General features: G+C 45.3%; 3 protein-coding genes and 2 pseudogenes across 3 annotated transcripts; all 5 read left to right on the forward strand.

Annotated features, from left to right (window-relative positions):
- The first annotated feature begins 18158 nt into the window (after window positions 1-18158).
- Pcsk6 (proprotein convertase subtilisin/kexin type 6) lies at window positions 18159-223822 on the forward strand. Its single transcript, XM_045146095.1, has 22 exons — window positions 18159-18416; window positions 62533-62637; window positions 80166-80276; window positions 80755-80898; window positions 81361-81437; window positions 84072-84160; window positions 110652-110824; window positions 117444-117656; window positions 121808-121908; window positions 128192-128295; window positions 130730-130847; window positions 143232-143420; window positions 147262-147398; window positions 190878-191057; window positions 191214-191252; window positions 198160-198262; window positions 199814-200010; window positions 202758-202845; window positions 206110-206213; window positions 216454-216583; window positions 220849-220961; window positions 222399-223822. Exons 1-22 carry the CDS (start codon window positions 18159-18161, stop codon window positions 222494-222496), a joined length of 2871 nt encoding a protein of 956 aa, XP_045002030.1. The 3' UTR covers window positions 222497-223822.
- Window positions 223823-231641: 7819 nt separating this feature from the next.
- On the forward strand, window positions 231642-236878 carry LOC123459473 (annotated as a pseudogene).
- A 19-nt stretch (window positions 236879-236897) lies between these two features.
- Snrpa1 (small nuclear ribonucleoprotein polypeptide A') lies at window positions 236898-249129 on the forward strand. Its single transcript, XM_045146563.1, has 9 exons — window positions 236898-237047; window positions 239906-240053; window positions 242034-242112; window positions 242985-243031; window positions 243607-243709; window positions 244261-244340; window positions 244724-244799; window positions 245760-245853; window positions 248870-249129. Exons 1-9 carry the CDS (start codon window positions 236966-236968, stop codon window positions 248926-248928), a joined length of 768 nt encoding a protein of 255 aa, XP_045002498.1. The 5' UTR covers window positions 236898-236965; the 3' UTR covers window positions 248929-249129.
- A 1084-nt stretch (window positions 249130-250213) lies between these two features.
- LOC101606960 lies at window positions 250214-252447 on the forward strand (annotated as a pseudogene).
- A 15237-nt stretch (window positions 252448-267684) lies between these two features.
- On the forward strand, window positions 267685-276665 carry Selenos (selenoprotein S). Its single transcript, XM_004658144.2, has 6 exons — window positions 267685-267832; window positions 268321-268455; window positions 270435-270541; window positions 272474-272563; window positions 272795-272873; window positions 276029-276665. The coding sequence occupies exons 1-6, from the start codon at window positions 267757-267759 to the stop codon at window positions 276106-276108; spliced, it is 567 nt and encodes a 188-aa protein (XP_004658201.2). The 5' UTR covers window positions 267685-267756; the 3' UTR covers window positions 276109-276665.
- The last annotated feature ends 11693 nt before the right edge of the window (window positions 276666-288358 follow it).

Genomic DNA, 288358 nt, shown 5'->3' on the forward strand with positions numbered 1-288358 from the left:
CCTGGAACATGACATGATACTCATGTTTGTAAGACAGCCTATAAGGTTATCAGCTCTGACAGAACAGAAGCTGAGGATAGCTGAAGGGACTTGTAATATTGTCTGAAAATAATAGAACAAGAAATGAGACTTAAGTGTAAGATTGAGTTACAGGGTAAGCAGCTGAAAAGCTAAAAATAATAATGCAACTGTCAAGATTTTGGGGAGGATACAGTCTAAATCAGCTGAAGCCTTGTGTTTTGTGGCAAGGATTCAATAGACAGTACCCATGTTGAATATAAAGATAAAAGATAGAATTATGATGCTAGTGCCCAGAAAAAAACAAATGCAGAAGTGATGAAAGGTCATGGCCTCTGAGAGTAGTGGGTCGAGGAATGGATTGGGGGGATTTTACTCCTTATGATATGCTCTTTTTTTTTTTTTTTGAGGCAAGCCCAATAGACTGGCCTTTTTCCTTTTTAATGCGAGAGAGCAAATGTGTGTGTGTGTGTGTGTGTGTGTGTGTGTGTGTGTGTGTGTCTCAGAGAGAGAGAGAGAGATAGTGAGAGAGAGAGAGAGAGAGAGAATTGGCACTCCAAAGCCTCAGCCACTGCAATTAAACTCCAGACGTATGTACCCCTCAGGCACATGTGCAACCTCACACATTTGTGGCATGTTTATGTGGGACCCGGAGAGTTGAACGTGAGTCCTTAGGCTTCGCAGGCAAGCTACTTAACCACTAATCTATCTCTCCAGCCCACTATGCTCTTTGTTGATGTGCCTATTCCAAGAAACCATTTGAAATGCTTTATGTGAATAAAATTTAAATACTGAATTGTGACTACACTGGTATTCTGAAAACTTGGTATGAAAACATGCTGATAGTGAAAAGCAGCTTCTTAGTGAAGGCATGAGAGTGTTCAGGTCCTGTCTCTCATTTGTCATGAAGGTCCAGGGTGGCCGCTCTGCCAGAGGGTGGGAGTGTCCCCTTCCTTATTAGTACCTCCAGTCCAAATTTAAGATAAACCTACAATGGGCATAAGGTATCATTTTGATGGGAGACTTGGAATCTTTCCAGCTTCTCTTATACATTATCAGCCATCCAGCTCCCTCTGCATCCTGACAGAGCCTAGTGGTTAGCTGGTTCCTCCAGGTAGGTGCAGATGGCCTCCTGTCCTCCCAGTTCTTCCTCCACAACAGTTGTGGAAGGAAGCTCCTATATTTTTACTATTTCATATGTACATTCCAAGTAAACTTTGCCATAGACCATGCCAAACACCCCAGAGTACGGGCACATGACCCATGGACTTTGGAACAGCAGATCTGTGGGCACAAACACCCTGTAGCTGTGTTAGAAAGGGACATGGACAGCCTGGGCAACCCTAGACTTCCGCAGCTGTGAGTGTTCTGACCACATATTGAGTCTAATATTTCAGAGCAGTGACGAAGCCTGTAGATCAGGCCCCCCAGCATATAGATGGCATCACCCACATTCAGGATGGTTCTTATCTCCCTGAGTTAATCCTCTATGTAAATGCCCTCACAGATACAAGTAGAGGTGTGCCTTCCTCTCTTACGTAATTCTAAATCTAGCCATGGAGACGGTGAAGATCAACCATTATACTCACACATTTCACACTGATGTCCCACCTTGTCAAAGGCCCATCTGTACATCTCACACATATGTCCCACCTTGTCACAGGCCCCACCAGACATCTTCCACCAATGTCCCACCTTGTCACAGGCCCCACCAGACATCTTCCACTTACGTACCACTTTGTCACAGGACCAAAAGTAGTTGGGGCCAACCAATTATGGAGTAAGACCTCCAAAACTATGAACTACAACTAACCTTTCCTATCTATAAATTGACTATCTCAAGCATTTTATTATGGTAACAGAAATCTGACTTGTACAATAGCTAACATGTATATGATAACCATCTTGCTCTAACTATTTTCAGTGTCATTATCTTCAGCAACATCAACAATTTTACTCAGATTGTACTTTTCATTTAAAAATTTTTTTTCATTTCTTATAACAGAGAAAGTGAGTGAAGAAGACTGGGCATACCAGGGCCTCTAGCCACTGCAGACAAACTCCAGGCACATGGGCCACCATGTGCATCTGGCTTATATGGGTCCTAGGGAATCAAACCTGGGTACTTAGGCTTCACAGGCAAGTACCTTAACCACTAAGCAATCTCTCCAATCCGTACTTTTCTTTTAATAATAACTGTCTTATCTTTCCCTTTGAAGCTAGGTTAAACCTAGCAATGGGGTTACCCCTTTGCCAGACACCTATGAGAAATGTTCCAAATGAAATATACTTGTGTGGTGGCCAAAGTACATCATTGTATCCTTTAAAAAATAAGAAGTCACAGCAACTTCATACAAAGCCTATGGGGTAAAAAGCTCCAAGGTTGGCTGCTAATGCTGGGTTTCAAAGGTGATACACACCCATTCACATGACATGCCTAACTGCTTCTCAGGCCCTAGGAATAACACCCTGTCAGAGTGTGGTAACGTACCTGACATCTGTGGGCAGGAGTGTCCTCTTGTTGATGGACCTGGTGCAGGGTGTGCTGGGCTGGAAAAGAGTTCAGATGATGAGCTAGTAGCAAACTTTGTGACATTTCAACAGCTCTTTGCCTTTTAAAATGTTCATGTGGGGACAGTTTTCCCTGTCTTGACCCACCAATTTTGCTGGGTTTGAAAAGGAAAACATGATATAGAATAGGAAGAACTCTGGGCTCAGAGATGGTACTGCTGGCTCTCGGTTAACTTGATAAAGTGTCAGTTCATCAGAACTTCTGATTAGCACTTCATAGGTGGGAATCCATGTCAGTTTCTGAAAACCTAGTGAGGAGTCAATGGTTAGGAAGATCATAGGTTCTAGAAGTAAGCTACTATTGTTTGTTATTTGGCTAAATGGATATGTTGGCTCATCAAATTTCCCTCTAAATATATATGTTTATGCCCATTCTTTTTTTTTTTTTTCAGGGGTAGGGTTTCAAGGTAGGGTCTCGCTCTAGCCCAGGCTGACCTGGAATTCCCTATCTAAGTCTCAGGTGATCTCAAATTCAGAGCAATCCTTCTGCCTCCACCTCCCAAGTGCCGGGATTAAAGGTGTGCACCATCACACATAGCTCCATTCTTTTTTGTATATATGGTGATAACTACTGAGAAGACTCAAGACTCATCAAAGTGCTGAGAAGTGACAGCTAAGTGCTCAGCAACATGGTGGACATGATTATGCATTTCTTAAATAATTAGGAGATAGTCCAATAAACTGTTCCATTATGGAAGAAGTTTAACCTGTGCCTCAGACAGTCCTATGACTCCTTAGCATCTTGGCATTGATTGGATGTTGTCATTATTCTGTAGATCTTCAGAAAGGCAGTTAATGTTGAATACGGGACAGACAGCTTGGTAGGTGCTTAACCTTGTGCTGCCCTCTCATTAAGAGGGCAGGGTGTTGACATTTTCTCCACTTTGCTGGACTCCTTGTAAAGCGCCATGTGTGTGACCCTGTCTCCTGCCTGGTGTGGGAACCCCTTCATGGTCATTTGTCACTTGCCAAGTGTATCTTCCTGTGGACACTGGGAACCAACAAAGGGCTATTTGATTCCCATCTACTCAAGCCACCTAGAACTGAAAATCCATGAGCACCCAGTCTCCTAGTGATGACAGAATGCCAATCCATGTTGGTCTATATGCTGGGATCAGAGGGTCCTTCCACAGGGGACAGTGTCTCTATAATAATTTAAAAAATGTGATAGGGAGTAAGCAATGAGAAAATGGAAAAAAAGACCATTTAAAAGGTCAAGAAAAAAAAAGATGTTAAAGAACATGATGAAGTAGAAGAAATAAGGATTGCTAGGAAGGAGTTGCCGCTGGCTTAAACAGTTGATCATTCTGCCAAGGAGTCTGGGATGGGCGGTGGGAGCTGGCAAGGAGGCTGAGGAGCAGACATCCCGGATGTGCTGCTGGAGTGCTCCCCATGCAGGCCCTCTCAGGTCCTGGCGATGGGAAAACCCACTTCTGTCCTTTCCCATTATGGAGCCCAGGGAGGCAGGATCCTGAAACACTCTCCAAACCTTCCTGAAATACCCGCTGGTAGAACTTCTCTAAGGTGCCACGTTTCTGCTCTCCCCATGAACATCACTTCCTAGGGACCTGAGGATCAAGAATCTGGCAGATCCTCATCCCTTCTTGAGATGTCTTCAAGTCCCTTTCTTTGTTTTTGTTGAATCTTCTTTTGTTTAATCTGCCTGGATGCCTAGTGGGCTGCATCTGAGTTCAGGAAGACATAATAGTTTGAGATGCTTCCATTCCTGGCCCCAATACCTACAAAAGAGTTATGCAGTTTTAACCCAAACTTCAATTTGCTTATCCCTTATTTTTAAATAATGGTAATACATTTCTCTACCCAGATCCTACTCGAACATTGGACATTGGACATCATTCCCCCCCCCCACATCGTTTTTTGGGTTACCAAAATTTAGGGTCTGCCAAATTTAGCAAATAGAAAACTGGGACATTGGGGGCTGGAGAGATGGTTCAGTGGTTAAGGCACAGTGGTTAAGGCACTTGTTTGCAAAGCCTGACAGGCTGGGTTCAATTCTCCAATACCCACATAAAGCCAGATGCAAAAAGTAGTCTATGTGTCTGGAGTTTGTTCACAGCAGCAAGAGTCCAAATGGTGTGCTTATTCTCTCTCCTTCCATCTCTCTCCTCACAAATAGCTAAATAAAATTTTAAAAAAGAAAAATTGGACAAGTTGGGACATCCTGTAGCCCAGATACTCAGTAGATAGAGGCAGGAAGGTGGCAAAACTCTGTCTCAAAACATAAAATAGCCGGGCGTGGTGACGCATGCCTTTAATCCTAGCACTCGGGAGGCAGAGGTAGGAGGATAGCCATGAGTTCAAGGCCACCCTGAGACTACAGAGTTAATTCCAGGTCAGCCTGGACCAGAGTGAGACCCTACCTCGAAAAACCAAAAAAAAAAAAAACCAAAAAAAAAAAACATAAAACAAACCAATCAAAAAACTTATGCAAATATGCTTGAAGTTAAATTAAATGTATATATACACATATCTTTGTTGGTGCTAGTATATGCCACATATCATGTGAGATATACTATAAGATTTATTATCATTGTCTGAAATTCAGTTTCCACCGTGCATCTATTATTTATCTTGCAACCCTACCAAGCTAATCCCTCAGCCATTCTGTGAAAGCATTTAATCCCATGCATACCTACTGGATATATTTAATTGTATTTACTGCAGGGTGACTGTCCATGTAATTTACTCTGGTGTCCTTGACATGTTTGGACATAATCCCAGACAGTAAGATCCAAAAGCAAGCCCTCCTCTGAATGGGCTTCGGAAGCTAGGCTCACTTGAGGGCCTTGTCATGCTGGTGGCACTTGGAAGGTGCTGAGCCCACCAGAGGGGTAGAAGTTGGGCACTTGCTATCTTTGCCAGAGGTAGGGGTCCAGATCAGGAGGGGTGTTGGGTTTGGTGTTATTTTCAGTGAATTTGGGGAATATGGGTTGTCCCTGGAATCTGAGCTTGACTTTTTGGAGCATGGAGAAGGCCTCTGGGACAGGTGTCCCTTGGCCTGCTTGAACAGGTAAGTTCACCATTTGCTCCAAGCACATGGGAGCAGTTCTGCCTTGTCCTCTTACTCAACCTGCCCTTTCTCAGGTGAGGAAAACACCTTCAGGGAGAGGCAGTGGGTACTTTCTTCAAGTTGGGACCTCCCAATCAGAGCTCCCATCTTGAATCTGCTCCTTCTGATTTCTGCCTTGAACTCTACCTGATCAAAGCCCACCAACACCTGTTGACTTTTCATGTCTGTGAGGAAGGACATGTGTCCCAGATTGTGACCAGAGATGTCAGTGACTATGCACCTGTCCAAGTAAAGCAATGCATGGCTGCAGGGCCCAGCAGCTCCCAGGTAATGGACTTGAGATTGGATCTCAGTCCACTCCCAGGTGCCTGCGCCTGTCAAGAGGGGAGCACTGTGAGTGACAAGTGGATTTACTCCTGCCACGAGAGAATGGCTCATAATTCACAGCCCGCAGAGCCAGCTTCCACCTCGCCATTAAGGTCTTCTTTTTGTAGACAGTAATAAATTGTCTTATCACCAGTGCTGACATAACATGGTCCTTTTTAAGTGCACCATAATTTTTATTTCTCAGAGAATATTCATATTTGGTAGTAGAGCTCATGGGTGTCCCAGTGCTACCCTGGAGAGAGGACATTTTTGTTTCTGCTTTAAAGAAGGTATAATTTAACTCCTGAATGTCATGTCAGGAATGGACTTCACCTTTAAACGAGTCCTGGGGGTGGGCTCTGGGAACATTCTGGAGCATTGATAGATAGTAACTTGTCCTTCCCCATGGCCTCATGGGATGCAGAGAGCATCTGAAGAATGAGCTCACACAAGGGCCAGCACCTTGCTACCTTATGGAGAGGCAGCAAGGGACCCATTTGGGAACTTCTATCCCAGCAGGGTGATGTCACCACCACCCAGGGACTCACTTCCCACAGCCCTCAGTAGGGTTGAGTCTTGGGCACATGAAAGACAATCAAGGCAGCTTGCTCCCAGGTCTGCCACTGCCTGGAGGGTTCCCAGCTTGGGCTGGGATTCCCTATGCCTCTCCCCCTCTCTATGTGCTGTATATGGCCATATTGCCATATACATATAGTGGAGCTGTGGAGAGAAGTCAGGGCTATAGTCCTCGATGGGGTATCTACAGGTGGTCACCCAAGGCCATGTTTCTACCAACCTCCTTATAGATTGGCTGGAAAATTTGGTTTCCCCTCCTATAAGGTCTGAGTTTTCATCCAAGAGTGCCTCTGGCTGTTTGACACCAAGCATTAGGACTTCTGCATTTCTGGGTCTTCTCCTCTGCCACTATTTTTTCTTTTAAATTTTTTTTCGAGGTATGGTCTCACTCTAGCCTAGGCTGACGTGGAATCCACTTTTTAGTCTCAGAGTGGCCTCGAACTCACAGTGATCCTTCAACCTCTGCCTCCCAAGTGCTGGGATTTAAGGCGTGCGCCACCACGCTCAGCCATTCTTTTCTTTTTGTACTTGGGAGTGGACCCACTAAGATATGTATCCAGCCTCCTCTGCCTCATTGACTTACTTACTTACTTATTTACTTATTTATTACGTGTGTGTGTGTGTGTGTGTGTGTGTGTGTGTGTGTGGCACATGTGCTTGTCGTGGTGCACATGTGGAGGTCGGAGGACAACTTCCAGGTGTTTGTGCTCCTCCTTCTTTGAGACAGTGTCTCTTATGACTGCAAACACACAGATTCTTGTGGCTCTGCCTCCCACTGGCGCAGTCATGTTGGGATCACAAATGCATTCACCAGCTTGCATCTGGTTTTATGTAGATGCTGGAGCAACTGAACCCCAGCTGGAAGGCTTTTCAAACAAGCACCGTTAGCCACTAAGCCATTTCCTAAGACCCCTCTTCTGCCTCTTACATGTGATTTCATAGCCACCTCAGAAGCCCCTCCTCAGTAGAACCTTAGCAGTTCCCCTAAGAAGCCAAGTTAGATAGAGATGTTCACAAGGCTCTCCTGTCCATGGGGCCCAGGCTTTTCCACCTATCAAACAAGAGCAAGGAGAAACACTGCATGGGGCAAGTTCAGAAACCATGGAAACACATGGCACACATGGGGAGGAGATGACACCCTTGGGTCAAGGGGATCCAGAGGTTGGCCCATGGGTCTCTTCTGGGTGAGATGCAGAGCTCTGGTAAGGCTGGCCAGTGCAGCTATGTGATAAGACATCAGTACACATGCAAAGTCTTCTAGAACCATCTATGTTACACATAGAAATCAGATACTGCTAAGTGTTTGGCTTTTTGATATCTCTTGTGCAATGCCATCAAGTGCCAGTCATAAGTCAGAGAACCTTACTAGTTCATTTGTACGGGACACAAATATTATGCCCATTTTCTGCTTATTTGGGGAAACTGAGGCCCAAAGAGGATAACTGACTTGCCTGAGGACGTGGTGGTGATGAGAAACCAGACAGCTCGAGCATGTCTTCCATATCATAAGATGATCCCACCTCGCATGCCTGCGGCAGGCTGTCCTGCCGTGCTGCCTCTACCATTCCCCACCAGATCCATGGGACAGAACCCGAGTGTCACCTGCTGTCATGTGGTGGGTGGCCCTGTCGGGCACCATGGTAAGTCCTCAGTGAGTTTCCACCTGTGAGTGAAACAGTTCCACACTTCCCTCCCACCCATCACAGGTGAGAACTTTGGCTTTCTCCTCTGCCACGGTAACTATCTGTGACCTGTGACCTGCTCAGAGGGAGCACTCTCACCATATGGCTAGTTTCTGGTGAAAGATCACTTTTACTAGACAGGGGAAGAAAGGGCTCAGAAGCAAAGGGAAGAGGACTGGCCCTGATCCGAATGACAGGGGCACAGTCATACTTTGGTTACCAAATGTCCAGCCTCTGGAAGACGACACAGTAAGGTGACGGGAAGCAGCAGCATTGCAGAGATAGAGAATGGACACTATGACAGGTGACCCTGAGGTCACCTGCGAAAGGTAGACTCTTTGGTGTCCCTTTTGAAGGGACCATACTGAGGCTGCAGACCAAGGAGACATGAAGGTGCGTTTTCTCAGGCTGTTAGTGAGCATGATGTTGGAAAACTATACAGTGGGACTGACTTGGATTGTGCTGGAGTCTTGGAGGAGTTGGTCTATAAATAGTGAAGGACCTATAAAAAGCCTCGAAAGGATTTTTCTAAGCCCTGAATCCACCACATAAGTGCAAGCAAGATGACAGGAAGCACATAGGACTGAGGGAAGTTGCCATGAAACCTGGCAGAGCTCTCCTGCCATTCCACTGTTCCTCTGCTCGTCACATGGCTCACGCTTCCACTGTCACCACAGCTTTTGCCACTGCCTGCCAGCCAAGGATTGCATCTCGGGAGGTTGGCTGCCAGCTTGCAAATTGCTGGGCACCACCAACCACCACATGCAACTCTCTACCAGAAGGTACCAGCAAGGGAAATGAAGCAGAGAGGTTGGGGGCCCCTACCAAGGTCAAGCAGCCAGCAAGGGGGAGGTTGGATTATGTAGCAGTGGAGGCGCACGTGGTAGGCAATCCTTCAGGGACCTACAGTCTGGCCTGCAGAAACCCCCCACAGAACATGAAAACCTTTCTCACCTCTGTGCCTGCTTCTTGGAGAGTTGGAGCCCCTAGCTTTACCCTCACCAGCGGGCCCTTATTTCACCCCATGTCTTGACCTTGTCTTGATGCTGCCCTGCATTCCAGTAGCCCCTGCTCATAGAGATGGAAACTCATGCATTCACAGTGGTCTCCAAACAGAGGTGAAGACTGACTTTCCTGATGGCTTCTAGGTCCCTACAAATGGAGTGTGTGTGTGTGTGTGTGTGTGTGTGTGTGTGTGTGTGTGTGTTTTGCTGGGGATCAAACCCAGGGTTTTGTGCATGCCAGGCCGGTGCTAAACAGATATTCTGTTCTTGACTTTATACAGAAAGTCACTGTGACCTAATATGGATGAAGAGATAACCTGGAGAGAGTGATATTTAGGGTTAAAGTTGGCAGTCATGTTTTTATGCAACATTCAGAGCTCCAATCAGTGTGTCCAAAGCCTGCTGGAGGCCTTTGCTGGCCCTGCTCTGCCATCCATGCCAGCCAGTGTCTCCCTCACTAGGTCTTCTTTCACTGCTAGTCACTGCGTCTCACTTCTGCCTCCCCTCTGGCTTCCCTCTGTCCCTGGGCCTTTGCACATCCTGGTCCCATTGCTCTGTCTAGGCCCCTTTACCCAGCGGTCCAGAGAGAGGCCTCTGTGAGAAAAATGCTAGACCAGAAGCTTTGTCTTGATTGAACACCAGTAGCGCAAGCAAGATTGCTGCGTCTGAGGCTTCTCTCTACCAGGAAGGGTGGGGGCACAGGAAGCACATCCGAATAGCAGTTGCCGACACTCCCACCCCACCCCACCATCAGTCAGGCACCGAGCTGCATGTGAAGGACCTCCACCAGTAATCCTCCTAGTTAGGCTCCCTAACAAGAGATAATATGACCAGGGTGAGCCATTCTGCCTTGGACAGCAGGCTAGGCAAGAGTCGGGGTGAGGAGGGGACTTGTGGCTAGAGAAGGTTTCCCAAGGGGGTGTGCAGAGAATGACAGGCCAGTGAGGAAACGTTGGGACTGAATCTGGGTCCTAGAGTATTACAGGAAGACCAAGAAGGATGGAGCCAGGTTGTCCCCAGTCTGGGCTCCATCCTGCTATTAAGAAGGATAGAGGACCTGAGAATTGAGTCTGGGGACAGGTGAGGAGTGAGGCTGAGGGGGAATGACTAGAAGAGAGACACCTGGGAAGCTATGGGGACAACTAGGTGTGTTTGGAGAGAAGCTGGCTGGAACAGGTGAAGGAGGACTGGTAAGAAAAGAGGAGCCAAGCGGAGATGGCACTGGGTCACAGGATGAAGGACACCGGTGTAAGTGCCATGGGAAGCCAAAGCCCTGTGGGTAAGGAGGCTGGGGCAGGTGGTTCTGGGTTTGAGGAGACAGGTGACAGATGACAGATATTGAGTAAGAAGCCGACATTGTGGGAATCGAAGTGCGGCTTTCTGAAGACGGGCTATGGGTTTGGGAGCCACTGAAGTTAGGCTGGTTGGAGCAGGGGTGTGTCCCTCTTCTCCTTTCAATTCTACTCATGAGCAAGTCCAAATTCTTGCCAAAGCTAACGAATCTGTCACAGCTGACCTCTCTCTTGTCTCCTCTCCCAAGACCCTCCCTTCACATTCAACGTTCCCGCTCTTCTCCCTCACCTCCAGCTTCCCAGCACACCAAGTATTCTACCACAGAGCCTTTGCATACGCTGGTCCCCCTGGTGGGTGCTCTGCCTGGACATCTGCCATCAGGAGCAGAGAGACTGTGCTGTCCTTGGATTGCTCCTCCGTCACCTGAGTCATCAATTTCCCTCACCATAAATATTTAGTGTGATTTCTGTTTTCTTGCTTCGACCTGACTGATGGTCTACTTCTCTGGCTATTTCCTGTTTATTTCTTCAACCTCAGCTTAAAAATCACTTCCTCTGGGAAGCCTTGACCATCCAGTTCAGTGCTCTTCTGGAACTTGACGGGCTTGGCTGTGTGGGTTTGGAGGAAACCATATGGGGCCTTAGCACAATGTAAGACTAGATTTCTGTCTGGGTGAGACAGAAAGCTATGGGGATCTTCCATATTGAGGAGTGATTTAAGGGGACAAGGCATGGTAGGGGAGCCACTTTGGAGGCTATTAAGAGGGGAAATGACCTTGCCCAAGAGCACAGCAGAGGGCATGTAGGACATACTGGCTTTGCTGCCAGTGTAGACATGGGTGGCAGGGGCAGGGTCAAGGATAACCTCAGGCTGTGGTCTGAAAGATGAGAAAGTGAAAAGATTGGAGCTGGCGTTTGCTGACAGGGAAGAGATGTGAGCAGAAGGGTCTCTTTTCAATCCATTTTGCATGACTGTACTGTATAAATCATAAGGAAAAGAGGTTTGTTCTGGTGCATGGTTCTAGAGGTACATTGAATGACAGCCTACTTCCCAAAATGGTAGAAGGAATCATGAGACAAGAGATACAAATACAAAACACTATTCATATATGTACCTGTGCCTCTCCTGGTTTGTCTTTCTTTCTTCCTTTCTCTTTCTTTCTTTCTTTTTCTTTTCAAGATAGGGTCTTGCTCTAGTCCAGACTGACCTGGAATTCACTATGTAGCCTCAGGGTGGCCTCAAACTCATGGTGATCCTCCTGCCTCTGTCTCTCAAGTTCTGGGATTAAAGGCATGCACCACCATGACTGGCTCTCCTCTGATTTTTCTTCTTATAAAGCTACCAGGATTCAATCAGGTTTTACCCTATGGTGATCTAATCCTCATCACTTCATATAGGTCCCACCTCTGAACCCCATAACCCTCTATCCTCTTAATACCTCACAGTGGGGATAAGTTTTCACACATGAACCTTTGGGACACACAGTCAACTACATCCAAACCACAGTGAAGTGGGGTAAGAGTGTTTTGAGGGAGATAGGAAATGAGAAAGTCCAGGTTTGTAATGTGTCTTAGACATTCAAGCGGAGAAGGTATCTGTCCCCTGGAGTCACCTTCATGTGCCAGGTATCTAAAGTCACCAGAATGATAAATCATTACAGGAGTTATGATGCAAGTGGGTCAAAATCCGAGCAGCAGAGAAAGGGCAGGTGGGTTAGGCAGCTTCTTTGGTTGTGCTTTAATCCCAGCACTTTGGGGGCAGAGGTAGGAGAATTAATGTGAGTTTGAGGCCAGCTTGAGACTACAAAGTGAATTCCAGGTCAGCCTGGGCTAAAGTGAGATTCTACCTCAAAAAAAAAAAAATTAAAAAAAAAAGAAGATTAGCTTGGGCTGAAGAGATGGCTGAATAGTTCAGTAACTTGCCTGCAAAGCCTAAGGACCCAGGTTTGATTACACAGTACCCATGTGAGACAGATGCACATGGGAGCACATGTGTCTGGAGTCTGTTTGCAGTGTCTAGAGGTCCCGGTGTGCCCATTCTCTCTCCCTCTTCCTCTGCATTTCTCTCTGCAATGAATAAATTTGAAATAAAATATAAAATACAAAAAAAAAGGAAGAGAAACAGGAGGTACGAGGAAGGAACATGGTTTTAACTGATACAGGCCCAGCGTGTCTGCAAGTGCACGGGACAAGTTAGGAGGAAGAAATGTGATGGAGGGATGTCCTTGACTGGGAGGGAGTTAGGGTCCAGAACAAGACAGAGGCCCTCGGTGTCTGAATCCTGGTGTCACCAAAGTGCTGAGGTAACAAGCAACCTAGGTCTACCTACTTCCAAGTGCTGCTGGTGAAATAGTGAGGCATCCTTGTTGTTGGGGATACCCCTCCTGTTTTACGTGAGTGTTGCCTTCTTTCCTTGCCCTAAGCTCTAAAACACTGTATAACAACATCTCTAAACTTCAGCCTTTATGGTCTGTGGATTTCATTCTCTGAGTTCATAAGACAAGAGCCTGGAGGCCACTGACCCAGTGGAAGTTTTGTATGACCGTGACAGCTCATTGCTTATGCTTCTTTTTGTTGGTCATTCTAGCATTTTGTAACCAAAGGCATAATTGCTATAGAAGGGAGGAAATAAACAATTGTGATTTTCTGTCCCATGTGGCTCTCAGCCTCCTGGAATTTTGTCAAGGCAAAGGGGGAAACCAGGCACCTTGTAAACCTTTTTTTAAGACAGGCAGAGCATCTCAGCAAGTCTCAGCTGTTAATATGCATTGCATGTGGTATGTGCTTGCATATATGTGAATTTACATGTATGTAGGAGCACACGTGTGCATCATGTGCATGTAGAGGTCAGAGGTCAATGTCATCCTCCCTCAATCACTCTCCACCTTCCCTCACTGAACCTGAAGTTCACCAATTCAGCTAGTCTAGCCAGCGAGCAAACCCCAGTGATTCCTTGCCTCCACCTCCCCAGCACCATGACTGCAGGTTGGTATCACCATATCTGGCTTTTTATGCAGGTGGTGGGGATCTGAATTCAGTTCCTCATGCTTAAACAGCAAATGCTTTGCCAACTCTTGGGCCCACTTGCACCTTTTTGACACTAAATTTCTCCTGGGGGTTTATGAAAGGAACACAGATCCAGGGAGAGCCATTTCCACAGGGTTCTGCCCTAAGATTACTGGGGTATAGATATATAAAGGATGAATTAAACCACAGAGGCAAAGAGTGGGCTGGGAGTGTCCCCATACCATCCTGACACTAGGTGTTTGTGTCTCCCCCAGAAGAGAAGAAAGCCTAGTATAAATGAGGGAAACTTCACAGAGCACAAAGCGGATGAAAAGAAGCCGAGCCTGGAGCTTCTGGGGCCAGGAAGGTCCCTGACCCTCCACTGCTACAGAGGACAGCTGTAGGTGAGATTTGGGGTGAAAAGGACAGAGAAGAAAAACAAGCAGGGAGAGAAGTAAACGTGGCTTGGGAAACCTTGCAGAAGACCTGGGCCTGGCAAAGGCTTTTTCTGGGAGAGGGGAAGGAGGGCAGAGTTCCCCTCTCTTGTCTCAGGCCTTGCATGAGACATTGATACCAGCAGGACTAAACGTGTAGGCTGGGGACCTTTGCTGCTTACCTCGCCACAGGAATGTCTGGATTATCACAGCTTCCAGGAATTCTGTTTAATGTATCTCACCTTTGAACACGGTGCTGCCCTGTGACCTCCTGATAGAAATCCAATATTTCAAAGCTCCAACTAACCAATGTAGAAAAAGAGTCTTTTCCTTGCCAAAGAAGTCACAGAAAATTTTCATGGAAAACAAAAGAAACACTCCAACCTTGTATGCTCTGTAATCTGTCCCCTTCCTGTGGGATGTTAATAGAAACCACAACAAAAAAAAAGAAAAAAAATGGTAAACACATTTTAAAACATCAGATGGGTCTCTTGAAGGCATTAATACTATATGCTATCAAATCTAAGACGTTCTCAATTAAAACATGCATCATTATTTAATGTATTATTAAAAAAGAAAATTCCAGGGTGGAACATATCACAGCTGAGCCCTTCACAAAGTTAGGACAATGAAAGGCCACATCCTAAGCATGGAAGGAAATGAGAAATAAACCCACAACAAAAGAGGGAAGGTAAGGACCCATCCAGGCTCTTGGATTGGCCCTAGTGGAAGAAGAGAAGTGGAGAAATGCCTTGTGCTGATCACTGGACCCTAAGCAGCTCAGTCTGAGGTCACTCTATGGAGATGATCCCCAAAGGGACCCAGGAGGTGGTGCTTCCAAATCACAGACAGAACCTTACACAACCCCTCTCTAAGAGGAAGATCGCAGTTCAGCCCCAGCTGGTGATGACAGCAAGACATCTTAAAATGTGAGGAAAAGAGGAAGAGAGCTGGTAATTCAGGGAGGTGAGGCCAAAATGCATTATGTGCGTGTATGAAATTGAGAAAAATTTAAAAATGTGAAGAAATACACGGGACTCAGATGAGGACAGTATACTGCTGCACCTTGAGCCGTGCAGTGGGAAGCTCAGCAGCCCCCTCCACAGTACTCTGCTGGGCACGCCTGGCATACAGCAGGGCAGTGATCACCACCAGTGTCATACACTTCACTGGAGAAGATGCTCCACACCCACCAGCTCCTGTCATCCTCACAGTGCCCTGCACAGGGGCAGCAGTCACTCCGTTGATTGCAGAGGGAACAAGCAAGTAGCTTGAGGTCACACGCAAGTAAGTGGCGAAGTGAGCTGGTTTGGAATGCTTGCTCTACTCCAGCATCCTGAAGGTGGTGCCCATCAGACAGTATTTGAGAGCTGTCTCTGCAGCCTGCTGAACCCCCCAGTACAGTCTCCAAGATGCAATGTTTTGGTTGTTTCTATTGTCTAAATTCAGGGAATTCTGAATCACATTCTGTTTCAAACCGCCCCAAAAGGTTGTCCCTTGGTGGCATGCCAGGGCCCAGCAAGGTAACCCTGTCCTTGCTGTGCAGGAACCACAAGGACACAGGATTCCATGATAATTGCCAATGGCTCCTCCTCTCTTCACCTGCTTTGGAAAGATGTGAATATAAGCATCCCATCTTCATATTAATATTTCCCAACTTCCATCTCTGTATTAATATTTCCCAACTTCCGAGGCATGGCCAGGTTCCAATCACCTTTTCATCTGTCATGCTCCTCCCCAGCCCAGCCCACCTCAAACTAGGGGAGCAACAGCCCCCTGCCTGGGATCTGTGCACGCACCTCTAGGGCCATCTGGAGAATGGAACCTGAGTAATGAAATCCCCTCCTTGCAGGAAGATGAGCCAAGTTGTATTACAGATCCTATCACAATGCAAAGGGCTGGGACTCCTATGATTGAGTTAATCCTGTCACCACGTAAATCAATAGGAAGCTCATAGGAGGAGATTTGATTTAGGGTGTTCATTTTGGAACGCTGGTCTTCCTACAGTGCTGGAGCCATGCTATAGCCCAGGTACTTCCACCACAAATGGATGGTTTAGTCCCAGCCTTGTTAATAAAATAATTTCTGATCCTTCCAAATAAAAATTCAGATGCAGCTTAGTCTCCTCTCAGTTCAGTAGGCTGAATCCCTTAATCTACCAAATTATGGAGGAAAACCTTTATCTCTGCCTGTCGAGATCACTGTTGGGGCGGGGGTGCCCTCTTGGGAGGTAGAAAGTGCTCAGTAGTCACCTAGATAATGTGTGTAGCATGCAGTGTCTTAAAGTGCGCCATGCATTTGAAGTACAACACTGTATCTGGAGTGAGTCTGACATAGGCTGGCCAACAAGGACCAAAAGGGGGACACAGGTTGCCTAGGAGGATTTCTAAACAAAGGCAGGACAAGGCTAACCCGCTTGCCTCCACCCAGTGAGTTCTCTGTGGGGCAGCTGGCTGGCCAGAGGGTTCTGGGTGCTGTTTTATCCCACCAGGTATGGCATGTTCTCCTCTAGGGCTGGCCACTTTGTATGAGGACCTCAGGTCTTTCCAGCAGGCAAGGACCAGTGAGCATTCAGGCTGTGAGAGGCCTGAATTCTGCAGGGCTTGGAGCGACTGCCCAGAGAGCTGTCCCCACTTGGGCAGGGAGAGCACGGGCATATGTGGATCTGATGCAGAAAAGGAAAGGCCAGGGATCCTAGGTTCCACAGCGATTCCTTGGGAGGAGTTCTTGAGTACACAGATTTGGCTTGTCAGGGTTGGGCCTCCCACCACACCTCCTCTCTTTCTCCCACCTCCTTTAGGGTGACTCATGTGGTTATGAAACCTAAGGTCACCTGAGAGGGGATTGGAAAGGACCTCAGGTGGACCTCTCTGTAGATCCAGCCCTGTCCCTGTTCCTCCTGCCCCTGCCACTCCAGTTCCACCTGCCAGGTTATAGACTCAAGCAAGGGAACCACATACCAACAAGAGAGAGCAGGCTGGTCCTAGGACCTAAGCACCCGCTAAGCAGATTTCTCCCACCCCGAGTTCTTCCCTGCGTGTGTGTGTGTGTGTGTGTGTGTGTGTGTGTGTGTGTGTCAGGCAGAGGGGCTGCTGTAGGGCCAGTTGGGACTAATGAATGCAGGGAGGACAAAAGAGATCTTACAGCCATTGTCACCTTTTCTCATTGCTTGCTCATGGTGTGATTCTTCAGTGTACTCCAAATAATTATCTACAGGAGGCCAGGCTGCCTCAGGCGGCAGGGCGAGGATGATTCAACTCACTTTCCCACTGACTGGTCCCAGCTCAGTGGGCGCTTGTAAGAGTGTGTACCAGTCTAGCAAACACTAACCACGTGGCAGGCCCTGGGCTCATCAAAACAAACGTTGTCAACAGCTGATTACAAGGCACGAGCTGACCTCATCCTCAAAACATCCCAGTGGGTAGCCATCCTTGTTCTCCCCATCTTACAGGCTCGGCAAGAAGTAAGTGCCTAAGATCACGCAGATGTACTGGTCACCCCGGGTGTTCACCTGCTCATCCTTTTGGCCCTGTGCAGCTGCTTTACCAAAAGCTTCCCTGCTTTACTAAAGCTGAGACCCCAGTACACTCCAGGTAAATCTGCCACAGGCTTTTTGCTCATTCCAAGTGGCTTGGTCCTGGGGCACCCCAGTGTTTTGCAGTCCACCTTTCCCCAAGGATCCTGCACACTTTGGGAGCTCAAGCTGTCTGGCTTTGAGGAAGGGATGGGGGCGCAGGTGAGTGCAGCCTCCAGGGTACTTGGGCGGGGAAGACGACGACCTGAGTCAACTCCTCTGGGGAAATAGAGAACTGCCCTCGCGGCTCCGAGCAGGACTTGCGCGGTGTCCCGAGATCCCCAAAGTCTGCGGAGAAGTTCTTCCGGTGGGAGGGGGGGATCGGTCGCGGAGGGGACCCCGGCGGGTGTCCAGCCGCAGGAGCGCGGGCCCAGGGGCGCCACCGGGCCGCGCGGGCGGGAACGCGCCGTGGCCGCCGCCTCCTCCTCCTCCTCGTCGCCGTCGTCGTCGCCCTCCTCCTCCTCCTCCCTGGCTCCCTCCCGCCCGCGGCGGCGGCGGCGGCGGCGGCGGCGCTTCCCCGGCGCGGAGCGGCTTTAAAAGGCGGCACCCCACCCCCCGGCGCACTCGCCGCTCGGGCGCCCGCCGCGCGAGCCTCGCCGCTGCCATGCCTCCGCGCGCGCCGCCCCGGGCCGCCGCCGCCGCCGCCACGCGGGGCGCAGGGGGCGCCGGCGGGCCTGGGCTCCGGCCGACCCCGAGCCCCTGGCGCTGGCTGCTGCTGCTCGCGCTGCCGGCCGCCTGCTCCGCGCCCACGCCGCCGCCGCCGCGCCCCGTCTACACCAACCACTGGGCAGTGCAAGTGCTCGGCGGGCCCGCCGCGGCGGACCGCGTGGCCGCGGCGCACGGCTACCTCAACTTGGGCCAGGTGAGTGCGGCCGGTCCCCGCTCCCCCGCTCGCTCGTCCCCCAAACTTTCCCCTGGCCCCGCGGCAGGGGGACGCCTCTGGTCCCCGCACGCCCGCCGCGCCGCCCGGCGCGGGAAGGCGGCCGGCATCGCTCTGCCCGCGCGCCCGCGGGACTCACCGGGAGTGGGACGCGTGCGACAAGTCGGCCCCGAGGACCAGGTGACCCGCCGGAGGCCGCGGGTCCCCACGCCCGGGGTGTCGCTAGGCTCCGGAGCTTGTGCCTAGAGCGGACACCTGCCCGGCTGCACGGGAGTGGGAGCTCCCTAGGGTGTCGCGCTCTGTCCACTCGCGGTGCCCACCGAACCCTGGCGACACTACGCCGGCCACTTTGCCCTAGACCGACGGCGCGGGGCTCTGGGCCGGGTGCGCCAGCCAGGGCAGGGAGTCGCTGGTTGAGCGACATGATCCTGGCGCGGGGACCCGCTCTCGGTCCTTCGCTGTCTGCACGGCGGCGTCCCGGGTGTGCCCGCGCTCACGACTTAAGTCTGGGTCAGTGAGGCTCCCCGGACCGCGCCGGAGCCAGCAGCCGTGCTCCGGCCGCAGGACCGAGACTTTGAATTAAAAACCTCCCTGGGCATCCAGGGAGATAGATTTGCTTTGACTCTGGCTGCGGTTGGAAAGATAGAGCTGTTTGCGTACTGCAGGCGTGACCTTAGGCAAGTCATTTCCTTGACTTGCTTATCCGGAAAGATGGTGGCAGCATACCGCATGCAGTGGTTGGGGCGACCCCAGTGTTGTTCAGAAGCAAGACAGCAGCACTTCCCCCTGTTAAGCAGGGACATGGCATGGAGCACTGGCTGTCAATTAGCAAGAAAAGCCAAGTATTTATTTATTTATTTCGTGTTTTGAGACAGGGTCTCTTGTCCTAGGTTGGCTGCTTGGAACACACTGTGTAGCCAAGGATGGTGACCTTGAACTTCTGATCTTCCTACCTCTACCACCCAGAGTACATACCCCATGCCTGGTCTTTTATGCTGTGTTAGGGATGAAACCCAAGGCCTTGGGCATGGCCAGGAAGGTAGCAAAGCTCAGGACAGCCCACGCAGGGCTATTTGCCCTGCTGCAACCCCGCAGAGGGGCAATGGGATGAGTTGATGCCAATTTATGGCCCATGAAGCGCCTCAGCTAGTTCAAGTGTGTGGTCCCACCGGGAGACCCCTTGGGGCAGTGAACAAATCGACAGAGGACACACTCCAGAGAGTCAAGTGAAGTGTCAAGGAAGTGCCACCTCATACATAACTCAAGCCCCAGTGCCAAGGCAGTGGTAAATTTAGTTCAATCATCATCTGTCACAGAAGCCAGCAAAGTGTGTGGTCCTGATCTAAATGACATTTACACTTGGTTCTGCTGTGAAGTGGGAGACTTCTTGGAAGGATAGTTTGTGCTGTTTGAGGTCACCTTCATGAGGCAGGTCAGAGTTTATCTGAAAGAGCACAATGACATGTTTTGTGTGTCTTCAAACAACATGTGAGTTGAGTGGGGGACTTCATTTCCCTTTATAACTGTCATATCTGCTGATTGGGCTGGTGAAGGCTGTCCTGTTTGCTTAGGGCCCAGATGCTTGCCTCTCTTTGCTGCCCTGCTCAGGTGGCCCTACTATTTGGCTTCAGCTGAAAGCGACTTTTAAGCTGTGTGTCAAATTACAAAGTGCCTGAGATATGGGGTCCCACAATTCCATGAGCAGAGCAGAACTGAAGTTGAGCTTTGAGCTCTTGGGCATTGCGGGACAGAGACAGATGTGCACAGCCACCACCCCCTGGACGTATCTGGAATCAGGAATGACTGTGCTGACTCCTGGTCAAGCAGACCTGTGAACCGACTGTGTTCACTAATGAATGGGGTCCGCTCACATGTCTTTCTTTACCCGTAAGACTCTCCTTGAAAGCACCCTTTGCCCTGGGATGCTCCCGGGTGTCTGACAGTCTCCCCACCTTTGCACAGTGCTGTCAGGATGGACTCCACAAGCCTGGTCACTGAACTTGGTAGGCCTGGTGTTGACAGAGATGCCATAGGGACATTTCTCAACTGAAGGATGACCGGGCTGGAGATAGGAGCTGTCCCTAAGGCTTGGGTATAATTACTCAAGCAAGGCCTATTACTCTGTATTCCCAAACTAGCTTTTCTTTCCCTACCTTTAAGTGCACTGCTAATGTGGAAAAGGCCTGGAGCTTTCCAACCTCTACCCACTCAGTAAGAACTCTTTAAAAACCCTATTGCCTTTTTCAACTGGGAGAATTTGTGACTCATAAATAAGATGTAGATGTTATTAGCTTTGATTTATAGGTGAGTAAACTGGGTGAAGCGAGGGAGGGAAGCTGTTTGCGTCCACACGGTAAGCGTGTGTCACCTGCTGTATTCTCCAGTCTGAGATCTTCTTTGTGTGACTCTTCCTACAAACCCTTAATGGCCAATTACTGTCAGGTTCTGTGCCTGCCTGACTCACGACTTTGGTTTTCCCATCCACTCCTCGTGACTGGATGGAAGTTCTTGCTTGATTGTTTTACTTTCTTTCATATAACTGATAAATGGCTTGGCTTATTTAACATGGATCCAAAGTAACTTATGGCAGTGGTATTTTCCTTTCTCCAGTGAAGGCTGTCTTTCACAGTCTGATACAGACTCATTAGAAATAAGACTATTGACCCCCAGTCAGATAATGCAACAAGTTTTTTTTTAGGGAATGAAGTTTAGCAAGTCAGATATCATTCTGGACAATTGGGCGAACTACATGCTTCCAAAGGAACTTAGAAATTAACTCTTAGAACTAGTGAGAGAGTGGAGTGGGCTGCTAAGCAATGCTAGCTACCTGCTCACCAGTATCTGAGACAATAAAAGAAATGGATTCATGTCATTGTAAAAGCTTTAAGATATGTAAGGATCCTTTTCTAAAGGGAGACTTTTATGGAAAAAGTGATAATTTTTTTAGGTTCTGAGAATTGAACCCAATGCCTTGCACATGTTACATAATTGCTCTGCCACTGAGCCCCACCTCCAACTCCTGAATATTAGTTACTCTTAAATTAATCTACTAGATTAATGTAACCTTGTTTAAGTCCTAGCACGGTTATATGTGGAATCCCTAGATTTTAGAATTCACAGGGGCTAGCCGGGCTCAAGAATCCTCCCGGCAAGTCTGAGGAAGAAGAGTGAGGAGGGACGCTGCAGTGCTCACGACAGTTTGGCATTGGCCCAGTGGTGGCTCTGCCCCTTAGTGGGATGGACTTAAACCCAAGCATGTGTGGGAAACTGTGCATGCCAGCAAAATAGCTACAAACGGGTGGGGAAAGATGGACCATTTACTTAATAAGTGGTTCCGAGAGAACTGACTGTCCACATGGAGAAACAATTAGATTTTGAACCTACACTGTGCACTAAATTCCAGGCAGAACTAAAGACCCTAGTGTGTATAAGAAATTTAGAAGAAAGCAAAACTAAACAAAAACCCTACCTTTATGACATTGGGAAAGGAAAAAAAACCAAACTTCCTAATGAAATACAAAAAGAAATGAATGCAAGAGGAAGAGATTGATACATTAAAATAAAAATTACGTACAAAACTATTTTAACAGTTTAACAGAGAAGGCGATAGACTAGGAAAGATAGATATAACAAATTAACACATAGATTATTTCAAAACACTAATTCAAAAAAGATAAATGCTAGATAGGAAGATGAGGAAATACACAAATACTATGAAAGAGGAAATTCAAATAGCCAATAAAGAAAAGATGCTCAGCCTCCCTGGCAGTTGCCAAAGGCAGCCACGAGATCCCATTTCACACCTATCAGATTGGCAACAGGTGTGGAACAATGTCAGCGCTGAGTGTTGGCAAGAACTCTTATTGTTGCTGGAGGAAATTGGCACGTTCATACTTTAGAGGACATTCTGGTTCCATATGGGCCAACAACTTCATATTGAGGCACACACTGGAGAAACTCACCTATGTGAACAAGAAGGCAGACAGGAATGTCCACTGAGACATTTTTTTTTTAAACAAAGCAAATTTAAAAATCAATGTGGAGCTGGGCATGGTGACTCATGCATTTAATCCTAGCACTCAGGAGGCAGAGGCAGGAGGATCCCGCAAGTTCCAGGCCGGCCTGAGACAGACTACTAGTGAATTCAAGGTCAGCCTGAGCTACAGTGAAACCCTACCTCAAAAAAAAAAAAAAAAATTAATGTGGGGTTAAAAAGGCAAAAAAAAAAAAAAAAAAGCATTTCCAAATATATAGTGTAATCATATTTGTGGAAACAAAGTAATACTGTATTTTTAAAAAAATGTTTAAAAATTATTATTTGTTTATTGAAAGAGAGAGAAAATGGGTGTGCCAGGGCCTCCAGCCACTGCACATGAACTCCAGATGCATGTGCCACTTTGTGCATCTGGCTTATGTGGGTGCTGGTGAATCTAACCTGGATCCTTAGGCTTTACAGGCAAGTACTTTAACTGCTATTCCATCTCTCCAGCCCACATACTATATTATTTATGGGTTGTTGTAGTTGTAATAAAAGTTTAAACACTCAGGCTGCAAGAATCCCCTCCAAATTCTAGTTAGTAGTAGCCTCTGAGAAAGAGAAGAGGGGAACATTGAACTTTATCGGTGGCATTCTAATTCATAACACATACACGTATGCCCTCTGTGTTTCTCATCATTGGCCTTAAACCACACTGAATAGAAATTATTCAGAGAAAAATGCATCTGTACTGAAGATATACAGAGTAAGCAGCACGGAACCACTGTGATTTAAGCAGCACCTGTTGTCTTAAGTCTAAGTCATCTAGAGGTGACTGAAAGTGTGTGAGAGGCTGTATGGGCTCTATACAAGTACTGGGCCATTTCATGTAAGGGGCTCGGCCATCCTTGGATTGTGGTATCAGTAGGGATCCTAGAACTAATCTCTGGTGTACGTTGAAGAACAGCTATATGCTGCTAGGAATATGTCTGTTTATGTACAAAATCACATGTAGACATTTTATACTTTTCTTTGTATCACAATTCATTACACAAAATGCTGCATATAAATGCATGCAACATGCATGTGTACATATATGTCCACATATACCCCTACCGACACATAAAATTTTAAAGGAGAAGACAGGTACAAAATAGACACTTCCAGCGATGTTCCTGGATCACTTAAAGCACACCCGTAGGCGCCCAAGTGCCTTTGGGCTCAGGTAAGAAGTCCTTGCTTCAGGTCTCCCAGGCTGGGCCCATCCACTTGTCATGGAAATGGTGACTTAGAGAACAGAATGCCTGGCTGCCGATCACACAGGGCTATTTAGACAGAGCTGCCCCCAGAGCCAGGGACCCTGGCTCCCAGCCATTGCCCGTCCTCTGTACCATGCTCCTTTCTCTTTCATTCTACCTCTTGGCAGAAAGGCCCTTGTTCCAACCCATGGACATGGTAACCTTTGACATGGATGACTCCCGACAAAGGCAAACTGTTTATGTGAAGGGTGTGCAACACCGTCTTCTCCGCATGTGAACAGTGGCGTTCAGCCCTGCAGCTTCCAGAAGTGATGTTTATCTGAAGGGTGGCTCGGACACTGTGCTTTCCTTTGCATTTTTGCTTCTCCTGAGGTATTGAGCTAATTTGTTAGTTCTGAGGTTTGAGCATAAAAGGGCAGGCTGGCTGCCAGGACCCTAAGAGATCTGAGAGCCTTAAATGATTTTAAACTTTCCTTAAATAGTTTTACTTAAAATAGCTTCTGCACAGGCCATACCTAGCCCAGAGTTTCAGGTGGTCCTGTGGAATTCATTTGTTCACAGGATGATTGCCATGCCTCGTTCTTACCACGGAAACCTTTACAGGTGATAAAATAGTGGGCCAGAACTCGTTCCAGACAATGTCAGAGGCTCTGTAGGGACAAGGGGAAACCCAGAATAGTTACCACCTGTGATCCAGTTCTTGGCTTCTGGCTTTTGGCTGGAAGCTGTCTTGGTGTTATGCTCTGAGCCACCTGGATGTGTACTGGGCAACCCAGACAACATCAGCATTTTAAGGCTTGTATTAATACATACTCTCTCATTTGGCATCTTTTCTCAGATGGCCAAAAATCTAAGTGGACAGGGTTTTAACCCTGCAGGATGACTGAGACTGGGGTGGAAGTCGGTGACTGAAAACAGTCTGGTTTCAGTGTGTCGGTCCAGGAAGGCCTCACATGGCAATATCCAAAGGTAGACACAGAGTGGAGTGTACGCAGCTGGCCCAGCTGACCAGCCCACTGGAAGTGTTTGGGTGTCTCTAGGTGCACACTAAGGAGCACATCAGAAACACTGAGCTATTGACAGGGCCAGGGAGCCTGTGGACACTGAGACCTCTGCCTTGCTTTGCACTTTGGGTGGCCACAGGGCTGCTCAGACACTGTTTTCCAGTGTTCAGAAATCTGCTGTCCTGAGAACATCCCAAGCTCTTTTGGGTCTTTGAGCGTCTGCACAGACTTCACTGTCTAAAATGTAATTCTTGGCTTCCCAGCGCAGCCCAGATACCTTCTTTCTTCTCTTCTTCTCCCTCCTTTTCTTCTTCTTCCCCCTCCTCCTCCCAATAGCCTGCATATAGAGTGCTTCTGAGTGCTTGTCCTCTGGGCCTATCTCCCTCCTGGCTCTTGGGACTGTGTTGTGACCTTGGAACTGATCGGCAGCCCTGGTGTGTGCTCGCCCTCGCTCTGGAAGTCTCATACCTTCATCTCCTTCAGAGCGATGTCACCAGGCCTGTTTACTGGTGATGGGGCATTAGGTCCAGTTAGATTCTGACAAATCCATGACCAGGGCCCAAACCCACACCCTCTGGCTCAGTGCACATTAACCACCCTTGGTAAATGGGCCTGGTCCCTGCTTCTCAGTCAGAGTAAGGCATCCAGCTACTGAAAGCCTTTCAGCTTTCTGCTGAAATGAACGAATGAGTGTCCAGTGAGCCTCTACCCACTGTTTCTCCTTCCTTCTGTCTGGCACTAAAATTCACGTACTCACACACGTTTGCTAGCTTTCATGATGCTGCATGCTACATTGTTCTGTATGGGACAGCAGGCTCCTTCTCACCAACATTCAGTCTTATATCTCTCCATAAAAATACAAACCCAACCTTTCTGGTCTCCTGAGGTGCTATTTTCGGTCACTCTGCACATTAACAGCTAGGCTGAGCCCACTGCTACAGACCTCATCCTCCTTTGCGTCCTTCCTGGGACCACCTTCCAGCCTGGTGCCTCAGCAAGAGAGGCCCGGGAGTCACCATCGCTTCACTTGCTCCCGGGCCTCCTATCTGGTCATCACCCACGGACTAGCTCTCAGGCCCCCTACTTCTCCCTGCCACTGTGTAGTGCAGTGCAACAGGGCCCCCTCTCTCCTTTCTCCTGCCTACATTTCTGTACAGTCTCCTGCCTCAGCGCCACCTCCCACTCAAACCCCAGCTGCAGGCTCTCGAACCCCTTCACTCTTGGTCATCCTTATAGGCCTTCTCACACTGCCCTTCCTGCCTAGAATGTATCCCTACCCTCATTGTCCCTGGTCCTTCTGGCTCAGGTCCACTGTTGAGATTTGTCACCTGGCTTCCTCTGAGTTCCCCAGGCCAGAGGAGGTGCCTTTCTTCCTGGCTCCTAAGCACTGTCATCATTCTGACGTTTATTGCCTGCTGGCTTCTCTGTGTCTGCCAGTAGCTTCTGGTCTTCTCGGTAAGTGTGAAGGGGCTCCCCTGGCTGCTCTCAGAGGTCAAGTCTAACCTCACTACTGAGTCCTCCGATGGTTGGGAAATCATGCTGGGACAGCCTGTGGCACGGGGCCTGTATTCATTCATGCTGTGAGTTCTTTCAGTGGCTGTGAGCCTTCATGGAGGAGCAGTCAGGCCCAACTTTTATATGTGGTTTACAGAACATGTCCACCAAACTGCCTTTTAATCTTAGTCTCTTGATTCACTCAGCTACTGACCATCCTGTGTGTTGCCCATGCTTGAGTTCAGCCTCCTGCAACACCATGCTTTGCTTCTGGGGCTGGTCAGCTCCTCACGAGCCCTGTGATTAGCAATGCCTGGGCTCCTGCCCTACATGCTTCAGACGTCACAGGTCCTGTCATCATCTCATCAAATCATGGCTGTTCCTGGTGTCCTAGTGTCTGTGCTCTTTGAGGATTCTGGAAACGCAGTGGCAGGCACAAGGCCCCTGTCCGGTTCTGCAAGGAACAGGGATGAATAGCCATCAGCTGTTGGGAGCCTCTCACTCTGTGGGATGGGATCAGCAGCCTCGGGTTCCTATGGTAACCAGCCCATCAATGCCCTCAGTGTCGAGATGGTGGCACCGCAGAGAGGAAGAAATAGACTCATTGTCTCCCTTCCGGCCACTTGGGCACAAACAAGCCACACCCCGTAGACCCTCGCTGTGTCCCGCAGCCGGGCCGGACTTGAGGCTCTGCTATGCTGTGCTGTGCGTGGCCTTCCATGGAGCCTCCTAATATTTTTGTTACCGGTCATTCTCAGTAGTCATGGAGTCCTTTTTGAGTAAAGCTGGATTATCAGTGGTCAGTGAGACCACCTAGACCACAAGGTGAACAAATCTGTAGTGTTTTGGAAGGAAATTGGATTTCCAAACTTTTCCTCTTTGCTTTCCAGATGTCCTGGTGACAACTCTCAGAAACAGTCCCAAAGCCTCCTTGTTGACCGCCTGTGTGATATACTCACCAGCCACCACCCAGATGAAGATTAAGAAGGGCAGTGGAAGGAGAAAGAGGGAGTGCCCTTATGTCATTAGGTCCTTCAGGGCCAGCTCTCTGGAGTTCCATGGCTCGCCCTGCACCCCGGAGCTGCTCCTGTGCTTACTCCTCATTTCCTGTACTTGAGGACTGATCCTCGAGAAAAGGCTTGAGGACACATCCTTGCATTTCTTCGTTTCCTGATGTTAGTGCCCATTGACCACAATTCTGACCAGCCTTTCTCTCTCTACCTCTCCCCTTGACTTCCCTGTCTTCCCTTCCCCCTCCTTTCCTTCTCTCTCTCTCTCTCTTTTTCTGTTTCATTTTGTTTTGTTTTGAGGCAGGGTCTCCCTCTAGCCCAGGCTGACCTGGAATTCACTGTGCAGTCTCAGGGTGGCCTTGAACTCACAGCAATTTTCCTACCTCTGCCTCCTGAGTGCTGGGATTAAAGGTGTGCGCCACCACACCTGGCTCCCTCTCTTTCTCTCTGTCTCCTCAATTTCTCCCCCTCGCTCTCCTTTCTCTTCTCCCCCAGACCATAGCCACAGCGCAGGCCAGGCCTACCACTCACTCTCATGTGCAATTCTGATTCCTGCCTCACTGCCCGCCCTGCCTTCTTCCCAGTCTTGGCCCATACTGCCAACCAGAGGGTGCTGTAGAACCAAGAGCATCTCTCTGTCCCTTCCTGTTGTCAAACCTACAAAAGTGTCTCTGTAGCAAAGCGCAGCATCTCTCACCCTCAGTGAGCAAACTGGCCTGGCCTCCTGCCTGTCCTCAGCCCCAGCTCCTCCCTTACCAGGACTTTAGTGATCTTCAAACTTTACTCCTGCTTGCTTTCTTTACCCCTACAATCCGTTGTTGTTTAACCCAGGACCTAATTCCCTGTGTTTTCTACCAGGAGAAACCCCTGTCCTTAAGATTAGCTGAAGTGGTCTCTCCTGACTTGTCTGTATGAACAGGGCTGAATACTACGTCCAGAGCCCCATGAAGGACCTGGCTCTGGTGTGTGGAGGTGTCTTTCTTTCCCCCAGACTGTAGCACCTTGTAGCGATATTTTTATTACGCTCATTTTTTGTCTCCTTGGGATTTAGTGAACAACATACCTGTACACTTTCTTTCTTCCGGGATATGTGGTGTCTTAATTCCACTCACCAAAAGTAAATGATCCTCAGAACATGAATAAAGGAAAAATGCTAATTTTATTAGCTCCTTATGCTGAGCTGTAGGTTCGTGATTGGCAAGTACTCGCGATGGTTGCTCGTAGTCGAACATTGTGTGGCTTCTACCCTGTGACATCTAATGGTACCTTGGCATTGGGCTGTGTGTTCCCCCGACCAGGTTTTGCTCAGTGATATGAGGACTTGGAAATCAAGGTCAAGGCATTACCTTACTCATCCCTGAGGCCGTGTGGCTGCTGCAGGGCAAAACTGGTACACATGGAAGAGCCTCAAACCCTAGGCTGGTGTTCCCTGAAGAAAGAAACATGACTCAGGAGCCCGGGTGTGCCAGGATCAGAGGGAGGGGAGGAGAAGGTAGAAAAGGAGGCTTGGGTCTCTCCAGGCCTCTGTGAGAGTCTTTTGTGAGAGATTTAGTCTGTGAAGCAGCATTCTGGGTCTGAGTGCGCACTGTGTCTCTGTCCCCAGCGTGACTGTGTCTCATTAGAATAACAGCTGGGTCAGCGGGTTCCCCTCCCACCATGACTACCACCAAACACTGCTGTGAATACCAGAGTCCTGGTATTGACCCCATTATCCAGAGGAGCAAACTGAGGCCCAGAGAAGTTGAGTAACTTACTATAACTTAGTAGATGGCTAATATCCATACTAAAAATGACAAAAAAATGACAGAGTGGGTTGTAGGCCATACCTAGCTACTGTCTGCCTGTTAGGCAAGGCTGCGCAGAGCAGGTGGCCATCTGAGCTGGTCAGGGCTTGGCTCCTCCAAAAGGCAAAGGCAGAAGGGCCAAGGCGAGTCTAGGTCTAGGCCAAGGCCAGTTGGGGTTAGAGGGGTGGTGCCCTGGGAAGGTACCTATGTGGTACTTAGCATCCTCCCCTCTTACCAGGCTTTTGGCCTGAAGTGCACATCAGAGGCTTATCTATGCAGGAATGAAGGCAGACCAGCTTTTCTGGGGAGCAAACCCGGGGGCTTTGTACCTGCTAGGCAAGCACTGTGACACTGAACCACACCCCAGCCCTAGTCCAGCATTCAGGACATTGGGTCCAATACTCTCAAGAGCAAGGAACCGTTCTGGATACCCTCCCTGGGTGTTTCCATGGATGTGGGACCCAGCATCAGAGTGGGAACACAGAACCCAAAGAGAGGAGAGATGGAATGGGGACCCCGGCCTGTAAGGAGGAACACAATGGCATTACAAAGCTCTCTTGAGCTTGCTCAGTGATGAAAGGGGGGAGGGAGAGGGAAGGAGAGTGGAGGACAGGGAAAGGAAAGGACAGAAGAAGGGAGAGAAAAGAGAGATGAATGGAGAAAACTTTGGAAACACAGAAGACTTTAGTCCTCATCCATGACCCCTGTTAAAATTTGGATCATGTCTTTTTACTAGTTTTTAAACTGTGTGTATACACATGTGCATTCACACACACATGTACACAGATGTCTGATACAAATCGATTGTATAGTTTTGCAACTTGTGCCTCCCAAGTCAGTAACTAACCTATGGTGAAATATTTAACAGGTAGTTGGTATGCCATTGTGTGGCCACTCATAATTGGCTTAATCTTTCTTTAATATTGAGGTCAAGGGATTATTTATGATTCCTGGGGAAAGAAGAAGGTGCTGCTGGTCTGGAATGTCAAGACCTTGTGGGGAGGTGGTTCCACTGCTACCCTGTCCCCACCCATAGGCTCTGTGCCCCTGGTGTCTCCCCATCTTACATCACTGGCCTTGCAGAGTTTGGAAATATTGTCCATCGAGAATTTTTTTTATTAAACATTACAAGGCTGGGGACATATCTCTGTGTTAGCATGGTTGCTCATCATGCTATTTTTTTTTTCCTGAGTTTCATCCCCGGCGTGAGATGAAAAAAAATGTAAATATGTCATATATAATTACTGTCCCACTATAGAGTTCAAACAGTGCCAGATGTATCATGAGGAAGAAAATCCTAGGTCTCCCTCCTCGCCTCATCCCATTACCAGTTTGTTGTTTCTCTTGAAATATTACTACTGTATGTGGAGCCTGTCTTTATAGGGGTTTTCGTTTTTACATAACTTGGATCCAGCAAAGCATGTTTTTCTGTTCCTAGTTTTTCTTTACCACCTTGACAGTCTTTCCTTGCTGGGATGTAGAGAGCTGCCCCATTCTTTCTAAGTGGTTTTAAATAGTGTTAAGATATTTATGGGGCTGGGGAGATGGCACTTACTTGCAAAGCCTGTTTGTCTGGGTGCAATTCCCCAGTACTCATGTAAATCCAGATGCCCCAAGTGGTACCTACAGCTAGAGTTCCTTTGCAGTGGCAGGAGGTTCTTATACCCATTCTCTCTCTCCCTCTCTCTCTCTTCTTCTTGAAAATAATAAGTAAACCTTTAAAAATATTTTTATGGATATGGCATATTTTGTTATACCATTTTCCCATGGGTGTTTATTTGATTTACCTCCAATTTTTCATAGACTAAACAATGCTACCATTGCCATTTGTGCCTCTCTGGGCACATGCAGGAAAATTTCTGTAGGATACATAATGGCAAAAAGATATAATAATAAATGATAATCACAGTCAGCCATCTGGTCCTTACTGTGTACAGGTAATTTTCCAAGTGCTTTTCTTGTATTGACTAATTTAGTCTTTTAGAAAACCCATGAGGTAGGGGCTATTATCCCCACCTTACAGATGAGGAACCCAAGACACAGAGGGAAGATAACTTGTCCATGATTTTACAATTTCTAAGTGCCAGAGTCAAGATTTGACCCAGGTAGCCTGGCTCTCATGTCCAAGTACATTTGCATGTTGCAATGTGTTAAACATTGGTCCCCACAGGTGTAAGAGAAGGTGGAGGTTGTCAGTGTGGGGTGAAGACATCATTTTCTGTACTTACCAGTTCTTAGACCATTTAGATTTATTTTCTTCCAGATGCCTCCCAACATCAAATATTTCTTTATGTATCTGCTCATCACGTCCATTCTTCTGCACATTTCTTATTATATTCTTTTCCCAGTTCAATTGAATTATCCAACTTAATAATTTGAAGGTACTCTGTATTGCAGATGTTTTTAATATGTTGCAGATATTTCTTTGAACTTTGTTCAGTGGGTTTTTGTTTGCTTGTTTGTTTGTTTTAGCAAAACCCACAGTGCTATTTGTTTGTAAGGCTTTGGGCTTGTGACCTTGTGTTCAGGGGCGAACAGGAGTAGAGGATCCCTGTCTGCAGCAGACAAGAACTCAAGAAAGACAGAAGAGGAACAGCAACCTTAACAGAGACTGATTCCGAATGGTCTGCGTGACTGAGGGGAGCTGGGCAGTTTTCGCCTTGTGGACTGGGGAAGGTTTTGGGACCAGTGTCATTTAAAAGGTCCTCAGGGTTTCTGTGGACAGAGGAACAGGAAGGGAGGTTGTGTTTGGACAGAATTTCAATCTGCATCCCATTTGGAAACAACTCACCTTCCATTATGGGTTCTGAATGAGAAATAGAAGGAGCTGGGTCACTTCAGGTGAAGGGACAGAAGAACAAAATGTTAGCAGAGCCTTCGGGGACCTGGTGCTGTGGAGGATGCAGCCTCCTTCAGGTGCCTGTCATTGGCCAGGAGATGGTGTCTGTAGGGCTCAGCCACTTCAGGCACAGAGCAGAGCAGAGAAATTGGGGGAAAGGGTAGGAGATGGGTATGAGAGTGAGGAAGGAAAAAACCCAACACTTTGAGAGCAAGCGTGAAGACAGACAAGTCTGAGGACGGTGAGACCTTGGCGTACACCTGATGCCATCGGCAGGGTGGGGCCCAGATGCTGCTGTTTTTGTTCAGTGAATGTTTGTGGAAAGCTGATTCCGAGCCTGGCATGCTAGGTGCTGACTTATATAGGTGGGTTGAGGCAGGCAGGCCTGTGTCCCCAGAGATTCCTGCCATATGTTAGTTTTAGCTTTCCATGTGTCCTCTTCAAGGGTCACAGTGGAAGCCTGTGGTATCGTGCCTGTCAGACTCCATGTCCCTGGATCCCTGCCTCTCTGTCCCAGTCAGAGTTTATTTAGGTGTGTTTATTTGAGGAAAGGTGTTAACATAGAAAAATAAGTACATTTTTGGCCTTCGTTGCACTTGGTCTAACACACATCTTGATCTTCTGTTTTTTGTTTTTAAACTTAAACAAAAGTCTCAATTCATATTCCTCTTGGTTAAGCCTAGTTTCTGGAGTACAAAAGAAATTATTTCTGTCTTGTTGCCTGAAGCTCATCAATAGTCTTTGTGTAGTCTCTAATTTGTCACTTGCAAGAATATGATAGTATTAGTCCAAACAAGAAGCTGGAATTATTTCAGTGGCTTAAACAAGTTTATGTACCATGACTTGGCCCTCACAATCCTTCATTTATGAGAATTATTTTGTTTTGGAAGTGCTTTGGATAGAACCCAGGGCCTCATATATGCTAGGTACGTGCTTACTCAACCACCGAACCACACCCCCAGCCCAGAACCCTTATTTCAGCGCAAGACAAAACCCCCCTTGGGGAAGTGCTTTCTCCTATTGGGGCTAGTGTTCTGGTACAAAATTGACTTATTACCACTCTCGAATATACCCCACCCTTGTTTTCTCTAAGGGATGGATTTTTGCCTTTTGATATCTGGTCACACCAGGAACTTCATGAAACAAAATTGATTCTATTTCATGTTAAATCATCTTCAAACCCAAATGCAATCCCAAAGGTAGATGTGAGTACACTGATGTCACTATGTCACTCATTTGGGAAACTAGACCTCACAAACCCACATGATGACCCATGACTTATGGCGTCTTAGTAGCATCCCTGTTCTAAGTATGCTCTACCCTGCTCCAACCTCATAGAAGAAGCTTCCCACTCTCCATTTTTATTCTCCCTCACAGGAAGCCCTGGATGGGTTTTCTGTTTTCTTCTCATGTCAGAAGCTTGGTGGTTGCAGCGAGCTACAGAAAATTCTATCTTAAAGCCAACTCGCTTTCCTGGCTCAACATTGGTTCTGCTTTCCAGCAATTTGTTCCTTTCCTGAAGGTAGTCACTTACTGGCCTTTGCACTTGTTCTGGGCTGGTTCTGCGCTGGCCAGGCTTGTCTCCATGCCAGGCAGTGGCTCAGCTCCCTCCAGCCCCTCCTGAGCAAAGACCTGTGCAGACAGAAGCAGACTCTGCCATTGGGAAACCTTTTCTGCAAGGCCAAGGAACCTGGTATGTGCATTTACTGCCCTTCTCACCACTGTGTCTGCATTATGTGAATCTCACTGTCACGTTGCAAGTCTCAAGACTGGGCTGTGTCCCTGCACGCACCATGGACATGAAACTAATGCTCTAAAGATCAATAAGGACAGAGGACACAACCAGCAGGAAGGCAGTCCTCTGCCAGACTTCCCCAGTCCATTTTAAGTGCCCTGTCTTTCCCCAAACTATTTTGCTGATGTGAAACCCATGCCTTGAATCCAGTGAGATTTCTGCATCAGCCTGTCATAACAATAGAAGATATGTCAGTAAGTGGTGAGGACACGTCAAGTGACATATGCATACCTTCCTGGGGCCGGCAGGAACTGGTGGTGCGATTTCCTTGCCTGAGCTTGGTGATTTGATGAGAGTCAAAGCCAACAAGTGCTTCTGTCAGTCAGAGCAGGTCCTCAGTGCCCTGTGCCATTGCTGGGTTCTCAGCATATGGGGTGCTGCCTCTGACAGCCCCTCCTAGCAGATTAAAGGTAACTTGTTTGTCACCATATGAGTTTTCTTAGTTACATCCATAGGCAAATAGACACAAGAAAATGGGATATGTCAACAATGAGCAATGAAAAGGAACAGGCAACTGGTATGTGTGCCCATGTGGAAAAACCTCAGAGGCATCATGTGAAGAGAAGGAACTGGATGATTCCATTTGAGAAAGCTCTAGAACAGACAAACCCATTACAGACGGTTGGGGGAGAGACTCATCTGTAAGAGTGAGGATTGACTGGGAAAGTTCATGGGAGATGTTTTGGGGTGATACCTTCTGAGTCTTGGGAGAAGTTTGGGGGACATGGGTGGCCATATATCAGAACTTAGCACATGTTTTGTGAATATTTGCTCATTTCTTCACAGGTAAATTTACCACAAAAGAAAACCATCCTATAAGTAAATAGTAAACTTTAAAAAATTTTTTTTTTTTTTTTCTGAGGTAGGGTCTTGCTCTAGCTCAGGCTGATCTGGAATTCACTATGTAGTCTCAGGTGGCCTCTAAATCACAGCAATCCTCCTGCCTCTGCCTCCCGAATGCTGGGATTAAAGGTGTACATCACTGTGCCCTGCAAATATTAAACACTTGATAGTCTGATTGAGAGGGGGAGGGGATATGATGGAGAGTGGAGTTTCAAAGAGGAAAATGGGGGAGGTAATTACCATGGGTCATTGTCTACAATTATGAAAGTTGTCAATAAAAAAAAAATTTAAAAGGAGACATAAAGGGAAGAGAAAGGAAGGGAGGAGGATACTTTATAGGTTGATATTGTATATATGTAATTACAATGATTGTAATGGTGAGGTAATATGATGGAGAATGGAATTTCAAATGGGAAAGTGTGAGGGTGGGGAGGGAGGGAATTACCATGGGATATATTTTGTAATCATGGAAAATGTTAATAAAAGTTTAAAAAAAAATTAAAAAGAATGTGTATGTGGAAGTGTTTGCAGCTTACTTTGTAGTGAGGGAACCAAGCTTAAAATGGACTGGTGGGTGGATGGATAAAGACAGCTACGATAAGGGGATTGAATGAATATGTTCATGGTAGAATAGAGTGGTGGAGTATGGCTGTCTCCTGTTCACAGTTGTCTTTCAACTTTGCTATATGTTTGAAACATTTTATAATAAGATGTTGGGAGAAAAAGGTTGTTAAGGAGTGGTGTGAATGGGGCAAAAGTCCTGTGCTATCCCGATCATGAAGGCATGTCTAGAGGTGGGATCAGAAGCTTCTAGACATGGAATGGAGCTAATGATGTCCTCGAAGCCATCCTCATGGGACCGGGTTTGGAGCACTTGCTCTTGTAGGGTGTGCTGTGGGGCCATGTTGGCACCAGAGGGACTGATGTGGCTTCCCGAGGCCTTCACTTGCTAGTTCTTTATGGGCAGAGTCCCAGGAAAAGTAAATGTGCCCAGTCCTGCAGTTGAAGGAACTTCCTGTGAAGGAGTGATAAGCCTGCCGCCAACACCCTGGCAGCCAACGGCAGCCTGCCTGGCTTGCTGCTAATTATCTTCCCTCACTCTGCAGTGGTTTTCTAGTTTTAGGACTTGAGTTATTAGCTTTCTGAAGACTTTTCGGTCTCTCTTGATTTGTTGAAATGGAACAGGACCAGCAGGCATCATGTGCAGGGTTCTGAGTGAGCGTTCTGTTCCTTTCTTCCCCAGGGGCTGTCCCAGAGCAGATGCAGTAAAGACACCCCTCCGCCCCTGGGGGAGAGCCTCTGCCTGGCAGGTCTGCTGGTAGATTTAGGGCATGCTCAGAAGTGGGGGTGGGGAGAGAGGGAAGAATGAAAGCATTATTCTAAGAAGCTGCTTTTATTTATAGATTCTCCTAATTCTATTAAAATGAATGCCGGAGGGATAGAAAAGTTGGAACACATAACACATAATAGAAATGAAAGGACGTTAAACTAAAATAGGGAACATGGTAAAATGAGAAGAGACCCAGTTCTGAGGGGAAGATGTGACATTTTTCTGAAATAAAGTCATCTTAGAGCACATTGGACCAGAAAAGTGAATTAAAATAAGGACTTGGTTAGGAGAAAACTTGGAAGGAAACATAAAATATTTTATAATGAAAAGGAGAAAGTGTTAAGCTGACTCAAGGGGAAAACAAATATGGAGATTACACTAATTACATTATAGAGACAAATAAAATGTCATTGTTTTAAAGGAAATAAAACTAATTAAATACTTAATGTGCTTTAAGAGTCATTGGCAAAATAAAATGTATTAAATATGATAAAATATGCAAATAACTATAATTTGCTATTGTTTTCCAGCAGCCAATGCAGTGCCTTACCATTTGCATATGAAGTGAGGGAGTTTGGGATCCTTATAAAAAGCACTGATAGCATCAGATACAGAGTAAGTAGCACTTAAGTAGACAAGCTGGAATCAAACTCTTCAGTGGAGGAATTTATGAATGACTTGGGATTCCTTGAAGTAGGGGTTTGGAAACATTCTAAGGTGAAATTCTCATGAATGGAGATACAAATGGTAGCACATCTCTTTCCTGACATTGACTGTGCCTCCCGAGTTATTAGTTCTTTCTTCTGAAAAATGGAAGTTAGTGGCATTTCCAACAACCACAGGGCCAGAGCTAGTCCCAAAGTGACCACTTAGTATATGCTGCTGCTAACAGTCTTAGCAGCAGCAGTAGTACAGTGATGGTTATTTATACCAGAAGAGCAGAATGCACCTATCCTCCCAGTGCTGCCTCAGGAAAGCACTGCTTTTAATTTTTTTTGTTTATTTTTATTTATTTATTTGAGAGTGACAGAGAGAGAGAGAGAGAGAGAGAGAATGGGCGCACCAGGGCCTCCAGCAGTGCAAACGAACTCCAGACGTGTGCCCCCTTGTGCATCTGGCTAACATGGGTCCTGGGGAATCGAGCCTGGAACTGGGGTCCTTAGGCTTCACAGGCAAGCGCTTAACCAGTAAGCCATCTCTCCAGCTCAGAAAGCACTGCTTTTAAAGCAGCAGCTCTGGGTTTGGGAGAAAGGAGTTGGCTGTGCAAGCATAAGAACCTGAGCTCAGATCCCCAGCACCCATGCAAAAAGCCAGGCAGCACACACTGGTAATTCCAGCACTGGGGAGGCAAGGATGGGAGAATCCCTGTGGCTTGCTGGCCAGCTAATGAATCAGTGAGATCCAGCTTCAGTGAGAGATCTCACCTCAAAAATATAAGCAAGATAGCCGTTGAGAAGGACATTTGCTAACAAGCACTGGCCTTCATGTGTGCACACAACACCAGCAGGACTCCAAAGGTGGTGAGAGTAAGGGCTAGGGATGTAGGTCAGTAGCAGAGCACGGGATAGCACGGCCTGCCTAGCATGCGCAAGGCCCTGGATTCCCTTTCCAATACCACATAGCTAGTGAGAGAAGAGTTTGAATATTTTTTTCTTCTACCTTTGTCCTTTTGAGGAAAAGTATAGTTACTGAAAAGCTTGGGATGAGGAAGGTGGAAGCTATACCATACTAAAAAGCACCCAGAGCCACAATCTATGCAGCTGGTGTGTCCTGTGCCTTCAGAGTGATCAGGGGTTCCCAGTGACATGCCTGGGTGTAGCCTCTCCCTTCAGCATCATGTGGGGTGCCCTTCCCTAGCCCTTTACCTGCCCAACAACTTTGTAGGACTTGTACAAATCAACACTAGTGCAATAGAGGACCCTGCTAGTTGGATTTAATGCAGAATTCTTGCATTAAAAAAGTAAGAGAAAATAAAACATTAGGACCTTTGCATTGGTCTATCTTGGCCCCTTTGAGTCAACAGAAAAGCTTATTATGAATGATGGTCAGTGGCCTAAAAACCTAAATGGAGCACATAGCCATGCTCTACATCTCTTGCTCATTTCAAATGCTCACTTTTTTTCATCCCCTAAAGACAACAGTGGGTCTGCAGGTACTAGATTTTTATCTTCTCTGCAAACATGTCTTGCTCTGGGCATCATTCATGATGGATTGCACAGAACACGGACTATGTCTTAATAAAATGAGCAGAAGTTCTAAGAGAACTGTAGAAACGGAAAGGTAAAAGGTTTTTTTCCTCTTGCTCTCCTCATAATAACCAAGTTTCCTCGTAATACATAAAGACAGGTGCGTTTTTCACTTTATAGGACTATTTTGATTGAGTAGCTCTTGCAAACAGAGCCATTAGCCAAACACAAATAGAAGATTTAGGTCTAATCCGAGCAATTTTTCCTACACATTGATCAGCAGTTGGTGAGCCTCTTACATTCTTGGGTGTCAAATCATTCACCTCTAATATATGATTGCAGTCATCACTGCAGAACAGAATCTTGCACCTGCCTGTTGGAGGAACACAGTATAAATTTGACTCTGGGGAAGGGGTAGTGAGGATGGGAAGTTGGTACCTTTAACTGACAATGCACTCTGTGCTGTCAGGGAAAATGATCCCTTCTCACAAAGATACCTGCTGTGATTACTGGTACAGGGCCAGGGCCATTTACTAGTACCCACTGGGGGGTGCTCCCATACATTTTTTCCTGTGTTGATTCCATATTGGATTTTGAAGGAACCATAGAATTTGGGGTGTTTGTGGAGCCCTGGAGTCACAGTCTACCTTTTGACATAAAAGTAGAATGTGAAATAAATCACTTGCTGCAATTTAACCAGTCATCTATAAGGCCCTTTCCTGGAATGGATATTTTTCATTCTGCTGGCAAATAATATAATATGTGCATATGCCCTGTGTCATCCATTTTTTGCCAGATAGTGGCTAGGAATGTGTTCAGATGCAAAAAACAGAGGTAGTGGCTTAAGCACAGTGAAGCTCTCCCCCCCCCACCACACCCTGTACAGCAAGTCTGAGTATAGTGGTATGTCTGATGGTCTCTCGTTTTTCTACTCTGTCGCTCTCAACAGGAAGGTCTTTTCTTGTGAGTAGTCCCCTTGTGGCAATATGGGGCTGATCCCTACACTTTCTGATCTTATGTCCAAGTTCTTGGCAGGTGGCAGTGCTGGGGCCAAAAGAGAGAAAGATAAAGACCTTTTTTTCCTTTGGGGAGTGTCACTGTAATAGCTCCACAATGCTGGAATGAACATCCAACCAAACACAGTTTTATGGCAGGAAGGGATTTGTTTCAAGCTTACAGATCCAGGGGAAGTTTCATCAACGGCAGAAAGAGCTGGCTCCATTCATAAATCCAAGCAGAGAGAGAAATCACTACTAGCCAGCAAGCACCAAAAAACAGCAAGCAGTGACCCACACCAGAACTCAAAACCTCTCTGCATATCTTTGGGCTGGAATTCAGATCCACCCCTCCAGTGACAACTCCACCCTTATACGAGGAGTTTGCCTGCTAGGGGCTGAAATTGCACACTCGGTTTTAGTAAAACCTGAATCTGTGGGTCTGTACATTCAAACTACTGCAGTCATCCTCCCTAGGGACTTGCACCTACATCTCATGTGCTAGAACTGTGTCAAATGGCCATGCTAGCTGCAAGGGAGTTTGGGAAATTGAGGTTCTGCAGCTGCTATGGAAGAGATAGGAAAAGAAGAAAGGATTGGAAATACAGATAGGATGGTACAAGCTATGATGATTAGGAAGAAAGGAAGGGAGAGAGGAAAGAACCCTGCATATTCCAAGAAGAAAACTACCTCTTAAAGTTGGTCAAGTTAAGCTACATTCCCTGGGGGCCAGGCTCTGGGGGAGATGCCTAGGCAGGCAGGCTGGTCTGATGGACTTGCTGTTTGGTAAGGGGAGACACTGCGATAGTCATCACAATCCCAGTAGAATGTAAAGTTGTCTAGGAGAGGTGCCGGTGATTCCTGAGAACTGAGAACCAGGGACCCACTTCCAACAATGGAAAATAATGATATCAGTGAGGAAGAGCATGGTAACCATGGCAAATGATGAACTCTTACTGGGTGAAGAAATGCCGCAAGGGCTTGACCTCGTTTACTCCTTACAGACCCTTCTCAAAGCAAGCACATCTCTCTGCTTCCAGGCAACAAATAAAAAAACTAAGGCACACAGAAGTTAAGTCACTTATCCAAACTATAAATGACAAAGTTAGAACTAACATCACACTTATTTCTCTTTTATCTTTAAAGCGCTTCTTTTTTGAGGCAGCGTCTCACTCTAGTCTAAACTGACCTGGAACTCACTGTGTAGTTCAGGCTGGTCTTGAACTTACAGCAGTTCTTCTAATGCAGGGTTCCTGAGTGCTGGGATTAAGGCATCCCTGCCTTAAAATATGGTATTTGATGTATAGAAACACTTTCCAAAAGCATATGAAAAGTTGTATAACAATTAGTTTTGAAATGTTTCTTATCCAATACCATTAGCCATCACTGTCCAGCCCACTCACTACCTCAGCTCCAACAGAGGCTGGGGTTACAGCATGTGCACCACACCCGGCTTGCCAATGATACTCAATCGTAAATCCAGTTTTCTATTTCCATGGGTCTGTCTCTCTTTTCTGTACATGTGTCAGGTTTGTTCTGGACACAGTGTCTCAAAGACCCTAGTACCTTAGTTTTATAGTAAGGCTTGATAGCTAGTAGATAAATTATTCATTTTTAGAAGTTTCTAGGCTATTCTTACATTTTGACTGTATTTTGGAAATTTCAATAAAATGGATAAATCAACAAAACCCTATAAGGGTTTTGACTGAAATACTATTTAATAATATGTAAATCTGATCCTTTGGATTGAGTGAATCACAATGATACAGACTTCCAGTCAATGAATATGGTATATCTTTTTAAGTATCTTTGAAATATTAGTAAAGTTCTGTAGTATTCTATGTATGAGGTTTATATACTTTTCATGAAATATATAGCTCCTATAAATTTTCTAACAGCTGTTGCTAATTTATGGAAATGCAATTAAAATTTTATAATGGTCTCCTGTGTAGATACATTGCTACAAACCCCCTCATTTTTTCTAATAATCTGTGTATGTTTTTCTCATTTAAGCCATAGATTTGTTATGATTTCCTATGTTCTCTATGGCATCTGGGAATAATTTTAACATATGTGTGCATGCATGCATGGTGTATGAATGTGTGTAGGCATCACTGAATTTGATTTTCTAATAGCCTGGTTGGGAGTTCAGAGTCTATATTCATGGCCAAAATGGACCTATAATTTTCCCTTCTTATACTGTCTTTGTCTGGCTTTAATATTATGCTGGCCTCATAAAATTTTACTCTTTCTCTGTTCTCTGGAGAAGTTTGTGCAAGACTGAGAAGATCCACCCCATGAACTTTCAGTAGAGCCCACCTATAAAACTGTCTGGGCCTCTTTAGTGTGAGAAAGATGAATGTCTAGCTATTGCTTTGATGACTTTAATGGAAGATCTGACTAGTCCTGAAAGCATTTCATTTTAGATAGTCTTCATAAATGATAACTTTTTAGTCATTTGTTCATCTTACCTTAAGTTTTCAATTTTATTAGCTTAATGATATTGAGAGTGTTTTCCTTTCTATCTTTTAAGCCTCAGATTGATCTGTAGTTATATTTCTTTTCATTTGCAATGTTGCTTGCTTGAGATTTGTCTCAATTTTTGCTTTATCAAAAATTTATCTCATGTGCTTGCTTCAGCAGCACATATACTAAAATATATATATATATATCTCCTGCTAGGTTTTTAAAGAACTGCCTTCGGATTTAATTTTTTTCTTTTATAGATGTGTTTTTTTGTGTTGTGGAGTTTTTTCTAACTTTAACTTGCTTCTTTTCTGTTTTCTTAATTTTTTTTTTTACAAAGAATCTTTTGCTCTCATGAATTTCTGTCATTAATTATTTATTTGAGAGACAGAGGGGAAGAGAGAAAGAGAGAATGAGCACACCAGGGCCTCCAGCCACTGCAAATGACTCCAGATGCATGCACTACCTTGTGCATCTGGCTAACATGGGTACTGGGGAATAGAACCTGTGTCCTTAGGCTTCAGAGGCAAGTGCTTTAACCACTAAGCAATCTCTCCGGCCCAAATTTCTATCATTTTTATGACTTTCAGAGATTATGTATCTTCCCTTCCAACATCATTTTCACTTGTGCTCCTGAGTTGTCCCAATATTGCCATTATTCTATTTCTGAGAATTGTCAATCCTTACTATGAATTTTTTTGACCAGGTTATATAAGCATATGTGCTAATTTTCCAATGTGTGGGATTTTTCAATATTTTTCTTGATTACTAATATCTTATTTAATTGCTTTGAGATCAGAGAATATTCTTATAAATCAGCTCCTTGACATTGGGGAGATTTGCTCAAATTCTGGGACCTGGTCAGCCTCTGAGGAAGAATGTTCCCCGCCGTTGTTGGGTGCAGAGGCAAGGCTGGAGGAACACACCTCTTGGCAGAGTGGCTCAAGCTTCTGCCCCAGTGACTTGTGTCCAAACGACCTGGGTTGAGGTATGGCCCTGCACCTGTGGTCTCTGATGTCGGCAGCAGGTTTCTTCACTAATCCTGGTGGTGAGGAGCGTTTGGCCTGAAAGTGGGAAGAGCCTGGGCAGACGGGGCAAATGGATGCTGTCAAAGAAGGCCAGGGCATGGTGTTAGTCCTCTGCAGAAAGAGGAGGAAGATTGAGGCCAGGATCAGAGGCCTTGAAAGGGCCCCTCTCTCAGCTTCAGCATAGAAACTCTTCTGGGGTGAAAAAGGAGAGGCACCCATAGGAAGGGTGCTGAGGGCTCAGAGCTGAGTGGGCTTGGGTTCCGGGTCAGAGATTGATCGCTGAGAAGGAATCCTGTGTGATGAGTCCCAGGGCTGCAAAGGTGGCAGTGATTCGGTGGTAAGGCAGTCTTTAGCTGTGTGGAGACTGGAAGAGTAGGGCTAGCAGAAGGGGAGTGGGCAGGCCATCTGGGGTCTGAGCAGAACATGGCTGACAAAACTGTTCAAATGATCATGTTAGAGCCAGGTGTAGTGGCATACACCTTTAATCCCAGCACTTGGGAGGCAGAGGTAGGAGGATCACTATGAGTCAAGGCCACTATGAGACTACATAGTGAATTCCAGGTCAGCCTAGGCTAGAGCAAGACCCTACCTTCAACAACAACAACAACAACAACAACAACAACAAAGAGATCAGGTCATATTGGAAGACTAGACCATGGAAGAACCATGGCCAGGGATATTCACAGCTGCTGAGATGGAATGGTCAGGAGGGCCATTTACCTGGACATCAAAGTTGTGTGCCAGTGGCAGAAAAGTGACAGAACAGGGAAGTTGTCCCACTGACAGTGACGTAGGGAGGGAAAGCAGTGGTGATGGGTCAGGAAGGTTTCAAAAATGGAGCCCCAGGAAAAACCATGACCACCTTGTTGTCTCGGAAGCCTACTTCCTTGGTGAGGTGACCTTGGTACTGGAACAATTGTACAAGCCAGGAAGTTTCAGAGAGCACAGGGAAGAGCCATGGGGCCTTAAGCCAGGGCACCAGGACTAAGAAAGCAGGACACATACTATTTACTCCTGAGGATTATCAACCAGCTAAGCCAAGAGGGCTCGGGGAGGAGAAGTAGCCTGAAGAGGTCTGATGCATAGAATGAGGCGCCTACATCTGGGACACATTATGGGTGTGAAGTGAGAGAGACTATGCTGTCACACTGAAGGGCAGCCAAACTCAAGAGCTGGATGAAGCAGGAGATATAAGAAGCTGGCCAATCTGGGGGTCCCACTCACCCTACTGTAACTTCCTGGTCACCTAGACTTTCATCTGCAGATGCTTTGGGGCTGGGGCAGTCTGTGAGACAAGCTGTGTTTTCACTTGCTCACGCGGTCGCAGTCTGTGCAGAAGCGGAGGAGCTTCAAGCGCAGCCATGCTCCTCAGACACGCGGCACGCGGAACATACAGCTGTCCGTAGTCAACCTCCAGGCACATAAGCTCTTTCAGGGGAAGATGAGTGGGGCGCGGTGGGTAATCAAACGGAATGGGAGCAGTTTATTTTCCTTCAAGTGAGGTGGATAGGGAGGAATTATGTAGAAGCTGACAGAAAGGGACCAAACACTGCTAAATTTAGCCTGGATTCAGGAAAGAAAGAGGTTACAGAGTGGTGTAGCGAGTAATTATACCTGCTTCTGAGAACCGGAGTGATCATTTCACAAAGTCTGTGTCTCGTTGACACTAGAGAGAAATATAATGGAATGCATCTTTGAAAAAAGCCAATCTGCAAACAGCCTTTGGCACCACCAGATGGGTTGTGGTGACCTGGCCTCCTCTGAGGAGAGGCCCCAAGGGGGATGTACTCTGGGAAAAGCAGGCCAGGGGACAGTCCATGGAGATGGAAGATATTTGTGGAGGTGTGTGGATATGATTCGAGCCAGGACCTTGCTTGGGTCTGCAGAGGGCCCTTGTGGGAAGCCAGGTCACATGGTGGGTCAAGGTCTGTATAAAGCCAGGGTTACACTGCCTAGCTGGCTTGTGTAGGGCATCTGGGCTTGTGCACCAGACCAAAGCCATGCAAAAAACCTTTTAACATGCTGGCTGCCTACTGCAGTGACTCAAACCCACACAAGGGGCAAAATGATGATGCAGCACTGGAACTGGCTTTCACAGCAGTGTTTTCTGCCACCACAGCCTGTGCCCGCCCACCCTGTGATCACTGGGGGAACTTACTGGTCACTCTCTGAAAGAGGACACCTGCAGCCACATCAGGTCCTCACTGCATGATGCCTGGTCATGTGACAGGTAGCCATGGAGCCCTCAGAAAGCAAGCTATGTTGGGTTACTGTGTCATGAGTCACTGAAAGCATAGCTGGAGCCAAGCGCACCTCTGGAAGGGACGTGTCATGAGCATCAGGTGACAAGGGTACTGGAGACACCAGCTGTCAGCTCTAGCGGGCAGTTCACATACATCAGTCATGATTTCAAAGACCCGGATGAGCAGCTCCCGCACGCCAAGTGAATTTGTCTTCACAGACTTGTGAACATAAGAGATGACATACGGCATGAATTTGTTTTACAGAATCAGAAGTCTGGGTCTTAAAAAAAAAATGTTTCAGCCTGGAATCAGACATATATTACAGACTCATAACAGTATGTAAAAGCAAATGGATAAGAAATAAGTTCATTTCAGGGAACTAGAAATTACAGTGGATTGCTAGGCATAGATGATGTCATGTGTCTGCAGGTAACAATCTGGGGTGCCTATACATAGCTTTATATCCCATCACCCTTCTCTGCTCCCACTGCCTCCAGATACCAGCCTGGACAGCAAGGTTCACCTTGACCTTTTGGAGCTCTGTCTAGGTGGGATTATGTTTCCCACAGAGACCAAAGGTAAACAGTACAGTTAGTCATTACTTGGTAACTATAGAAGACTGGTTCCAGGGTCCCCCAAGTACCCAAATCTGTGGATGTTCAATTCTGTTATGTGAAATAATATGGCATTTATGTAGAACTCACACACATTCTTCTATATACTTTAAACCATTTCTAGGTGACCTATCCCTAGCAAAATGTAAACACAATATAAATAGTTACATTGTATTGTTTAGAATAAATACAAGCAGCTGGAGAGATGGCTCAGTGGTTACCAGTGACCTCACTTGCCTAGAATAAAGACAAGGAAAAAGTCTGTGGATGTTAGTACCATTACAAGTGCAATGATCACAGGCCTAGTTTGTAGTTAGTATATGTTAGTAACTGTAATTTTGTTTACTGAAAAGTTAGTTAAATGCACAGAGGCAGAGTTCAACAAGATTCAGAAGGCTGACTATTTACTTAAAAAAAATTGAAATTGGGGGGCTGGAGAGATGGCTTAGCAGTTAAGCACTTGCCTGTGAAGCCTAAGGACCCTGGTTCGAAGCTCCATTCTTCAGGACACACGTTAGCCAGATGCACAAGGGGGCACACACATCTGGAGTTCATTTGCAGTGGCTGGGAGCCCTGGCACACCCATTCTCTCCCTCCCTCTCTCTCTCTCTCTCTCTCTTTCTGTCTCTCTATCTGCCTCTTTCTGTCTCTGTCACTCTCAAATAAATAAATAAAAATGAACAAAAAATATTGAAATTGGGCCTGGTGTGGTGGCTCATGCCTTTAATCCTATCGCTTGGGAGGTAGAGGTAGGAGGATTGCCATGAGTTCGAGGCCACTCTGAGACTACATAGTGAATTGCAGGTCAGCCTGGGCTAGAGTGAGACCCTACCTCACAAAACAAGAAAAACAACAACAACAAAAAAAAAAAGAAATTAAAAGGCAAATAGAATTTATTTTCTAACTTTGCAACCAACTTAATTGCAACCTGTTTTCCTCCCAAAGTACAGGGCCCTGTAGAGTATTTCTGTGTATCATGCCACATACATTGTCCCTCCCAGAGGACTTGGGCAGGAGAGCTTTGGTGTCCCCACTGCATAGAAAAAGAAATGAAGAGGCTGAAGAAATGGCTTAGTGATTAAGGAACTTGCCTACAAAGCCTAAGGACCCACGTTTGACTCTCCAGATCCCACATAAGCCAGATGCACAAGGTGACACAGATGCACAAGATGGCGCACACATCTGGAGTTAGAGTGCAGCAGCTGGAGACCCTAGCATGACAATTCTCTCCCTCCCCCGCTCTCTCTTGCTCTCCTTTCTCTCTCACACAAAAATTAAAAACATAAGTAGATAAAAAGAAATGAAAGCAAGAAGACATTAAGGAACTCCACATTGAGTCTCTTCATTTAAACAGTTAGGTTTCAGGCATGAGCAGTCAGGCTCCATGGCCAAGCTCTCCCTCAGCTGCTGAGTTGGGTCCTACTTGGAGTGTCCTCTGAGGTCCATACAAGGCCATGACTGGGAGATGACTCCCCATTTCACTTGTATCCTCCCTGCTCCCAACTTCAGCCCCATCTTTTCTTGAAAGAGCAGTAGAGATGGTGTTCTCTCCCCTAAGCCCCTAATCATGCTGGACCCTGTTGGCATCTTAGGGTGACTTTTGGCAGATGGCCGAACCTCTGGACAGCCTCTGAACCTGAGGTGAGCAAGGTGGCTTCTTTGTGAGTTTTTCATCTCGCTCTGTGGTATTTGCTCTTACTGTTCTGTCCTCTGCACAGAGGCCCTGATGGATTTCCCATGCCTAGAAATGGTGCTTGCTCAAGCAGCTGCTGAAGTCGTTGTTGGGAGAGGTAATGAGCAGGTGCCGGTGGAGACCTTCTCAGTGGATGGAGAAGATGAGGACTTGGATCCAAGAGGAAGGGGAAAGAATGGCCAGGGCTGCCCAGTAGTGAGGGCACACGTGACCATGAGCAGACATGCAAGGAGAGACTGCAGAGAACTGAATGGGTGGGTCTTCCTCGGGTACCTGGTTTGCAAGATGCTGTTGTGTGCCTTGTCTCAGGGAATCAAGAGTGGAGGAGACACAATAGGATGGCCTGCTTTCTCTTGCTTTACTTTCATAAATTAGTACTTCAGAGGTTTTGCTTTAAATATAGAAGTTCTGCCAAAATCATTTATTAGCAAATATTATATAAACTGCAAATGTTAACATGAAATGAAAGAAGATCCAAACCAAAGCTGCTGCCCCTTGGAAGCAGAGAAACTGAGGCTGGTGAGGGAGCAGAGAAGGCTAGGGCCCTGTCCCCTGCCTCCTCAGCACACCAAGGCATTCCAAATGCCATTTTGCAAGGGTGATCATGAAAACAGTTACACAGATGCATGATCCAGTGGCTTATGCTTTGCAAACAGAGCTCCTCCACTTGACCACTTGCTCAGTAGCTGCTCCTTTCTTTCCTTTTCTCTTCTTTCTTTCTTTTTTTTCCTAGGTAAGGTCTCACGCATCTCACTCTATCCCAGGCTGACCTGGAATTCACGAAGTAGTCTCAGGCTGGCCTCAAACTCATGGCAATAATCTTACCTTCTCCCATGTGCTAGGATTAAAGGCTGCTTTCTTTAAAAAAAACAATATTTTATTTGAGATAAAGAAGGAGAAGGAGGGAGGGAGGGAGAGAAGGCAAGAGAGATAATGGGTGTGTCAAGGCCTCCAGCCACTGCAAACGACCTCAAGACACATGTGCCACTTTGTATATCTGGCTTACATGGATCCTGGGGAATTGAACCTGGGTTCTTTGGCTTTATAGGCAAGCTCCTTAACCACTAAGCAATCTCTCTAGCCCTAGCTTCTTCTTAACCCTATGCACTGGCACAGGGTTAACGAAGCAGGAGGATGGGGCATGCCTCTGTGCATCTTTTGTTGGTGTTAAAATTTCTGCTGTCTTCTGGAACCCTCAGCTGCCTATATCAGTAGGACAAGCTCCCATGGGTCAGGCAATTGGTCACTGGGCTATCTGTGCTGCAGGCTTCAAGGCCATCTCTCAGGAAGGACATCGGGGTAAAGGAAGCTGAGCTCACAGTGTTTACAGTCATCTTATTGTCAGCTCAAGGCTGCAGAGTTACAATGGTTCCAAGGACTCAGGCCATTTCAGAGAGCATTGTCACCTTGTTCCTGTGTCATGTTTCCCTTTGGGAAGCCATATGGCGGGGATGAGAAGAGGGAGTTGGGCAAGGTGGTGCACACCTTTAATCCTAGGACTACAGAGTGAGTTCCAGTCCAGGTCAGCTGGAGCTGGAGTGAGACCCTGCCTTAAAAAAACCAAGGGGGAGGGAGGCGGGGGAGAGAGAGAGAGAGAAAGAGAGAGAGCAACAGAGAGAGAGAGAGAAACAGAGGAAAGGGCAGCAAGGAGCCACAGGTAGTTGGTAAGTCAAAGAGGTGGCGGGGCAGCATTGCTGCGCTCTGGTTTCTGTCCTCTGCTCCTTGGGCTTGGCTGCGCTTTCTTCCTCTCAGGTTCATGGAGCCACAGTCACCAGCATCCTGAGGGACACAGGAGACAAGGCAATTATAGGAAAGGTGGCGGGGCAGAACATAGAAGAGATTATTTTATGGTGAAAAGATATAAATAACACAAAGTGGGCCATCTTAACCATTTTCAGGTGCATAGCTCAGTGGCTTTAAGTACATGCATGTTGTGTAGCCATTCACCATCCACCATCCAGAACTCTTCATCTTCCCAAGCTAAAACTGGACTTGTTAAACCCCAGCTCTCCTCGCAGCTTGTGACAAACACCATTCTATTGTCTGTCTACTCTAGGAACGTCATAGGGGTGGAATCACAGTGTTTGTCTTTTTTGTGTCTGCCTTATTTCATGGAGCACAATGCCCTCAGAGTTCATCCATGTGGTAGGCTGCATCAGAATTTCCTTCCTTTCTACAGCTGAATAAGATTCCATTGTACATTGAGAATGCCACATCTACCCGCTCAGCCGCTGATGGACACTTGGGCCGCTCCCTCCCCGTGGCTGTGCACATGTCTCTTCTAGCGCCTGCTTTCACTTCTGTTGGACATGGGAGCTGCCTATTTTTAAAGTGAAAAGTTTGAAGCTTAATTCTCTGAAATATCTTTTAATTTCCCTTTGGAGAGCTACTCTCAAGTGAGGGAGTTTTGAATATTAAAATTTGGATCATTTCTCTCAGAAGAATAAATGCTCTGTTCTTCCTCCTTTAAAAAACTGATAATCTCCTGCCATGACTGTCCTGTAGGGAGTAGACCCAAATTGCAGCCCAGCTCTGGCCCTTCTTTCTAGAATGTTTGATATGGGTTCAAAAAGAGCTTCCTTAGGTTCTCAGCATAGGTTTGCTCTGGAACAAGTGGAGTAGCCATCCTCTGCAGGTGCGCTGTGCACAGCCGTATGTGTCCAAGGTCACATGCACACTTTATTGCATTAGCAATGAGAGATGCTCTTTGTTAAGAGCAAATTTGGGCCTGTACCAGAGTCTTCCCTGGTGAATTTTCCAGATAGGACTTTCTGAGGGTAAGGCTATCACCTTCTACACTCAGGAAGAAAAAAGTAAACAGGGTCCTCCTCAAGATAGGAAAGTCTGAAGCAATGTACCAACGTCAGCTGCAAGGGTCACAGGCTGCCAGCGGCCTGCAGTCATGTTTGGGGCAGGCTCCATCATGGTAGCAACATTTCAGATCAGTTACATTGTTAAAACCTTGGGACATCTTACAAACAATCTGAATGCTGGCTGCTCTGGAAAAGTTCCCCCAACAGTTCCCATACCCAACAAGATGTCCCTGAATGGGTCCTGAAGGTACTGGGAGAAGCTCTCCCAACTAAAAAGAACAGGACTGTAGGGATGGCTTAGTGGTTAAGGTATTTGCCTGCAAAGTCAAAGGACCCAGGTTCGATTCCCCAGGACCCATGTTAGCCAGATAGGGGGCGCATGCGTCTGGAGTTCATTTGCAATGGCAGCAGGGAACCAATCTTAGTACCAGATCAGCTGCAAGGCAGGCATCTTGTGGAGGAGTCCTGTGTCCTTTCAGAGCCTGAGGAGTCCAGCTTTGGAGATGTAAGAGACAGACCCAGGCCTCAAACAGCTTCTTTATCCCAGAGGTTACTTGCCCTGGAATAAATCCCTCTTTACCTCCTTTCCTTCCTTCCTTTTTTTCCTTTCTGTTTCTTCTACTGTATCCCACAGTCCCTCAAGTTCTGCTTCATTAGAGGAGGGAACAGTTATGTGATTCTAAGAACCCCCTGTAATTTGTAACACAGAGCTAGAGAAAGTCTTCAGAGAACAGCTATTGGAGTTAGAGCAGTTCACTTCTTATCTTTGAGATGATGAGGGCTATAAGAATTATTGAGAAAGGGGGCTTGAAGGTAGAGGTAGGTACCTTGTTTTATTGCAACTAAGTTAAAAAATTTGAAATGATTACAAACGTACAAAAAAGTTGAAATCATAAAACAACTTTGCTGCACTTTTAGTGCGAATTTTGCTGCCTTGGCAGCATCAGCCCCAACACCGCAGGGTGCCTTTCACCAACACAAAAACAGTCTCTACAGAACTGACCCTCTGACCTCACACCACTTTCCTAAATATCCAGGAGCAGCCTTCCAAGGTGCTGTAGTTTGGATGTTAAATGCTCCCCCAAAGGGACGTGTGTATCAGGATGGCGGAACCTTCAAGAAGAAGGGCCCCGGGGAATTCTTTAGGTTAGGGGGCATTCTCTCAAAAGGGGTTGGGGTACCAGTACTTGCCTCTCTTATCTTTTGTGATTTCTGTACAGGAGATGAGTAATTTTGCTCTGTCTCATCACAGGCAACCAGGGCTCCTTGATCAGGATTTGCAACCTCCACAAACTGCCAAGAAAAAAGTAGAGTTTTGTCTTTATAACTTAATTGTCTCAGGTATTTTGCTGACTCACACAGTAGGGGAGGATCCAGTTCAGAGTCAGGCTTTCAGTGTGGTCAGCAGGTCTCCTGAGCAGGGTAGGTGGGGGGACAAGATTAGACTGGCATTTGCCTTGGGTGCAAAATATAAGGTGGTGTCAAAAGATCCAAGTCGTCAACATTTTAATGCAGTATTTACGAAATTCATGCATATTGAGCCAAAAACCAAAAATTTAAAGCCTGGCTCAGTATGACTGGTTTGTCCTTTGACTCGGATTCCCGCGTAGCCTCGTGTGTGAATGATGTTGAGTCTGCACTCTAGGGCAGGGCTGTCCAACCTTTTGGCTTCTCTGGGTCACATCAGACAAAGACAGATTGTCTTGGACCACACATTAAATACAAGCATACATCACTATTTTCTTGACCTGTGACTTTTTGCATATTAGGCTAGTTGTTTTGGGGAACATTCCTTCACTTGAGTTTGTCCACTGAGTTCGTGCACTTGTGATGGAGATGGAGTGTCACAGAAGTGGCACTGTGTTCTCATTGAGCCTGACCATATCTTACCTGGTTATCTGTTGCTAATAACAATAGCACAAATTCAGTAAGTTATGAAGAAAAAGTGGTTTATTTTGGCTCAGGGTTCTGGGAGTCCAAAGTCTAGAGCCTGTATTGGTGATAGTCTTCTTGCAGGCAGAGTCCCAGAATGGTGCATAGTGTCACGTGACAGGAAACAGGAAGAGTGTGTTTGTGTATTCATGTGTCTCCCTCTTCAGTCATAGGGTCTCACTCTTGACCATAGCTAATTGTAATCACCTCTGTAAGACGACACCTCCTCTGAGCACCATCATGGTTGGATTAATTTCCATCCTCTGGATGTCTCACAGTGTGGTGGGGATTATCCTCTAACCAACATGAGTTTTGAAGGGTACCAAGCACATGGGACTCAACGTGACTATTGAAGGGTACCAAGCACACATGACTCATCGTGAATTTTGAAGGGTACCGAGCACATGTGACTTGACATGAGTTTGGAAGGGTACCCAGCACACGTGACTTAGGTTTGTTTGAACTCACCCTTGCTGGCATGCTAATTCAGGTGGTTTGATTTTTTTTTTTTTTTAGCAGACTTTGCACTATAAAATTTCTCCTTTTGCCCTTATGATTGTAACAGTTTTTTTTGTGTGTGTGTGGAATAGTACTTTGAAGCCATGTAAAAATAGCCAGTTACTCCTTTGGAACCCAGAATTGGTTATGAGTTCATTTGTATTTCAGGGACTCATGGTGTCCTGTTTAATTCAATGGGTTATAATCCATTAGAATGATTTTGTTTTGATATCCATCTTGTGCCCAGTTTGTTCAGTGAGTGCCTTTCCATCTGGCCTCTATATACCTTTAAAAGGTCTCTAGAGTTCCTTTTTCAAAATATTGTATTTATTTATTTGCAAGCAGAAAGAAAAAGACAGAGAGACACTGAGAGAGAATGGGTGCACCAGGGCCACTAGCCACTGTAAATGAACTCCAGATGCATGCACCAGTTTGTGCATCTGGCTTTGCATGGGTACTAGGGAATCAAGCCTGGGTCGTTAGGCTTTGTAGGCAAGCATATTAACCACAGAGCCATCCCTCCAGTCCAGTGTAGAGTTATTCAGGCCTTTTAGTGCCTTCTGTTGACACGTGATACTGTAGGTTCTTCAACCATTTCTCCATGGAGACTCGTTCTTTTTAGTAAGGAAATGGTATTTATAAGCACCAAGATCTGAGCTCTTGGTGAGCTCATTACTTTGGGGTTATTGTTCTTAGGCCTAGTGGGGACAGAAGGAGACTATAAGTCTATGTCTATGTGTGTGTTAAATATATTTTTTTTTTGATGCTGTTATAGAATGCCAGGGATGAACAACTTAAAAGAGGAAAGGTTCATCTCACTTTTGGAGGTTTTAGTCCATGGGCCTGTTGCTTTTGGGCCTGTAGCCAGACAGTGCATCCCAGTAGAAACGTTTGATGAAGCAAAGCTATTTACCTTATGGGACCAGGAAGCAAGAGGGAGAAAAGAGGGGCTGGGGTCCTATACCCCTTTAAAGGCTTGCCCCAATGACTTAACTTCCTTCCACTAGGCTGTACCTTTTAAAGGTTCTACCACCTCCCAAAGGCTGGTGACCAAGCCATTAACACATGGGCCTTTCAGGGACACTTACCCAAACCACAGTACACATACTGCATGTGTCGAGGTGGATATCAAATTCCAGTCCCACACCACAGAATTCTTCCTAGTTTCCACCTTGTATATGTTACAGCAATGAAAAGTGTGGCCACCTTTGCTCTTGATGGATTGATAAATTTGATCAACTCTTCTGTGGGTAATCAACATGCCTTGTTCTCTGATGCACCCCCCCACACACACACACCAGGTGGATGCCCTTCTCACCATGCTCAGACTCTGATGCCCAGAGTGGACTGTGCTACCCATGGGTTCCACTGGGCTTCCCTCCCCCCAACCTGGATGTTTCCTCACCTCCTGGGCTCCTGCAGTTCCTCTCCCTGAGCTACCCCAGGGTTCCCCTTTGGTCCTTCCCCACACGTGCTCCACTTTCCCGCATAGGATGGCTTTAGGATAGCCGGTTTCAGGAAAGAGTACATGCTGTAGTTTTTAAGTCAAAACAAAACTACCACAGGACCGCAGGTATTAGGAATGAGGTTCAATGATACATTTCATACAGCCACAACCTTGCCTAGTCAGTGATTTCCTTTGGTGCTCTTCAAAGTAGAGGTGGCAGAACTGTGGACATGACAGGTAGGTACAGGCCAAGGCCAAGTGCGTGGTCAAGCATCCTCACCAGAAGCTAGATCATTTGCTTTGGCAATGAAGAGGAGAGAAAATGAAGTCTACTAAGTAAAAATTAATGGTTTTTCAGGAATTTGTAGGAAGTTGGGTAGCTTAATTGCACAGTTTGGGTGTATACGTGTTGGAGGAAAGTAATTTTAAGGGACTGGGAAATTGTGCAATATCTTAGCTTGGGTCAGGTTTGTAATTATTGCAATAACTGAACATGGCTGTGTGTGTATGTGACTGAAATGGGAAGCAGTTTGTAAAAAGTGCTTAAAAAAAAAACAACAAAATGTCCATTCTGTCTCTATGGACTTCCTTAATTATAAATACCAGGTAGCCCAGTGCTGGCTAAATATAGGTTTGGTGGCCATCTCTATTTATAACGTTTTTAGGAGGAAGTCACCAGAGCAATTCAGAATTAATTTGGTGTGTAGGGTTTTATGGGCTCTAATTAGTTACGTGTTTTTTTTTTTTTTTTTAAGCAGACCAACTGGGATCAATAGCATTATATAACTGAACCCAGGCAACCATGACTTTAGACATGGACTCTTCCAGAAAGCAAAGGCCTTTGGAAGATGTCAGCCCTGAAGAAAGACAAGCAGCTCTGGAAGCCAGTGGCAGCTGTGAGGAGGATGGAGTTTGGGACATCTGTTTCTAGCCAAGGGCAGGCTCTGGGAGTGATAAAGTGAACAGGTTTTTTGTTATTGTTGTTTTTTCCCTGCAACATCAGAAACCTCACTTTAGCCCATTCATTTCTGCGACCTTGAATTGTGACATCTCCTACTGCTTATCAGCTCTTCCCGAAAACAGCAAGATATTTCGCCTTGCTGGCCTGAGGAGGTGGGGTGGTTTTTATGGACAGACAGAAGTATGGACTTAGCCAACTGCCCAATAAGCAGCTTGCTGGCCCCAGGGCTAACAGTCTTGAGCCTATGTCTGCAGTCACATCCTGAGGAGACTGTAGTAGGCAGGTAGATCTTTGGAACGCTCAGATGACATTTGGCAGTGGCATTGCTACACTGGACACAGATCGATTAGATGGGGGCTTTCCTCCCCCATTCCTTGAAGTGATGCATCTTCACCTTTTCTTCAAGGAGGCCGAGCAAGTGCTAGCAAGCAGCATTCACTGCACGTCAGACCCCACACCTGTTCTGTACAAACAGTGAGAGAACTTGAAGCTTGACCTAAAATAAAAACGCAAGTGACAAGTCAGGGTGTTCCTCTCCCCCTTGGCTCTGCCCCTCCCTGTGCAGGCTGCTTACACTCCTCCACACCTGTGGATCAGAGCTGTCCCCTCCACAGGAGGCCGGGTCAGGTGCGCTCGGCAGAGTGATGAACCTCATTCAGCTGAGTGGGGAGAACTGTGCTTTCAACAGCAGAGGCTGGATGTGCCCAGCCTGCAAGTGCAGTGCATCTCTGAACCCAGCACAGCACACTCTAGCCTCAAGACTGCGTTGGGAGGGGAATGGCTGGGAGAGAGCCCAGTGACAAGACGGCTGTGCCCAGGATGGGAGCTAGTACAGATGGGCAACTCTGCCTCCAGACTCAGACCTCAATGAACTGCTTTACATAGATGGAGTGGGAGAGACACCTCCTCTACCTGGTGCCTCTTGGAACTGCAGTTCTGGGATTCTGTTTCACTACATATTGTTGGAACTCTTTCTGCGTACCAGAGGCTCTGAGGATCGACAGGTGCCTTAGTTCTTGTTGAGGAGCTAAGAGGGAAGAATGACAAAAGCCACGACAGTCACATATGTGCAGACTGGGCCTGGGAAGTCTGGGAGGGCTTTCTGGAGGGAGCAACAGCTGAGGAGAAGGGTGACTGTAGTAGTAGGAGTTAGTGGGGTCAGTGTGAGGGTCTGCTGTGGGCATGCTGGACAGAGGTGTGCAGCAGTGAGAGAGCGCAAGGGTCCCTGAAGGGCACAGAGTAGTGGTTAGAGAGGTGACCTGGCTTAATTATGGAGACCTGTGACAAGCTGATGCTATCTTCCAAGACAAGGAGTTGCAGAATCAAAGTGACAGTGCAGGGTCTCAAAAGACAAGAGGCCTGCATGGCCATGCCAGGCCCAGTCAGAACGGCAGACCTACCTGGGACAGGGGGAACAGACTGTTGAGAAGGTCACTTTGGGAGGGTCGGTGGTACCTCCTACCATGACAGGGAGTTCCTTGGAAGGAAGGACAGGTTTGGGAGGGAGTGGAGGCAAGCTCACTCTGATGGGTGCCTCAGCAGTGGCAAAGTCACCTGCTGACTTGAGAATGTGGCCCAACCCCAGCATGTGTCAGCCATCATACTGCAGAGTTTTGAAATCCTCCTGGGGTAGGGAGGCTCCTGGGCCTGGAAGGCAGAAGGGACTGGCCTCCAGGGTGAATGGAGGAGCAGCCTCCGGGGAAGGGCTTGGCCTCTCCTGGGCAGTCACTTGCTTCAGAACCCACCAGCTGCCCACCAACCCAACTTCTGAGGTCGGAACTTCTATCTGGGGTCAGGCCCGGCCCATAGCAGGTTTGCTGGGCCTATATGTCTGGTTTTAAAGTGCACTGAGATGGGTAGCTACGGATTCAGGGGTTTTGAATTAGGTCAGCCAGAGTAGGCCCCAGTGCCTAGTTAGATGCAATGGCTGTGGGAAAACCAAGGACTTGGCTGGCTGAGTTTCAGAGTTCAGGGTTCATGAACCTTACATAAATGCACAATACTCATATACATACACACAGTGATACACATACATAAACACACTGAGTGCCTAGGAATTTACATATGCAAATATGCATCTGAATATATTTATAATATTCACAAATAAACACACACCTGTTTACTTATACTTGAATGCTTACATACAAGCACACATTTGTTACATCTACATATATCTGAATATATTATATAAATGCATATTAAACATTTGTATGTTTGTATACATACACACACCTAACAGTACAGGTCTACACACAACACTTGAACATCTATCTACACAGAGGCACAATGGAATATGAATCATTGAGCTTAATGCATAGCTCTTGTGATTCCCCTTTTGGAGCACAGGAGAGTAAGCAGTTGCTGAGATGTGTGGCTGTGTGCAAAAGAACCCGCTATTGAAGATAGATGCCAGATGCTTGGTAACTACTGGTCTTTAACTGTTGATGGCTAAAGGTCCTGGCTGTTGTTAGCATAATAGGTAGTCTTGAAGAGGTGACTTCATTGTTCTGTGTCTGAGATTCCCTGCCTGTAAGACAGACGAGGTCTGTCCTAACACTTAGCTCCTAGGGCCTTACTGCCTGGGATGGATGGGTGCTCCTCTAGCATCGTCTGCTGAGCTGGGAGCACTCAGTGGAAGCTGGGGACAGGAGAAGGGGCCGGGGCTGCTATTCCCCATAATTCCATATCCTTCTGTACTTTCTTTATAGTACACCATGTCTACTACAGCATTCTGTTAAGGAGAATTAAACTATGTTTGACTCTGTGCACTGTGGGTTCTTTGATCTCATTTCTTCCAATGTTCTGGTTGAAAACATTTAGTTAGCCCTTTAATAACATTTTAATGATGTTACCAGTTTTATCAACTAATGTATATAGTTACATATTGATGTTGACTAGCGAAACGTAAACATTTGATATTCAGCAAATTGTTTGCTTTATTGGATATTGTGCTAAGGGACTGGCTCCAACCAATGCACTGTGAAAATACTATGGGCAAGAAAGAGTAAAAGCATGCATTGAAGTTTTATGTTGTAGTTCAAGAAGCAATGCCTCACAGAGCAACAAGCAGGAAGCTTTGCTAATGAAGAGCAGATGGAGGGCTGGAGAGATGGCTCAGATGTTAAAGTGCTTGCTTGCAAAGGCTGACAGCCTGGGTTCGATTCTCCAGTACCCACGTAAAGCCAGATGCACTAAGTGGCACACGTGTCTGGAGTTCCAACAAGAGGCTCTGGCATGTCCATTCTCTCTTACTCTAGCGCTCTCTCCATCCTTCGCTCTCTTGCAAATAAATAAATAAAAATATTTTTTAAAAAGAGCAGATGGGGCTGGAGAGGTGGCTTAGTGGTTAGGCACTTGCCTGTGAAGCCTAAGGACCCTGGTAGGAGGCTCAATTTCCTAGTACCCACGTAAGTCACATGCACAAGGTGGCAGGTGTATCTGGAGTTGGTTTGCAGTGGCTGGAGTCCCTGATATACCCATTCTCTCTCTCTCTCTCTCTCTCTCTCTCTCTCTCTCTCTCTCTCTCTCTCTCACTTGCTCTCAAGTAAATAAAAATAAACAAGATTTTTTTTAAAAAAAATAGATGGAAGCCTGGGAAGGGCAAAGCAGAGCAGGACAGGCTAGTTTCCTACTCCCAGTGGCTGGCTGGCATGTGTGATGCCCACTGTATGTGTGATGCAGGCTACTCAAATACAGGTTTGAGGCATGGCATGCACACCCTGTGGCCAGTGGCCACAGCAGCAGAACTAGTGTTTGGCATAGACACAGCCCAGCCTGTGGTCCAGAGCTGAGCAGGAGGAGCAACTGCTTTAATGTCAATGTAAACATTGAACAAAACAAAGTGTTTCTGGGCTGTGGGTGTAGCTCAGTGGTATGCACCTAGCATGTGTGAGGTTCTGCATTTAATCCCAAGTGCCTACTCCCTTCCTTAATACCTTGAATCTAGAAAGGCTTCATGCTGCCTCCTCCTGCTTTTCTGTCTTCCATAGTCTCTCCTTATCCAAGGGTTCAATTACCCATGGCCAGCCTCAGTCTAAAGATAGCAAATGAAAATTTCCAGAAACAAGCAGTTTATAAATTTTAAATATAACTTGTATCACTTGTATATTGTAATTTTTCTATTTTGGTAGTGGTCTCTTACTATGCACAACTTAGGAATTAAAATTTCTCATAGGTATGTATGTATTGGGACAAAAATGTGGTGTCTGTGAGGTTTGATACTATATTTGGCTTCAGAGACCAACCAAGGATCTTAGAACAAACGCATCCCTCTTGGATAGGGGACTCCTGTATTCTTAGGAGTCTAGCTTCTGTCCATTTGATGCTAATGGTGTGCCAGAAGCAATCACCTTAAATATTAGTTGTGTGTCTCTATGTCATTGATCAGTCAAATGTTGTCTTTGAACAGAATGGGGAGGGTTACTGGTTCAGGACTTCGGCACCTCAGAGTATGACACTGGGCTTCACTCCCTGGGCTTCAGTCTCCCCATCTGCAATATCCTCATTTTACAGGTAGGCAGATCGAGTCAGAAGGTAGGGCAGTCAGATATCCTCCTGTCAAAACAAGAGAGTAAATCCGTCTCTGAAAGTGACCCTTTCTAAACCTGGGGTCCAGCCAGCCTGGCCTCCTAGCCTCTTTCCTCTTGAAGACATCCTAAGGTCTGAAGGAGCAATTTCCAAGATGAGGAAGCATGTATGGGAGCTAATGGTGGCCTGGCAGGTCAGGTGAGAATCCAGGAAGTCCTTGGACCGTGGAGGAGGAGCAGCAGGAAATGCCTGCATAGGTAAACAAGTGGGTGTGACTATGTGCCAGTGCCACTGAGAAGCAGGAGGCAGGAATGTGTGCAAAGGAGGCAAAAGCAAAGGCTCAAACAAATATTAGTCGACGCTGTTTATAGATGTGATATTCAAAGTGACCAAAAAGAGGAATTAGCCCAAGTGTCCATCGACAGGTTGATGGATATATATCCATACAATGGAGCATTCTTCTGCTTTAAAAAAACGGAAATTCTGACATGTACTACAGTGTGGGTGACCTTGAAGGCATGATGCCAACTAAGCAAAATAAGCCCAGCACAAAAGGACCAGTGCTGTACGACTGATTCCATTACAGTGGTCAAGTCCTAGCTAGCTTTGCAGGACAGGAGGATGGTCTTGGTTAGTATTCCCTCCTCTTCTGTATTGGGACTTAACCTTTTTGCTGAGCTGGATGTAAGTTTCCAAACAGATGTGTTGCTGGCTACTGCTGCCCCTAGAGGGCATTTCTTTGGCTGGCATTGTTGGGCCATCTGTTCCCTTCCTTGCTCAAAGAGATCAGCTCACTAAGTCCAGGCCCATTGCTAAGGATTATCATAGTGGTCCAGAGGCAGGGGTCTGTGTGTTCGGGGATTTATCTCAAAGGAGAGTGGCTGCCTCTGGCTTAACTCAGCTGCCCAAAGGCCAGGACCTTCCTGTCATGGGTCTGCTAACATTTAGTGGCTATGCAATTAATCCATTCACTTGCCAACTGAATATCATTCGGTTGCTTATTTCTCTCTTTCCCTGAAAGGGAGTTGAATGTCCAAAGTTAAAAGACCAAAAATTATGTAGCGCCTCTCAGGGATGGTGACTGCTTATTAAACACTGCTGTATGTTAAGGCTCCACTTCTGTGTTTAACAGCAGGTCTAGTATGCTTTAGGGGGAGTCTTTGGACACAGGTAGAAATTAAGTTGGTTGAAGAGTGAGCAAGTAACTTATCTGGAGGAAGAGGAATAAAAGTGCCTGTGTGCAAAGCAAAATAGAAATAAGATGATTACAAAAAAATAAAGTCTTGAGGTAGACAAGGAACTGAGAACCAGAACGGTAGAAAACGGCGTATTGAGTGCTGCCTGCCTGTTGGGAGCCCTGCTAGCTCTTTCGTATCTCACTGTCTCCCTAGACTCTTGAGTCTTGAAGCGGTCGGTCCTGCAAGGTGGTAGTGAGAAGTTTTATGAGGAAATGAAGGCTCAAAGAGGATAGATCCCTTAACTGAAAGAGGTCAAGTGAGGCGCACACCCAAATACAGCCCAAATGCACAGCATCCCAGACCTTAAGAGGGGGAGAGAGGGTCCTTGGAAGAAGAGCCAGAGACAGAATCTCAGTGTCCCTAAGCTCTGGGCTCTGTGTAGATGACACCTACTTTGATCTCCATGACGGTCATATTGTAGGCAACAGAAACATACTGTTGCAGCTCAAGTGGAACAGGAGATTCTTTATTTTAAAAACAAAAGGATATCTCTTAAACCCAAGAGCAAGAGGCAGCGCACTGCCAGGATGGCCGGTAAGGACAGCTGAGCAGTAGCAGAGAGATTGGTGGGCTCGCTCTTGTACACCTGCTCTATCTACTGGTATAAAGATGTGGAAACGGCTACTCACAACATCCAAGTCCTTCCAGTTTCTGCCTGGGACTGTCACCCTATTGGGCACAGGTGATAGACAGAATGGCTGTGAGCGAGGTTGGGGCAGCCAATAAGGTACTCATTGTTTGTTAAGTGGACTTTAGCCCTAGTTAAATAAATTCTAAGGTAATTAATGAACAAAAAGTTTATGGTAAGGAGTTTTGTTCCCATTTTACTCATCAAGGATTGAGATTTGCAAGGGTTGAATATCTCAGCCCAAAATCATGGAGCTAGTGGTAGGGAGGATTTGAACAAGGCTTATCTGACTAGAAATTCATGTGTAATCATCATATATTGTTTTTTCTAGAGGAGACTCATAATAGTATATATATATACTATCTACACAGATATATATAGTACTCTATAGTATATAACGTAAGTACCAATAGTTTATATATCTATATTATATGCATATAAATTATGTATGTAAGTACATAAACACATACTGTGTTCTTCCTATGTACACATTTCTATGATAAAGTTTAGTGTATAAATCAGGCACAGTGAAAGATGAACAAAATAATAGTGACTAGAATAATTATAACAATAGAGTATAAAACATGCTTATTATGCCTGGAATTTTCCACTTAATATTTTCAGACCAGTGGACTGACTACAGGTAACTCAGAAAGTAACAGTAATCAGAGGCCAAGAAGGGCAGCATGTGTGCATTCTGTGCACGTTCATCTGTGTTTTTAAAGTCTTCTTTCAAGGCTTTTCCAGAGCCAGTGACAGGACAGGAAGCTGGCCGCTAAGAACAGTGTCCTCATGCTCAAGGGCCATCTGACACCATGCAAAAGTCCACATGACAGGGAGGGCGCAAGGGTCAGCTCCTCTTGAGGACCAGGGATTGGGCACGTGTCTTCATTTGATTCCACCCAGTCTTCTAACTGAAATCTGCCCTGTAAAACTGTCCCTGCTAGAAACCCGGGGCACCCCAGGGGTGTGGTGTTCTCATCTGACCCTTTCACAATCCCAGAACAGATGGACCCGTGTGTTTTCATTGGCTCCCCTGTGCACTTGAGATGTCCGTTCTTAGAGATTTCAGTTTACCCATGGGGTGGAGAGGATGGAGCTTGTTTGTAATGAATATTTTGGTGGAGACCTGACTTGACACTAACTTAGCTACTTCAGGGATGCTTGACATGAAATGAACACTAATCCATGTCCAAAAACCTTGGCCCTGATAGTATAAACTTTGGATAGTATTAACATACCTCAACATCTGATGGGTGCTTCATGAGCAGCGTTTCCTAGGTTGTTTGTCTAAACAGCTATCTGAGCCCACCTTCCACTTCACAAACGCTCTCTGTTTGCAGAAACACAGGTGGGGAGCAGGGCAGGGGAGTCTGTTTCCTCTGGGAGCAGAATAAGCCTCAGACAAGGAGAAGAGTTTTGTGGGAAGGACAGTTTTTGAAGCTGTTTATAAGATATAATGCTAATAAACGATGTACTGCTTCTTGGTTTGCAGATTGGAAACCTGGAGGATTACTACCATTTTTACCATAGCAAGACCTTCAAACGATCGACCTTGAGTAGCAGAGGTCCTCACACCTTCCTCCGCATGGATCCTCAGGTACATGGGCCCCGCCCCCTCCTAAGGTCCGCCCTCCTGAGGAGATCTGAATTGTAGTGATCCTGTGGCCATGACCTTTTCATATCTACTTTGAATAAACCATGGTACAGATACAGCAATGTGTCAGACCACCTAAAGACCCTCAACGTTTGTGCCTCTTATCAGACTTGAGAATTGAAATACTTTAGTTGGAAACAGCATTCATGTGAGTGTGAATTGATCAATATTTTAAAAATCGTTAGGAAGCCAGGTGTGGTGGTGCATGCCTTTAATCTCAGCACTTGAGAGGCAGAGATAGAAGGATTACCATGAGTTTGAGGCTATCCTAAGGCTATATACATAGTGAATTCCAAAGCAGCCTGGGCTAGTGTGAGATCCAACATTGAAAAACCAAAATAATAATAATAATAAATAATAATAAGTAAATAAAAAAGTCATTGGACTAGAAATATCTCAGTGGCACAGAGATTGTCTACTGTGCACAAGACCCTAAGCTCCACTACTAGTACTTTAAAGTTAATTACTTTTAATTAAAAAATTAATGCAATAATTAAAGGAGATACAAAAGTTATTTTTACTCATAAAGTGACACTTTGTACTTCAAGCAACTATTTTAATAGCGAAATTAGAGATCAGGCAGACGTGTGTTCTGTGCATATTTTAACACACTTTTTTAAAAAATGTGTGCATAGTATTGTGTGGGGGGTGTGTGGTGTTTGCATGTGTCTGTGCTGATGAGGCACCCTGCACATGTGCTTGGGAGGACAGTGAGTAATATTGGGTGTCCCCTTCCATCACTCACTTGGCCTGTTTTTTTCTGGAGACAAGTCTTAACTGATTCGGAGCTTGCCATTTTTTTTTTTTTTTTGGAAGTTCCAGTGATGCTCTGGTCTCTGCTCCCTCCTATGGGACTGGAGTTATAGATATGCAGACATACAAGGCAAATGCCCATCTATTTACATGGGCACTAGGGTACCTGAACTTGGGTGGTCTCAGGCCCTCTTAGGCTCTCATGCTTGTGAAGTGCACTTAACCATTGAGTCATCTCTCTAGCCCCAATACTATGAAATATTTAATAGTTACTATGAATTTAAAAATTGAATTTAAGTTTTATGTGATATGTTTCAGATTAAAATGAATATAATTTGAAACGTCTCATATAATTCATATTTCAGGGGGCAGTTAACTATACTTTCTGCATCTATTGGAAATTGACCTTTGACAGTTACTGATTAGCAGATTTGGTAAGATTAGAAAAGTAAGACAGGGGCTGGAAAGATGACTTAGTGGTTAAGGTGCTCACCTGCAAAGCCTAAGGACCCATGTTTCACTCTCCAGATCCAACCTAAGCAGACACACAGAGGTGAGGCAAGCACAAGTTCACACATGCCCACTAGGTGGCACAAGTGTCCGGAGTTGGATTTCAGTGTCTGAGGCCCTAGCCTGCCAATACTCTCTCTTCCTTTTTTTCTAAAAATAAATAAATAAATAGATGGGAGTGGTGACACATATATTTAATCCCAGCACTCAGGAGGCAGAGGTAGGAGGATCGCTGTGAGTTCAAGGCCACCCTGAGACTCCATAGTGAATTCCAGGTCAGCCTGGGCTAGAGTGAGACCCTACCTCAAAAAAACCAAAATAAATAAACAAATAATGTAAGATGGGCAGGTGATCCTTTCATGCATGCATTCATTTGAAATACCTGCCATATGCCCCACTCTGCCCTCAGCATGGGCAGTGGAGCTGGCAGCAGGGCTGACCGAAAATGAAGCAAGAAACAGAAAAATATGTGATTTTTCACAGGGTAATGAGGGCTATGAGAGAAAATTAAGTTCATGTGAGAAGTAGTAGCAACTGCAAAGAAATGTGGCTCCTGGAAGGCCATAGTTTTAAACGTGGAAATCATGTTCTTTGGTAAGACAACGTGCCAAAGGCTAGTGTAGAGCTCCCTAGCTGGTACACAGAATTATGTCAGTGATTCAGAAAACATTGATAACCAAGATTCCATGGAGGAACAGGTTCTTGATGTTGCCACAGGCCATCCACTGACAGTCTCAGCTTCATTGCATTGAGAGAACTAGGGTGGGTGTGAGAAGCACTTCATCCCTGGGCACTGAGTTACTCTGCTCTGGGGCATAGGTCTGTGGGGCTGTGATTTGGAGTACACAGGAAGTAGTTCTCACAAACTCATTCATGTAAAGCTGTGAAAAGGCAGAAATGTCTAAAAGTATCTGTGAATTCATCATATAGATTGATGAATGAGAATATGGATGGATAGGTAGACTAATGGGGTGATGGGTAAGTGGATGGATGAATGGGTGGGTAGATGGATAGATACATGGATGGATGGGTAAATAGATGCATAGATGAAAAGAGATGGAAAGCATTTCATTAACTGCATTATTTAATGTTTACTAGCAGATTCCTATGTGCTTGGGCCTTTTAATACACTTCATCATACCTAATTACATGGGGTTGTGATTATATCTGTGTGTGCTCACACCATGGGATATGAAGGAATGTTTTTCAAAGGGACCAGTACATTTTCTTCCCCTAGGAGGCAAAGCCAGATTGTAGTTGCTCAGATCCCCAGAATGTGCAGTTGGGGAACGGTGGGCAGACCTGATAATGCATCAGTATGGGAAAAGAGCAGCAGGCTCTATCTCCCAAGGGCACAGCCTACCCATGGAGGAGGTGTGGGTACTGGGAGGGTGAATGGGGACCATCACCTGTCATCTTGGAGGAAATTCTAAGCTAGGAAGGATGTCACTGCATTGTTCCTCCAGTTTGACTTAAAGGAAACAGTGAACCTGTCTTGTAAAGGCAGCATGTTCCTTTTCATTTGAAGTCTGCGGAGTCATTAAATTGCCACCATACAGAGTTAAAACGCAGGGCAAGCCATTCACCCTACAGCGGCTGTGCTCTGTAGCTCTATGGAGAGACTCAGACTATGGGTTTCTTGGTCCCCTTTCTGTGGGGGCTTCCTTTATTTTATTTTATTGGTTTTTCAAGGTAGTAGCCCAGGCTGACCTAGAATTCACTATGTAGTCTCAGGGTGGGCTCAAACTGACGGGGACCATCCTACCTCCTCCTCCCATGTGCTGGGATTAAAGGTGTGAGCCACCACAACCTGGCTTCATGGGAGCTTTCCTAAGGTCTTCCAAGAACTAAGCTGCTTCTTGATGTTCAAACCAAAGCAGAGGTGAAATAGAAGACTTAAAAACTGTGTTTGGGGGCTGGAGAGATGGCTTAGTGGTTAAGGCGCTTGCCTGCAAAGCCAAAGGACCTTGGTTTGATTCCCCAGGACCCATGAAAGCCAGATGCACAAGGTGGCGCAGTCATCTGGAGTCCATTTGCAGTGGCTGGAGGCCCTGGTGTGCCCATTCGCTCTCCCTCCCTCCCTACCCCTCCCTCTCTCTCTTTCCTTCTCTCAAATAAATAAATAAAAATAAAATATTGAAAAAATTTTTAAGTAGAAACTTGGTATGGGCTCATTGTTGACACCACTATTTCCCTCCTCCCTTTCCCCATTCCACTGAGGGCCCTCCTCAGTGGGATTGCTAGTATTCACCACGAAGTTGTGAGAGCAGAAGTCAGTCATTGTGTGGGGGGAGAAGGAGGCAATGCCTCTGAATATTCCCTCCCACTTTGTGACTCTTATAATCTTTCTGCCCCCTCATGCACAAAGTCCTCTGAACTGTGGTGGGTATGTTTAAGTCTATTTTAGTGCTGAGCTCTTAGCAGCTCCTGGATTTCTGCTTTGGTACATTTTGAGTCTCCTCAGTGTCTGTCTCCATCACCCTGGCGCAGGTTGTCAGGCTTGCAGTAGAAGTAGCGCTCCTGCTCATCTCACCAGTTCCTCTGGGGTTCCACCTGGGCCTTAGCTGATGTGCAAGAGATGATTCTTCTCCTGCCACAAAGTCAACTATCTTGTCTTGTTGATGGAATTGGGTTGTCCTCAGTTCTCACTGTCTTCTGAAAAAGAAGATTCTCCAATAGAGAGCGAGATCATCATAGGTTAAAGGTGATAGGACAGAGAGAATTTGATGGGTGTAACCTGCCTTGTGGGCAAAGACGAGTGGGAGCTTCTCATTGGAGTCCATATCTGGTCTCCATAGGATTCTGACTCACTGCCCAATTCCAGCTGTGGGTGCCTTTGCACTGAGCAGATCTCTTAGCCAGTCAGAGAACCATTGGCTACCCACCTAGGTTGGGTGCCCCTATTGCCCACGTGTATAGGTCCTGTCAGGCTGGTTGCTTTTGAATTGCACTGTCCCCTGTTTGCTCACAATGTTGTTGGCCATTTCCTCCAGCAGCTCCTGTAGTGCTTTCCAGCACTGCACAAGCACTATACATCTGAGAACTGGCCTCCTTCCAGAATCAGACCTCTCAATATTCTGTGTTGGCGCCGTGTGGTTTCTTCAGTAACAGGTTCTTACCTTTTACTTCAGGAGGGTAGTCGAGTGCTTTGGTAAAAGCCTATCTTATTTTGGGTGTAGGTCCCAGCCTCTTTTTTTTTTTCTTTGTATTTTGTTTTGTTTTGAGATAGGGTCTCACTAAGTTGCCCAGGCAGACCTTGGACTTACTAGAGCCTAAAGAAGGCCTTGAATTTTGATCCTCCTAACTTGGCCTCCAGAATAGCTGGAATTACAGACCCAGCAGTACCTTTGTTGTTATTGTTGTTTGTTTTTTAAAGTACTCAATCTGTTCGTTCTTTACTTTTGTCCAAAACGTTTAATTGTATTAGTGGGGCATGCAGAGCTGCCCAGCAAGTCTCACTGCTGAGGCTGCAGCAAGGCCAGGATAGGACTCCTGTGCGTGGTCCATGCAGACTGGTGGCAGAGACACATTTCGCAGGCTCCTGTGCCAGGGTGCATGAGACCTGGCTTTGCCTGTAGTGCCTGAGTGGCTCGGTTAATTTGTTTTGGGTGTCTGAAGAACTGTACAATTTGGGTCTGGGGGCAAATAGTCCAATAATCAGTTGAATCCCTTTGTTTAGTTTACATTTTTAAAAATGTATGTATTTATTTGAGAGAGAAAGAAGTAGAGAGAGAGAGAATGGGCACGCCAGGGCCTCCAGCTACTGCAAACGAACTCCAGACACATGCTCCCCCTTATGCATCTGGCTTATGTAGGTCCTGGAGAATCGAACCGGGGGTCCTTAGGCTTTGCAAGCATGTGCCTTAACTGCTAAGCCATCTCTCCAGCCCTGTTTAGTTTACTTTTTGAGATAGGGCTCACTGTGTTGCCCAGTCTGACTTGGAACTCAGTGGGTAACCCAGGCTGGCATAGAACTTGTTTCAGTCCTCCTACCTCAGCCTCCAAATTGCTGGGAATATCAATGTGAACCACAATGTCTGGCAGGTGTGTCCTCGACAGAAGCTGGGTGTGGTGGCTCACACCTTTAATCCCAGCACTTGGGAAGGAGAGGTAGGAAGATTGCCATGAGTTCGAGGCCACCCTGAAAGTACATAGTGAATTCCAGGACAGCCTGGGCTACAGAGAAAGAGACCTTGAAAAGTCAAAAAAAAAAAAAAAATCCCTGTTGCCCAGTTTCTTCACAAGTGTCTGACAGGGCTGTCACCAAAACATCCTGCTGATGGAGAAAAGGAAGGAGAAAAAAAAAAGGGTAAAGAGCTTGACCATCCTGGCCCTGCTGGGAACCTCCTCTGATTGGCTGATTGTTTCCCATGGTTCTAATTAAAGCTTTGGCCCCAAGGAAAGCATATAGACATCTGATCCAATTATGAATTCAGAACTGCACCCGAAATACCTCTGTTTACATTAGTCTACTTTTGAGGCAAACAAAATCAATTTGCTGTCAGTCTGATGAATATTTACTTTGCCTAGTCATTTCCAATTAAAGATTTGATAGAATTAGTTGTTTTATATTATTATTTAGTGCTATCTTTTATCTGAACCATCTTTCTACATTACATGTAGGACATTGTGTAATTAATATTATTAACAAAAGGAAAAGATGATTTAATATTATTTAGAGACATGGGAATGCTAACTTGCCAGTGTGCTGAAATGACCAAACTGGAAATGAATGTTATAGGGCTTAGGATATAGTCCAATCGAATACAGATGGTATTTTTATTTTAATTACCTCCAGTCTCAACTGTATCAAAGTGCCTTGATAAAGGATGGAATTTACAGTCTACCCTACCATCACATAGAAACTGGTGGAGTGGACATTAGTTTAAAGAGAACACAGAGGGAGAGCAGGAGCAATGGAAGGGTGTTTCTCTTTAGTCACACACAGAAACACACACTTGCTAAGCGTCTTCCCACCCTGACTCTATCCTGGCATGTACTGTCATTTTCCCTGCATTCTTAATTACCTTTGATTGTTTTTTTATTCACATTCTTTGAGAGGAACCATTTTGCCTCAGTTTCATTGTTGACGAGCCCCATCTCAGGGAGAACAGTCCCGATGTCCCCAGTGTGCAGTACCGGTCACCGGGTTTTCCAAGGGCTGTCATTTAAGCAAACTGAAAGCATTTGTTTTTGACTTGTTCTCTTGCCAAAAGTCTGGAGAAGGGTGGATGTTACAGAAGCACCAGCCAATAGCTGAAAGGGCTCACAAATTTTTTAAAAATTACTCGTTCTGATTCCGTTCCAAGCTGGCTTATGGTTAGACGCCGTTGCCTGTGTCTTCCAAACCTTACATTTTAGCACGATGACTCAGGTTCAGCCCTTTCCTTTCCTCTGGTTCCTAGCCAGCTGGATGACAGCAATGGAAGGATAGAGATGTTATTAGGGAGGGGCTCCATGGCTGCTTCCGGGGCGGAAGGGGCCTTTGAGCGCATGCTTTAGTGCTCTGTAGTTGCAAAGTGATTTCAGGGACCGCAGTAGGCATTCTGTTTTGTAGGATGGGACTTTGCCCCAGAGTTTAATCAGAGCTCAGGTTTCTTTCCAGCAGTGATGCAACATTTAAGCAGATCTTTCCATTAACCACAGATGGGATTTTATCTGTGTGCTAGAGCCATTGGAAATACAAACAAACAAAAAGTTCCTGGCAAATAACAGCACACAGACAGCAAGTGACCCAGTGGGTCTCAGGGGGTCAGTGAACTGTATAATGGGTTCAGAGCAGGGACGGTAGCCGCCTTCCAAGATGGCTCTGTCCATGTGGTGTGGGCAGGAAGAGATCGCAGGCTGTCCTGACTGGGCAGTCTCATAGAACCTTACCCTCCTCTTGGGCAGATGGCAGACACAAGATGTCTCTTCATATTTCCAGCACAGCACACCTGGTTACAGGGGCCTGGCTGCTACGAATTGGCAAAAGGTTTGCATTGAAAATGTATCTTTAAAGACCGAGTTTTGTATTTTCAGCCGCACAGTTGATACTTCCACTTAGATGCCCCAAACTCAGCTCACAGCCTCCGACCGCCACCCCTGTCCCAGAGATAAGTATTTAGTCCTCCGCTTTCCATGGTATGACTGACAGCTAATTACACAGCCTGCCCCTCCACCACTTATTCCATGGGTTGGGCTGTTGCACCTCTTGTACAGCTGGCTCTGTCCAGACCCTCGCATGCCCTGCCCTGGGCCGTGTGCCTGTGTTCTCTCACCTGGACCACAGCACTGCCCTCTCTGCTGGCTTCCTGTAAGCGTCCTTGCCACCCTGGCCCTGACCAATCTCCGTGTTCCCGCACTCGCCGTCCTCAGGCATGGCCTGCTCCTCTGCCGATTGTGCTTATATTCTAGTTTGAGCCTGGAGTGGAAGTGCAACCGTGGCTGGTGGGAATGCCGCTGTCTGTTCAGTTTGCTCCGGCTGGTCGCTGACGGAGACAGTGTAGGCAAGGGAACCACATGGATCTGGGAGGCCTGCATGAGGCTGAGGGCAATGTCTAATATTCCAGGACTGAAGAAGAGGCAACGATGGGAAGGCCAGTGGACTCGGTCCATAAGTGCTCTCCATAAGAGGTACTTAGACTTGGAAACACACAAGCTTCTTTCCTGCCAATACAAGATGAAGTGTTTGAGAACCAAGGCCACATCTCCTGTGCTTTTATTCCTGTACAGGTCCAGCAGTTACCCAGTAAACAGAAGATAATAAAATTTATTGTAGTTTCTCTTACTCTTCACCGATAAGGTTCATTTTAGCTCTGCAAGTTATATCTATCCTCATTTGCTTATCAACTATTATGTAAATGCTTTAGATACAAGTTATGGCGAACTAGTTAAATTTTAACAAAACCCTAAAAGGAGTCTGGATTAAAGCTTATCCCATGTTATTGGAGCTAAAGGGATAAAATTCTCCACAGTGGCTGGATGTTGAGCAAGTGGACCAGTGCCTGACCTCATAGGTACAGGGCTCTGCCATGACAAAGGGCCACAGATGCAGTGGCTTAAACAATAGATGTTTACTGTCTCAAATTATGGTGTCTAGGAGGTGGAGGTAAGTCTTTAGCAAAGTCGGTCTCATCGGAGACTTTTGCAGATGTCTACATTCTTGCTGTGTCCTCACACGGTCTCTTTGTGCACATCTGTGTCTTAATCTCCTCCTCTTATGAGGACACCACTAATAATGGATGAGGGCCTAACCTAATGACCTCATTTTAACTCAGTTATCTCTTTAAAGACTATCTCCAGGGATTGGGGTGTGGCTCAATGACAGTACATTTGCCTACCATGTGTAAGGCTCTGGGTTTGATCCTCACAATCTCATTCCGAGCTACTGGGGTTTAGGGCGTCAACATAAACATTGGGGGACACACAACTCAGATACAACAACAGACCAGATTGCACTGTGGCTTCCTTCTTCTGTTCTCAGTGATAGACAATGGGGGAGAGAGAGATACCTTCTGATTCCTCTCGACAAAGTGAGAACTAAGTTATGAATGAATGAACAACTTTAATTAAATAAAGTTTCGTATCCACTGTCACATTGCCCAAATCAGTAGCAGAATGAGTGGTGGTTGAGCCACGGTCTCCTGAAGAAAATTAAGAAAATTCCAGGACTGGTCTAACTGTTGCAGTTAAGGAGTGGATACGAAGCGGCTCCCTTGGTGACATGCAGGAGGAGCATGGTGGAATTCTAGTGAGAGTTAGAGTATCTTTTCTGTTCTGGGTTCCACTAACTTTTCCTCCCTGTCATCTACTGCCCTGGCTCACCTGGTTCTAGCTGTGCAGTTGCCATAGCAGCCTGGCATCTCCTTCCCATGCTAGCCTCAGGATAATGCCACAGGTGCGCCTGGGCATCTTTCTGAGACCAGCTCTTAACAGAGCCACTTCTCTCCCTTGCTTGTGCTGGCAAGCTTCTGGGCCCTTTGGGGAGATGACAACAGTGACACCCATGCCTCACACACAGAAAGGAGAGCCCCCCCACCCCCATGAGCCTAGTTTAGCCCCATATTTGTTTGTTTGTTTTTTTGGGGGGGGGGTTCAAGGTAGGGTCTCTGACCTGGAATTCACCATGTAGTCTCAGGGTAGCCTCGAACTTACTATAGTCCTATCTTTGCCAGGGTGCTAGGAGTAAAGCTGTGTGCCACCACACCTAGAAATTGCTGTTTTGTTTTAATCAATGGGTTTTATTGCCTAGAACTGAAATACTGAGTGGTTCTCAGATTTAACCTTTCAAAGCTACAGTCAACAATAGTTCATCAGAGACAAAAGGAGAAGGTCAAAGGTGAAGGTGTCAAGAGATAAGAGATAGACCCTTGGGAAGAGATTGGGCAGGGGCACTTATTTCTGTCTTCTCAATAGATTATACATTGGTAACTATTGTATTTACCTTCTTGTTGTTGGGATAAAACAGCTGACCAGACACAGCTTATGAGAGGAAAGGGCTTGTTCTGGCTTATGGTCTCACGGGGAAGCTTCATGATGGCAGGGGACAGGATGGCATGAACAGAGGCTGGACGTCACCTCTGCCACAGCAGGTAGAACACCACACACAGCAGGAGAGTGAGCCAACTAACACTCGCAAAGTAGGGGCTAATCAACCTCCAGGTCCACCCTCAGCAACACACCTCCTCCAGCAAGGCTCCACCTCCCAAATTGCCACCAACTGGGGAACAAGCACTAAGAACAGCTAAGCTTATGGGACATTCCTAATTCAAACCATCACAGTAACAACACTGAGGTGACCCGGTGGGGACACATATATGAAATTAACACCATAAGGAATACCAAAGCCCAATCTACAAAAGAAAGTCATCAATCCCCCAAAAAAGGGAGTCTTCAGGTCACCTCAAAAGTGGGGGTAGCAACAGGAGAGCAAGGAGCAAGATGGAGACACAGCCAAAGGTGATTCATAACTTAATGAAATTTTATTTTTAATAAAATAATGTCATAAATGGGCCCATTCCCCTAAATTTTTATATTTTAAAGAAAGCCATAAACAGATGCTTCCAGCTATCTTATTGTGTACATCATACTTATACTGTATAGATCATATTAAAAAAGAAAAAAGATTCCTTAAATATGTCTTTCTTTGTATCTCCTAGTGACTGTAGAGGGGCCTCTGGGCTGTAGAGTTAGCTCTGTGTTCTTAGTCACAGTGGGATCCCAGGACTCTTTGAAAAGTTGGTGGAAGTTGGGGAAAATGAAATCAGGTTCCCATGCCTCACAATTCCTGGGGGTTTCCAAGACTTCAGCATGTCCTTCCATTCCTTGAAGGACATGGGCGCCAGGTCAGGAAGTCACCAGCCTAGCCCCCCTCAAGTCTATCAACAAGAGAAGCACATTGACACTGTGATGGTTCACAGCCATCAGTGAACATTGCTTTCCAGTCAGAAACTCATCTTGTAGCCTTCATGTGTAAACATTGTGTAAATATTTTATTTATTTATTTGAGAAATTGAGAGAGAGAGAGAGAATGGGTACACCAGCACCTCTAGCCACTGCAAACAAACTCCAGACACATGTGCCACCTTGTGCATCTAGCTTTATATGGGTACTGGGGAATCAAACCTGGGTCCTTAGACTCTGCAGGCAAGCACCTTAATCACTAAGCCATCTAAGTGTTCACGTTTAGCCCCTTAGCAGGTTGAATGTTGGCTCGGAAAGTGTTCAGAGCAGTCAGCATTGATAGAAATGGAGATGGATGTGAGCACAGAGATTGGTGAGAGCAAAGCCTGTCAGTGCTGGGCTGGCCAAGCCCTCGCTGGTGCATTTATGGCTTGGAGGCTGAGGCCTAGGCTGGATGCCTCAGTGTCCACACACACAGAGTGAGAGGCTTGTTTTTTGTGATGCTCACAGCGTGACTTAATTGTTTCCTCCTGCTGGGGTGGTAGGATTTGGTAGCTTTTGGACACTGGGGACATGGCCCCTGACTCCTCCCTCCCCAGGATTTGTGCTGGTGTGCAGTCAGGGCTTACAGGGCAGGGGTTCCGCTTGTCCTTTCACATTTATGGAATAAAGTATCCTTCACTTTGATGAAGCCAACAGAGAAAGGAAAGAGAGCTAGCTGGCAGGAGCTGTTGCCCTTGCTCTGGGTACAGCTGTGTGTGGCGCACAGAATCTATTCAAGAATCAATAGACCCAGCAGCGGGTGCTTGAAGGGAGTTTTGCAGCTCGACTAAAATGTATTCCTTTCCCTGTGGGCTGTGCAGGGGGGGGCGGCGGGGGCAGAAGTCTCTGTAAATGTCCTTTGTCCCCTTGTCATCCAGACCACAGACCCTAGACCTCCTTGTAAGAACTTCTGGCCCCTAGAAGAGGCATGCTGGCGCTTCTTGAGCTGCAGCAGGTCCCATGGAGCTTTGAGTGGAGGGCAAGCAGTCTCATGCTCTCTTTGGTGACATTGTTTCATGAAGGAAGTTTCAAAATACTTCTTTGTTGCTTGTCACACCCAGGACCAGTGTGTTAGGTAGATTTCTGGTCTGGAAGAGTACCTGTGACCCACAGAAAGGACAGCACATAGCCACAGCTGTCACTAGGACCATATGGACCACTCCATACTATTGATTATCCTTGACATCCGCAGGCCATCTGCAACCCCCCAACAAGGGTCTCTGCTTGTATATGTAGGCTCCTATGAGTGTCTTTAAATTTATCTCGTCTTATGTCAGAAGGACATTCTAGAACTGCTGGATTTTAACTTGGTTTCTAAGAAAAATATTGTTAGGAGGGCATGTGCTCCAAAAGAAAGTGGAGGATGTGGTTCAGTGGGTGAGTACTTCCCTAGCATGTGTGAGATCCTCGGTTCCATCCTCAAAACCACTTATTATTTTTTTTTAAAGGTGTTTCTCTTCTTTTCTACGCCTAGAATTCTTTCCTAAAGAGTTTTCTAGGATAATCATGCTGCATGTTTAACTGGAAGCAAACAGAAAATGAATGAAAATAAATGGATCTGAGTAAAGCCCAGCTTCAAAATGATTTCAGAGAAATCAAGCCACTTCAAACAGGTTTGCAAATAGATAATGATTTGTGTTTGGGCTTGAAGTGGCATTTGGCCAGCCTTGCTCTTGTCCTCAACAAACGTCATCCAGTAGTCATTATCCAAGCCAGACATGTTAGTTGTATGTCTGTAATCTCAGCCCTAAGAAGGCAGAGGCAAGAGGATCATGAGTTTGAAGCCAGCCTGGGCTACATAATGAGTTCCAAGCTAGCAGAGGTTTCATAATGAGAATCTTCCTCCAAAAAAAAAAAAAAAAAAAATCACATTTTCAATTCAGAAGCATTTTTTAATTGTCTGTGTATGGCTCATTTATAAACTGAAGAGTATTCATATTTAAAATCGCAAGTGTATTTGCTTTCAGGGAGCATTTAGTAAAAAGCTCCTACCAAAGGCCATGCGTTGCCTAGCACACTGAATCACCAGGGTGAACAGGAAATAGATCCTGCCAAGGTGGCCATGGCAGCAGAGGGTAGTCAGACACCCTTTTCAGTCATCTTCCCATCACTGTTTACCTGAGATAAATCAATTTAAAGAGAGGAAAGTGGGGCAGGGGAGGCAGCGGGGAAGAAGAGAACAGGGGAGAAGAGGGCAAAATGAAACAAAGTCTAATGGCACATATATGAAAAGGCCATATGGGTGCTAACTTTAAAAATCCATTTACGAGCTGGAGAGCTTAGCACTTAAGGTGCTTGCCTGTGACGCCTAAGGACCCATGTTCTACTCGCCAGATCCCATGTTAGCCAGATGCACAAGGTGAGGCGAGCACAAGGTCGCACGTGCCCCCTGGGTGACGCACATGCCTAGAGTTCGATTTCAGTAGCTGAGGCCCTGTCATGCCAATTCTCTCTCTCTCTCCTTGTAAAACAAAACAAAACAAAAAAGTAATTCATTTAAGAAAGGTTTATTTGGGCTTATGGTTTCCAGGGTTTCAGTCCACAGCTGTCTGGCCCTGCACTTTGGGCCTGTGGCAGTTGGCCACGTCACAGTGTGAGCAGGCTGCGGAGTATGCGGGTGCACCTTGTAGCAGCTGGGAAGCAAGGACACAGGGAGGCCAGAGTCCTAAGATCTCCTCAAGGGCATACTCCCAGTGTTCTGACCTCCATCAGCTACCCCTGTGCCCCAGTCCTGGGGACTGGATCCACAGCCTTGCACATCCTAGGCAAGCATTCTACCACTGTGCCACCTTTCTAGCCAAAAGCCACCTTTGAAAAGTTCTACCGTCTCCCAGTGGCACCAGGCTGGCCACCACGCCTTTACTACATAGAGCTGTGGGAGACACATGCAAACCCCAGCAGCCCCAGATCCATCTACTCAGAATGAGGCCAGGCTTGTTCCTTCACGGGCTTACTCGGGGTCAAGGTGTATTTTCCACGTGACTTACCTGTGACTTTGAAAGCTGGATCGATGCACTCCTCTCACTTGCCTTACACTTCTCACCAGGAGAAAGTCACACAGACACTGTGAGGCATCCGGGGCACAGACCATGATTGAAGCATAAGTGGCAAGTGACAGTGAACCTTGTGCTAGAGAAACATCAAGATTTCCTGCCTGCCCTGGCTGTTTTAGGAGAAAGGGCATACTTTAAATCCCACGGGAGACTCTCACGTTGCTTTTCTTAGCACAGATAATCACATGCACAGAGCAAAACAGCCCACAAGTCGAGCCTCCTGCCTACCCTTGACTCGCTGCTTGCTTGCAGGTTCTACGGAAGAGCCAGTTCCATGAGTGACACGTGCTCTGAGAAGCTCAGTGATGTGGTCTCTTACTCTAACTTGTACATAATGAGAGTCCTCAAACACGCTGGTGAGAGGGTGCCCCTTCAGCATGGAAAGGGCTTGATTCCAATAGAAGACAGAAGCTTTGATCACAACTACATTGTGGGAGCTCCAACGTGAGGGGCACTTGAAAAAAGCTGCACATCCAAGCTGGGAGGATGAGTGACTGAGCATTTGGTCAGGAAACATGTTCATACATCGCATGACCTGGCTGTAGACACCTGGAAGACTCAAATACACCCTCTGTTGAGTGAGCAGTCGAACCAATGACCGAGTGCCTCTCATCTTGTCTTATACAGGACAGTGATCTGAAAGGCTGCTTTTTCTCTTTCTTTCTTTCTTCCTTTTTTAAAAATATTTTTTGACTTTATGTGGCTACTAGGGGATCAAACCCAGGTCATTATACCTTGCAGACCCCTAACCACTCTCCAGTCTCTCTAGCCCAGGGCTGCTTGTTCTTCATGGTGGGCAGGAAGCAATATCTCAGAGGTCTCTGGAGAGTAAGTGAGCTGTGAGACAGTGCCCAGAGCCCAGAGGAGAGGACCAGATGACTGCTGACCAAACCAGTCACTGTGACCATGCTTCTGTCTGGATTTCCTGCCCACAGGGTTGGGCCCCAGAAGCCCCCATAACTGGCCCATAATCTATCCTCTCTGGTTCCATTGCCCTGACACTATCTTAGTCACATGGGCTTCTAATGAGCAGACTTGTCACCCTGAGTTGGAAAGGGATGAGACCGTGCTATGGGGGAACCCAACTACTATGGTCATACTCAGACCTGTGTATCAGCATGGAGCCCAGCAACATCCAGGGCCTGGGATGCCCAGCTCATCCTATGAGTCAACTCTGTACTTTCCCACTTCACCCACTCAGGCTTGGCACAGCACAGACCCTCCCCTGAAGCCGGGTGTGGTAGCGCACGCCTTTAATCCCAGCCCTCGGAGGCTGAGGTAAGAGGATCAACATGAATTTGAGGACACCCTAAGACTACATAGTTATTCCAGGTCAGCCTGGGCTAGAGCAAGACCCTACCTCAAAAAACAAAACCTAGGGGGGCGGACCTTGGTGGCACAGCAGCTGGGAGGTGCTGGGTGGCAAGTCCAGGGTTCAGCCTGGCATGAGCAATGGAGCCTTGGTAGGGAGTTCAGAGCCAGAAGAATCTACATTCTACTGTGTTTTATAACACGGTATTTCACAGATTACGAAATACTGTCTTATGTATGTTGTACCAGGTAAGCGTTCTAGTTCAGGCAGTGATAGACAGAGAAGCTGCAATATGGGTATTTGGAACAAAACATTTCATTTCATAGTTTTGTTTTCTATAGGAGTCTCTATCAGTGGCTATTATAAATTACCTAGGCCCTAGTGCTGAGGCTTTTAACGTCTCTAATCCAAAATTGATTTTGAGCTCTTTTCACATTTTCATTTTGGTTGTCATTGTTTGGAGATAGGATCTCACTAAGTAGTCCTTGCTGGCTTTGAACTTGTATTGATCCTTCTGCCTCTGTCCATATACTGGGATTACAGGCACACACCACCAGGTCTAGCTTCTTTGCAGTTTCAAAAAATGTTTTATAGACAAATATTGGTAGTGGAACAGGCCATGGTACTTCTTCCTAAGCATTCTGACCTATACATGGAGGAGGCCTTTGAGATCCATGCTTACCCCTACCTGTGAGGTTACCTATGGAGATGTGCTCTCCTCCCCCTTTACAGTGGGCAAATTGAGGCTCAGAGAGAGAGAGAGAGAGAAAGAGAGAGAGGAAAAAAAAGAAAATCTTGCCCTTGACCCTGAGCACCTCACTCCCCACCCCCACTGCCTGTTCCTTCCTGTAAACTCCATTCTGGCTTCCAGGACCAGCATGGAGTTCCCAGCCTTGGACCAGTGGCCCTTTGAAGTCGCCTTGAGCCCCCTCCCCCCAAGGTCCAGACTAACTCTCCAGACAATCCATCCTGCTCAGAGTAACACTACTCCACGCTTTGCTTGGTGAGAGCCTCAGAGTGGGGCCAGCCTACTTGAGAGCAAGGGCTGGGTGCCCGTCCTATTGTCTTCATTCTGGCAGCCTTGGGCCCCAACATCGGACTGAACTCTAAGAACACACTTCAGTGTCTTAAATTCTTGAACAGCTTCCTCCTTGAAAAGAACATGCACACGTCACGATCGCAGTGCTGCACACCGGGCACTGGTTGGGCTTTCTGTATTCTGGCTCATACTGACCTTGAGGCTAACACGCCAGGATGACGTCATTCTCGGAGGAACAGACTGAGTGTAGGGCTGGGTTTTTGATTCCTGGCAGCCCGGTTCCTGGATCCCTGCTCTTCCGTATCATCTTTACCACCTCTCGAGCTTCTTCCTCGGCTGTGAAGGCAAACCATACTGCCTGAAAGAAACTTACAAGATCCTAAGAGTAACTTACAGTGTGTAAATAATTGACAATAATATCACCATTAAGAAATTGCTTTTAGTATTTTACTGCTACCCTTTCTAGATCTTTCTCTGTGCACATTTTGGTGTCATGTTTCTAGTGGCTGCCAAAAGTTCCAATGTCATCATTTATGTATTCGTGTCTTCACTCCAAGCAATTTCTGATAACAGTTTGACCAAATAGTTTCTTTCCTTTCTTCATTCATTCCTTTCCCATTCATGTAATTCCTTAATTTTTAGAAATAGAATCACTTGTCAATTTTTTTGGCAACTTCACAACGTCTATTGTTTCTAGAAGAAAAACTTCAAAATCTGTGTGGTGTTATCCCCCATACACACATATAACAAATAATCTGTCAGTTTTCACATGTGATCATTGAAATAAAAATGTCCTTTTGGTGCATACTATTCAAATCATCCACTAGGAGCCAGGAAAAGAAAGCCTATAGCACCTTCAGAGAGGCTACATAAAGCCAGGACATAACCTTTTTATAATCTGCGCATGTGTCTGTGTTTGTGTGTGTGTGTGTTTATATATGTGTGCATCTGGGCGTGTACATGGTAGGGCACATGTGTGGAGGTCAGAGGACTATTGACTGCTGGTCCTCTCCTACCTCCTTTGAGGCAGGCAGGATCTCTGTGATTATTTTGTTTTGTTTTAATTTTTATTTATGTATTTGCTTGTAGGTGGGTGTGCCATGGTTCTCTTGCTTTATGTGGGTGACTAGTAAATTGAACCTGGACTGGTAGGGTTTGAAAATAAGAGTCTTTAACAAATGCTGGGCCATCTCCTCAGTTCCTCTCTTGCTTTTTGCCACTGGGCAGTCCAGTTTAGCTAGCCCCCGAGCTCCGCGGGATCCTCCCGGCTCTATATTGGTGCTAGAGTTGCGAAGCAGGTGCCCTTAATCACTGAGCCATTTCCCCAGAGCCAGCAGAGTAATTTCAAAATAACAGTGACTCCATTTCTTCCTGGTAGGTGAAATGGCTTCAACAACAAGAAGTAAAACGCAGGGTGAAGAGACAGGTGCGAAGCGACCCTCAGGCCCTTTATTTCAACGATCCCATTTGGTCCAACATGTGGTACATGGTGAGTGGAGTGGAGGCCTCTCTCAGCCCTGGAACATTTGCATGCTATGTCTCTGAGATGGGTTATTTTTTCCCCAAAGAACACTCAGGACAACTCCAGACAGATACACTTCATCTTGAGTATAGACCCTCTTCTTCAAAGGATGAATGTTTGTGATTCTTTTTTCTGAGATTGTCTGGCAGTTCAGGGAGGGCTGTGTTTGGAGGGGAATGATTTGATGTGGGCTACAGCATGAACTGAGTGGAGGGCCTGTCCCTAGAAGGAGCCCCTGGCAGGAGATGTGGCCTAGGAAGATGACAGATTCATTGCCAGCTGTGGGGAAAGCCAGGGGGGCCTCCACACTCTTCCAGAACAGGGATTCGGCTGTCTAAGTGGTGGCCACTGTGTCCCCGTGCTTGCTTGCCTCTGTGATGGGCCCTGTGCTCGCTTGGTGTGAGGTGTGTCAGTGTCCCTGCCGTCACGGCTTATGTGCTTACAGCATTGTGCCGACAAGAACAGTCGCTGTCGGTCAGACATGAACGTCCAGGCAGCATGGAAGCGGGGCTACACTGGAAAAAACGTGGTGGTCACCATTCTCGACGACGGCATAGAGAGGAATCACCCAGATCTGGCCCCAAACTATGTAAGTCAGAAGTGACATGCAAAGATATCAAACCACATTAGTCATCAAAAACATACAAACTGCCTTTCCTGTCCCCATAGGCATTATACTAGGGAATAATGGAAAACATGTTGGGGAAGGCTGAGGATGCAGACACTCGGCTTCCTAGCAGCATAGTGGTTAATTGGGCTTGAGGGATAGGGCATTACTGTCTAATAGGTACAGACTTTCAGTTTGGCAAGATGACAAAAGCCCCAGAGATGGATGCTGGTGACGATTGCACAAAAATATAAGTGAACTGACTTGTACACTTAAATATGGTTAAGATGATAGTTATTTGTTATGTACATTTATCCTGATAAAAAGTAGTCACAGGGAAACTCTGTATGAAATTTTATTTATTTTCAAGATTGTCATAAAGATAGTTTAAGCAGGGCTGTCAACGCTACCACCTATCCTCACTCACCAAGATTTAATTCCTAGGATTCCTACGCAAGCTATGATGTCAATGGGAATGATTATGACCCGTCTCCACGATACGATGCCAGTAATGAAAATAAGTACGTCACCATGTCTCTTCCTCCCTTACTTTTCTTCCTCATCTTGAAGAATTGCTACTGAGGTTCCACACAAGGGGCCCTGGAGAGGTGATGGGCCCTGGATGCTTCTCCAGTGCTACTGGGGGCTTGTCTAGGGCTGGTCACCCAGGCAGACCCCTTCGGGCACAGGCTGCTTCTATGACATTAGCTTCTACCTATCAGGTGCTACCTCTGTCAGTCTTGTGAGAATATTTTCAAAGAATCGCCTTTGTCTTGTGGTCTCTATGACCAGCTATATTAAGACATTATAGTAGTTAGTCTGTGTACACAGCTTACACGCCCGAGCTTTTGTGGCTGTCCTTGATCTTATGAGCAAGGCAGAAGGGCCTGAGATGTTGGACAGATAATCAGTTCACATCCCAATTCTACTACCCACTGGTTGTGTGACATTTGTGCACATTGAAGGACCTCGCTGAGACTCCTTATCTTTGTCATAGATGCTTTTCCATGGAGGTGACGTCACCAGCTCAAGGATTGTTGGGAGGGATAAGTGAGGTGACAAATTAAGAACATCCACCATGGGAGTTGTGTAAACTATATAATTCATCATCTCTATGATGACCGTGACAAAGTCATGTGTCCTGTGCATAGTAAATGGCAGACCTTAGGGCTGCTCCTAGAGTTGTTTTGGGTTCCTGCTTGACTTTTTTCTAATGCCCCAGGCTCTTTAGAGGAAAGTTCCAAAAATCTTTCTTCCTCTCATACTATTGACAAGATACTTGTTTGTTAATATAATCCCAACATGGTGTGTGAGTCAGCCTCTGGTCACTGTAACCAAATACGGGAGATGACCAACTTAGAAAGAGAAAAGATGGAGCCAGATGCAGTGGTACCTACCTGTGGTCCTAGCTCCCCAGGATGGACACAGGATGATCACTTGAGCCCAGCAGCTAGAAGGCAACCTGGAGCACACAGCAAGACTCCATCTCTGAAATACGGGGGAAGGAAGGGAGGGAGGAGAACATAAGATTTATTTGGCTCACAGCACTGGAGGTTTCAGCCCACTGTCAATTACCTCTTGCTTTGAGCCTGTGGTAAAGAATCCCCTCACGGTGGTAGCACACAGTGGAATAGAATAAGCTTACCTCATTAGCCTGGAAGCCAGAAGAGAAAGGGGAAATGGCACCCAGGGTCCCACAGCACCCTTCCAGGGCATGCTGTCAGCTACGTAAAGGCTTTCCAATAAGGCTCCCCATTAAAGGGCCACCTACTAAGAGTGCTACCCTTGGGACCAAGCCTTTTACACATGACCTTTTGGAAGACGTTCAACGTCCAAACTCTAGTGAGGTGTCTTGGTATGCAGTTGGTTCCGTTCCACTCAGTGCTGTGCAGGGTAGCTCACAGGCTGTGCCACACACCCGACTGCTGAGCTCCAGGCTTCAGAGCTACTTTCCCTGCCTCACATCCCAAGGTGCCCTTCTGCCCAGCAGTGAGGCTGCCTGGGGCAAAGGGCCTGCTTCCTGGTCACACATCAGGGGGCAGGGAGGCATGATCCATGTCCCATCCAGTGACCCTTGAAGGGTGGCACTGAATCCCAGCGTGAGCCATCCAGCTATGTGACCTGAGAGTGTCCCCAGCCCTGGGGCTGTGTGCATCTGAGCATGACGGATGACTCCCTTCCAAAGGGCTAGAATGTAGACCCAGGGCCATTTATAAAGGCTACTCTAAATGTGAATCAATGATTCTAATCCCCCGTAGACTCTTAGTAAAGATGTACTGTTACGAGTCGCCCTGTTTTGGCCTCTAGAAGAACTGAGCCAACTGGCACATTGGAGGATGGGGTCATTATGAAGGAAAGCAATCTGTTTTCTGGTAATTTCTTCACCGTTTCTTCCTTGGCTCCTGTTAAATGATCATAGGATTGATAGAGGCCTGTCCAGGCTGGGCATGGACATGCTGTAGGGACACAGGACAAAACATAAGTGCTGTTTTTTTGTTTGTTTGTTTTTTAATTTTTGTTGTTACTTTTATTTATTTATTTGAGAATGACAGAAAGAGAGAGAAAGAGGCAGATATAGAGAGAATGGGCATGCCAGGGCCTCCAGCCATTGCAAACGAACTCCAGACACATGCGCCCCCTTGTGCATCTGGCTAACGTGGGTCTTGGGATATCGAGCCTCGAACCAAGGTCCTTAGGCTTCACAAGCAAGCGCTTAACTGCTAAGCCATCTCTCCAGCCCGCCATTTGTTTTTCCTTCCATCCCACCAACAGGCAGGCATTGATTGATGTCACCACATCTTCATGTGCCGAACCCTGTGTTGTTTGTTAGTTACAGGAAGCATAGAGCCGAGGCAGACCTGTGAACAGAGCAGCAGAGCAGTGACAAGGTCTGGGAAGCACAAAGCCATAAGGCACTGGGAGCAGCTGGGGACCAGGGGAAGCATCCCAGGACAACCTGGGAGCAAGGGCTTGCCATATGCATGCGGCTGGGAGGGCTGGATAAAGCCGAGCTAGATGTCTCACTGGCAGAGGGGCTGCACTGGCACCCTGGGTGTAGGAACAGCTGACCTTAGCTGCAGGGGAACTGAGCAATGCACAAGTTCATTAACCATTGCTGGGTCAGGGCCTCACTTTTTTCTTTTTCTTTGCTGCAGACATGGCACTCGTTGTGCCGGAGAAGTTGCCGCTTCAGCCAACAACTCTTACTGCATCGTGGGCATAGCATATAATGCAAAGATAGGAGGTAAGGTCGGAGGACACGGCTGGGAGTGGAGGGGCCAGCACCCAGAAGTCTCATGTCCCTTGTCCCTGGCCATGGGAGAGCCCTGAGCTGGAAGCAGCAATGCCAGCTGCAGTGTGCCCAGGCAGCCAGCCCAGTACTGGGGATCTCAAGATGAGAATTCTCACTGTTTGCCTAAGGACTCATCAAAGGCCCCATGTCATGGGACCCTCTTGCTTTCCCATGGCTCTGCCTTCCGGACAGCTGACCCACCTCCCCTCCGCCCCTGATCACAATCACGTGGGTCCTTCAGACGGGCTACCTGGGTGCTGTCCTGGCCCCAGTCTTCTCAGCTCCCTGTCATGTCTCAGACATGCTTGTCTTGCCCTGAGGCCATGGCTGCCACTCTAGCTTGCTCAAGTCAGTGTTCCTCAGGCACTGGGGACTTGCAGACTTTCCCACCTCCTCTCTCCTCATCACTGCTGGCTCAATTTCACAACTTCCCATCTGCAGTGCTTGGTAAAGTACCCCCACCAGTCATCCCCTACCTTCATCTTGTTCCTGGGGAAGCTGGTTGTCCCGTACCCTACCTTGACTGCACTGACTTTCTCACTGGTAAGTCAAGCCGCCCTTGTTAGCATGAGGCTTTGGAGCAAAGGGGCCAGTGTCCTCCTGTGTCCCACTGGAGCCTGGCAGTATGACAACTAAGTCATCAGTATTCTAAGTGCTCACCATGTACCCATCACTGAGTAGGTAGGGCAGAAGAGAGGGCGCCAGGCAGCCTGGGGGACTGCTTAGGGAGCAGGGGGTCTACCTGTCTCTTTGTTGAAAGAACTCTTGTTCACTCACATGGCTGCAGCCGTGTCTTCTTGGAGGGTTGCAGCCCCTCAGCTCACCTACGAGGAGTACAAGGTGAGGAAGTTGCACCAGAGTTTTCTTGGATCACTTATTGCTTGAGGAATTTCTTGAGGGTTTTTTTTTTTTTAATTATTTCATGGACTGGAGAGATGGCTTATTGGTTAAAGCATTTGCCTGTGAAACCTAAGAACCCAGATTTGATTCCCCAGTTCCCACGTAAGCCAAATGCACAAGGTGGTGCATGTGTCTGGTGTTTGTTTGCAGTGGCCACTCTTTTTCTCTCTCATAAATAAATAAAATAAGATGTTGTTATTGAAAAATTATTTTGTTTGTGGTTTGTGCCACATTAATGTGTGCGTATGAATGCACCCTGTGCACATGCATGTGGAGGTCACAGGAAAATGTTAGGTGTCTTCCTCTATCTCTCTTCTGCAATATTTTCTTGAGACATAGTCGCTAGAAGAACCTGGAGTTGTCATTTTTGGTCAGTGGTCCTGTCAGCACTTGGGTTACAAGAAGTGTGATCATGCCTAGCTTTTCACATGGGTCGTAGGATCAGATTAACCACTGAGCCATTTCCCAGGCCCCACTGAGCTCTGATAAGTGACTTCTAAGCTTTTACTAAATTAATACTCTGCCTACTTTTTTCTTAAATCCTTGAAGTGGTTGAGATTGGGTTTCACGTACAAGTTCATTCCCACCACTCCACTGCCTGCCTGTGTATCTTTATCCGAGTCTAGGCATGGTAGTGCAGTGGTTTTCTCCCAAGTTTGTTATGCCAACAAAGTCAAATATCATAGCAAATGTTGCCTGAGGTCCAAGTCTGAGTTTCGCTTTTCTTCCTGCTCAGTTTCTCATGGAATCAAAATGACTTGGCTTGATTTGAGCAGGTGAGCAGGAGGACCCCGGCATTAGGGCGGTTAGAGCCTTTCTCCTCAAAGGCCCTCACTTGACTGAAAACAACTGAGATCGGTTAGAGATGCAGACTCCTTGCCCCATCACAGACCCGCCAGTCAGAATCTTCAGATTCCTAGAGGACTTATCTGGAAAAGGCAGTTAGGGAGCACTGGATGAAAGGAGTTGGGGTCTGCAGGTAGGTGACATTGTGAGGAGAAATTAGTGAAAGTAATGTCCAGAAAGAGCTGCCCAGAGAAGGTGCACAACAAATGCAGGTGATGTCATCAGATCGCTCTGCACTGATTGCAAAACTGTGGGCCCACAGAAGCTGGAGGGAGTATATCTCCCCCCATATGGCTGGGGACGGAAAGATTTTTAAATGATTGCACTGAACATCTTTAAGCACATATACCACATATATAATGCTGGGCTAGCCATGGAGGTGGGGGACAGAGTGAGAAGATGCCAGACGCAGTTGGGAGTCTCCAGGAGCTCAGCATACCTTTAGTACAGTACTGGGCATGTGCTGAAGTAGGAAGCAGACAGAGGCCAGGAGTTGCAGGTGCAGAGGAAGGAGAAAAGCAAGAGGCATGGCTTGAACTTGATCTGGGGGGCGGATTGGCGACAGATAGAGGAAGAACTAAGGGAAGAATGGAGTCTGTAAATTGGAGCTGGGGGCAGACCATGTTACATAGGGACAGAAGACAAGAGGTGTACTGAGAGTGCAGGAATGTAGGTATGGCAAGAGATAGTTCTTCTTTTTTTTTTTTGGTTGTTCAAGGTAGGGTTTCACTATAGTCCAGTCTGACCTGGAATTCACTGTATTCTCAGGGTGTCCTCGAACTCCTACGATCCTCCTACCTCTGCCTCGCAAGTGCTGGCATTAAAGGCATGTGCCACCATGCCTGGCTTAAGAGATAGTTCTTGATTCAAGGGATCTGTTAGCCAGTTTATTCCAAGCGGATATGCATACCTTCAATCTCCACATAAACAGCCACACCTGCTTCCCACCTACCTTCCTGAAGCTGACCCCTGAACAAGGCAATTTTGACCTCTCCTGACATAGCATGGCCACCCTCTCTGAGTATCCTATACATACCAGGCAATTTCTCTGTAGTGCTTCTGAGCTAACCATAGGGTTTCATGTCTTTTCTATTTTTCAGTCATTGCTCAAGAGAATCTAGCATGAATCCTAACTTTCCCCAGTGTATCCACAATTAATTGCATACTATTGCTTGTATAATATAAGAATCTAAAATAGATTATTTCAATTCACACTCTCACACTAGTGGTTTTACATATTTTACTTCTGTATTTTAAGTCCATAGTGTATTATATTATTCTTAAAAAAAAAAATTAAAAATAGTGCTAGAGAGGTAGATCAGCAGTTAAAGGCCCTTGCTTGCAAAGACTGACAGCCCAGGCTCAGTTCCCCAATGCCCGTAATAAAGGCAGATACACAAAGTGGTGCATACACCTGGAGTTTGTTTCAGTGGCAAGAGGCCCTGGCATACCCATTCTCTCTCTCTCTGTCAGCCTCATACATATATGTGTGTGTGTGTGTGTGTGTGTGTGTGTGTGTGTGTGTGTGTGTGTGTGTAATGAATAAATAAAAGTATTATTATTTTTTATTAGAGAGAGAGAGAGAGAATTTGAGTGCCAGGGCCTCCAGCCACTACAATCAAACTCCAGACACATGCACCATTTTGTGCACATATGAAACCTTGTGCTCATGTGCAACTTGGCAACTTGTGTCACCTTGTGTGTGTGTGGCTTACATGGGACCTGGAGAGTTCAGTATGAGTCCTTAGGCTTCACAGGCAAGCGTCTTAACTATTAAAACATCTCTCTAGCCCCCCCAAAATATTTGTTAATTTAAAATAAATTAAAAATAAAATGAAGACCAAATCTCACTATGTAGCCTTGGCTTGCCTTTAGTCTTTATGTGTCCATGCTGGCCTTAAACTCAACAGCATTCGGGTGTGTGTCACTTCACTGAGCTATCACTAATCTTTCAAATACTCAAGTTGACTTTAAAATACTTATGGGAAGGAAAATACTTCCCTGTCTCTGTCACATTTCTTGCTGTTCCCTGCTTTCACTAGCTTTGTATTATTGTTTTACTTTAGCCTAAAGAATTTCTTTTTGAGACAGGGTTGGATGCTGTAGCCCAGGCTGTCATGTAACTCTGTATGGAGCCCAGGAGCCCAAACTTGTGACCATCCTCCTTCTTCAGCCTCCTATGTGCACCATACTTAGGAGAATTTCTTTCAGTATTTTTTGAAGTTTAGGTATGTTGATGAAAATTTCTCTAATCTGAACAAAACTCTAGCTTAACATGCCTTTCTTTCCATATTTTAAAGATGCCATTCCATTGTCTCCTGTCATCTGTTGTTTCTGATGGTGAGTCAGAAGTCATCCTTCTTTCTCTTCCCTGTTTGTTATGTTATTTCTTCCCTTAGTGGCTTAATGATGTTTTCCCTACAACTCTAGTGCCAGTTTGTGTAATTTTATTCCTATTATTCCAGCTTGGGGTTTGCTGTGATGCTTTTTAGGTTCTTTCTTTTTTTTCCTTCTTTCTTTGTCAGATTTAGAAAGAATGTCAATGTTTCTTCAAATATATTTAAATTCCAGTTTTATTCTTCTCCTTTGGGGGCGTCAATTCTAGCTGTTTGAGTACTTCACAGCCACTGAGGCTCTGTTCACATCCAAAAGTCATTATTTTTCCTGTGTGCTATTTAGATGATTCATGTTAGTATTATGATGTCTGTGGGTGGGTGCACTTATTCTTTCTTTTATTGTGTCTGGTCTGTTCTTAATTCCATGAAATTAAAGAAATTTCGGTATATCTTTTCTGACCTTTGGTTTATAGTTTGGTCTTCTTTACCATCTCCAAATCTTTCCTGAGGTTTTCTTCATTCTTGATATTGCATCTTGGATTCTTTGCCACATTAGTAAGAATCACTGTAAAGTCTTTTGTATTAATTCCAATATGTAGGTCATTTGTGAGTATGTTCTAATTACTGATTTTACTCTTTACAATGGGTCACTTACTAATTTTTTTTTCTGTGTGGTAGATATTGTTATTCTACATAGAGACTCTGGATTCTGTTGACCTTTTCTGAATACTATGGAGTTTTGTGCTAGCTGTCATTGAAATTGAAATTTTGGCAGATTAATTTTTCATGTTTTAAAGGCCCTAGTCTTAGGGGAAATTCCTAAGACTAGGCACATGTTATTTCTATACCTTTACTCTTTTGGTACTTTGATAGACATCTGAAATCTTTAGTGAGTAGTGGCTAGAATACTTGCTCATCTCATTGAGGCTTTTAGCTGTTGTTTTCCTCCTAGGTTTTTCTTGTCTTTTCCTTTAGAGCATTCACAGAATGCATGTAGTTCAGGTATCAGTCAATGATCGAGGTTTACATGTCTTCCCCTATAGCTATTTCCTTTCTGAGATTTCTCCTTTCAATTTCTAATTGCTTCCACAGTCTCAAAATCCATGCTCTGATTGACTCCTAGCCTCTCTACCTCAAAGAAATAGGGAGTTCCTGCATAGGAAAAAAATTAAGCTTAGGCATACCCTGACATAATTCCTTTCTTTGAAGAATTAAATACTTCCCTTTCTCTGCCCTCTTATAGTAACTTTCTAATAACCTTAAGTATATATATATCTAGAGTTCATAATTATTAGCTTTTGAAGAGTTAGTCTGTTATGAGCTACCCTATCCTTGTTGAAACTAAAACTTGCAATTTTTTTTTTTTTTTTACCAAGTAGATTAGTTATCCATTGCTATATGGCAAGTCATTCCAAAATATAACTCCTTAAAAGAGCAAATGTTTGTCTAGCACAGAGAGTGCTTAGCTAAGTGGTTCAGGCTCAGTGTCACTTCTCAAGGTGGAGTCGAGCTGTTAGCTGTGACTATAATCTGAATGCTTCACTGGGGGATCCACTCCTAAGACAGGTTTGCTTACCATGTGGCTCTTTCCATAGGGTAGTCTGAGTGTCTCCATAGTATGGGAATTAGCTTCCCTCACTGCCGATGATCAAGAGGGAAAACAGAAAGGAAGCAGCCATGTCCCTAATGACTAGTCAAAACCATAGTCACACCCCATCTATCCAGCCATACTTTGTTCATTAGAAATGTATCCCTGGGATAGATCGCCCAAGGGTGAGAAACTTGTTTCCATCTTTTGAATAGAAAAGTGTCAAGGAATCTGTAGGCATAGTTTAAAATCACCACAGATGGGCTTCTAGAAATTTAACTACCCATTTGTACAAATGGAGTGAATTTTACTAAATTTCTTTGTAAAATTGTGTGTTTGCTGTAAGTTTTATCATACACAAACAATTAAATAAAAAAAAGGGACGGAACTATCCAAATTATCTCTTATGAAACAAACTCTGCAAGCTTCCAGCCCTCCCTAGTTGGGTTGTCATTAGGTGCACCACCTACTTTCTGGAGAGGTGATAGACTTTCAGAAACCCATGTAGATACATACATATTATCATATATGTATTTTCTTTAGAGCATTTTAATTTTTTATTAAGCTCCTGAGTTACGCATGGATGATTTGTGTTTTTTTTTTCTATGTGTAATATTTCAGAACAAACCTGTTTAAATGTTTATTGTTTATTTTCCTGTATGGCTCTGGGTCTTAGGACTTAGCTTAAGAAAAGCCCACACTAATTAATGGACTCTTGTACTTCCTCAGAAAACTCAGTTCTAGAACAGTAGTTTGTAAAAAAATAAAAAATAAAAATAAAAAGCCCTTATGAGTCGATCTTTTAGTTTTACCTTCTTATTCCATATGGAATTTATGTGATGGAAAAATCTGCTTTTATTCCCTCAAAAATTAATATTCAGATAATTCACACTGTCCTTATCCCATCTTGGGTTCCCTGTGTGAGCTGGATCCTCCCTTATGTTTCATTAGTCTGTTTCTTTCTGACAATGCATCATTTTACCTATTATAATTTAGGGGAGTTTTTTTTCCCTAATTTGTGTTTTGCTAATTGATAGGACAAGTTTTCTCTTGTGATTCTTTTTCCAAACTTTCCTGGCTATTCTTGCACATTTTCTCTTTCAGATGAACTTGAGAATCTTCTTGTCAAGTTCCATGAAAAATCCTGTTGGGATTTTTATTGGGATTGCATGGAAATTATAGATTAATTGGGGGAGCATTGACATCCTTACAATATTGAGTCTTCCCACCCAGGAACATGGTATGTTTCTATTTATTTAGGTCTTCTTTTTCATCATTTTAAAAAGCTTTGTCACTTTTTCCATATTGATTTTGCACACTTCAGCTTTCTACCTAGGTTGGCATTTAAAAATATATATTTATAATTGGTCATAGTTGAAATATATATAGGAAGCCACTTATTTTTATATCGTGATTTTTGTTTCCTGCCACTTTGTTGAATGCTATTGGTGCTATTGTTTTTCTTTTCTTTGTTTCAATTTTTATTTATTTGTTTGCAAACACAGAGAGAGAGAATGAGAATGGGAGCACCAGGGCCTTAGTGCCAATGCAAATGAACTCCAGATACATGTGCCACTTTGTGCATCTGGCTTTACGTGGGTACTGAGGGATGGAATCCAGGCTGTCAAGCTTTGCAAACAAGTGCCCTTAACAAATGAGCCATCTCTCTAGCCTGGCACTATTGTTTTCATTTGATTCTTTGGCTTTTCTAAATAGAAATAGTAGCTATCTATAAGTATAATGGTGGTATTAAGACTTCAATACTAATAAGTCATTTCTTTTTCACACCTTATTTCCACATATAGAGACTTTTGATAATTACCCAGTAGTGGTCACTAATAGGTTCTATTGTCTTATTTAATCCAAACAAGAGAATGATTTTTATAATATTTGTAGATATCATCATATAGTTCCTATAGTTGGCCTTTATCAAATTAAGAAAATTTTATTATAGTCTTAGATTTCCAGAAGGTATGATCAGGAATGGATATTGAATTTTATTAAATGCTCTTTTAAGACATCTATTGAAATAATCATTTTTCTCTCTCACCATTTAATCTGTTCAATAAAACAAATTATATTAATAGAGTTCATAACATTGAAATGTCTTTTGTTCTTGAAATAAATTCAGTTTGATCATAAGTATAGTTCTTTTAATACACTGCTACATTCAGTTATTCATGTTTTATGTATGGTTTTGTATCTGCTTATAATATAGATTGGATTACCATTTCTATTTAGGTGTCAGAATTATGCTGGTTTTGTGGAATGAGTTAGGAAACTTTCTTATCCCTGCTCAGAAGCAGTTCATTTATCATGGACACAGCCTACTTTGCGGAATGTTGGTAGATCTGATCAATCAATCTGACTAGTTGTGGTAACTCTGAAAGGCACTAGGTCTTTTCAAACTTCATATTTCTCCTTCAGGAATTTAGGTAATTAGATTTTCCTGGGAAATCATTCTCTCAAGTATGTTATAACCTTGATATTATTCTCATAATTTGAAGGTATATCTTTTGTTTATATAGTTATAGTTGTCCCTAATCTTTTTTATGATCTCTCTCCTTTTCTTGGATCAATGAAAAAATGCTCTTTCCAATAGTGTTTTTTTTTTTCTCAGAGAACTAGGTTTTTTTGTTTCTTTCTTTCTTTTTTTTTTTTTAAATTTTGTTTGTTTTTATTTATTTGAGAGCGACAGACAGAGAGAGAAAGAGGGAGATACATAGAGAAAAACAAACCCCAGATGCATGCTCCACCTTGTGCATCTGGCTTACGTGGGTCCTGGGGAATCGAGCCTCAAACTGGGGTCCTCAGGCTTCACAGGCAAGCGCCTAACCACTAAGCCATCTCTCCAGCCCTCATTTCTTTCTGTTTCATGAATTTCTAATTTTCTTGTTTGTTAATTCCTTCTGCTTATTGTGATTATTGTTTTTTTTTTTCCTGGCTCCTTGATTTCAACACCTTTTCATTCTGTATTTTTAGACTTTTATGTGTCCTAATAGATAAATGAATAAATATTGCATACATGTTCCCTTTGACTTCTGACACTGGCTTAATTATATTGTGATTTTATTACTGTTTATTCCTGAATTTCAACCTTGATTTTTCTCTTTAATCCAGAAGGTAATTAGAAAAGATTTATAAAATTTTCCAATTGGATAAATGGTTTTTTTGGTGCTCTTTTGTTGCAATTTTTAAATCTTGTTTGTTTAGAGTCACAAAAATCTATATTGAATTAGACTAGGGGTTGCTACTGGTCCACTGGCTGCCTTGGTCTGTAGGTAGATTTTGTTTGTGCCCCACAGTGTTTGGTTTTGTTTTTTTTCAAGGTAGGGTTGCACTCTAGTCCTGGCTGCACCAAGCTCAGGGAGTGCTACCCTCACTAGAACTGAACACTTCATCCATTCTGCCTGGTGCCATAGGCATCTGCCTCTGTCGCTTGTGTGTTTGATAAAGCTAATTAAAAATTTCTCTAGTATTTCTTTAAAAAGAAATATTTTACTAATTTGAGAGAGAAGGAGGCAGAGAGAGAGAGATGGCTTAGCAGTTAAGGTTCTTGCCTGCACAGCCTAAGGGCCTAGGTTCAGTGCCCCAGTACCCACATAAAGCCAGATACATAAGGTGGTGCATGTGTCTGAAGTTCGTTTGTAGTGGCTAAAGGCCCTGGTTCACCCATTCTCTCTCTCTCTCTCTGTCTGTCTTCTTCTCTCTCAAACACACAAGTGACAGAGGCAGAGGTAGGGACTCACTCTAGCTCAGGCTGAGCTGGAATTCACTATGTAGTCTCAGGGTGGTCTCAAACTCACAGTGATCCTCCTACCTCTGCCTCCTGAGTGTTGGGATAAAAGGCGTGTGCTACCCTGCCTGGCTTATTTGACTTTTGTTTCTTTGTCTTCTTTGCTTTACCTCCTTCTACACAGATAGCTTTTGTTTTTATTTTTTGGCAGTTTTAGGAATTAAACCCAGGGCCTCACACATGCTAAGCAAACACTATTTTGATTTGATAGACACACAGAGTTTGAACACAACAGAGACTCTTACCACTATAAACAATCTCCAGACACATGCATCACTTTGTGCATCTGGCTTTTATATGGGTACTCAGGAATCAAACCTGGGCTGGTAGGCTTTGCAAGCAAGTATCCTTAACTGCTGAGCCATCTTCCCATCTCAAACACTCTTGTCACTGGGCTACGTCCTCATCATGTCTCCTTTTAGTGACTTTTAGTTTTTAAATTCTAGTTCTGTTTTTTTTTTCTTTTTTTTTTTAACTACACTGAAACATGTATGTTTGAGTTTAATTTCTTAACAGTGTTTAACATTAAATAGCACTCACTCCCTTCTGAACAAAACAATTACCTTACCTCAGCTCCTCTTCCCTTTTCCATTTTCTCTTGTTCCCCACCTCACCCAAGATTTTAACTCCATGTTATTTTTACACTTGATCTTAGCCAAAGGCCAAGAAGCGATAACTCCATATCATTGTTGTTGTTGTTATTATTATTATTATTATTATTACTATTACTATTACTGTTATTATTGGTTTTTTGAGGTAGAGTCTCACTCTAGCTCAGGCTGACCTGGAATTTACTATGTAATTTCAGGGTGGCCTAGAACTCATGGTGATCCTCCTACCGCTGCCTCCCAAGTGCTGGGATTAAAGGTGTGTGCCACCATGCCCAGCTCATATTATTTCTTTTTTTTTTAAATTTTATTTATTTATTTGAGAGCGATAGACACAAAGAGAAAGACAGATAGAGGGAGAGAGAGAGAATGGGCGCGCCAGGGCTTCCAGCCTCTGCAAACGAACTCCAGACGCGTGCGCCCCCTTGTGCATCTGACTAACGTGGGACCTGGGGAACCAAGCCTCGAACCGGGGTCCTTAGGCTTCACAGGCAAGCGCTTAACCGCTAAGCCATCTCTCCAGCCCCCCAGCTCATATTATTTCTAATAGTTTTACTTATACATCAAATATAATGTGAGGGGCTGAGGAGATGGCTCAGTGGTTAAAGGCACTTGCTTGAAAAGCCTCCCTGCCTGGAGTTCAATTCTCTAGCCACCCACATAAAGCTAGACAGGCATTTGTTTGCAATGGCAAAAGATTCTAGCATACATACACATACATACATATGTACATACATAAAGTTATATGAGCTTAACTATAAAGACTGACCAGTTTCTTTGATCACAATTATTTCTTAACTCTTTCTTTTATGTAAATGTTTTTATTGTACTATTTCCTTTGCCATTCTAATTTTTTCACCATTCTTTGAAAGATATTTTTGATACTTACTATGTATATGGATAGTTATACAGATAGTAAACTTCTGAATCCTTAAAGTCTAAAAATGCCTTTATTTTCTTCCATGAAATAGACTGGATACAGATTTTTAAATTAAACAATGTCACTAAGCATCTTAAAATATTGTACCATAGTTTTTGCCAGCCAGTGTTGCCTAGTCACTCATTTGAATTTTACTCTAAATGATATTAGTGTTGTTGTTTCTTAGCTTTCTTTTATGTGAAGGTTTTTATTTTACTATTTTCTTTCATGAATAGTTATTTTCAACCTGCCTTGACTCTTATATTCACATTGACTTTCTTGTGAACACCATATATTTGAGCATAGATTTTTAAATCCATGTTGCCAATTTATGTGTTTTTTTATTAAAATGTTTTTTTTTAATTTTTTATTTATTTATTTGAGAGCAACAGACACAGAGAGAAAGACAGGTAGAGGGAGAGAGAGAGAATGGGTGTGCCAGGGCTTCCAGCCTCTGCAAACGAACTCCAGACGCGTGCGCCCCCTTGTGCATCTGGCTAACGTGGGACCTGGGGAACCGAGCCTCGAACCGGGGTCCTTAGGCTTCACAGGCAAGCGCTTAACCGCTAAGCCATCTCTCCAGCCCAATTTATGTGTTTTAATTACCTTATTTAGACCACTTATATTTAATGTTATTGTTGATATGTTAGGGCTTAGGTTTGCTTTTTTGTTTCTGTAATTTAAGTCCTATCTTCTTTTTTCTGCTTTCCTGAAGGTTAATTAAATACTGTTTACAAGCCAAAATGATTTACCTATGGGGTTTGAAAATGCATTTTTCTTGTATTTTATTTTTATTATTTATTTATTTGAGAGAGAGAAAGAAGCAGAAGGAGAGAGAGGGAGATGGAGAGAGAGAATGGGTGCACCAGGGTCTCTAGCCCCTGCAAACAAATTCCAGGCGCATGCACCACCTTGTGCATTTGGCTTACATGGATCCTGGGGAATTGAACCTGGGTCCTTTGCAGGCAAGCACCTTAACCACTAAGCCATCTCTTCAGCCCTTGAGTGACTTTTTGTGGCACTAAATTATATGTACATAACTTATCATAAACTATGACTGTAGTTATTTTACAGCTAAAGTGAGATCTAGAGCACTTACCTTCCTGTAATCTCACTGCATCCCCCCTTGTAGTATTTAAAATAGTCTTAAATGTACATATTAGAACCAAATCAGCAGCACTATGATATTTTAAATCAATCTCTCTTTCTGTGTGTGTGTGTGTGTGTGTGTGTGTGTGCGCGCACGTGTGTGTGCGTGCTCTGGCATGCCACAGCACATGTGCGAAGGTCAGAGGACAACCTTGGTGTCATTCCTCACTTTTCACCCCCCAGGTTTCTGTTGTGTCCACCAGGCTAGCTGGCCCTTGGGCTTCCAGAGATACTCCTGTCTCTGCCTCCCATAACTTTTGCCTCAGCCATTAAATATTATGTAGAAACTCAGGAAAAGAAGGAATGCCCAGTAAATCTATAGGTTTGTGTCTCTTGCCAAATTTTGGTAACATTAGGTATTAACTCCTTTCAGTACTTTTTTAGCCCTCTTTTGTATTCGTTTCCTTACAGAACTCCAACAGCATGAATTTTAGAAGTTTGTTACAGTTCTGCAAGTCCCTGAGGTTCTCTGTTCATTTTTCTTGTTTCCTTTCTTTCTGTTGTTCAAGCTGGGAAATATCTGTGATTCAGTTTACCCTTCACTTTTTTCTGATTTTATCCCCGGCATTCACTGTGCTTGGTGACTGTGTTTTCAGTTCTAATAGTTCTACTTGGCTTTTCCTTACATCTCCTCTTTCTCTGGTGATACTTTGCAATTCCTTCTTGAGGTTTTCTGTTTTTATTGCATTTGTGTCAAGCATATTTGCAATTGCTTAGTGAAACATTTCATTGTGTCTGACTGTACTGTCTGCTACTGTTGGCATCTGTTGATGCCTTTTTTTTTTCCATGTACCTGAGACCTTTCTAGTTGGATGATGTGTAGATGTGTAACTGCCATTTGAAACATGTGTGCTGTGCAATTTTCATTTGTGAGTTGGACTTTTAAAAAAATATATTATTTATTTATTTATTTGAGAGAGACAAAGAGGCAGAAAAAGAGGGAGAGAGTGGGAGCGCCAGGCCTCCAGCCACTGTGAACGAACACCAGATGCATGTGTCCCCTATGCATCGGGCTTACATGGGTCCTGGGGAGTCAAACCGGGATCCTTTGGCTTTGCAGGCAAACACCTTAACTGCTAAGCCAGCTCTCCAGCCCCAACTTGGACATTTTTAATTGCTTTATAAAACTGTGGGTCTTGGGTAAGCCTTCCATTTTTACTTTCTCCGACATGGCTCCAGCAGGGAAAGCGAGCCCAGCTTCACTACTTCCCAGTATGAGTGAGCACCTCGACTCCCTGTGTCCTGTAATCACCCCTGAGCACGGGCTCCTCCTTATCCATCCTTGACACCGACAGGAGCGTTCAGTGACGTCACTGTGGAAGTTAACTCATTATTGTCGGTGACAGCTCACACCAGGGAGGAGCAGGAGGAAGACGCATGCTGCCAGGTGGAGGTGAGGACTAGCCTGGTCAGGACCTATCTACTGAGCGAAGTGGAGCTCTTTGAGACAAGGGTGATAAAAGCCTTGCTTGCCAATTCCTGACATCACTAGCTAGGCATGGGAGACTGCTTACGTGTTCGCAGGGGTGGAGGTCCAGGCTCACCATCTAGCCTTTGCCACTACTGGTCAGGTGTTGCTGTAGTTTTTCCTGTGGCATCTGGCTGGGGTAGGGAAGTTGTATAAAGTTTTTTGCTTGCGGGCTGTCCAGTTTTTGGTGTTTAAGCAGGTAAGCTCATACAGTTGCTCTTGTCTGTCTCCAGTGGTGTTGCTGACTTCTATCTGTCAGCTCTGGGACGTATGAAACAAAAAGAAGAGGGCAAAGCTGGGCGTGGTGGCGCACGCCTTTAATCCCCGCACTCGGGAGGCGGAGGTGGGAGGATCGCTGTGAGTTTGAGACTACACTGAGACTACAGAGTGAATTCCAGGTCAGCCTGGGCTAGAGTGAGACCCTGCCTCGAAAAAAAAAAAGAAAAAGAAAAAGAAAAGAAAAGAAAAAGTAAAACAGAAGAGGGCAAGCTGGGTGCAGCGAGTGAGGCAAGAGCATTGAGAGCTCAGGGCCAACCTGGGATGTAGCAAGACTCTGCCATAAAATATAACAAAACAGGATGAGAGACAAGATCTCACACCGTGTCATCCCTCAGCACCCAAGCTCCTGAGCCAGTCTGTCTGCCACTCCACATTTCAGAGGTTTCTTTTGTTTGTATGGTGTCTGTGGTGGTTTGAATGTGAAATGTCCCTCGTAGCCTTGTGTGTTTGTGATTAAGACCCAGACTCAATCCCTAGCTGGTGGCAACTGGGGAGGTAGAGCCGGCTGGAAGAGGTGTGTTATGGGGGCCCCATTTAGGAACAAGCCCAGCTCCAAGCCCAGTACTTAGATGACTTCCACCCAGATTTGTGCCAGCTTCCTGCTCGGACTGTGCTTTCCTCATCATGATAAAACTTCCTCTCAAGACTCTACGATGCAGTAAACCCTTTTCTCTTAAAAGCTACTTTTGGTTAGTGTTTTTTCCCAATGAGAGAAGGTAACTGCAACAATACTCAGGGTTTAGCTTTTCTTAGCCTGAAGGCTGAATTGTATCTATTTTGTCTTCCAAGAAACAGACATCCTCTGATTGGTTTTTTTAATATTTATTCTATTTATTTGAGAGAGAGAGGCAGATAGAAAGAGAGGGAGAGAGAGAAGGAGAGAGAGAACAGGTGCACCAGGGCGACTAGCCACTGCAAATAAACTCCAGACACATGCACAACCTTGCACGTCTGGCTTTATGTGGGTACCAGGAAATCAAACCCAGATCATTTGGTTTTTCTGGCAAGCACCTTACCCACTAAGCCATTTCTGCAGTGCTTTCTAGTTGATTTTTAACAGATTTTAACAGTGCATCTTCTTCCATCATTTTGAGCGTATTATTTTTGGAGGATATTTTTTCCAGTTTGTTCACTTATCCTTTCGGTTCATCGGATTCATGGTTTTTGTTGGTTGGTTTTGAGACAGGGTCTTGTTATATTGCCCAGGCTGCCTCCAAACTCACATCTTCTTTCAGCCTCTGGAATATTGGGATTGCAGGCATCTACCACCACACCTGGCTGTACTGTTTTCTGGTGTTGGCTTTTTTAAAGATAGTTGTCTCTTGGTAATCTACTCGTGTTTGGCTCATAACCCTCTTTTAGCTGTGATGGTTATCCATTCTGATGGCAGAGGACCTCCTATGAAGGGGGACAACAGAGGACCTGTTGCTGACCACCCTTCTTCTGGAAGGCTGCTGGGGGGGGTGGGTTCTCTACTCCTGGGACACTGTCCTGGCTCTCTGTCATCATCCTCTCTCACTGTGTTCATCTCTGAATAAGTTCTGTGCTGCTCACTGATCAACCTAGAGGGCAGGCAGCTCTCCTGTCCCACCCAGGTCCTGCCTGTCAGGGTCCCTGGTGTCCTTGCACTGTTTTGAACAGTTTCTCAAGTTTTGAACAACTATGGAATTGCCTCCGTCCAAAGAGAAAACTTCTCCACCAACGTGCTGCCTCCTGCCACATCCTGACCCCATCTGTGTGCTCTCTCCACAGTTCCTCTGAGCATCTAGCATGCCTGGTACGGATTTGTTGTTTCTTGTCTTTTGTTTTTTATCTCTGGGGACAGGGGCTCCTGAGGAGCGATAGTCCGTGTGCTCGGCCCACCTTCTTGATCCAGTCTCCGACAGTAGCGGCGGTCACTGACTGCCATTACTTATGGGCACTACATCAAGCAGTTAAATTCATGTCTGCATGTGGTCCTCAGAATGATTCTGTGAGCTGATGTTCTCATGGTCACCAGAAACTTAACAATCACAGAGGTGAATTGTCACCTCAAGGGTCATACTGTGCTGGGAGACAGAGCAAAGAAATGGGCACGGACTTGTGACAGAAGGCTGCAGTTTCCCTGTACCCCTGGTGCCAGGACATGGTAGAGAGTTCACGAGGCTAGCTGCCACTGAGCCCAGTGGCTGGAACAGAAGCAGAAAGGAAGCTTCTGTGATGTGCACATATATTGCTTTTTGCATTCTTTTTTTTTAAATGTTTTTTTTAATATTTTTTGTTCATTTTTTATTTATTTATTTGAGAGCAATAGACACAGAGAGAAAGGCAGATAGAGGGAGAGAGAGAGAATGGGCGTGCCAGGGCTTCCAGCCACTGCAAACGAACTCCAGATGCGTGCGCCCCCTTGTGCATCTGGCTAACGTGGGACTTGGGGAACCGAGCCTCGAACCGGGGTCCTCAGGCTTCACAGGCAAGCGCTTAACCGCTAAGCCATCTCTCCAGCTCACTTTTTGCATTCTTGATATAACTTGACCTTGCTCTTTCCACCTGGTGTGAGAAATGAAAGCAGGAATAGCATAGAAAGCAAGCAGGGGAGAGTAATTGTCCCCTTTCTTCGCCTCTCAGATCTTGCTCATTATTCCTTTTTCCATTTAATTTTTCAAATAATTTGCCCTACATTGAGGTCTCCTGTCTTCCTACGATGCTCCTTCTCTCTTGCTGCACCTGTTTGTGGTGGGCAAGGGTGGTGGGTGGGAGACTGAGGCGTGCCTACACTCGCCCACCATCAACCCAGAGTAGCAGCATCTTGCCTACCGGCTGAGCTCCTTGGGAAATGACCCAACTCTGCAGGGGCCTACAGAGCGCAAAGGTCACACCCAGACCCCAGTGGGTCGGCGGGTGTGAGTCTGTCCAACAAGTCAGGCCGTCCTGGCTACGTGTCCCTCCCAGCATCCTCTGACACTAGCTTTCTGGGGAGCCTGAGGTGTGGGCTGGACTCAAGTCAAACTTGCTGTCTGGAAAGCCCAGAATTTGCAGGGTAGCCTTTGGCCGGTATGTACTTCCCCCATGCTATTGCTTAACAGGATTGAGATGTCCTCCTGGAGCAGGAGGGCTGTCCTGAGGCACACGGTGTTTGGTGTACATCGTGTCCTGCTTCTGAGATGCACCAGAAGCTGAAGCGACCAGATCTCACAGGCTGCTCAGGAACAGCCACTGCTGGGGCATATATCAAGGGCACCCAGCATCAAGGGCATCCAGCGCAGAGGCCACCAGGACCCCAGGGCTTGCCCAGTGCTTTGAAGCAGGAAGGCTCCACTGCTTGCGCCTTATGGGTGGTGTGAATCTTTTAGGCTGTTTGCTGGACTTCTGGGAAGGAAAAGTAAACAGCAACAGCCAAATTGCTGTTGATGTTTTTGCTCCATATTTTGATTTAGGAACTGAATCATGTTTTTCCTTTCATAAACATGAAAATGTTAAGTACATAACAGCTAAATTAATGTGTGCCCATAAATTGGTTAATTATGTTAATTCCAAGTCACAGAATTCAGTCTCATTAGCGTTTCCATTAAGCAGTTTAGGCTTGTGAGCATTTTAAGAGAACCGTTTAAGCTCCAGATTAATCTTCAAAGGCTCCAAGAGTATTTTCAACTGCAGAAGGATTTAAACTGCACTGGGAGGCTTGGGGGATTTGGTGAATGTAGGAGCCAATGCTGTCAGGGACCCCAATCCTCCCCCCTCACACACATATTCCTATCAAAAGCGCCAGAGAATTCCTAGGCCTAGCAGGAACCTCCTGGGAAGGAGGTTGACAACCAGCAGCCACAGTCCCCTCACCCAGTGACTTCTTGGTGGCCATACCCTCCCAGGCTGCCCGGTTGCAACCACACCCCTCCAGAGTATAGGTGAGGCTGGATTGCAAATGCCATGTCCCCAGACCCTGAGGAGGAAGCTTGATCCTGGGTGTGCATGAGCAAGACAGCTGAGAGCAGACCGGGGAGAGAGCACACCTAAATCTAAGTGACGAGCTCTCTGGTGGTCTTTGTTTATTATTTATTTGTTTGTTGTTATTTGCTCTGTCCCCTGGTCTCCTTCAGAAGCCTGCTCAAGGCATGAGTTCATTTTCTCTGTTTTGACCACACATTCTCCTGGGGCTCCTTGCTGTCCTTGCCTGTGGTGTAGATAGACGAGTACTCTGGTTGGCTGTTGTTCTGTCCTTGTGTCCCAAGTTGCCAGCTTCACTGAATTGTTGCAGCTCATAGTCTGATGACCCCCAGCAGGAGAGCGTGACAGAGTCAGTGCCGATGTCAGCTCTCTAGAAAATAGCGGAGGTTCTCCTCGTCATTTGCTATTCTTGAGAAATCAACAAGGCCTGATTATAAAGAGAGAAATATGGTTTTCATATTATTTAGGTTTGGCAAGGCCATCTGACAAATGCACTTGATTGAAAAGGTAGCTTGTGACTTGCAATTCCCAAGAGGACAGACCACATCACACCACCCAAGGCCTCATAGAGAACCTCTGAGGTCGGTTGGAGGCAAAGGAAGCAAGTTTTTATTGTGGTTTCCATGGAAAAGGCAAGGCAATGATTTATCTATACCCAAGGCTCTTGGGTATAGATAATGTCCCCAGATGTCTGATAGCTGTCTTCTACTCCCTAGAGTGGTTAGGGCAGGAATAGTGGTCAGAGTTAAGGGCCCAGTTGAGGATGCGGCTAGAGGTGTACATTCTGGATCATTTAGTTTTCATGTGAAAGACACACTCCTTGTAGGCATTGTTCACTATTCCTAGGAACTGGCCATCACTGTAATGGATAGTCTCTTCAGAATTAGCAAGACCTAACTGTCAAGGCATCCAGAGTATAGAAAACTGAAGGACACAGTTACACAAGACCCCGCTTGAATCTGACTTCATCACCTTGGCTTGGTGGTAGCACACGTCTGTGGTCTGCGGGCGATTCCATGACCACAGCTTATCTTGCTCTGGAAAGAGATGGGATGGGCTGTTGGGCAATCAGGAACAGCATGGGAAGCCAAGAAAGACCTGGCTCAGTATCCATCCCCCATGGGTCTCCACGTCCATCTTGTGATGGGGTAAATGTCCATTTGATCGTCAGCTCAGCAAACCACAGCTGCCACGAGTCCTACAATGTGCTTGTTGAGTGAGGCATGTTTAGAGAGTCCAGAGCTCTGTTAAGATAAAGAGATAAGAAGATCAAGAGAGTTGTCAGGAACCTTTCTAATAGCTGTTGAAACTTTACTTGTCCCAACATGGCTGCTCACTGACTAGAATGTACTATATTTTTGCTAGGGGAAAAACAAAACAAAACAAAAAACAAATCTCTGTGGCTTTAGTAAAATACTCAGGATTAATGAGTAAAATTTGTTGAGGAGGCCTATTTGTCACACTCAGGAAGCTACAATCTAATTTTACTTCCTGCTGCTCATCGCTCCTGCATTGCCATTCATTTGCTGAAGGCACAATACATTACTGCTCAATAAACAAAAGTGGGCCCTGCATGGCGGCTCCCTCCTTCCTCCAGACTTTAGCCTCACAGGCAAGACGCCTGACTTCCTTCTAGGAATGAGAGGCGTGTATGGGAGGTGTGTACATACGTGAGATCCCTCAGAAAGTTTGGGGGTAAATGCTACATCTTGTGCTACTTTATAGGGCTGATGGCAATGTTGGTTTGATGACATTCACCTGGCTTCATATTAGCCCGGAGTCAAGTAGATTAGAAACCGAGGAAGGGGAGGAGGGACAGGACACTGCAAGAAAACCAGTGTTTTCTTCCTTTCTACCAAGAGACTTACAAAATTCATTCATTTCAGCCAAGCCCACCCACTGCATTTAAAATACTATTGGGTTTAAGTAATTTGATAGGAATGTATGTACTGTTGAAAAAAAGGCAAATATGTCCTGTTCTTTCCTGGATGAAGCTCCTCAGGGCACTGGAATTGTCTCCTGGGGGACTGAGCCTCCATAGCAGTCTGCCTCCCCAAACAGAAAGTCACCAGGCCCAAGATGGCAACTGCCTTCTTTCTGTCACTCCTTATACCCCGCACCCCCAGTCTCACCGTCAGCATGGTTGGGTCAAGCATGTTTATCTTGCATTTATGCACTCTGAACTCAGCAGGTAGAAAAGTAATCCATTAGCAAGCAAACAACAGGGAGTTAATTTGCCATCAAAATGATTTGTCCAAATTATTTTTGTACCCAGCAATTTATAGTAAATGGGTCTTTCTTTTTTCATTAGAGAAATGATTGCTGTTTTTCTTCTTTTTGGCATTTCCAGAGAAACATTCACATTTAAAGCTAATGTTGGAACAGCAGGTTTCTACTGAAAATATTTACCTTTTCTCTGTTGGCAACTTGTCCGTGTTGGGGAAAATAGATGCTGCATTAAATACATGATGCCAGCTTTCTCACACATCCATCAGTCTTCTTCCAAGACGAAAGCATTGTGAGAGGTGTTGGGAAATCGTTCTGGTTGTGTGTTTTTATATTTTTTTGGATGTCTTCTGGCATCCTGCTCTTGCTCATAACTAGGCATTTCACCACCTGTAACTTGTATGAGAAGTCCTAGAATAACAGGTTCAATTTCAACACTTGGACAGGAAATTGGTTTTGGCTGCCTGTGTGGCCAGTGAGGTCTCTTGCCCTGGAGAGTCTGCTGTTAAGTTTAAAGGCATAAAGAATACTGATGGCATCTATACAAGTAGCACTGGATGATGTGGTTTATCAGTCTATTTCCACTGCTGTCACCAAAAACCTGAGGCTGAATAACTTGTAAAGAAAAGTTCTCTTGCTCTCTCAGTTTTGGAGGCCAATAGCATGATGCTGGCCCTGGTAGCAGCCCTCCTGGCTACAACCCATTGTGGCAGATAGTATCACAACAGGAGCATGAGAGAGAGGAATGATGATGCAGGAAGCCAGAGAGCAATTCTGAGGAAGTCTTTTTCTTTTACAACAATCCTCTCTAGAGAACTTCTATAGACAGATCCACATTGCTGGGACAAATATCCAACCATTCATGGGAGGAATGGTTTTATTTTAAGCTTACAGATCCAGGGGAATTTCCATCAATGGCAGAAGAAACTTCTTATTTCCATACATCCAAGTAGAAAACACCACCAGCCTGCAAAAACCAAAAAGAGCAGCAGCAATCCCCGCCCCGAGCTCAAACCTCTCTGCATACCTTTGGGCTGACTTCACATCCCTCCCCAGTGGCATGCTCCCTGTAGCAGAAGTTGGCCTGGTAGTGGTGGAACCTTCAGAGTTAATTTTAATAAAACACCTGAGTCTACGGGGGCATACATTCAAACTGCCATATTCCACCCATGGCCCCATCAATTTACAATCATCTCATATTTAAAAATGCATTCAGGGCTAGGTGTGGTGGCACATGCCTTTAATCCCAGCATTTTGGAGGCAGAGGTAGTATTTCTGTGATTTCAAGGCCAGCCTTAGGTCAGCCTGGGCTAGAGTGAGATCCTACCTCAAAAAAAAAAAAAAGAAAAGAAAAGAAAAGAAAAGAAATTGCAGTTAGTCCAATTTCAATGGTCCCATAAGCTTTACCAGCTTTCAAGATTGTTCCAAAGTCCTAAGTCTTATCTGAGATTGAATACTCTCTTAACTAGGAGTCCTATAAAATCAAAACAAGTTACATACTTCCAACACATAATGACACAGGGTAAATATTTCTATTGCTAAAAGGCATAACAAGGAGAGACTGGACCAATGTAAAGTCAATAAACATTAGGCAAACATCAAACACCTGAAATTTTAACCAGTGGTGATAGTCTCTGGATTTCCCATTTCCATCCTTCCAGTGGGGGTGAGTAGTCAGAGAAAGCCTCCATTGTGAACCTACAGTGCTCCCTGGTAGCTTTTGCACAGTCCTGATATATCCAAAACATCTTCGGGTCTCTACTCCAAACCACAGTCTATCTTACCATGGCCTCCCTGGCCTCTCCACAGAGGGACATCGCCCTGCTTCACACAGTGCTGCATCTCAGCAGTGGCTCCTGGAAACGTGTATATTTCATAACCTGCTTCCATGCATTTTTCATGCTTCCAAAATCAGTACCAAGTGTGTAGCAACAGCTGTTTTGTTAATCCAGGAGGGAAATAAATCATGACCTTAAGGAGCACAGTTTCTTCCTTTCAATCATCTACTTTCAACTTAAAATTGTACATCTTTCAGTTCTATATCTTTTGCCAAGCACACAAGTCTATACTTTTAAATTTAACCTTGATCAAACTCTCTCTGGCATGGGCAGAAGAATGCAGCCAGCCTTTATACAAGTAGCCCAGTTCCAACAAAGTTCTCTATCATCTTTTTTTCCCTGTTGAAAGTTCATAAGTAAAGCCTCCAAACACAATTCTCTCTGCATTTAGCAATTTCAGACCCTCACCAAAATAGGCCATAAAACTGGGCTTACCACACTGAGGCTTCTTCAGTACCAAGTCCTTCCACATTTCTCTAGCATACAAGTTCCAAAAGACCAAAATACACATGGTCAGATTCATCCACATTAACACCCCACTCTGGTACCAAATTATGTTATAGATATCTCCACCTTCAAGGGATGAATATCCAACCATATACAGTTTATGGGATGAATGAGTTTCTTTTAAGCTTATATATCTAGGGGAAGTTCAGTCAATAACAGAAGAAACTGCTTACTTCCATTTGTCTGAGCAGAGAAAGAAACCTCCACCAGCCTGCAAACACCAAAAACCAACAGCAGGAACATCCCCAGAGCTCAAACCTCTCTTATACCTTTGGGCTGGAATTCATATCTACCCCAAGTGATATACCCTCTGTAGCAGTAGTCTACCTGCTAGGGGCTGAAGCTACAAACTCAATTTTAACAAAATACCTGAGTCTATGGGGCCATACATTCAAACTACCACAAGAACTATATAAGGTCTCATGAGACCTACCTTAATTCCTTCTGAGGACACTGTACACAATAACCTGAATATCTCCCAGTAGGTCTCACCTCTTAAAGATCACACTAGCTCCCAATGTCACCACATTTGAGCCAAGCTTCTAACATATGAATTTCTCAGGGATACTCTCAAGCTATATTTAAGTCACAACCAAGGGCCTTAGCTTATATCTTTGGTAGTCTTCTTAATGGCTGTACCAGGTAAATATTGTAGAAATTAGGGATTCAGAGTGGTTGAATCCATGACCCAAGGTCATGCAGATCTGAGCTTCTACCACATAATTCTATGACTTTCTCTTTCCTTGCTGGCAGTGGTGCTTGAATCTTACTGGGGGTATGGTTTTACCATATTCCACAGCCAACTTCCTGCACTGGTGTGGACCCTGTCATAGGGCTTCAAGATTGAGTGAGATGACTCAGCCAAGCAGCCTGAAACAGCCATGGACCTAAGTATTGATCACACAGTTGGCAACTAGGGATAGATAGCATTTCATGGCCATCCTGATGCTTCTTCTCTACCCAGACCCCAAAGAGGAGAAAGAATAGTGAGCCAGTGCCACTACCCATGTGTGTGACTGTGACTGTGACTGGCCATGATATTTCCCTGGGCCACCCATTAGCCAGGGAGAAGAGGTAATAAAAAGTGGCAGGGAAATAGCCTGAAAAGATGGTGCCAATGTGATGTGTAGCCCAGCTGCTTGTTTTAAAGGTTGTAAAGAGACAGCTTTTCCCATGACTCCAGCCCCATCCTGCATCACTGACCATGCCCACCTGGATGCCTCCTGAAGGCTCTGGGCAGTGTTTTTTGTACTTCTAACATTTCCATACCCCTACCTTGCTTGCTACTGTTTTGCTGTTAAGCCTCTGATGCTAATTTTGAATACAGTTCTCATGCCTTCAGAGCAGGTGTTTCCAGTTAAGTATAGGATGTCCTTTGTAAGGATCAGATGAAGCTGCTGTACCCTAGAGCAGCCCTCTCTCCTCCTGCTACACCACTAACTATCCTTGGTGGGTCCCAAGGACCTCTGTAGTGACTTCTGCATTGGCTCTCTTGCTTTTGAGTTAGGAACTTGAGAGCAGATGGGAAAATCCTCAGGGAAAGCAGGACCTTCAAAACTGGTCAGGTGAAAAATTTACTGCAGCTAAGTATTCAAATTCCCCACAGGTAAGAAATTCTCACCCTGACAAATCATAAAGTATATTTAGTCATTTGTAATCCATGTGCTACTGAGCAAGAGAATATAGGATAAGAAAATTGAAATGTCTGTTAGGGAGCTCTGTTCATCAGTTTCTCATCAGAAGTGACAGCAGTGTGTCTTCATGATTCCAGTAGGGTGGGATGATGGGGTTTCATTCAGAGGAAACGTTTGTTCTTAGTATGTGTGGAGCTTCTCTCCTTCCTGTGGCTTCTCCTGAGTGAGTCAGGTATTATCTCTTCACCTCAGGAAAGTCACTGCAGTCGTCCCTGGGTATCCATCTACAGGGACAGTTCCAGAACTCATGTAGATGTCAAACATTTGAGTACTCAAATACTGTAATAAAATGGTATAGTATTTGCATGGAACCTATGTAGCCCCTGTTCTTTAATTCATCTCTAGGTGATGCATAATATCTGATACAGTGTAAATATGCTATGTAGTTGTTGCATTGTTTAGAAAATAGTGACAAAAGAAAAAGTCAGCTCATGGTCAGTACAGATATGCCTCCCCCCACCCCCCCACCACCAGTTTTCAGCTGTGGCTTTGGTTGAATCTGTGGCTGTAGAACTCATGGATACAGAAAGCTAGAAGAAAAAAATGTGTGTGTGTGTGTGTGTGTATTATCACTTATATTAAGTTTACTTTTAAGCCGGGCGTAGTGGCACACATCTTTAATCCCAGCACTCGGGAGGCAGCAGTAGGAGGATCACTGTGAGTTTGAAGCCAGCCTGAGACTACATAGTGAATTCCAGGTCAGCCTGGACTAGAGTGAGACCCTGTCTTGAGGACCCACTGTGTATTGGTATAGATTCTTGGGTGTAGGACTAGTATGAGGGGTGGGAGCAGGGATCATAGGTGAGCTCAAAGGAAGTGCTGCCTGGGCCTGGGATATGTGGGGAAGGGGTGTCATAACCATCAACAACTGTGCCTTTAAAAGGTCTCCAATCACACAGGGAAATGCTCCACATAAATTTCAATCTAAAAAGAAAAGATTGCTAGAGATGGCTTAGTAGGTAAGAGGGCTTGGTGCCCAAGCACAAGGACCTGGATTCAAGCCCCAGTGCCCATGTGAAAGTCACCTGTGGTCATATATTCCTGTAACTCCAGTGATGAGGAGGGCGGAGACAAGAGAATCAATGGGGGGCTCACTGGTCAGCCAGTCTGACTGACAAACTATGAGCTCCAGGTTCAGTGAAAGACCCTGTCTCCAGGAAATAATGTGAAAGAGCAATAGAGGACACCCAATCTTCTGCTCTGGCCTGTGCATACATCTGCACACACATGTGCATTAACACACACATACACAACCACACCACACCCACATCTCACATATTCAAAAGAAAGCAAGAAAAGTTTTGGAAAGGAAATTTGTTTTAGGCAAAGAAAAATGTTAGAAGAAAATAACCCAAATATATTGTTGGTTATTTCTCTATTTACCAAATTTTCATCAAAGAATGTATACTACTCTTACAATCAGACTTATTTATTATGTCTTAAGTAGCCCTGAGATATAGAATTCATTTCAATGAAAGAAATTGCCATTGTACACATAGAGCTGGGTGCAGTATACAAGGAGCTCTGGGGACCTCTGGGGGTTTTCTGAGGCTCAAAGAAATCTTATCTTTGTGCTAGAAACTATATGCTGTTGGCTGTGATTATCCACTGTGTCCCACTTACACCTAGGTGTCTCACCTTCTGGGCAAGGTACTACTGGGAAGGGCATAGCAACTGGGTACAGAGTAATGGAGGCAACTTGGGCACAGGCAAGGAAAGGCCCTGACTGGGGCCACCACCATTGGGAGAAGCTGGCAGCAGCCATTCTCCCTCTCCTTTCTGGGTACTCCTGAGAAAGCTGGACCTCACCTATAAGGACCCTGATAGAAATATGGCACTGAATCCAGTGGAGCTGAGATGAGTAGCAAAGTCTTCTCCACAGGCTAGGGCGTGGACTCCGGTCTTCAGAATAAAACTCATGGTGTGACTTATCGTGTTGTGTTCTACGTCAGGGGCAGGCTCATAAAGGAAAGAGAAATAAACATTAAGCTGTGCACAGCTAGCTGGTTGAAAGAGACTCACATTCTAGTGTAGAAAAGAACATTTGTAGATCCCAGCATGACATAGTGGTCAGTAGGGAAACTGCATCCTTTTGGGGAAGTGGTTGGTTTCTCTTGTTGCTGCCACACACGAGTGCTTTACAGTGTAGCCTGCAGTGTAATTCTCATTCTTTCACACCAGTCAGCACAGAGAGAAGGAGAACACATCCAAATTGGCATGGCAAGAGAACTGTGAGGAGCTCATGGTGTGCTGGTCTGCGCCATCTGACACTCGCAGGTCTTGGTTGCCTCCTAGTCCCAGGGTGGCCCTCACCACATGCTCAGAATCCTGGGTGCTGACAGAAAGCCTCCCCCTATGCTTTCAGGCATCCGAATGCTGGACGGCGATGTGACAGATGTGGTTGAGGCCAAGTCCCTGGGCATCCGACCCAACTATATTGACATTTACAGCGCCAGCTGGGGGCCGGACGATGACGGGAAGACAGTGGATGGGCCAGGCCGACTGGCTAAACAGGCTTTCGAGTACGGCATTAAAAAGGTGTGAGTAACCTAGGGTTGCGGGGGAGGCTGTGGGGCAGGGGTGACAGTGCACCTTTTTAATAAATATCAGAGTGACACCAGCCACAGCCTAAAACAGGACTGGCAAGGAGGCTGTGCAGTGCCAGAGTGAGGCAGAAGTCACTTAGAGCTGGAAAGTGGCTGTTCACCAGCTCAGACGGAAGGACTCTGACCTGTTCCAGGGAAAACGCTCCTAGCATCTTCCTGCACTGCCCACTTTGCTGTGGAGTGTGAGGAGGGACAGGTGAAGGTGGTATCCAAGGCAGATCTCCTGGTCTATTCCGTGAACGATGGAGGTGGAAACGTGTCAGTGTCAGTTCCTCTACCCGCATAAATATCTAGAGTGGAGATTTCTGCCCCTCACAGGGTATGTGCTGATACAGTACTCCCCACAGCAGGAAGCCATGATCTAGACACCCCCATCCTCACCACTATATAGCCCAACACAGTTACAATTTCTGGGTAGAACCTCACCAGGGATAAAGTACGAGGGCCATCCAGGAGGCTGTTCCTCCTAAGCTAGGTAGGCTGGTAGGCTCCTCTCACCAGCCTCTCTGTGACCATCCATTGTAGATGGGTGGGAGGAGGTTGAAGGAGATGAACCAACTTTTACAAGTCAGGTGACAGGGCAAGTTTCTGGGTGAGGGTAGTTTCTTAGAGCAAGATCCAGCTATGGTCAGTGTCTTATAGGTCTCAGGTGGCTCGACAAGCCCATCCTCAGCATGGGTGTGGCCAATGAGTGCTACCCAACAGAGTCCAAGCATCTCTGGCTTCGGTGGGGCGCAGGAGAAGCAAGTGCAGGAGAGGCAAGTCCATTTTATTATTTATATGTTTCAAAACATTCTCAGGGGTGGAGGAGATAGCTCAGTTGGTAAAGTACATGCCTTGCAAGCATAAGGAACAGAGTTCAATCCCCATTGCCCACATTAAAAATAAGCATAGTGGCTCTGATTTGTACCCCCAGTGCTAGGGAGGTGGAGATAGGTGGATCCTTAGGACTTGCTGGTCTGTTGGTCAAGCCTATACTGGGCCAGCTTCATGCCTCCATGGAGGTGTGGTGAGGTGGCATCTATGTGCACCTGCATGCACACATGTATGGCACACATATGAGCACACACAGAGACACATTTTTAAAAATTTTTTATTGTAACCTATGCACAGCAATTCAGATGTGGTTAATAGTTGGTTGGGCACGGTCATGCATGCCTATAACCCCAGTCCTGTAGGGAGTGGAGAATTGCTGAGGTCTACTAGACAGACAGTAAGTAGACCTCAGCAAAAATAGCAGTTCTAGACACAAAAGGAAAACAGCAATAGAGAAGGACACCCATGTTTTCTGATCTCCACATGCTTGCACACAGGGCACACACGCTCTCATATACCACATGTACAACCACAATATATATGCTACACACACAAAGATGTGGTTAATAGTTAGTACACACATCAAATAATATTACACTGGATTATATCTCTGTCTGCCTCTACCCTCCATCATACCCCAGAAAGTAGTAATCTTTTTTTAAACACTATTCACAATTTCCTTTTTCTGATTGTGATGTGGTGGTGGGGGTTGTTTGTTTGTTTGTTTGGTGTGGGTTTTTTGTTTGTTTGTTTTTATGAGAGGGAGAGAAAAAAAGAGAGAGTTAATTGGCACACCAGGGCCTCCAGCCACTGTAATCAAACTCCAGATGTGTGTGCTACCTTGTGTGCATGCACGATCTTGCCCATGTGTTATCTTGTGTGTACGGTTTATATGGGATCTGGGGAATCAAACATGGGTCCTTAGACTTCACAGGCAAGCACCTTCACCACTAAGCCATCTCTCCAGCCCAATTTGGTGTTTTGGGTTTGTTTGTTTGTTGGTTGGTTGGTTGGTTTTTTTGATGCATTGAGTTTGATCACCATGTATTAATCTTTTCTGTGACAATGAGTTTTGTCTTAGAGGACATCCACTCTTGCCACCTCCTACCATACAGAAACCCTAGAGTGTCTCCATTTCCTTATACTTCCCAGGTTGGAGGCACTGCATTGTGTCTCCACCTCTTTCCAGACACCTGGTCTGAGCCCCCTCCCATGGATAGATGGGGTGCTGCTCCACAGTCCATGGGAAGGCATCCTCCTTCAGTGCCCTTTCCTGGCCACTCAGGGCTGCCATGCTGGAGAAACCAGTGATCAGAAACAGGGTGTTTAGTCTGTGTCCTTTGGATAAAGAAAAGTAAAAGGGAGGCAGTGTAGAAATATACAACATACCCATAGCATACAACTTTGTGCTTTGACTTGGGACACGGAGCATCTTCTATCTTCCTGACTCCAGAAAGACACAAAGGCAGCTTCTGTTTGGCTGTGGAGCACCTGAGCTAGCTGCATGCTGGACCACGTGCTGGGCCAGGGGGCTGCTGGCAGATCCAGGCATGACCAAGTCAGCTGCAACCCACAAGGGACTGCTGAATAAATAAATCATTTCTTTCCATGACTCAATTCCTCCTCCCACCCCTTAGATCACTTAGATCTCTTGATTCGATGACAAGTGAAACATCCTAAAAATTAAGCTGACTCTCAGCTTCAGAGAGGGTGGCTTATGTTGTGGGGTGCATTTTCTGCCCCAAATGCACATTGCTTTGAATGGTGTTAATGCAGAACATCTGGCATTTGAATGAGATGCTTTCTACAGGTGTGGGTTCTTGGCACAAGGACCCAGCAGAGGAGATGATTGTTTGCAAGGGGTTGTTTGGGTCACCCGTGTAGGTTTGTGTATACAGAGCTCACCCAAGACTTTGACAAGTTGGGGCTTTAGGGAAGGGATCTTTGCATTCTGAATCCAGCTTCACCAAGTTGTCAGATGAACAGAGACTTGCAGAGGGAACCATGTGGTTTCCCCCTCATTCTTGTCATGGTTTCTTAAAATATAGAGGTCATTTCATTTTTTTTTAGTCATTCTGAAGTAAAACATGTTCTATGGGGAGTCTTAAATCGCAGCTGTCTAAAGCTGTCACAGAAAATCCTCCTAGAAATTTGATGATCTCAAACTCAACCACACTTCCCCATCTGTTTTCCCTCCATGTCACTCTATTTGTCACCTACAGTCTTTTTCTGTAAAATGTGACTTCATCTCTTATAGTTGATGTGGTCTGGTGGCAGGAGACTTAAGAAGCCATAATTTGGCACAGGATTCTGTCTAATGTTGGTCCTTATAAAGCTTCACTCTTCACATAACTTGTCATTCAGAAGGAGGGATGGAACACCATCTGTAAACACTGGCTTTGTCCCGGTGGCTTGAGGTCACTAGCCCTGAGGACTGGTGCTTCTGGACTCATAAATAGTTTCCATGCTCCCCCACCCCAACCTGAGAGCACACCAAAGTGTGACTTGAACAAGTTGAAGTTGTGGCTTTCCTGAATGGACATGCAAGCTCATGGCTAGGGTTGGCACTTGTCCTCTGGCTTCTCTCCTATGGAGACGAAAGACATGGAGTGAGAATGAAATCCTCGGGGACAGCCAAGATCTGTCTTCACACCTCGGATACCCGCCTGTCTCTTCTGCTTTCCTCTCATGTTCTATCTAGAAAACCACTTTAAGAAGAGAAAAAGAAGTTGAGCATGGTGGCACACATCCTTAATCCTGGCACTTGGGAGGCAGAGGTAGGAGGACCGCCGTGAGTAGCTCGAGTCCACTCTGAGACTACATAGTGAATTTCAGGTCAGCCGGGGCTAGAATGAGACCCTACCTCAAAAAAGAAAAAGAAAAAAGAAGAAGAAGAGAAAAAGGCTGGCTCTTGATACTGTGGAAAGTGATTGGTATAGCAGCAAATATCCTATGTCAGATGGAAAGATGATGACATACTGGCATTGCCCGGGAGCTCCTTCAGCATGCAGAATTTCAGCCCTACCTGCTATAGCCTGGATCTGAAATGTCTCCAAAAGGCTCATCTGTGAAAGGCTTGGTCTCCAGTTTAAGGTGGTGGGAGGTGGTAGAAATTTTAAGAGATGTGGCCCAGCAGAAGGTCTTTGGGTCATTGGGTAAATGCCTCTCTCTCTCCTCTTCTCTATTCCCTCCTTCATTCTATGCCATGTGATAAATGGGCTCTCAGCCATGGGCTCTTAATGTGATATATGCCAAACATATGCCAAACCAGTGGGCCCACCGGCACTGGTGGGATAGTGGTTAGCATGGCTGCCTTCCAGCTGGGCCTGTCAGTCATGGATTGAAGCCCCCAAAGCTGTGAGCCAAACTAAACATTTTTTTTCCTTTGTTGATTTATCTTAGATATCTGTTACAGTGTTGGAAAGTTAACTAGAATGCCACCCTAGACCTTCTGGGTCCAAGGCACTTTGTAACAAGAATCCCAGGTGATTCGGGTACTTGCAGGTTTGAGTTTGAAGAGCATTACTATAAACCATCTTCTGCTTCTGGAGCAATAAGATTGCTAAACCACGTCACAAAATGGCAACATTTTATACACAGTTTTGAATTGAGTGAGAAGTTGAGAGTGACAGTTTCTTATAGGTAATTTTCATATGAAATAGATAGGCATTGATTGGTTAAATGTCTTTTTATTTGGCATTTAGTTACTGCAAACTGGCTTCTGATTCATCTTTTCATTAAGAGTCTTGCTTTACTTAATGATGGGAATATGAGCATTATGTGAATATCATAAAATCCTTACCCAAGCCTAGATGGTGTAATAGCCTTCTACATACCCAGCTTCTCTACACCCAGGTGGTATAGAACCTGCTACCCTTGGTCCTTTATGTAATCCACCACTGAATGGCACATCCTCATGTTAAGGATGGCCATAATCCTATAGACATACCAACTTCCAACTTGCTTTTATTTCAAAGCTTATCCTTTTCTGCTAAATATAAGAAAATTTGTTGAGCTGAAGAGATGACTCAGAGGTTAAAACACTTATCTACAAACCTAATAACCTGGGCTCAATTCCCTAATAGCCACCTAAAGCCAGATGCACAAAATGGCACATGCATCTGGAGTTCATTTGCAATGACTAGAGGTCCTGGAATGCCCATTCTCTCTGTCTCTCTCTCGCTCTCTCTTTCTCTTTCTCCCTCTCTCTCTCTCTCTCTCCTTGCAAATAAATAGATTAAAAAATAATAAGAAGAAAATTTGTGGCAAGCTCAACTCACTCAGACAAGCCCAACACCTTGGAGATGTAGAAAGCAGTGAATAAGGCAGCGTGAAGCAGCAGAGCGAGGTGAGCACCAGGAACCTCCTTGGGAGCCCTGCTGGGAGCCTCAGCTTGGCATTGGATTCCTTCTCTGCAAAGTGACATAGGCCTTACAGAGCAGACGGGTCCATTCTGCCAAGAGGGACTTGAACTCTGAGAATGGAGATAGTGCACCAGGCTGCAGGAGTCAGTTGAACATTATCATCAACTCGATTTGTTACTGAGATAAGTATCTTTTTGTAAGGGAGAGTGCTCAGATGTCAAGAGCCTGGTGGGCCCAGTTTCATACAGTGTGCCATTAATGAGTCCAGCTGTTGGGACTGAACCAGCCAGCCTGGTCTTCCATGAGCTGATTGTTAAGTAGTGGTTGTGGCTGGGGTGACACTCGGCCCAGCATTTAGTCAGAAATCTTGATCCTATGGGTGTGGGATTGAAAGAAACTGCAAGAGCCTGCCCTGGCCTGCACTGTCTTTTACATGCTTGCTTGCTTTCAGGCTCTTAACAATGAATGAGTGAATTCACCAGCCTGGCCTGGTGTTGACATCTGGTCTGATTGCTGTGACACCCACTTGTCCATGGCAGGAACCCCAGGGAACTCTAATAGGACCTTTGCAGACAGCCACAAATATTCTGGCCTGTAACCTTGTTTATCTATTCAGTCTTTACCCAGAAGTCATGGTCTTGCCCCTCTGCAAAACTAGCTTGCTCTCCAAGAAGATTATTTCTATAACTATGTTTCCAGGAACATTCTTGCTGTCCACCCCCCTCCAAACCCAGCCCTTTTGACCCACAAAACTGAAGTTCTAAAATGCCATCATAACCTTCGCATTACTTGTGGCACTGCTGTGTCTCTTTAATCCCCAGCTACTGTGATGGAAATTAGAGGCATGGCTCTGAAATGGAGCAGCTTGTACTCAGAGTCTGAATTTTCCTATGAAGAGTCGGGGAGGGAGGACAGCCTTGGTCCTTCCTCCCCCACAGGATCCTGAGAGTCTGCCTTTTAAAATTTTGTTTTGTTTTGTTTTTATTTATTTGAAAGTGACAAACAGAGAAAGAGGCAGAGAGAGAGAGAGAGAGAGAGAGAGAGAGAGAGAATGGGCACGCCAGGGCCTCCAGCCACTGCAAACAAACTCCAGACGTGTGCGCCCCTTTGTGCATCAGGCTAATGTGGGTCCTGGGGAATCGAGCCTCGAACTGGGGTCCTTAGGCTTCACAGGCAAGCACTTAACCGCTAAGCCATCTCTCCAGCCAAAGTCTGCCATTTTAAAGCTATTAACAGCTCCACTATAAGCAAAACAGAAACCTCTGGGCAGTACTCAGATGGTCTCAGTACCAGAAGGTGAGGCTTCAGACTGATGAGGCCCCTGTGGGGTTCAACCATGGTGACTGATGACTTGTTCTTGCTTCTGTCTAGGGCCGGCAGGGCCTGGGCTCCATTTTCGTCTGGGCCTCTGGGAATGGTGGGCGAGAAGGGGACCACTGTTCCTGTGATGGCTATACCAACAGCATCTACACCATCTCTGTGAGCAGCACCACTGAGAATGGCCACAAGCCCTGGTACTTGGAGGAATGCGCCTCAACCCTGGCTACCACCTACAGCAGCGGGGCCTTCTATGAGAGGAAGATCGTAAGTTCTCCCTGTAAGCTGCGGGACTTCCTTGTCCCAGACGATGAGTTAGGTCGGATTCAGATTGTGCTGGATCTCCATGAACCAGCTGAGCCTGAGGCCAACCCCAGCACCTTGGCAGCCTGCCTCGGACCCTGCTTTACTCATCTTTGCCCAGAAACACCAATTAAAACCACCTCTGGCTTTAGAGATCTAAAAATATGATTTAAGAATGGGGTTCATTCTCATCATGTCTCCTTTTAGCTCTGTGAAATTTTGTGGTCACATCACAGAGTCCATTTGACCAGACCTATTCTGATGTGGAAAATAGAGAAAATCTTGATTTTACACCGAAGCATTCGGGAAACCCAAGCATTCTTGTAGGCTCCTCTTCTACCAAAGGCTGTATCCTGCGCAGTTTTAAGTGGAGACGTGGCTTTTGTCTGTCTACTCACTCCAGGGAACATACGTGTGATTTTCTTTTCCTCTTGCGCTTTTCTTTGTGGGGCTGGGGAGCAAACCAACACTGGGTAAGAGCTCTGCCACTGAACCCCATTCCCAGCCCCTGACATATCTTTCAAATGGTAGCTCTGTAAGCACCTGGGTGGAACTTACAGGTCCTCCCCCATATACTTTCCTATAGAAAGCAAGGAAGGAAGGAAGGAAGCGAGGGAGTGACAGAGAAAGGAAGGGAAGAAGAGAAAAAGGGGAAGAAGGGAAGGTTTCCAGTCCAAATAAACACAGAATTCAAATGCATAGTCATTAATTTGTAGACATTTTTTAAATAGACAATGGAGCTGGCCAGGCAGTTTTAATTTTAAAGCTTACTAGTATCTTTTTGTTTCTTCTGCTTTGCCACATCTTTATAAATTATTTGCAAATTCATTTTGACACTTTTCTGAGAGAGCACACAGGCTTCCTAGTCTGTGCTGGCTACACACCTGTGAATGGTCAGCCAGCATCGTTCCACCATATTCCTAGTTGTGGCCCAGGTTGGCTCACAAAGGTGTTAATTTAAGACATTTCTCTCCCTTCCTAGTGGAACACTCAGCCCTGCGATGGGCAGTGGAGACTTTGAATGATGAATGATGTCCAGTTCATTTGCGCCTCTGCCTCACTTGAGCACAGACTTGCTTGAAACTTATTAAACAGATGCATGGGCTGAACCCCAATGAAGGGCTACTGGCCATGTGGTGCAAGCTAAACTCGCATTACTAGACATGGACTGGGTTGCAAGATGAGAGAATAGTGGTACTTAGCTGTGCAAGCAGGGCTGGTGGCTTTGCCTGCTTACTTAGTCATGCCAGCACACGCTTACATGTGCCCGCAACTTAGCTACAAAACGCTTTTAAGTCCCTTTTGTTAAAAAAAAAAAAAAAAAAAGGTGTTTTTTTTTTTTTTTTTCCTCCCCTGACCAATAATGCATGATTAAGAAGGAGTTGGGGTGGGGCGAAGGGCTAGAGAGATGACTTAGCAGTTAAGGCATTTGCCTCCAAAGCCAAAGGATACAAATTCGATTCTCCAGGACCCACGTAAGCCAGATGCACAGCGGGCTTACGCGTCTAGAGTTCAGTGGCTGGAGGCCCTGACGCACCCATTCTCTCTCTCTCTCCCTCCTTCCCTCCTTCCCTCCCTCTCCCTCTCCCCCAACCTGGCCTCTTTCTCTCAAATAAATATTTTTTTTTAAAAAGGAGTTGGAAAAGATAAGGAAAAACATAGTATATAGTTGCTGCCCTAGAACTCGACTCTTGACAGTATGGATGGCATTTTTTGTCTGCTTACTAGAGCCTGGTTTTTTATTTGAGGCCCCTTAGGGGTCTTGCAAGGGGCTGAGCAAGCTCTCTAGACAGTCAGTGCATCACAGGCTTCAGGCAAGTCTCTGATGTAGTCAGAGCTTGGTCCCCTTGGGTGCTCCATCCTCCCGGTCTAGCGATGCACAGCAGTGTCCTGGATGAGTGATGCCCTGTGTAACTCTTGATCAACGAAAGAAAGCCTAGAGTGAGTATGCATGAGCAGAAGCCAATGATCTGTTTATTCTCTAAACGTAAGCCAAATTCCAAACATGGCACTAAGACTCAGGAGGGGACTGCCCACCTTGGTTCAGCCACCCTTCCCAGGGGAGGTCCCTCTGCTCTCTTCCAGAGCCCTCTTCTGTGACGCTGGAGAGCCGACCCGGCTTTGGGCCTCACAATCTCAGTTGCTCAACTTCCTGCCCCACCCACTGCCCCCACCATTTACCAAGCACAAGTATGTGTAAGTGCCCAACTGTGACCTGTACAGAAGCCACAGTAGGGCATATCACTGTGTCGCTTGCATATGAAGAGGCTGGGAACAAAGAAGTTGAATCCTTGGCCTTTTCCCTTGTCCAGCTGCCCTCCCCACCTTCAAGTACCTTAACTCTGATGAATGGGCAGAGACAAAGCTTGTTTCTGATAAAAAGTCTCTGTCTTATCTTCCTATGCTCAAATGGCAAAGGCTAGATCCTCCTTGGGAATTACTAGACCAGCTGAAACATAGCCAGCAAAACATGGAAGGATCTAGATTGTTGTCACTGGAGAGATTTATCTTTGAGGGTTACACAGAGTGGCTGCTGCAGCCTTGCAGTGGGTGGGGTGGGTGGGTGAGTTGCCTGTTGTTGTCATGACAAGTTCTCACAAGTGTAGCAGCTTCAAACAACACACACTCACGGGTCCCCCTTAGCTGGCTGTCTGCTCTGAGCTGCACAGGGTGAAGTCAAGGTGTCTACAGGGCCTCTTCCTTTTGGTAACTGTAGGAGAGGAGAATTTGTTTCCTTGCTCAGTTGGGTTTGGGGCAAAATTCCTTACTGTTAGGAAGTGGAGGTCTCATTTTCGTATGAGCTACTGGCTGAAGGACATTCTCCTTTTCAGAGGCCCACCTCATACCTGGCTTATGTATGCCCAGTGCCACCTTCAAAGCCAGCCACGGTGGCTGAAGGTCTTTTCATGCCCCAACTCTCTGACAGGCTTCCTCTTCCTCTTTAAGAGCCTTCTGATTAAACCAGGACCACCTGGATAATCCAGGATAATCTCTCTGATTAAAAATTAACATCAGGGCTAGAGAAATGGCTTAATGGTTGAGGCACTTGACCGGGAGGCCTAAGGACCTAGGTTCAATTCCGTAGTACCCAAGTAAGCCCCAGATGCACTGGTGGCACAAGTGTCTGGAATTCCTCTGTAGTGGCTAGAGGCCTTGGTGCACCTATTCACATACACACACACTCTCTCTCATAAATAAATGTACAAATAGCAACTTCAAAAACAAAAATCTCATAAAGAGTGGGGTAAAAAGTTAGCAATTTCAATTCCATCTTCAAAGTGCATGAGTTAGCACTAGAGGCAAAAATCACAGGATTGTGAGCCTGCCCAGCCCAGCTGAACTCATGCGTATCCCATGGGCTCCACTCCCTGTTTCCTCCCAGGGGAGGTTCAAGTCAGGCTGAGCAGAGTAAGATTGAGTCAGTGCCCCACTCTCCTGGAGGCTGCACTTCCAGTGGAGCCCCAGCTGGCAGAGCCAGCTTTACCTTCGAAAAGAGCACAGCAGCCTCACCCCCGCAGCACCCCTCACTAGGACAAGCCCACTCCTGGTTGACCTGCTCTGCAGAGAGAACTTTCTCTGGGAGTGACGCCCAGGTGGAGCCCCATACTGCAAACTTGAAGCTTAAGGTAGAAACACCCTCTGGGCTTCTCATGAGCTGCTCTCCAGCTGCCCTGAAGTTCTGGCTCACCAGGCTATGCTCTGAAGGTGAGATCAGGCCTTTGGAGCCTTAGTGGCAGGAGCACAGTGCCAGGAGACTCAAGGATGGGGCCTGCAGAGTCCTCCTTCATGTCCTCTCGCCTTACCTGTTCCTCTGCACACACTTCCGTGGAATTCAGGCACAGACTCTCCAGCTCACTGGCCAGCCGCTTGTCTTTCCCCTGACTCATCTGCATGCTCTCCCGAGATCAGCTTGTTCCTACAGCGGGGCTGCACTGTGCACCACTGTATGAAGCTGTTCAACGGAGAGTGCCAGACTCTGCATGTGTCTCCCTCCTCTTTTGTCCTTGGCACCCAAGGTCACTCTCTCTGGTGGCAGCACGTTGAGGAGTCTTGGTTTCCTCAGAGTGAACCAGCCTCTCTGCTGTCCCTGCCTCACACACCTCCCTCTCACCCAGGTCACCACCGATCTGCGCCAGCGCTGCACTGACGGCCACACCGGGACCTCAGTCTCAGCCCCCATGGTGGCGGGCATCATTGCCTTGGCTCTAGAAGCAAAGTAAGTTTCTTCACTTCTTTATGTTAAAAAATACAACAAAATAAAAAAGATTGCAAACAGGCGCAACACACTTAACATGAAATCTACCATCTTAAGCACGTTTAAGCGCACAGGTCAGACAGGCCAGCCTGCGAAGTGTGTTCCCACTACCATCCTACTGCAGAACCCTGTCATCTTCCCCAGCAGATACCCTGTCCCCATGAAACACTAAGTCCCTATGCCGGCTTGCTCGTAATGACATAAACAGTGGATTATACACCAGGAACGTATGTTCTCAAAGTTCATAGATGGAGGTGGCAGCTAGTCTGGCACCTTCTTGGCTTATGTAGAGCCACCTTTGCAATATGCCACCATGTGGGCACTCCCTGTAGGTATCTGTGTCCAGACTGCGTTTCTTCATAGAGCCACTATGGTCTGTGCATATGATCCCACTTACCTGTATGTCCTTAGAATTCTTAATTCCCAATATCATCTCATTCTGAGGAACTGAGGTTTAAGACTTCTGCATATTCCACAATCTGGCTAACTCTCCCACAGCCCCTGGCGATAATTTCTGCGAATTTGACTACTTTGGGTGCTTCAGGTAAGTGGGTTCATACAGGGCACATTGAGAGCCCGAATCCAACAAGCTCCAACATCTGAAACTCTTTGAATGCTGACCTCATACTCAGAAAGTTTCAAATTTTGAAGGAGTTTGGACTTTGAATTTTCAAATTAGGGATGTTCGGCCCATGAAGTCTATACAAATTCTCCAAAATTCAAAATCCAAAACACTTCTAGTTCCAAGCATTTTGGTTAGGGTCATTGATCCCCAGCTGATGTTGTCCCTTTGTGCTTTATTTCACTTGGCATCGTGGCTTCAAGGTTCATCTGTGTTGTAGCCTGTGCACTACCTTGCTTTGTGTAGGCCATCCTAATGGGTGCAGAGTGCTTTCTTTCATAAAGCCTGCTGTCTCTTCCTCTTTGCAGGACCCCAGGGGCTGGTTGGGCCCGGGCCCTTCACTTGCCTCCTGCTGTTACCATGCTCTAGGCTGGCATAGCTTCTGTTTAGTTATTCTGTTAGTTCATTAATTGACAATCAATGATGATGCTTTATTATAAGCCCTACAAAAGCCCTAGAGTTATTAATGTGTAAATGAGTAAAAAAAAAAAGGAGGGGAGTTAGCTACATTTGTTAGTTACTTTTCTCGTTGCTATGGCAAAGTAACTGGTAGAAACAACTGAAGGGAGGAGGGGTATTTTGGCCACAGCGTAAGGGATACAGATGCAGTGGGTCGTGGGGGAGCAGGTAAGGAGGCTGGAGCTAGTGGTCTATGGTGAAAGAAGCTAATATGGTGGAGGAGCTAATTGTATCTTTGCAGGTCAGGAAACAGAGTTCAAACCAGAAGGAAGCTTTGGTGTTAACTCTTAAGACCTGCCTCCAGTGACCTACTTTCTCCTTCCTGGCCCCACCCCTAAATGAATGTTCCAAGGCCCTTCACAGTCAGCATGGCAAGCTGGGGACCAAGTGTTCAAACACATGAGCTTATAGCGAACTTTCCATATCCAAGCCATACACTGCACATGCAAGAGTCAAAAAACAAGTTTTAGTTTAGATATCAAAACTGTCAAAGAACAACCCAGACATTTGCAGTAGTCATTTGCTGAAGATGAGTTTTTAAATGATTCAGAAAGAATGCAATGTGTAAATCCTTGTAATTATGCACACTTGCATGTTGGTTTCCACAGAGCTAAAAAGCGTAGCATTCAAATGCTACCAACTTAACAAAGAAAGAGCTAAATATTTTCAATCTCCAGGCAAAAATTTTAGCTTCTGTATCCTGAGGCACTTTTTAAAAATTCTAAATAATTAGTTACTTGTGTGGAAAGTTGCACTCACATACTTAGCAATTCATCACTCTCTATTTTCCTCCATTCCTTATTGGAAACAGGCAAGGAGTTTTGTTAGTTTTGTTAGAGCAAAACAGAAAACAATCCCTGCTTCAGGACAATTGTCCCATTAACCTTGCCTGTGGACCCATGTAAACATCAGACCAGTCATCTTTCTCATTTTTGAAATCTCCTCAGAAATTGACAGGTACAGACCTCATTTAAAATAGCACTTACACAGAGCTTTCTACACTGTTAGAACTGGTCCAGAAAAGAGCAAAGGGTTTCCAGGAATCCAGACCCCAGTGTAAAAAGCTTGGCTATCCAGCAGGCCTAGGCAACAGGGCTCCAGCATCACCTCCTCTGTGTTCGCTGTCACTCAGCAGGAACCAGGGCAGGGAGACACTCCCACGGGGATGAGACGTGGGCACTGTGCAATAGGCGTGAAGAAGGTACTGTAAGAATTGTCCCTTAGGAGTTGCTCAGCAGTTAAGGTGACTGCCTGTAAAGCCTAACAACCTGGTTTTGATTCCCCTGGACGTACATATAGCCAAATGCACAAAATGGCACATGCATCTGAAATTTGTTTGCAGTGGCTGGAGGCCTTGGCATGCCCATTCTCGCTCTCTGTCTCTCTATCTCTTAGCCTCTGTGTGTGTCTCTGTGTCTTCTCTCTATCTATCTCTGCAAATAAATAAAAATGTTTATAAAACAATAAACAATAAAGAATTGTCTCTTAGTCTGGGGCAGGCTTAGAACTTACCATCCATCTCTTTTTTATTAAAAAAAAAAAAATTTAGTTCCATGATAGAGTGCTTGCCTTAGTATGGGTGAGGCCCTGAGTTCAACCCCTAGCCAAAGGAAGGAAGGAAGGAAGGGAGGGAGGGGAGAAGGAAAGGAGAGAAGGAAAGAGGGAGGGAGGGGTGGAGGGAGGGAGAGAGGGAAGGAAAGGAATAGAAAAGGGAAGGAAAGGAGAGGAAAGAAGACAATGAGGTATTTTAAGCACCATTTCCTAGACATATTTGCCATAAAGTTATACTTGTGATTTTACTACTAGAGTCAAAAACAAAGAGCTTGGTTTCTAACTTCCTCTTTTTGGCAGTGGCCTGGAGTGAACTGTAAAAATAGTTCTCTATTCACTTGACCCAGAAAACCCCACTGAATTACATTAATTGTGGGGTTCTAATCTTTATGTTCACTGTAAGAACCCCTGAGGAACTGCTCAGGCCACCAAGGGTATCCAAAGATCTCATTTTACAAAAGCAATATGTGCTCTTGTAGTGTTAATAATAGTTGTGTTGGTAGGTATGACCAGGCCAAACAATGGAGCTGGTCACAAAGTTAGTGGCCCAAAAAGAGTGCTGAGTTTTTGTTACATGTGCCTAACAGAGAGCAGTACTGAACTTAGAGCCTTAGATGAGAGTACCCACAATGCCCTGCTGCACTCACAAAGCTCAAGGTCACATCAGCCTATCCCTGAACCTTCCTGCCACATGGAGGTGATTCTCACTTGAAAGGGAGCAAACTGTCCCTAAGCCAGAAGATGAGGGCACACAGAAGGAAAGGATATTTCAGAAGCACTAGAGAACCAAAACCTTATGGCATGGGAATAAATTCAGCATAAAATACATGCAAATAAAAGGATTAAAGTGAAAAAAATGGTTTCTAGCTGTCCCTGTTTCTGGACTCTCTGTCCCCTCAGTTCTGAAGTCTGTGCTTCCTGTTGCCTTATGCTGTGCGCCCAGGATGACTGGTCTCGACATCCTTGTATAGGCCCCACGAACATGTGGAAGTAGTGTGCCAGGTCATGCAACCATATCTTCTGTGTCTGAACTCCAAAGCCTGAGCCAGAGCCACCAGGGCACATGGGCTGGGGCCAATCTGCTCAGGCCCTCAGAACTTTTCTCCAGTCCTGAGGTCACCTTTGAAGGGCAGAGACCTGCAAACTGAACAAATGTATATGGTGCAATACCAAAGGGGCAGTGACGAGCCAGTGACCAGCAGACACATCACCAAGAACTATATAAGAAACCAAAAGATGCCGGAGCTATAACCTGGAAAGTGTGAACCTAAGGGAGGAGTGTGCTCAAGATTCATGCATCAGCTGAGCCCATCATAGGAAGACCAACAGCAGTAGGCTAATAATGGTGAGAAGATGTACAGACCAGCCACTGCCTAAAAAAACTTAAACACAGAATCACCATGTGACCAGCAGCCCCACTTCTGGGTATATAGTGTGGAAAGTAGAGAGCAGGGACCCATGCAGATATTTAGACACCCATATTTATGGCAACCACCCACATATCTATGAGTAGATGACTCCATAAGCAAAATGTGGTCTGTGTATGCACAATGGAGTATCAGCATCAGAAATATCGGGGGTGGAGAAATGGCTCAGCAGTTAAAGGTACTTGTTTGCAAAGCCTTATGGCCAGGGTTCAATTCCTCAGTACCCACGTAAAGCCAGATGTTCAAAATGACATATGCTTCTAGAGTTCATTTGCAGTGGCAGGAAGTCCTGGCATGCACATACCCACACACACTTCCCCCCCCCCCCTCTCTTTCTCTCTCTCTCTTTCCCTCTCTCTCTCTCTCTCTCTCTCTCTCTCTCTCTCAAATAAATAAAATAAGGAATCGATCCCAGCACTCAAAAGGCTGAGGTAGGAGGATAGCTGTGAGTTCAAGGCCAGCCTAGAACTACAGAGTGAATTCCAGATCACCCTGGGCTAGCTAGAGTGAGACCCTACCTCGAAAAAAAATAATAACGAATGGGCTGGAGAGATGGCTTAGAGGTTGAGCACTTGCCTTTGAAGCCTAAGGACCTCAGTTTGAGGCTCGATTCCCCAGGTCACATGTAAGCCAGATGCACAAAGGGGCACATGCATCTGGAGTCCAGTTTCAGTGGATGGAGGCCCTGGTGTGCCCATTCTCTCTCTATCTGCCTCTTTCTCTCTCTGTCACTCTCTGATAAATAAATAAAACTAAACAAAAACGCTTAAAAAATAATGATGGTGATGACGATAAAAGAGAACTCAGACACATTTTGTAAGAGAAATGAACCTTGAAGACATCACCCTAAGTAGAATAAGAAAACTACCATATTATTGCCCAGATACAGGTTCCTAAACAATTGTGGTGATTTGAATGTGATCATATAAATGTATGGCCCCATAGACTCAGGCGTTTTGTTAAAATCTAAGTTTGTAACTTGGGTCTAGCCACCTGGCTAGAGGAGGTGTCACTGGGGGCAAATCCTGGGGCCCAGTCTTAAGGTGTGCTTGGGGCTGGATCTGAATTCCAGCCCAAAGGTGTGGAAAGCACAGTTTGGGCTCTGGCGGTTTGTGCGTGCTTGTGGCGCTGGCCGTTGGTGGTGTTTCTCTGCTTGGATCTGTGGAAGGGAGCCAGCTGCTTCTGCTATTCATGGTGTTCCTCTGGACTCCAAGCCTGAAATAAATCCCTTCCTCCCATAAACTGTGTCTGGTTGGATTTCCCTCCCGGCAGTGAGGAGCTGCCTACAACACAAGTCAGACTCTTAAGTAGTAGTTGCCAGGGCCTGAAGAAGTGGGAATGAGGGTTGATGTTTAATGGGTGTAGAGGTCCAGTTTGAGGTGATGGAAAAAATTCTGTAGATGGATGGTGATAACAGGGTGCAAGAATGGGGATGTACTTCCATGGCACTGAGGTGTAGGCTTAAAAATGGTGAAAATCGAAAACCAAAAAACAAAAAAAAACCCAGGCATGGTGGTGCACGCCTTTAATCCCAGCACTTGGGAGGCAGAGGTAAGAAGACCGCCGTGAGTTCGAGGGCACCCTGAGACTACATAGTGAGTTCCAGGTCAGCCTGGACTAGAGTGAGACCCTACCTTGGAAAACCAAAAAAAAAAAAAAAAAAAAAAAAAGATGAAAATGGAAATAGTGAATTTCACGTTATAGGTGTTTTAAAACACACATACACAGTGGGCACTGGAAAGATGGTTGTGCTGTGGTGGATCCCGAGCAGGTGGCCTTCCTGCGCACACAAACCTTTTGGGGAGCAGCTGTCCCTCCAAGCAGCATAGGATGGAGTTAAGCATACATTTGTGCTTTGTGACGAATTGCTCCAAATACTTGATAAATTTTTACCGTGACACTGAAAGTTTTCTTCTCTCCATTTCGGAAATGTCCTATCTTGGAATAGAACTCATGTGAGGCTTGGTAGACAGACTAGATCCCTCATGCTTGTGCATTTTAGGTCCCTTGAAGTAATCTTTTAGTTCAGCATTCAGTCATTGAAAACTGTTCTTTGCAAAGAGGATGTGAAGTGAACCCTTGCAGAAGAATGCAGTTTGAGGCTCAGGCTGGCTCCCAGGACCTCCCCTGAGGCCTGCATCATAAGCTTGTGGGGAATTCAGCCATCTGTGTTTTGTTGTTGCAGCAACCAGTTAACGTGGAGAGACGTACAGCACTTGCTAGTGAAGACATCCCGGCCGGCCCATCTGAAGGCGAATGACTGGAAGGTCAACGGTGCTGGGCATAAAGGTGCGGAGGCTCCTGGTGGGCTAGGCAAGGCCCTCTGGTGACCTTTGGAGTGTGTAGGGTCTTATAAGTCCCTTTAAAGGAAGCCCCAAGTAGCTTTCAGTGTTGTTATTGATTATCTGCCACGGGGATTAAACATGCATATGCAGGGCTGGGGAGGCGGCTCAGTGGATAAAGCACTCGGTGCGCAAGTACCCAAGTTCATGTCCCCAGGACCCACCTAAATGCCTGTGGGCATAGTAGCCTGTCTCTTGTAATCCCAGCACTCAGGAGGCAGATGGAGAATACCCAGGCAAGCTGGTTAGCTAGTGTAGCTGAATCAGTATGCCTGGGTTCCAGTGAGAGGCCTTGCCTCAGAAAATAAAATAATCAAGGAAGACACTCAGTGTCAACTTCTGCCCTCTGCACACTTTGCACCTGCATACATGTGTGCCCACACATACACACACAAAAAAGCATATGCAATGATTTAAGGAAAGGATCCTAGAGCCCACCCTGGCACAAAGAGACAACCCTAAGGTCTGAGTCCAGGCTTCCTGAATGCCATGACTTATGCTATATGCAGAGACCACCTGATCCAGAGTTTTCTGAATAGTTCTCTGCTAATTGACTCCTTTTGTGTCCACATCGAGAAATTTTACAAGGTAACTTTATAGATGAGTATGGTGGCACATGCTTATAATTCTAGAATTTGAGAGGCTTAGACAGGAGGATCATGAGTTTGAGGCCTACCTGGACTATATACTGGACTATATAGTGTGTTCAAGGCCAGCTGTACTACATAGCAAATCCTTGTCTTAAACAAGCAAACAAACAAAATTTATTATCTAGTCAATGATGGGTTTGAATATGAAGTTGAGTTTTTTTATACACATTAAAACAATCTGGCTAGTTGTGGTGGGTCATATCTATAATATCAGTTTTTGTGAGGCTGAGGCAGGAGAATTGTAAGTTTGAGGTCTGCATGATAGTCTGTCAAAGGAAAAAGAAAAGAAAAGAAAGAAGCCAGGCATGGTGGCACACGCCTTTAACCCCAGGACTCAGGAGGCAGAAATAGGAGGATCACCGTGAGTTCGAAGCCAGACTGAGAGTACATAGTTAACTCCAGGTCAGCCTGCACTAGGGGCGGTTCTGGGGATGTAGCTCAGTGGGCCTGTGTTTTGCTAGCATGGGAAAGGCCCTGGGTTTGATCCACTACAGCCCACACATACATACATATTGTTGGTGTCATCATCTAAAGGCAGCGTGCATTCTTAGTCTTGAGTAGTTCTGTTACTTTGAAAGTCACCCTCAGTTTCCCCATGTGCACAATCAGGCCATTGAAATAATTATATAACTTTCTAACCATAAATTTGCTACTGGGCAGCCCCTCTGTAATGCAACTCATGACACACAGGGCCTCCACCCCCAGGCCCACATAATAAAGACCCTGGTACCTGGAAATCAATCCATGGTCAGGGTTGGATTAGCCCAGATATTTGGAGGCTCTAGGAGCAGAAAACAATAGGAGATAACTTGTATAAGATTTCAGTTGGGCATGGTGTATTAGGGAGAACTGTCTTAACTCCCAGCCTGGCAATGCTGTCTGCAAATACAGATTGAGCGCTGTTCTTGTGCGTGCTGTGGGCATTTCCTTTGAATAAGGAGGCCATTGACCAGGGCTCGTACGTGTTTGTTTGCAGGATGGTGGTGGTGGTGGTACACTATAATAAGAGCTGCCCTACATTGCATTTCTGGCCTAATTAAATAGAAAAATAGATCATATCAGTTCTCGACCTTGCCTCTGAAATTGAACTTTGAAACTCTTCTCCCTTGGCCAAGTCAAACACTGCATCGGGCCAGCTCCACAAAGCACTCCTGACTATGTGCTACTCCGTGCCGCTCGCCCTGAGCACCCTGGGAACTCAGCAGTGAAGAAAAGGAGTTTTTTAAACAGGCCCAACTGGCCTTGCTTTTATTGTCTAACATAGTCATGTGACTGGTTTCTCGTTTTTTTGTGGGTGTGCTGGGAATCAAACCCAGGACAACACACAGGCGAAGCAAGGGCCTGCCACCCAGCAGTACCCCGGGCTCTTGAGTCCCCTTATACTATGTTTCTTTCCTACTCTAAGATTCAGGGGCACACATGCTGACAGGTCCTTCTAATGTAAAGAATTGCTTCCCCTCCCCCAGTAAAATGAAACAAAATTTTGGGTCCTGTTCCTCCTACTCCTTTCCAGAATGGGATGTATGCCCTCGGCCCCCCTTCCTACGCGATGGAGAGGGTAATGCAGCTGGGTCCTTGAGCAGCTCTCACAGGGACCCACAACATCCTGGGGCTTGGGGCCCTCCAAGTGGCAGGTGCTTTGTGCTCCCGGGACCCACAGAGCAGGAGTGTGGCCTCACTTGCTGTGCAGGTGAGGCAGGAGAGCTGGCTCTGACGGCCCTGTCTTTTCAGTTAGCCATCTGTATGGATTCGGCTTGGTGGATGCAGAAGCTCTGGTCCTGGAGGCGAGGACGTGGACAGCAGTGCCATCGCAGCACATGTGCGTGGCTGCTGCAGACAAGAGGCCCAGGTAAGGCTCAGCTCTGCAGCCACTGACTTCTAATACATGAGGCCAGACTCTGCCGTCAGGCAGGGCAGCAGAGGGGATTCGAACATGCACTCCCCTGCACACAGACAGGGACATGCATGTGCACGGACAGTGTCTGCCTCTTCTCTTGTGAAGTATGCAGCTAGGAGAAGGTGGGCTTCTGGACCTGCAACCGTCGGGAGACCTCGTCCCCTTTTGTAGCAGACTATACCACAATAGGGAGCCTGTTCCTCAGCCAGTATTGGAAATTCTCACCCCTGAAGGTTAGCATAGCCAACCAGCCCAGGCTTGCCTTGCACCTGAGAAGCAGCTGTGAGGATCCTTTCTGTCCTGCCCACTAGAGGTTGGTGCCAGAGCCCCTGTCGACAGCCCACAGTGTGACTGAGAACGGCACGTCTGCCCCTTCTCTGTTACACGCTAGGAGGTGGGGCAGGTCATACAAAGTGCATAGATCAGCTCTATATTGCTTTTTATCAGGCCTCATAAACCTTCTTGAGGTGTAAGCGCTGAAGTGTTTTAACAAGCCTCGGGCGGTAGGCTACAGGACCCTGACTTCATTTCTCTTCCCTGTGTTGCTGTTTGGAGGAAGTTTTTCTAAACCAGTTACATGTGTTTGTTGAGATTTTTTTTTATTTAACAAAGAAATAAGTTAGCTGTAATACAAATCAGATGAGAACCCAACTCCATCCAAAAATCGGATTAGCCTCAGTCGGCCGGTGCAACTGCTTTCTAAGAAAGTGAGCACGGTGCTTTGCTGCCTCTGGGAAACATGTGCTTGAATGAGGCCTGATGGAGAGATGAGATGGGGTACACTGCAAGGCGGGGGTGTGGCTCGGCGTGGAACAGCTACCTAGCATGTGCAAGGCTCTGGCTTCCACCCCCAGCCCTGGAAACAGAGAAATGGAGGGGGCAGAATACTTTGTTTTCTCAACAAATATAGATCATTCTCTTTGAGATTCTCTTCCTTGGATCTGCCCGCCTCTTATCCTAGCCTCTTTTTGCCACAGAATGTTCAGAGAAGCATTTCCCGTGCATGATGTGCAATCTGGGAGTTCAGAAAGTGTTCGCTGGATGACTAGCTACTGCTGGGTCATTCAGAAGGCGCCATTTCCAGCCTATGTCTAATTGTACTGAGCCACAACTGAGCCATCATTTAAAGATCTGACAGCTCTGCTGGCCAGGCCAGTCTCATTGTTGGCTTCTTCAAGCCTCATTTCCTCTGGGGAGACTTAGACTGCCAAATTTGAGAGAAAGTAAGAGATGCTCTGAGAGAAGAGGCCTTTTGTCTGCTCTGGCTTTGTCTGCTGGGAAATGCCTGTAACACAGACAGTGAGAGGCCAGGTAAGGCGTTCTGGGCTCCTGTTCTGGCTGGTGACCCACAGGGCTGCCCACTTCTCTCACCCACTCCCGCCCCATCAGGGTGGCTCCTGAATGAAGCATTCTTCTCCTGCCAGAAATCTGTTTAAGATGGTAGAGTGGTGCCTAGGTGGCGAATGGTTGTTTTTATTTTTATTTTATTTTGTTTTTTAAGTGAAAGCACACAGAGTCTAGACAGCATAGGTTGAGGGGACCCACCACAACATACAGTATGACATTGTTCTGTCCTTAGAGAAAAGCAAGGGCTCTACAAATTCCAAGAGAAGGCAAGAATCAGACTTCTGTTTCTAAAGGACAATCATCCTTACCTTTTGCAAGTTTTAGACCCAGCCAACCTCCTGTCTCAGACCCCCTGCCTTTCTCCACCATTAGATTATTCCTAAGGGCACAAGGGCCTCCAGAGAGAGTGAGTGCGTGTTTGTGTGGTGTCACCATAGGGGAGACAGGTGCCTCCTCTGCCAGAGGGCCTCATCTCCAGATGGATGGCAGCAGTCTGCTGCTGTGAGGCCTGACTAGGGGCAGGTGGTCTTTTGTATCAGAGCTGCTTATTCCCTCACCAGGATTTCATCTAGCTTTACCCCAGGAGGGATCACCCGGCTTAAAATGAATAACAAGTGGAAATGGAGAAGTGGATCAGCACTAAAGGGCACTTGCTTGCTTGATTCCCCAGCATCCATGTCAAGCCAGCCACAAGTGGCATGTGCATTTGTAATCTCAGCATACCTGTGGCTATGGGAAGTGGAGCCAGGAGAATCAGGAAGCTCAGGGGTCAGTTAGACTGGAGAATGTAGCCACAACTCAATGAGAGATGTCGTGAGGAAGGAAGGAGAAGACAGACACCCGAAGGTTGTCCTCAGACCTCCACACACACTACGGCACGTGTGTGCTCTCTTCTCTCTCTCTCTCTCTCTCTGTCACACACACACACACACACACACACACACACACACACACACACACACAGAAAAGAAAAAAAACATGTGTCTCACATGCCTCATAGTCTGCTTTTCCCTCCCCGAGCTGCTCTCTCCACATATGCTGCTCAGGCCAGCTGACTTCTCTCTTGGCCTCCTTCTGGGTCTTCCTTTCACGGTGGAATTCTAGACCTTTATGTAACAAAACTAGCTCCAACTACTTCCGGTGGCTAAAAGCAGAGTAAGACAGAGACAATACCCATGCATGTGTATACCCCCCATGTGTACCTGCGTGTAGCTCATGAGGTATATTCACCCACACTGTTAAGTCCAAGGAAAATTCCACCCTGGTGTGACCAAAGGTCAAAGGACTGTGTTCACTGGACATGAAAGGTGGAGCTCTAGAAGGCATCATGGCCGCTCCTGCCATGTTCACAGTGATGTCGTGTGGGTCCTGAGCGAGAGAGCCTCGGGGGTTGCAGTGCCCATTATTCTGCTTAGGTTACAAGGGCCGTGGTCCCTCTCCCTGTCCCCAGACTTGATCAGGGAACACTCACTAGAGAGATACACTGGTGGTTTAGGGGCCAGATCCTCACTGGCAATTGCAGGAGGAGTTAAGGGCCCCCTTACTGCAGAGCCCTCCCACTTACCCAGCCTTGCTCAAAAATGGGCACTACAGCCATTGTGCCCTAAATGACCGCATGGCACAGGCACGCGGTTGTCTCTGACACCCCTCCGTTAAGCTGCTCTCTCTGGAACTGCCCCAGCAGGTACCCCACAACCCTCAGTGATGCTCAAGCTAGAAGTAGCCAGGAAGCCAACAGTGCAGGAAGGATGCAGGAGACAGACCCACCTCCCCAGGGGGAACTGAAAGTGGTTGTAGTTTTAGGCCATACCTAGCGTGGAAAAGGACCAGCCAAAAGGGAACCTCATGTGAGACACTGTCACTTCTAATGGGCACATCTAGGAACACTGGGGCCTGTCTTCATTTGGACCCACCTGACCCATAATTGGAAGTTAATCAGGGCATGAAGGTTGGGGAGCCTATCAGGAAAGGGGGGATAAGCATGGGTGAAGACCAAAGGACCAGAGCCTCTGCCCTAAGGCACTGTTAAGTCCTTGCTGACAGTTTCTTGTCCTCCACGCCCCAGGCAAACTGAGGCTGTGGCATCTGTGGCATCCTCCTGTGCAGGAGCCCAAGGGCAAGGCTGTGGTGAATGGCTTTAGCAAATGCTAATGGAGGAATGACTTGAACGTAAGGGCAGGTGCATTTTGCCAGTGAAGGAGAGTGCCTTGTTAAGAGTCCTCCCAATTAAAATTAAATTTTAATTTAATTATTATTATTATTATTATTATATTTTTAATTAAATTAAAATTAAAATGCAAGCGGTGCCAGGCTCTGTGCTGTGACAGGCACACGCAGGCAGATCAAAGGTCTCCTGACCTACTCTTGGGTACAAGTAGTTTTAATCTGTTTAGAGCCTTTCTTCCATCAAAGGATGGGAAATGGGAACATAACTAGTAACTTATGCCTGTGCAAAATTATGTTTGAATCTGTATGTATTAAGTAGAAAAGGGGAAAGTAAATACTTACCTAGCTTTTGTTCAAGTGAAAAAGAAAATCAAGTTTAGTGAAATTCCTTTGAATAGGCTCGGATTTTAAAATCTTATTTGACTGGATTTTCTAACCAGTACTTCCCTACTTTAAAAAAAAAAAATCCAGGCTACTGTGAAGCAGTTGATGACACCCATGGTTCCCAATGACAACACAAAAGAACCATTTAAGCCAACACAGAGCATAGGACTCACCTATGGGTCTTATGTTTTTGCTATTTTAGGAGTGTTTCCATTCGGAATTTAGTTTACTTTTGTCTTTTATTTGAGGATTCTCTCTCTCTCTCTCTCTCTCTCTCATTCTTCTTCCCTTTCCCCATGAATATTAAGGATTATCAAATGTCTAGGAATTGGCTGTAGATAATTACATCCTACCACCTTTTCTGATATTTCATTATTTCTGAAATTTCACTAAACCAGTCTGCATGTGATGCTCCCTGAAGACTAAAAACACACGGCTATGAATGATAGACAATGGAGAGTGATTAGACTGTTGGGCTGCAGAGATGGCCTAGCAGTTCCAGCATTTGCCTGCAAAGCCAGAGGATCCCAGTTCCACTCTCCAGGACCCATTTAAGCCAGATACACAAGGGGGCACAAGCATCTGGAGTTCGTTTGCGGTGCCTGGAGGTCCTAGCATGCCCATTCTCTTTCTCTCTCTCTCTCTCTCTCTCTCTCTCTCTCTCTCTCTCTCTCTCTCTCTCTTTCTCTGTGCTTCGTTCTCCCCTTCAAATAAATAAATAAATAATACATTTTTTTTTAAGTTTAGGGACTGTTTTTTTCTCTCATCTGTAAATGAAGAAATAGCCACAAGGGAGTTCAGAACTTGGCCTGGGACTGGGCTGCTGCACTGCTGAGCTTCTGGGCCAAACTGTTTCCCCTTGAGGTGGGAACTCAGACAGTACTGAACTAAGTCAAGTAAGCTGTACACCTCCTGTCCCCTCCCTGCATCCCCACTGCCAATAGCTTCACAGCCTCCAAGGGCAGGAAAGTACCTTGGCCCTGATGGCCAGGAGGTTTCACCAGGCTTGGCCAGTACAGAACCCAGCTGGCCCCCACCTGTGCCCCAACACACATCAGGACCTGATATCTGTTTAGGAAGCTCAAAATTCCTCTCTCCTTTGTGCCTTCTCCATACGCTGCTGATTCCCACCTCCCTCCCCGCAAAGCCCTCCAGGGCATGTGACCTCAGTACCCCTGAGGTCCTTGCTTTAGGTTCATCCTTTCAGGTTGGGTGTCCTCAGAGAATTGTGGGGTGCTGCACAGCCATATTGTTTGTTCTGCTTCTGGATACCCCCTAGAGGCTCCAGTGAACTTTTAACAAGCTGCTTATGTTTATCAGTCTTTGCTCTTCATTTTTGTTTTTTTGAAAGAGAGAGGTAGATAGAGAAAATGGGTACATCAGGGCCTCCAGCTGCTGAAAACGAACTCTAGACACATGTGTTGCCTTGTGTATCTGGCTGTACGTGGGTCCTGGGAGTCAAACCTGGATCCTTAGGCTTTGCAAGCAAGAACCTTAACCACTAAGCCATCTCTCCAGCCTCTGGCTTAGTTTTTAACTAAACCCATTTTCTGAACATTGTAAAGGCTACATACTTCCAAAGTCAGTGTTCATGTTGGAATAATGGTGGTTTCTTATTAGTCATAGTTACATTCTACAGAATCACTGTCAACACTGAATTAGAGAATTGTGAACTATTGCTCCTAGAGAGTGTAAGGACAAAGAAAGTGGTCCTTTCAAAGCCAGAAAAATGTCATGGCTGACACCCCTCTACCAAAAGACAGGTTGACAAGAGAAAAGCCTAATCACCCTATTTGAGCATATTTTATATGACAGCGGCTCCTACAGATGATGACCCAAAGACCCAGATGGAACAGTGCATTTTTGTGCTGAGGTTAGATGAAGCATGGGTGGGTATGTTGACATGAGGCAAAGGGATTAGCAGACACGGGGGCTCGATTCTTTTTGGCCTCTCAGTAGAGCTCTCCTTCCTCCCAGGAACAGGGCAGGATCCTGCTGGAATGGGACCAGCTATCAGACAAGGTAGAGAGAGAAATTCTTCATGACCAGCTCCAACACATAAAGTCAGAGAAGGTTAGAACAATTCTTTTATTTTAGGCTTTGTGACTGGCTTTGGGGACAGAGGACTCCAAAGTCTGTGACCTGCCTTGAGTGGGTAACAGCAGGAAGAGACAAGGAGGCAGAAAAATGGCAGAGAGAGACTTGGCTTCTGAAGCTTTCACTTTGGGGTATTGCTTTCTGAGGCCCAACAGGGGAATGTGGGATTAGATTTTGCCCAGCCCCTGGTCACAGCCTTCTCGTCAATACAGAAACTCATCGTATGTGTTTCTGTTTAAAGGTACCTTATGTTCTAGCTATTGCTGATTCATTAACACTGAACTCGCAGCCTCCGGCACCTGTCACTCATACGGGAGCTGAATGTAGCACATGTGTTTTTCTGAAAGGCACATCGCAGCCACCTTGGGCTCAGGAACGCTAGACAACACTTCAGTGCTGTGAGACCCTTGTAAATGGCAAAAGCACAGAACTGAAAAGCATGGCCCTGTGGGCTGCAACAGAAGCGTGTTACAGTCTGAGCGCTGAAACACGGAGGCCCGCCGTGTTTTTCCACCTCAGCATGGACATGCATGTTGGGCGACACAGACACTTTGCTGCTCTGTGCATCTCCACAGAGGACCACAGAAGTGCCACAAGTACTGAATCTGGGTATACATATACATTTTAGTGAATACATAAACATGCAAATACAGACTCTGAATAATGAGACCTGACTACAGATTTTATTGTTGTTTTACTCCCCATTAGACTGCATCTCAATTAGTATTGGAAGACATGTTTAAAGCCAGAGAATGAAGCTCCCTCATTTCATACAGACGAAAGGCACATTATAAATTTAAACATTGTATGTGAAAATACCTTATAGCCTGATTAATCGTGGGCAGCATCGTCTAAACCAGTGCAGAGTAGCTTCATGTTTGTTGTTAAGTTTTATTTATGGCCTACATGCCATACTGTAGCTTGATCACTAAACACAATTTCATCTTGGGCTGAAGAGCTGGCTCAGTCAGTAAGGGGCTTACCGCACAAGTGTGAGGATCTGAATTCAGACCCCAGCACCACAGAACTGCTGGGTAGGGGTATTGAGGGGATGCTCAGGGCAAGCCGGCGGTCTAGACTAGCCAAGCCAGCAAGCTCTGTGTTCAAGTGAGAGGCCCTGTCTGAATAAATAAGATGAAGATCAGGAGGAAGACACACAGTATCAACATATGGCTCGCTCTCTCTCTCTCTCTCTGTTTCTCTCTCTCTCACACACACACACACACACACACGATTTCATCTAGCTGAGCATGGTAGCAAAGGCCTGTAATTCCAGTACCCAAAAGGTCAGGAGTTCACGGTCATCTCAGCTACATAATGAATTCAAGGCCAGTCTGGGCTACATGAGACCCTGTCTCAAAAAATAAAAAATTTAAAAGCCGGGCATGGCGGTGCACAACTTTAATCCCAGCACCTGGGAGGCAGAAGTAGGAAGATCAGTATGAGTTTGAGGTCAGCCCGAGACTAATTCCAGGTCAGCCTGGGCAAGAGTGAGACCCCACTCTGAACTCCCCCCCGCAAAAAAAACCCACACACACACAAAAAAAAAACCAAAAAGTAATGCCATATAGCCAGGCATGGTGGCGCACTCCTTTAATCTCAGCACTCGGGAGGCAGAGGTAGGAGGATCACCGTGAGTTCAAGGCCACCCTGAGACTACAGAGTGAATTCCAGGTCAGCCTGGACTAGAGTAAGACCCTACCTCAAAAAAACAAAAAAAAAACTAATGCCATCTAAAGAAAATTGTTAATGTGAGCTAATATGAGTAAGAAAATCAGATTAACAAAATGCCCTCTATCTTAGACCATCTATTCTAATACATAGATCTAAGAAGTAGTTCAGCAACTCACTCTCCTGTGTCTGAATTTCGTATGAGTACTCCTGGTACCTCTGTCTACCCACTACTCACCACTCTTTATACTGGTCAGTGAAAACAGTTCCTAGACAAGCTTCTACACAGTGAGCCTCACCTCAGCCACCCCTTCTGTCTCATCCAAACACGCCAGCTGTATCTGGAGGGAAGGACATGGCTACCTCCTGATTCTCATGGGTCTCTGACCATGGCTTAGAATTATCTGATGAGGAAAAGGCCTGGATTGGCTCTTGCTCCCAGCCCTGCAGCATGGAAGGGCAGCGTCAGCCTAGTAATACAAAGGTCCAGTCTACTCATGAAGAAATCCCAACTATATCAGTCGGGGTTCTCTGGAGGAACCAATAGAATGAATTGTATTAACAAGGGGGTTTATTGGATTAGCTTACAGAAGTCCAACAATAGCTGCCTTCAGGTTTGAGATTCAAGGGGCCCAGTAGCTGCTCAGTCCACATAAACTGGATTCTTCAACAGTCCAAATCCCGCATTGAAAGCCTGGAGGATTCCTGGAGAGCCACTGATCCTCAGTCCACATTTAAAGGCTGGTGAAACTCAGTTCCAATGTCCACAAGAGATAGTCAAGCAGGGAAGATGCCATGTATGAGTGAATAGCTGGAGGCAGCCAGGTAGAAGGTACATACTAGTGAGGAGGTAAGTGAGTAGGACAGGCAGCCAAGTGAAAAGGGGCTGTGTCCTTTCAGAGCTTCCTTGCCAGGATGGGGAAGGCTGCACACTCTGGAGGAAGGACTTGCTCCTTCAATTAATGCTTCCTGGAAACAGCCTCATAGGCCCACCCAAGAGGAATGTCTGTGGATTCCTAATTACACCTGCTTGACAACCAGGTCTTAACCATCACATTAACTTGTAATAGCTTCTTGGCTAGGACAGAAAGGAAAGTGGAGAATCGGGGGACCCTACTAGTGGAGGTCTTCAACCTGGGGCCTGCCTTCCTCTGCTCTTTCCTGCCGTTTCATCACTTAAAAACATTGATCTGGGGGGCTGGAGAGACTGCTTACTGGTTAAGGCACTTGCCTGCAAAGTGGAAGGACTCCCGTTTAATTCCCAGTACCCACGTAAAACCAGATGCACAAGATGGAACAGTCTGGAGTTCACTTACAGTGGCTAGATGCCCTGGAGTGCCCATGCTCTCACTCTATCTATCTGCCTTTCTGTCTCTATCTCTCATTAAATAAATAACATTTTTAAAAATGCATGTATTAGATATTCATATGATTCCTTAAAAACATTAATCTTGGACTTTGTTACTCTGATGCTATAAGGGTTTCAGAAAATCAGGAACTTTTCTACACCTTTCTGCATTGGTGAAAAGTAAGAGACCACCACATTGGTGGCCTGGGTAGAGTAGATAGTAGCATGTCAGTATGATGACTATTGTTAGGTAGTCCTCTGTAGGTCCATAGAACTAAACATGAGTAGAGAATATCTGGAGCATGGGTAATTAATTCTGAAGGCTACTTTGATAGGAAATGACATTTCCATGTCCTCAGGGATCTTGTCCAAATCCAGGGACCCTAGCTTTAAAAAAAAAAAAAGCAGAGGCTGGAGAGATGGCTTAGCAGTTAAGGCACTTGCCTGCAAAGCCAAAAGACCCAAGTTCAATTCCCCAGGACCCAAGTAAGCCATATGTACAAGGGGGGGGGGGGAACACATGTCTGGAGTTCATTAGCAGCAGCTAGAGCCCTGGTATTCCCATTCCCTCTCTCTCTCTCTCTCTCTCTCTCTCTCTCTCTCTCTCTCTCTCTGTCTCTCTCTCCCCCTGCCTATTTCTCCCCTCCCCCCATACCTCAAATAAATAAATAAAACTTAAAAAAAAAAAAACAGGCCCATGGGAATGTCTAGCTCCTTGAGTTCTTCTAGGGCTCTCAGAAGATGTTTATGTGCAAGACAGTATCACAGAATTTAATGATAGAAAACCATTTTGAGTATCCAGGGAACTTTTAGATCTTTCTAAATCAATTTCATGTTGAAAGTGCAGTTAAGCTGAGTTTGCATGACAAAGATAATCCCTCTGCATTGCTTAACCTAAGAAATAAATTACTTTACAGTTGACTTGCATTTTCTGTATTATCTTTAAAATGACTGCAGAGTAGGGAATGATTTCCATTTTTAAAAATTTCTAACTGCTTTCCTTTCTGTCTTGGAGTTAAGTGAATCTTAAAAGCGATGACTTTTGCTACTCAGCTTCATGACTTCTTGGAGCTTCTATCTGAAACAGAGCACAAAAGCAGCTCAGCTGTTGTGACATATTTTGGAGCTTGCTTCCTCTTGCATTCTGCAAGGACATCTAGAAGGCCCTCCTGTGGGGTGATAGGTTGTTTATTGCAGCAGCAGTGGAGGCAGCAACCAAGTGCAAAGGAAGGCAGTACTGCTGTCCTCGCAGAGGGCAGCTGTCCTGACTCCCAGCTCTGCCTAGAACTCGCAGAAATTGAGTCCTGGTGGCCTGGAAGTGAGCGATTTCACAGTTAAGAGATTTCACATAAAAACGAATAGTTACAGTGAGCCTTGTTTCCCAGGTGGGCTCATCCCCTGGGGAGGGTGATATCTTGGCTATGAAAACCCAAGCAGCAGAGGCCATTCACTGCCCAAGGAGCTGAGCTGCTCATCCAGCCACCACCTTGGCACAGCAGGCAGAGCGGCCCTGCTCACCCAGCTGCTGGGGTTCCTTAGCTGGAGTTGGGCTGACCACATCAAAGACAAGTGATGCTCATACTCTCACTGAGGTTTTCTCAGTGTGGATACTGGTACTGTGAGCCTGGGGCAGGACAGCGGGGAGCTAGGCGTCTGGGCAAGTGAAGGATGGGGTCTGGTCGTCTCTTTCTGTACCCTTCTTTTGTTTGCTTTTAACAGCTGCATCTTCTCAGTGGAGTTAAGGTTTCTGTGGAGGGATCTAGGTCTGTTTTTAAGAGTGGTGCAGGTCTTTAGCATCTAGCAGCAGTCTGGGGTCCAGACAGTTGGAAGCTTGGTTGGTGCTTTGTTTCTTTGCCACCTTGATTTTACTATTCTGACCTGGAAAAGTGCTAGAGGTTTGAGAGTGAGGTCATTTCTGGCTCTCGGGGTGCTACGTTTTGAAGTCTCAGGAAAGCATTAGTGACTATTTCCCTACCAGCACACTTAAGGAGGCCCCTGCCTCTGACACACCCAGTTTGCATCTTGGACGTGTGGGTGGGTGAACTGCACCCCTTTACCTGTAGTTATGTTTGGTGTTGCAGCGCCTGGAACTCTCCAGAGCTTTCCACTGGTGTGCGCCCTCTGCCACAGTGATGGGGCCCTCACCAGTAAACACAGACAGTAAAACATGGAGAAAGCAGTGAAAGAAGCCAGCACCTGTAAATCAGTTTATGGTGCATGAAAAACGTGTTTTCAAATATTTACAGAGTCTCTGAGGAATTACATCATGGTTTCTAACTGTTTTGATTGTTTTTTATGACTCGGGGCCAGGAGAGCCCAGCTATGCAATTCCCAAGAGATTCGAGCACAGGTTCGGAGCGTCCCTGAGGGAAGTCTTGCACAATGGGAAAAGTGCTCCTGTAATAAACCCAGCATGGGCCAAGTAGTGGGGAATTGCTAATGTGCTGGTGGTGGCAATCTGGTCTCCCTGAAGAATGCCGTGTTCCTTCATTTTTGCAAATTGTTAGGGATGGAACCAGACTCTGTAGAGACACGAGCTGTCACAACAATCTTTGAGCAAGATTGTGTCTATATTATGCACCAAAATCTGGTGGAAATGACTCATGAGTGATTAGAGCCATGTTTGTCCTCACATTTCGTCCCTTGTGATGAAAGTGTCCTTAGGCTGTAGAGTACTGTCATTCCTTGCCTTCACTGGCAGGGGTCAGCCAGTCTTGATGAAGGACCTTGGTCCTTGAGTGTAGGTCCAGGCAAGCACCTGTGCAAGGTGACTTGGATAGAGATTGAGGCAAATGAATGGGGCCTCAGATCCCAGTGACCCAAGTGCAATCCTTAATGTCTTCCTGGATGAAATAGGATTAATCCTTTTAAGCTTTCCCATCAGCCCATCAGCCCCAAGTGCTACTTGGTCAGCCAGGAAATAACTTCTTGTCATTGTTCAGCATTGTGACTTCTATTTTCTTTGAAACAAAGTTATATGATATTAAAGCCTTACAGACAGACCCCAGGCCATTGAGGAAGTGTACTGGCCATGTGCTCCTCAAAGAAAAATTATCTCCTGGGTACCATCAAGTAGATGCCTAGATATTTGGGCCAAGTCTGCAAGAGGACCTAAAACTAGTTTTAAAACCATAGAGTTTTCTGAGCAGGTTACCAAAGTCAGAATGGGGCATCATAGAGTAAGGCCTCAGAGGTTCCCTGGGGACCCTCAGCACCCAGAGGCCACACCAGGGCAGGAGGGAGGGTTGGAAATTTGAGTCCATGACCTCTGTGTGTGAGACTTAGACTCAGGTACCCAGTCTGAGCCTGTCCTTCCTCCCCAGGAGCATCCCTATAGTGCAGGTGCTGCGCACCACAGCCCTGACCAGCGCCTGTGCTGACCGTTCAGATCAGCGTGTGGTCTACTTGGAACATGTGGTGGTCCGTGTCTCCATCTCCCACCCACGCCGTGGAGACCTTCAGATCCACCTGATTTCTCCCTCTGGAACCAAATCACAACTTTTGGCAAAGAGGTAAGGCTGCGATTTGCTCCTCATGAAGGCCCCATCCACTTTGGTTCCCTGCAAGGCTCTCTGCACACAAAAGATCTCACAGGTGTACAGGCAGCCTCCTTCCTCCCTAGCTCTCTGGAAAGCTGCTTGCTGAGACCTGTATAAAGCAAAGCTGGCAAACCTTAATGGTCAGGAAGGAAAAAAGTGACAAAGAAAGTGGAAAAAAGTGTGTTGTATAGGAGACAGATAGAGCCTAGCATGCACCCTCATTGGGGGACAGAGTAGAACCCAGGCTGTGCCCTCACTAAGGGACAGTATAGAAGGCTATACCCTCAGTGCTCTTGCAGGAACACTAATGATCATGCCCACCCTATTGAGCTGGCATTGAACAAGCATGGGTATCCCAAGGAGCATCATTTGTCTCCTGGAGCATCCCCTACCCCAGGCAGCCCTGAGACCCTGCATGGCTAGACTCAGCTGGGTATAGGGAAGACTCCTGGGCTGCTCTCTGCAGCCTTCTCCCCTAACGATTCAAGCTCAGACATGCACTTGGACCAGAGCCCTTTGCATGGTTTGTGGAAGGCTGTAGTCATTTCTTCCACAAATTTTGATCCCAAGGGCAAGGGCTTGGATGTACTTACGTAGCTTACAGGTGAATAGAGTGCAGTGGTTTGTAGGAACTTGAGGATACTGGGGCAGAACTGGGGCACCTTATGTCTCTTTCTAGCTAAGAGAAAAAGAAAGGCTTCACAGATAAACCAGAATCTCCCATTTCTCTTGAAAACCAGAACTGGCACCTGCCTCCCCTCCCCCCGCAGTCCGTGAGAAAACACGCGTGACCAGTGCTGTGCCTGCTGCAGCACTTAGCTGGAGCACCGGGAGCCTGGTACATTGAGAAGCAGGGGTGGAGGGAAAGTTCTCAGACCAGACCTGGCAGGAACCATCCTGTACCATCCCTCCTGCCCATTGCCCTTGCAAAAGGCAGTTTGCCCTGTTTTGCATACTTGACAGCAATGAAAGGCTGCCAGAGCCACTGTCCCAAGGAAATAGAGACTGTGCTCTGCCTTCCTCCCCACTGCCCGGCTTCAATCCACAGACAGGGCGGCGGTGGCAGGCAGTGGGCCTGTTATGGGCATTGTCCTCGGTTGGTGTCAACCTTTCAATCCTGAGAGCCCCCTCTGGTGCATGGGTTCCAAGAGTCCCTCCCAGCTTCCACCGTCCTAGAGGAGCAGTGTGGAGACATCGCTCTTCCTGAGAGCTGACCCCCGCCACTGGCGGCCTCTGCATGGGGAAGGCCAGCAGGGGCCCAAGAAGTTTGGAGGTGCCAACCAGCAAGCTGAAGCTTGATGCTGGTTTGCCCCAGAGGATTTTTAATTTTTTTATCTAAAAATCCACATTTATAGCATTTGTTTAGAAGCTCTCTGGCACCAGGCCCCCTTTCCCAGCACTTGGCCTGAAGCTAAGCAGAGGGCTGGTCTGCTTCAGTGTGCCCTGTGCTCCCCATTCCTCGCTGGAACCCTGCTTCTATCTACTCCTGCTGCATTTCTACCTCCAGGCATGTAGTTGGTCATCTGTGACTCGGGCAGAGCTTTCCTGCTCAGGTAGTGGTGCCAGCAGCTGTTAGGAGAGGCTGAACCACTGGCAGCTGGGAGTAGGCAGCAAGCAGAAGAGGCATCATGATTAGATGTGTGCCCAGAGCCTGGAGAGACAAGCTCATGCCACATGCTGCCCACCCAGGAGCCTGGCCCTTGGGCTGTCTTTATTCCTCATCTCCGGAAATGCCATTTCACTCATCTGTAAGCATTAAGAATATCACAAGAATCAAATGTGATAATATAGATAAAAAGTGTTTGGCAGCCCTTCATGTCCTACTAAAGTCAGTCCAGCTACGAGCTATCTGACCTGCAAGAACCTTCCAACACCCCAGTGTGCCCCCTTCCAGCTCCGTTTTCATCCACTTCTGACCTGACCTGCATTGCTCTGTATCTCAGCCCAGTGTTGGAGGCCCCTGGGACCAAGAGCAAGTCTTCTGGGTTTATTTGGCATTCCTCATTTACTAGGGAGTGCCTGCAAGTACTTTAAGGTATTACCCTGAGGCCATCTGGCAGTCACCTGAGTCCTGGGAATTCTTCCCCCTAGGCAGATTTCATGGGTCATATCAAAATTTTGGTTTAGTATCTATTACTCCATTTGGTGGGCTGTTCAGGTTGCCAGATTTTTTTCACTAAGGTTAGTTGATGTTACAAAGGACCTCAGCACTTATGAGACAGTTTGTCCTTGTCCTATCCCCGGAGTGCCAGTTCCACTTGGCTTTGTGTGGAACATTAGCCTTGACTTTGGCAGGTTCTGCACAAGCCACTACCCCACCCCACCGCCAGTCTTCTCCCTGCGGAGAACATTCCCTTGATCAGCATCATCACAGGCCAGCATTTGAGCCCCAAACCAAGCGTGGAAACAGCCGCCACACAGAGCTTACACATGTGGACTTCTAATGAACAGTCAGAGAGTCCAGTCTACATGAAAAATTCTCATTCCAAAATAGAGAAGCCGAAACTTAAGAGGGTTGGAGATACAGCTCAGTGGTAGAGTGCTTGTTGGGCATGCACGAGGTCGTGAGTTCAATCTCTAGTGCTGCAAGACAAGGAAGACAGAAGTAGTCTAGGTAGGGTGGCAGCTAGAATTGTTTCTGTGTGGCAAAAAAAAAAAAAAACTGAGGGGGACTGGGATGAGGAAGTAGAAGAGAGGGTGTCAACTAGGTGCTCTGCTCCTGCTTGATCTGGGAATGAAACTGCTGGAAGCTGCAAGCCAAGAGCTGGTGGAAACAGGAGGGGAAGGAAAAGAGAGGCTCAGGCCAACATCTGAGGCAGGCTCCCCGGAAGTGGTTACAGACAGTACCCTACTCCTCACAGGCCTTGTCCAGGAGTGCTCACACCCCATCTGCCATCTCCACAGTCCTCACAGGCCTTGTCCAGGAGTATTCACACTCCGTCTGCCATCTCCCCAGTCCTCACAGGCCTTGTCCAGGAGTATTCACACTCCGTCTTCCATCTCCCCAGTCCTCACAGGCCTTGTCCAGGAGTGCTCACACCTCCGTCTGCCATCTCCCCCAGTCCAAATGTTCAAGCTGCCTCAGCTCTGGCCTTTTGGAAAATACATAGTTGTCTCCTTTCCCTTGTGTGTAAGGAACTGTGCTCAGTGCTGGCTTGAAGACAGAGTTGGCATGTCCACATCTTCCATGAACACACATTGCAGAAGGCCTCCTTTGGGCAACTGCAGGTCATATTCTGTGTCCTCTGTCTGTTTTTGTGCATCCAGGCATTGGAGCATGAGTTCTGTGGGATGGGCCCAGGTGGAAAGCAAATAGACATTCTGCAGCAAAGTGGCGATACTGAAAGTGTTGGTCAGTAGCCTCATAAACACCTGCAACTGGTGGAGAAAGGAGTCCAAATGCCCCACCCAGTCCCAGTTTAGTTGCTTTTTGTAGACTGGACCTACAGCAAACCAGTGTGCTTGTGATCCCTCTTCTGTGGATTAAGAGGGTGAAGGAGACCACACAGACCCATCACCATCTTGTATTGGGTTTGGGACACCTGCCTGCCCCTTGGATATCAGAGAAGTACTGATAGATGTTAGAGCTAAATCCAGGCTGTAAGAGTTTGAAACTCTTACATTTGGCATTTGGCTGGTTCCTTGCCCTCCACTCTTTTTCCTGTGCCCTGGGCTGTGCTTCAGCTGGACAGAGAAGGCTCCTGAGGGAGGATCCGTCCCTCCAGGCAGACCACAGCCCTCAGTGTGCTGCTGCCTCTGTCCAGCCATCCTGGGGCAAGTGCCTAGCTTTCTAATACTGCATCTCCAATTGCAGGTTACTGGATTTTTCCAACGAGGGCTTTACAAACTGGGAGTTCATGACGGTCCACTGTTGGGGAGAAAAGGCAGAAGGAGAATGGACCTTAGAGATTCAAGATATGCCATCTCAAGTCCGCAACCCAGAAAAGCAAGGTCAGTGGCTATGAGCATTTCATGGCATGACTTTTCTATTTCAGTCCTTTAACACTGGGGCTTGCTTTAACTATGATGCTGCTGCTGCTGATTCCTGGTTTTGTGAAGATAAAATTCACCATTGTGAACTAGTGTAACTTTTTTGGGGGTGGGGGTGGGGTTTCAAGGTAGAGTTTCACTCTAGCCCAAGCTGACCTGGAATTCACTATGTAGTCTCAGGGTGGCCTAGAACTCATGGCAGTCCTCCTTCCTCTGCCTCCTGAGTGCTGGGATTAAAGGTGTGCGCCATCACGCCCAGCCACAGTTGTGTGACTTTTAATACAGTCACAATATTACAGCTGTTACCACAATCTAATTCCAGGACATGTCCATCCCCAGCAAGGGAAAGCCATCGCCCATTATATAGTCACTCCCTTGCCTTCCTGCTCCTCCCCCTGGCAATCCCTAATCCACTTCCTGCCCCTATGAATTTGTCTATTCTGGACATTTTATATAAGAGGAAGTATACAGTTTGTACCCTTTTGCGTCTGGCTTGTTTCACTTAGCATTATTTTCGAGGCCAATCTGTGGTGTGCACATTAGACTTTATTACATTCACGGCCCTAGTGTGTATTACATAAACATGCCACTCATTTTTTCACACATAATGGACAATTGGGATATTATCAGCTTCTCAGCTTTGTGAATAGTGCGTCCATGAACATTCGTGTACAGGTTTTTGAATGGATATATGTTTGTGTTTCTCTTAGGGGTGGAATTGCTGGGTCATCTGGAACTCTGTGTTTCACTCTTTGAGGAACAGCCAAACTGTTTAACACCTTGGCTATACCACCACTGATTGAGAGGGCCTGCACATCCTTCCCAGCACCTGTTTGCTTCTTTCTTAACCATTCTCTTGGGTATGAGTGGTAGCCATGGTCTTGATTTGCATTTCCCTGATGACTAGAGCAGTTAAGCATCTTCTCATGTTCGTGTTGCTCATTTGTGAATTCTTTGGGGGAATGTTTATCCAAGTCCTTTCCCATTTTTAAAATTGGGTTACTTGGACCAGGTATGGTGCCGCATGCCTTTAATCCCAGCACTTGGGAGGTAAGGAGACCGCTACATAGTGAATTCCAAGTCATCCTGGGCTAGAGCAAGACCCTACCATGAAAAACCAAAAGAAAAAAAGGTGGGGGGGGTTACTTGGGACAAGAGAGGTGCCTCAGCAGTTAAAACTACTTGATCACCAAGCTAGCCATCCAAGTTCGATTCCCCAGTACCCACATAAAGCCAGATGCACAAAGTGGTGCGTGTATCTGAAGTGCCTTTGCAGCAGACAATGCCCTCTACCCACCCACCCCCGCCTCTCTCTCTTTCTCTCCTCTTTCTAATTAATTAATTAATTAATTATAAACTTGAGTTACTTGCCTTTTGTTGCTGTTATAAAGGTTTTTGTGACATGTAATTTATAAATCTTTTTTCATTTGATACATTGTGTTCACCTGAGTGATGGCATCCTTTGATGCACAAAACTTTTTAACTTTTTTATTTATTTAAATGCAAAGAGAGAGAGAGGGAGAGGAAGAGAGAGAGAATGGGTTCGCCAGGTTCTCTTGCCACTGCAAACAAACTCTAGACGCATTTGCCACTTCGTGCCTCTGGCTTTATATGGAGACTAGGGAATTGAACCTAGCTGTCAGGCTTTGCAAACAAGTGCCTTAACTGCAAACAAGTGCTAAGCCATCTCTCCAGCCGAATGCACAAAACGGTTTAATTTCAGTGAGGTCCAGTTACTCCTCTTCTTGTTTGTTCTTTGGTGCCATTTTGAAGAAACCATTGCCTAATCCAATGTTATAAATACTTGTTCCTGTGTTTCCTTCTAAGAGTTTTACAATTTTAGTTCTTAGATCCATGTTAATTTTTGTGTATGTTTTGAGATAAGGTGACAAATTCATTTGTTTTCATGAGGCAATGCAGTTCTCCAAGCACCATTTATTGAAAAAAGAGTCTTCTTTCCCCGCTGGCTATTCCTGGCACTCTGTCAAAATCCATTGCTGATGGGCACAGGGATTTGTTTTTGGACTGCCAATGCTGTAGCATGACTGTCCTAATTATGGTAGCATTATAGTAAGTCTTGAAGTCCTCCAACTTGGTTTTTCTTTTTCAAAATTGTCTTGGTAATTCTGAGTCTCTTGCAAATTTATATTTATTAAGATAAGCTTGTACATTTCTTATTTTAAAACTGTATTGGGATTTTGATAACAAATCTGTAGATCAGTTTGGGGCATGCTGCTATGGATACATTAATCTTCTAATCCACAAATATGGGATGCTTTCACATTTGTTTAGACTTTACTATTTATTTATTTATTGTTTTAGGGGGGCAGAGATTGGTACACCAGGGCCTCAGCCACTGCAATCGAACTTCAGATGATTGTGCCACCTAGTGGGCATGTGCAACCTTGCGCTTGTCTCACCTTTGTGCGTCTGGCTAATCTGGAGAGTCGAACATGGGTCCTTAGGCTTCGCAGGCAAGTGTCTTAACCACTAAGCCATCTCTCCAGCCCTGGACTTTAACTTTAAAAAACACTTTTTATTTATTGATTTTCAAGGAGAGAAACAGGGAGAATGGGCGTACCAGGGCCTATAGCCACTGTAAACAAATTCCAGATACATGGACCACCTTGTGCATCTAACTTTACGTGGGTACTGGGGAACTGAACCCAGATCATTAGGCTTTCCAGGCAAACGCCTTAAGCACTGAGCCATCTCTCCAGCCCCTCTTTAACTTTTTTCAGCAATGTTTTTTGTAGTTTTTGGTATGTAAGTTTTTTTTTTTAAATTTATTTATCTGAGAGCGACAGACACAGAGAGAAAGACAGATAGAGGGAGAGAGAGAGAGAATGGGTATGCCAGGGCCTCCAGCCTCTGCAAATGAACTCCAGATGCATGCGCCCCCTTGTGCATCTGGCTAACGTGGGACCTGGGGAACCGAGCTTCGAACCAGGGTCCTTAGACTTCACAGGCAAGCGCTGAACCGCTAAGCCATCTCTCCAGCCCGGTATGTAAGTTTTTTTTACTGCCTTAGTTAAATTTGTTCCTAAGTATTTTCTTAGTACCATTTTAAGTGGAATGGTTTTTCTTAATTTTGTTTCAGATGGCTTACTTCTGGAAATCCTCATATCCATTCTTCTAACTCCTTCTAATTAATAATTTATTTAACTGATCTTTACTGGGTGACTATTATAGGCCAGGCACTATAGGTGATGAGGATATTAGGAAAATGCTAGAAGTAATCATCACCTCTTACCCTGAAGTCTTTCACAGAGTTCAGCTAGCTTTCCTCATAGCTCTCTATGGGTTCACAGTGCAGCGCATGGACTATTCAAGAGTCAGTTTCTTAAAAAAAAAATAATAATTTATTTATTTTCAAGCAAAGAAAAAAAGAGAGAGTGAGAGAGAGAATGGGGCTGCCATTCTGCCAGGGCCTCTAGCCACTGCAAATAAACTCCAGACACATGCATCACTTTGTGCATCTGGCTTTAGTTGGGTACTGGGAAATCAAACCTAGAACCTTTGGCTGCATAGGCAAACACCTTAACCATCTCTCCAACCCCCTGGGGAAGAGTTTCCCCAAGGTTTGCTTCCATTCTTCTCATGTTCCTTGTCCTTTTCTGTGTAGATGCACTCTGTGCCTCATTCCTTGAGTCTATATAACCCTTCTACCACAGTTCATTTCCAAATCTTACAGAGCTTCCAATTGATTGTGGTATTTTAAGGGGGGAAGGTGTATCAGATTAGTTTATGGGACTGGAGAGATGGTTTAGCAGGTAAGGTGCTTGCCTGCAAAGCCAAAGGACCCAGGTTTGACTCCCCAGGACCCATGTAAGCCAGATACACAAGAGTGTGCACCCATCTGGAATTCATTTGCAGTGGCCGGAGGCCCTGGTGTGCCCATTCTCTCTACCTACCTATTTCTGTATCTCTCTCTCTCAAATAAATAAATAAAAATAAAATATTTTTTAAAAATTAGTTTATAGAAAAGTGATTATGTCATCCATCCTTAGCATTCTCTCAAAATAGCCTTTTTATTAAAAAATTTTTATTTATTTATTTATTCGAGACAGAGATAAAGAATGGGCAGGCCAGGGCCTCTAGCCACTGCAGACAAACTCCAAATGCATGTGCCCCATGTGCATCTGGCTTACATGGGTCCTGTGGTGTCAAACCTGAGTCCTTATGCTTCATAAACAAGCACCTTAACCACTAAGCCATCTCTCCAGCTCAAAATTGCTACGTGTGTGTGTGTGTGTGTGTGTGTGTGTGTGTGTGTGTGTATGAGAGAGAGAGAGAGAGAGAAAAAGCGAGAGCGAGCATGCCTGTGTTAGTTCTCACCTTCTGCCTTGTTTGAGGCCGAGTCTTCTGTCCCATTGTTCACAGCTGCGTTCATCAGGCTAGCTAGCCTGTGAGCTTCCAGGTGAGACTATGACCACCTCCTTTCTCCACGTGGGCCCTCCGGGATTACAGACCCTGGTGCTATAGTGTCTGGCTTTTCACATGGGTGTTAGGGATCCAAACTCAGGGACTCAGGCTTGCTTGTCAAGCGCTTTATCTACTGAGCCATCTCCATAGCTCCTCAAAAACATTCTGGTTTTAAAATAACTATATGAGAAAATGCTACTTTAACCAATTCTAAAAATACAAAAGCATGAAATTTTCATGACTTAAAATTTACCTATTTTTAAAGCAGAAGCTCTTAAATTGTTTCTTTGTAAAGCCTCAAAGTCTATGAGCCTGGTAATAAAAGTTGAGGTCCCTTTTCCCTGCCAACTGCCTCCTCCAGCAGCCACCACTCTGTGGACACCACACAGCATTGCCATCCCTATGCCAGCCTGCCTGTGTGCTCCTGGGAGACTAGCATTGTGGGCAGGAGTATGTGGAGGCTGGTGGTCCTTGCTCTGTGCCAGGAGCCTTGCCCGTGGCTGAGGTAGCTGTGAAGGGCCAGGCTGAGCCTGGATTGCACTATTGCAGGCTGTCTTTCTCACATATCCACCTCTCCTTCCCCTTCATGAGACCAGTAAGCTCGAGAGCAGCCACAGCTCCACATCACACTCTGCCCTGATCCCCTTGGCGCTGACTGCTGCTCACTCACAGCTGCTCCAGCACACTCGACTTGTGAAGCGTCCCCTGCAGTCGCAGGGTTGCACAGGCCAATGTTCCCGGCTCTGCCAGTGTCAGAGTCTGCACTTCTCTAACAAGCCAGCCACCCCCGTGTGGTGCTCACGCGGGCCAGTGGTTATGGCTGTGGACTTGGCAGCCAAGGCCCCCTAACACCTTTGATCTTGGGCAAAATGTTCACTCTCCCGGGTCTTGGTCCCCTCATTTAGAGAATAGGACAATGGTATATCCAAGGGTCAAGTTGTAAGATAAAGTCTGTTAGTATAAGCAGGCTGCCGAGAGCAGAGCCAGGCACTTTGGCGACGCTGGGTAGCGCATCCCTTTGTGAAGTGCCCGCCCTGTGCAGCAGCAGCGAGGTCTCACTCCACAGTTCCCGTCTACCTCACAGGCAACACCAGTATATCTGTCTTGCTGCTCCCTCTTTCCCACATCCCCATATGCTCTTGGGTCTCCTACTTTGTCTCCATTCTACCCAGAGACCTAATTCAGCCTTGCTCAACACTTTGTACCTAGAGGCGGTGCCCAGGCCCTCCTCACCCTGCCCCTACTGCACCCAGACCCGCTCTGCAGCAACTTCCCACAGTGCCCACCGGGTCCAATGGGCTGTGTGCTCCAGGCATCTCAGACAGAACACCTAAATGGCTGCCCTCTCTCCCCCTTAACATCAGCAGCCTCCCTGTCCACTCATTTGCTCAGCTGAAATCCAAGAGTCAGCCTTCCGTTCTCTTCTCCCCTCCCTCACCTGCCTCCAGAAGACATCAGTCTGCCCATTGCCTACCTGGCCCTGCACCCTCCCCTCCCCTGGCCTCCCTGCCATTCCTCACACAGCAGCCCGTGAGCCCGTGATACACAATCCACAGGATCACAGCCCCCTGCTCACTAAGACTTGGTCTCCACAGCTCCTAGAGCAAAATTCATCTCAGTCAGACCTGCAAACCCAAGAGCCCCATTCACCATTCTGTCTTCTCCCTGATGTCCTTTCTGTCCCCTAAATATGTCTGGTGCCACCCACCACAGAGCCTTTGCACAAGCTGATGCTTTCTCCAGAGAGGCCCACTCTCCCCATTTCTTGCTGTGTCTGCAGCTCGGACATGGTCTCCTGCAGAGGTCCCATCTGACTATCTGCAGTGGATGTCCCATTCACTCTCCCATTCAATGCTCCCACTATAGAAACCAGTTGGGGACAAAGATGAGGAAGAATTCTCAAATGTACTAAGATTCTTATTTTATACTAGGTAATAGATTTTATTAGATTCTTAGCACCACTACAGACCTAGTTAATCAAAAATACAGATAACAGGGCTGGAGAGATGGCTTAGTGGTCAAGCACTTGCCTGTGAAGCTTAAGGACCCTGGTTCAAGGCTTGATTCCCCAGGACCCACGTTAGCCAGATGCACAAGGGGGCGCATGTGTCTGGAGTTCATTTGCAGTGGCTGGAGGCCCTGGCGTGCCCATTCAAACTCTCTCTCTCTCTCTCTCTCTCTCTTTTTCTCTATCTGTAGCTCTCAAATAAATAAATAAAATAAACAAAAAAAATTAAAAATACAGATAACCAAACTTTCAAAACAAGATTCAGACATTCCAAATTATTAGAAGAGAACATAAGCAAAGAAAAATTGATCAACATGGGGGAAAAGTCCATAGGCAAATTTGAATACGTAGAGAAACATCTTAAATAAAATATTAGTATGGAGGACTGGAGAGGTGGTTCAGAGATCAAGGCACTTGCCTCCAAAGCCTGGTGACTGGGTTCCTTAGTACCCACAAAATGCCACATGCATCTAGAGTTCATTTGCAGTGCTAAATGCTTTGGTGTGCCCATTCTCTCTCTCTCTCTCTGCCTCTCTGTTTCTTTCTGCTTGCGAGTAAATAAACATCAACATGGAATTCATCAGTTTCTTCAAAGAATAATACCCCCTCCAAGAATGCAGCCTTCAATCATCAAACGCTCACAGCACATGGACGAGGCTCCAGGCCTAGGGATTGAGAAGTCAGAGCGAACACCGAGCTCACGTTCCAGTGGAGGCAGACGGCTGTTGAACAAGATCACCAAGTAGGAATCTGTTGTCTACTAGATGGACACAAGCTCCAAGGAGAAAAACAGAGCCAGACAGGAAAAAACAAAAACAAAAACAAAAAACCCTTTAGCCATTATGAATGGTGTTCTCGTGAACATTCATGGACAGGTTTTTTTGTAGGCCTATGTTTTTTGTTTCTCTTTGTTATATACCTAGGAGTGGAATGGCAGGGTTAGATGTAACTGTTTAACAAGTGAAGGAACAACCAAGCCATTCACTATGTTGCCTGTACCATTTCACCTGCCACTAGCAGCATATGAGTTGTTCAGGGCAAGTCAGAGTAGCCACAGAAGGCCTCATGAAAGAAATATTTGAGTAAAGCTCAAAGAAAATGAGGGAGCTGCACAAACAACCCTGGAAAGGGCGTTGCAGGCAAATATTTTAGCAGTGCAGAGGCCCTAGGACAGGAGTTTGCCAGAGGCAATGCCACACAGCACAGAGGCTTCAAGGCAGCAGAATATGACAAGGTTGCTCACCATAGGAACACAGGACTAGATTGCACTGGACCATCACACATAGGCCATTGCTGGACTTAGTAAGAAGCCACTGCAGAATTTTTGGCCTGAGCTTCTGTGTCGGTAGGCTCACTGTCAGCTCAGTTAGAATACACAAAAGTGGGGACTGCTGAGGGATAAAGACCAGGAGGCCATTTAGGAGGTGATTGCAATAAGAAGTGGAGGTGACTCAGACCCGCTATAGCAATCAGATTCTCAAAAGTAAGAGATGTGCTGATCAGATGTAGGATTTGGGAGGAGAGTGGCCGCGTGATTCCAGTGTTTGTCTGGCACAGTTGAAGAATGGCATAATTTCCTAGATCCTGAGCATCGTGGGAGGAACAAGTGCCTCAGGGGTCTAGAGTGCTTTGGGGGAAGGTTAGTTGAAGACGTCTGTGACAAGTCCATGTACAACTGGAAGACAGGGACAGGGTGGGCTGTGGGTTGCTCATTACTTAAAAAGTGTATCAGCGCTCCAGGGCTTGTGAGTGAGGGAAGAGCTCTTTACACAGCATTAACACACATTGGGAGCCTATGCTGTGCATGTGTGCTGAGCAGCAGTGGTACACAGATTGGAATGATATGCCCTGAACGTTTGTGCCCTGCCTGCAGGACCCTCACCCACTCTGCCCTCCTCTATAATGCTGCCATGTTTGCTGCCTGCTCCTTATCCCCTCGCCCCTGCTGTGTTTGCTGCTGGTTCGTGACAGCTGCACCACAGACGCTGCACGTCAGTTGGCACTGTTGGAAGTGTCTGTAATCATCATGTGGTCAGATGCTCTGCAGGCTATGGAGGACATGGGATCAGTGGATGCAGGACACATCCATTCATGTCCCCAAACTGAGCCTTGAGACAAGCTGGTCTCCGTCCTTAAGCTTGTTCAGAATCTTGGTCTTTGTTTTCAGGTTGAGATGGGAATAGAATAAATATCTCATGGTGCTTCTGGCTCTAACCTTCTGTGACTTTTTGGAACTTGGGAGATGGGAACACATTCCCCAGTGTCGTCACAAAGAGCCTGAGCCTTTCCACAGTGGCTTCTAAGGTAGGGTTTTCTGCAGACAGCAGCCACTCCTAAATGTGGCCTTTGCCAGAAATAGCAAGTACAGGCGAGTGTCCGGCCAGGTTGTGGCACAGAAAGCCTTTCCTTCTTTGTGGGATAGTCCCTACTCTGAGCTACACTCTCAGTACATCCAGATACCCACAGAGTCCTTCCCCAACAAAAGTAGAGTCTGCTGGGGATCCCTCAGCCTCTGTCCACACTGGGAACACAAATCATGCCACAGTAGCAACCAAGCCCTTCTGGGGCTCCATTGGCTCAGTCTTGCTCACCCAATCAAGGGACGGCCTCTCAGCACATCTGGAGCCTCCCAGATATGTGACGATAAGTCGAGTAATGAGTAGAGGCCAAACCTAGACAGATGGGCTCCAACAAAAGCGAGGTGGCCCTTTCTTTATGGTGGGCTGCTATGGGGAACAAATGCTTGCTTTAACCACCAAATAAACACCCCCAGGGATCCCTGCCCCTACTGATTCAGGAGGATCTGTGTGTGCTAACAGGCCTTTCTTCCAGCCCCTCACCCCCCCCCACACACACACCCTTCCCTCCAGACCTCCCTCTGCCATGAATGACTGGGTCGGTGCCCACACTTGCCACATGCCACACAGATGTTGGGGGATCCTGACACACAGAGGTCACCACTGGCCTCAGGACAGGATGCTACAAACAGGCAGGAAGGGTGCTCAGAGAGGTCAGTGCAGTGGACCTGTCTCCTAAGAACCTGTTTTTGAGATGAAGTGCTTCCTTCCTGCCCTGCTCATTGCAATCTTTCCCTAGTCTCTGCAATTTAAATGCTTAAAAGAGAGAGAAAAAAGAAAAAGGGGGGAAAGAGCTCAGTTTAATACTATTCTATGTGAAAAGTGCATGAAAATCTCAAGTAGGAGCTGGGGTTTATTAAGTAATTAAGTGATCAGAATCATATGCTTGCTCCAATACTCACCTCCTGTCAGATTGAACTGGGCTTATATAATTAGTTTTAAAACTGTATTCTAAAACTGAGAAAAGATTAGTCATCCCATTTCCTCTTCAGTTCCTAGAAAAAGGAGGAGTGTTCCCTGTCCCAGGATCTCTGTCCTACAGGAAACAATGTAGAAATGGAAGTGTATGCAGCTCCCATGCTTTTTCATTCATTCTTGCACACAACAAACCATTACTGTGCCAGACCTGGGAATCCTAGGACTATACAGTCTGGGTAAGGTTTATTTAGGTAGAGTCCTTGCATATGCAGATGGAGACAGCTTCCTCAGAGACAAGAGACTGATGGTTTCAAGTGTTCTTGAATAGAATGCTCAAAATTATAAGTGCAAGGGCTAGAGAGATGGCTTAGCAGTTAAGTGCTTGCCTATGAAGCCTAAATACCCTGGTTCAAAGCTCGATTCCCCAGGATCCACGTAAGCCAGATGCACAAGGGGGCACATGCATCTGGAGTTTGTTTGCAGTGGCTGGAGGCCCTGGCATGCCCATTCTCTCTCTCTCTATCTGCCTCTTTCTCTGTCTGTCACTTTCAAATAAATAAATAAAAATAAACAAAAAAAATTTTTTAAAGAAAAGTGTGGGCTGGAGAGATGGCTTAGCAGTTAAGCGCTTGCCTGTGAAGCCTAAGGACCCCGGTTTGAGGCTCAATTCCCCAGGACCCATGTTAGTCAGAATCACAAGGGAGCGCATGCGTCTGGAGTTCATTTGCAGTGGCTGGAGGCCCTAGTGCGCCCATTCTCTCTCTATCTGTCTCTTTCTCTCCCTCTCTCTGTCACTCTCAAATAAATAAATAAAAATGAACAAAAAATTTTTTTAAAAAAGAAAAGTGTTAGCCTTTACTACAATAGCTACATTAAAAAAAAAAAAATTTAAGTCCGAGCATTGAGTGTAGGAAGTTTCAGTTCTATGTGAAATATACTTCTCATCTTCCAACAGCAAACATCTGACAGACCTGGGATAGGGCCTTCCTCTAATTCTCCAGCTCTCCAGCCTTGATACTTGGCCTCTTCTGTAAGCTGGGGCAATGACACACACATACTTAGGGATGGAGAGATTTCACAGCAATTAAAGGTACTTGATTGCAAAGCCTAATGGTCTGGTTTTGATTCCCCAGTACCCATGTAAAGCCAGATGCACAAAGTGGTATGTGCATCTGAAGTTTATTTGCATTCTCATGCAGGAGGCTCTTGCATGCCCATACTTTCTGTCTCTGTGTCTACCTCTTTCTTTCTTCCTCTCTCTCTCTCTCTCTCTCTCTCTCTGTGTGTGTGTGTGTGTGTGTGTGTGTGTGTGTGTGTGTGTGTGGGTGTGTGTGTGTCTCTCAAATAAAATTTTTTTTTAATCTTGGGCCTGGAGAGATGACACAGTGATTAAAGGTACTTGCTTGCAAAGCCTGAATGCCTGGGTTCAATTCCTCAGTATCCCCGTAAAGTCAGATGCATAAAGTGGCTCATGCATCTGGAGGCTCTAGTGTTCTCTTTCCCTCTCCTCTCTCTCTTTTGGGTTTTTTTTTCAAGGTAAGGTTTTATTCTGGCCCAGGCACTCACTCTATAGTCCCAGACTGGACTCAAACTCACAGGGATCCTACCTCTGCCTCCCAACTTCTGGGATTAAAGGCCTATACCACCACACCAGTATCATTCTCTCTCTCTCTTATTGGAAATAAAAAAATAAATAAATACCACTGGGCATGGTGAGGCACATCTTTATTCCCAGCACTTGGCAGGCAGTGGTAGGAGGACCGCTGTGAGTTTGAGGCCACCCTGTGACTGCATAGTGAATTCCAGGTCAGCCTGGGCTAGAGTGACACTCTATCCTGGAAAAACAAAATATGTATACATATATATAACATACATATTATACGTGTATATTTAAATTAGTTGCTAAAGGAAAAATGTCTCAGTTCTCTGTGTGAGAAAAAAGTACTATGCTATGAACAGCTAGTTTCTCTTCTTTATATTTGGACATTTTATCAGCAATACATCAGTCTGAAATCAATTTAGGAATAATGCAAGGTACCAAACTTGTAAGAGGGAGGAATACATATAGGAATGAGTGGCTGGGTGTGTATACGAGTGTATGTGAGTGTGCACATCAGTATGTGATTGCTTATATGAGTGTGTATGTATCTATGTGTATGTACATTGGTATATTGTGAGGGTAGGTGGGCATATGTGTATATACATACATGTTATAGTCAGCTCCACATTGCTCGGATGAATTTCCAAACAGACACAGTTTATGAGAGAAATGAGATTTATCTCAGGCTCACAGATCCAGGGGAAGTTCCATAATGGGAGAAGAAGCTGGCCCTCTGTCATAGACCCAAGAAGGGAGAAACCACCAGTAGCCAGCACACACCAAATGCCAAGCACACATGGGCAGCCAACAGCAGGGATGCAGACAGAGCTTACACTACTCTGCATACCTTTTGCCCTGGAATTCAGATCCAGCCCCAGTAGCACCTTAGGGCCAGATCCCAGGATCTGCCCACAATGGCACCTCTTCCAGCCAGGTGGCTGGAAATCCAAGTTACAAGCTTTAATAAGACATGTGAGTCTATTGGGGATGCAAACTACCATCGTATGTGCATGTGGGCATTTGATTCTGTGCATGCGTGTGGCTACATCTCTATCCACGTGCAGGTGCAGGTATGCCTGTATCTGTGACCTGTATGTTCAGGTACAGACGTGTGTGGTATGTATATGTGGGTGCACATGTATCCGTGTGAGTAGGTGTGCCTGTGGAGCTCTGTTGTCAACTTGATCAGATTAGGAGTGAGAAACATGCCTCTTGGGTCTGTGAGAGCCTTTCCAGAAAGATTAACTGAGCAAAGAAGTTTTTCCGCCAGAGTGAGTGGGTGGCCCTTCCACTGACAAACTGGACATGAGAAGCTCCAGGAGAGCATGGACCCTTTTGCCTGGTGCCTGTGCAACTTGCTGGTGCATGCGTTTTGCCTGACTGCCCTTGCTACTCACGCGTGCATTATGTACCCTGTTTTGGCTATCCAATGTGGACTGAAGGCCAGTGGCTCTCCAGAAATCCTCCGGGCCTTCAGTGTCAAGTTGAGTCTGCTGAGGCATCCAGCCTTATAGACTGAGCAGCTATGAGGCTCCCAAGCTCTCAAGCCTGCATCCAGCTGGTGGACTAAGCAGCTACTAGGTTCTCTGGCTCTCATGCCTGACAGCTATTGTTGGGCTGCCTAGCCCTTACCCCTAAAATAATCCAATAAATCCCATCGGCTGGACTGTACAGTGTGTTCTTTTCCTCTAGAGAGCCCTGACCAATACAGTAGGTACATTTGTATCTGGATTGTGATGTCTGGAGCTGCTCCTCATCGAGTTCACATGCTGCCTCTCACCAGCAGTGGTCTGAACAGCTCTTCCCCACACTCTGCATAGATGTGGGAAATTAGATGAATTGGGGCCTGTAAAGGGATTAGCACCATTAAGATTAACAGGACTCCCTCTGCAGCCTTAATATCTTTTTGAATTTACTTTTGCTTGTTTTATTTATTTAGTTCATGCGTATGTGAGTGCAGGCACAGCCATTCAAAGAACCACGAGTGGAGGTCTGAGGGCAACTTTTGGGTCAGTCTGCTCCTTCCTCCTCAGTTTGAGGCAGGGTCTCTTGTTGGCTACCACTCCTTTGAAGAGCTTCTGGGAAATTACAGAATATAGAAGCCACCACAGCTTCCAGCTTGTATGTGGAGTCTGGGGAGCTGAACTCAGTCAGGGACTTAGTTGTGCAGCAAGCACTGAGCCATCGCCTGTCTTATAGTGAGTGCTTTGTCCTCGCTTACGGACATGGAGTTCATGCTGTACCTTCGAGCGTGACTGAGCTCACACCTGGCTAAGGAGGGACGGCTGAGGGCCATCTCCGTGAGGCCCAGCATGATGCACAAGTGACTCTTTGTTGATTGATTCTCTTTAGCCAGCAGTTTTCTGACCTTGAGATATTTTTGGTGGGATGGTTTATTTAATGTGTTGTCCTTGGAAGACAAACCTCAAGCGGAAGATGAATAGCTAGCACTTGCCATGTCCTCGGAGCCTGTGCTGTGTGCTACTGTTGGGAGACAGCTGGACTTCTGAGAACTTTCTCTGATGAGCCGGCGTGGGCACAGTGCTTCATTACACCAGTAGAACATTTGAATCACAATAAGCACTTGAGATAGGTGCTAACTGATTACTAACGGGTGCTCCTATATTCTAGGCAGGAGGATTAAATATTATTGGGACATCGTCTCTTTACAGGATAGCTGTTGTGGTTTGAATGTGAAATGTCCCCTCTCCCAGACTCATATATTTGAGAACGTGGTCCCAGCTGGTGGCACTGTTTAGGAAAGTTGTGGAAACTTTAGGAGAGGGAGCCTCACTGTAGGAAGTGAGTCACTGAGAGTGGGCCTTGAGATGTTACAACTTGGCCCCACTTCCTGTCTGCTCTGTGCTTCTTGGCTGTTCACAGTGTGAGTAGTTACTTCATGGCTCCTGCCTCCATTCCTTCCCCACCATGATGGATCGTCTCCCTTTGTAAACTTTAAGCCAAAATAAAATTTTCCTTCCTTAAGTTGCTTCTTGCCAGATATGTGGTCACAGCAAGAGAAAAGTAACCAGTACCAGCTTTGCTGCTTGTGTAATCTTGGTCAGCAAGCATTGTCTTTTGGAGTTGGGAGTAGTCCATGCCCTCCTGGGTTAGTCTCTATTCATAAATCTGCTAGTATCGGATGAATTTGCTTTTATATATGACTTGGCACTTCTGTCTTTCAGCTTGTCAATATATTTGCTTTTTATTCTGCAATCTTAGTATTTTTGCTATAATATGACATAGGAGTGTAGCCGTTAATCCTTCTTGTTGTTGGAACAAAACACCTGACCAGAGGCAGCTGATGGGAGGAAAAGGTTCACTTTGGCTTACAGTTTCAAGGGTAAGTGTCATGATGGCAGGGAAAGCATGGCAGAGCAGACAGCTGGGCATCACATCTCATCACAGCAGCAACAGGGGGTCAGTAGAGTGAGCTAACTGTGAGCTCACAGTACAACGGACTCAAGCTCTGCCCCCGTGACGCTCCCTTCTCCAGTAAGGCTGCACCTCCCACATGCTCCACAACTTTCCTAAATTGCCGCCCGCTGAGGACCAAGTGTTAAAAGCACATAAGCCTAATGTCCTTGTGGTTTAAATGAAATGATGTACATCATTTCATTTAAACCACAAGGACATCCTTCTCTTGTCTGCTTGGTATTCTAAACAATTCCCTTATCTGAATGGCCATCTCTTTTCTTAGATCTGTGAAGATTTCTGCTATGATATTATTGAACATATTATCTACACATTTAGCTTGCATTTTTTTTCCTTCTTCTATGCCTCAGATTTGTAGATTGGATCTTTTAATGGTGTCCCATAGATCCTTTATGTTATGTTTGTGGTTTCTTATTATTTTATCTGTGTTATGATCTGTTCTAATTAATCAACCTTGTTTTAAAGACCTGATATCCTGTCTTCCATTTGATTTGTTCTCTTAGTGAGGCTTTCTATTTAAAAAAATATATTTCTATTTATTTATTTTTGAGAGGGAGAAATAAGCAGGGACAGAGAGAGAGAGAGAGAATAGGCATGCCAGGGCTTCCAGCCACTACATATGAACTCCAGATGCATGTGTCCCTTGTGCATCTGGCTTATGTGGGTCCTGGGGAATTGAACCTGGGTCCTTTGGCTTTGCAGGCAAGCACCTGAACCTCTAAGCCATCTCTCTGGCCCAAGGCTTTCTATTTGTTAATTTATTTATTGGAGAGAAAGGGAGAATGGGTGCTCCAGGGCCTCCAGCCACTGCAAACCAACTCCAGGCCCCGGGCTAATCATCCTACTTCATCCTCTCAAGTGCTAGGATTAAAGCATGTGACACTACAACCAGCTCTACTTTCTTTTTGGTTTTCAAGGTCGGGTCTCACTCTAGTTCAGGCTGACCTGGAATTCACTCTGTAGTCTCAGGGTGGCCTTGAACTCACAGCTGTCCTCCTACCACTGCCTCCCAAGTGCTGGGATTAAAGGCGTGCACCACCACACTAGGCTTTTTTTCTTTTCTTTTGTTTTTTAAACAGTATTTTATTTGAGAGAAAGAGGTAGAGAGAGAGAGAGAACAAATGGGTATGCCAGGGCCGTCAGCCACTGCAAATGAACTCCAGATACATGTAGCACGATGTGCATCTGGCTTACATGGGTCTTGGGGAATCAAACCTGTTTTCTTTGGCTTTACAGGCAAGTGCCTTAACTGCTAAACCATCTCTCCAGCCCTTTTTTAACTTTTTTTTATTGACAGCATCTATAATTATATACAATATGCCATGATAATTCCTTCCCCTCCCCCTCTTGCCCCCTCACAAATCACCCTTCATCATATTCACTCCCCCTCTCCGTTAGTCTCTGTTTAATTTTGATGTCATCATCTTTTCTTCCTGTTATGAAGATCTTGTGTAGGTAGTGCCAGGCACTACAAGATCATGGATATCCAGTCCATTTTGTGTCTTGAAGATTGCATTGTTGGCAGTTCTACCCTTCCTTAGGCTCTTACATTCTTTTTGCCACCTCTTCCACAATGGACCCTGAGTTGTGGAAGGTGTGATAGAGATGTCTCAGTGCTGAACACTCCACTGTCACTTCTTGTGACACTATGTAAGCACTATGATGTCTTTTGAGTCTTCCCAGTGCTCACCACCATCTGAAAAGAGAAGCTTCCCTAACCAAAAGTGAGAGTAGTATTAATATATGAGTATGAACATTAAGAAAAGTGAGCTGGCTGGGCGTGGTGACTCACACCTTTAATCCCAGCACTCAGGAGACAGAGGTAGGAGGATCGCTAAGAATTTGAGGCCACTCTGAGACAACATAGTGAATTCTAGGCCAGCCTGAGCTAGAATGAGATCCTACCTTGGAAAAACCACAAAAAAAAGAAAGAAAGAAAAGTGTGCTGGAGAGATGGTTTAGCACTTGCCTGCAAAGCCTAGGGACCCAGGTTTGATTCCCTAGTGCCCACGTAAGCCAGATACACAAGGTGGTTCAGGCCTCTGGAGTTCATTTGCAGTGGCTAGAGGCCCTGGTGCACCCATTCTCTCTCTCTCTTTCTCTCACTCTCTCTCTCTCATCTTCCACTCTTTCTGTCAAATAACAAATATATAAAATATATTTTATTTATTTTGTAATTTTTTTATTTAGTTAAGAGAGAGAGAGAAAGAGGCAGATAGAGAGAGAGAAGCCACTACACACAAACTCCAGACACATGTGTCAACTTGTGCATCTGGCTTACATGGGTCCTGGGGAATCAAACCTGGGTCCTTTGGCAAGAACTTTAACTACTAAGCCATCTCTCCAGCCCTAAAATATATTTTTTAAAAGAAGTGCTTACCAGGCAATTTGGCGCCAGCTCTACTTTATTATTTCATTCAGCTGTTTATTTGCATTTTCTTTTAATTTATTCACCTATTTATTATGTATTTATTGGTATCTGTCCACTTTGATTTCATTAAATATTCTGTTATTTTTAATTTGTTGGAATTTCATCTAATTTGTTCTCATTAGAATCCGTTACTATTGAAATGATATTTTTAGAAGCATAAGTCTGCCTTGGTTTTTCATATTTGTTTCTGCATCAGAACTGTGCATCTGGAGATGTTCAAATGGGACTGAGTTATATTAGGGTTGTAGATCTGTCATACTCATACAAATCATTCAATATCAACAGCACAATGAAATCAAGGTGATGAGAGGAACTTGAGCTAATGATTTGAAAGCTTACCTGGGAGAGTAAGCATAGAGAATAACCAGAGAAACTGAAAAAAAAACAAATATAAATATTGAGCATATATTTAGCTATAATAATGCAAATGTCATCATACCGTTAATTGGAATAAGGAAGATAGACTGAGCAAACCTTGCAGGAAGTCCACAATTAAAGCCACATAGATACTAAGTACTGTTGTCGCTCACTGACAGGGATACTAAGTACTGTTGTCCCTTGCCGTCTGAGGAGGACTGGTTCCAGGGCCCTGTGGATATTGAAGTCCTTGAATTTCATATCCTTTGTATAAAATTGTGTAGGATTTGCATAGAACCTCTACATGCTCTCAAGTATGCTTTAAATCATCTTTAGGTGGCTTATAATATCTAGTATAGTGTATATGTTCTATAAATTATTTTTATGTTGTATGGTTTGGGGAAAAGTGGTTTGCAACATACTTGATTAACAGTTGGTCAAAACCATGGATTCAGAACCCACAGGTACTGAGGGCTGACTTCAGAGTACCTTAAATTGATGAAGAAAAAAAAATGAAGTGTTGAGCAAAAGCTATTGGCAACTGTCTAGCCATCTGGAAACAAAATCATTGTTATGATAGAGGAATACATATAAAATTAGAAAACCATGCTTGGCAAGAAAATACTGTAATATTAAAATTAGAAAAATATTTATAAAATATTTTAGACAAACTTGAGCAATTGACAGATGGCGTCTTTTACTTCTCTTTATGCCAGGAATTGAGAAACTTTGTTTAAAAAGGCAGATAGTAAATATGGTAGGCCTTCTGGTTTCTGTGACAACCACTTAATGTTGCTATAACAGTGTGAAAGAATGAATGGTGTGCTGTGTTCTTGGCAAAAAAAATTTTTTAAATGTAGTGTGTCTGTGGCCATCATTTGCTGGCCTTAGTGCTATCCTGTTTATAAGTTGCAGGTGAATTTAATACTGTCCTGGTAATTAAAACTCAGTTTGTTTGAGTGTTACATGAGGCATCCCATGCAACTAATATTGTTCTGTATGCTGTTTAACTGTCAGTGCTTTTTGAGACACTGTGAATGTGTATATACTAATGGATAGAGAACTATGTCACATAAGTTTATTTTAAACTTTTTATTGACAGTTTCCATAATTATAAACAATACACCATGGTCATAATCCCTTCCCACAAATCTCCCTTTTCCCCCTTCCAAATCCCTCCTTCATTGAACCCATTCTTTCCAACTACTCTCTTTTCTATTTTGATATTATCATCATTTAGTTCTATTTGGCAACCAGAGCCTTAGCAATAGCCTGTAATGTTTTGGGGGTACCAGGAGCCTCTCTGGTAACAATTCTCTGGAAGGTATTTAGCTATAATAATGCAAATGTCATCATACTGTTAATTGAAATAAGGAAGACAGACTGAGAGAACCTTGCAGGAAGTCCATAATTAAAGCCACGTAGATACTAAGTACTACTGACATTGAAATTTTTCTAATAATCTATGGCTTCTGGGTACAACATTAACCACTCCTACAAGATAGGAATTCCAAACTCACTCTTTGTTAAAAAACTTTTATTATTAGGTAGAAAAGAGGTAGGTTTTGCAAAGCATGGTGATGCATGCCTTTAATCCCAGCACTTGGGAAGCAGAGGTAGGAGGATCACCATATGTTTGAGGCCAGCCTGAGACTACATAGTGAATTCCAGGTCAGCCTGAAATAGAAATACCTCAATCCTCTCCCCCAAAAAAAGGTTTCCATATGGTTTATTCATAAATCCTAAGTTTTGATTAACCCTCCTCCCAGCTCCTCTTCTCCATCTCTCTCCCCAGTATTCTGCCATCTACTTACATATCTACGCTACCCTCCCCTTAAGCGCTCTTCTCTCCTCCCTCCTTCAGCCCCTTTCTAGCTTCCTGGTCTCTGCTACTGACTTATTCCAGCTCACCTTATTCCAACTCACATGCAAATCTAAACATTTGAAGCTAGAACCCACATATGAGAGAGAATATGCAGATTTATGAGTCTGGGTTACCTCATAATCTTTTCCAGATCCATCTATTTCCCTGCAAATTTCATGCTTGCATTTTTCTTTACCACTGGATAAAATTTCATGTGTAAATACACCACATCTGCATTCATTATCCATTCATCAGTTAAAGGGCATCTAGGCTGGTTCCATGTCTTAGCAATTGTGAGTAGAGCAACAGGAAACATGGATGAGCAAGTTTTTCTGTAGTGATGAGTAGAGTCCTTAGGATATATGTCTAGGAGTAGTGTAGCTGGGTTATATGTAAATCTATTTTTAGCTGTCGCAGGAATCTCCACACCAATTTCCACAATAGCCGTACCAGTTTATTACAAACTTTAAGTGACAGAAAAGACATCTAGCACACAATTTACAAATAAATACACACTATACCTATTGTAAATTCCAGGCAGCCATTTCATTCTCAGAGAATGTTTTCACTGATTTTTGTCCAGCTCACAAGCCCACAGCCAATTGTAACCTACAGTTACAATGCATGGTCAGCTATCTTTTCAACATCTATGTGTAGTTTTGTCTGAGAAACTATAAAGACATATTAAGAACATTATTCATCAGTGAAGTGAGTGATTTCCTATGCTGAATTAGGTAATAATTTTCAAATATAGGAAGCATGTTTCTTCTGGATTTTATGCTGGGTGCAGAGTCATGGCTACAGACAACACACACAGCACACATTCAAGTGTGATTGTCTCCATCGCTCTCTTGGGTCTGGAAAACCAGCATTAACTGTTTATTTGTAGCATTTCCCATTTCCACAAGGAAACAAATGGGTGATTTCAAGTGTTAAAAGGCACATAGAAAGGAAGCCAGATATAGTGACTCATGCCTCCAGTTCCAGCTCTAACCAAGGTGAGGCCAGCCTGTGCCCTATAGAGCAAGATCCTATCTTCTCAAACAAAAAGACACGCAGAGGCAACTTAAAATTTCAAAGAGATTACCTGAGCAAATAGTAACTCACAAACTTAGTAGCACCAAACCCCAGCAGCTTGACGCTGTGGCTGAAGAGGTTGAAGGAAAAGTTGAAGTGATAGCCTTATTTGGACTACCCTGGCAGGAACTTCAAGGTACAGCAAAGCAACAGTGAATGGAATGCCTTGTTTGCATATAGGAACCTATAGGTGCAACTGCTTCAAATGAATGGCCTCCCATCTTATTTGAATGCAGGTTACCTGTATGTGACATCACTCAATTGGGAGAGATACACACTAGTGTCTCTACTGTATAGACACAGCCCAGATGTAAGTACCCCCAGTGCCAAGATTTTATATATATAGTATAAGCATTAGGAAGTAATAACTTTTGAATATTCACAACTTTGTGGGTTTGCTTTTTTTTTTTTTAACCAAATCAGGACCTTGCACATGCTAGGCAAGCACTCTGAGCCACACCTCTAACCCTCCTTATTCTTGGTATAGTTTTATTTAACTGTCAGTGTATGTTAATGTTAGATAAAGGTTGCATTTGACAACCAGTTCACAAAGTTCTTAGAATATCAATGATCAGCCCTATTAAGTATGTGTGAGCCAGCCCCAGCACACCACTGCATCTTAAGACTCAAGTACAGGATTTTCTTCTTTGGATAAATGTCATTCAACACATGACAAGCTCAGACCTTACCCAGCACTCTGCTCCTGTCCCTCATGTCCTCTGGATAAGACACCTTGGAGTAGTCATAACTTCTGCATTAGCATATTGGGAGCCTTAGAGGTGAACATTTCTAGTACAACTTGAACTAGATAGTCACAGAATCCCAGGTTCTTTTCTCCCCTTTTGCCACACACCCACTACACGTGTAGGATTTACCACAGACTTCAGAAGCTAGTCCATTTGCCTCCTGGGAAATTCCAGCCCACTAGTAACTGGTAAAGACCTGCCCTCTTGCCAATGAGGAGGATCCGTCTGGCTTGATTTTGGATAATCCTAGAATCCTGGCCACTGTGGTGAAATCAAGCTGGATTGCTGTCCAGTTAACTGGTCCAAAAACAAGCTGTCAATGCAGCAGGTACACATCTGTTCTCTTTTTATTTTTCTCAAGCAACATTTTTATCAAGCAAAGCAATACAAAAATGCCCTAATCAACAGCTTTGCTCTGGAACTGCTGTGAGCAGATAATAAGCCCCAATGCCACCAGCTTCCCAGCGCCTTTTGTGGGCACATTCCCCAGGGTCAGAGCCATTAGAGCAGTTCCCACACATCTTGGTTTTCTCTGGACCTCAGCCCCGTACACCTGACTCCACCAGCCTTTTTCCAAGAAATGCCATCTTCATTTCTCTCCTTTCCACAAATGTAAAAGTGGAGGCTAGGGCAGGATCAAAGAGGTCCAGTCAGAATTGTAGGGCTTTGGTCAAAACTTGCAAAGTGAGCTGTAGAGGCACAGACATGCTGGGAAGGCAGCCTTAACCACAGTCCAGCCTGAGAGGGACCACATGGGTGGTGGGAGAACAGCCTGGCTGCCACATGCACCAGGCTCACACACAGCTTTTGGGCCTTGCCCTAGTGGTGAGCGAGCCCAGAGCAGAACTGCCAGTAGGTGTGGTTTAAGTGCCAACTAGCCACTTGTTGGCTTGGTTATGGACCCTCAGTCCCAGCTTCTGTACCTGTGTGTTGGACATGTACTACCATGGGACCCACAGAAATTCACATGCAGGGAGGCCTTGTAGGAGTACCTCCTCTGAGAGGAATTAGATTTCAAATTTATAAATATGTCTTTTCGTAGTGCTTATAATGTCACAAGACCCATAAGTATTTTTGAGTTTGTTAAATATTATTTTTATGTATGTAGACATACATGCATGCATATAGTACTGGCCTCATTCTAGTCCAGCTTGATCTGGAACTGATGCTGTAGAGTTCAGACTGGCTTTGAAGTCGTGGTGATCCTCCTACCTCAGTCTCTGAAGTGCTGGATTACAGGCATGGACACCACACCTAGCCCAGAAGTAGTTCTTGATATTAAACTGTCCTGGACTCAGTTACCCATGCCAGTTGTCTACTAGATGCTGCAGTTCTTGCCTCGCAAAGTGTTATGCAAGAATGAAGACTGCCAGGCGGGGAGGGAATTATCATGGTTTTTTAACTGTAAGTATAGATGTTGTCGATAAAAAAAAATTTTTTTTTAAAGAATGAAGAAAGCCTAGGAGAATAGGGCCTTGCAAACATGACTCATGATAGTTCATGATTTATACCTCAAAATGCAAAGATCAGTGACATTTTACTCCATGAATGTATCAATCCAGTCCTGATGCGCCTTCACCGAATTGGCTCGGCCCTGCTGTCCTCAAGCCTCGCCTCACCCCACCTGGCTCTCACCTTCTCCCCTGACTCCCCTAGTCTTCCTCAGGCAGAGGCTGGGCCTTGGGATGCCGACCATTATTCCTGCCTGGAGAGAAGCTGCAGATGCTCCCCCGGGGTCAGATCAAAGCCAGCATGACCCTAGGACACTGTGGCTCTTCACTCTACTTCCAGCTGAGGCTTGTCACACAGCGCCCCCTACATGCAGTTCCCTGGAGGGGGCAGTGACAAAGCCCAGAGGGTTGTGCAGTGAGAGGAAGCAGAGGGAACCCATGTTAAGCTCCTGTGACCAGCTTGGACAACTTACCCTGGCCAACTCGCCTCCTCTGCTTTGTGGCTGGCTTGTTCCGCTCGGACCACACCACCTACGCTCACATCTCCCCTCCCACCCTCTCCCACCTCATTTCCGAGACAACTACAGCTGCTTCACTTTGTATGGGAGCTTTTGGTCTCCTTGCCAATACCAATTGCACCAACAAATTTAGGGTATCCCAGATCCTCGTCTTACGAATTTAAAGAATCAATTCCATTGACCATAGGGTAAGACTTAGGAGAGATTTTATTAAATTAAGAGAAGGAAAGAGAGGGCTGGAGAGTTGGCTCACTGTTTAAGGCACTTACCTTCAAAGCCTAACCTCTTGCATTCATTACCCCAGTACCCGCTTAAAGGCAGATGCACAAAGTGGTGCATGCATCTGGAGTTTGTTCATAATGGCTGGAGGCCCCAAAGTGTCCATCTCATTCCCTCTCCCTCTCCCTCTCTCTCTCTCTCTCTCTCTTTCTCTGTCCTTACAAATAAATAAAATATTTTTTTAAGAAAAGGGAAGAAAAAAATTTAAAAAAAGAAAAGGGAAGAGAGGGCTGGAGAGATGACTTAGCAGTTAAGGTGCTTGCCTGCAAAGCCAAAGGACCCAAGTTCAATTCCCCAGGACCCATGTAAGCCAGATGCACAAGGTGGCGCATGCATCTGGAGTTTGTTTGCAGTGGCTGAAGGCCCTGGCACACCCATCCTCTCTCTATCTCAAAAGATAAAAATAAAACATTTTACAAAAGAAAAGAGGAGAAAATACAGAGATCTCCTGCCATGTAGAAGGCAGGAGGGAATAGGAAGCCCACAGAGAGTAGGAGTTGGGATCCTCCAATCTTAGCCCATAAGGGAGGCTTACCAGAGCAGAGATCTGGAAGTTCAGGAGAGGTGAAAAGCCAACAAGAGTCTTGCCCACCTGGTAAGAACCTATTTCTGACCTTGTGGTGAGCTTTACCTTCAGGCTCAGGTGAGTCTGAGAGAGAGCTGATTGGTCTGGGCTCAGGGACTGGCTCGGGAATAAGGAGTAAGAGAGCTGATTGGATTGACTGAATCAGACATTGAACTCTGGTTCTGCTGGTGCAGGCAGGCTCCATGTTTCCTCTTTGGACTCTTCCTTCTGACTGATTACCCAATCCCATCTCAACTTAAGACCCTTTTATTCTAGAGAACCTGAGCTAACTTAACCCATCTTGAGATGACAGACTGAATAAGATCTTCCATAATCTTTATGATCTAATGTACAGCAGTAGTTATCAAAGTCATGTGTGGAACTGCTCCAGTGAAATCCCACCATGGCCTTGGGAAGTTCAAGACAGAGTCTGGTCTCATCCCTGTCCCCCTCACAGCTCAGCACTGAGAACTGGTTCCTAAGTCATTGTTGAATGATTGGATGGTCGCATGCATGAGCCTTGTTTAAATCAAAAGCTCATGTAATCTTAATCAATTCTGTATTCAGCTGTGCACACTCAGTAAAATGTTTAATAATCGGTTAAAAGGAATAATTACTTCCCTATGTGACTGTTCTTTCTTCTTACATGGTTCCGTAGTTTCTTTTGGTGGTTCATTCATATTTGCCTCTTTTTCCCTAAGAACATAATTGTTCTTCTTTTATGGCTAGTTTTATTGACCTCTGTTTTACTGGCATCTGTTTCAAGATAATCTTCATTTCTAAGATGAGAGATGGAATTTTTCAATCTGTATTTCAATGGCTCCATCTATCTTGCCTTCAATGCTGGAAGGGAAAAATAGATTTAAGCCAACATGCCTTCATGCCAGCTTTAAGCTCTTTCACTAAACTCCTTTCTGCAATGTGAGATGATAAAGTATTATTCCCACTTCCTTGGAAACAAAGCTGAATAACTTTGTACTCTTTATAAACAGTTGCCAGACACATGGTTGTCCAAAATTCAATTTTTAGCACCATTTGCATTGATATTACAGGCAACCAGGAGCCCCGGTGGCACAATCGGTTAGCACACGGTACTTATATATTACAGGCAACCAGTTCACCTCCTTTTATCATTACTGCAATAAAAACTCATGATAAAAGCAAGTTAAGGAAGGAGGAGCCTATTGTGGCTCGCAGGTTGAAGAGACAGTCCATGAGGGCAGGAGCATGAAGCAGAGCTGGTCACACTGGACCCACGGTCAGGAAGCAGAGGGCGATGAATGTCAATGCTCATCTCGCTCTCTCCTTCTAATTCAGCCTGAGGCCCCACCCATGGAATGGTGGCACTCACAGTGAGGGTGGGTCCTCCCACCTCAGTTAAGTTAATCTAGAAACTCCTTCACAGACATGTCCAGAGATTTGTCTCAAAGATGATGCTAGAGCCAATCAAGTTGACAATTGAGAATAACCCTCACACTTCCCTTCTGCTCTTTCTGGGACTATTCCAAAATTTTCCCTCAGACTCTCCGAGTTGGAGGACAAAAGCAGTATCTTATTCCCACTTGCTAAGGTGAGGCCTCAACCCCACCACCACTGGGAACCTTCCTTCATAAAGCCTGGCGTTAGCTTCTCCCTCTCTCTGGAGCAAAAGAGGAAGAGATCTCCCTCTTCATATTTAATTTCTTCAAAGTACATACTCAGTGGTAATAAAAATGCCAATGAAGGGCTGGAGAGATGGTTTAGCGGTTAAGCGCTTGCCTGTGAAGCCTAAGGACCCCGGTTCGAGGCTCGGTTCCCCAGGTCCCACATTAGCCAGATGCACAAGGGGGCGCACGCGTCTGGAGTTCGTTTACAGTGGCTGGAGGCCCTGGCGCATCCATTCTCTCTCTCTTTCTCTCTCTGTCGCTCTCAAATAAATAAGAATAAAAAAAAATGCCAATGAAAAAATAGATCCACAGAGAGAACAGGCCTCCAGAGCCCCATCCTTAGGGTTATCCTGTCAGCATTGAAGAGTAAAGGTGCACCCCAGTCTTCCCTCCACCTGCCCAGGAATCTGAGGCTTTTAGTGTTTGAGCAGAAGGAAACTTATTTTGAGAAACATGGCATGTTCAAATATATATCTCTATTTGCATTCAGCCTTTTTCCCTCTAACGCCTTGTAGGGTTCTAGCCATACTGCATACTAATTTCTGTGATTTGCACATCAACCAATTTTAATGTTATTATATATTTTTTGAAAAAGTAATCTTAACTTTTCCCTCCAGAGTTTTAACAATTAATTCTTTTTTAAAATCCTTAGTTTATTATTCTTTTTTATTAAATTTATTTTTTTAATTTGAAACTTTGTGTGGACACATCAAGTGTTGGTGCCATCATTCCCCTCCTCTCTGTGCCCACTCCACTGAGGGCATCCCTAGCTTATTATTCTTATTTCCTTCGTAGCCTGTTTATGTTGTTTATTTTAAGATAATCTGGCCATTTTTTTATAAACTACTAACAAATTACTCCCAAGCAAAGACAGCATTAAAACATTAAAGGAAATGTATTTCCTGTCCAATAATATAGAAAACCAGGTGTCCTGAGACTGCAGTGTTGTAGAAAATACTTCAACATTGGCTGAAGGGTCATGGGTGAGCCTCAGATTCAAAACAAAAAGGAAGGGGAGCTGGGAATACATTAAGAAGAATGTCATAAGAAACTTGGTTATTAAAAACAAGTGAATATTTATGTGATACGGAATAAATTCTAGAGGAAAATAGAACTTAGCAAAATTGAAACAAGTCAAAATAAAAGTTAAAATCAGGCTAGAACAGAGGTTCAACAGTTAAAGGCACTTGCTTGCAAAGCCTTATGGCTTGGGGATCAATTCCCAGTAACCACATAAAGCCAACGCACAAAGTAGCTCACGAATCTGGAGTTTGTCATGGCAGGAGGCCCTGGCATGCCCATATTTATGCTCTCTTCTCTGTCTTTCTTAAATAAATAACAACAGGTGGGCATGGTGGTACATACCTTTATCTCAGCATTTGGAAGGCAGAGGTAGTAGGATTGCCATAAGTTCAGGGCCAGCCTAGGACTACAGTGAGTTCCATGCCAGCCAGGGCTACAGTGAGGCCCACCCTACATCAAAAAAATTTTAATTAATTAAATAAAAAATAACAAAATAGAGGAAAGACTACCTTGAAAAAGGAGGTCCTCAGGGAATGGGAGATAGGGTGGGGGAGGGGCAATAAAAAAAGATTAAGGGGTCTAGGAAGATGGCTCTGCAGTAAAGGCACTTGCTTGCCAAATCTGCCAACCTGGGCTGTTACCTAGTACCCCTCCCCATAAAGCCAGATGCACAAAGTGGCTCTTGGATCTGGAGTTCATTTGCAATAGCAAAGGCTCTGGCCCACCTATTATCTCTCTGTGCTCACAAATAAATAAATAAGTACATACGTGCATATTGCTGAGCATGGTGGCACATACCTTTAATCCCAGCAGAGGTAGGAAGTCTCTGTGATTTTTTTTTTTTTTTTTTTGAGGTAGGGTCTCACTTTAGCCCAGGCTGACCTGGAATTCACTATGTAGTTTCAGGATGGCCTCAAACTCACATCAATCCTCCTACCTTTACCTCCCAAGTGCTGGGATTAAAGGCATGTGCCACCATGCCTTGCCTGAGGTTGCTGTGAGTTTGAGGCCATCTTGGGACTACAGAGTGAGTTCCAGGTCAGCCTGGGTTAGGGTGAAATCCTACCTCAAAAATAAACAAATAAATACATATTTTTCAAAGATGATGAGATGGGAACATTATTAAATTACTGTATGTTTATACATTAAAGTTCTCAATAAGATAAAATAGGGCTGGAGAGACAGCTTAGCATTAAAGTGCTTGCCTGCAAAGCCTAATAACCTAGGTTCAACTCTCCAGAACCCACATAAGCCAGATGCACATGGTGGTACATGCATCCGAAGTTTGTTTGCAGTGGCTGAAGGCCCTGGCATACCCATTCTCTCTAAATAAATAAATAAGTAAATAATTAAATTAAATATTTTAAAAAATAAAAATAAATCATTCTATTAACAAAATTGATTCTGTGACCTAAAAGAAAACTCAAGGCCAAATAGTCACCAACAAATCCTACTGAGCATTTCAATGAAAGATTGTGCCAGTGTTCCATTAACTCTTCTAGACGGCAGAAGAGGGAAATACTCCCAGCTAGGTTGACGAAGTTGATGTCCTTGATACCAAATCCTAACAACCAATAATGAACATGCAGACTTTCTAGCCAATTTACTCAAGAATGCAAATACAAAAAATCCAAGTCACTATCAAGCAAAATCCAACAGTGTTTTAAAGTTGACATTCTGAGTTTCTCTAGTCATACCTTCTAAAATGGAAGAAAAATTTATCTTATCTCCTCTCTTGGCCTTTTAGCCATTGTTGGAGTAGTTGCTCTAGGGATTACAAGTGTACCTGTATTACCACTTACACACAACTAATATTGAATGGCTTCGTGCTTCACAGTGCATGAACCTCCCTGCTCCCTAATTCCCTTCCTTCATTTGTGCTGTAGGGGCGCCGTGTGTTTTACTTCTATGTACATTACAAACTGCATCTTACAATGTTGTAAGGGTTTCCTTTTGTTTACTTGCTGGTTTTTGCTTTAAGCAATTGTTTTGTCTCCAAGAAATTAAGAGAAGGGAAAAATCCCTTGTTGCAGTCAGGTTCATATTGCTAGCAGAAATAACCCAACCACTAGTAGTTTGTGGGGTGGGGGGGAAGGTTTCTTTTGGCTTACAGACTTGAGGGGAAGCTCCATGATGGCAGGGGAAAACGATGGCATGAACAGAGGATGGACATCACTTCCTGGCCAACATCAGACGGACAACAGCAGGAGAATATGCCAAACACTGCCAAAAGGAAGCTGGCTATAACACCCATAAGCCTACCCCCAACAATACACTGCCTCTAAGAGGCATTAATTCCCAAATCTCCATTAGCTGGAAACCTAACATTCAGAACCCTAGTTTATGGGGGACACCTGAATCAGACCACCACATTCTGCCCCTGGCCCCTATAAACTGATAACCATACGTGATATAAAATACAATACATTCAGTCAAACTTTAAAAGTCCCCATAGCTTTTATCAATCCCAGTGATGTTCAAAATCCTCATAGGCCAAGGTCTTTTAACTGAACCATAGTACCAAAAAAGAAACCTATAATGGCACAGAATAAACATTCACACTGCAAAAGCTGGTATTGGACATAGCAAAGAAATATTCAATCAGTACAAGATCTAAACAGGGCAAACATCAAACTCTATAGCTCCAAGTCCAACAACTCTTGCTAGGAATAAGTCTCCAAGTCCGATAATTCTAATCACCAACAAGTCTCCAGAGTTCCAACTCCGCCCCTCAAGCTAGGCTACTCACAGTCCTGGAAAACTTCATCTGGGACTGGCAGCTTTCCTTAGTAGATGTTTTGTGGTCCCAGAATCTCCACTGTGTCTCCACTGCAACCCACATTCCATTCTCATGGCTCCATCGGGTCTCCATGCAGGCATCCAGCAAACTTGCTTCACACTGCCCATGGCCATTTCCAAACACAAGACCTTGCAAATTCAATGACCCTGTCTTTCCTGTATTTCTTATACTTCATAATACCAGGTGGGGTGCCAATTTGTTAATCCAGGGAATAATAAAGCAGACTTTGAAAAACTGGACACTCTTTCAGCATTCAGACCCCTTCAAAAGACTGCATTCTTTCCCTTGTCCCAATGCAGGTAGCTGGCCCAATCTCAATGGCTGTAATCTCTCATACAGTTGCAGCTGAAATGGTCATCAGTTTCAGCCCAAAGATTTCTTGTTCTCTGTGCCATATCGCTCTGGTCACACCAGTCGATTTCTACACAATGCAACCATGCACAAATTCTCAGGACATGAGCATAATAGCAAGTCTTTCACACAAACTGCTTCTAGCCCAGTCCAGGCAAAGCTCTTTCTCACCCTCACAGTCCATAGTTCTTACTGCATTCAGGTCTTTCAACTCTAACCAGAATAGTCTATCAAGCTGTACTTACAGCACTGCAAAACATTTCTTGGGCCAAGATTTCAGATCCTTCCACATTCCTCTTGAAAATCAGCTCTAAAAGGCCAAAGCCACACAGTTAGGTTTCTAGCAGCAACACTGACCCCATTCTCAGTACCAGCTTTACTGTTGCAGTCAGATTCACATTGCTGGCAAAAGTCACCTGACCAAGAGCAGCTTGTGGGATAAAAGGTTTATTTTGGCTTACAGACTCGAGGGGAAGCTCCATGATGGTAGGGGAAAATGATGGCATGAGCAGAGGGTGGACATCACTTTCTGGCTAACATCAGATGGACAATAACAGCAGGAGAGTGTGCCAAACACTGGCAAGGGGAAACTGGCTATAACACCCATAAACCCACCCCCAACAATATATACTGCCTCCAGGAGGCATTAATTCCCAAACATCCATCAGCTGAAAACCTAGTATTCAGAACGTAAGTTTATGGGGGACACCGGAATCAAACCACCACACCCCTACACTCCAGTGTTCACCTACAGATTTGCCATTTCTGTGTTGCTGTTTCTACTTCCTGTAGATCTAGATTCTCCTTTGATGTCATTGTCCCTCAGCCTGAAGAATTTCCTTTACCTTTTTGTAGACAGGTCTCCCTATGTAGCCTATAACTGGCCTCAAACTCATGATCCTCCTACCTCAGCCTCATGAGTGCTGGAATCACAGGCATGTCACCATATTCAGCTCCTTTCCTTCTCTTGTCATGCTGATTTCTGAATGTGCTTGGCTTTCATGTGTTTGAAGATGTCTTTTTTATCATTTATTTATTTGCAAGCAAAGAGAGAATGGGCATGCCAGGGCATCTAGCCACTGCAAATGAACTCCAGATGCATGCACCACTTTATGCATCTGGCTTTACGTGGGTACTGGGGAATCAAACCCAGGTCCTTAGGCTTTGCAAGCAAATCCCTAATCTGCAGAACCATCTGTCCAGTCCCTAATAATGTTTTTATTTGAACTCATTTTTGTATGTTATTTTCATTGGCTATAAATAAAATCTAGCTTGGTAGAATTTGGTTTTTATTTCAACACTTTAAAGACAGTGCATTTTCAAACAAAAAGAAAGACACTGCATTTTCATCTGACCTCTGATGTTTTCAGTAGAACATGTCTGCATTTACCATGTCAATGTTCTTTACATCTGTGCGCACTGGACACTTTAACATTTCCTTTCTCATATTATACAAGCTAGCAAGTCTGCTGTGTGCAAAATGAATAAACACACAAAAAGTACATTTCCATATTCCAGGAACACAGCAGAAATTGTAGTCAGCCTTTTACTGCCTCACTACTAAATATAAAAGGATGCCTAAGAGTCACTAGGAATTACCCAACATTAAAGCAGAAACAAACTCTAACAGAGAATAAACTTGACGAAGCAGACAACAAAAGAAAACTAGAAAATTACAGTTGGTCTCCTCTGAAAAGAGAAAATATTTCATCTATGAAACAGAACCAGGCTGCTGAATTTCTCAAAAGAACATTGGAAGAGTCCAGTGAATGCTTTAATAGGGTGGCAAATGCTGGAGAAAGCCACTCAGAGTGTTAAAGGAAGCTGTGCTGTATGGGGGGTAGTGGGACCCCAGGAGGTAGCGAGAAATGAAAAAAGAACTGCTTGTCATAAATCTTGGAGTATTATTTGACTTTTCACACTATTAATTTATCACTTTGGGAAAACTAAAAAAAAAAAACAAAAAACTTTTAAGATGGTACTCCAGCAGGGTGTGATGGCACATGCCTATAATCGCAGCCCTTGGGAGGTAGAGGCAGTTTTGCAAGGCTATATGATGAGTTTATACAATGAGTTTGAGGCCAGCGTAGCCTACATGAGACCCTGTTTCAAGCCACTTCCAAGAAAGAAAGGGATCTTAGAGCTAGGAGTATAGTCACTAGAGTTTCATTCTAGTACCACAAAATTAAGTAACTATTTGACTCATTAATTAATTTATAAAGGATAGTATTCCAGTGTTCCCTGTCAAATCTGATTATACCAAGGACAGTGGTATATGTATGTTGCTGTGACAGTTCCTTACGGATTGCAGAGAGCATCCCCCCATGGCCAGTTTGTTTTCCTTGGTTTCAGTTACCCATGGTCAACCATGCTCTGAAAACATTAAATGAAACACTCTAGAAATAAACAATTCATAAGTTTTTAAAGGCATGTTGCTTTGAGCAGGATCATGAAATCTCGCCTGTCCAGTGCCACCCAGCTCAAGAAATGAGCTATCCCTTTGCCCAGTATTTCCACACTGGAAACACTACTCTCACATCAATAACTCAGTAGCTGGTTTAGGTTATCAGAATAACTGTCTCAATATTACAGTGCATGTGTTCAAATACATTTTATTTACTTAATAATGGCCCAAAGCACAAAGGTAGAAATGCCAGCTATTCAGATACACCAATGAGAAGCAATTAAGTGCTTCCTTGAGGGGTAAAGGTAAAAGCTCATGACTTAATAAAAGTAAACAATCACATGCTGAGATTGCTGGCTTGTACAGTAAGAATGAATTTCCTATCCATGAATTGAAGAAAGGAAAGGAAGCCCTTACTAGTTTACAGCCACAAAGCGAGGTAAGTGCTTAGTTCAAATGAAGAAAGTGTCAAAAGTGTGAATGCACGTACAGGAGAAGCACCATAGCTAAGGAACAGTACTATGTGTGGCTTCAGGAGTCTACTGGGGACTGGGGACATACTTCTCATAGATGCTTCACCCAGACAGAAACTATATATATATATATAGTTTCTGACCCAGGTTCAATTTCCCAGGACACATGTAAGCCAGATGCACAAAGCGTTGCATGCATCTGGAGTTCCTTTGCAGCAGCTGGAGGCCCTAGAGCTCCCATTCTGCCTCTTTTGGGTTGGAGGGATGGCTTGGAGGTTAAGGAATTTGTCTGTCTCTCTGCCTCTTTCTTCCTCTCTCTCTCTCTCTCTCTCTCTCTCATAAATAAATAAAAATTAAAAACTATTAAAAATATTTTTATTTATTTATTTGTAAGCAGAAAGAGAGAAAGATAAAAGGGGCACACCATGGCCTCTTGCCACTGCAGAGAAACTCCAGATACATGTGCCACTGTGTGCACCTGGATTTACATGGGTACTGGGAATTGAACCTGGGCCTTTAGGCTTGGCAAGCAAGCACCTAAACCACTGAACCATCTCTCCAGCCCCAGAATTAACATTCTTAAGTCCTTTCCTGGCACTGGAAACATCGTCTTTAAGGGCTTTTAGTCTACAAGAGCCCAAGAAAGGTTCTTGCATGTCCTCTGTCTTAAGTTTGTCTCTGGGGGTGGGGGTGCATGCATGCTCACATGTATGTCCTCTTCCTTATTCTCTCTGTCTCTGGGGGTGCGTGCATCTGGAGTTTGTTTGCAGTGGCTAAAGGTCCTGGTGTACCCATTCTTTCTCTCTCTCTCACATAAACAAGATATTTCCAGGCATAGTGGTACACACCTTTAATCCCAGCACTTGGGAAGCAGAAGTAGGAGGATATCCATGAGTTTGAGGCCACCCTGAGACTATATGGTGAGTGAATTCCAGGTTATCCTAGGCTAGAGTGAAACCCTACTTCAATAAATAAATAAATAAATAAAATATTAAAAATGAAATCAAAAAATGTATTGCTGCTGGGCATAGTAGCACACACCTTTAATCCCAGCATTCAGTGGCAGAAGTAGATGAGTTCAAGGCCAGCCTGAGACTACATAATGAATTTCAGGTCAGCCTGGGCTAGAGCAAGACCCTACCTTGAAAAAAACAAAATAAGGGCTGGAGAGATGGCTTCGCAGTTAAGCACTTGCCTGTGATGCCTAAGGACCCGGTTCAAAGCTCGATTCCCCAGGACCCATGTTAGCCAGATACACAAGGGGGTGCACATGTTTGGAGCTCATTTGCAGTGGCTGGAGGCCCTGGCGCGCCCATTCTCTCTCTCCCTCTCTCTCTCTCTCTCTCCCTCTCTCTCTCCCCCTTCCTCCCTCACTCTCCCTCTTTCCCTCTCTGTCGCTCTCAAATAAATAAATAAAAGTAAACAAAACTTTAAAAAAAGAAAAAACAAAAGATAAATAAAGTATTGTTTAATGAGTTCACATTTACCAAGACTTTCATCCCTTAACATAGGGAAAGCATACAAAAATAAGCGGTCTATGAACTTCATAAAATTTTTCTTTGAATACAGAAAACATAAGCCAGCAGTAAAGTAGTCATTGTAATGTTGTTGTTTGGGGCAGAATCTATAGCTTAAGTTGTGTAGCTGATAATGGTCTTGAACTCCTGATCATCCTGTATGTTATGACAAATAGATAAGGGAGCCGTCTTCACTCTTTCACCAGGCCTTTGTGTTTAAACACTGTGACTTGAACGTAGCCCTTGAATGACTGGTCCCCTGGATCCCAGAAAGAAACATCACTCACTGGAGCATTAGACTGGAACTTAATTACTTGATTTTCTACCTCTTTTTTTCCTTTACTCTGTCTCAACTAAAGCTTTTTTTTTTTTTTTTTTCCTGCATGTTTTAAGTCTGGGAATGTGGAGAAAAAAGAATACTAATAAATTCATAATTGTTAGTAACTTCTTGATAAATAAATAAATAAAAGGCTAGGAATTCAAAGTATTAGCTCATAGTCCTTAATCCCAAAAAAAAAAAAACCTTTTCCCACCCCCACTCACTTTGTCTTCAATTGTAAATTTCTCTCTCAAAGGTTTTTAATGCTTAATTCAGAATGCTGGGCAGAGAAAGGTTTATATTAGCTGGCACTTTCTTACTGGCAAACACAGTCTTTCCTTAAGTCTACTTCTTTCTTTAAATAATAGGAATAATCCTGTTTGCTCATTAGGAATTGAATTCATCAAGGGAAAATACTCAGGGAAAAAGGTGAACAATGATAGAGCTGGTTTTTGGCAGTCTCTGGCTGCATTAGCAGCTGATTATCTTCTGCCCAGTTGCCTGGGCTCCACTGTTGACATCTGTTGGCAGCCTGCTGCCTGTGCTGGCCGTGTTTAAGCAGGTGGATCTGCAGGTCTTTCTAATATAATCTCAGGAATCTGATGTCGAAACAGCCACAGAATTTGGACTGGAGCATCTTTTGAGACTCCCTTCTGGAAACTAGGCATTCCTGGTACTAGTTGGAGTGTTATCACAGTAACTTCAACAGGCTTGCCAAGGATCTTGGGAAGTCATACATCCTGGGTAAATGCTTTGTTTAAAGCAGACCAACATGCTACAATCCCACTGCCTGTAGGCAGCAGTTCTGTTCAGTGTGGACTTAGGCCCCGAGGTGCCCCGGACGTGGTCTGGATGTGTTGTCTCCTCTAACCCATCAGAGCATGGCTTCTGGGGAGTGGTCAGGTGTGGTGGGAGCTGGCTCTGGGCGCCACATCCCACTGTAGGGAGGTGCATGGGCTTGGCTTTAGGAGAGGGACCCCTCAAAGACTAAGGGCTCGGAGCAACTCTTCCCAGGTGTCTCTGCCTTGATGTGCCTTGCTGAGTCATGCTGGCTAACTCAAAGAGAGTGGGGCTGGAGATGGGGAAAAGGACCATGTGATGGATTTGATGACTATGGAACTGACTTTCCCAGGTGGCTCTGCTCACTGCCCTGGATAATTCTGGAATCCAACATTATGTTACCACAAACAGGCTAGTGCAACAGTTGCCACCATGTGTAAAAAGCCTTGCAACACCTTACTCTCTGACCCAGTGTTTCCACTGTAGGATCTTTCCACAGAAAGTAGTCTAGACTGGAGCTAGTGATATTTCTGGCAAGTGCATATGTTTTCTTAAAAGAAGGGAAATGGAATAAATATTCTATTATAATTCATGGTAAGAGACTGATTGAAGAAATTGTTATAGCCAGGCATGGTGGTACATGCCTTTAATCCAGCACTCAGGAAGCTGAGGTAGGAGGGTTTCTGTGAGCTTGAGGCCAGCCTGGGACTACAGAGTGAGTTCCAGGTCAGCCTGGGCTAGAGTAAGACCCTACGTCATAAAAAAAAAAATTGATTATATTCATATGGTGAAATATTTTTCTTAAAAAAAAAAAACTGGCTGGGGAGATGGCTCATTGATTAAAGATGCTTACTGCAGGGCCAGGCGTGGTGGCGCATGCCTCTAATCCCAGCACTTGGGAGGCAGAGGTAGGAGGGTTGCCATGAGTTCAAGGCCACCCTGAGATGACAGAGTTAATTCCAGGTCAGCCTGGACCAGAGTGAGACCCTACCTCGAAAAACCAAAAAAAAAAAAAAGATGCTTACTGCAGAGCCTGCAAAGCTGGGTTCAACTCCCCAGAACCTAAGTAAAACTAGATGCATAACGTGGCACATGCAAATGGAGTTTGTTTGCAGCTGCAAGACACAAACACGCCCATACGCTCCTCACTCACTCTCGCGCGCGCTCTCTCGCTCTCTTTCTCATGCACACATATGGCACTCAGGAGGCAAAGATATGGGAGCATCACTGAGTTCAAGGCCAGACTGAGACTACATAGTGAATTTCAGGTCAGCCTGGGCTATAATGAGACCTTACCTCAAAAAATAAATAAATAAATAAATAAATAAATAAATAAATAAAGCTTTGGTGTAAGAAAGGCACATTCACCGGGTGTGGTGGCACATGCCTTTAATCCCAGCACTGGGGAGGCAGAGGTAGGAGGATTGCCATGAGTTCAAGACCACCCTGAGACTACATAGTGAATTCCAGGTCAGCCTGAGCTGGAGTGAGACTCTACCTCGGGAAAAAAAAAAAAAGAAAGAAAGAAAGAAATGCACATTCCATGAAAACAATAAACAAGTTAATAACTCTTGAATGTAATAAGCACAATTCAAAGTGGGGGATGACATATTACATAAAAAATACATGCATGGAAAATAGCTTGAAAAAATGTCAAAAGAGTTATAGATGATTTTTATTTTCCTCTTTATATATTTCAATATTTAATAATTTGTCTTCTATAAGTAACAGAAAATAACTTTAAAAGAGTCATATTTCAACCTCCTGCCACATATTTTATGCCATGCATGTTTTTCCCATATTGTGGAATGAGTTGTCTGTATGTCTTATGAAGACAGGAAAAACAAAGTAGTCTAGACTGTAGCAAGTTCCCTTGGTAGGGCAAGTGCAAAGAGCAGTGAAGTACAAGAGAAAGGAGAGAACTGTATTGAGAATTGACACGAAACCTTAGGACAAGTTGTGAACATTATACCTGTTAGGAAAGGGAATCAGCCTGTGGGGGCATGTGTAGTTTCGTTGTCCCGCCGCCCTCTCCCTGCCAGCTGTGTTTCTTTGCTCCTATTTCGCAGTCCTGTGGGTCCTTAGGTTGCTGCTTGGGCCCTCGGAGGAGCTCATAAATATCTTACTGATAGAAGAAACAAAAGTAAAAACATGTGAGCAAAATGCCTTTTGTTGTTTGGGCTCATTGCAAGCGTGGCTTCAGTGTGCTTATATCCATCTGGACACTCATGATTCTGAGCTTAGAAACCACTTCCAATTCTATCAAATCAGAATGATGTTTATAATGCTCTTAATCATATGAAAAGATGCTCAACTTTTCACATATAAATGCAAAATTAATCTCTTTAAACTACATTGGGCCTAGAGAGATGGCTTAGCAGTTAAGGCACTTGCCTGCAAAGCCAAAGGATCTAGGTTCAATTCCCCTGGACCCACGTGAGCCAGATGCACAATGTGGTGCATGTGTCCAGAGTTTGTTTGCAGTGGCTAGAGGCCCTGGTGTGCCCATTCTGTCTCTCTCTCTCTCTCTCAAATAAATAATAAAAATCTATCAGATTGCCAATCCCAGGCTGTTAGGAGGCACACTCCTTTTTTTTTGGGGGGGGGGTATTTTATTATTATTATTTATAAACTTTGTATGGACACATCATATGTCAGTACCATCATTTCCTTCCTCCCTGCCCCCACTTCACTGAGGACCCTCCTTAGTGGGATGGTTGGTATTCACCATGGAGTTGTAGGTTATGAGTTGTGAGGGAAGCAGTCTGTCATTGTGGGGAGGGCTATGTCTCTGGATATTCCTTCCCACCCTGTGGCTCGTACATTCTTTCTGCAGCCCCACTTCCACAAATTTCCCTGAGCCTTGGTGGGTGTGCTTTAAGTTTACTTTAGTGTTGAGCTCTCGGCAACTTCCATGTTGAGTACCCTCAGCGCCTGTCTCATCACCCCGGCACAGGTTGTCCCGCTTGCCATGGAAGCAGCATTGTTGCTCATCTCGCTCGTTCCTCCATGGTTTCTCCTGGGCCCTGGCTGCCAGAAGCACACTCTTTTATTTTTTAATTTTTTTGTTTATTTTATTTATTTGAGAGCAACAGACACAGAAAGAAAGAGGCAGAGAGAGAGAGAGAGAGAGAGAGAGAGAGAATGGGCATGTCAGGGCCTCCAGCCACTGCAAACGAACTCCAGATGCGTGCGCCCCCTTGTGCATCTGGCTAACGTGGGTCCTGGGGAGTCGAGCCTCGAACCAGTGTCCTTAGGCTTCACAGGCAAGTGCTTAACCACTATGCCATCTCTCCAGCCCAGCACACTCCTTTTGATGCTCAATCCTGCTTCTAGTTATCTAGCCCAGGAGTCCTTTTATAGAGATAATGAAATGAGCTAGGCATGGTAAAGCACGCCTATAATCCCAGCACACAGGAGCCCAAGGCAGCCAGGGTTCTGGAATTCAAGGCCAGCCTGGGGCACATTGTGAGACTTTGTCTCAACACAAACAAACAAAGCAAGATACAAAATGATATGTATGGGCTGGAGAGAGAGCTCAGTGGTTAAAGGTGCTTGCTTGCAAAATGATGTGTTCATCACAGTCCATTTAGCAAGCACTTTGGTGTCAGCTCCCCTGTATCAGTCACTGTTCTAAGTGCTTTACTAGCATTTAACCATTTAATCTCCCAGACAGCTGTGTGACACAGAATTGTTACCAGCCCTACTCGAAGTAGAAACTGAAACACAGAGATTAAGCAACTTGCCCAAAGGCCCCTCAGCTAGGAGGGAGCAGAATCAGGATTAAGACAGTGTTAAGTGTGGGATGGGGGAGGGAGGGAATTACCATGGGATATTTTTTATAACCATGGAAAATGCTAATAAAAATTTAAAAAATTAAAAAAAGACAGTGTTGCTTCAGGGGGCCTTGCTATGACCCCCTCTGTGCACCCCTCCTGTGTGACCAAGGTGACAACACAGGTTACAAGATTCCAGCACTGTGTGTAATTACAAGTTTGGAAACAACCTAAATGCCTATCAGTAGAGGACCATTCCAATTATTAACACTTCCTCTGCAATGCAGAGAAGAAAGTGACCTCAAAGTATATTGCTAATGCAAAAAGCAGAATACAGCAGGGGCTACAAGGTATAATAATAAAAGGGAGGGCAGAATATATTTGCTTGAATAAGACTAAAACAATTTTAGAAGGACATAGAGAAAGAAATGGGGAACTACCATTGTCCATTGGGAGGAACACTTCCAATGTATTGCCTTTTTAAAAATATTTTATTTGGGCTGGAGAGATGGCTTAGTGGTTAAGTGCTTGCCTGTGAAGCCTAAGGACCCTGGTTCAAGGATCAATTCCCCAGGACCCATTTTAGCCAAATGCACAAGGGGGCGCATGCATCTGGAGTTCATTTGCCGTGGCTGGAGGCCCTGGCATGCCCATTCTCTCTATCTGCCTGCCCCTCTCTCTCTCTCTTTCTCTCTCTCTCTCTCAAATAAATAAATAAAAATAAACAAAAAAATCATTTTAAAAAATATTTTATTTATTTGAGAGAGGGTATAAGAGAGACAAAGAGGCAGATAGAGAGAGAATGGGCATGCCAGGACCTCGAGCCACTGCAAACAAACTCCAAATGAATGAGCCATCTTGTTGTGCATTTGGCTTTATGTTGGTACTAGGAAATTGAACTTGGGTCCTTAGGCTTTGCAGGCAAGTGCTTTAACCAATGAGCTATCTCACCAGCCCTGTATTGCCTTTTATAACTTTTATAACTATGAACCATTTATATTACTTATGTAGAAACATAAAGGACTCACATATTCTTGCCTTTTAATGTCCTTTCTTTGACCATGCAACTATTTTATTCATAGATTTTTTTTAAATTTATTTGAAAGACAGAAGGGGAGGGAGGGAGATAGAGGGGAAGAGGCATATAGACAGAGAATGGGCTTGCCAGGCCTCCAGCCACTGCAAAGAAACTCCAGCCACATGCACCACCTTGTGTAGCTGGTTTATATGGATACTGGGGAATTGAACCTGCATCCTTGGGCTTCACAGGCAAGCACCTTAACTGCTAAGCCATCTCTCCAGCCCTTTATTTTTAAATTTACTTATACCTTTTTACAATGTATATGAACAGAAAATCTGATAGATGCTTGTAGTTTGAGAAAGTTAGTCCAAGGGGATATAGTAAAAAAGAGTCTCACCCATTCAGAGATGCAGCCTCTCCCCTTCTGTGCCCTCCCTCAAGGAGGTTCCTGGGAGCTCTTCTCTCTCTCTCTCTCTACTCAGGTACACCATTGATCCAGAATACAGAGCAGCTTCTTTTGTTTGGCCCACCAAGACTGTATCCAAAAATAAGAATCTAATTTCAGTGAGTAGGTCATTGGTGTGTATTTTTGGCAACATCCTATAGGGTTGGGATAAATTTCAGCTGAAATTATAACTTACAGAGTTCAATCTCTATCCTTTAGTCATTGCCTTCCCACTTTAATCATAGTCCATCATTCGGTAGTTAAAGAGCCTAGATTCCTTGTGGTTTTGAAATCTAGCTTTAATCTTCCCCTGAGAAGTTGAGGACAGATGAATATCCATCACCAGGACTGTGTTTTCAGCACCTGGAGCTTGGTGAAGCACTTCTCACTGTGCCCCAGTCAGTGTGCCATCTGGGTTAGGAAATGTGTTAGGGAGATGAGCCACTTTGTGTCTAAAGGAAACAGGCCCTTTGGGAGACCATGCAGTAGGAGAAGGTCTGCTTCTTCAAGTAGAAGAACCTTCCCTGCATCCTTGAATGCTGCACAGGTCAGGAGAGGCTTGGCAACACAGAGTGAAAACAGCCTCTTTTCTATGATGATCACAAATTACCTGAGACTGGGTAATTTGAAATGACTAGAGGTTTGCTTGGTTTATGGTTCTGGAAGCTATGAAGTCCAGGAGCATGTCACTAGCATTTAGTAAGGCTTTCTGGCTGCATCTTAACGTGAAGAAGGACATCCGATGGTTGTCAGAGCAAGTGTGCTGGCTCTGTTCTTCCTTCCTGTCCTTACATAGCTACTAATACCATCATGGGGCCACACTTTCGTGAGACTCTTAATCCTAATCACTTAAAGGTCCCATTTCCAGGTATCACTAGTGAATTTGGAGAGTACCTTTGCAACAGTTGAGCTTTGCTGGGGGTGGGGACACATTTCAAGGACAGCAGGCAGCTTGTGGGTAATAAGGTTTGGGACCAGTTAAAACAAAACAGTGCTGCTACTCACGTGCCACACTGTGTAACTGAACTGGAGTCTAGCACCATTTCAAATAGCACCGCCCTGCGGTGTGGTGTGGTGTGGTGTGGTGTGGTCTGGTGTGGTGTGGTGTGGTGTGGTGTGGTCTGGTGTGGTCTGGTGTGGTGTGGTGTGGTGTGGTCTGGTGTGGTGTGGTCTGGTGTGGTGAGCTGCAAGGCCACGCCTGCCTGTCTCCCTCCCCCAGTCCCATTTCTCCTTTGGGACCTGGCAGGTCACTGGGGTGCTTAGTACATTGAACATGGCCCTTCTGCTGGGATTTACAGAGCCTAAAGGTTGCCCAGAATTGGAGCAAAAGATAAATTTGTCCTGGCAGAGCTACGCACATTACAAAAGCAGTCTCGGGACAGATCTCTAGAGGCAGGTGCTTGCCATTTGGAGCAAAGATACGGGAGTTCATAGGGTGTGTGAAGTAAGTGACGCTGAAACCCCGCACATACCAGTGGGCGAGTTCATTGCTGCCCCTGCCTACGGCATCATAAGTGCAGAGAAACACGCCAGGAAGGAAGTAAAAGCCAGAAGTGTTCATGGCTGACACAGACTTTTAGCTAGCTGGCAAAGACACTGTCCCCATCTGGTCACAGGCAGGCTTTGGTGAGGTGCTTTTTTGGGTTGGGAGGTCCAGTTACAGATAAACCCTGAGGGGAGGGACAGCACAGAGTCCATTCAGCATGAACAATGAGTCCTTGGCAGGTCACGCTGTACTTTGGCCCCTTATCTGTGTGTGGATGACAGTGATGTTACTCTGAATGCTAGAGATGCCATCACAAGGAAAGGAGGTATATAAAGGTGGTCTGTGAGCAAGCCGACCAACAGATGCATATTAGCTGCTTTATAGTGTGTTTTATGACATCAGAAGTTCGCCTCAAGGTCTGGGCATTAAGTCAGTGCTAGAGTGCTTGCCTAGCATGTGCAGGGTCCTGGGTTCCATGCCCAGCATATAACACGCACACGCGCATGCTCACAGGACTTGCAGGTCTGGCTTCCCACCTCCCTTTACACTTGAGGAGACCTGCCACATGGGCCATCATTTCCACATGGAAGAAAGGAGTAGAGCAAGGTCCCTGAGCCCCGTGGCAGCCTGAGAGCCCTCACACTGGAGGCTACGTCTTCTCACAGATCCGCATGTTGCCATGCAGTCTTCTGCTGGCAAGCATGTTTCTCCTGCCTCAGCCTCTATAGGTATGTGGGTTTGTACCAACATGGATACTCCCAGGACCCCTCACTCCCTCTCTTCCTGAGGGACAGATGAGCCTGAGACCAAATCCTCCTGGGCCTCTTAGTGAAACATAGCTTCCCCTGGGAGGTCACCGGGTAAGGCTTTTGGCCAGGCCTGGTACCCAGTTTGCCCACTGGATATTTCAAAGGGGCAAGTAGCTCTGGCCAAGTGGTGAGAACATCTTTGAAGAAGGCTGTAGTGAGACCAGGCAGGGACCCACAGACACTTCTAAAACCACAATGTCCAACTCAGCCAAGCCCCCTCCCCAGCAAGGTCATGAAGTATTTGTCCTAGTGATGCAAAACTAACATGGAGTGCAAGATAATTAGGTCCCTAATTGGTGCTGCAGCTCAATGGCACAGGCATAGAGGATCCTGACTTACAGGAAGGAGCTGTGCGGCCAGAGCCACAGGTGGTAGGCTCACCTGGTCAGCAGGTGAACAGGAAGTGAAAGTCGTGGGCAAAGCCTGCTGAGGAAGGAAGAGCAGGACAATACCTAATGCTTTTATTTTTTGAGTGTCCAGTGGGGGCCTTTGTACAAGCTGAGGAGCCTGGAGTGTATTTAGAGCTTCCCAGGGTGACTGTGATGTTGGTGCCTTCCAGGAAAGCTGAAAGAATGGAGCCTCATTTTATATGGCACAGCGGAGCACCCATACCGCACCTTCAGCTCCCATCAGTCCCGCTCGAGGACGCTGGAGATCTCAACCCCAGAACTAGAGCCATCCAAGACGGCTGGCTCACCATCTCAAGCCGAAACGCCTGAGGATGAGGAAGATTACACAGGTAAGGAACCAGACGCCAAAGGAATGGCTAGCCTCCTGAGTTTGCTTTCCACTGTGGCTCTCAAAGGTGGGCCCTTCCTGACGAAAGGCGGGGGTTATGGTTGTAACCGGTCATACCTGGAAGTTTTAATAATGATGGTAATTTGCACTCACACAGCTCCTTCCACCCAAGGCTCTCCTAATATTTTACAGACCAGTAAGTATGCTTCAAATCAGTAAGTATTCTCTAACCTTTCCAGGCTGGGACAATGATCACCTGTATGCCCAACCAGAAATGGGACTTGCCCCTGGTTACTAAGCCACTTCCAGGGTCATCCCTTTCCTTAAAGGCTCTCATCACATGACTCAGCCTCCTGACTCCCTCAAATCCACCCACTTTTAGTGGCCAGTATGTGGGAGGTACACAATTACTAAGAAGGGCTCAGGAAACTTGGGTTACCCCCACAAAACTGAGAAAGGAGTAGTGGTTGAGATGTGACAACCCAGAAAAACTGGGTTAAGGCCTAACAAGGGTGTCTAGAGATTATGTCAGTGCAGGCACACACTGATGCTATGCAAAAATTGAAAAATAAATGCATTTTCATTTACTTATCTGCAAGCAGAGAGAAAGAGAGAGAGAGAGAGATTAAGAATGGGCGTGCCAGGCCCTCTTGCTGTAAACAAACTCCAGATGCATATGTCACTTGATGCATCCGGCTTTGTGTGGGTACTGGTAAATTGAACCTCGGCCAGCAGGCTTTGCAAGCAAGTACCTTTAACCACTGAGCTATCTCCCCAACTCTGCTAAAACATTTTTAAATCTCACAACACATAAAGACACCTCCGTGATTCCTTTTGCTGTGGCATCCCATTGACAGTCTGCCTCTGCCTCAAGACCGCTGGCTCATTTGCAAGGCAGCCGAGAACCTCAGTAGGTACAGGTGGCTTTGGACACCTCCAGCCACCAAGCTAGGGACAGATTTCATTAGCACAAAAGTCAAAGGGGGTTTCTCTCCCGCTGAGCCACCCTTCAGCAGTTTGCGCGGCACTGGATGTTTCTGGTTGGGCATATTTTTCCTAACTAAATGTTCTGGCTGCTTGACAAATGATGGGTGTTATCTCTGTATATGGATAACTAAATGGGGAACTCCACCAATACAGATCAAGCATAAATTATGGGTGATTCTATTTTAAATTTCTTTTACAACTCCTTTTAAAACAGAGCATTGAATTATGTATGGACCAATCTGCTCTGTTTTCCCCTGTGATTTATACACTGGCAAGATTCAGTAATTATTAATAAAGAACTGATTTTTTTCCCCTCAAAATCTGCTATTGACTTCACTCATGCATACTGGCACCTCACCATCACACTGTTCTGCTCTCGGAATCACTTGGTCCCCTGACCCAGCACAGCCTGGATGGAGGAAGGGGTTTCCATGGAAATCCAATGCGTTCCTGGCTCTCAGGAAAGTTCCCTGCAATCTTGAGGTTTATTGGAAGGGTGATGCCCTTATTGGATAAAATCCTTGTCCAGAGACCAGGACAGAGTGACAGAGGGTTTAAAAATCAGAGGAAGCCAGGTGTGGTGACACACGCCTTTAATCCCAGCACTCGGAGGCAGAGGTAGGAGGATTGCCATGAGTTTGAGGCCACCCTGAAACTACATAGTGAATTCTGGGTCAGCCTGGGCCAGAGTGAGACCCTACCTCAAAAAAAAAAAAAAAAAAAATCAGAGGGTACCAAAGAATGAGAGGCCAAGGAAGAAAAGTCAGGAACAGAGAATTCAAGGCAAGGGCAAGGAGGATGTGGGCCATGGCTTTCAGAAGGTAGACAACAGGCTGTGGGCAAACCATGCTGACACTCACTCTAGGAAGTAGGACAGAGAGGCACCACCCAGACCCTGAGCACAAGAAAGCCATTGCCACATCAGTAAGGACAAGGAGTCTGAACAGTGGTCCCAGGAGCCAGCAGCAGGGGATAGGGAGCAGACAGGATAGATGGAGAAGCAGTGCTCCCTGGGAAAAGAAGCAGAGGAGGCGAGCAAGGGGCAAAGGTGGAAGATCAGGGAGCAGTTGTGCACATCAAGAGCCCCAATTAGTGGCAGGCAAGATGGTCCTCCATAGGAAAATAGGACACCTGAAAGGGGTGCCAGGCATTGCATTAGTCTGCTTTCTTTTGCTAAAACAAAATCTGCAATGCTGAGTACTTATAAAGATAAAAACAAGCCAGCCAGGTGTGGTGGCGCACACCTTTAATTCCAGCACTTGGGAGGCAGATGTAAGAGATTGCCATGAGCTCAAGGCCACCCTGAGAATGCAGAGTGAATTCCAGGTCAGCCTGAGCTAGAGTGAGACCCTACCTCGAAAAAAAAAAAAAAGATAAAAACAAAAGTTGGTAAGCCAGGTGTGGTAGTACATGCTTTTAATCCCAGCTCTCAGAGGCTGAGGATTGCTGTGTGTTCGAGGCCAACCTGAATCTACATAATGAATTCCAGTTCAGCCTGGGCTAGAGCAAAATCCTACCTGGAAAAACCAAAACAACATTAATTAATTTAACACATCAGGCTTGTTGGAGTACACCTCTAATCCCAGCACTCAGGAGACTGAGATAGGAGGATTGCTGTGAGTTCAAGGCCACCCTGCGACTACATAGTAAATTCCAGGTCAGCCTGAGTTAGAATGAGACCCTACCACAAAAAACCAATCTATATAAACATATAAACTTATCCAGGCATGGTGACTCATGCCTTTAACCCCAGCACTCAGGAGGTAGGAGTTCTGGGGTTAAAGGTAGGATAATCATGAATTTGGAGCCAGCCTGAGACTACTCAGTGGATTCCAGGCCATCTGGGGCTAGAGTGAGACCCTACCTCGAAAAAACATATATATATATATACACACACACATACATTTAACCCACATAAGGGTCTGGAAGTGCAAGATGAAGAGAGCCACGTCTACCCAGGAGGTTCCCTTTCCTGCATCACGGGGGCAAAGCAGCAAAGACAATGAAGATGCATAAGAGTGGAGCGGCTGAGGGATGAAGTGGCCTCACTTTATAACAATCTGCTCCTGCTAGAACTCAGTCCCATGAGTTAGTATCAATCCCTTCTAAGGGCAGCACCATTAGGGACCTAATTATCTTGCACTACATGTTAGTTTTTCATTACTGGGATAAATACCAAGAGAAAGAGTTAAAAGGAGACAAGATTTATTTTGACTTTTGGTTTCAGAGGTTTTGGCCCATAGTTGCTTGGCCCCATCACTCTAGGAAGTGGGACAGAACATCCAACATCATGGTGGAGAGAGTTTAGTAGAGCAGAGCTGCTTCCCTCATGGCAGCCAGGAAGCAGAGAGGAAAGACAGGAAGAGGACAGTGTCCCCAGTAACACACTCCCTGCAACTATGCCCCAACTCCATAGTTCCACCTCCCAATAATCTATTTACATTTTTAATCCACCAATGGATTAAGCCACTGACTAGGCCCAGTCTTCATTGGTCTAGTCATCCCTGGAAACCCCCTTGCAGACACACCTGGAGGTGTTTTATCTCCTATCTCTCTATCCAGTCATTTGATAAACAAGGTTAACCGTCACACCCCTAGAGGTTTCATCACATCAACACTGCCCCACTGAGGACCAGGTTTTCAGTTCATGAACCTATGAAGGACACATTCCACCCATCCTAATCTAGACCAGACTCCTGGGAGAGCCCTTGCAAAGGGAGCACTGCGAAGTAGACCATATGGCCTTCTTAGGCATCCTTACTCCCTGAGAATAGAGGCAGAGAAGTCAGCCAGTTATTCTCCAGGTGAGGGCAGCTGGTAGGCCAAGGTAGCAGTGGATTTTAGAGTTCCTGGGGTAAAAATAAAGGGGTGTGACATCAGCGAGGGGAGCCAGAGAACAAGAGAACTGGAGACCAAAGGGCCTTGCAGAAGGAAGGGTGGCAGCCGCAGGGGGCAGGGTGAGGCACAGAGAAAACATTAGTGGCTATGGTGCAGCCTGAGGTGAGGGCCAGCCTACTGTGACAGAGCTCTCTGGTGGTGGCAGTGCAGGTGGACGCTCCCCAGAGCCTCACCAGGATGCCTGATTAAAGAGCAGACCCTGGGCTGGCTTTATCTGTAGCAGGCAAAGCGAGGATTCCAGGTAGGCGGCACTTCTGAAGCTGTGGTCAGGATGCTGCAAAGTTTCTTACAAGCCAAGAGGCCAGCACAGATCTGTTGTGGGAGTGGACAGGAGCCCAGGCTTCGGGAAAGAAGCAGTCACTGAGCAAAGGAAGATGAATGGGCCTCGTGATACAAGACTGTAATCCCAGAACCTTGGACTCCAGAATGAGTTCAAAGCCAGCCTGGTCAGCTTACAGAAATCCTGTCATAAAACAAAATAAGTGTTGGCAATCTACCTCAGTGATAGAGCACTTGCCTAGCTTTTGCTAGGTCCTAGGTTCAACCCCTTAGTACTGGAAAGAAAAGAGAGAGGGAGCAGTGCTTTTCCTAATCCCGAATCTCCACAAAGAAGTGAAGGTGAGATTTTCAAAGTAACTGTGCCAGTTAACCCCATGGGGTTGGGATCAGCTGTTAGCCAGCCCTTCCTGCGCACTCATCAAGCTCCCCTTTTACTGGGAGCTTCTGCTTTGAGTGCTAGCCAGCGACCCAGGAAGCCTGTGGGTCTTGGAGTAAATTTCAGCTAATTGAGGAAGGAGGAAAAACAGACCTAATTACAGATTGTTCATCCAGAGAATGAGTTACAGCTGTACCAGAACATTCCTAGGTAGAAAGGAATGATTGGGATTAGATGACCAGCCAGGTGGATTTAATTCAGAATGTTTCATGGGTGAGATGAATCTGGATATTTGATTTTTAAACATTCAGAGAGCTACATACATGTTGGTTGTTGGTTTGCAGAGTTTTATGGTGCAGTCCTCCACTCTTGGATGAGCATTGCTTTATGATGACCTGTCCAGGTGGGGGCTGGCTGCTGCCTACGCCCCTGATGCTATGTCAGAATTCTGCCTTTACTCTCAGGTGGACCTCTTAGCTTGCAAGGGGCTCCTCTCAGGATTGTTGAGGAAACTTTCTACTGCAGAGAGGTCCAAAGGGGACAGGTGAGTGGAGGTGACAGCCAGATCCCTTAGACCAGTGTTAGAAGTACCAGTCAAGGCTCCTCTCCAAGTCTGTCCCTATTCTGGGACATGCTAGAACATTCTCTATGGAGATCATGAGGACTTCCTGTACTTTTTCTACTCCCTTCCACTCTCATACTTCAGCCCTCCCAACACCCCCGGAAAATACTTTGTGTACGCCTGCTCTGTGCCAAATGTGGTCTAGGTGCTGGGGGCACACAGCACCAAGGGCCATTCCCGGCACTGGAAAAGTGAGGAAATGAGGCTCATCTCCTTCTCCACCACCCTCAATTCCATTAAAATAGAGACATCTGTTATTAAGCAAGACAGACCCACTGCCTTAGAGAGAAAGCTCTTGTAGGAGAAGACAAGAGGGAAGTCATTGAGGTCACAGCAGAGGAGCCATGCCTGGAAGGAAGGTGGAAACCCCATGACTAAGCTCGTGTACTTTGGGGTTGGTGGGTAACCAAAGACAATAGCATGGTGGAGCAAGAAGGTCTGAGGCTTCCCCACGAGTGACCTGGGATGAGGTGGACAAGAAGCAGTCAGATGACAAGAAACTCCAGAGTGGTAAAACTATCAGGCAGGAGTTGGGGAGAGGGTGGCTCAAGTGCTAAACTTTAGAAGTGGCAGACATATCTAGAGCATAGAATGGGCTAGCAGCCACTTGGAGAAGTCCATCTAGAATGCCCTGGGGAAGATATTAGCTTAGAAGGGGCTCATAGTAGGAACAGGGCAACTGGGGACCCACAGCAAGAATGGGGAAATACCAACAACAGTGAACCTTAGCAGGAGAAGCAAAATAGCTTGAGTCTTACATTGGGAAGGCCTGGAGACTCTTGAAGGGTGAATGAAGAGGCCTTTGTGTTCCTCAGCAAAGACCCATTGTGGGCTGGGAGAATGAGGGCTTTTGTCTTTGCTCATGTCCCCCATGAAATGCGGGTGGCCAACAAGTTAACTCCTCTTTGCTTCTGAACCCACTCCCACCCCCTCTGACAACAGCAGCCTTGCAGAAGACTTTTTCCTTCCAAAACTCCCAGAGCCTTCCTGATGCCCACTCAGCCCTTCCCCGTGTCTCCTCCAAGCACCAGGGAGGCTTCCCTCGTCATTTCCCTATAAGAAGGGGAGGGCCAATGGGACAGCCAGGAATCCCCCATTCCCCCCCCCCCACACACACACACAGGCTGACTTCACTGCTGTGTCACTTCTGCAGACCAGGATAAGAGGATACCTACAGACATGCCCTTTCCAACCTGATGGGGTGAACAGTTAAGACACTCATCCCTGTAGGACCCTGGAATCTGCTGAGCTCCCCCCTAGTTTCCATGGCTTTTCCAACAACACGGGCCCACAGTTAGACTTTAGGGGCCTGAGGAGATTTTTGGGAAGACAATAGTGGCTTACTAAAAACAGGCGGCATGAGGGAAGCCAGAACTGAAGGCTGCAGAAAGGAGCCCAGGCCACAGCCACAGGTGTCTCACCCATTGCCATGCTTTTGTTTTGTCCCACTCTGTCCCTGCAGCCCATCAGGTGCTCATTCCACAAGGCATGGAAGGAATGTCCCTCTTCCCCTTCCTAAGTAATGTTGTATTACCACCAACTGTGTTGTTTTGTCCTTCACAATGCAAATCATCGGCAAGGTGGCTGGCCCCAGTATGAAGGCTGTGATACCTCATCCTCTAGCCTGTCAGTCCCCACCTCTGCTCTGACTTTGGTCCCCCACCACCACCACCACTGTCTGTGTCACTTGATTTCCTAATGGTCCTGCTACAGGGTCAGGCCCTCTGACACGGGACCTAGATTCAGCTCCCAGCTGCGGCCATATCCCTTGGATGCCTCTCCCGCCTGGTAGTCTGGGCCGCTCAGCCCCTGTAGAGCACGCTCTTGAGGGAAGCTCCTCTGACCCGGCGGGGCTGTGATAGCCTGACACAGGGATCCGTGGGACTGGATCTGATGGAGAAAGCATCTCTCTGGATGAAAGGAAATGCTTGTGTCTTTAAGGTGTGTGCCATCCCGAGTGTGGTGACAAAGGCTGTGATGGCCCCAATGCAGACCAATGCTTGAACTGCGTCCACTTCAGCCTGGGAAGCGTCAAGACCAGCAGGTAAATGAATGGGTGGGCGTTGCTTGTGCATGTCCCGGAGCCTCACATCGCAGCACTACGTCTGCTCAGGTTGAGCCGTGTAACACCCAACAAGGAAACTGCGTTGAAGTTAACCGCTTTTCCTTTACAAAAGGCTCAGCAGCTTCGTTCTAATCACACACGTTATACGCGTCCATTGTGGATAAATCAGAAAGGCGCACTGTGGTGGCTGTGCTTAGAAACCTTTCTCCACCCTTTTGCAAGACAATTGGATCACATTGAGAATGCATAGCCCACAGCAGACTACAGTGTAATTCAAGAAACCAACACTGGGCTGGAGAGATGGCTCAGCGGTTAAAATACTTGTCTGCAAAGCCTAAGGACCCCAGCTCAGTTCCCCAGTACCCACATAAAACCAGATGCACAAAGTGGTGCATGTGTCTAGAGTTTGTTTGCAGTGGGTGGAGGCCCTGGCACACCCATTCTCTCTCTCTCTCTCTCCCTCCCTCTCTTTCTCTCTCTCATCTATCTATCTAAAATCTGCCTCTGCCTCTTTCTCATAAATCCATACACACAAGAACCCCACACTGTTGGCCTCAGAGTACTAGCAAGGTGGCATGTCCATTGGACAGGCTGAAGCCTCTAGGTGGGCTTCTTCTGGTAGCCCCCTAGGGAGCCTGTAGCCCTGAGTGTTACATGAAGAAGGGCTCTGGCAGATCTTACCTGTACCCTGGCCTATCGCCAATTACCAGAGCTCAGGCTGGCCCTTCTGTGGGGAGCACGCATGCTTCCGGACCTTGCTCCACCACCTCACCCTCTTCTGCCAGACTCACAGCTGCTCGGCTCTTTGTTCATTCATTTCACAAACCTACTTGAGCATCTGCCACATGCTGTACATGCCTGGCCTGGAGGCCAAGGTGACAGGGCAGGACACTGCTGGGCCTGGGTGACAGATGTGCCTCAACACTGCTGGTGCATAGTCACAAGGGCCAGCCAGTGTACCCGGCCAGGTACCAATGAAGGTGGGGCATATCCAGGATTCCCAAGCACAGGCACACCTTGCAGCTGGGCAGGGGCGGTCATCCCGAAGCCTTCCTCATGGTCCATGAGACTTGTTCCCTGCAGACACCAATGTAGGGTTTTGCTACAGCCAAAAGTCCCAAAGACCAATAGCAAAGTCATGGTGCCTGCAGGAAGCCAGACATATTCTTAGCACTTCTCATATTGAGAGGAAAGAACTCTGGTTTTATGTACCCATGCAGCCCAACCTGACCTTGAACTCAGAATCCTCCTTCCTCAACCACCTTAGTGCTTAGGCCTTGGACTCCTGTTCTTATCCAAGCTCTCAAACCCCTCCTGTGTACCTAGGACCCTCTCCCGTTGTACCCAGCAAAGCAAAGGACACTCACTCAGTGTCCCCCTGGGGTCCTGGGATCCACACTGTACTGACTCAGGAGGGGCAGCGAACCTCTGGGCAAACACTTTGTACCTAGCTATCTGGCCTCAGCTCATGGAAGAACCATGCCAGGTGAACACAGGGTGAGCTAAAACCCTCTGTGCCTGCTCCCACAGGAAATGTGTGAGTGAGTGTCCCTTGGGCTACTTTGGGGACACAGCAGCAAGACGCTGTCGCCGGTGCCACAAGGGGTGTGAGACCTGCACAGGCAGGAGCCCAACGCAGTGCCTGTCTTGTCGCCGTGGGTTTTATCACCACCAAGAGACGAACACCTGTGTGACCCTCTGTCCCGCGGGACTTTATGCTGATGAAAGTAAGTGGTCTGTCGGCGGGCACAGAATGGATGAATCAGCTCCCCGTCTGAGCCGTCTTCTCTCCGCTTCCTTTACACTTTGTTGTTCTGATCCTGGAAACTTCACTGGGCCAGAGGGAAGGTGACAACAAGTCCACAACTGGCAACACTCTGGGCAGAAAGGCGACCACAGCTCAGCCTCATTTCAGACACCAGAAGCGGATGCTGCCACCTGTCCTGTCACTTATCCAGAAAAGACAGTGCTTTGGGCTTTTCTGTGCCAGGACAGGTGTCCTGGGTGAGGTTCAGGGACTCAGCCCATGCTTGGATAATTGGGTTGAGTTTGGGTTGTTGAGCTGAACTTGGGATTCAAATGAAGAGGACCCTGCTGTCAGGTGGGAATTGGGCTCTATAAGCTCTGTACAGTGGTGACCACACCCCTACGAGGGACCACTATTCCCTTTATCTTAAAGCTGAAAAGGAGTAAAATCCCTCAACAAGTATTGACAGGGGTGGGACTGAAACTCAGAGCAGGGAGGTCGGATGTCCTGCTGTCCTGCTTGTCCCAGAAAGGTGTGTGGGATGGGCAGCCCATCTGGCCTTGTAGGAGACAGAAGAGGGGGCGTGGTGAAAAGGCCAAGGGACAACTCTCAGATGAGCTACTCTTTTGACACTGGAAACTTTGCAGGTAGCAAGCCTCCCCCCAGCACTCAGGCTTCCTGCTGCAAAGCCTTGATCCAGCCCGTCACGCCGTGGCTCTTCCTCCTGGGGAGAAGGAGCCAGGAAATCTTCAAAGACATATCAAGCTATCAAGGGCCCAGAATCCCTCTTACAGGGGTATCAGCAAGTCATACAAACACATTTCACAGCCTTTGCAAACACCTGCCTGGGCTGCCAGCCAGAATTGTTTTCACGGTACAGACTCTAGCACCCTTTCCCAAGGCCAAGTCAGCCCTCCACCACCATCCGTGGTGCGCGTGTGACACCTCCTGGGGATGCCAGAGAGGCTGCACAGAGGTGTTGCTACTGTGCTTATCTTGCAGGCCTAACATGTAATAGTAGGAGGAGGTAGCGTTTGATGAGGTGTGGTGGAGAGTGAGCTAGAAAATGCATGCAAAGGAAGGTGGGACGTGGAGAAACCCAGGAGCTCTGCAGGAGGTAGATGATTAGTTACAGTTTCCTGACTCATTGCATTGGCATGAAGTCCTCAGTGAAGACCCCTGTAAAAGCACTGAAGGAGGGCTCCCCAACTGGGTATATAAATATTCACACACCCCCAAAAAATATTTGACTCAACTGTCCTCAGCCAGTCAGGAATTGGCTTTGATCCCTGTTACCCTAAGCAAAAGCGGAGCAGTCTCCTCTGGAAAGGGGTTGAGAGGGATTCAGGTAGCTCTTTTAGGCAGTCATGGTGACTGGCCCTGAAAATTTTAAAAAAAAACAAAAATGTCTTGGGCCTATCCTTGCAGAGAGATCAAAGTATCTATCATCTGACTTCTTTTTTTAAAAAAAATTACTTATTTATTTATTTGAGAGTGACAGACACAGAGAGAAAGACAGATAGAGGGAGAGAAAAGAATGGGCGTGCCAGGGCTTCCAGCCTCTGCAAACGAACTCCAGACGCATGTGCCCCCTTGTGCATCTGGCTAACGTGGGACCTGGGGAACTGAGCCTCGAACTGGGGTCCTTAGGCTTCACAGGCAAGCGCTTAACCGCTAAGCCATCTCTCCAGCCCTCATCTGACTTCTTATCTCTTCCCCAGATCTGTTTTTCCACAAACAACCTGGGCCCCTCCTGGGAGGGAGGTCATTCCTAGGATTTAAACATGGTGGTTGGTCAAGTTTAGCTCCTGGAACTTGGTGTAATGGCTAGCCTCTTCCTGAGACAGCCCCTAGCCCTAACCAAACAGCTATCCCTCTGACTCACCTGAGCCAGAGGTAGGGCCCTCCACCACAAGGTTATAAATCTGTAAGGGGAAGGCACTCTCTGAACTGCCTGATCACTTTGGGAGCCTCTAGCTGCTGATGCGTTTCCCCTCCACCCAGTCTGCCTGCTGAGCCAAGGGGAGAGCCCCGTAGCCCTTACTCTCCACATGGGCTCTTTACCCCCTCCAGCTCCCCACATGACAGCAGCTCTTTGAACTTTTTTTTCTGTTCTTTTCATGTTTTATCCATGCCCTCCACGTGGGCTGTCAAGCCATGTGGGTGTCTTTCCTTGGTTCTGTACTTCCCTAAATATAATAATTTAATAATTATCCTTTCCATCTTATTTTATTCAATTCTTTGATTAAAAGTAGACACAGGCCAAGCGTGGTGGTGCATGTCTTTAAACCCAGCACTTGGGAGGCAGAGGTAGGTAGATCACTGTGAGTTCAAGGCCACCCTGAGACTACATAGTGAATTCCAGGTCAGCCTGGACTACAGTGAAACCCTACCTTGAAAAACCAAAACAAACAAAAAAGTAGACCCAGACCTAGGGCTTAGGGTTCAAGGACTTTCCTAAACCCCTAGCATCCCATTATAAGATTGCCTCAAAAGTAACAAGGTTATTGAGGACTTTGACTCACTCCATAAAAGGAGTATGTGTTACCTGTGCACATCTGACACCTGGATATTTGGTCTCATGTGTCCTGGTTGTTTCCTGATCCATTCTAGGGACAGCACTGTAGAAGTTGTCATGCCAAGCTCACCAAACAGGCTGGACCTCATTTCTGGATCAGATTCCCTCACATGCCCTTCTGTCTTCCTCACCTTGCTGTCTTTCTCCAGGTCAGAGACACTGCCTTAAATGCCACCCGAGCTGCAAAAAGTGTGTGGATGAACCTGAGAAGTGCACTGTCTGTAAGGAAGGATTCAGGTGAGCCCGCACCCCGAAACCTGAAGAATGCCAATGTCCACACTGTTTTGTGTCTCCAAGACTTGCCAAAAATGTACAGATGCTGCCATCTCCAAGAGTTTGCACCTGTCCCTGGAAGCTAAAATGGCAAAGGCCCCCAAGCCCAGAGACTCTGGGGCTGTCAGACGCATGTGTCTACTTAAAGGGTAATTGAAGAGAAAATTAGGGCTAGGAATGTAGTACAGTGGTGGAGTGCTTCCCCTAGCATGGGTGAGACCCTGAGTTCAGTCTCCAGTATTGGAGCCAAGCAAGTCACCCATGAAGAGGAGAAGCTGGAGGGAAAGTTTAGAGAACTGGCGCTTGTGGTAGGGCTTGTTGCCGAAGGTGCTACTTCCTGGAAAGCTCACATCACCTTCCTTTGTGACAGTAACTCCATCCACTCCAGTTTTCCCCTCTTGGTCCAGGCAGGGATGGACTACAGTTACTGGATCCCCTCCCTTCTCTCTGTCACCCTGTCTTCTCTTTTATTCCCACCCTCAGCTTCTGGCATCTTCATCCCAGTGGGAAAACTTAGCTACCTGGGTATGCCTGGTGGATTCCTGGTTCTCTCTGCCCCACGAGACTCAGCCCTGTGGAGCTCAACATGTTTTTCTTTAAAAGCACACTTTGTTAGGTTAAGGATTTTTCTTGAAATATTTTGAAGTATATGTTTGGATCATTTAATGCAACCAGACTACATTTAGTGCAGTCAAATGCACCTTACTAGTTGCTATCTAAAATCTTAGAAAGTGGACTATTGAAATTATGCAGCAGACACTCCCATGGCCAAGGCAACTAACCCTGTGGTCCTCATGGGAAAGGAGGGAGGAAGTAAGTCAGGGAGGGAGTCAGCAAGAGCAGCAGCTTGCCTGCAAGGTGTCAGAGCTGCTGGCAGGGTTAGAAGGGAGAGGACGAGCTTGTCCAGGAGGGAAACCCTCCGGTGGGAACAGAGCTGCAAGAGAAATGACATTCCACCGGTGACCATGGTGATGTAGGGCCTCACTGGCTGCCTGCCTCCTGCTATGGACCCTTATCCCCAAGTTGCAGATTTTAAGGACAAGAGGTTATATGGATGCAACTCCCTGGAATCCATTTCCCAGAGAAGTGCCAGGGTGTCCAAGGACTCCTATGCCTGTGCCCTGTAGACAAAGGTAAAGTCAGATACTGGAAAAGTTCAGGAAAATGTTGTGGGGAGAAAGTGCCTCTCGGGCATCCGTCACTGGGCAGATTCAGTGGGTTCCAGCAGCAATAAGCTTTCAGAGAGGCCCACAAGTGAACCAGGGAAACATCGCCGGCCATAATCCACAGAAAGCTTCCTTTTATTGCCCAATATCCTCTTAAGCTTTGACTTCAAATCATCACTGCCCCATTAAAGCAGTGAGAAAAGCAGCTGAGCGCTGCTTCCTGAGCATCCATCTCTTTAGGGGATAAATGCAAGAGGGGTTTTCAGGGGAATGTCAGTTATTAAAGACATGACTTCCCTGCCCTGTGCAGTAGCCCTGGTACCATGATGAGGAAGAGTCGCAAGCAGGCATCTTCCATCAGAGCAGAGGAGCTTGCAGACCTACAGCCCCTCCCCCGCCCCACTGAACGGAGGAGCACACTTCCTCTCTGGTCACCAAAACATGGGCGCGTGGACACCCACTAATATCCTATAGCCTAACTCAATTCTCATACCTGCAAATAACCTCAAAACCCAAAGGTAGAGGATCCTAGTTCCTGGAACTGGCTCCACTTTGAAGGCTAGTATCAGGTCCCAGGTTGTGAGCCATCTTTCCTCCCAATTGGCCGTATGTCAGAATTAACTTGCTACACCTGCTCCAGATGTTCCAAAGGAAACAAATGAAGTGGTATGTAGGACAAGCTACAGAAGGGTCAGAGCCTAGGACTTTCTATTCCTGTGGAGTTGGAGCACTCCACCCTCCCAGCACAGGGGGTGTGTGTGTGTTTGAGACAGGGTCTCACTATGTAGCACAGGCTGACCTTGACCTCTCAGGAGTCCCCTTGCCTCAGCCTCTGAAGTAGTGGATGTGTTCTTGGTCACTAACTTGGAAACCCCTGGAGTTTCCATGGAGACTCCATCATGGAGGCCTGAGTTTTTGCATCATTAGCTATTGATGGCCACGGCCCCTTTCACTCCTTTGAAGTTGTGGGTGGGACAAAAAAATTCCTGTCTTCTGATCATATGGTCTGTTCACCTGGCAACCAGCCCCCACCATGAATGAGCCCCAGCCACCAGTCATCTCATTAGCATGCAAAATGACACTTACCACTTTATTGATTCTAAAGGGTTTAGGAGCTTTGTGCTGGGACGAAAACCAAACATATATTTCCAATTATAAGTCATAATATCACAGCAGTATTCTCTACATCTGACAGATGCAGCCTGGAGCACTTACTCGATGTTTATTGGCAAACCTATCTAAAATGTGTGCATCAGACACACTATAATCTCAGGAACTAAAGAAATCATAGCAGGTGACATTTATTTACACTGCTGTGTGCCAGACACTAAACAGTTACATGTAATTGTTCAGCGAGTCTTCCGAGCAATGTTACGCTGTCGGAACCAATTACCGGGAGGAAACGGAGGTACAGAGGGGTTGGCCGGCTTGCCTGGGGATGCACGGCTGGGTAGTGGTGGAGCCAGTTTCTGCATGGGTGATAGGGCTCAGTTTGCGCCCATGATGGCTGGCTGGGCCGCCTGGCTGGGCAAGGGGTACACAGGCACTGGTGGAGTGAAAGGGAAGACAGAAGCCACATCCAGCCAACTTCTAGGTCCCAGGAGGGGATCTTATTTCAAGTTTATTGTGAAGTGGAAGGCTTTAAGCAAGGGAGAAGCACGAGCAGATCAGTGACCCACATTCCCTTCACACACTGCGAACACTGATCCTTCAAGGGAAATGTGGACCGGCGACCTGGAGCCAGCTTGCTGCTAGTGGACCCACCTCCGTGCTCCCGTCTCTTGGGCTCAGATACAGTTTAAGAAAGCAGTAGAGAGAAGCCAGCGTGGGGCTCGATAGAGCCCAAGGCCTTGGCCTCCTGCACCAGGACCAAGGCCCAGAGCCCTCCAGCTGGCTTAGTGACAGCTTTGCAAGCTTTCATGAGCTGGGAAACCTTAGTGACACAAAGCCCTGTGCTCCGATGACTTTCATTTCCTCTTGTGAAAGCCATTTGAGGGCAAGTAATAATTTAATTAGAGTATTGGATCAGATGTGGAAACCAGCTTCTTTTTCTTTTCAACAGCCTTGCTCGGGGCAGCTGTATCCCAGACTGTGAGCCAGGCACCTACTTCGACTCTGAGCTGATCAAGTGTGGGGAGTGTCACCACACCTGCCGGACCTGCGTAGGTGAGCAGGGGCTCTCCCTCCAGCGCCTTTGTTTCACTGGGAAGTTGCATAAAACTAGAAGCACTAAGGGGCAGCAAGAGGCCCTGGAGTGTCCATGCTTTCTCTCTCCCACCCTCTCTCACTGTCTCTCTCTCTTCTTCTTTTTCATTTCAAATAGTCTGGGGGTATAGCTGAGTAGTGGACCATTTGCTTGCCATGAGTTCTATCCCAGGAAAAACAAACTATTGGGCTGGAGAGATGGCTTAGTGGTTAAGGTGCTTGCCAGGGAAACCTAAGAACTCATGTTTGAATTTCCAGATCCTGTATAAGCCAGACGCACAGTGACACAAGCTCACAATGTGCAAGCACATGCGCACAGGGGGTGCACGCATCTGGAGTTCACTTGCAGTGGCTGGAGGCCCTGATGCACTCATTCTCTCTCTCTCTCTTCCTCTCTCTCTCTCTCTCTCTCTCTCTCTCTCTCTCTCTCTCAAAAATAAATAAACAACTACAAACACACAAAATTGAAGCCAGGCATGATGACACACGCCTTTAATCCCAGCACTTGGGAGGCAGAGGTAGGAGGATTGCCATGAGTTCAAGGCCACCCTGATACTACATAGTGAATTCCAGGTCAGCCTGGGCTAGAGCGAGACCCTACCTCGAAAAACCAAAAAAAAATAATAAATATCCTCTCTAGATCTGAGGAAGGGGGAATGAAAAGTTGCAATTTAATAAGTACAAAATTTCAGTTTGGGAAAATGAAAACATTGGCCAAGCATGGCCACGCACACCTTTAATCCTACCACTCAGGAGGCAGAGGTAGGAGGATCACCATGAGTTTGAGGCCAACCTGAGACCACATTCCAGGTCAGCCTGGACTAGAGTGAGACCCTACCTCTAAAAACAAAAAGAAAACAATAGAAAAGAAAAGGAAAACATTGTAAAGAAGAAGGGTGGTGATGGTTGTACAATGAGCTAAATATACTAATACCACTGAATCATATACATTAAGATGGTCAATATGGTAAATATCATATTGTATTTATTATACCACAGTTTTGAAATTGAAAACAATCACATCCAAAAGTGCAAGCTCCACTTAAAGCATGCAGGTTGGATTTTCTAGCATTGTAAATCTTGCTAGGCCATGAATTCTTTCAGCAGGAGATAAAGGATGCTTAACTGCTCATAAGCTGATCTGCTTTAGAACACAGCTCTTACTGCAGAATTGAGCTCAAATGCCACACCATAAAAATTCAGAGCTTCTGAACAGAGTAGGGACAAATCTTAAGCCAGAAGAAGAATGGAGACGCGATAAAACAACTTTAGTTTTCTGGGCCCATCTTCACTTATTTTGTGTATTTTATTCAAAGAGGAAAAGATTGCTATAAACAATTTTACATGTATTATAATTCCCCACAAAGATTATAGCACAGATGTCTCCAGGCACAGTTTTTATGCAGAAGATAGCCGAGATTTTATTCATTTTATTGAGTTTCATTTAGCAAGTGCATCATGAGTTTGTACACTCAGAAATGTATGTCTCGGATGATGTTTTCTCTTCTCTTTCTTCTTCCCGCCTCTGGCACTTTGATGCATTTTAGGAAAGTCACATTAGATTGAGTGTTTGCTGCACTAACAATTTAAGAATTGGGCCTGTGCTGAATCACAGTTGACACAACACCATTTGTCAGCAACGCCATGAGACAGGCACAGCCTCCCCAGCATGCTCTCATATGAGCATGTGCGTCAACGGTGCAACCCAAAAGTAGACATGCCCGAGATCCCAGCATCCACAGGTGATGGCTGGGGCTGACCCTGAGCCACTTGTGGGAGGCATCCTCCCCTCCATCCCCTCCTGGAACACCCCTGAAGGAGTCAGTCTCGGCCTTTGCAAAAGTCCCCAGAGGCAGCCTATTTTATTACTATTGACAACTTTCATAATTATAGACAATAAACCATAATAATTCCCTCCCCCTCATTTTCTCCTTCACAACTCCACACTGCATTATATCCCCTCCCCCTCTCAATCAGTCTCTTTTATTTTGCTGTCCTTATCTTTTCCTCCTGTTATGATGGTCTTGTGTAGGTAGTGCCAGACACTGTGAGGTCATGGGTATCCAGGCCATTCTGTGTCAGGAAGAGTGTATTCTAAGGAGTCTTACCCTTCCTTTGGCTCTTACATTCTTCCCAACACCTCTTTTGCAATAGATGCTAAGCCTTGGAAGGTGTGATAGAGATGCTTCAGTGCTGAGCACTCCCCAGAGGCAGCCTTTAGCTTTTCCTAGTACCTTGTCCTGCTTTCTCTTCATCTGTTGTTTTTATTCCTTGTTTCTTAAATCATTGCTTAGCCTTGGCCATATAAGAAGCCTCTCTGATGTATATTTAAATGGCAGAGCCACATGAATCAGTAACATGTAGGCCTGCATTTGTATAACTCTTGATTTCAATAATCCTATTCATTTACTTTTCTGTGAGACCCCAGACTACCTGGTGACAGGTGACTTTATTAAGTTACTTGTAGGCCTTCTCATCACAGTCCTTTGTTTCTCCATTACTTCAGGCATTCAGTCCAACAGTAATCAGGTCTAATCCTCTTGCAGAATAGGACTTCTCCATCCCTCCACAGGTCTGCCAGCCTGTGCACATGGGTACCTGCATGATTGGTTGAGGAACAGTGCCTCGGCATGTGCCCAGAACATGGGCATTAGCAAGTGACCAGTGCACATGGATACCTGTATGCTAGGTTGAAGGCAGTACCTTGGCATGCAGGAACATTGGCTGTGATCTATGGCACCCTGTGCCTGAGAAAGCACGGCAGGGAGTAGCAGGTGGAAAACACCATAGCAGATGCAGAGATTTCAAAGTAATCTCTTCTACTGTAGCACCCATTCTTGTTGGCCTTTGGAACAAGGTTTTGTGCTTGTACTTTATACCATGCCCCATGAATGATGAAGTGTAGTGGGTTAGTATGGCATAACCTATTTTTCTATTACCGTTATTACCACTGTGGATTTCTAAAGCACTAGAGGCCCACAAAGACTTCTTGAATCCTCCAGAGACTTTGAGTCATAAATTTCATAATTCTTAGAAGTTGTGGAAATTGTTTGCTTAGAAAATGTGTTTGTCAGCATTCTGTTTTTATAGAATATACATAACATACAATTTACCACCTTAATCATTTTTTTTGATTTAATTGGTACATTTGTACTGATTTATAAGGTACAGCAGTATAAGTTGATGTATATATTCAGTGTGTAATGATCAAATCAAAGTAACTAGCATTTCCATCTCCTCAAATATTATCATTTCTATGTGTTGGGAACCCTCAGACTCTTTTCTAGTTATTTGGAAATATTTGATGAATTGTTGTAGACTATAGTTGCCCCATTAATGATACAGGACTGTATTCATTTCATTTCTCATTACGGTGACAGAATAGCTGACAAAAGCGATTTAAGGCAGGTGTTGCAGTCAGGTTCGCATGGCTGGTAGAAATCACCCAACCAAGGGCAGCTTGTGGGAAAAAAGAGGTTTATTTTGGTTTACAGGCTCGAGGAAAAAGCTTCATCATGGCAGGGAAAACTATGGCGTGAGCAGAGTGTGGACATCACCCCCTGGCCAACATCAGGTAGACAATAGCAACAGGAGAGTGTGCCAAACACTGGCAAGGGGACAGTGGCTATAATGTCCATAAGACCACCCCCAATAATATACTGACTCCAGGAGGCATTAATTCCCAAATCTCCATCAGCTAGGAATCTAGAATTCAGAACACCTAAGTTTATGGGGGATATCTGAATCAAACCACCACAATCTGCCCCTGGCCCCCATAAACTGATAACCATCCATGATGTAAAATGCAATGATTGAGACCAACTTTAAAAGTCCCCATATTTGGAGAATGGAGTTTCAAAGGAGAAAGTGGGGGGAGGGAGAGTATTACCATGGGATTTTTTTTTTTATATTCATGGAAGTTGTTAATAAAAAAAAAAAAAAAATTGGCCAGGTGTGGTGGTGCACACCTTTAATCCCAGCACTCGGGAGGCAGAGGTAGGAGGATCACTGTGAGTTCGAGGCCCACCCTGAGACTACACAGTGAATTCCAGATCAGCCTGGGCTAGAGTGAGACCCTACCTTGAAAAACCAAAAAAAAAAAAAAAAAAAAATTGGAAAAAAGTTCCCATATTTTTTATCAATCCCAATGATGTTCATACATCCCCATAATCCATGGTCTTTTAACTGAGCCATAATACCAAAAACTACCCCCCCCAAAAAACCATAATGGCACCGAATAAACATTCACACTGCAAAAGATGGTATTGGACATAGCAAAGAAATAGTCAACCAACTGGAGCGATGGATCAGTGGTTAATGCATTTGCTTGCAAAGCCTAAGGAGCCAAGTTTTAATCCCTAGTACCCATGTAAAGCTAGACGCACAAGGAGGCATGAACATTTGGAGTTTGTTTGCAGTAACTGGAGGCCCTGGCACACCCATTCTCTCTCTCTCTCTCTCTCTCTCTCTCTCTCTCTCTCTCTCTCTCTTTCTCTCTCTTTCTCTCCCTCCCTCCCTCCCTCCCTCCCTCCCTCCCTCCCTCTTTCTCTCACTCTCAAATAAATAAATAAAATATTCCTAAAGGGTCAAAAAAAAAAAAAAGAAATAGTCAACCAATACAAGATTTAAAACAACCAGGGCAAACATCAAACTCTTTGGCCCTTGGCCAACATCAGATGGACAATAGCAACAGGAGAGTGTGCCAAACATTGGCATGGGGAAACTCTAAGTCCAGCAACTCTAGCCAGTGACAAATCCCCAAGTCTGATAATTCTAACAAGCAACAAGTCTCTAGCATTCCAATTCCACCCCACCAGTTAGGCTACTCACAGTCCTAGAAACTTCATCGGGGCCGGCAGCTTTCCTTAGCAGCCATCTCATGGTCCAGCATTTGCACTGGGTCTCCACTGCAATCCACAGTTCATCCTCATGGCTCCATGGGGTCTCCATACAGGCATCCAGCAAACCTGCTTCACACTGCCCATGGCCATTTCCAAAACACAAGACCATGTTGCAAACTCAATGACCCTCTCTTTCCTGCATTTCTTATAGTCCACAATACCAGGTAGGGTGCCAATTTGTTAACCCAGGGGGGAATAAAGCCGACTTTGAACAACAGGATACTTCTTTAGTGCTCAGGCCTCTTCAAAAGAGTCTACATTCTTCCTGTTGCCCCAGTGCAGGTCAGCTAGCCCAGTCTCAAAGGTTGTAATCAATGCAGCTGAATGGGCAGCAGTTCACCCAAAAGTTTTTCTTTCTGCGCCATGTCCCTCTGCTCACACCTGTTCATGTCTATACAAAGCAACTCAGCACAACTTCTCAGGACTTGTGTATAACAGCAAGCTTTTCATATAAACTGCTAGCCCAGTCCAAGTAAAGCTCTTTCTCACCCTCAGAAGACAAACCTCACAGTCTGTAGTTCTTCAGGTTTTTCAACTCTGACCAGAATAGTCCATCAAGCTGTACTTACAGCAGTGCAAGGTATCTCTTAGGCCAAGGTTTCAAATCCTTCCACATTCTTCTTGAAAATCAGCTCCAAAAGACCAAAGCCACACAGTCAGGTTTCTAGCAGTAACCCCACTCCTGGTACCACTTTACTGTTGCAGTCAGGTTTGCATTTCTGGTAGAAATCACCTGACCAAGAGCAGCTTGTGGGGAAAAAGAGGCTTATTTTGGCTTACAGGCTCGAGGGGGAAGCTCCATAATGGCAGGGAAAACAATAGCGTGAGCAGAGGGTGGACATCACCCCTTGGCCAACATCAGATGGACAATAGCAACAGGAGAGTGTGCCAAACACTGGCATGGGGAAACTGGCTATAAGACCTATAAGCCCACCCCCAACAATACACTCCCTCCGGGAGGCATTAATTCCCAAATCTCCATCAGCTGGGAATCTAGCATTCAGAACACCTAAGTTTATGGAGGACATCTGAATCAAACCACCACAGCAGAGTTACTTTGACTGACAGTGGAAGGATGCTGGGGTGGGGGAAAAAATGGCTGACCAAAAGCAGCTTATGGGAGAAAGATTTATTTTGTTTTACAGTTTCAAGTGGTCCATCAAGCTCTACTTATAGAATTCCAAGTCTTTTCTAATACAAACTTCAAAATCCTTCCATCTTTACCTGCAAATCAGTTCCAAAAGACCAAAAGCCATGCGGTCAGGTTTCTATCAGCAATGATCCCACTCTTGTGGTACCTGTTTTCTGTCACAGTTACCTTTGTATTTCTGGGACAAAACACCCCACCAAAAGCAGCTGATGAAGAGAAAGGGTTTATCTAGCTTCCAATTTCAAGGGAAAGTTTTATCATGGTAGGGAAAGATTGGCAGAGCAGAGGTTGAACATTCTTTCTTGCCTTAGCAGCTAGCAGAAAGCAACAAGAGAGTTAGCTGAGCACTGGCAAGGGGAAGCTGGGCTATAACACTCCAAAGCCCCCAGCAACACACCTCCTCCAGCAAGGTTTCATCTCCCAAACTGACACCAGCTGGGGCCAAGCATTCAAAACACCAGAGAACATCTGATTCAAACTACCACATATAGTCAACTTTTTGTTCTGACTTCTTTTTCTTTTTAATGGTACTGAGGATTGAACATAGCACCTCGCACATGTTAGGCAAGTGATATCCTTAGCCCATAATCAAAAAAAAATTTTTTTAATTTTTTTTTAAATTTTATTTATTTATTTGAGAGAGACAGACACAGAGAGAAAGACAGATAGAGGGAGAGAGAGAATGGGTGCGCCAGGGCTTCCAGCCTCTGCAAACGAACTCCAGATGCGTGCGCCCCCTTGTGCATCTGGCTAACGTGGGACCTGGGGAACCGAGCCTCGAACCGGGGTCCTTAGGCTTCACAGGCAAGCGCTTAACCACTAAGCCATCTCTCCAGCCCACAATCAAAAATTTTTTTAAGGAGACAAAAGTTTAAATATGTTGCCCAGGCTGACCTTGAACTTGAAATCATCCTGTCTCAGCCTCTTGAATGCTGAGATTACAGGTTCACACTACCATGACCAACTCATAGTCAACTTTTAGGTTTAATAACTTGAACATTAGCTAGAAGGTATAGCTTGGTGATAGAAAGACATGTGAACACCAGCATTACCACCAACAAAATATAATAATAGCAGCAGTAGTAGTAATAAATAAGCATTAGACTAGGCATACCATTCTTTCCCAACACAGAGGTTCTTCAGGCATTAAGTGTTGGTGGAAGGACAGTGGAAGTGGCAAGGTTGAGCAGATGAGGAACAAGGAGCAAGATAATGTAAGGCACTAAACAGTCCCTGAGGTCTGACACCAAATGCATCAACCTATCACCTGGAAATTAACAACTGGGAGGGACAGTTGGTCAAAGCATGAGACCAAGTTCCCATCAAATACAACATAAACCTATGGGGTGGGGTGATGTTCAACCAGACAGCCATATTGCAGGAAAAGAGGGACTCTGGTGGACCCCTTTTGTCCATTACAGAGGCCTAGTCACTCCTGAGAAGCTTCTGCTTCTTGTGGCCTAGTGGGCTCCATCCTTCCCGGGTGTTACGGGAGGAGCTTGGCTTTGGTGAGCTTGCAATCTTCTCCTAGGCCACACTGTGTTTCTGAGATAGCGCTAGGTCCCAAGCCCTGAGCTTTGGGCCTGAGATCCCCAGGACTCCAGAACCTGTGCAAGGATCTTCCCTTGACACAAAACAGGCCTCAGCTTAGTCCAGTTATTCCAGGAAGAAATGATACCACATTATCATAGTCAAAGCCACCATCAGATTAAAGTAGGACAATTTGGGGCTCAATATCATAGAGTAAATTTAATTAATCATCTGTTTTCTGTTACTTTAACAAAATACCTATTGCTGGGTACTGAGCCAGGAAAGAGGTTTAGGGCCAGGTCATGCCTTTAATCCCAGCACTCAGGAGGTGGAGGTTGGAGGATCACCGTGAGTTCAAGGCCACCTTAAAACTACATAGTGAATTTCAGGTCACCCTGGGCTAGAGTAAGACCCTACCTCAGGAAAAAATAAAGAAAAAGAAAGAAAGAAAGAAAGAGGGAGGGAGGGAGAGAAGGAGGAAGGAAGGAAGGAAAGAGGTTTAGGGCTGAAGAGATAGTTTAGTGGTTAAGGCACTTGCATGCATATCCTAAGGACCCAAGTTCCCTAGTTCCCATGTAATATAGATGCAGAAGGTAGTACATGCATCTGGAGTTTGTTTGTAGTGGCTGGAGGTCCTGACATGCCTGTTTTCTTTCTTTCTCTTCCTCTCTCTGAAATAAGTAAATAAACAAATACAGGAATATCTTTTTTTTTTTTTTTTTTTTTTTGGTTTTTTGAGGTAGGGTTTCACTCTGGTCCAGGCTGACCTGGAATTAACTCTGTCATCTCAGGGTGGCCTTGAACTCATGGCAATCCTCCTACCTCTGCCTCCCGAGTGCTGGGATTAAAGGCATGCGCCACCACGCCCGGCTAGGAATATCTTTAAAAGAGGTTTATTTAGCTTAAAGTTCAAGAGGTCTAAGAGTATGGTGCTGGCATTGGCTTGAGTAAGGAGTTCGTGGCAGATGACATCACCATGGTGTGAGCGCATGTGAGAGGGAGAGACCTCATAAGAAACCAGGGAAAGAAGAGGCAGTAACAACTTCCCACAAGACCCTACCTCTTAAAGGTCTGCTACTCCCCATACTATGTACCAGGCTTCCAACACATGGGTCTTGGGACACACCTTGTCTCATCCATGTGACATCTAAGATGATCTCCCATGCTCAATCCTCTGTCAGCCAGGAGCCACCTCACTGATGTCCCTTTCAAGTGGTACTTGGGGACATTTGTCAGAGTGGGAACTCAGTCTGGTTGCTAAAGCCCAGAATCTGACCAAAGCTGAGAATGCTCTGACAGTGGGCCGGGTTTCTTCCCCTAACTCTTTTTTTAAAAAAAACTAGTTTTAATATATTTTATTATTTATTTGAGAGAGGGAGGCAGATAGAGAGAATGGGTGCCAGGGCCCCCAGCCACTACAAACAAACTCCAGATGCATATGCCACTCTGTGCATGTGGCTTTAAGTGGGTACTGGGGAATCAATGCCTAGTCCTTAGGCTTTACAGGCAAGCCATCTGAGCCTTCTCTCCAGCCCTCCTCCCATAAGTCTTGATCCTTCATTCGGAGCTTTTAACTCTAGAGGCCACCCTCCCCACCCCGTAGCCCATTAGCCATTTTTTTTTCTAGTATTGAAAATGCTACAACAAACATCTGTCAACACCATTCCCAAAAGTCTCTTCTTTCCCATAACATCATCTTCCATCATGTTCTGGTTCTGCAATGATGCAGACCATAAATACAAGCCACACATTCAACTGTTAAGTGATCTAGTTGCCACATCTTAAAAGCAAGAACTGGGTTGGGGAGACAGCGCAGCATTAGTTAAGAGCACTTGCTGCCTAAATATGAGGGTCTCCTTAGCTGAAGATTGCTGAGTTCAGATCCTCAGAACCCACATAAAATGCTGGGCATGGCCACACATGTCTGTAACCCTAGTCCCTGGTGGGCAGCAGGGGACCTGCAGAATCGCGGGGGCTCCCTGGCCCACAGTAGCTTAGGGCTGAGAGAGAGAGACTGTGTCTCAAAGAAATATGAACTATAGGAGGAAGGCATCTGATGCTCTCCTCTGTATGCATGCACATGGGGCACACACTTCTGCACACAAACTCACATATACCATGCCACACATACAAAAAAAAAAAAAAAGACCCATATGGAAATAATTTGGATAACAGATTCTGTTTAACCCAGTGAATCTAACAGGTCGTCACTTCAGTGTGTAAAATTCATATTCAGTGTGTCTGCTTCATGCCTCTGCACAACTCAGTTTAGCCACTGCACTGGCCAATGACTTACTGCACAGGCTCTAGCTCAGCCCTGATGGAGGAAGTGTGTAGAATCAGAGCCAGCCACCATGATGAAGGCAGTGGGGGAGGGTACTTCCCGCTGAGGTCAGCTCAGGCTTCTGAGGTCCCCTTCTGTGAAGTGAGGGCAGTGATGCTACCTCCCAGAGTCAGCAGAGCACAGCCAGCCCTCAGTGAGCTCCTGGAAGTGCCAACCGTGTGGGTGGCCTCAAGGCACCTGAAGAGTCCTATAGTTCTCCTGGGACACAAAAACAGCCTGGCCTGTGGTCATCACCAGGCAATCCCTGACATCTCCTTCTTTTCCTGTACCTCCTAGGGCCCAGCAGAGAAGAGTGTATTCACTGTGCAAAAAACTTCCACTTCCAAGACTGGAAATGTGTGCCAGCCTGTGGTGAAGGCTTCTACCCAGAGGAGATGCCCGGCTTGCCTCACAGAGTGTGTCGAAGGTATGGTCTTTCAGGCTCCTGTGCTGATGGTGGTCTGCTAGTCTCAGAGAAAAAGGAGTTAGGGGCCAGATGTTGTGACACCTTCCTTGGAGCCCAGGGGAAGGGCATGCTGTATTCCCCTTGCTGCTGTGGGTGTGGTGGGTAGACAGGAACCTATTTAATAAGGAAGAGACTATGTTAGTGATTGCCAAGGTCACAAGCCAGTTGGCAGCCTTCATAATTCTGTTTATAACTCTGTTTACCTAATACGTAATTCTTTGTTAAGCACTTACCATATGCTAGGCACTGGGCAGCAGTGAGACGAGGCAGGAAACAGAATAACAAAGCACCTTCCTTTGGCCTTCCCAGACAGGAGCAGATTACACAAGCCATCCCCACCCATGCCACAGCTCAGGGTACCATCACACTGTAGGTAAACAAAGAAACCACATCGGAGGATTAACCATTATTTTTCCCCAAATTACATATTTTAGAGAAAATAAAGATCCTGCTCATCACTTCAGTCCAAAGCCACTTGTGGTATAAACAGGGCATGTCTATTTTAACTCCCTTGTTCTCCTTTTCCATTCCTCTCATGAATACACACACACAGCCACCTTTCTTTGGTAGTGTTCCTTTATAGCGTGGAACTTGGGCAGTTCAAGGAGAAGCCATGCGCTTGGGTCTCCTCTTGTCTGGCTGCATATTGTCCCAGGTCAGGATAGCATGAACCCTGGCTGAGAACAGGACAGGCAGTCTGTGTGCTCAGGGTGAGAGGAACAGTGACACATTGGAAGGGATGATGGTGACTTGATGGAGGGGTGGGACTTGAGGGAAATAGGGCACCTTCTTTCTAGAGCAGACTCAAAACAAGGTAATCCTGGGGTCTCATGTCAGAGCAGGGCTGGGAGACCAAACCCAGCTCCTACTTCTAGTGGGGAGCTCCACAGTGTGGTCTGCCTCCTGGAGGACTTTGAGAAGAGCTACAGTGAGCTGGGGCTGGGAGATGGCTTAGGTCACTAAAGTGCTTATCTCTCAAGCATGAGTACTCAAGTTCAGTTCTTAGTACCCACATATAATTCTGAGCATGGTATTGCATGCCTATTATCCCAGAGCTGGGAAAATGGAAATAGGAGGATCCTGGGGCTTACTAGCCAGCCAGTCTAGCCTAATTGGTAAGCTCCAGACCAATGAGAGACCCTGTCTTAAAGGAGGAGATGGGCAGCATTTCAGAAGGTAATACCCTGGGATGTCCTCTGACTTCTACATGCACATACACACATGTGCATGCACATACCTGTACATAAAAACATGCAAAATAAAAAAAAAATAGTTAGGCGTGGTGGGAAACACCTTTAATCCCAGCACTTGGGAGGCTGACATAGGAGGATCACCGTGAGTTTGAGGTCACCCTGAGACTACAGAGTGCATTGCAGGTAAGCCTGAGCTAGAGTGAGACCCTACCTTGAAAAACCAAAAAATAAAATGAACAATGAGAGATGGCTCAGCTGTTAAGGCACTTACCTGCAATGCCTAATGACCTGGGTTTGATTTCCTAATACCTATATAAAGCCAGATGCACAGAGAGGTGCATGCATCTAGAGTTCATTTGCAGTGGCTAGAGGCCCTGATACACCCATTCCCCCCCCCCTTGAAAATAATTAATTTTTAAAAGACAGAAAAAACAAACAATAAGCCAATAAGACCACCAAGTTCTGGCTCTTATAGAACCCGCAAGAGAGGGCCCAGTGAGGGTCTTATATCTGTGCAGGAGTCAGCATCCTGCTGAGTTGGTTCAAAACAGCGAATTTACCACGTTCCCTAGCCATGCCGAGTCTTGCTTAGACCCTAGACACAGCTGTCTGAAGTATCCTTTCAATTTCACCAGCCAGCTGGTTTGCCAATAATTAAACCAAGGACGACAGCACAGGGAGAGCTTGGAACTTAACGATGATGATCGTTTTCATTTGTCAAGTGCCCTGGGTTCCCAGGGATGCAGACTGTGCCCACATTGTGTGGCATCCAGAGGCCATGTTGCTCCAGCCTCCCACACGCAAGCAGCAGGCCCACTCACAAGCCCTTACTAGGGCAGGGGCAGAGCCAGGAGCCCCTGGACACTGGCTTCCTCAGAACAACTCAGGTTCTTGCCCGAGGGTGTAGACACAGTACTCACCCCCAGCCCTCCCATCCTGCCTGGGTGCTCAGTGTACAGGCCAAGGTCCCTGGGGGCAGCTCCTCTGCTTCTTGTGATCCCACACTGAAGTGTGATGAGGACTCTTGAAGCGAGCAGCCCGCGTCCCGCTCGTGCCTGATGGGGGTGGCTCCCACCATGGTGCAAACCGGTCTGTGGTGAACATGGCTCCCTTCCAGGGCAAAGTTGCCATGGTGTTCGTGGGGTATACAGAATAACCAGAGTCTTAAAAGCCCTTGCTTTAAAAAGCACTGCCAGAGCTGTACCCCTGCAAGTAGGAAACAGGAGCCAGGAGGCATTTGGCAGAGGGGTGGCACGGGAGGACGCCGCCCCACTCTCAAGGAAGCGTCATGTTCAGATCTTCTCTCAAGACTCCATTTGAGAGTCCAGGCCAAACCCCGCCATGCCCTGGGCCTTATGAACCTTGCAGCCAGACCCCAGCTGAAAGGCAGCCCGGGCTTCCGGCTACACAATCGGGAGCTGCTCTGGGGTGACTGGTTCTCAGTTTGGGACGCAGCAGTATAAAGCTGAGACGCTCGCCATCTCACTGGGTTTGGTGACATTCAATGTGAAGAAGAAGGCTTTCACTGAAGCCTGCTTCATGCCATACTTGTTCATAGTTGAAGCAACCCTCAGCCACCTCCCGGGAGCCCCTGGTCCCCTGAGCCTCCCAGAAATGAGCTTCCCTGAAATGGCTGAGCAGGTGTGAGTGTCAATGAGACACAAGGAAGAACCCCAGTGGAATATCATTTCCTGTGCTGTGGCATCAGGTGCCTATGGTATCAGGTGGGGGTGGGTATTGGGAATATGGGGGGGCATGTGACTGGAACCAGACCCCAGGGGCTTTTCAAGTGTACTGGAAACAGAGCCCCCCCTCCAACACACTCCACATCACTCTACCTGTTCAACTGTCCCTTGGCCGGATAGGAGCCTGGGAGTGGCAGCTATTGGAGGAGGGGAGTGGGAGAGGCTCCTGTGGGATGTTTACACGCTGGCCTCAGAAGCCAGGGGTCACGGTCCCTAGCTAGATTCAGCGTCCTCCATCACACTAGTAATGAAAATCTAGGTTGAAAGCAGGCTGCATGGTTAGACCCCATCAGAAGGGGCTTCTTGTTGACATCTGGTTGCTGAAGGCCTCACGCAGAGTGAATGTCTGTCCTAAGCATGGAACCCACAGTGCAGGCCAGGCAAGGCATGGCTGAGCTAGGCTCCTAGCCTCATGCCCTGCACCCCGCTCTGAATCCCTATGGGCTGAGTTTCTCCCCTTAGCTGCTTGTGGCCAGGGTGGTGAGATGAAAGACCTAGCCACCTGGAGCCAGAAAATGACAACAGATACATACAAAGCCCAGAGTGGGAATCACACACATTCAAGGCCGCAGACAAGTTGTTTCTGTCAAGGGCCAGATAGCAAGTAGCTGGTCATAGGGACCTGCCTGTCATAGCTACTCACTTCTGCCACTACAGCACAAAGCAACCAAGAGCATGTGTTCCCAGAATATTGCTGGGCAAGGCCTTCAGGTATGGGCACAGACAAGCCCCTGAGATCATGTCACTCTGCATTAGCAGGAGCCCTAGGACCAGGCTGGGCCAGGACTGCAAGGAGAAGCAGGAACTGGAAGGGCTTTCCCCTACCTCCCCAGGTTAAACAGGTGTGGCAGCCAAGGACCCTCTGCCTGGTGGGTAGCAGCAGCCTTCAAGTCAATTCCAGAATCAGGCGTTTCACCTCCCTGGGTGGAGGGTGGCCCTGACCCCATCCTACAGTTATCACATCCGGGAAACTGGAGGCTGGAAGCTCTGGGGGCCACATGCAGGGGCAGAGGGGACACCAGTGTCCATGAAGGTGTCTACATGAGCCATCAGGAATCTCAAAGACCCAAGCCTGCCTTCCACTCCTAGATATGCTCCTGCCAACTGCCTGTGATGATCTTAGTCTCCCAACAGAGAGATCAGAGGGCAGGATAGCCAACACCGGACGCATGTTTCAGGGCACAGGGGTCGTAGTTGCTGCAGGGAAGCCAGCAGGGCTCCAGGAAGGAAGCCTTGCTCCGTGGAGCCTCTCCTCCACACCTCAGCAGGAACTGGTGTCTTCCCGCAGGTGTGATGAGAACTGCTTGAGCTGCGAAGGCACCAGCAGGAATTGCAGCAGGTGTAAGGCAGGCTTCACACAGCTGGGGACCTCCTGCATCACCAACCACACATGCAGCAACGGTGAGCATTGGCACGGTGACCCTTGGGGCTGCCCATTGAAGAAGCAAAAGGACAATGCAAGTGTGGTATTCCCAGAACAGGCATGCTTGCTTCCCCATGTGTTTGACCGTCTTGGTCTCACTGGGCCCCATAGCCTTTCACACATCCACCAGAGATATCCCAGCCACTTGCCTTATCACTGCTTGTCACTTCATTGGATGACTTCTAAAAACAAGTTCGTTTTTATACTGTTCCCACTCTCCTGCCATAGGTCCCAAGCAGTTTGAGTGTGGTAGCTTCCCCATAGGAGAAGCCCAGCCTTGGAGGTCAAAGCCTTGGCATGGGGGCTCTCATTCTGAGTCCAGCCCCATGTAGGGCAGCAGGAATCCCAGCTGCCCTGACAGCTCCTGCACCCATGCTGTGGGAGGTCCCTGGTTCTCCAGGGTTGGAAGAAACTCAATGAAAATAGAAACTCAGAAGAGAACCAAAGAGAGTACTCTATCTGGGGAATCCAGGCAAGAGGGAGGGAGGGAGGGTCAGGACAGGCCTCTGTCTTGGTAGCCTGGTGCAAGAGCAAGTTGCCAGGGCAGGGAGGGAGATCTTGTGCTTGGCAAGCTTCACAGGGCCCACTCTGGACACCATGTCCTGATGTGTAGGAAAGGGGAGTTACCTGCCTCACAATGTCCAAAGGCTGACAGGTGGCCCCTGGGCACAAAGCTGGTACTTCCCTGTCCTCAGAATGCCCAGCAGACCATGAGCTGGCCTCCTTGGCCTGTTTACATTTTTGACTTGCAGAATCATGTCCTTTCAAAGTTCGGGAAGCTTTCTGTTTAGGAACTGCCTGCTCAGATAACGTACTCGGTCCGAGAAAGTGAGGTTGCCATAGGAGAGTCCCCAAGCCTCAATAAGGACATTGCACACTAGTGACAATGCAGAGGCCCAGGGACCAGCCTCCGTTGCTCTTCTCTCACTCACAGTTCTGTCATTACCCCATCACCAAGTCCTGTCTGTTTGCTTTGATGTCCTTCTTCCTCCCTTCCCCCCTCCTCCTCAGCTAGAATATTCCCCCAGACCACGTCCCCCCAGCCCTACATCCTGCTCCCCACTCCCGCCCATTCTTCTTCTAAGCACCCAGCAGCACAGTGCTGCAGAAAGATGGGCTCACATGTGCACCATGGCCCCACTGACCTGCCCTGGGGCAGACCTCCCATCTCACCCCCCATGATCCTGCAGGAATCCCCCCACCTTGCACCTTACACTCAACAAAGGCCCCTGGACACCAGGGGTCCCACCCCAGACCCCCCTGGGCTTGGGTTTTGAAACACATCACAGGAGGGAGACTGTGTGTCCTCTCTGCTGGTCCATCATTAGTGTCCAGCAAATGTAGGACAATTGAAGCAATCTGAACAGGCCACAAAGTCTGATTTTTTCCCCCTCCTTTTCCTTTCCTGTCACCAGCTGATGAGACCTTCTGCGAGATGGTGAAGTCTAACCGGCTCTGCGAGCGGAAACTCTTCATCCAGTTCTGCTGCCGCACATGCCTCCTGGCTGGGTAGGGGCACCAGCTGTCTGCAGAGGGCAGGGCCCGTCCTGTCCACCCATTTGTCCATCCACCTTCCTCCAGACTGACAGCCAAAAAGCCTGTTCCAAGGTGGGTGCCCTGCATCTGACAGCTCTGTCCTTCCTGGAGCCGGGTCCTGCTGCAGCATCTCTGGGTACCCAAACCAAGTGGGTGGTGACCCTTAAGGACATGCATCTAAAATGGCAACGTCTCCTCAAGCTCTGCTTGCCGGCTACAGTCTTCTGGCAAACTCAAAATGGGAACAAAAGAAATTTCGAGACTCCACAGCTGCCGCTTCAGAAGGGTTTCTAGGGCCCTAGCTTACTGCGACTTCAAGACCAAAGCAGATAGGAAAGATGCTCAGATATGGTCCTCCTCCATGTGTTTGTTAGGCTCTGTAGTCAATCTCACTGAGCTGGCTGGCAGGGCCTGGGCTATCCTCACCCATGACAAGGAACCTTACCACCTAGTGGCCACCTGCCACCAAGCAGCCTGGAGGACGGTTTGGTCAGACTGTAAATAAAATAGGTTTTGGGGCACAAGATGTGTGACCACTGCGGATGGAATCTATCTCTACATAGTCAGGTCCTTCTGCTTCTGCGGCAGCTGCCTGGAAGGTCCAATACCAACCTGGAGCAGGTTCGTCCTCGGCGGCCTTCTCTGAGCGAGCCAAGCTGTCCTCATGACTGTTCTGCCTGTCTCTCTAAGGCCTCCTGGGCCCGAGCGACACCGCTACCTGATACAGAGTCTGCAGAGGAGGGGCCCAAGCAGGAGTTTGGGGCCAACCGAAAGACAGCCAGTGGGCCAAGCAATTCCTCCTAAGGACGTGCAAAGCCAGCCCTGATCATCAGTCACCCGGCCCTCTGCATTCTAGGAATTGCTTTAAAAGTGCATTCGGCCTCTGCTGTCCGGGGGACTTGTTCTCGGGGTACGCATCTGTGTCTGTGTATAGTATGAGCCTACGGGACACAGCTGGGTTTATTTCTGCCAAACCTGTGTAGGCATTTTATAAGCTACATGTTCTAATTTTTACCAATGTTAATTATTTTGACAAATATTTCATATATTTTCATTGAAATGCACAGATCTGCTTGATCAATTCCCTTTAATATGGGAATAACATTTGCCTTAAATTTTTTCAACCTCGTCTCTCTCCATATTGTCCTGCTCCCTTCTCTGACTATAATGCGTTTGCCTTGTCTCCTGTGAGTAGCAAGGACCCAGCTGTTGTCTGTTGAATCCACAACTTCGAGAAAGAAATCAGTGAATCAAATCTGATGTTAACCCTAAGTTAATAAAAGAGTTAACATTCCATTGCAAAGGAGCCTGTACTTCTTAACAAGGCACAAAACCTTGGACCACGATGCTAACAATGGCTGAAGTGGACATGGTTGTGTGGTTTCTGGATCTATTTTGTTATTCTTACATGGAAGGTCTTTGAGCCTTAGTGAATACTGACACAGTGGAAGAAAGGGGAAAATCCCTCAGTGCCAACCCCAGGGCATCCTTTGGCAAAGAGACCCTCTGGATCATCAAAGCCTGACTGGGTGGAGATGCTAGAGCTTGCCCAGATACAGAACCTCTGCTCCTGAGCCTCCTTGCCTACAGGGGCTCAGTGCCATGTAACTAGATAGCAGCTTGTCTGCTGCACAGCTTCTGAGTCCCCTGAACCTATGGGTTATGTTTCCTTGGTATTTTTACTGTGGCCTTTCTGTCAAAAGCTTGGGCTTAGCTCGGCGTGATGGCACACATCTTTAATCCCAGCACTCAGAAGGGAGGATTGCTGTGAGGTCAAGGCCACTTTAAGACTACATAGTGAGTGAATTCCAGGTCAGCCTGGGCTAGCATGAGAATCTTGGCTTGTTGGAATCCTTTAGCTACAGATAAAGGAATGAGAACTGACAGGAAAAAACAAAAGCAGGTGGGTGAGGGCCATTGCCTTAGGAATCCAGGATGGATTTAGAATTTCAGGGAAGAATGCTCCAGGGCTTTAAGAACTTCCCGATCAGCATTCAGTGTCCCCAGAATCCTGTTTGCACTGTGGCAATGTTCTCTCTCTCCATATCCTGCTTCCCCAGTTGATAAGAAAAATGAAATGGTTGTCACCATCACCCAAGTGAAATGGGAACAAATCCAGCCCCTGGAACAAACTTTCTGGGTGTGTTTCTGTCTCTGCTTCCCCTGGAAGGTGTCCCTGATGAGCCTGCCTTGCATTGGCTTCCCAATACACAATGATGTCCTCAGGACTGCATATGCATATGCATATGCAGCAGAGCATATGGGGACTCTGTGCCTGAAGAGGGAGCAGTGAAGTCAGGAGAGAGGCTGGCCACACCACATTCACCCACCAGGGGCAAATGAATGACACCAGGGTTGTCAGGATGAGACTGTGTAGGAGGGAGTATGTGTGGAAGACTGTAGCTAGGGCTGGGGAACTACCCATAAGATGTCACCTCCCCCCTGAGATTGCCACTGAATTAAAACAAGCAAGCTGTAAGGCACTGTCACCCTCTAGAACCTAGACTTGGAAGAATACCAGCTATGCTCATCAATAGTACAGTTGCAGATGTATGGAGTAGAGACAGAAATGAACTTCCTTGCTGGGCTTGGTGGCACATGTTATAATCCTTAGAACTCAGAAGGTGGGGGCAGCCTGGACTATATGGAAGAACCCTGTGTCAAAAAAGGGGGGGGGGGCTGGAGAGATGGCTTAGCGAATGGTTAAGGTGCTTGCCTGCAAAACCTAAGGACCCAGGTTCAATTCTCCAAGTGGCCACATAAGCCAGATACACATGGTGGCATGTATCTGGAGTTCGTTTGCAGGGGCTAAAGGCCCTGGCATGCCCATTCTTTCTCTTTCTTTCTCTCTCTCTGTCTCTCTCTCTGCCTCTCTCTCTCTCTCTCTCTCTCTCTCTCTCTCTCTCTCTCTCTCTCCTTTCTCTTTAACAAATAAAATAAAATATTTTTGAAACAGAGGGGGGGGATATGACTCAGTGGTGGAGTGTTTGCCTAACAGGCATGAGGCCCTGAATTTAATACCTAGTGGAGAGAGAAGGAGGGAGGGAACTTTATAGCTTTACATGTTGCAAGGAACACCACTTACAGGAAGCCAATCACACAGCCTGTCCACGTCATGGTCGGGGTGGAGGCCAGTCCAGAGATGCAAGAGAGGGGTGGCAAGAGAGTAGAGAAGCTACTGACAAAGTCCTAATGACTAAACGCCACCTGTTTAAAAAGGATTGGCTGAGGCTGGGAGTGCTGCTAAGTGGTGGAGCACTTGCCTAGCATTGGGCCCTGGGTTCCTTCCATCCCTAGACCAGCCAATGCCACCACAACCTAAAAGGGCTGACCACACACAGCACTGCTCACAAATAACTTAGCCTCAGGATAAGGATGACTTAAGCACTTACACAAGGTGTATTGATGGACTTTGTTTGAAGTGACAGGATCATGGATCAAGGCCTCTTAAATGTCATTTCAGACATTAGCTCACAGAGGTGAAGTGACTTGTTTGTGATACACTGGTCCCATTATTCCTATCTCTGAACCCAAGAAGGAGATTGGCCGTCTGCAGAAGGGGTGTCATTCACTCTGCAAATGGCCAAACAGCATCATGGAAGTGACATTTTTGGCATCCCACAGTACACATCTTCATTCTTCTGAGGCCACTGCTGACCTTCTAACCTGTAGGTTTTTGGGGGGGGTTGTTTGTTTGTTTGTTTGTTTTTGTTTTTTGAGGCAAGCCCAAAAGACTGGCCTATTTTTAAATGTGAGAGTGAGAGAAAGAGAAATAATTGATATACCAGGGCCTCCAGCCACCATAATCAAACTCCAAACGTATGCACCACCTAGTGCACATATGTGACCTTGTGCACTTGCATCACCTTGCATCTGGCTTATGTAGGAACTGGAGAGTTAAACATGTGTCCTTAGTGGGCTGGAGGAATGGCTTAGTGGCTAAGGTGTTTGCCTGCAAGGCCAAAGGACCCAGGTTCAGTTCCCCAGGACCCATGTTAGCCAGATGCACAAGGGGGCACACGCATCCAGAGTTCATTTGCAGTGGCTAGAGACCCTGGCATGTCCATTCTCTCTCTCCCTCTCTCTCCCCCACCTTTCACTGTAAAATAAATAAATAAAAATTTTTAATGTGTCCTTAGGCTTTGCAGGCAAACGCTTTAACTGCTAAGCCATCGCTCCAGCCCTATGCTGTAGGTTTTTAAAGGGCTAAGGAAATCTACAGTCTATAGAAGACACAGCTATAATAGAAAGGTGAATGGACAGAGATTTTTTAAAAAATGGAAGACAGGGCTGGAGCGATGGCTTAGCAGTTATGGCACTTGTCTGCAAAGCCAAAGGACCCAGGTTTTATTCCTCAGTATCCACATAAGCGAGATGCACAAGGTGGCACATGAGTCTGGAGTTCATTTGCAGTGGCTGGAAGCCCAGACATACACATTCTCCCTCTCTCCCTCTCTCAATATTTTTTTTAAAAAAATGAAAGGTTAGGCTGGAGAGATTCCCTTCCTGCAAAGCCAAAACACCGAGGTTTGATTCCCCAGTGCCCACATAAAGCCAGATGCACAAGGTGGTATATGTGTCTGGAGTTATTTGCAGTGGCTAGAGGACCTGGCGTGCCCAAATTCTCATTCATTTTCTCCCCCTCCCTCTCTCTTATAAATAAAACATTTTTTAAAATAGAAAAGATGAAAAGAGAAGGAGGTGAAGTATAAAACAAAGCCATTTTTGCATGTATATGTGTGGTTTGTGTACATGCTGTGTGAATTTGTGTGTGTGTGTGTGTGTGTGTGTGTGTGTGTGTGTGTGTGTAGAAGCCAGAGGCCAATGTTGAGTATCTTCCTTGGTAGCTCTCCGCTTTTTTTTTTTTTTTTTTTGAGACAAGGTCTCCCATAGAACCTAGAACTCATCAATTTGGCTAGTCAGTGAGCCCTAGGGATCTCGGTCTCCACCTTCCCAGTGCTGTGCTTTTTTTGAGAAAGAATCTCATTCATTATAGCCCAGGCCACATTGGAACTATGTAGTTCCAGGCTGTCTTCAAACTCACAGTAATTCTCCTACCTCTGCCTGTGATTATCCCTGTGATGGAATTAAACGTGTGCACCACCACGCTAGGCCCCAAACCCTTTTTTAGCCCAGCAAAAAGGCCAAGTAAGCCTGCCATAGTGGTGCACACCTTTAATCCCAGCACTAGGGAGGCAGAGGTAGGAGGATTGCTGTGAGTTTAAGGCCAGCCTGAGACAACATAGTGAATTCCAGGTCAGGCTGGGCTAAAGTGAAACCCTACCTCAAAAAAAAAAAAAAAAAAAAAAAAAAAAAAAAGGAAAAGGAAAAGGAAAAAGGGAAAAGGGAAAAGGGAAAAACAAACCAAAAAAAGCCCAAATAAAACCAGCACCCTTGTCCACAAGCTCCACCTGGTGGTTCTCTTTGAAAATAAAAGAAGTTTAGATTGTAATTTTATTTTGAAGACCAAGGCAAAATCATAGAAATGTTGTGACTGTGACACAAATATTTTTCTGAATATTTTCTTATTTATTTGAGAGACAGAGAGAGGATAGGCATGTCAGGGCCTCTTGCCACTGCACATACTTGACACATGCATTGAGACTCATGTCACTTTGTGCATCTAACTTTACATGGGTACTCGGGAATTGAACCCATAACAACAGGCTTTGCAAACAAGTGCCTTTAACTTCTGGGCCATATTTTCCAGCGCTTTTTCAGAGCAATTTCAGAGAAAATTTCTGCCATAATAACCTATGATTCCCTCAAACACTTCCCTGGGTATTTCTTTTAAAGTACGTTCATTCTACACAAGGATCAAAATCAGGAAATTTACATTGACATTTCTGCCACTAACCCTTTGACTGCACTGTTTTTCTTCCGATTGTCCCCAAAATACAAGAGCATCCACTTTAGAAACACATTTTTGTCTTCGTGTCTCTAAAGTTACTCAGTCTGGAACAGTCTTCAGTTCTCTTGAATTTCATGACCTTTCAACTATTTCAACCTCAGGTAGTTCTGTGTTTTGTTTTGCTCTGTTGTTTTGTTAATTTTGTTATGTTTGAGATGGAGGTCTTGCTACATAGCCCAGACTAGCCTCAATTCTCAGTCCTCCTGCCCTGCCTCCCAAGTAGTTGGGGTTGTAGCTTTCAGGTCACTTACTTCTATACTGTTCTTTTTATTTGTTTCCCTGCATTTCCATTCACATCTGTCTTTAACAGAGATCTCCCAGACGTCCTGATTCTTTTCTTCTCTCTGCATTCTAGCAGGTGGCACATGATTTTGATTTGTTTCACACCTGGTAATATTAACTTTGATCACATGATTAGGGTTTATCATTTCTTGGATAGGAAGTGATGTCTTCTAGAGGACACTATCACCACTGTCTGAATATTGTGCTAAAAGATCCCTGTGCAACAAGCAAAATAAATAAGTAGCAGGGCTGAAGAGATGGGTTAGCATTTAAGGCACTTGCCTGTGAAGCCTAAGGACTCAGGTTGGATTCACCAGTACCCACATAAGCTAGATGCACAAGGTGATGCATGCATCTGGAGTTCGTTTGCAGTAGTTAGAGGCTCTGGTGTGCCCTTGCTCACTATCTCTCTCTCATGAATAAGTAAATATTTTTTTAAAAAAGTATACAGCTGGGGAAATGGCTCCACTGGTAACAGTTCAACTCCTAGAACCCAGGTTAAAAAAAAAAAATCCAGGCCTGGCCACATACCCCTGTAACTCCAGTCTAGGAGAGAGAGAAGACAGGAGAGTCACTGAGACTCATTAGTCAGACAGTGTAATAATTTTTTTAAATGCTCCCTATTATTTCTTTCTTTCTCTCTCTCTCATTAAAAAAACAAGTTAAGGAGCTAAAGGGCTGGAGAAATGGCTTAGCTATTGAAGCACTTGCCTGCAAAGCCAAAGGACCTAGGTTCAATTCCCCAGGACCCATGTAAGCCAGATGTACAATGTGGCGCATGCATCTGGAGCTCATTTGCATAAGCTGGAGGCCCTGGTGTGCCCATTCTCTCCCTCTCCCTCCCTCTCTCTTTCTACCTCTTCTATCTATCATAAATAAATAAAAATTAAAAAGGGAAGGGCTAGAGAAATGACTTAGCAGTTAAGTTGTTTGCCTGTGAAACCTGAAGACTCCTGTTTGACTCCCCAGGTCCCGAGTAAGCCTGATGCACAGTGACCCAAGTGCAGAAGGTTACACATGTGCACAAGGGGCACATGCATGCAGAGTTCGATTGCAATGGCTGAGGCTCTGGCATGCCGATTCTCTCTCTCTCTCTCTCATTGAAAAATAATAATAATAAATGCTCCAAATTCCATAGGAGACCCTGTGTCAAGGATATAAGGCAGAAGAACAAAGGGAACACTATATCCTCCTCCGTCTTCTACATGTGTGCACACAAGGTGTATGCATCTGCATATGTATCAGTTTATTAGGGGTCCAGGAATGTCCTTGAACCCCCAACCCTAGGTTCATTTCTAAATTTAATCAAAGAATTGAATTTTAAAAAAGACTTGGGCTAATTATTAAATTTTCATATTTATTGAGGAAGTACAGAGCCAAGGAAAGGCACCCGTGTGGCTAGAGATCCCACGTGGAGGGCCTGGAAAAAAACATGGGAAGAGAAAAGAAAGTGCAAGGAACTCCTGCCATGTGGGGAGCTGGAGGGGATAAAGAACCCATGTGGAGAGTAAGGGCTAGGGAGCCCTCATCTTGGCTCAAACAGGGTCCAGGCCCAGCCTAGGGAAAAAGTCACCCACAGCTGGAAGTACCCAAGTGGTCAGAGAACCTTTTCATAGGGCATTTTAAATTGGAAAGCGGGGCAATTGTGATGATTTTTTTTAATTGGCCTGTTACCAAGGAAATGGGAGGTGGGGTGCAAAGCTGACAATGAGAGAAGGGGCTGTTCTCTAAGGCCTCCAAGCCTGCTAATACCCGTCCAACTCCCTAACCGTTATAACGTGTATAAAACCCAAAAGAATACTTGAACTAATAAGGGAAGTTTACAAGGTTTCTGGATACAATGCCAATATATAAAAATCAATTATTTCAGGGCTGGAGAGATGGCTTAGCGATTAAGCACTTGCCTGTGAAGCCTAAGGACCCCAGTTCGAGGCTCAATTCCCCAGGACCCACGTTAGCCAGATGTACAAGGGGGCGCACGCATCTGGAGTTGGTTAGCAGTGGCTAGAAGCCCTGGTGCGCCCATCCTCTCTCCCTCTCTCTCTCTCTGTGCGTGTGTCTCTTTCTCTCTCTGTCACACTTAAATAAATAAATAAATATGAACAAATTTTTTTAAAAAAATCAACCATTTCAATGTACCAGAAAGTAATGATTAAAGCAAGGAATTTTATACTTTAAAAAATGTTAAATCTGGCTTTATGTGGGTACTGGAGACTTGAACCCAAGCCATCAGGCTTTACAAGCAAGCACATTTAGCCACTTGAGCCATCTCTCCAGCCCCAATTTTTGTCTTTTTATATATATATCTTTTTTAAGAACTTTTTGTTTATTTTTATTTATTGATTTGAGAGCAACACAGAGAGATGGAGACAGAGGCGCAGAGAGAGAGAGAGTGCATCAGGGCCTCCAGCCACTGCAAACAAACTCCAGATGCATGCACCACCTTGGGCATCTGGGTTATGTGGGTCCTGGGGAATCAAGTCTCAAACCGGGGTCCTTAGGCTTCAGAAACAAGTGCACAGCCGCCAAGCCTTCTCCCCAGCCCCTAATATATCTTTTTTAAAGTATTTTTATTTATTTATTAGAAACACAGAGAGGAAAAAATGGGAGAGCCAGGGCCTCTTGCCTGTGCAAACGAACTCCAGATGCATATGCCACCATGTACATCTGGCTTACATGGGACCAGAAGAAGTGAACCTGGGTCCTTAAGGCTTCACAGGCAAGTGCATTAATTGCTAAGCCATCTCTCCAGCCCCAGCCCGAACTTTATACTTTTTGTAATTACATTATAAACTATCAGATGTCTAGACTAAATCTTGTAAAAGATATATAAAGCCGCTACACAAAAACTATAAAACAGGCCGCCACTGAGCAGCAGGAGGGAGGAAACTTTGGTGTGAGGGCAAGCCAGCCGACAAAACCTGACTGAATGGGCCACTGTTCTGCAGTTGGAGGGGCTGCCTGCCTCAGACCTTCAACAGGCCAAGCGTACAGTCACTGGAATCAATCTTGCTGCTGCGGCTCAGGTGGAGAAGCTCAGGCTGGGAAACCGAAACAGAGGAAGCAAGCTGTAGGGCAGGTATGCCCCCTGTGCAACCGCCCCCGGCAGGATGGGAACAGACCAGTGCGCATGCGGAGCAATGCCTTTCTAAGAGGGAGGGCTCCCCTTGGCCGAGGGCGATGTCCCGGACATCTAGCATGAGAACAGCAAGCGCTTTGAAGAGTATAATCGGTGTGGGCAGAAGCTGAGACTGGCCACCACGCTCCTGAAAGGTGGCTTCTGAGGCTCTGGCTTCATCACTTGCAGTGGCAAAGAGAACCTCGACAGTGATGCTGACTCGGGTGTGGATGGGGATGACGCTCTGGAGTATGGGAAGCCACAACACACGGAGGCTGATGTCATCCCTTGCTCAGGTGAAGAGCCTGGTGAAACCAAAGAGAGAGAGGCACTCCGTGGTACAGTCCTAAGTGGTGGATGTCCAAGCACCCACGTCACAGCAGAGTTCTCTAAAGGGGCCACTGATGACATGCCATCGCCAGCAGCGGTGAAAGCCGCAAGCAGAACACCATGCAGAAGACCTGTAAGAACAGTGTGGCATTGAGGAAATTACTGGAGATCCAGCTGTAACCACGTTTGAGGCCTTGAAGGTTCCAATCAGGGAGCTAGAAAGGCAGCTATTGCGGGAGCGCCATCTGCATGGACTCATACTTGATGCCCCTAACATCGATCCTGTGCTGGCACATGCCCTGCGAGGCGTGCTGGCCACGGGCCCTGGGAGCCAAGACGCTCTGCCCACAGTGCCCACATGATCACAGCACACCTGGAGACCTGCAGGGGATCTACTTGCCTCAAATAACCTCACTTGCCACCAACCTCCGTGACAGTGACCCTCTCCCTTTGTACATACTTGCACACAAGCTCCCCATGCATACACAGGGAGAGAGAGAGAGAGAGCGTGAGAGCGAGACTGTGGAGCCAGAGTGGGGCAAGCATGCCTGTTGGCGCCCATTGAACTTGGAGACCATGCTTCTTCTGGCCTCTGTTTCCAGTCTGGGGCCAGGAGGTAGGGGTGGGGAATAGCAGAGCAAGGTTCTTGAGATCCAGCCTTCAGATGGACAGACATGCAAACACCAGACTGAAGCACATGTAATATAGATTGTGTATGTTTACAATATTGTGTTGTTAAAATGGGACGTCTTTGCTCTCCACCCCTCCCTTTTGGTTGTATGATTTTTGTTGTTGTTGTTTTATTTTTCGAGATAGGGTTTCACTGTAGTCCAAGCTGAAATGGAATTCACTACATAGTCTCAGGGTGGCCTTGAACTCATGGTAATCCTCCTGCCTCTGCATCCTGAATGCTGTACCACAATGCCCAGAGATCTCTATTTTTTTAAATGGCCCTTGAAAGCAATGCCCACTTCAGGGCTGGCTGGGGTCTTGGCCCACCCATATATTAGAGTGCCTGCCTTTCCCTCTCCTGTGATGTCCCTTCCCTCTCCCATGCGCTCTGTGTTCAGTGGTCTATATTTCTTCTCCCAGACATGGGGCACATGCCCCAAGGAATTTGATTGTCTTCTTAGTCTTAGGTCCTGGGGCTCTTTATAAGGAGCTGGGGGTACAGAGGTAAATGGGATGGAGCTGAAGCAGAGACTGAGGTCTGGGTGGCTGAAGGTGCTACTGGCTGTCCAGCCTTCTGTTGAGAACCATTCCTGGAAGTAGAGATGCTGTTCCCAGGGGAAAGTGCTGTGTTCTCTTGTGAGCACCATGGTGTAATGCTGTGTCTGTATACTCTATACAAAGGTACCATGCTTTCCCTTTGAAAACTACATTTGACATGGATTAAACTAATGTAAACCAAAAGAAGGAGGAGGAGGACTGTAAAAGACCTCTAAAACTAAAAAGAAAACCTAAATAGGTGTAAGGTTATACCATGTTCATGGACTGGCATACTTGATACCAGAAGAATGCCAGTTCTCTCCTCATTTAGCAACAGATGCAACATACTACAAATTAAAGCATGGATCCAAATGTGAAGGGCAAGAAAAGATATGGCTTGAAAAATCTTATTTTTGGCTCTGCAGTTAAAGGCACTTGCTTGCCAGCCCAGGTTTGATTCCTCAGTACCCACGTAAAGGCAGATGCATAAAGTGGCACATACATCTGGAGTACAGCAAGAGACTTTGGTGTTCCCATTCATTATCATTCTCTTTCTCTTTCTCTCCTTCTCTCCCTCCCTAAAATACATAAATAAATAAAATACATAAATGTAGTTTTAAAAGAAAAATTGAGGGCCTAGTGTGTTGGTGCATGTATTAAATCCCAGCACTCTGGAGGCCAAGGTAGGAGGATCACCATGAGTACGAGGTTACCCTGAAACTACAGAGTGAATTCCAGGTCAGCTTGGGCTAGAGCGAGACCCTACCTTCAAAAAACAAAAATAAATGGGGGGGTAGAGGGGTGGAGAGATGGCTTAACGGCTAAGACACTTGCCTGCAAAGCCAAAGGACCCAAGTTTGATTCTCCAGGACCCAGGTAAATCAGATGCACAAGATGGCGCGTGCATCTGGAGTTCGTTTGCAGCAGCTGAAGGCCCTGGGGCACCCATATTCTCTCTCTTTCTCTCTCCCTCTTTCTCCCAAATAAATAAATAAAAACATTTTTAAAAAGAAAGAAAGAGGGCTGGAGAGATGGCTTAGCGGTTAAGCGCTTGCCTGTGAAGCCTAAGGACCCCGGTTCGAGGCTCGGTTCCCCAGGTCCCACGTTAGCCAGATGCACAAGGGGGCACACGCGTCTGGAGTTCGTTTGCAGAGGCTGGAAGCCCTGGCGCGCCCATTCTCTCTCTCTCCCTCTATCTGTCTTTCTCTCTGTGTCTGTCGCTCTCAAATAAATAATAAAAAAAAAATTATTAAAAAAAAAAAAAAGAAAGAAAGAAAGAGAAGAAAAATTGGACTTGGGCGTGGTGGCGCATACCTTTAATCCAAGCACTTGGGAGGCAGAGGTAGGGTGGATTGCTGTGAGTTCAGCCTGGGCTAGAGTAAGTCCCTACCTTAAAAAAAAAAAAGAAAAAGAAAAAGGCAGTATGATATTGGGAAAGGACAGCCAATTCAATGGAACAGATAGTAAACAGAAGCAGACTTCCACAGGTCTGGACACTTTGATCTTTTGATTTTGATAAGAGTGACTAGGGACAGATGGACTTTTGATAATGGTGTTGAATCAACTTAATTTTCTACATAGGGCAAAACATATCTTGAATCCTACCTTGGAGTACACACAAAAACTGATTGCAGATAGATTACATATCTAAATGTGAAAGGTGAAACCACAAAGCTTTTAGGGGAAAAAAAAGCTACAAGGAGGGGGGAAAGTTACTGCACACCCCCCACACACACTCACAAGGACTTATATCCAAAAATAAACACCTCCTACAAAGTGATGAAACTATTTTTTAATATTTTATTTATTTGTTTATGAGAGAGGAAGAGACAGATAGAGAAAAAGAGAGAATGGGCACACGAGGGCCTCTAGCCACTATATACAAACTCCAAACACATGTGCCCTCTTGTGCATCTGGCTTATGTGGGTCCTGGGGAATCTAACCCTGGTCTTTAGGCTTCTGAGGCCAATGCTGTAACCACTAAGCCATTTCCCCAGTCCCCAAACTATTTTTTAAAAAGTCCAGGGCTGGAGAGATGACTTAGCAGTTAAGATAATTGTCTGCAAAGCCAAAGGACCTAGGTTCAATTCCCAGGACCCACATAAGCCAGATGCACAAGGGGGCACATGCATCTGGAGTTCATTTAAGGTGGCTGAAGGACATAGTGCTCTCATCCTCTCTTTCTCTCTGTCTGCCTCTCTCTCGTTCTCTCTCTCTCTCTCTCTCAATCTCATAAATAAATAAAATAAAATAAATACTAAAATAAATAAATAAGCCCAATAGAAACAACAGGCAAACCTCTTCACTGAAGTTTAAAGGGGCTATGCATGTGAACAAGAAATACATAAAAGTTGTTGTCAGCCACAATCCACAACTATAATGGTTAATTCTCATTGTGGATTTGGTTAGATTAAGAACTTCCTAGCCCATTAGTGAGGCACACCTTTGGTTATGTCTTTCTTTTTTTATAAAGCAGGATCTCACTCTTCCCCAGGCTAGCTTTTTTTTTAATTTTTTATTTATTTATTTGAGAGCGACAGACACAGAGAGAAAGACAGATAGAGGGGGAGAGAGAGAATGGGCATGCCAGGGCCTCCAGCCTCTGCAAACGAACTTCAGACGCATGCGCCCCCTTGTGCATCTGGCTAACGTGGGACCTGGGGAACTGAGCCTCGAACCGGGGTCCTTAGGCTTCATAGGCAAGCGCTTAACCGCTAAGCCATCTCTCCAGCCCCCAGGCTAGCTTTTGAACGCATAATAATCCTTCTATCTTAGCCTTCAGAGTGCTGGGATTAAAGATGTGTGCCAACTGCCTTGTTTTAATTTTTGAGATGAAGTATCACTATGTTATTCAGGCTGGTTTCAACCCCGGTACTTTTTTAAAGCAAGATGCAATGTGACACATGCATCTGGCGTTCGTGTTTGTAGCGGCAAGAGGCCCTGACGCACCCCCACACACACACACACACAAATTTTCTCTCTCTCTCTCTCTCTCTCTCAGATATAGATAGATAGATAGATAAACACATACATACATACATCTTTAAAAAATAAAAAGAGGGCCGGAGAGATGGCACAATGGCTAAAGGCACTTGATGGCCAGGGTTCGATTCCCCAGGACCCATGTAAAGCCAGCTGCACATGGTGGCGCATCTGTCCAAGTTGGCTTGCAGTGGCAGGAGACCCTGGCATGCCCATACACCCTGTCTCCTCTCTCGCAAATAAATTATATATGTGTGTGTGTGTGTGTGTATGTATGTATGTATGTATGTATGTATGTATATGTATATGTATATAATGTTACAGCCTTCCCATCCTCAAGGGGCACTGACATATGAGAAAGTTCCACTGGGGTATTTTCACTTTTTGCTTAACTTTTGTATACAAATGTATAGATCCTCTTACTCTCTCCATCCTAGAATTTAGAAGCAAAGCGGCTCTCCTCCGCCCCAGCTTCGATTGCTTCGGTCTGGTGGCTGATCAGCGCGTATGCGCCGGCTCTGATTAGTGCTGCCTGCCGGCTGGGCGCGGAGCATGCTGGGAGTCTCTGTGGCGGGAGGCTGCCGGCGGGCAACGACGTTAAGGGCTTTGCAGGATGGTGAAGCTGACGGCGGAGCTCATCGAGCAGGCGGCACAGTACACCAACGCCGTGCGGGACCGGGAGCTGGACCTCCGGGGTGAGTCCGGAGCCGCTGACTGGCCTTCCCCGGGCTTCAGCGCTCGGCCCCAAGGCCCGCCGCGTGCGCGGACGCCTCGCTGGGCCCGCGGGCCTGGTCCGGGCCTCCCGCGCCTGTTTCCTGCAGCTCATACTCGGGAAGGTCGCCGAGAGCTCACAGGAGCCTTCCGTGCTCTGCTCCCAATCGCAGACACGGTCGCCCTGTTACTTCCCGGAGTACAATCTGTTAGGCCCTACCCCGCGTGCTGGGCAGCCTGGAAAACACGCACGGCTGTAACGGTGCAGAACGGCCTGTAGTAAGCTGATAGGATGCCGTGAGCGTCGATAGGATGTAAATGAAACGAGCTTTGATTGCCGAAAATCCCCTTTTTATAAAGGCGTTTTCAAGATTGTACTGTTTGACCAACGCTCCCTTAGTCATTCAGGCCTGCTCGTAATAAACACAGCTTTTAAAAGGCTAAAAGTTAGCCGGGCGTGGTGGCGCACGCCTTTAATCCCAGCACTCTGAAGGCAGAGGTAGGAGGATAGCCGTGAGTTCGAGGCCACCCTGAGATTACATAGTGGATTCCAGGTCAGCCTGAGGTAAAGTGAGGCCCTACCTCGAAAAACAAACAAAGCTAAAAATCGAAAGTGCATCTAGTAACTTAGCGCTTCAGGAGACAGCTTTAAAAAGGGTTACAGAGCTGTTTCTCAGGGATAAGATTGTGCGTTTGTGACCTGAGATAACCGCAATCCCAGAGCAGTTCTGCTGTGGGCCAGGAATCCGTGCTGGCCTTTGGGGAATACCAGCGGGTTCCTTTTATTAAAATTAAGTTTTGTCAGAGAACGATTCAATTAAAGAGCATTTTACTCTCACCACTTTCACTGTCTTGGCACACCTTGGATCCCTGCTGTATCTCTCTGAAATTCCTGCCTTCTTGAGAATACCTACTTTCTGGGTTATTTTGATGCAGTCCTTGATACCTCTTTGTTATGTTCATAATTACTTTTCTTCCTTTAGCCCCCAGCACAGTGATTATGCCAAGTTTAACACATGGGTATATGAGTGAATTGGAGATGAAGGGTAAGCTCATAAGTTCTGTGAATCTGGCCTGTACTAATGCAACAAGTGAGGACTGTGGCCCCCAGTGCCTAAACTAGGCTTGGCCATTAACTATAAGCAATTCAAAGTCAGCTTCTGGGGGTTTGTGTGTGGAGTTGGTGTGGAACGTAGCTGGAAAACAGCTGCAGAGCAAAGCACTCCGGGAGCCCCAGGTGCCAGTGGAGTCTGGGCACCCTAGCTAGGAGAAGGGGAGAGAACGCTCTTGCTCTTCGGAAGGCTTACGTTATTGCTCTTTTAGTTTGACATGGTGTTGGGGTCTTTTTGGTTTTTTTTTTTTTTTTTTTGTTTTTTTTTTTTTTTGAAAGGTCAGAAAGTGTGAATCCCCCATCCTACCCAATGGCAATATGAAACCCTTCGTGCTTCTCTCTGGCCCCTCCTTGTGTCCACCTTTTCCCTCTTCCCTGTTCATTCCCTACGATCTTCACCCAGTTTGTGTGTTTGAGCTGTGCATTCAGCGGCTGCAACATTCCGGTGTTTGAGTCTTGCACCTTGGACAAGCTAACCAGGTTTACCAACCCTCCCTGTACCTCCCACCTCCCACCTACAGCCTCATTCTGCATGAGAATTTGGTGTTTGGAATGTTTCATGACTTGAGGTGGGGGTCCTCGCCTTATCATCCTCACTGTGGAAAAATGAGGGAGGGGAGGAGAATCTTCATCAGAAACTGGTTTTGTGTAGTAAACAATTTATTTTGTGTTTTTTTATTTTTATTTTATTTTTTGTCTGTGCAAGATCTGCAGCTGCTGAAATCAGCTTTGCCTTTAATTAAACCATGTTCTCTCCAACCAAAAAAAAAAAAAAAGTCAGCTTCTGTTATGGTACTTAATAGCTCTAAGGTCGTAGAACAGGGAGCAATATCTTGTTAATGTTCTCACACATTAAACTGTGTTACTCTTAGTATTTCCTTGAGTTTCTTCAAGTATACTGCTAGACTACGACTGCTAGCTTTGTGGCACTGAGGACTTGTCATTTATTTTCAGTACCTTGTACATGCTACAGGGGAGGGGTTAATACTTCCTGAAAAATGAAAGACTTGAGTCAAATTAACATGAAACATTCTTAGTATTTAAGGACCTTTTAGTTATATTATTACTTTTTCGTTTTTCGAGGTCGTATCTCACTCTAGCCCAGCTGACTTGGAATTCACTATGTAGTCTCAGGGTGGCCTCTAACTCACAGTGGTTCTCCGATCTCTGCCTCCCAAGTACTGGAATTAAAGGCATCTGCCACCATGCCCAGCTAATAGTTCTTTTTTAAATGTAATTTTTTAAAAAAATGCCTTAATGGGGGCTGGCTTAGTGGTTAAGGTGTTTGCCTGCAAAGCCAAAGGACCCAGTTCGATTTTCCAGGACCCACGTTAGCCAGATGCACAAGGGAGCTCACACGTCTGGAGTTCATTTGCAGTGGCTGGAAGCCCTGGCGTGCCCATTCTCATTCTCTCTCTCTCTCTCTCATTCTTTCTGCCTCTTTCTCTGTCCAAAAAAAAAGTTTCAGATTTTTTTTCTTTTTTTTAATTTATTTTATTTTCACAATTTTTATTAACATTTTCCATAATTATAAAAAATATCCCATGGTAATACCTCCCCCCCTGCACTTTCCCCTTTTCAGATTATTTTTAAAAAGCCTTAGTGACATTTCTGTACATGTATATAATGTACTTTGATCATAATTGCCTCCCGTTACCTCCTTTTATTCCTCCTCCCCTTAATTATAGTAATATCTTTTATATGTGTGTGTTTTTTCCTTCCATTTTATAGGGTACAAAATTCCTGTCATTGAAAATCTAGGTGCTACCTTGGACCAGTTTGATGCTATTGATTTTTCTGACAATGAAATCAGGAAGCTGGATGGTTTTCCTTTGTTGAGAAGACTGAAAACATTGTTAGTGAACAACAACAGAATATGGTAAGTGTCTGCTAGTGGAGAGTCATTTTTCCCCCTAAACGTTAGTGTGGCTTACAGACATTATAGTACATTCTGCCAGCTGAATTCCATGCCTCTCTCGTGGGGGGGGGGGGCTGGTTTTTCAAGATAGGGTCTCTCCTTCCTCTTCCCTCCCTTTCTCTCTCTCTCTCTCTCTCTCTCTCACTCTCACTCTCACTCTAGCCCAGGCTGACCTGAAAATCACTATGTAGTCTCAGGCTAGCCTCTAACTTACAGTGATCCTCTTCTCTCTGCTCCTCACCCTCCAGGGTCTCACTGTACCCCAGGCTGACCTAGAATTTACTATGTAGTCTCAAGATGGCCTTGAACTCATAGCAGTCCTCCTACCTCTGCCTCCTGAGTGCTGGGACTAAAGGTGTGGCCCACCACACCTGGCATTTTTTTTAGAATTTTTGAGCCAGAGTCTCAATATAGCTCAGGCTGACTTAACTCACTGTCTATCACAAGCAGGCCTTAAACTTCAAAGTCATGGTCGTCCTCATATCTCAGCAGCCTCTTAAGTGCTTGGACTGGAGTACAGCACCGTGTCCTTCCCTCCCTTCCCCCCCCCTCTTTTTTTTTTTTTTTTTTTTCTTTTGAGGTAGGGTCTTAGAGCCCAGGCTAACCTGGAACTGACTCTCTTGTCTCAGCCTGGCCTCAAACTCAAAGCAATTCTCCTACCTCTGCTTCCCAAGCGCTGGGATTGAAGGTGTGTGCCACATCTGGTACCATGCCTCTTAAAATGAGAGACAGATAGCAATTTTTACATAGGGTGCAGAGATTAACTTGAGCGTTGATCTAGTATTATTTGCCTCTATTTAGAAATCTTATATATTCTATTTAGAAATCTTATATATTGATAATGAGTTTGTGATTTGAATTGAAAACATGGTACTTGAGCTGGGCATGCTGCTGCACGCCTTTAATCCCAGCACTCAGGAGGCAGAGGTAGGAGGATCGCAGTGAGTTTAAGGCCACTCTGTGACTACATAATGAATTCCAGGTCAGCTTGGGCTACAGCAAGATCCTATCTTGAAAAACAAAAAGAAAGAAAGAAGGGAAGGAAGGAAGGAAAGAGAAAGAAAACATGGTTCTTTACAGCTTCTAGAGTAATTAACCAGATCATATTAAAAAGCTGATCATTGCTGAGTATGGTGGTACACACCTTTAATCCCAGAGCTCAGGAGGCAAGACCCTACCTCAAAACAACAACAAAAAACTGATGATAGCTGGATGTAGGAGGTAGGTTTCTAGAATATAATTTGGTGAAGTAAAGATATTTGTTACTATTAATTAGCTTTGTGTAACTGTCATTGGAGGACAGTTATTGAAGGTTTGTAGATAATATCTATAAAAAGTACTAAATGACAAGTTGGGTGATGTTAGAAGTAAACCAAGTAGTTGTTCTACCCAGAAGTGTTACCTTGGGTTCCACTAGCCAAACAATAGAAAGGGGTCTAGGTAATATCCAGGAGGCTTGGGTTCTGGAGTCACCCTATTTCTGTCCTGTGACCTCAAACAAGGCAACCTCTTTGGGCCTGTCTCTTTTTAACTGCTAGTGTGAGTTCTCCAAGGCTTAGGGAGCGGGGGGGGGGGGGGGGGGGGGGGGGAATGGAAGAGCTGGAGGATGGAGAGGTGCTTTGGAATGCTATCTTTCAGACAGGAAGTGGCCATTACAGCAGTTGTTAGTACTTGCACATGACCTGCATGGATATTAGAAGAGGAAAAAAAGACAACAAAATTGAAGAGGGACTAGTTGGAAGAAAAAGGGTATTGGGGAAAGTTATGATCAAAATACATTGTGTGTCTATATGAAAACTGTCAAAAAAAGTCTTAAGAAAGAAAAAGATGTATGAGAAAAGGAGCTTCAAACTTTGTGGTCTAATAGCTTTACAAGGATGGAGTACAATTGTTAGCTTATTAATTTTCACTTTTACTAAGTGTCTTCTATTTTTATTTTAGCCGTATAGGTGAGGGACTTGATCAGGCTCTGCCCTGTCTGACAGAACTCATTCTCACCAACAATAGTCTTGTGGAACTGGTAAGTTACAACAGGGGGAAAATATATTTGAGGTGCATGGTAAAGGTTCTGCATACTTTCTATGGAAAATTTAAAAGACAGTTTCCTAAAAATGTGAAAGGTAATTATCTCATCATTCAAGGCCACCCTGAGACTACATAGTGAATTCCGGGTCAGCCTGGTCTTGAGAGAGACCCTACCTTGAAAACAAAAAACAAAGCAAGGTTAAGATGCTTGCCTACAAAGCCTGATGACGCGGGCTCAGTTCCCCAGTGCTCATGTAAAGCCAAATGCACAAAGTGGTACTTGCATCTGGGGTTTGTTTGCAGCAGCTTGAGGCCATGGTGTGCTCATTCTCTCTCTCTTTGCTCTACTATCTCTGCTTGTAGATAAGTAAATGAAAAAAAATTTTTTTTAAGGAGGTATTTAATCATTTGTGACATGTTAGTATTGGGGTAGATGCGTGCCACACAAAGATAATATAGGAGCTGGAGAGATGGCTCAGAGGTTAAGGCGCTTGCCTGCAAAGCCTAAGGATCTGGTCTCAGTACCCTAGTACCAACATAAAGCCAGATGCACAAGGTATCTGGAGTTCACTTAGAGTGACAAGAGGTTCTGGTGCACCTGTTCTCTCATAAATTATTTTATTTTATTTTATTGGTTTTTCAAAGTAAGGTCTCACTGTAGCTGAGGGTGACCTGGAATTCATTATGTAGTCTCAGGGTGGCCTTGAACTCACAGTGACCCTCCTACCTCTGCCTCCCAAGTGCTAGGATTAAAGGTGTGCACCACCACGCCCAGCTAAGTAAAATTTTTTTTAATCCATTTTAGAATATCATTTTAGAATAGCTTATGGTGTCAGCCATGTTCTTACTGTACTCCTTATTTTATAGGGTGATCTGGATCCTCTGGCTTCTCTCAAATCACTGACATATCTGAGGTATGGAAATTATTTGTTGTGATAACTAATGAAGTCTTTAAAATAGCACTTAGCCTTGATCTCCAAGCAGTTAGTAAAAACTTGTAAAAACAAACAGCCAGATGTGGTGGCACAGGCTTTTAATCCCAGCAGAGGTAGGAGGGTCGCTGTGAGTTCAAGGCCACCCTGAGACTCCATAGTGAATTCCAGGTCAGCCTGGGCTAGAGTGAAACCTACCTCCAAAAAACAAAAAAAAAAAACACAGAGGGCTGGAGATAAGGCTTAGTGGTTCAGGTTCTTACTTGTGAAGCCTAAGGACCCGGTTGGACTCTCCAGAGCCCATGTAAGCCATAAGGTGGCACATGGGTCTGGAGTCCGTTTGCATTGGCTAAGGCCCTGGTGTGCCAATTCTCTCCCCTCCTCGTTCACTTTATAACTCTCATTAAAAAAAGTTGGAGATGGTCCCTTAATTATTGTGACAGTATAATGTGAACAGTGATATACTTTCTTTTGATTTGTAGTCATTTCTAGTCAAATGGACCTTTTAACTGGTATGTTATGAATAAGACTGGCATTGTATGTTCATTTTCTTGTAGCATTCTAAGAAATCCTGTAACAAATAAAAAGCATTACAGACTGTATGTGATCTATAAAGTTCCACAAGTCAGAGTACTGGATTTTCAGAAAGTGAAACTAAAGGTGAGTGTTACTCTGTTGGTTGTGAGTAATTTAGTTAGTGTATGTGTTTTAGTATTTTTTTTAAATGATTAATCAAGTAAATTTTACCATTATTTCTAGTTTAAAATGTAGAAAAGAAAACATAATTGTATTTTTTTTCTCCTTGCAAAGTTATAGTAGGGCTTTGGATTAGCATTCTTACTGATACTGGCCATTCAAGAGTTGGAAAAATGCTAGAGCCACACAGTAGGTTATGTGCTTAAATATATTTCCAATAAGAAGCTTACTATAATCCAGTTTTGAGCAGCTCTGACTGTTAGGATGGCTTTTCCTTTTACTGGAAGGTCTTGTTTTCTTCGTAGTTCTTTGGAAGACCCTCCTTGAACTAGGAGACACAACTTTCCTGGGACCTTTGCCAGATTACTGTGTCTCCTTCTAACTTAAAATTGGCTTTTTGGTGTTTTTACCAATCCAGAGTCTTTCAGGAGAGTTTTTCCGTGTTTTCTGAGGAATGCATCTACATGCATGTGGTATTCCTATTTCCATTAACTCTGTGTGTGGTGTCGCTGTAGGAGCGTCAGGAAGCAGAGAAAATGTTCAAGGGCAAACGGGGTGCACAGCTTGCAAAGGATATTGCCAGGAGAAGCAAAACGTAAGATACGGATATCCAACTTAACTCAATTTCACCTTCAGAAACACTGTCTGTCTGGCAGTTTGCCTCCTACAAAATTAAACCCAAATTGTGGTCAATTGTGGTATTAAATGTGAGTGCTGATCAATGGTCTGTATGTCACATAAAATTTCTACCAGGTTAGCAGAGCAAATATTTCCATTTACAATCTTAATGTGGTATTGTACGTCCTGCTTTCTCTACAGGAAGCTAAATTGGGTGGTGTTTCTGAAGGAGAGAGTTCTTGTATCAGTTTGTTAACAAAGATAAGATACTACACTGGTTGAGTTACTTTCAAAAGCTTTTGAAAGTAAGAGAAGCACTTGCATCCATCAGAATTTAACACTTCTATTCTTCTTCCCAAGTTTTAATCCAGGTGCTGGTTTGCCAACTGACAAAAAGAAAGGTGGACCATCTCCAGGGGATGTAGAAGCAATCAAGGTAATGGTGTGTGACTAGAGAGAACTGATATGGGGTTGGACACACAATGGTGTGAAAAACCAAATTCTGAACATTGCATCTTACATTTCCCATAGTTCTTAGGATCTATGTGTATTTCTAGTTAAGGAACAACTAACAAAGTTACTATTTGGCTAGACTTTGATCTGAATTAATTATGTGAACTAATTGAAATTTTCTACATTTTATTATCATTTTCTTAGTAGATACTTATCACTTTGAACAGCTAGCTAGTTAGTTACCTTATATGATATCTCAGTTTTTTTCTTAACTTTTAAAAATTTGCTATTTGGGGCTGGGGAGATTGCTCAGTAGGTAAAGTACTTGCCTCACAAGCATGAGGACCTGAGTTCAGTCCCCAGAACCCACATAAAAATGTCAGGCATGGTGGTGGGCACTTGTTATCCCAGTACTGGAGAGGCAGAGGTATGTGGATCCCTAAGGCTTGTTGGCCAGCCAGTGTAGCCTATTTGGCAAACTAGGCCAGTGAGAGAGCCTGTCTCAAATGCAAGACAGTATTCCTGAGGTATGATATAAGGTTGTCCTCTGACCTTCCATATACCTACCCACAAATACATATGAGCGCACATATCCTATTTCCAAAGAAGAAACTTGCTGTTCAGTAAATCCTGTTGGATGATAGTGGAAAATCCTCATTTTATAATATGGCTTCCATTAACATAATTCCAAGTAGATACTTAGTTGAAATTTTAGGACATATGAAATGATTACTTCTTCTCTTTTACTATAATAGTCTACATCTCTTGCCAAATCTTAAAAATTTATTCTTTGGTTTCTAGGTTGATTCTAATGTGCCAATAAAATTCTTACTGAAACACAGAACTATATAGTGTTCCATGGATACATTGCTCTGAGTTTCTATAAATATTCTGTGATACTTCATTGCAATTAACCCTCCATCTCCATGGTGCTGTCTTCCAGAATGCTATAGCCAATGCTTCAACGCTGGCGGAAGTGGAGAGGCTGAAGGGATTGCTGCAGTCTGGTCAGATACCTGGCCGAGAGCGCAGATCAGGTGAGAAAACTTCCCTCTTTCTACTTCCAAGAAATGTTGGAGTCATGGTGGTGATGAAAGAATGTATCTGGCTGGGTACAGGCATGTTACCAGCCTGTAATCTTGGCACTTAGTAGTTGAATGTTGGCCTTGGCTATATAGTGAGTTTGAGGCCAGCCTGGGGTACATGAGACCCTATGAAAGTTAACATATAGTTGGGTCACTGTGAGAGTAGGGTCTGTTCAAGTGCAGCAAAGTATTTTGTAATGGAATGTACTCAACTCTAGAGGTAACTATGTAGATGTTTGCCTATGTATATATCACATGCCTCATAATGGGCTTTGGTCAAGTGATAATAGAGCTAAAAAATTTCTCTGCCTCCTGTTCTTACTGTGTCTTGTCTGTGTTTAGATTTGTGTAGATGACCAGATATGTCTGTGTTGCGGTTGCCAGCACTATACAGAACAGTGACATGTTATATAGGTTGATAGATGAGAACAATAGCGTATGTGCCACATAAGCATATATAGCACAAGGCTCAACTCTTTGTCTTACCAACTCTGTCCTTGGGTAAGCTGCTTAAAGCATGCGCCACCACACCTGGTTTTCCTTTTATTTAGAATTTTAGAAGCATTTGCACGGTTAAAGTGCTAGTGTTCTGGCAAGGAAGCCAAGTAATGACACTCATATTGTTGCTTGCAATACTCCCAGCAAAATTAACTTGATGTTCTAAATGAAGAAATTAAATTATTTTATTAGACGCTGAAGGTATAGTTCAGTGATAGAATGTTTGAAACTGTGCTTTAGACCCTGACCATAAAATAAGCAATTACTTTATCCAACATTCCCTTGTACATATATATCTTGTTGTTTTGTTTTGTTTTTCGAGGTAGGATCTCACCCTAGTCTAGGCTGACCTGAAATTCACTCTGTATCCTCAGGGTGGCCTTGAACTCGTGGCAGTCGTCCTACCTGTGCCTCCTGAGTGCTGGGATTAAAGGTGTGCGCCACCACACCTGGCTTATATATATCTATTTGATAGAAGTGGTATAAGGAGCAGAATATTGAAGCCAGTACAAGAATCTAGCTAACATAGACATTTTACCATTATATATGGCATGTCTTCTCACTGAATATTTTGTTTTGGAAAATACTATTTGGGGTGAGATTTTTGTTTTGTTTTTTGTTTTTTATTAGTGAAACTTTAAACTGAAGTGGATATACTTGAATGAATTACTACTTTTTAAAAGAATCCTGTATTAATTTCTGACACTATCAATATTAGGTCCTCTAAAAAGTTGAGAACAGCTGAACAATGACCAGGGGACATTGTAAATAGGAAATTGCAGAACTCAAAACACCTGTCGTACAGAGGCACACATAATGTGATGGGAGGCTGGAGTGAAGGAAGCGCACATTGCCAGATTGCCAGGAGATAGTTGATGGGTGAGGTGACAGGCTAAGTCCACACAGGGCACAGAAGTATTTCAGATTAGATGATGTTAGAAACATTTCAGGGCCCTCAAGATTCTGTGACAGAGGTAGGGGAGGGCCAATACCAAAATTTTATTTGGAATTTGTGGCTCTTGGGATTTAAAATGTAATCCAAACTACAGAAAAGAAAGAGGATAGCAATTACAGTATTCCATTTGCTAGATCTCTGACAAGTAGCTCTGCTAAGGCCTGCCTTTGTATCTTTGTATCTCAAAATCTGGTGTCTGGATCTGACTGTAGAAGCAGTATGAGCAATTTCCCCAAACATTTGACCAGGTGAAAATATTTCCTTCTTCAGAGAACGTTAAGCAAAAAACCTGCCTTAAGTTGTGTAACAAATGTAACAACAACCTTTCGTGGTTACCATGTTCCCTTAATTGAGAGACAGTAAAATCACTGACTGGCATGTATGTACCCAGATGTTATTTCTAATTTCTTTGCCTAAAGTAGTGGCAAGAGCAAAACATAACCATAACTCTCACCCTCCCTTGCCCAAGGTAAGGACTTACTTTAGTCCAGGCTGACCTGGAACTCACTCTGTAGTCTTAGGCTGTCTTTGATCTCAGTGATCCTCCTACTTCTACCTCCTTAGTGCTGGGATTAAAGGTGTGTGCCACCATACTAAGCTGAGTATAACCTTTTTTTGTATTGACCAAAAAAATAACTTAGCTGGATGTGGTGGTACATACCTTTAACTCCAGCATTCCTGGAATCTGAGATAGGAAGCATTGGTGTGAGTTCCAGGTGAGCCTGGGCTAGAGTGAGACCCTGCCTTGAAATCAACAACAAAATTATCTTTACTGAGGATCTGGCACACTGGTAGAGAGCTTGTCTGGCATGCATAAGGTTTAATCCAAAGCAGCGCAAAATGACAAATTTTTAAAGAATTAGCTACTACAATGAGGGCTTTTTTTTTTTTTTTTTTGAGGTAGGGTCTCTCTGTAGGCCTCAAACTCCTAGTGATCCTCCTACATCTGCCTCCTAAATTCAGGGATTAAATGTGTGCACTACCATGCCCAGCTTTTTTTATTTTTTATTTTTCTTTATGAGAGACAGAGAATTGGCACGCCAGAGCCTCCAGTCACTGCAAGCAAACTCCAGATGTGTGTGCCCTTTGTGGGCATGTGCAACATTGCATGCTTCCATCACTGTGTGTCTGGTTTACATGAGGACTAGAGAGTTGAACATGAGTCCTTAGGCTTTGCAGGAAAGTGCCTTCACTGCTAAGCTACCTCTATAGCCCCATAAAGGTATATTATCAAAGTCAAAAACATTGGCCCAGGCTGGAGAGCTGGCTTAGCAGTGAAGGCACTTTCCTGCAAAGCCAGAGGACACAGGTTTGATTCCCCAGGACCCGTATAAGCCAGATGCACAAGATGGTGCATGTATCTGGAGTTTGTTTGCAGTGGCTTTAAGCAGTATAAGGCAGGGGTTGCTTTGTGTCTTTTGCACCTGGTCCAGATATTGACCACACTAGACACTCCTGATGAGTGAATAGATTCTGCACCAGTGACCTCACTTCGGGTTTTGTGGTTTTCTTCAGGGCCCAGTGATGATGGTGAAGAAGAGATGGAAGAAGACACAGTCACAAACGGGTCCTGAGCAGTGTGCCAGATGGTTGATGATTGGCCCTCTTGAGACAAGTCTTGCTATTTTAGCATGGAATAATAGCCTTGTATCAGCAAAATGGAATCAGTCAGCATTATGGAATGCTCAAAACTGCCAGTGATAATTTTTTAATATAAACCTAAGCGTCAGTTTTGTATAAATGGTAAAAATAAAGGCCACTCACTGTGCTGCCAAGTTGCGTGTCATTGCATGTCTTCAGTGAATTGTAAGGATGTGTTTAAGCTGGCAGTGTGGAAGGATGCTGTTTCTGAGTCAACATCCTGCCCTTTATGAACTGTTACATTTTCTCTCTCATAAAGGCAAGCTGGCTAAATTAAACTTACACAAACCTGCATCCTTTGATGTATTTTTTTGTTTGTGTGAATGTGGGGGGTAGGTGCATGCCTTGGCACACATGTGGAGGTGGGAGGACAGCCTTTGAGTATTCGTCTCTGTTTCCAACTTCTTTTCTTTGAGACAGGTCTCTTTTGCCACTATAGTGTGCCAGGTTCTCTTGGTTTGCTTCCCATTGACTAGGTGTGTTGGAATTACAAGTGGGTCTGCCACTTTGCATGGGTGCTGGGGAATTGAACTTTGGCTGCCAGACTTGCAAATAAGCATCTTTAACCCCAGAGCCATCTCTCTAGGCTCATGATCTTCTGTGTGTGTGTGTGTACAAATGTTTGTATGTGTATATGTACAGATATGTGTATGTGTGTGTGTAGGTCAGAGGACAACCTTGGGTGTCATTCCTCTAGCACTGGCAACCTCACTGGCCTAGAACTCACCACATAGGATAGGGTGGCCAGTGAGCCCCAGGGATCCACCTGTCTTGGCCTTCTCTGTGTTTGGATTACATGCAAGCATTATCACATGTTTGGCTTTGTTGTACATGGATCTTCAGGCTCAAACTCAGGTCCTCATGCTTACAAGGCTAGCACTTAACTGACTGAGTCCCAAAGATTTGACACTTTTTTTTTTCTGGAGGTGGTGTCTCACTCTAACCCAGGCTAACCTGGAACTCACTATTAGCCCAGGCTGGCCTTGAACTTATGATGATTCTCCTACCTCAGCCTCCTGAGTGCTTGGATTAAAGGCATGGGCTGCCACACCCAGCTGTCCTTTGGCTTTAATAGATTATTGAAGCACTTGGCAGGCAAAGGTAGGAGGATCACCATGAGTTCAAAGTCACCTTGAGACTACATAGCTTAGTGATTAAGGCACTTGCCTGCTGCAAAGCCTAAGGACTGGGGTTACATTCCCCAGTACCGATGTAAACATGAACCCAACCCCTCAGGTTCCCAGGGACCTGCTCTGGCATTTCCTCAGGAGGCTGTAGGCTCTCCATGCTGAGGCCAAAAATACTACCATGGACATACCTCCAGATGCCTGCCCTGCAGAGGAGAGTCAGATGGAGAAGGAAATGATCCTCTGGGACCCAGCTGAGGGCATTGCTGCTTTTCTGAGCTGCCTATGCCTGACATACCCGTGAATCCCCTGGACCTTCTCTGTGCCCTTCTGCTGTTTTCAGACAGTTTTCTGTGGCGGGAGATCTTGTTAAAGATGTCTGTCAATTTGCACTCCCACCGTGTTGCCTGACTCAGAAAACCACCACCATGTCTTTCTACTGAAAGCACTTCTGGGTATTTCTGGACATGGAGTTTCCAGACCCCATTGGTCCTGGGCAGCTCCCAACTGGACAATGTGGTCCTATCCAGGGTACCCACCTTTGCCTGTGTGAGCATGGATGTCAGCAGCAACTCCAAGTCCCAGCTGCTCAACTCCACCCTCAGCCCAGGCTACGGGCAGTGGGAATGCTTCTGGCATTGGGATGCCAATTTGGGGACCAATCCATGGAAGGTTGCGGATGGGTTAGTTGAAATTTCCTGGTGTTTTCCCAGTGGCAAGGAGGATCTGGATGTCTTCCCGGAGCCTGTGGCCTTTCTGAACCTGTCAGGTGACATTGTGTCTCACTGGCTACAGGTCAAGCTCAACAGAAATTGGGAACCTCTTCCACCAAAGCGAGACCATTAAGCTTGGATAGGACTCCATCTGAAAAAAAAAAAGAAAAGTGTCATTTCACGCTTTTGTCTGTAAAAATTTTTCCCCTTTTTATTTATTGAGAGAGAGAAAATGAGGGGGGGGGGGGAGGGATGGAGAGAATGGGTGTGCTAGGGTTTGTAGTCACTGCAAATGTACCCCAGGCACATGCGCCAGCTCATGGGATAAAAATAAATCTCAGCTGTATTTACTTTGACTGACACATCAGTAATAAGGAGTACAAAGTACTCTATTCCATGAAAGAGTCAACCACGAAATACTATTTCATCCTGAGTCCCTACCTCAGGAAAAGGAGTGCAAACCTGCACTTCCTGAAGAGGCTGATCCTTGTGCTGAAGACAGACCATTCACATGTCCTGGTGAAGGTCAGCGGCAACAGTGAGAGGTGAGGAGGATCCAAGCAATTCTGGGCAGTGTGGCATGGTCTCCTTGTAGGAGGGTGTCCATGGAGGTCATGGCACATGCAGCCTGCAAGTTAAGCCTCCAAGTAGATGAGGACTGCGAAGAGTGTCAGAAGGCACAGGATTGGATGAAGAGAATCCCCAGGAAGATCAGGGAGATGGATGCCTACAGGAGGGGTGAGCTGAGGCTGCAGGGAGACCCTGGAAGGAAGGCCTAGCCATGGAGCTGCTGCTGCTGCTGGGTCTGCCCCTGGAGCTGGTTGCCACGAGCACGCTGAGCATCCCTGCTCACTGGGTCACTGGGCTCCTCAAGGAGCTGCATGCATGTCTGTTCAGACAGGAGGTCTCCACTGGTGGTTCTGTCTACTCTGGGGGAGCCAGACACAGGGTAATCTACACTTCTCAGCACCATGTTTGGCCTGCTGTTTCCCACAGGGAGGAGCTATAGTTAGTCCGCAGGGGAGTCTTCATGCAGCTCTTCTCAGTGGCTGAGGGCTTCAGCCAGGAGCTGGGTTGTGACCACATCCTAGTAATAGATTCGGGGGGGGGGGTGGCTGATCAGTGGTGTTTTGGCCTCATCCAGAACCAGATTCAAACTAGAGGCTTCCTTGGCCCTCTGCTAATGGGGCTAAGTAATGTCATTGGTTAGTGTAGCTAAAATGAAGGGCACTCCACCAGCTATTCTGGATGTATTTCTGAGGTTGAGGGAAAACAAAAAAAACAGAGCATATGACCAACTATCAGCAGTCTTCATGACATGCCTGTCCCCAGTCCCAAGCCAAGAGTCAGGAGGCAGCTCCCAGATCCACCCTGTGACCTGAGCTAGAGCACTGCCCACATGGAGAAGCAGGGTGGCAGCTTCCGGACACTGGCAGGCCTGACAGGGAGGCAGCATGTCTGGCACATTCCAGCCCTGATGGCTGCTGTGAGCCTAGGCTACAGTGAGGCTGGTTTTGAACTGAAACGATGCCTGCTAGAAAACATCAGAAATGGCTTGTCCAACCAAAACAAAAACACTCAGCAGCTCACTGAGCCGGTGCAGCAGCTGTGAGTGTTTTGGGTACAGGGCCTCCCACAGTGTTCTATTCTGACAAGAGCCAGCAAGCCCACTCTGGATGCCTGAGAGGTGATTGGTGCTTGCACATGACAAGAAAGAGCACAGAAAGAAAGGGGTTAAGCCAGTGTGGTGGTGCATGCTTTTAATCCCAGCACTTGGGAGGCAGAGATAGGAGGATCACCATGAGTTTAAGGCCACCCTGAGAGACTACATAGTGAATTCCAGGTCAGCCTGAGTTAGATTGAGACCTTACCTCAAAAAATAAAAAAGAAAAAGAAAGCAGTTAAGAACCTATGGATTTTAAGAATAACTGCATAGGACTGGAGAGATGGCTTAGCAGTTAAGCGCTTGCCTGTGAAGCCTAAGGACCCTGGTTCGAGGCTTGATTCCCCAGGACCCACGTTAGCCAAATGCACAAGGGGGCACGTGCGTCTGGAGTTCGTTTGCAGTGGCTGGAAGCCCTGGCGCGCCCATTCTCTCTATATATATCTGCCTTTTCTCTCTCTGTCCGTCATTCTCAAATAAAATTAAAATGAACAAAAAAAAAAAATTAAAAAAAAAGAATAACTGCATAGAGGTAGGAGGATTGCTGTGAGTTCAAGGCCAGCCTGGGACTACAAAGTGAGTGCCAAGTCAGCCTGGGCTAGAGTGAGACCCTACGCTGAAAAATAACATAGAAAAAGGGGGGTGCTGGAGAGATGGCTTAACAGGTAAGGTGCTTGCTAGTAAAGCAAAGGACCCAGCTTTGACTCCCCAATATCCATGTAAAGCCCAATGCACAAGGTGGTGCATGCATCTGGAGTTTGTCTGCGTGGCTAGAGTCCTGGCATGCCCATTCTCTCTCTTATTGAAAATAAATGAAAAAAAAAAAGATCTTTTTAAAGGGGAAAAAAATCTTGTGTCCTTTTAGGTCAATATTCAAGGAGCAGCTATTACTTTGGGTCATCCTCTTGAAGCATCTGGCTATATGTGGTGGTTTGAATCAGATGTCCCTTGTAAATGTATGTGTTTTGTATGCTTGGGCCTTAGCTGATGGCAATTTGGGAGGTGTAGACTTGCTGGAAGAGGTCTTTCTGTGAGCAGATTTAGGGACATTATAGCCAGCTTCCCTTTGCCAGAGCTCATCTCACTCTCTTGCTGCTGTTTTCTATCTGCTGTGACAGAGGTGATGTCCTGTCTCTGCTCTTGCCATGCTTGCCCCTGCACCACGAAGCTTCTCATGACTGCAAACCAAAATAAACAACCTTCTCCCCCTCCACCAAAAAAAAAAAATAATAATAATAAATAACTGCATAGATCCAGACTTGGTGGCACATGCCTTTAATCCCAGCACTCGGGAAGCAGAGGCAGGAGGACCACTGTGAGCTCAACGCCACCCTGAGACTACATAGTGAATTCCAGATCAGCCTGGGCTAGAGTGAACTCTACCTCAAAAAAACAAACAAAAAGATAAAATAAAAAATAAAAACCGGGCATCTGGGCATGGTGGTGCACGCCTTTAATCCCAGCACTTGGGAGGCAGAAGTAGGAGGATCGCCATGAGTTTGAGGCCACCCTGAGACTCCATAGTGAATTCCAGGTCAGCTTGGGCCAAAGTGAGTCCCTATTTCAAAAAACCAAAAAAAAAAAAATAAAATAATAAAAAGAATAACTTCATACATCAGCTCAGAGATGTCATCAGGAATATCAGAGGCCCTGGGTGGGGTGACACAAGCAGCCATTTGATCTGTGTCCCTGAGCCCTGTCAAGGTTCCCAAAAGCTGACCCTTCAGATAGCTGCTCCTTGGCTGGACTGTGGAGTGGAGAATAGCTTCCGTAGTCACTGCAGGCCTCTTCTTGCCAGAGCACACCCATGCACTTCCTGAGGAAGGTGCTTTTCTTCTACCCAATCCAAGGGCCCTTTGTAGACCAGCATTTTGGTGACACTATCCTGCTTGCAGTAGGCAAAGTCCACGTGTGGTACTAAGCTTTTAGACTGGCGTGTGAAGCCCTCCCTGACAGGTGACCAAGAAGCATTCGTCAGTCCCCCTTTTGAGCTCCAGTATATTGTCATACCTCTGCCCTTCATGGCACATTGTCCCTCGTGTGTTTACTGTCTGCCCCTAGACTAGTAGCTACTTTGGGGCCGAGCCTAAACACCACCCAGCTCTGTGTCTCTGGGACCTGGTACACATAGATGTTTAATAAATGTTTGTTGAATAAATTAAGAAGAAAAGAAAAGAAAAAGTGGAGACAGGCATGGGGGCACATACCTTTAATCCCAGCACTAGGAAGACAGAGGAAGGATGGCTGTAAATTCGAGGCCATCCTGAGACTACATAGTGAATTCTAGGTTAGCCTGAGCTAGAGTGAGACCCTACCTTAGAAAAAAAGAAAAAGATAAAAAAGTGCAGTTCTTCATGACATCACAACTTTTACTAACAGGCTTAGTGATCCTCAGTGACTACAAGTTGCAGTAAGTGGCACCCTGAAGTAATTTATCTGTCACAAGTTCCTTACCTAGGGATATCTGAGCCATTCCCTGAATTAACTGGACTGAGGAGGACTATGCTAGTACCACATTAATATTTGAGGCACTGTCGGGTGAAAAAAAAAAAATCAAAAGGAGCCAGGTACGGTGGTTCACATCTTTAATCCCAGCACTCGGGAGCCACAGGTAGGAGGATCATCATGAGTTCGAGGCCAGCCAGAGACTACATAGGGAATTCCAGATCAGCCTGGACTAGAGCTCTTAAAATGCTACCTCGAAACACCAAAAATGACACCTTGTTACATGATCTATTTCACTGTCCAGAGACAAGTGAGCACTTCTTGCTCCATCTGTGTGTCCCAGGATCCAAGGAACTGGGTTTGCTGCAACCTAGGTTTCTCCTGAAGCCCAGCATTCTCAGTGTTCCACCTTGCAGAAAGTGAGGTTCATTCAGGATAACTGCTATCCTGTTACAGCAGCAACTTCAAGCCAACTGACAGGCAGTGCTTAAAACAATGTGTTTTCTATGACATGAATTAAGGTACTGATTTGAATATTTGGTTTTTGAGTTAGAGTTTCCTGTGGTCTGACCTCAAGCTTGTCTAGCTGAGGCTGGTCTTGAGTATCCCACCTCCACCTCCCAAAGATTAACATTTCAGGTGTCAGGTGTGGTGGCACACGCCTTTAATCTCAGCACTTGGAGGCAGAGGTAGGAGCATCACCGTGAGTTCGAGGCAACCCTGAGGCTACATAGTTAATTCCAGGTCAACCTGAGCTAGAGTGAGACCTTACCTTGAGAACCCAAAATAAATAAATAATAAATAAATAAATAAAAATATGAAAAAGAAAAAAAAACAGAAAAGATAAAATTACAGGTGTGCATGTACTATCACACCTGAACTGGAATATTATTACTTTTAAATTTTATTTTGAGAGAGAGAGAAAGAGGTAGAGAGAGAGAATGAGTGTGCAAGGACCTTCAGCCACTGCGGACAAACTCTAGACACATGTGTCCCCTTTGTGACACATGTGCAACATTGCACACTTGTGTCATTGTGAGTCTGGCTATATGGGACCTACGGTTCACACATGTGTTCTTAGGTTTTGCAGGCAAGCACCTTAACCACTAAGCCATATCCCAGTCCTGGAATATTATTTTGTGGTGTTTATATATAATTGGTAAAGTTCTTCAACTTGAAGTTCTAAAAGCTATAAACCTTGGAAACATGTTATTGTATTCATGGATATAAGTAACATAATTTAAGGGCATATTCAGAGTGGAGGGCTAGAGAAATAGCTCAGTGGTTAAGGTGCTTGCTTGCAAAGCCTAACAACACTGATTCAATTCCCAGATCCCATGTAAAGCCAGATGCACAAAGTGGTGCGTGCACCTGCAATGGCTGGAGGTCCTGGTATGCCCATTCTCTCTCTCTCTCTTTGCAAATAAATAATTAAAATAAAGAGAGAGGGAGGGAGAGAATTGGACCTGGTGGCACATGCCTTTAATCCCAGCACTTAGGAGGCAGAGATAGGAGGATTGCCATGAGTTCAAGGCCACTCTGAGTCCACACAGTGAATTCCAGGTCAGCCAGGGCTAGAGTGATACTCTACCTCAAAAAAAAAAAAAAACCAGAATAAATAAATAATAATTTAAAATGAGGGCTGGAGAAATAGCTTAGTGGTTAAGGCACATGCCTTCAAAAAGGACCCAGGTTCGATTCTCCAGGTCCCATGTAAGCCAGAGGCACATGGTGGTGCATGCATCTGGAGTTCATTTGCAGTGGCTAGAGGCCCTGGCGCACCTGTTCTCACTGTCTCTCTCCCTCTGTGTCTCTAATAAATAAAAATAAATCTTAAAATAAATATAAAAGGAATGTTATTGGAAATAGTGAAGAAGGCCTTATATTCATGGTCTTTTAAAATTGTTATTTATTTTATTTTGAGAGACAGAGAGAGAATGGGCATTCCAGGGCCTCTAGCCACTGCAAACAAACACCAGATGGGTGTACCACCTTGTGCTTCTGGCTTACGTGGGACCTGGAGAATCGAACCTGGGTCCTTTGGCTTCCCAGGCAAGCACCTTTTCTGCTAAGCCATCTTTCCAACCCCCTTCATGTTTTTATTTATTTATTTTATTTATTTATCTATGTTTGTTTTTTTGAGGTAGGGTTTCACTCTAGCCCAGGCTGACTTGGAATTCACTATGTAGCCTTAGGCTGGCCTCAAAGTCACAGTGATCCTCCTACCTCAGCCTCCTGAGTGCTGGAATTAAAAGTGTGTGCCACCATGCCTGGCTCTATATTCATGTTTTAGAATCATTTTATTGCCATCTCTGAGTTCGTCAGCTACCCATTCCTTCATTCCATTATGTTGCCTCTTGAAAAGGCAATGTATGTTAGTTTGCCAGAAGCTATTGCAATAATGATGCCACAGCAAACTACCTCAAAATTCAGGAATTTAAAGTGGGGCATGGTGGCACATGCCTTTAATTCCAGTACTTGGAAGGCAGAGGTAGGAGAATCACGGTGAGTTCGAGGCCACCCTGAGACTACATAGTGAAATCCAGGTCAGCCTGAGCCAGAGTGAGACCCTACCTTGGAAAACCAGAAAAGAAAAAAAAAAAAAAAAATTCAGGAATTTAAACAACTGCCACCACTTGTTCTCATGCCTGAATCTGTTTCTCATGTGCACCTGTGGCTTAACTGTTCCTGGTCTACTTGGACAAGGTAGCTCACCTAAGGCCCAGAAGTAAACATTCGAGTCTTCCCAAGGCCTGCACCCCAAACTAACACACTTACTTCTGTCCTTGATTTATCCAAAGCCAGCCACTTGGCCAAATACAAAGGATGGGGGAATTCATTCAACCTGAAGGTCATGATCAGGCTATGGCTGCAGGGGGTGATGAACTGGGGCCAGCCATTTAGTCTACATAGTCAGTGATGACAGCTGTCCTCACGGTCTGCTTTTGTCCTTTTAGCAAGTAACACCTGAGCTCTGATAGTAAAGTGTTGTGATGACTTCACAGTCAAGACAAGCTATCACCTGATTAAAGGGACAAAGATAACAAGCCTGGCTAGAAAGAATGAGTAATACCCAGGAGAACATAAGAGCAGTATGCTAGGAACTAGAATAAAAGCCAACATCCACATGTTCAATTCAATAGTTATTATGTTCTAATAGCACATGGTACTCATTATACTGCACATATACACACATTTTTTTTTCAGGTAGGGTCTTGCTCTAACCCAAACTAACCTGAAATTCACTATATAGTCTCAGTCTGGCCTCAAACTCACAGTGATCTTCCCACCTTTGCCTCCCAAGTGCTGGGATTAAAGGCGTGTACTGCTATGCCTGGCCTTACACACACACGCTACAGTCCCAATAGTATACAAAGTCTCTTTGTGCTATTTCAATGAGTTATTTTCTTAAAAATATATTTTATTTATTTATTTATTTGAGAGAAAGAAAGAGGCAGAGAAAGAAGTGGGCACACCAGGGCCATCAGCCACTGCAAACAAACTCCAGATGCATGCGTCCCCATGTGCATCTGGCTTAATTGGGTCCTGAAGAGTTGAACCGGGATCATGTGGCTTTGCAGGCAAGCCTTAACCACTAAGCCATCCCTCCAGCCCCTCATTGAGTTATTTTCATAAATTGGTGCTCATTTTCACTTTTTTTATTGCAAACCCCTGAGTGGAAAGGATTTTTTTATTAGCATATATTCATTGTGAAAAATAATGCATTGTATTATGACAAGTTTGTACATGTATGCCATGTGTTTTAATCATATTCACCCCCCCCCCTCACTTTTTTTTTTGAAAGAGAAAAAGAGGCAGGTAGAGAGAATGAACCAGGACCTCTAGCTACTGCAAATGAACTCCAAACACATGTGATTTGGCTTATGCGAGTACTGGGAATCCAACCTTGGTCCTTTGGCTTTGGAGGCATGTGCTTTAACCACTAAGCAATCTTTCCAGCCCTCACTTTTTGTGTGTGTGTGTTTTTCAAGGCAGGGTCTCACTCTAGTCTAGGCTGACCTGGAATTCAATATTTTACTATGCAGTCTCAGGGTGGCCTCAAACTCATGGCAATCCTCCTACCTCTGCCTCTCAAGTGCTAGGATTAAAGGTGTGCACCACCACGTCCAGCTTCACTTTTTTTTTTTATTTTTAATGCATTTTATTTATTTGCAAGGAAAGAGAGAGAGTAAATGGGTACACCAGGCCTCTTGCCACTGCAAATGAACTCCAGATGCATGTGCCACTTTGTGCATCTGGCTTTATGTGGGTGCTGAGAAATTGAACCAAGGCCATTAGGCTTTGCAAGCAAGTGCCTTTTATCACTGAGTTCTCTCTCCAGCCTTCACTTTGTGTTTTATTTTTTAATTTTTTGTTTGTTTGTTTGTTTGGTCTTTTCAAGGCAGGGTTACACTCTAGCTCCGGCTGACATGGAACTCACTGTAGCCCCAGGTTGGTCTCAAACTCACAGTGTTCCTCTTTAGCCAACTCCTCCCCCCCCCCCACCACCACCAGTGCTGAGACTAGAGGCATGCACCACCACACCTGGCTTTTGTAAATTTGTATTGACAACTTCCAAACATATAGACATTAAATGGTAATAATAATAGCCCCTTCCCATCAACCTCTCTTTTACCCCTCCTAAATTCCGCTCCACTGAATCCTTTCCTCTTTCCAACAAGTGTCTCTTCTATTTTGATGTCATCATATTTTTCCCTTCTATTATGCAGGTCTTGGGTAGGTAGCGTCAGCCATTGTGGACTTATTTTTTTTAAGACAGCATCTCATTCTAGCCCAGGCTGACCTGGAACTCACTCTGTAGCACAGGCTGCCCTCAAATTCATGTTGATCCTCCTTCCTCAGCCTCCCAAGTGCTGTGATTAAAGGCATGTACCACCATGCCTGGCCCAATCTCACTTTTTTTTAAAACAAATATTTTATTTATTTATTTTACTAGCAGAGAGGGAGAAGAAAGGAGAGAGAGAATGGGCACAACAGGGACTCCAGACACTGCAAACGAATCCCAGATTCATGCATTGCCTTCTGCATCTGGCTTAGGTGGGTCCTGGAGAATTGAACCTGAGTCCTTTGACTTTGTAGGCAAGTACCTTAGCCACTAAACCATCTCTCCAGCCCTAAAAAAAAAAAAAAAAAAAAAAAAAAAAATTATTGACCACTTCCATGATTATAGACAATAAACTATGGTAATTCCCCCACCTCACTTTCCCCTTCTCAACTCCAGACTCTATCATATCCCCCCTCCCCATCTTAATTAGTCTCTGTTTCACTTTGATGTCATCATCTTTTCTGTTATTGTATCAGTCTTGTATAGGTAGTAACAGGCACTGAAAGGTCATGGATATCATTTGATTTCTTGATAATAGCCATTCTAATAGGAGTGAGATGAAATCTCAAAGTAGTTTTAAGTTGCATTTCCCTAATGGCTAAGGATATAGAACATTTTTCGTTGTTGTTTTTTTTTTTTTTTTGCTTGTTTTTTTTTTTTTTTTTGGTTTTTTGAGGTAGGGTCTCACTCTGGTCCAGAGTTTTTGTTTTTTTGAGGTAGAGTTTCACTTTAGTCCAGGCTGACCTAGAATTCACTATGTAGTCTTAGGGTGGCCTCCAACTCATGGTGATCATCCTCTTTGCCTTCTGAGTGCTGGGAGAACATTTTTTTATATGCCGTCTATATTTCTTCTTTTGAAAACTTTTTATTTAGTTCCCATTTTAGCCCTTTTTTTTTGTTGTTGTTGTTTTGTTTTGTTTTTCAAGGTAGGGTATTACTCTAGTCCAGGCTGACCTGGACTTCACTATGTAGTCTCAGGGTGGCCTCCAATTCACAGTGATCCTCCTACCTCTGCCTCCCGAGTGCTGGGATTAAAGGCGTGTACCACCATGCCTGTTAGCCCTTTTTTTTTTTTTTTTTTGACATTTTCTACCTCTTTTCTGTTAGCCCATTTTTAATTGGGTTGCTTAGTTCTTATAATTTAGTTTTTTGAGTTCTTTGTATATCCTGGATATTAATCCTCTGTCAGAGATATTCATGGCATTCTGTAGGTTACATTTTTGTTCTAATCACCATGCCCCTTACAGTACAAAATCTTTGTAATTTCATGAGGTCCCAGTGGTTGATTAGTGGTTTTATTTACTAAGTAACTGGGGTTATATTCAGAAAGTCACTGCCTATGCCAATATGTTGAAGGGTTTCCCCTGCTTTTTCCCCTAGCAGTTTCAGAGTTTCAGGTCTGATATTAAGGTCTTTGACCCATTTGAACTTGATTCTTGTGCATGGAGAGAGATAAGGATCTATTTTCATCCAGTTGTCACCAGGTGTGGTGGTGCACGCCTTTAATCCCAGCACTGGAGAGTTGGAGGTAGGAGGATCACTGTGAGTTTGAGGCCACCCCGAGACTACATAGTGAATTCCAGGTCAGGCTGGACTAGAATGAAACCCTACCTCACAAAAAATAATTGTTTCCCTAGCACCATTTGTTGAAGAGGTTGTCTTTTCTCCAATAAGTATTTTGGACTTTTTGTAGATCAGGTGGCTATAGCTGCCTGGACTTACATTTGAATCTTCTGTTCCACTGATCTGTGTGCTGTGTCTTTTTTTTTTTTTTTTTTTTGCCAGTACCATGCTGTTTTTGTTACTATGGTTCTGTAATATAGGTTAAAATTAGGTATGGTGATACCACCAGCCTTATTTTTATTGCTCAAAATTGTTTTGGATATATGAAGTTTTTTGTACTTCCAAATGAATTTTAGGATTGTTTTTTCTATTTCTGAGAAGAATGCCTTTGGAATTTTCTTGGGGATTGCATTAAATGTGTAGATAGCTTTTGGTAATATTGACATTTTCACAATATAGATTCCTCTAATCTAAAAATATAGAATATTTTTCCATTTCTTAGGGTCTTCTGCAATTTCTTTCTTCAGTGTTTTAAAGTTTTCATTGTAGAGATCCTTTCCTTCCATGGTTATGTTTATTCCAAGGTACTTTATAATTTTTTGAGTCAGTTGTGAATGGGCGTGATTCCCTGATTTCATCCTCAGCATGTTTGTTGTTAGTATATAGCAAGGCTACTTATTTCTGTCTGTTTATTTTGTATCCTGGTATATTGCTAAAAGTATTTATCAGCTCTAAACTGTTTGCTGGTAGAATCTTTAGGGCCTTTTACATATAGAAGCATATCATCTGCAAATGATAATTTGATCTTTTCCTTTCCAATTTTTTTTTTTCAAGGTAGGGTTTTACTCTAGTCCAGGCTGACCTGGAATTCACTATGTAGTCTCAGGGTGGCCTCGAACTCATGATGATCCTCCTACTTCTGCCTCCTGAGTGCTGGGATTGAAAGCATGCACCACCACACCGAGCTTGCTCTCCAGTTTGTTTCCCTTTTATGTGTGTCTCTTGCCTTATTGCTATAGCTAAGACTTCCAGTACTATATTAAATAAAAATGGAGACAGTGGACACCCTTGCCTTGTTGATTTTAGTGGAAAAGCCTCAAGTTTTCCCCCATTTAGTATCATGTTGGCTGCAGGTCTGTCATAAGTAGCCTTTATTATGTTGAGATATATTCCTTCTATTCCCAGCATCTGTAGGACTTTTACCATGAAGGGATGTTGAATTTTGTCAGATGCCTTTTCTGCATCTATTAAGCTTACCCTGTGATTTTTGTCCTTCAGTCAATTTATATGATGTATTATATTTATCAATTTGCATATGTTGAACCATCCCTGCATCTCTGGGATGAAGCCTACTTTGTTGGGGTGAATGATATTTTTGATATGTTTTATTGTTTGATAATATTTTGTTGAGATTTTTTTTTGTATCTATGTTCATGAAGGAGATGTCTGTAATTTTTTTTTTTATGTTCTGTCTTTGGCTTTAGGTAATACTGGCTTTGTAGAAGGAGTTTGGTAGTATTCCTTTATTTTCTATTTTATGGAAAAGTTTGGGAACGTTGATGTTAGCTATTCCACGAAGATCTGGTAAATTCACCAGTGAATCCACCTGGGCCTGGACTTTTTTAATTGGGAGATTTTTTTTATATATAACTGCTTGGATCACATAGAGTACAAAGAATTATTTTAAATTTCCTGTATTTCTTAATATTTTCTTTGTGTCCTAATATATGGTTTATTTTAGAAAATGTTCAATGATCTGCTGATAAGTGTGTATTCTGCAGTGTTTGGATGAAATTTTCTATAGATATCTGTTAAGTCCATTTGTTCTGTGATCTCATTTAATCCAGATGCTTCTCTGTTTATTTTTTGCTGGGATGACCTGTCAATTGATGACAGTGGGGTATTGAAGTCACCCACTATAATTGTGTTTGGGGTTATCTGTGACCTGAAGTCTAATAGTCTTTTTAATTTTTTTAGTCTTTTTAATTTTTAAATAAAATTGAGAGTACCCATGTTAGGTGCATGTATGTTTAAAATTGTAATGTCCTCCTGTTGAAGTGTTTCTTTAATCAATATAAAGTGACGTTCCTTATCATTCCTAACTAATGTTGAAGTCTGTCTTGTCAGATATTAGGATAGCAACACCTGCTTATTTTGTAGGCCCATTTACTTGGAATACCATTCTCCATTCACCCTATAATAGCATCTTTCTTTCTTTTTTTTTTTTTTAAGCATTTTTCTTTTATGGAAAGGTGAGTTTCTTGGAGGCAACAAATAGAAGGATCCTGCTTTTTAACCCAGTCTGCAAACCTTGTCTTTTGAGGCCATTGATATTAAGAGTTATTGTTGAAAGGTGGACATTTATTCTTGCTATTCTTCTTTTTTGTAGTTCTTCCTGTTTTCCCCTTACTCTCTTGTATTAACTATTATTTGAGTATGGTTTATTTTTTTCTGTTTCCTTATGTATGTATTTTCTTTCTTTCAGCACGGTGGATCCTTTCAAGTATTTTCTGTAGACCTGGTTTAATGGTCAATCCTTTAGCTTGTTTTTGTTGTGGAATGTCTTTATTTCTCCATTAATATGGATGGATAGCTTTGCTGGATAAAGATTCTTGTTTGACAGTTGTTTTCTTTCAGAACTTGGAACACAAAAAGCCCTTCTAGCTTTTAAAGTTTGTGTTGAGTAATCTGCGTTATCCTGATGGGCTTGTCTTTATATGCGACTTGACTTTTCTAAGTGCTTTCAGTATATTTTCTTTGGTTTGTGATTTTTGTCATTTAATTATAATATGACAGTGAGAGTTTCATTCTTGCTTATTTTCTATTTGGCTTTCTAAAGGCTTCCTGTATCTGCATTGGCATCACCTTCCCTATTTGGGGGAAATTTTATTCTATGATTTTGTTGAAAATACCTACTATGCCTTTGGAGTTAAATTCTTCTCCTTCTACTATGTCCTGAATTATGTTTGATCTCTTCATAGTGTCCCAAATGTCTTGAAATTCCCATTCATGCCTTCCTATTAATTTATCTTTCTCTTTGGTGGATTGTATTAGATATGCCACCTGGTCTTCTAGTTTAGATATTCTGTTCTCTCCTGGATCCATTCTACAGGTGAGACTTTGTACAGAGTTTTCTATTTGATTCACTCTGTTTTTTCATTTCTAGTATTTCTGATTGGTATTTTTTCATTATTTCTATTTCCTTACTCATGTCTTGTACTTACCTCCTTATTTAACTAAGTTGGTTTCCTGTGTTCTCTTGGGATTCCTACGGGAGTTAATTTTCTTCTTTGATTCTGTTGATTTCTTTGAGCATAGATATAATCATTTTCTTTTGAAATCTTTTCAGGTATTTCATCTAAAATAGTCTCACTGGAGGTTATTTCTCATGGATTTGTAATTTTTGGCAGAATTATTAAAAAAATTTTTTTTGCTTAGTTTTATTTATTTATTTGATAGTGACAGAGAAAGAGGCAGATAGGGAGAGAAGAGAGAGAATGGGCGTGCCAGGACCTCCAGCCACTGCAAACGAACTCCAGATGCGTGCACCCCCTTGTGCATCTGGCTAACGTGGGTGCTGGGGAATCAAGCCTCAAACCAGGATCCTTAGGCTTCTCAGGCAAGCCCTTAAGCGCTAAGCCATCTCTCCAGCACCTTTTTGGCAGAATTGTATTGTCTAGATTTCTTGTGTTTCTTGTATTATATTGTAGAGAGTTTTGCATCTTGAGTTAATTTGATGCCTGGGTTTTCTAATTATCTGCAGTGTTATTAATCATGTAAATCTGACTTTATGTATATACTTGGGGGGGGCTCGAGGTAGGGTTTCACTGTAGCCCACGCTAACCTGGAATTTACTATGTAGTCTTAAGGTGGCCTTGAACTCATGGCAATCCTCCTACCTTTGCCTCTCGAGTGCTAGGATTAAAGGCATATACCACCACGCCCAACTTGACTTTACATAGCTTAAGGGTAGGAGGTTAAGTGCCAGGCGTGGCACTAATACTCCCAAAGTAATAGCAGAAGTGACCCTAAGTGTTGAGTTTGCCTGCTATTTAAGTATTCTAGTAGGTTGTGTGGAGCAAATTACTGGCAAATTCTAAAATGCAACTGAGCAATATACATACTCAATCAAAACCAACACAGAATATTTATGCAAGAATGGGGATTAAAACAAATAGATAATCTAATAAAGTCAAAGTCTCTTAGGTTGCCCCACACCCTTAATTCTTTCAACAGGGAAGCTGAGATTTCTGGTTTAGAATGGGGCCCAGGTCAGCCTGGGTGTGAGACCCTGTCCCCCAAAACAGAAGAAAAAGCCAAAGGCCCAATAAATCAGGAAATATCAAAGGCAACAATACTCAACACCAAAATACAGCTTATTTGAGAATGGTAAAACTGACCAAGTTTTCAATCAAAGTTTCAATCAAATCTAACACATAACCTGCCCTGACATGGAAGGTGAGATTAGCACTTTCAGTGCTGGCCTATGTATAAAGAATTATTATTTGTATGAGTAGGCTCTGTTCCCTTTTGGAATGGCTTCCAATCTCACCAACACTGAGTGCCCACCTTGGTCCTTCTGTGTTGCCCTGTGAATTTGGTTAGGCTGCTTTTGTTGCTGGATCTGTTGTTCTGATTGGCTGTGCTGGATGCCCTTAGGCTGGGGTGGGGGGCGCAGTGGATAAGTTTTCTAGTGGCTCGGAGCTCTGGCAGATGGGAAAAGGGAGGCTGTGCAGGGTGCCTGTAGTTGTACTGGACCTGCTCAGCTGGTCCAGTTTGTGATCTCCTTCAGCAGCTGCTAAGCTGGTCTCTGCTGTCTTCTCCTTTGGGTTTCTTGATTTTTCAATGAGGCTGTTATGAGTGGAAAATCCCTCACCTGGCTCCTTTTCCTGTGCTGCATCGGCCAGGCCGGTGCAGGGATCCCGGCCCCTAGTTCCACAGTGGGAGCCATTTTTGTGCTTCCTGCTTGCTAAAAGTTTTGGGTCTCTCCTGTTTCTCTGTTGTGGTTGATAATTCCTTACTTACCTTCACTCTTCAGTAGAAGAATGTATTTTAATGTTTTTTTTTTACTGCCCTTTTCTCTCCCTAGTGTGCTTTAATGTGGCTATTATGCCACCATCTTACCCAGAAGCTATGACACTCTCCCACATCCCACAGGTAGGGTCTCCCTCTAGCCCAGGCTGACCTGGAATTCGCTATGTAGTCGCAGATGGCCTCCAACTCACAGCAATCCACCTACCTCTGCCTCCTGAGTGCTGGGATTAAAGGCATGCGCCACCACGCCTGACTTTATGTCACTTTTTAATGCAACTAAATGCTATAATTTATGTCATCTTCATGATTACAGATATTACACGTTTGTGTTTAAACAAGCAAATAAACTCCCCCTCTCCCTGGTCACATTTTTATGATGTACCACTTTTCTTAACTCACTGAAACCAGAGAAAAGTAAGAATTCTTAGAAAGTGGTGTTTGGACCTGAGGACATTATAGCTTAGCTGTAGAGTATATGCAGCCCCAGGTTCAATCACCAACACCCACAAATTTAGAGAAGTTTAAAAAGCATGGTGTCACATGGAGCAGATTCTTCTATTAGGGGCCCTTCTTGGCTTAACATGTCAACATGGGGGTGGAATGCATGTGTGTTTTTGTTTTTTTCTCCCCTAGGCTGCTTTGGCGTGTTCCCTAGCCGCCATTTTCGCATGTGTGTTTTTGTATGGTTTCTCTTCCTCCTCCAGGAGGCACCCCACCCTAATGATCTAATCAATTATTAACCAAAGGCTCCACCTTTAAGCACCATAAGATCAAGTTTATACCCTCTTAAAGATTGACTTAAAGTCTGTAGATTATGCCTGTCGTGGTAATGATGCCTAAGAACAATCTATCAGGGGCAGGGCGCGGCGGCACAAGCCTTTAATCCCAACACTGAGGAGGCAAAAGGTAGGAGGATCACCAGGAGTTCGAGTCCACCCTGAAACTACATAGTAAACTCCAGGTCAGCCTGGGCTAGAGTGAGACCTTACCTAGAAAAACAAAACAAAACAAAAGCAAACTTTTTTTGTAGATTAAACTCCAAGATTTTCAAGTGTTACACGAACTTTTAAAAACTCAGTAAGAAACTAGGGAAAGAGATCGAGTCTCGAGCCCTCGCTGACACCAGAAGCACAACTGAGCTGCAGCCAGGCCCAGCCGCACAGGAACGCGCGACCCCCACCCCTCGCCAGCCCCACAGGCACACCCCCTCGGTGATTGGCCCAGCGTTGACGAGGTCGAGCTGTGATAGGTTGGGGAGACGCCGCGTCCAGAGTGCCACGTGTACGTAAAGGACGGGCCGGAAGCGCGGGCTGGAGGAGACCGGACGACCGGGTGGTGTCCTGGCGGCTGCAACAGCGACAGAGGCCGCTATGGAACACGAAGCGGAGCAGCTGTCCGCGCGACCGGCGCTGGAGACCGAGGGTCTGCGCTTCCTGCACGTCACGGGTGAGTGGCCGCGGGTCGCGGGCCTGCGGAGCGCCGCCATGTTCGGTGCGTCGTCCTCCGCTGCGCCGGGCGTTGGCGCCGCTGGCAGGCCGGGATGGCCGGCCGGGATCTCGCACCGACTCTTCCCGGAAGCCGCCTGTCCTGGAGCGGCGCCCGCAGGCTTTGTTTGCTGAGAGTCCCTTAAGCCCTTCTCCCGGGAGTCCCCAGACCCCCCGTTCCGCTCCGGACGCTGTCACTCTGTTAACGTGTACTTCCCCCGAGTCCCAAAGGCTTGCGCATTCCTGAGCCCCCCTACCTGGAACTGAGCCCTTCCGACTGCCCCGCCCCTCCGCTCTGATGTTGAGGCCCCCCACCCCCAATTGTTGATTTCTTGTTCAAAGCCATCTCGAAGTTAACATTGGAAGTTTTGGAAAAGCTACCCTATCGGGTTTTGTTGAGCGTTACAGGAAAGTGCCGTTTTCAGTTTCTGAAACTTGGTTTCTTTGCAGTGGGCTCCCTGCTGGCCAGCTATGGCTGGTACATCGTCTTCTGCTGCATCCTCTTCTACGTGGTCTTCCAGAAGCTCTCCGTCCAGCTGAGAGCCTTGAGGCACAGGCAGCTGGTCCCAGCTGAGGCTACGCTTGGTTAGTGCCTGGCAATAGAAATAGAGGCAGGAACTCTGACAGCTGCTCTTAATGTTTAAACATTAGCTTGTTGTCAAGTGTAACATCTATATGATGCTCATTCATACTGGTGCGAGCGTTTGTACCTGTAAAGTTTGGGTTGCATGTGCCCTAGTTTTGGAGATTTTTTTTCCTTTTTCTCAAGGTAGGATTTCACTCTAGCCTGGGCTGACCAGGAATACATTCTGCAGTCCCACGCTGACCTCGAACTCACACCAATCCTCCTACCTCTTCCTCCCAAGTGCTGGGATTAAAGGCCTTATGTCTGGTTTTGGGAGATTTTAAAGAAGTGTGAACACTGCCTTCTTGGTGTGCGGCATGTTCTATGCATAGTTTAAGTGTTTTGTTGTTGGTGGTGGTGGGTGGTTGTATATTTTGAGGTAGTATTGCCCTAACCCAGGCCGACCTGGAATTCACTATGTAGGCTCAAGGTGGCCTTAAACTCATGGCATTCCTCCTACCTCTGCCTCTTGAGAACTGGGATTAAAAGAATATGCCACCACGCCTGGCATTGAGTGGTTTTAAAATTTAGTTTGGATTCAAAAGAGAATTTAAGAGCTTTGTACTTGTGGCCCTGATTACTGAGTTAGTTTTAAACCCTTGTGAGTGAACAGAAGCTCAGCCTTAGGTCTTCATATCCACTATACTTTGATTTTTCACTGACTGACCTGGTTTTCAATTACATCTGGTTATTTAAAAGCAAAGAGCCCTTTAGGAGCTGGGACTGTAGTTCAGTTGGTACTTGTCTAGCATAGACATAGCTCTAGGTTTGATTCCCAGCACATTAACCAGCTGTGCACACCCATAATTGCAGTACTGCCTGTAATCCCAGCACTCTGGAGGTAGAGGCAAGAGGCAAGTGCTATTTTGAGGTCAGCCTGGGATACATGAGACTTTGTCTCTCCAAAAAAAAAGGGGGGGCTTAAAGATCAGTCTTTTCATTATTTATATTTATTTATTTATTTCAGAGAGAGAGGCAGATAGAGAATGGGCACACTAGGGCCCCTAGCCACTGAAAATAAACTCCAGATGTATGTGCCACCTTGTGCATTTGGTTTATGTGGGTGGGTACTGGTGAATCCAGCCTGGGTCCTTAGGCTTTGCCGGCAAGCCCCTTAGTTGCTAAAATCTCTCCAGGCCCAATCTTTAGTTAGAAGCACACTTCTGTGGTTTTTCCAAAAGGAATGTTAGATGATTTATATAATGGCATAAATAGACAAATACAGGTTGCCATTTGTCTGAGTTTCTACAGTACTGAGGTTGGGGTGGAAAGCTTTGTTTTACAACTAGATGAAAACCCAAGTTTTGTACTTAGTGCTAGTTGGAAGGACTCTTCTTTTTGGAAACAAGGACGTGTACCTGGAATGTTTCCCTCTTTCTAATAGAAGCCTGGGCTGATGAGTGATGAATGAAGATGGTGAAGCCTCCAGCTTTGGTTGGGTTCTGTAGGAATCTTGGTTAACCTAAAGATAAGGTGGTGCAAGTGAGGTGACCACATGATGAGGTGGACTAAGTTCCTAGTGCAGTGGATGTTTAGGGCTAAGACCTACGGTTTAGGGATATCACTCGGTATAGGGATATCACTTGTCTCCTTAAGCAATAAAATAGGAGATAGGATTACTCTTGAAAAAAAAGTGGGTGGGGGAGGGAGAGTTGCCTTGTGTGGGGTACATGCCTTTAATTCTAGCACTAAGGAGGTTGAGGTGGGAGGATCCCTGTGAGTTCAAGGCCAGCTTGGGACTACAGAGTGAGTTCCAGGTCAGACTGGGGTATAGTGAGATCCTATGTGGGAAAAAAAAATGGACAAGAAAAAAAGTGGGAGGGATTGTAATTGTTGTTTGTTGTCTGACAGTTGAACTTTTATACACTTAGTTAGCCCAGGAATTTTCCATTTCAGATTGCACAAGAGGTTATGTCTTCACTTTTTTCTGCTGTTTTAGAACCTGACGTTGTTGTTAAACGACAAGAGGCTTTAGCAGCTGCTCGTTTGAGAATGCAGGAAGAACTAAACGCACAAGTTGAAAAGCATAAGGAAAAACTAAGACAGGTATGAATTGTTTTTATTTCAAAAATTTTTTTTTTCAGGGCTTCATGCATGCTAAACAAACACTACCACTGATACACATGCCTTGTGACACCACGAGCTAATTGGAACCCGAATGAACTGGAATTGGATCTGGATTCCATTGGACGTGAGGCATTAAGTGTCACTGGTATGCCTGTCAGTTGCACCAAGTGTTGCTTAAAGAAATGTATGTGTCCATGAGTAGGAGGCAGGAGCAAAGGTCACATGCACTGCTCCCTCCCTGCATTGGTTCCCTAGGACTCCAGGCTTTCTCAAGTGCTCATTACTGGGCATAGTTTTCTGTTGAGATTAATTCACCCTTATGTCTCCATAATTGTTAACTTAAAAACAAATTTTTTAAATTTGTTTTATTTGAGACAGGCAGAGACAATGGGTATGCCAAGGCCTTTAGCAATTGCAAATGAACTTTAAAAACATGCACTACCTTGTGCATCTGGCTTACATGGGACCTAGAGAATGGAACCTGGGTCCTTAGGCTTTGCTGTCAAATGCCTTAGCCACTAAGCCATCCCTCCAGCACAGTAATGCATAACTTTCCATTGTACTTGGAAACTGGCTGTCCTTGGCACCGCAGCACCTAAGGCAGAGGGGCTAAATGGCACAGCCAGGTGATGACAAAGTCAGTTCTTCTACATTTCCAAACATAATAAGGTTGTCTTTCAGAAGAACTGAAACATGTTCAATTTTTTTCTATACATCTTTTGATTTACACAAGATATGTGAATTATCACACAACCAAATCACAATGGCTGTTTTTATTTTTATTTGAGAGGGAGCGTGAAAGAGGCAGAGACAGAGCGAGAATGAGTGCGCCACGACCTCTAGCCACTGCATATGAACTCCACATGCATGTGCCACCTTGTATATATGGCTTACGTGGGTCCTGGGGAATTGAACCTGTCTTTTTGACTTTGCAGGCAAATGCCTTGACCACTAAGCAATCTCTCCAGTCCTAGTTTTTATTTTTGAAACAGGGTCTCTGTAGCTCAGGCTGACCTTGAATTTGGGATCTTCCCATCAGCCTCTTAAGTACAAGAATTACAGGTGTATATAACTATGTCCATCTTTGTATAGTAGCTTTTTTTTTCTTCCTTGAGCAGGGTCTAACTGTAGTCCCAGGCTGGTCTCAAATTCACAGGGATCCTCCTACCATTGTCTCCCAACAGCTAGGAAAAAAGGCATGTACCACCATGCCTGTTGTTTGGTTTTTCAGTTAGGGTCTAGCTCTAGCCTAGGCTGAACTGGAATTCACTATATAGTCTCAAGGTAGCCTCAAACTCACAGCAATACTATTTCAGCCTCCCAGGTGCTGGGATTAAAGGCGTGCACCACCATAAAAGGCATGTCAACTTTTTTTAAAAAACAATTATTTTGGGCTGGAGAGATGGCTAAACAGTCAAGACGCTTGCCTGAAAAACCTAAGGATCCATGTTTGACTCTCTGGATCCCACGTAAGCCAGATGCACAAGTTGCCACAAGTGTTCAAGGGCGCACATGTGCACAAGGTGGAACATGATCTGGAGTTGGAATATAGTGGCTGGAGACCCCGGGAATGCCAATTCTCTCTTTTTCTCTTGCTCTTGCTGTCACTCTCACATTAAAAGAGGTGGGGGGCAGTCTGTTGGGCTTGCCTCAAAAAGAAAATTATTTGCAAACAGAGAGAGAGAATGAATGGGTACACAAGGGCCTCTTGACACTGCAAAGGCAATCCAGATGCATGTGCCACTTTGTGCATCTGACTTAATTACAGCAACTTTTTTTTTTAACTGGATAAGAAATAAAGGGAAATTTTGAGAGATGCTTGAATTAAGAATTCTCAACAAAATCTCAAAATTAGTATTTGTTTTACAAAAATGAGGAGCTGCTGATAGTATTTTTTTATTTCTCCCATAGGTTGAAGAAGAGAAAAGGAGACAGAAGATTGAAATGTGGGACAGCATGCAGGAAGGTAGAAGTTACCGAGGGAACGCAAGAAAGCCTCCGGTGAGCATGGATTGTGCCAAGGTGACATGTTCTAGTCAAGTGGAATGCTGGCTTCTTATGGATAGGTTGTTTGTTTTTGTGCTTTGCTCTTGTATTCTTTTTGGGGGGTGGGTAGTGCTGGGGATTGAGCAAAGGGCCTTGCATATACTAAGCAACTGCTATCACTAAGCTATGCCCCAGCCCCAAGTAGAATTTATTGGTGGATTCTTAAAGCTGTGTATGTGTAAACAGGAAGAAGACAATCCTGGGCCTTCTACTTCATCTGTTGTCCCCAAACGGAAGTCTGACAAGAAGCCTTTGCGGGGCAGTGGTAAGCACCAAACGATGTGAAACACTTGGGATTTTTTTTTTTCTTCTTGGAGGTAGGGTCGTTCTCCAGCTCAGGCTGACCTGGAATTCGCTATGGAGTCTCAGGGTGCTCTTGAACTCACGGTGATCCGCCTACCTCTGCCTCCTGAGTGCTGGGATTAAAGGTGTGTGTCCCCATACCTGGCTACACTTGGGATTATTAATATTTAGAAGATACACTTACCTTTTAAAACTAAGATTCTCAGGTCAGGCATGGTGACACATGTCTTTAATACTAGCACTAGGTAGGCTAAGTTTTAGGATCTCCCTAGGTTCTTGCCCAGCCTGGGGGTACCTGGTCAGTCTGGGATAGAGTGAGATCCTACCTTGAAAAAAACAAAAACAAAAAGATGGAAGTTTTCTGGAAAGCCATGGTAGGACACACCTGTGTAATACCAGCATTTGGCAAATTTAAGTAGGATTGCTGCTGCATTTAGAGACTATTCGGGGTTATCTAGTGAGCTCTCTCTCTCCAAAACAACAAAAGAAAGTAAAATTCTCTGTGTCAGTGATCATAAGGCTGAGAGGGTACTGTGAGAATTAAAGGAAGTACACAAAATACCATGTGGGCCCTTACTCATTAGGGTGATTGTAGTTGGATTTCAGTATTTTTTCCTGGTCTATGACAGACTTTGGAGGAGAGTGTCAGGGCAAAACACAGTGGGTAGGTGTTGCTAGCAGAGCTGCCCTCTGTCCTGGAAGTAACTTCCTGAAGATACAGATGTTACTCAGCTTTTTCTGTAGGCAGCATGACCAGGCACTCTCAGTAACACCATAGCAGTGTATCTTTGTTTTGCCCTTGAGGAATTTCATATCCCTTTAGGAAGCTGAAACTCAAACACATGGAGTAACCAGTAATCTTCGGTGATTTAAGGGCAAGGAGTTCCAGAATAATACTGAGGAAAGAGAAAACAAAGACACTAGACCACTGTGTAGGAACCAGTTCTAGTCTGAATTGTCCATGGGAGGATGTGGTGGGGGCCTGAATTGTGTCTCTGAAGACCAAGGATAGCTTGGGTTATAGGTCCTGGGTAGCTTGGTTACATACTAGGCAGACTGTTGCTGACCTCTAATCCCGTGTCAGAAACCTACACCCAGCTTGCTGGAGGGGAGTGGTGTAGCTACAAAGCTGTTTTAAAATTTCTCATTGCTGGAAGCCTGTTGTGATAGTTTGAATAGATGCCCCCCAATATATTCAGTGTTTATTAGTTTGTACTTTGTATCTGCAGCCACATGGCTGGAGAAGGTATTACTGGGCAGATGTTAGGGTCCAACTCTAAGTTGTGGTGGATTTGCAATTCCAGTCCTGAAGTGTGCTGTATGGTGTGGCTTTTTTTTTTTTTTTTTTTTTTTGGCTTGATGTTTCTCTCTCTCTGCTTGGTCCTTGAAGAGGGGGCCAGCTTCTCCTGCCATTATGGAACTTCCTCTGGGTCTGTAAGCTTCAATAAATATTTTTTCTTCCATTCTGGTCTGGGAGTTCATTTCAGCAATGTGAAGCTGTCTACCACACCTGTTTTTTTTTTTTTTTTTTTTTTTTTTTTTTTTTTTTTTTGCTTTTTTAAGAGAGTATGAAGAGCTCCTGCCCATGAGAGGGCAGGAGGGAGGGGTCAAGTTCCTGGAAGCGTGTTTCCAAAGCAGTGGTGGTGATACTTAGCAGAGGAATGGAGGGGAAACAAAGCACGTGACTTGCACACGGTTTGCTTTTGTGTCCCACAGTGCTGACCTGTCCACGTTTGCAAATAAGGATTATGGTCTGGAGATTTGCAGCAACTAATGTGAGAAATAAAGAGACATGGTATCTTCTCTGCCAGAAAATTAAGAGAAACTCAGTTTTAGTGGGAAGCCTCTCTTCCTGAGTCAACTGTCCTTGAGACCAAAAGTCAGTGATCTTTGACAGCAGTTTTGCATCTGGTTCTTGGTCCCTAAATCTCTCCTTTAGTTTTACCCTAGAAACTGTTGTTTTGTATTAGCCACTCACATGAGATTGTGAGGGCAGCCCTGACTTAGTAATGCCCAGGACCTTGCCTGCATTAGGGAATATAAAAAAAGTGCCAACAACTCCTTTTTTTTTTTTTTTTTTTTTGCTTTGCTTTGTTTTGTTTTGTTTGTTTTTCTGCCAGAACTCAGAAAAGCTATCCTCCTGCAGAAGTAAACTTTGCCTTGTCACTATGCTTTGGATTGTATTGGTCTTTCTTAAACCTAGATTGTTTTCTAAGGAGCAGAACCAACCCACTTAAGGCCTGCTGATCATGTAAATTGAGCCACACATTCAAGTCCCCACCTATCCTTTGGCTTTGGGAAGCTGGGGTTTGGGTGATATGTGGATTTAGTTCTGACTGGTAGTAGGGGCAAGTTCCATTCTGGTTTGTTTTGTTGTTTGAAACAGTCTCGTGTAGTTAAGGTTGGCTTGAACTCATTGTACAGCTGAGTGTGACCTTGAACTACTTTTCTCTATACCTCTCAAGGACTGGGATCTGTTTTTGCCCTTATTTGAACTTGTGCTTTTTACTAAGCAGTGCAATTGGAGCCTCCATATAATTAAATCAGACTGTTTTGAGCATGTGTTCTGAGGAGGTAAAACCTAGAAGTGAAATGGCTTTCTTTTCCTCCTCCACTATCAAGTAAATTTGAACTTTTTTTTTTTTTTTTTTTTTGAGGTAGGGTCTTGATATAATCGATGCCGACCTGGAATTCACTATGTACTCTCAGGCTGGCCTTGAAATCACAGTGATCCTACTACCTTGGTCTCCTGAGGGCTGGGACTAAAGGCATGTACCACCATGCCCAGCAATTTGAATCGATTTTTTTTTTTTGCTTTTTCAAGGTAGGGTCTCACACTAGTCCAGGCTGACCTGGAATTCACTATATAGTCTCAGGGTGGCCTCGAACTCATGGCGATCCTCCTACCTCTGCCTCCTGAGTGCTGGGATTAAAGGTGTATACCACCATTCCCGGCTTGAATAGTTTTTAAACAGTAAAGTTTCTTGGCAACATCTTTGAGGATGGAGTCCATATCCTTGCCTGCTTGCATGTTGGACTCTTTCTTGATTGTACTTTTGACATACAGTGTTTCCAGGTTTTCAGCTATCAAAACTTATGCTATTCCTCTCTTTCCAGGTTATAACCCTCTGACTGGTGAAGGAGGTGGAGCCTGCTCCTGGAGACCAGGACGCAGGGGCCCATCAGCTGGTGGATGAAGCTAAGAACCTTGTTAATGTCACTTTTGACATTAGCAAGACAAACCCTTAACCCTCAGTTCAATTGCCTTACGCATGCTTTTCACAGTGACTAGCTAAGGAGTGGTGGGGCTTATTTCTGTTTTTAACCGTACCTGCATTTTTAAGCATTGGTCAGTATGGGATGTAGACATTACCATTAGGTCACACTCCACAAAGTCAGCCATTGCAATTGGCTGGTTGATAGGTGGAGGCCTCTTGCTGATGAGCAATCTTGATAAGAGGCCAGTATGATCTCTTAGAGTAGAAGTCCTTGCTGACAGGACAGTCTCTGTGACAGGTTGCGTTGAATGATGTCTTCCTTATAAATGGTGAGCCTACCAGTGAGGATTACTGATGCAGACAGTTGATGGGGTTTGCTTCTGTATATTTATTTTTGTGTACAGAACTTTGTACAAGGAAATTATAAATATTTGAAAAGTGAATAACATTTTTAGCATCTTTATTAAATACAAGGACATTTCTTTGTAAGGTTGACTTTGAATATCAGACATTAAACAGACTTCTATTATTCACAACCTCCACGACTGCTTATTTGTCCACTCACTCCTCACAGAAAGGAGCATGGGTAGTGGTAGACAGCCATAGTGATTTCTTTTTTTGTTTGCTTTTTTTCCAGGTAGGTTCTCACTCTAGCTCAGGCTGGCCTGGAACTGGAACTTACTATGTAGTCCCAGGCTGGCCTTGAACTTACAGTGATCCTCCTACCTTGGCCTTCCGAGTGCTGGGATTAAGATGTGCATCAGTATGCTGCTGTGGTGATTTTAAAAGTTGACAGATAAAAAATTGTGTTTGTGGTTTAGTTGCTGAATTAGTAGGATAAAGAAATGGCCAAAGTGCTGGGGAGATAGCTTAGTTAGTAGAGTGATTGCATTGTAGGCATGAGGACCTGAGTTTGATCCCTAGAGCCCTTATTTTTGAAAATAAAAAACCAGCCTCCTGGACTAAAGTGAAACCCTACCTTGAAAACAAACAAACAAAAAAACAAAAACCCAAAAAAACTGGGCTGGAGAGAGCTGGCTTAGCACTCAAGGCACTTGCCTGCAAAGCCAAAGGACCCATTTCAGTTCCCCAGGTCCATGAAAGCCAGATGCACAAGGTGGTGCATGCATCTGGAGTTTGTTTGCAGTGGCTGAAGGCCCTGGTGTACCCCATTTTCTTTTTCTCTATCTGCCTCTTTCATTAGCAAATAAGTAAATTAAAAAAAAAATTTTTAAACATAAAAAAAACTTGGGTGTTGTGGCATGTGCTTGTAATCCCAGCACTGGGGAAGCAGAGGCAGGTGAATTCTTGGGGCTCACTGACCAACTCCTGTAGCCTACTTGGTAAGTTCCAGGCCAATGAGAAGCCCTGCCACAAAAGGTAGATACCTGAGGAAGAACATCCAAGGATGCCCTTTGACCTCCAAACATGTATGCATACACAGCCATATATACACACATAGAAAAGGGAAATGACCAGAGCCAGGCCTTGTGGTGTGCTCCTATAACTAGTTTGAGGCCAGAATGGGCCACATAGAGACTCTGCCTGAAATTAAAATAAAAAGTAATAGTATTAAAAACTTGAAAAATAGGGGTCCGGTGTGGTGGTGCACGCCTTTAATCCCAACACTTGGGAGGGAGAGGTAGGAAGATTACTGTGAGTTCGAGGCCACCCTGAGACTACATAGTGAATTCCAGCTCAGCCTGGGTTAGAGCAAAAGCCTCCCTCCAAAGCGGGGGCGGGGTGGTGGTGGTGATTAAAAAACAGGCATGGAGGTGCATGCCTTTACTCTCAGCACTTGGGAAGCTGATCACTGTGAGTTCAAGGCCACCCTAGAGCTGCTGAGTGAGTTCCAGATCAGCCTGAGCTAGAGTGCAATTAAGAGCAACTAGAGAGCGTGGTATTATCGGCTGGGAGTTACAGTGCCTCATTCATCTTCCTGCATGGTTCAGGAGATTCTAGAAAACAGCTGAGAATGGGGATCAAGCAGGTGCTAAGCCAAGATTTAACTTTCCAGCACATACAGATCATTTATCCCACAACTCCTCCCAGGCCATATACTTTAATGAGGGGAAGAATCTTCAGTGTGTGCTTTGGCAGATTGAAGATATCTAATGACTGCCCAGAACACCTTGAATCAGTTGACATGATGTGCCAAGAGCTTACTGTTGTAATTGATGATGAAGTAAACAGCGGCATCAGGAAGAGCAGGATATTAGTAGGACTTTATGGGAGGATGCATGACAATGCCTTTAGCATATAGAAATCACCAAGATGTGGTGGGAGTGTTTATACTTTCTAGTTTTCTGAATAAAGCATCTACTGTTTACAAAGCCATTGAGAAACGTGCCATGATATTTCATTGTCCTGGCACTGCCGATGAGTTAGTTCTTCATTCTTGGGGTGAGGAAACAAACTCAGTGTTGAAGTTGCTAGGCGTCAGTACCACTTTTCAGTCTTCCTGGTGTTTACCACGAACTCAAGACAGAGCTGGAGAAACTGAAAGACAAAATGATCATGATGGACTTATTTATCTCTTCTCTTACCCACATTAATTTTCCTCATTTTATTTTTCTTAGTGATTATATCAGTAATCAAGTTTGGTCAAATTTATATCACCTCATTTTGCCTAAATAGAATCATATGACATCTCCTGTTTCAACAATCACAACAAAGCAAATATGAAACCCTTCTTTTTTGAATGCTGAGCATGGTGACACATGCCTGTAGTCATTAGAGGCAGATACAGGATTGTTAGGCTGGGCTGCATAGCAAAACCCTGTCTCCAAAAATCAAACTTGCTTCCAGGTGACTTAGGTTGCCCAGGCTTCTCCAGTCCATACCCTTTGTGCCATGGCTCATTAAGGTCTTCAGAGGAAGCACCTATTGGAGATCTAAGTGCTTTAGGCCTTGTGACTGCATATGTACTCTTGTGCATAGTCTTTGGTTTCTACATTAAAGAACAGTATAGGACTCAGTATGCTGTGCAAACACTAGGGACCAGAACCAGTGTAAATAGCAAGGCATACTGTCATGTACCTGTAATCCCAACAGGATCCTCAGAGTTTACTGAGCTGTGAGTCTAACTTAATGGATGAGATCACTGGATTCAGTGAGATACCCTATCTCAAAAACTAAGGTGGAAAGCCATTGAGGAGACATAAGCATATATACTTGTAGACACATGCATATCACACAGGCCAAAAAAAAGATTTTACTCGTGGTCAGGATTTGGCCTTTATGCTATAGGTTATAGACCTGTGGATCAACAATGGCAAGGAAAGGAACCACAATAATGCAATTAGCTGGAAAGTTAGCACATACTCCCTTATGTAGGTAGACTATATCGGGCCTGTCTCCACATAAGAAAACAGTTGGGTCATACAGGACTTGACATTTCTTGGAGAGCTTGACAAGGTGGTAGTGTACATCTATGCTTGTTACACTTGGGAGACAGGGATCTTGAGTTTAAGGCCAGCTTGGGATATATAGCCAGATCCTGTCTGGGAGACAAAGCAATGGGATAGGCTTGAGGGAAGAGTTACCAGGAGCAGAAACAGCCCTTAAAGGGATCTGGAATTAGAAATAAATATTTGGCTAAAAATTGACGTAAAGATTAAGACAAGAGCCAGGAGAGTTCCATTAAGTGGCTCTCAACTGTTTCAGTATAGCTTTGTAATAAATAGTGGCTAAGAGAAATAGGAATGGCACTAAGACATGGTTTTGTGTATCATTATATGTGCCTGGCTGTCCCCAAGTGTCATTCCTTCTACCAGTTTAGCTCACATGGAAGAAGTGCTTGAGCCCTGAATGTCCCCCTGCATCTAGCAGTTTTTGCTGGTAGTGGTGGGTGCTGGTGGTAGAGCATTGACCAGCAGAGCTGTGGAGATGGCTCAGTGGTTAAAGGCGCTTGCTTGCAAAGTCTGTAGGCCTAGGCTTGATGCCCCTCCCCGTCCCAGTACTCACATGAAGCCAGCTGGACAATGTGGCACATGTGTCTGGAGTTGGTTTGCAGCAGCAAGAAGCCCTGTTGCACCCATTCATTTTCCCTCTCTAATTAGATAAATAAATAAAAGAAAAAAAATTTTTTAAGTAATGACTAGTGCCAGGAGTGGTAGTGGATGCCTTTAACCCCAGCCCTTTGGAGGCAGAGGTGGGAGGATCGCCATGAGTTTGAGGCCACTCTGAGACTACAGAGTGAATTCCTGATCAGCCTGAGCTACAGTGAGTCTCTACCTCAAAAAAAAAAAAAAAAAAAAAAGTAAGATGCAAAAGGTGGCACATGTGTCTGGTGTTCATTTGCAGTGGCTAAAGGCCCTGGCATAACTATTCTATCTGCCTTTCTCTCAAATAAATAAAGATTTTAAAAAATATTTCTGAGCTAGAGAGATGGCTAAGTGGTTAAGATGCTTGCCTGTGAAGTCTAAGGACCCAGGTTTGATTCCCCTGTACTCACATAAGCCAGAAGCATAAGGTGGCACGTGCGTCTGGAGTTCATTTGCAGTGGCTAGAGGACCTGACATGCCCATTCTATCTCTGCCTCTGTCACTCTCTGTCAAAAAGTAAATTATTAAAAATATTTTTTAAAGCCAGGCATGGTGGCACACACCTTTAATGCCAGCACTTGAGAGGCAGAGGTAGGGGAAGCACCATGAGTTCAAGGCCAACCTGAGAGTACATAGTGAATTCCAGGTCAGCCTGTGCTAGAGTGAGACCCTTCCTTGAAAAAAAAAATAAAAAAGACAAAATTTTTTTTTAAGTAATGGCTATATGTTACTAATGGGTGTTCTATTGAGTTACTAGCAGTGTAGTATTGGAGAGCACCTCCCTGTGGTAAACATGGCCTTTTGGTTTAGTTCTCACTACAATCCAGTTAAGCAGGTACTGTTGTTAACTTTGGTTTTCAAAACCTGAAGCTTAGAGGGATTAAAATTTTGTACTTCTGTCAGCTAAAAGCTTAGTCAAGCTCTTTAAAGGGACAATTACCATATGGGAATTATGTGTGGCAAGTTTAAGGTAATATTCACATGAGTGGCCCAAGGCCACCAAAGAAGGTAGGTCTTGTCTGCCTTGAGAAGGAGGAATTGGGGGCAAGAGCACAAAAGCCGGAACTGGTTCTACAATGGACAGAGGGACAGGACTGCTTGAAACCCAGGATGCCTTGCAGAAAGGCCACAGCTAAGGTCAAAGCCAGGACTTTGGAACTGGCATGTTAACACCATGCTTTTTTCTCACCTTCCTGACCTCTAAGCAGGGTGGCCAGAGTTCAGTCCCTGGACCTATTATTTCCACTTGCACTCTTCAATCAGGAAGGGACAAAAGGGATCCTGCCACACCCTTGTCTATTAAGACAGATTCTTTGGGAATCTCAAAGGCTAGATCAAGGCTACTGCTGCTTGCCACTTAATATCTGTTCCTTCTCCTGTGGTAGGATTGTCACACTGACCTCACTATATGATGATGCAGATGCATTCTGGCCACCTAGAACAGCTTGCCACCTGTAAGTACACTACCATGGAGTTGAAATGGACACCTCTCATGCAACTTGATGTATGTGGCAATGTACATTCCAAAGACACCTCAGTGATTGTGCAGTTAGATATTTCTGGCTTGAGATAAATTGCTGGTGTGTCATACTCCAAATGCATTTTCTTAAAGAACTCATGGTGAAGGAAAAGATTCTGTTGTAACCAAGAATTTAAGCAGGCATGGCAGTGCTGGGGGAAAAGATGTTACACACTTGACAATGTGATGAAAACTTGAAAATACAGACTGCAGGAAGAAGTGATTTGATTTAGGGGACCTAATGTGGATTTTGTAGCTATAGATTTTACTTTGATGAAACATTTGAGCAAGAGACACGAGAAAATGGTGCTGAGCACCACTCCTAAGCTTTCCCATCAACACAGTGAACCTGCCTCAGAACCATCCCCGACCCAGATTCCAGGATTGTGGCTGCCTTCTGCCAGTGCAAGTGGACCAGATCCTGTCCCATGTTCAGTAAAAAGAAAAGTACAGGTTACAGCAAGAAGTGATCTGATTTAGGGGACCTAATGTGGGTTTTGTTGCCTGCAACAGGTCTGCTTTTTCATTGGGGTGTGTTGGGAACATCCATGAGGAGCTGTGGGGTGAGGGCTGAGGGTAAGCAGCATGAGGTAGACCTGCTGTGATGTGTTCAGTGAAAGATGTTTGCAGAAGGCAGTTGGTGGAGGCGTGAGAGACAGGTTCAAAGTTCTTTGTAGCCTTCATAATTAGGCCTATCTTAGTATTGGATAGGAAACAAGCAGGGCTTTCTGATTTTTCTTTGTTCTGCATTGGACTATAATTTGCCTTCAACTTCTTTTCTCTGTGTATACATGAAGTCCATCAGAGGCAGAAAGCTGACCTCATGGCTCTACAGTTCCCACAGTTGCCATGTGCCTGTTTTGTAGCCCTGTGGCCTCCCTTTGCCCATATTCCTAGACCATTGCTGGGATCTTCTGACATTACTGCTTGTCATCATCTCATGTGTCCTGTGGCTCACACCCTAACATCTATCATGGCCCTTCCCCTAAGTCCCATTTTGGGAGTGTGTTTCCCAGGTCCACAATGTGAGTAATTAAGACAATGCAAATTAAAACCACAGTGAGGGGCTGGGGAAATGGCTTAGCGGTTAAGCGCTTGCCTGTGAAGCCTAAGGATCCCGGTTCGAGGCTCGATTCCCCAGGACCCACATTAGCCAGATGCACAAGGGGTCGCACGCATCTGGAGTTCATTTGCAGTGGCTGGATGCCCTGGCGCGCCCATTCTCTCTCTGCCTCTTTCTCTCTCTCTCTGTCACTCTCAAATAAATAAATAAAACAAAAAAAAATTTAAAAAAAAACACAGTGAGATACCACTACACACTTACTGGAAAGGTTCAAATTAAGAAGACTCAGGGATTAAGAAGGCTGGAGAGATGGTGCAGTGGTTAAAACTCTGCAGGCAAAAGCCAACAATCCAGGTTTGATTCCCTAGTACCCCTGTAAAGCCTGATGTGCAAAGAGGTGCAAGCATCTCCAGTTTGTTTGCAGTGGCAGGAGGCCCTGGCTTGCCCATTCTTTCTGTCTGTTTTTTCTCTAGCTCTCTCTGCTTGCAAATAAATAAGGAAAAAAGAAATTAAACAAAAAAAAGATTTAGGCATTGGGTGTGCTGATACACGCCTTTAATCTCAGCACTTGTGAGGCACAAGTAGGAGGATCACTGTGACTATATAATGAATAGTGAATTCTAGGTCAGCCTGGGCTAGAGCAAGAGCCCACCTCAAAAAAAAAACAAAAAAAAAAAAAACCAAAAAACAAAAAAGAAACAATCTAGGAGTATAACTCAGGGAGAATATGACAAGTATACAATATGTCCATAAAGTTCTCAAAAAAAAAAAAAGACTGTTTCAACTGTTAATGAGGCTGTAGATGAACTGGATCTCTCACACATCTCTGGCAGAAAGAAAATAGAAGACAGAATGGAAGGTATAACTTAGTGATTGAGCACTTCCCCGGCGTATGTGAAACCTGGCTCCATGTCAAAAACAAAATTAAAAAGCTGGGCATGGTGGCACACACCTTTAATCCTAGCAACTTGGAAGGTAGAGGTAGGAGGATCACTGAGAATTCAAGGCCACCCTGAGACTACATAGTGAATTCCAGGTCAGGTCAGCCTGACCTAGAGTGAGACCCTGCCTCAAAAACCAATAACAAAAATGGAAGGCTGGAATGATGGCTTAGTGGCTAAAGGCTCTTGCAAACCCAGCTGGGCCAGGTTTAATTCCCTAGTACCCAAGTAAGACAGATGCACAAGGTGGCCCATGCATTGATTGATTTGCAATGACAATAGGCCCTGCAGTGCCCATTCTTTGTCCTCTCAAATAAAATATTTTTTAAAAATAAGCATGGATCTGGGTGGGGTGGTGCATGCCTTTAATTCCAGCACTTGGGAGGCAGAAGTAACAGGATCATCATGAGTTTGAGACCAACCCAGGACTACAGAATGAGTTCCAGGTCAGCCTGGGCTAGAGTGAGACCCTACATTGAAAACAAAACAAAAAACAGAAAAAGGGCTGGAGAGATGGATTTGTGGTTAAGGCATTTGCCTGTGAAGCCTAAGGACCCAGGTTTGCTTCCCCTGCACCCCCATGTAAGCCAGATACACAAGGTGGCACATGCATCTGGAGTTTATTTGCAGTGGTTAGAGGCTCTGGCATACCCATTATTTCTCTCTCAAGTAATTTTTTAAAAATAAATAAATAAAAACAGAAGGAGAAAGCAAGGAAGGAAAAAAAATTAAAAAGGGAAGCTGGGCATGGTGGCTCCTTCCTATAATCCTAGCACTTGGGAGGTTGAGGTCAGAGGATCACTGTGAGTTTGAGGCCAGCCTGGGCTAGAGTGAGTCCCTGACAAAAGGAAGGAATGGATGGAAAGAAAGAAGTTAGGAAGGAAGACCAGTTGATCAGTTCCTTAAAAAGTGAATTTATACCTAATAAACTACCAGCTACCACCCAGCCTTCTACTCAAATACTAACAGAGGGAAATGAAAGCACATGCCCATAGAAAGGCTCGTGCATAACACAAATGTTCATATCAGTGGCACTTGTCATAGCCCACAATGAAATCAATATAGACATCCACAAGCAGGTGAATGGATAGCTTATAGGATGGAGTGCTACAGTAATCAATGGAAAGAACTAAATAAATGCCACCATGAGTGGATTTCAAATAAGTATGCTGTGTGAAAGAAGCCAAGCCAAAAGAAAATTTGATTCTATTTACACAAAATATGATTCCATTTATACAAAACACTATATAAAGTGACGGTGATTTGTGATTGCCTGAGACAGGGAAGGATAGAGAGGGAGGGATTACTAAAGGGAGCAGAAAAATTTAGATTGGCAGAGCACTGAGGAGCTTAAGGCAGGAGGAGCCTGATTATCAGGTTGGGGTACATAGTAAGACAATGTCTCAAAAACAAAACAACCTGGGCTGGAGAGATGGCTTAGCGGTTAAGCGCTTGCCTGTGAAGCCTAAGGACCCCAGTTCGAGGCTCGGTTCCCCAGGTCCCACGTTAGCCAGATGCACAAGGGGGCGCACGCGTCTGGAGTTCGTTTGCAGAGGCTGGAAGCCCTGGCGCGCCCATTCTCTCTCTCTCCCTCTATCTATCTTTCTCTCTGTGTCTGTCGCTCTCAAATAAATAAATAAATAAAAATTTAAAAAAAAAAACAACCTGCTATGCGTGGTGGCTCATGTCTGTAATCTCAGCATTGGAGATATCAGCATTGCCGCAAATTAGGTTACATAGTTTCAGATTAGCCTGGGTAACAGTGTGAGAACCTGTCTCAAAACGAAGCAGGCAGAGTTTTTCAATACATTTGGGGGTGATAGATAAGTTCATGGCTTTGATTGTGATCATGGTGTCACAGATTCATATAATGTCAAAACCTAAATGTCATGTTTTATTTCATTTTTACTTTTATCTCTGTTCAAAGAACTGGTGAGGTTATTTGGGTCCTTGGCTATATCCAGACAACACTGTGGTTTTGGGGTGAAGTCACAGTGTGTGTGTGTGTGGGATCCTGGAATCTGAACTTTGTTCCCTTCACACCACAAAAATTGACACAGGAGTGAAGCAGAGGTGAGTAAACCTGAGACTGTTCCAGGCAAATGTCATTGGAAGCTTCTACTCCTAATGTCTGGCATCTGTAGGTGATATGATTGACTTTATTTTTATGAAATATTGAAGAGCTAAATACATTTTACGATGATATATGTTTGGTTTTTTTTCTGTCTTATTTATTTAAGAGAGAATGGGAATGTCATAGTCTCTAGCCACTGCAAATGAACTCTAAAGGCATGCACCACTTTGTGCATCTGCCTTACATGGGTATTGGGGAATGAAATGTGGGTCCTTAGGTTCCACAGGCAAATGCCTTAACCCCTAAGCCATCTCTCTAGGTTTTTTGTTTGTTTGTTTGTTTTTAGTTTTTTTTGTAGGTAGGGTCTTACTCTAGCCCAGGCTGACTTGGAATTCACTATGTAGTCTCAGAGTGGCCTCAAACTCATGGTGATCCTTCTACCTCTGCCTCCTGAGTGCTGGGATTAAAGGCACGTGCCACCACTTCCAGCTCTAGCCCTTGTTTTGTTTTATTTTTTTTAAATAATATTTTTATTCTTTATTTGCAAGCAGAGAGAGATACAAGAGAGATAGACAAAGAGAATGGGCACACCAGGGCCTCCAGTGACTGTAAACAGACTCCAGATGCATGTGGCACTTTGTGCCTCTGGCTTTATGTGGGTACTGGGGTGTTAAACTCAGGTCATTAGGCAAGCACATTAACCGCTAAGCCAACTCTTCAGCCCTTATATTTGCTTCTAAATAATAATGTTAAGTGGCATAGAAGTTCTTTTTGGTGCGTGTCTTAGGTATGTTGTTTATATGTGACATATGTATGAGTGAGTACAGACGCATATACTCCGTGTGCATGTGGAGGCCAGAGAAGACACCAGGGATCTCTTACCACTCTCTCACCTTATTTACCTGAGACAGCCTCTCACCCAACATGGAGCTTGCTGTTTTTCAGTTAGACTGGCTCTCCACTGAAACCAAGCAATCTTCCTACCTCTGTCTTCCCTCAGTGCTGGGGTTACAGGCATGTGTGTCCATGCTGCAACTTATGTGGGTGCTGGGGATCTAAATTATGCTTGCCCAGAGATCACTCTTGCCTGCAGAGCCATCTTCCCAGCCCCTACATTCATTTTTAAAAAAAATATTCTATTTATCTATTTATTTGACACAGAGAGAGACAGACAGACAGAGAAAGAGAATATATGCTACAGGCAGGGCCTCCAGCCACTGAAATGAACTCCAGATGCATGTGCTACCACCTTTTGCATCCGGCTTAAGTGGGTACTGGGGAAGTGAACCTATGTCCTTAGACTTTGCAGGCAAGCACCTTAACTGATAATCTATCTCTCCAGCCCTACTTTCATTTTTTATTTTATTTTTAATTTTTTAATTTTAATTTTTATTTTTGGTTTTTTGAGGTAGGGTCTCACTCTGGCCCAGACTGACCTGGAATTCACTATGGAGTCTCAGGGTGGCCTTGAACTCATAGTGATCCTCCTACCTCTGCCTCCCGAGTGCTAGGATTAAAGGTGTGCGTCACCACGTCTGGCTTTATTTTTTATTTTTTGGTTTTTCTTAGTTTTTCAAGGTAGGGTCTCACTCTAGCCCAGGCTGACCTGGAATTCACTATGTAGTCTCAGGGTGGCCTTGAACTCAAGGTGATCCTCCTTCCTCTGCCTCCCGAGTGCCAGGATTAAAGGTGTGCACCACCATGCCTGGCTCATTTTTTTTAAACCGTTTTCCACGGACTAAAAGATGTCATGTGATCAAGAAAATGTGAAGGAAACTAACTACACTAGTTCAGTAGAACTCCTCCACTTCATTTCAACATCATTAAAATGATGGGGAAACTGCCAGTGGCAGCTGAATATACAGGCCAATTGTATCTTAAGGCCACATCCACTTTGTAATAATAAAAGCATGTTATATTTTCATATTTCTTGTCCATTTACTAAGCAGGAGAATACATTTTTTGAGTATCAGCTGAATTGAGGTGTTGGGGGGCCTGGAGCCTTTCTTAAGTGACATAACCAAGGCAAACTATCTGTGCAGAAGTCAACACCCTGGCAGTTCATGAGCACCAACAGGTTTAAAGTGGCATTTCCAGGAGAAATTCAAAGAAAACAGAAATCTCAAAAGGCTGGGCATGGTGGCACATACCTTTAATCCCAGCACTCGGGAGGCAGAGGTAGGAGGATCACAGTGAGTTCGAGGTCACCCTGAGACTACATAGTGAATTCTAGGTCAGCCTGAGCTAGAGTGAGACCCTACCTCAAAAAAAAACCAAAAAAATAAAAAGAAGAAGAAGAAGGAGGAGGAGGAGGAGAAGAAGAAGAAGGAGAAGAAGAAGGAGAAGAAGAAGGAGAAGGAGAAGAAGAAGAAGAAGAAGAAGAAGAAGAAGAAGAAGAAGAAGAAGAAGAAGAAGAAGAAGAAGAAGAAGAAGAAGAAGAAGAAGAAGAAGAAGAAGAAGAAATAATCCAAAGGGGTGGACAAGCTTTCCATGACTATGGCAAAATACCAGAGACAATTAACTTCGTACGTACGTATGCACGCATGCCACAGCACACTGTGGATGTCAGTCCTTACCTACCACCTT

Source organism: Jaculus jaculus, chromosome 3, assembly GCF_020740685.1.
Source record: "Jaculus jaculus isolate mJacJac1 chromosome 3, mJacJac1.mat.Y.cur, whole genome shotgun sequence".
Lineage (NCBI taxonomy): Eukaryota > Metazoa > Chordata > Mammalia > Rodentia > Dipodidae > Jaculus > Jaculus jaculus.

What these genes read in the sequence shown, in the direction of transcription:
- Snrpa1 (XM_045146563.1), top strand. Translation starts at nt 236,966, where the DNA reads ATGGTGAAGCTGACGGCGGAGCTCATCGAGCAGGCGGCACAGTACACC. An exon ending in CCGGGAGCTGGACCTCCGGG is followed by an intron (nt 237,048 to 239,905) that starts GTGAGTCCGGAG and finishes TCCATTTTATAG; the next exon opens with GGTACAAAATTCCTGTCATT. An exon ending in ATTGCCAGGAGAAGCAAAAC is followed by an intron (nt 244,341 to 244,723) that starts GTAAGATACGGA and finishes CTTCTTCCCAAG; the next exon opens with TTTTAATCCAGGTGCTGGTT.
- Pcsk6 (XM_045146095.1), top strand. Translation starts at nt 18,159, where the DNA reads ATGCCTCCGCGCGCGCCGCCCCGGGCCGCCGCCGCCGCCGCCACGCGG. An exon ending in CAACGGTGCTGGGCATAAAG is followed by an intron (nt 128,296 to 130,729) that starts GTGCGGAGGCTC and finishes CTGTCTTTTCAG; the next exon opens with TTAGCCATCTGTATGGATTC. An exon ending in CCGCAACCCAGAAAAGCAAG is followed by an intron (nt 147,399 to 190,877) that starts GTCAGTGGCTAT and finishes GGTGCCTTCCAG; the next exon opens with GAAAGCTGAAAGAATGGAGC.
- Selenos (XM_004658144.2), top strand. Translation starts at nt 267,757, where the DNA reads ATGGAACACGAAGCGGAGCAGCTGTCCGCGCGACCGGCGCTGGAGACC. An exon ending in GCGCTTCCTGCACGTCACGG is followed by an intron (nt 267,833 to 268,320) that starts GTGAGTGGCCGC and finishes GTTTCTTTGCAG; the next exon opens with TGGGCTCCCTGCTGGCCAGC. An exon ending in GGAACGCAAGAAAGCCTCCG is followed by an intron (nt 272,564 to 272,794) that starts GTGAGCATGGAT and finishes ATGTGTAAACAG; the next exon opens with GAAGAAGACAATCCTGGGCC.